Source organism: Chamaea fasciata, unplaced genomic scaffold (genome assembly GCF_029207755.1).
Source record: "Chamaea fasciata isolate MVZ Bird 193981 ecotype frontalis unplaced genomic scaffold, bChaFas1.0.hap1 SCAF_26, whole genome shotgun sequence".
Classification (NCBI taxonomy): domain Eukaryota; kingdom Metazoa; phylum Chordata; class Aves; order Passeriformes; family Sylviidae; genus Chamaea; species Chamaea fasciata.
In genome coordinates, this window is record NW_027094111.1 from 721,421 (window position 1) to 972,486 (window position 251,066).

Consider the following 251,066-nt stretch of genomic DNA (forward strand, 5'->3'; position numbering starts at 1 on the left):
TGAGCTCCTCCCTGGGATGTTGTCCCTCTGCTCCTCCTGCCCAAGACACGACTGCCTGGCTTAACTTAGGAAAAGAATAAAGATTAATCAAATATGTTCGGGGTTTTTAGCAGGAAGAAGCGTGTTGGGTTCTGCCTTCCCCTGTTTTGAACAAGCCATCCTGATGCTAAGAGGGCTTTTCCCAACCTGGGCACGGGGAAAGGTCTGTGCAGGGACACCAGGTCCCCGCTGCCACCTGCCCTCCCCAGGCCCTCCCCTCCGAGCCCCGTGGCTGTCCCTTGCCTTGCCAAAGCCTTCTCATCCCGGTGGAAGCCCCCTCTCCCTGCCACCCACCATCATTCCCGGGATTCGGGGAGGAGGGCCGAGCTGTGCACGTCCTCCTCCTCTCGGAAGTAGGCGGGCTTTCCCTGCGAGCTGGGCGACTGCTGTGCTTTCACGGGGCAGTTGGCGACCATGTGGCTGATGCTCTGGCAGAAGTGGCACTTCTTGGGCTGCGGAGGGAGCTTGCACTCCTTGGCGTGGTGGTCCAGCCCGCCGCAGTTGTAGCACCTGTGCGAGGGGAGGAGAAATAAAATGAGGCGGGAGGATGCTGGGACCATGCCTGGGACCCATCTGGCTTCTTAGCCAGAGCTGGGCTCGGCCTTTGGGGTGAGTGGTGGCCCCAGGGCTGGTCCCTGCAGAGCTCCAGCACGGCCAGTTGGGGCTCACTGGTGCTGCTGGTACCCAGGAGATGGCAGCAAACCACTGCACTGAAGCCACAGGCGGGGACAAAACCAGGGTGTCGGGCCTTCCACCCCTCTGGCTCCGTCCGTGTCCTGGCTCCTGTGCCTCCAGACCCCGCTCCTGGGGTTACACTGCCCCGGGAACAGAAACAACTGACATCCCCAGCTGTCATCGTGTGGGTGGCTTCTCACCGGGCCGTGCCTTCCAGCACCGTCCCATGGGTGCCACCCTCACAGCAGAGCAGAGGGAGCTGCCGTGTGTCCATTTTAAATCCTGCATCCACGTAGGACGGCCACAGGCCTTTTCTCTTTCCTTTTCCTTCACGATTCCTTTCTGATTAATTTAAAAACCTCTTTATGAGAACAGCTGAGTGGGGTGGACAGCATCCACTGGGAAGACTGTGGTGAGGCATCCCCAGGCAGCCGGGATGGAGAGGATGGAAGAGGGGGATGAAGAGCTGGCCAGAAACTTGCCCCAGCGTTCCCATCCCAACCGAGGGAGACACTGTCAGGATGTCCAGCTATTTATTTCCTTCCCTCAAGGAAAGGCTTCTCCTGGAGAAATTCCCCCAGCCCAGCACGACTCCCCCGGCTCAGGGAGCGCTGCCCGGGGTGTCCCTGACCTCTGCCCCTTCCCTGCCCTTTCCCCACCGAGCTGCAGCTGCCACTCATTAACCCCGCGGGAAGGCGCTCTCCCAGCCCTGCCCAGCCCCGGGGTGCCCGGGCGGCTCCCGGTGCCCGCAGGGCCCAGCCCCGGCCCGGCCCTCACCGGTCTCCTTTGGACCTGCGCTTCTGCAGGCTCTTCCCTTTGGGCCTCCTCTCGCTGCCGATGCAGAAGACGCCCCCCGGGCCGGTCACCCGGATGGACTCCAAACCTTTGGATGATTTCTTGAAGGTGAACTCGACAGCTTCTCCCTCCTTCAGGCTGCGGAAACCCTCCATGTGCAGCTTGCTCTGGGGGGGTACAGGGAGAGGATGGGGGTCAGCACAGGGCTGGGCTGTTCTCCTGGCGCAGCACAAAGCCCTCCTGCGGCACAAGCGCTGCAAATGTCCCTCTCTGCCTGTCCTTTGATTTTGTTTTGTTTTTTAATACAAAAGAATCGCGAGGCTTTGCACAGTGATATGAACCCAGGTCGTGGCAGGCCCTGCAGCAAGGCCAGGAGGCTGGAAGCTCACCTCAGCTCAAGCCCTTTAACTGCCTGCCGTAATTAATTAAGCAGCCATTTGGCACAGGATTATCACTGCTGGGAGCTTCTCCCATTCCTCCCAGGAACACCACATCGGTTATCAGCACACAATCAAACCAGGGGAGCCAAGAAAAACCCGGGCTGGGGTGGGGGGTTGTGAGGTGACAGGAAAACCCGCTCCACTTCCAGGGGCTCTGTCCATTTCAGCAGAACAAATCCCTACGGAGCAGAGCTGGGTGAGGCAGCCGGCAATCCCCAACCCGCTGTGCCGAGAGCATCCCTCCCTCCCTGCCTGCTCTGCCCGGAGGCAGCAATTCCAGCTCGGCATTCCCGCAGCTCTGCTGGCGGAGCCGAAACGAGCACGAGCAACGAATTAAGGGGAATTTGCTGGCAGAGGGAGGAGCAGCTCCTGCCGGCTGGGGATTCCCAACGCCTGCGCGGCTGCAGCGCGACCCTGCATTTATGAATGGAGCATCTCCCCCATTCATGGCCCGGAGAGTTCCCATCACGTGGGCCGTGTTCTCCCATTCTTCCCGCACCGAGGAGCCTCGCTGTACGGGACAGGCAGGCTCGGGCTGCTCCATCTCCACTCCAAACCTCACCAGGAGCCGCGAGGAAGCGCACCGTGTAAAGCAGAGAGGGAAGAAACGGAGTTGTTGGGTCATAGGAGTGAACTTTCCTTGGCAGGGTCTTGTGGGATGTCCGTGGGCATGAGAGAAGTGGGAAAGCAGCAGAGCTCGAGGAACAACTCTCGAGAAGCCTTTTCCTGCTGCTTTTCCCCTTCCATTTCTGTGCCTGGGCTCCAGCTCAGGGTGGGACAGGCCCCATGTGCTGGCCCTGGAGCCCCTTGACTGCTGGGATGGGATCCCGAGTGGCCCCACGGGACCCTCCTTTGCTCCCTGACCTGCTCCTGCTGCCTAAAGGGAGAGCCAAACCTTACAGCGAGGTCCCAAACGACAACAAGGACATGGCAGAGTCTCACAGCCACCTCTGCCCACCCAGGGCAGTTCGAGCACCAGTTCCTGCCCCTGGCAAAGCCCCTCGGTGAGCAAACGCTGCTCCCCACCACCAATGCAGGAGCTCTGTGCCCAAAGCACCAGCACAACCCAGAGGGGCCTCAGCGCCCGGGATCAGCCACCCCCCTGCCCTGTCCCCAGCCTGCGGGGGGATCTGGGCAATGGGAGCTGCCCTGGACGGGGGATTTATCCCATTCCCACAGCAGCCCCAGGGGTTGGGGGGTAAGGAGGGGCTGAGCATCACTCCCTGGCACAGGAGGCAGCCGGGGACGAGGCCAAGCACCTCCCGTGGCTCCTCTCAGGGCGTTTACAGCCCCAGCTGGCCCAGCTGTGTTTACACTGCGGGGATGAAAACTCCCAGGCGCTCAGCCCTGAGCTCCGGGATAAAGCTGAGCCGTGCCAGGGGGGACCCCAGAGCACGGGCTGGGCCCCCCCAGCTCGGCCACACCTCGGGCACCCCTGCCCCACTGCCAGAGCCCGGCCCCCGCCACCCGTCACCCCCACTCCGAGGAAGAGGAGGGATGAGGCAGAAGCTGCCACAACATGATGGGGAAGCGATTTATTTTCCAGGAGCGGGTGAGGATGACAAGCACAGCCCCCCCCAGCCCCCTCCGCCAAAAGGCCAAAGGAAACGCCCTCTCCCCGGGGAAGGGGGGGGACAGAGGCTGGGGCGCCCCAGCTCTCCCCCCCCACCGCCACAGCCTTTTGATGTGAGCTGCAGAGTGGCTGGTGGTCCCTGCGCATCCCCCCTGCCCCCTTCCCAAAACACACACATTGCTGGCATTCCTCTGTTATCAGATAGGTAATCAAACTGCAGCCCATTGAATTAGCTGCATACCTCCTGCATCTGAAAGGAAGGGGCCCAGAGCCCCTGTCCCACACCACACACAAAGCCGGAGCCTTCCCAGGCCTCCACACACCCACACCCCCCCCAAAAAATAAAGAGAGGAAGGGGGGGATTGGAGCGAGCCGGGGATGCTGGGGATGAGGGGGAGCGCAGGGGAGGGCCAGGGCCGGGAGCCACCGGCCAGCGAGAACAAAGGGCCGGCGGCGGCCGCGCTCCCGCTGCCCAAATTCCAGGAGTTCCAGGCCCCGGCGGGGGGAGGAAGGGTGGCCGGCATGGCCGCGGGCCCTCTGACCCCCTCCAGCCCCTGCACACACCAGCGCTGTGCCCAGCTCGCCCTCTGGGCGCTGGGGTTTGGGCTCCGGGTCCCCTGGGGGAGCTGCGGGGTCACTCCTGGGGGGGATTGGTTTGGCTCCGGGGGCTGTAGGGTGGCCCTGGGCTCGGGGTCACGAAGCGTTGCCATCCCGAAAGAAGCGTAGCCCGACGCGAGCATTTCCTTGTGGTCATCGGGGCCCAGAGTCACCCGGTGGGACAGGGACAGAGCAGAGCTGGCCCAGCTTCACCCTGCGGCCCCCCCGGGCAGCACAGCGGGCACCTCTCCCCTCTCCCTCTCCCTCCCTCTCCCCATCCCCGGGTATTTACAGCACACAAAGACACAGCACGTGAGCACTGCCCACCCCCCGCACACGGCTGCCTTCATCCCTCCTCTTCCTCCCGCCCAGCAAACCCCTCCTCGCACATCCCGCATTTAGGCCCCTTTCCCGTCCTGAAGGGATGACACCGGGGGTGCCCCAAAGCCCAGCGCTGCCCCCCGAATCGCCGGGCCCCGGCTCAGCCCCACCCCGGAGGGGCTCGGCCGGCCCCGGGGTCACCATTGTCCCCGCGGCCTCCCCAGCGCGACACAAGGGGACGTTTATTCCCAGCCAGCCCCGGCCACTCAATCAAACCATCTTTGTGTCCAGCGGGGCCTGGGGCGGAGCAGCCGCCGCACCTCGGCTCTCCAGAGCCCTTTAAACCGAAATCCCTCGGAAAACGAGCCGGGCTGGGATGCCGGGGTGAGGCCAGCTGCAGGAACGCCGCTGGCAGTGCCAGGGCCACGGCTGAGCCCTGCCCGCAGCATTTCGGGCAGCCCAGCCCCTCTGCCGGCACTGCCAGTGCCTCAGCCTCCCCCACTCTGCAGGGCAGGGTCAGCAAGAACAGCCCAGGGATTGCTGAGCCCCGGGGGGACATGCCCCCATCACTGGGGTGACCTGTCCCTGCTGGTGACCTCCGGCTCAGCTGGCACCCGCAGCAGTGCCCCAGCCGCCATCCTCTGCCCCCCTCTGTCCCCAGAGCCACCGCCTCCCTGTCCCCTCTTGTTCTGCCCGTCAGCCCCCCCACATGTCCCGGCCACCTTCACCCCACCACGACCCCCCAGGACCCGTCCCGGGGGAGCAGCCCCAGCCCAGGGGCTCAGGTGTGGCACAGCCCCGGTGGGGGGTGGCTGCAGGGGCTGACACTTGCCCGATTCTCGAGGCTCCTCCTGTCGCCACTGACGGTGCCACGGCAATCGCGGGGCTGCGGGGCCTCAGCCCAGCCCCGGCAGAGCAGTTCTCCCCTCGGTTGGGCCCTGCTCCACGGCAAACTGCCCCCGAAGGAGATTTCGGCAGGGCTGGCCTCTGCCAGCACGGAGCAGTGACAGCAGGGAAATGTCCCTCCGCCTTCACAGCCTGAGCCTGGCTCGGTCCCTGTCCCCAAAAGGCGAAGCCTTTCGCTGTCCCCAGATCACGCGGCAAATCTTTCCCCGGTGCCAGAGGCTCCGGGGTCTCTGCCGGTGCTGGGTTTTGGCTCAGGAGTGAAGGGCTTGGAGCAGGAACCCCCCGGTCCCCTCCTGCAGCTCCGAGCCCCCACAAACGGGGGGATGTGCTTGGGAAAGGGGGGTCCCGCCTCAGCCCCGGGGGCTGCTGCCGGGATAAGGAGGGCGATGCCTTCGGAGCCCTCGGGAGAGCACGGAGGATTTAACAGAACATTACCAAGGCTTTCCACTGGCTCCCTCACCGTCATCTGGTGCAACGTCCCCAAGGACCCCTACCAGCTAAAATCAAAACAAAGGCACTTCCCTGCCCAAGTAACTGTGTTTGCTCTTCATTTTCCACCACAAGTCCGCAAAATTAAACTCTCGATACCAATTCCGGGGGGGGGGGGGGGGGGGGGGAAGAGGCATCTGCCACAGAGTTTAATCCTTCAGTTTCCTCTCCGAAATCCTTTTAGCCCCTTTGGTTGTATTTTTTCCCCCACCAAAACCCTCCTGCACTTCCCAGGGCAGCTAATTGGGATCAGCGGCTGAGTATTAATTTTGTGCTCCCGTCTTAAAGCAGGAACACGGCCCGGAGCAGCCGACAAGGATCTCAGCTCCGTCCCGCTTGTTCTCAGGGGTAAGGGATCAGGGAAAAGGAAACGGCGGAGCTGGGAGTGGGGGCGGCAGGGGACACGGGCTCCGTCCCAGCCCGCCCCGCTCCATCCCGGCAGCAATCCCATTCATTTGGGCCATTTTATCTAGGAGACCATTCCAGGGTGTTTTCTCTCCCTGGGGCAGGGAGGGGGAGCTGGGGGAAGGGATGTGCCTGCGGCCATCAGTTAATCTTTAGACAGAGACAGGAGGCTTTTTTTGTGTGTGTGAGCGTCTTGAGGGAGTTTCAGGGGTGGAATAAAGCCACTCTCTTTCAGTATTTCCCATCGGGACGCGGCGCACAAGCGGCGCAATACAATTTCATTCCAGCGGTTATTTAATTAAAAAAAAAAAAACAAAACAACTCACAAAATAAACAAAACCAAAAAAAAATTGCTACTACCCCTCTCCTCCTGAAAAAAAAAAAAAAAAAAAAAAAAAAAAGAAGAAGCAGAGATTCCAACGGGCATTTCTACCCCAGGGGATCTCTGCGGGGGTTCCCGGCTCGTTGCAGGGGGGGTTGGACTAAATGCCCTTTAAAGGTCCCTTCCATCCCAAACGGATCTGTGAATCCGCGATCTGTTCCCCGGGGATGGGCAGCTCTGGTGCCGGGCTGGGGGTGACCCCGGTCCCGCGGCGGTGCTGCCCAGGGGGAGCAGGAAAAGCCAAATATCGCACGTGTGTCCCTCCAGGAGCCCCAGAGCTCCAACGCACCGACCCAAAGAGCTGCTGAGAGGATTCCCCGTCCCTCGCTGCCCCCCAGCTCTGCACAACCCAAACCCCCGCTCGGATCCTGCCCCGCAGCCCAGCCCTGGGCAAAGGCAGCAGGGAAAGGCTGGATGCTGCTCCCTGACAGAGAAACCTTCCCTCGAGCCTTTCCTGCACACTCAGGGATGGAGCTGCCTCCAAACACGATTTTTTTTTTCCCCTCAAGACCTCACGTCATGATCACGTGGATGATTATTTTAATTTTCCTGACCGCACGCACGGGGTGGCACAGGCAGGTGACAGCCCAGGTGGGCTCCGCCAAAACCCGGCTCCGAACGGCCACTTCCACCCCCCTGGTCCCAGCCCATCCCCTCCCCCTGCCCGGCCGAGCTGCTCCGACCCTCCCGAGGCTCCCGGGGCCGGGGGTCACAGGGGACAGGAGCCCCTCCCGGGCTGGGACGTGCCCGACAAGTGCCACCCTGCCCTGGGCACTGAGGGAGGCCCGAGTGCCACATCCCAGCCCCAGCAGGTCCCAGTCACGGGCACAGCTTTATGTCCCTGCAAGGACACGCAGGATCAAGTCAGGGAGACGCCAGAGACCAAACACAGCAGCCACGGGTGCCCACGGTGCCCAGAATTCGTTGCTGAAATCATGAAAAGGAATAAAAAACCCCCAACTAATTGCATTCATCAAGGATTTAGACCTGCTGGCTTGGAGAAACGCTTGGAAATGCAGAGCCAAGCTGTGGAGAGCAACGATCTCCAGGCACTGGAAATCCTCTTTCCTGCTGCCCTCAGCCAGACCCCAACCCCAAATCCCAGCCCCAAATCTCAGCACTGCTCCTCCAGCTCACAACCAGTGGCACCCAGCCTTGATTTTCTCCTTTCCCTCTTTCCATGTTGCCTTCCCAGGCAGCTCCACACTCCTATAGGGGATGCTCAGAGCCCGGGAGCCGCATCCCGAGGGGACCACTGCACCTTCGGGGGTCTGCGCCATCACCAGCCCAATTTCTGCCACCTCAAGACCCCCAGCTGCTCAGGGGGTGCTGCTCAGCCCTTCGCCTCCCCGGGGCGATCTGCTGTGCTCCCCTCTGCTTCATCCCTCCTGCCTCCTCAGAGCCCCCAAATGAATCCATCTCCAGTGTCCAAGGGAGGCATTTGAACCCAAATGCCTCATTTTTAGCTCACAATGCGAGGGAAAGGCAGCCCCAAGGAGCCCTGTTAGTCTCCTGTCCTGCCGAGATTTTAATCTCTTTGTGATCAGATAAAGGCAGAGGGAGATGGAGACGCGCTCCCTGCAGAGAGGGGCCATTCAGACCTGGTTCCTGTAATAAAGTGATTTAATAGATCTAAAGAGGCCAATTCCCTTCTTTCTCCCACAATTACTTCCTGTGGGTCATCATTCACATATGTAAATGAAGAGGGGAAGAAGGAGCGGGTTTTGGAGTGTAAAGCCCCAAAGATGATTTGGGGCGCCGGGCACAGCGAGCCCTGAGCGTTGCCCGCCCTGGTTCTGGTGGCTTTTGCCCTCGCAGCCCTGACTCCCTCCCTCCCCGGGAGCGGAGCCGACACGGGCCCTTCGGGAAGCGCTCCCAAACGTCGGGATCGGGACAAGGACCCGATTCCCTGCACGCCACCCAAAAGCAGCGAGGCCGCGGTGGGAGCAGGAGCTGATCCCTCCCCGAGGGGAGGCCGCTGCCGGGATGTTCCGCTGGGGAGAGGACACCGGCAGCACCTCCGGCTGTTTCCGCAGCAGGGCAGAGACTTTGTGCCACCAGTCAGAGGAGCAGGAGGAGGAACCCGACCCGGAGGAGAAGAATTCTCCATCAGCCCAAAGCTTCTGGTGGTGCAAAGCCCTTTGCTGCAGCAGGGGAACCCCCGGCCCTTCTGCTACCCCAAAAAAGCCACTTTTCCCCAGAGCTCCCTGTCTTTCCCCAGAGCTCCCCGTATTTCCCCAGAGCTCCCCGTATTTCCCCAGAGCTCCCCGCATTTCCCCAGAGCTCCCTGCATTTCCCCAGAGCTCCCCGTCTTTCCCCAGAGCTCCCCGTATTTCCCCCAGAGCTCCCTGTCTTTCCCCAGAGCTCCCTGCATTTCCCCAGAGCTCCCCGTATTTCCCCAGAGCTCCCCGTATTTCCCCAGAGCTCCCTGTCTTTCCCCAGAGCTCCCTGCATTTCCCCAGAGCTCCCCGTATTTCCCAGAGCTCCCCGTATTTCCCCAGAGCTCCCTGTCTTTCCCCAGAGCTCCCCGTATTTCCCCAGAGCTCCCTGTCTTTCCCCAGAGCTCCCCGTATTTCCCCAGAGCTCCCCGTATTTCCCAGAGCTCCCCGTATTTCCCCAGAACTCCCTGTCTTTCCCCAGAGCTCCCCGCATTTCCCCCAGCGCTCCCCGCATTTCCCCAGAGCTCCCTGTCTTTCCCCAGAGCTCCCTGTCTTTCCCCAGAGCTCCCCGTATTTCCCCAGCGCTCCCCGCATTTCCCAGAACTCCCTGTCTTTCCCCAGAGCTCCCTGTCTTTCCCCAGAGCTCCCCGTATTTCCCCAGAGCTCCCTGTCTTTCCCCAGAGCTCCCCGTATTTCCCCAGAGCTCCCCGTATTTCCCCAGAGCTCCCCGTATTTCCCCAGAACTCCCTGTCTTTCCCCAGAGCTCCCCGTATTTCCCCAGCGCTCCCCGCATTTCCCCAGAGCTCCCCGTATTTCCCCAGAGCTCCCTGTCATTTCCCAACGCTGCAATCTCGGGGTTCCCACGGTTCCCCGGCCTTAGAAACTGGCGGCAGCTGGAGGCTGCGGGTCTCTCCGGGCAGTGGGATGCTCCCGACAGAGACACCCCGGCTAATTCTCTTCCCCTGCAGGAATGTGAGCGAGAGCAATCAGGAAACCAGACTGTCTGGGGGCAATAAACCCCCCGAGAAGGGCGGGAGGCTCTCCCCGGGAGCGCTGGGTCCCCGCTGTGCCACACTGAGATGCAAAGGCCCATTTGCTCTCTGGAGAATATCGGGATCTGTTTTCCCCTGGCTGATTTTGGAGCCCTTGACTCCCAAACCAGCTGTGCCCGGCATAGGAGCTCCTCCCCAGGCGCTTTGCCCGTGCCACAGCCGAGGGAGAAGGGATTCGGATCTCCCCTGGCCATCATTAGCCCAACGCCAGGTTGCCAGTCCTGCCTGGACAGGGAGTGAGCGAGCCCCGGGAACTCCAGGAGCTCCCCACAGCCCCGGGGCTCAGTCCTGCACCGCAGCCCACAGGACGGACCCACTCTGGGGGGCTGTGGGCCCGTGAGGAGCAGCAGCCACGGAAGGCGGCTGCTCCGGGGACTGCCTAGGGCCGGCACCGCGGTGCCACCCTCAATCCTGCGCACAAACCGCGGAGTTTGCTCCAAAGACACCCGGTCCCCTCGGCTGGGGCTCACCGTGCCCACCAGCCCCACGGCACCACACAGAGCCCCGTCCACACGAGCCGGCGCCGAGGCCCACATCCCCTCCCAGCCGGTTTTGGGCACCATCTCCAAACCCCTTCCCCAGCCCCCGGGGGGTTCTCCCGGCAGAGCCTTCCCCGGGATCCGGGGCGTTCAAGGAACTTCGGCCCCTAATCCACGACTTCCCTCGGTACAGAGGCCCCGACACGCGTGGGGCTGCCCCGTTCGGCGAGGTCAAACCCGGACACGGGGCTGTCACCGTCACACGGGATCCGCAGGACACAAACCCGACCCCTTTGTGCCACCCGCGGCCGGGACAAAGGGCGCGGCCAGAGACCCCCGGTCCCGGGATGGGGCTCCAGCGGCGAACTCGCCGTGCCGCACCCCAGCCAGGCTCGGGGCTCCCGGCAGCGGTACCGGGGGTAACGCCGGGTCCCCCCGAGGGCGAGCGGCGTCCCGGCTGCGGCGCATCCCGCGGGCACCTGCTCCCCCCGCCCCGCCCCGAGGGGCTCCTCGGGGAACGAGCACGGCAAAACGAAATCCCTGGCGATCGGCCTGCAGGGCCGGCCCCCGGAGAGGAGCCCCGGCCGCGGCCGTGCCTGCCCTTCCACCGCCCGGGGGCCGCGGCCGGAGCCCGGGCGGGGGGAGCCGGCGGGGGGCCCCCATCCCACCTCCGTCCCCCGGAGGCCCCACGCGGCCCCGGGCCCGTACCTGGTGCACGAAGACATCGACGGGGGAGTCCAGGGTGGCGCCGCCCTTGGCGGTCATGGAGAGGAAGCCGAAGCCCATGCGGACGTTGAACCATTTACAGATGCCGGAGCCGTGCAGGGGCTGGGACTCGTTCTCGGCCTTGGGCGAGTCCCCGGCCGGCTCCTCGCCCGGCTTCGCACCTGGCGAGAGACCCACGGAGCCGCTGAGCCGCGGGGCTGGGGGAGCCGCGGGTGCCCCCCGGCCCAGCCGCCCCGCCCGCACGGGAACCCCAAACCCTGCTCGGGCTGCCCTGCCTGGAAAACGCCAAAAAAATCCCCAACCCCCCAAAAAATCAACAGAGAGGCGAGCTCTGCCTCCACGTGTGCGCGGGGAGCACCCCGGGAAACGAAGGCAGCTCCTGCCAGCACGACCCAGGCGGTGTGTGGCGTGGGAGCCCTAAATCCGTTTCTCCCTCAAAAACGTTCAAAACGAAGAAAAAAAAAAATTAAATATCGCAGACAAACACACAGAAAGACCAAACGAACAACGAAAAAATAGCCAAATTAGTTTCTCTAAAATAAAAATATTTTAACAAATTTTTTTTAAAAAAGGAGGAAAACTCTTCCAAAACACCAACCCGAAACCCCCCTGCCCCCAGCAAGCCACGATGGAGAGACTCTCCCTTGCCGTCAGCATCTCCCCCTTGCACCGTCCCACCCCCGCTCCCAAACACCCCCAGCAGCCACCAGCGGCCCCAAACTTGTGGGGTCATCCTGGGGCTGGAGGGGGGATGAAAAACCCCCGATAAATCCCCCCTGCGAGCCCCCGGCGCTGCGCGGGGCAGAGGGGCCCGGCGGGCCCGGCCGCGCCGCCGGGGCGCAGCGGGACTGGGTGGGCCGGGCTCGGGGGGGTCCCTGCGCCCCCCAGCCGGGCTCTGCCGCCGTTATTAATAATCGCGGAGCCGAGGCGGGCTGCGACAATAATATAACTTAACCTGCAAACTGCTGGTTGGAAACAGACCCCATCCCGACACTCGCTTGCAAATTCCGAGTTGTGGCTGTTACCGCCTCCTCCCTCCTCCTCCTCGGCCAGCTTTGAGGGTATCAGGCCAGCCAAAAAAAAAAAAAAGGAAAAAAAAAAAAAAAGAGGAAAAAAAAAAAAAAAAACAACAAAAAAACCCAGCTTAGACCCCGCCGGGAGGGAGCCGGGAGAGGTTTGACTCCATCTTCACTCCAACAATAGGGGTGGGAGGGAGCGGGAGGGTTTTTTTCAAAGGCTCCCAAATTCTCGCAGACAATAGCAGCCCCCGCCCCCCCCCCCCAGGACCCACCCGCGGGGCCGGGGGGCGCCGGGCCCTGCTCCGCCATCCCGTCCCCACGTGATCCTAATTAACCCCCCCCGCTAATAGCGACACATTCCGGGAGGGATTTGCGGGGGGGGGGGTTGTGCGGCTTGACCCCCCCCCCCCCACACTTAGGGCACTGAGGGGCGAGGCCACCTGTCAAGGCAAGAGGTGACACCCGGGGAGGGGGGGCTGGAGGTGGGACCCCCCGGACATCAGGGGGAGCTTCCACGTCGTTTCTCCGCGCCCCCTCCCCAGGAGCGGAGCCACCTGCGACCCGGTGGGACGGGGGAACCGAGGCGGGGGCGGCTTCCCGGGACCTTCCTGCGCCCCCAGCGCCAGCCCGTGTCCCGCCAGCGGGGACCGTGGCACCCCCGGGAGCCGGCGGTGCCGGGGCGGGGTCGGGGCCCGGCGCCCCCCGGGCCGGGCGGGGACAAAGGGCGAGTGACCAGCGGCTCCATTTCCGGCGGCGGACAATGCCCCGGCCGCGGGGGCACAGCGCCGCCCGCCGCCCCGCCCGGGCTGTGCCGGGGGTCCCCCCGCGCCGCCCCCGAACCGGGGCCGGCCGCCCGTGCCCCCCAAAGGGGAGCCGGGCCCGGGGGGGTCGCGTCTGCGCCCACCGCCGCCGCCCCACGCGGGGCCGGTCCCGCGTGGTGTCACCCAGCGGAGCATCGGCGGGGCACCGCGGGGTCACCGGGCGCTGAGGGACCTCGGGGACACCCTCGGGGACACCCCCGGGGACACCCCCGGGGACACCCCCGGGGACACCCCCGGGCCGGGCCGGGGCCGGCGGGGAAATCCCGCGTGGGGAACCCCCGCGCGAGGCTCCGCCGCCCGCGGCCGCGGCCGCTGTTCGCGGTGCTGAAGCGCCGGCCCTGTCCAGGGTCCTGGCGGCGCCCTTCGTCCTCCTGCTCTTCCTCTTCCTCCTCCCGCTGCTCCTCCTCCAGCCCTGCCCGCCCCACAGCCGCGGACTCCCCACAGAGCCCAGCAGCCCCGCTGGGCCGCGCCGACGGGCGGCAAAGGAGGAGAGAGAGGAGGGAGAGGAGGAAGAAGATGGTTTTTCCTCTGTGAAAGCACCCGCCGGGTGAGCTGCTGGGGGCTCCCCAGCCCGCCAGGACCCTGGGCGGGACACAGGGGCAGCGGGAGGTGCCACGAGTCCCCCCCACACGGTGTCACAGCGCGTCCCCTCCCCTGCACGGGCACGAACCGGGCTGGGCAGGAAAGGCCACTGGCCTCTCGTGGTCACTCCTGAGCCGACTCCCCAGAGCCAAGGGGCAGCAGGAGGAGGGAAGGGCCCGGCCAGCGTTTGCTGCGGGGTCCCCGCTCCCATCCCCATCTCCGAGCAGGCTCCGGCGGCCGCAGAACTCGCAGCCCAGGACGGGGCTGGTGTCACTCTCGGCAGGAAGGAAACCGCGGGGCCTGTCCGTGCCCACGCTCCCCTCTCCGCCGGCACTCCCGGCCGGCTCGGGCGGCCATCCGGGATCATCCCGGGAGCAGGAGAGCGTCTGGCCCCCTCTCCTGGCTGCAAGCCTTTATCCTCCTTTTCCTCCCGGCTCTGGGATAACTGGGGCAAGAGGGGAGAAAATAACCCACCCTCCACGTGGCTCCAGCCCTCTCAGCTCATCCCTGCTGCCATCCCATCTCCTTCCCAGTTTCCCCAGTTTCCCTCGGGGGTTGCTGAGGGCGCAGCCTGCACGTTCTGCTCCCCTGCAGAGGTGTGAGGGCGCGGGAGAAGGATGTGCCGAGGAATGAGCTCCTGTTTCCCCCACAAGGAATCCTTCAGGAAACAAACCACACCCCGCAGCAGCGTCCCCCTCCAGCCCCTTCCTGACGGGCAGGAGTGACCGGCAGCCCCCAGGGCGTTTTCCTGTAAGTGTTCAGGGGCAGCAGCCACTTCCTCAGCACCCCCCGACTTCTGCCCATCCTCAGCGGCTCCCCAGGCTCGTGATGCAGGCGCATCCCGGATCCCGGCACTTCCCGGCACCGTCCCTCTCCATCCCATCCTTCCGCGGTGCCGCTGGCCCGGCCCGCAGCGGCGCCGGCCGGCCCCGCCTCACGTTTCTGTGTGTGGGGTATTTGTTTTCGGGGCCTGTTGAATGGCAAACGGCAAAGGGAAGGGGACTCCTTCCTGTTCTTTCAGAGCCGGGCGCTCTGCCCTGCTCGGCTTCAAGGGACTCGCCGGCCCAGCGGCCGCTTTCACAAATAATGGCTTCATTAGATTGAAAGAAGTGGACAGTGACCTCACTGAAATGGACTTTCTGACCCCTGCTGACCTCTGGCCCCGGCTCTGACAGCCTGTAAATCTTCCCCCTCGGCACGGCCGGGCGAGGGCAGGAGCTCTGTGAGCCCGGTGCTGTCCCCGGGCCGGACCCAGGAGCTGCCCCGGGGCTCCAGCCCGGCCCTGACCCGGCAGGACGAGCCCTGGGGACGGGCACGAGGGTCGCAGCCCCGGCAGAGATGGGGACCGGGGTCCCCATGGCGCTGCAAGCCCCTCCAGGCTCCTGGGGACCGAGGGGCAGTGGAAAATGATGTTCTCTGGGCCGAGGCTCCAGCGCCATCTCCCAGCGCTGCCACCACTGAGCAGCTCTAAAGCAGCCTCCGAGCTCCTGCCGAGGAAAACCGATCCCTGACCCTGCCCACCCCACAGGCACAGCCCTCCTGGCTGCACGCAGCGGCGCAAACCTCCTCCAACCCTCGCCGAGCCCACCTCCCACCCCTCCCGTGGGCACAGTCCCTTCCCTCCAGCACCCAGCACCTCCTTGCCCACACTCCCGGCCCAGGACGCTGCTGGCTCTGCCCAGTCCTGCCAGCCCATCTGCTGGTGGGGAAACTGAGGCACGAGGGGGAGCAGTGCAATGGCAGCCCGCGCTGGCCGCTCCACCCTGCCCTGCCCCAGGCTGGCACTTGCCCCCCGTGGCACAGCCCAGGGCTGGCAGCGAGCCCCCCACAGCCCAGCTCCCTCCTCCCCACGCTCGCCGCTGACCTTTGGCTACGAGGCAATCAATAAAGGAGCCACGGAGCTGCTCCTCCCCCTCCCCGCCCCACACACCCCCTGCTCGCCCCGTGCCTCAGGGATGTGGGGACACGGACACAACCGCTCCCCGGGGTGCCCTAACCAGGCAGCACCTTCCCAACACCCCAAAAATCCTCCCCTGGGGCTTCTCTCTGCCTGTGGGTGCCCCCCAGCCCTGGGGATGGAGCGCAGCCATCCTGCTCCGTCCCAAATGCGGCTCCCGGGGCGTTGGCACCCGGCGAGGGAGGGTGAGGAGTGTTCCCGGGGGGCGAGGAGTGCTCCTGAGCACTGTGGGTGCTGCCCGGGGCCAGGCTTCCCCCGCTCCCTGCCCTCCCGTAAGGCGGGGGGGGGTAGAGGCGGATAGAGACAATCCCGTCCCCTGGCCTGGAGTGATGGGTTGTGCCCAAATTCGGCAGTTCCCTTTGATAAGAGCCCTGGGGCAGCAGCTGATTGATCGGCTGCAGAGCGGGGGATTGATCAGCATCTCAGCCCATACATATTCCTGCTCCCTGATAAAGGGGAATCGATAGCTGGAGGATATTCCCCGGGGGCTGCAGATCCCCCTAGAGCAGAGCTCACAAATCTGCCCCAGCCCCTTAAATCCCCCCAGCCCTGCTCAAACCTCGCTACCCCCGACAGCAAACCCAGGCGGCGGGGGAGAAAATCGCCTTGGGGAAGCCAGGAGGGCACAGCAGGGTATTGAGGAAAGGCAGGGCCTCTCCTCCAGCAGCTCAGTCTCACCTCCCAAAGCATCGGCCTGTCCTGCATCTTCCTCCTCTCACTGGCAGACAAGGTTTTCATCCTTCTTGGGGTGCTGGAGACCCCCCCCCTCCTTCAGAGTCCTGCTCAGGGTGATCCCAAGGGAGCTGAGCTGGCTGATACACCCGGAGCCCATCGACTCCATTGCCTCCAAACACCAGCAACGGCTCAGCCCCCGCCCCAGAGCTGGGCTGGAAACTCATCGCAGGTGTGGCCAGAGCACATCCCTCCACATCCCACTGGGAACGGGGGACAGCACCCCGTGTTCACCCTGGGGTGGGGATACGGCTCATGGGGTGTCCTGTCCCTTTTCCTTTTTTTCCTTTTCCTTTCCCTTTCCCTTTCCCTCTCCCTCTCCCTCTCCCTTTTCCTCTCCTACCTTCCCATTCCCCCCCACCTGGAGGAGGATGCCCGCGGGCCCCCGCAGCCCCGGGAGGACTCGGGTTGCTCTGGGGCTCCCTCCGGCCCCGTTCCTCTCCGGGAGCTGCGGCTGAGCCCCACCCCGCCCGTCCCCAGCGCGGCCCGCTCCGTGTCCCTCCCTTCGCACACAGTGACTCAAAGCCCGGGCTCGCCCCGGTGTCCCTCCAGTTTCTCCAGTGCCTGGGAACTGGTTTGCTGCGGGGGGAGCCTCCGCAGCGCTGACTGCGCGCTCCCCGGCCGGCGCGGGGGCTGGGCACGGACAGCAGCTTGTGACACACGCCCGGGCAGCTGCACACACGCGAGGACACACAGTGACACAGCCCCAACACCCGGCCGGGCCGGCCCGGGGCTGCCGGGACCCCCCGGCTGCCCCCCCTGCGAGCCCGCGGCTCCGGGGGACGCAGGGGCAGATCCCGCCCGGTGCCCGAGCCCCGCGGACCCGCAGTGGATGCTCAGCCACCCCTGGGGTCCGGCGATGGGCACGGGAGGGGACCAGGGACCTGCCAAACCCGGCAGCACTCGGCTCTGCCTCAGTTTCCCCAGCACGTGAGCGGTGTCGCCAGGGCTGGGTGGCCCCGGATGCCCCAGCCCCGGAGCCGAACTGTGGCCACCTGCGCCGGGTTGGCGGTGGCCGGGGAGGCTCCCGGGCTGGGCCAGGAGCCGGGAGTGGTGGCCCCGGGCTGAGGCTGGCACCGCAGCGGGCTCCCGCGGGCCGGGGCGGAGCGGGAGGGCAGGGCCAGGATCCGGGGCGGGTGCCAGCCCTGCTGCCCCCGCCCTGCCGGGATGGCGCCCCGCGCCCCGGGGTCAGCTCTGCCGCGGTGGCCCAGGGCTCCTGTGACCCCCACTCCCTCCCCAAGCCCGTGCGAGGCCCCCCGAGAGATCTCCCGGGAGATCTCCCCCCACGCGGCGCCCCTCGGACTGGGAGCTGCAGCGCGGGGGCTGGGCGTGGGACCCCCGGGAAGCTGATGAGCCCGGGGCAATCGCAGCCCTGGGGACCCCCAGCCCCCCAGGCCGGGCCGGACCCCGTCAGCCCCACGGCCGGCCCGCGGTGGGAGCGCCGCGCTGGCTGCAGGCGCGGGGACAAAAGGGGTCACTGATGTCCCACCCGAGGTTCCCATCGCCCTTCGCTCGGCTGGGGGGTGGGATGGAGGCCCCAGAGCCACCCAGGCCGGCCGGGCTCCCCCCCGGCGCTGCTGAGTCGGAGGAAACGGGGGAGCCGGGTCTGGAACCAGCCCGACCGGCTCCCCGGCTGTCAGCACCTGAGGAATGCCAAACCTCCGCTGCGCCAGGGCTGGGTGCTCAGGGCTGGGTGCTCAGGGCTGGGTGCTCAGGGTGACTCTGCCGGTCCGCCCAGCCGTGCGCTGCGCACGGAGCAGCACCGCCAGCCCGCTCGGCGCGGCGCGGCACGGCGCGGCACGGCACAGACCCCGCCGGCCCGGGCCGGCACGGCGGGACCCTCGGCCGGCAGGTACGCGGGGGTGCGGGGAGGGGTCCCGGGGCGCACCAAGAGTGCTGCCCGGGCCCGGCCGGCGGGGCGGCAGCAGGGAAGGGCTCCGCGGTGCTGCGGGAGCCGGGCACCGGTGCTCCCGTCCCGCTGCCGCCCACGCGGGCTGCCCGGTGCTGGGAGCCGAGCCCCGGCCTGGCAGGGGCTGGGAATTGATCCCTGCTTCCCCAGGATCTGCGCTGGCCAGGAAGGGGGGGATGGGGCCGGGAGGTGGGGGCTGAGCACGGCTCTGACCCTCTCACCTTCAGCCCCTGAATTTTGGGGGCTGCTGGGGGTGTAATCCAACTCCTGCCACCACAGAGCATCCCAAGAGCTGCCAGGGTCAGCTGGGGCTCCTCCACCTCCGCTGGCCTCACGGCCCGGGCCGAGGGGACAGCGGGGCTCCCCTGTCACTCCTGTCCCCCTCCTGGGCACGTGGCTGCCCATGGCCCAGCTCAGAGGGGGCAGGCAGGGGCATGGAGGGGGGACGGGGGCTCCCTGCCCACCCCGTGGACCTCAGCCCGTGCAGCAGCCACCCAACCCAGACCCCTGATTTTCCTGAAGGTGGCGGGTCCACTCTCACCCCGCGGTGACAGAGCTGAGCCCAGCGTGGCCGCGGGCGCAGCTGAATCCGTGGTCACCGGCTCAAAGGCAGCCGCAGCTGCTGCCCTCGGCCCCTCCGTCCCTCCTGAATATTAAACAGCACCTCGTGCCTTTGACTGGGGCGCTGGGAGACCCTTTGGGGTGACCGGGGCATCAAACGAGGTCAGCGGGTTGGCTCGGCTTGGCCGAAGGGGATTAATTAGAGCCGTGCTGGGTGTCCCGGTGTGGCAACACTGCGGGACCCAGCCGGGCACGCCCGGGCCGGCAGGGGCAGCCGGGGAGCTGCAGGCTCTTGTCCTGCTGTCCTTCCATCCTCCTCGTGTCCTTGACCCATTGCTGCAGTGAGAATTATTTCAGCAGAAAATGGGGTGCTGGGGCAGAGCAGGGCTCTGGGTCACCTCCTTTCCCAGGGTGGCACCGGGTGCTGGATCCATCTGCAGGGATGGGATGGGATGGGATGGGATGGGATGGGATGGGATGGGATGGGATGGGATGGGATGGGATGGGATGGGACGGGAAAGACAGACCTGGAGATCTTTGGAAATGCAGCTTCAGGAGAGAGGAGGATGCTGAGTCAGCAGGTGCCACCTCCCCCCCAGCATCCCGGTGCTGCACAGAGCCAGTGTCCCTGTCCCAGTCCCTGTCTCTGTCCTGGAGCCATGGGCACGGCCAGGGCATCCATCCCTCTTCCACTGGTGGATGCCATGGCCCTGGGACCCAGCTGTGGCCCTGGGGATCCAGCTGTGGCCCTGGGGACCCAGCTGTGGCCCTGGGGATCCAGCTGTGGCCCTGGGGACCCAGCTGTGCCCATGTGGCCGTTCAGCCCCACCCAGGCAGGTCCCAGCCTCGAGCAGTGCCGGCTGTCCCAGACAAGGTCTCATCACCTTCCGGGAAAATGACACAAACTCTTCCTATCTGTTCTGGAAAGACCTGCTGGGCCGGGGAGAGCAGGATCTGGAGGGCGCGTGGCGGGCTGGCAGGAGGGGCAGGCAGCTGCCTGTACCCGGCACTTCCCTGCCTGCCCCCGGCCCCCGGATCCCCTCAGGGACTGGGAAAACCCAACGTGCCAGTGCTGGATTCATCCCACCTGGCTGGTGCAGGATGAGGCCCTCTCCCGAGGTGTCCCCCAGGGGAATTGGTGCAGGGAGGTGACCCTGATGGGGACCTCAATCCCAGCCTGTCCTCGGGCTGACCCCAAATCCCCATCCCCGCCACTGTCCCCAAAGCCGGGCGGTGACACTGAACAGCTCCTAGCTGGGAGACACTGGGATGTGGGTGCACTTCCAGCTCCCTCCCCGGCACCTGCTGTGTCAGCTGCTTCCCAATCCCAAACCCAGCAATAAAACCCTTCTGGGGCAGGCACGTGGCCGCAGCACAGGGACGCCTCTGCTGGCATCCCCCCAGGCTGAGGTGGCACAGGTGTCCCCGTCCCCTGCCCTGAGCCCCAGGGCTCACAGCGGTGCCCACCCTGCAGCAGCCAGCCCCAGGACGTGGAGCTGCGTGCCGGGACAAGCTCGGGTCAGGGGTGAGGGCTGGATGATTATCCCGGTTCCTTTCCTGGTGCCAGTGAAGCTGCAGAGGTGAAGGCAGCAATCTCACCTTTGCCACACAGGCGCAGGGAAGGGTCACGGGATGCTGCTGCTGCAGCAGCTCAGGTCTCCACCTGCCCCAGCTCACCCCACGGCTGCCCCAGCCCGGCTCCCGATCCCAGATCCCAGCCAGGCCCCTTCCCCCATGGAGCAGCTTCCCTGTTGTTTTCTGGCCTTGTTTGTTTGCTGCATTTGCTGACTCGGCGCAGCCCTTGCTGCCTGCCTGACTCATCCCACAGTTTGGGGCACGGCACAGCTCGGGGCACGGCACGGCCCAGCCGCATTCTGCACACTCACCTGTGCTGTGTCAGGCTCACCTGTGCCCTGCTGGGCTCACCTCTGCCCCACCAGGCTCCCCTGTGCCCTGCCAGGCTCCCCTGACCCCTGTCAGGCTCCTCTGTGCCCCACCACACCCACCTGTGCCATGTTAGACTCACCTGTGCCCTGCCAGGCTCCCCTGTGCCCCGCCACACTCACCTGTGCCCTGCCACACTCACCTGTGCCCCGCCAGGCTCTGCCACAGCCCCGACATGGCCAGGCAGAGGGACCCACGGTGCCCCCCACCCCCCCGTGTGCCAGGATGGATGGCACGAGCACCACCAGAAGCCCCAGAGCCACCTCCCGTGGCCCACGGGATCCTCCCAAAACGTCCCGCGGCATCCCAGGGAGCTCCGTGGGGTTTCGAGGGCTGGTTCGGGGGCTGCTCCCCGCCGGGTGGTCCTTCTCAGCTTTCCCAGCGACTCCTCCTGTCCCCGCAGCTCTGCCAGCCGCAGCGGGGAGCCCGGGCCCCCGGCATGGACCCGCCGTTCCGGCACACCCGGAGCCGGCCCTTCGCCTCCAGCGCCGAGCTCGGCATGAAGCAGGGAGCCGCGGGAGCCCCCGAGGGCAGCTCCCGCTTCCAGAAGGTCTCGCTGGTGTCGCGGCGCCTGGAGAGCGCCGGGAGCGCTCGGGGCCGGGCCGGGAGCCCCTCGCGGGTGTCCCTGCTGCTGCAGGCCTGGGAGACGGAGATCGTGGGCAAGACGGGCTCCAGCCCCGCCGCCCCCAGCCAGCGGGAGCGCTCGTCCTCCGGCGGCCTCCTCAAGAACTTCACGGCGCACGGGCCCATCTTCTCGCAGGTCTATTCCCCGGCGCAGAGGCCCCGGCGGCAGGACGAGCGGGGCAAGGGGGGGCCGGGCGGTGACGGCTCCCCCTCCGCGGCCGCTGCCCCCCGCGACGTGCCCGTGCACAGGGAGAGCTACGTGCACGGCACCCTCCTGCCCACCCGCCCCGCCGAGCGCCCCGCGGGGGCTCCCGCTGCCGCTCCCGGTGCCCCGAGCGCCGCCGAGCCCGGCCCCGTCCCTGCCGCGCCCCGGGCCAGGCAGGTCACCGTGCTGCGCACGGGCAGGGACGGGGCCGGGCCCGAAAGGCGGCCGGCGGAGGGACGGGAGGCTCCGAACGGGACACGCGACGCCGCCGGGGCCACCGCGGCCTCACCGCAGCGGGACGGCCCCGGGCAGGACGGCAGCGGCTCCGCCGCGGCCGCGGCGGGCAGGCAGAACTCGCCGGGCAGCGCAGAGGCCGCTGGGCTCCCGGCCGAGGGACGCCCCGAGGAGAAGGACTCAGCGCAAGCCGAGCCCACGCCGGAGGGCGCGGCTGCGGGAGCCGGCGACGGGCCCGGGGAGCCCCAGAGCAGCCTGAGCTGCTCCCCGCAGGGCCGAGCCGGCGCCGCTGGCCAGGCTGACCCGGCCGGCGCAGGTGAGGGAAGCGTGGCAGACGTGGATGGCACCATTTCAGCCACGCCAGCCAGGACTGAGAGCCTCCGGGGAGCTGGCAGCATCCCCGAGAACCCCCCTTCAGAGGTGGGCGATAGGCCAGAGCCTCCACCAGAAACAGCAGCATCTGCAAAGGCTGAGATTGAGCTGGAGGGGGATGAGACGACGGGAGACGCCCAGGGCACAGCCCAAGAGCCTGAGAGCAGCCCAGAGCCCCCCAGCGAGCCCCCAGCCCCTGAGCCCCCAGCTGAGAGCCCCGCGGACGTGACCGAGGAGGACCCCGAGCTGCTGGTGGACATGGAGATCCTGGTGGACACGCTGCGCAACATGGAGCCCTCGGAGATGCGGAAGGCGCCCAAGGCCCCGCGGCAGCCCCGGCCGTCGGCGCTGGGCCGCTGTGCAGCTCTGCCCCCCATCCACGAGGACCGAGTGGCCCCCCGCGCCGCCGTGTCCCTGCCCGAGGCCCTGCGGGAGCTGCTGGGGCGGGGCCCGGCGGGGCGGCCCCGGGAGACCCCCGAGGAAGAGGAGGAGGAGATCGAGAACCCGTACCTGAGCCCCGAGGAGCGGGCGGCCGCGGGGACCCTCCGTGGGGCGCCCAGGGACGGCGAAGGCTGGGTGGAGGGGGGCTCACTCCTGGGGACACAGGGAGAGGATGAGAAAGCCAAAGTGGCGGCCGGGGGCCCGGCCGAGCGGAGCGTGCTCTTCCGAGGGAACGTCCTCAAGGGCATGGCTCTGCTCTCCCACTTCCTGGAGCAGCGGGCAGCTGGGGCTGACGAGGGCAAGCCCTACTCCCGCCTGGACAAGAGTGTGCTCTACAGCCGCTTCGTGTCCCCCAGCGCCGCCCTGCTCGAACTGCCCGACAGCGACGGGGGCACAGACCCCCCCTGCCCCAGGGACCACAACGGGCTGGGCCCTGGTGGCCACTCTGGCCCCGAGCTGGCCGTGCTGGAAGCCCTGAGTTCTGGCTCTGCCCCTGCTGTCACCGAGGAGCCAGAGAGCACCGTGACCCTGAGCCTCGACCGTGTCCTGGTGAGTGAATCCAACAAACATTGGGAAATGCTCTCCTCCCCCGGAGTGTGGGAAGGGGGTGGGGGCTGGACCCTGGAGCATCATTCCCTGTTCCCAACATTTGGCTTGTGCTCCCCGCCAGAGAGGCCACGGGGTGAAAGTGCAGGCACTGGGATAAGTGATGGGAGGGCACTGGGAAGGGTCATGGGAGGATACTGGGATGGGCGATGGGAGGATACTGGGATGGATGATGGGAGGATACTGGGATGGATGATGGGAGGATAGCATGGGTCATGGGAGGATACTGGGATGGGCGATGGGAGGATACTGGGATGGGTGATGGGAGGGCACTGGGAAGGGTCATGGGAGGATACTGGGGGGATTGGTGGATACGAGGTCAAGTGATGGGAGGGTGCCACCAGGGCTGCTGGGAGGGTGCCGGGCAGGTGACAGGAGGGTCGGGGGCAGGCGGGAGGATGATCCCCAGCAGTGCAGGAATGCTCGAGGTGTGGCTGCTCGGGGCGGTGGGAGGGCCTGGCAGACGCCAGACGCGAGGCTGCGGCTGCGGCTCCCTTGGGCTGCAGGGCGATGGCCGCTGCAGCCGGTGTCCCTCCGCGCTCCTCACCCGCCCGCCCCCTCGGCTCTTCACAGCAGGAGGATAAGGAGGGCTTGCAGAAGATCAACACGAGACCTGGCAAGGTACAGGGAGGGCGGTGGGGCCGGGCTGGGCTGGGCTGGGCGGCCGGGGCACGGCGCGGTGTGGCAGCGCTTTCCCCGCCGTGTCACCCCTTCCCAGATCATCCTCTACTCCGACGCCGGCTTCGCGGGGCAGAAACGGGAGATCTGGGACGACGTCCCCGACGCCACGTCCTGGGAGCTCTCACACACCATCTCCATCCGAGTCATCCGAGGCGGGTAAGGGACAGTGGCGGGGCGAGGACACCGAGGGAGGGACTGGAGCGCTCCCCGTGCCGGGGATGTCGCAGCCCGGGTTCAGCAGTGACCGTCCTGCCAGCGCTAATTACCGCGGACGCGGCATCGCGGCGCTGGCAGCGCGTCCCCACCCACACTGTGCCCCGGGGGCACCCGCGGGTAACGCTGCGTTTGCCCCCGCTCCGCCGCCACCCCGCTCCCAGGTGGCTGATGTACGAGAAGCCGCGGTTCCGCGGGCGCAAGTGCGTGCTGGCCGAGGGGGACGTGGAGATCGACAACCCCTGGACGGCGTACGGGGACAGCGGGGACAGCGGGGACAAGGGGCGGCCCCGCGGGAGCCGCCCCTTCCGCATCGGCTCCTTCAAGAGGGTGGTGCGGGTGAGTGCGGGGAGCCCCCCGAGCCTCCCAGCGCCCTCCGGGCAGAGGAGCGGGGGCCCGACCGCCGCTGTTCCCCCAGGATTACCACACCCCCGAGATCAGCCTGTTCGCCGAGGAGAACGGCGAAGGCGCCCGGCTCAGGTTCAGCGGCTCGGCCGAGGACACCCGCAGCCGGGGACAGGCGCTGGCTGCCGCCTCCATCATCGTCCACTCGGGCCTGTGAGCGGCACCCTGCGGCCGGGGGGGCTGCCAGGTGGGCTCCAGCGCAGAGCAGAGCAGGCTGTGACGCCTTTTCCCCGTTCCACAGGTGGCTGGTTTACTCCAAGCCTTTCTTCGATGATGATCCCTACGTTCTGGAGCCAGGAGGGTACCCCAATTTAAAGGCTTGGGGAGCAAAGGACCCGTCCATCTGCTCCATGCATCCCATCAGGCTGGTGAGTGCTGGCTCCTGGCGTGTGGTTCCAGGGGTGCCGGGGCTGTATCCAGGTGTGGGTGAGTTCTGGCAGCTCCTGGTTGGCATCAGGGAGATCAAGGTGTGGAAACAGGCCAAGCGTGGCTTTGGAAAGTGCTCCTGTGGGACAGGGGTGAGGGAAAGCTTCAAAAGAGCTTCTTGAATGAAAATGACCCAAAAACCAGCCCAGGCTTTAAAGGGTGGCAGCAGATGTCCCTGCAATGTCCCCTCCTGCCAGCACAGCCTCACTGGGGCTCCTTCTCCTTCCAGGGCTGCCCCGTCGTGGAGAGACCTGGGGAGCCACAGGTGAGCTCTGGGGCAGCTCCCAGGAATCATGGGCTGGGATGGCCCTGGGACCATTCCCACCTCACCTTGTCCCCTTTCTCCCCCCTTTCTCACCTGTCCCCAGGTGCTGATCTATGAGGCAGCAGCTTTCCAGGGCCGCAGCTTCACCATCAGCAGAGACATCTACGACCTGAAGCGCCTGCCCGAGCCAGGGCTGCCCACCGTGGGCTCCCTGCGTGTCCTGGGGGGCTGGTGAGTGGCACAGGGAGGGCAGGGCTGGCATCCCGGCTGGAGCAGGCTGGGAAGGTGACGGTCGCCCCTGGGAAGGGCTGTGGAACGGCTGTGGGTCACTTGGCAGAGAGGGTGTGGGTGGTGCCCCCGTGCCCCAGCATGTGGAAATCCTCTGGGGTCCTCACTGCCTGTGTCTGCCTGTGCCACAGCTGGGTTGGCTACGAGAAGGAAGGTTTCCGTGGCCACCAGTACCTGCTGGAGGAAGGGGAGTACCAGGACTGGAGGCAGTGGGGCGGCTACGGCAAGGAGCTGGTGTCCCTGCGGCTGATCCGGACGGTGAGGGCAGGGATGGGAACGGCGTGGGAATGGGCTTAGGGTGGGCAGAGAGGGCCAGGCACCCTCATCCCATCCTCACCCCCAAAAGGAGCCTTCCCTGCCCACGTCAGGCAGCTGGGCACGGCCTGAGATCCCCCAAAGTCACCCAAGCAAAGGCTTGGCAGCTGCTCCCACCCTCCCCAGGGTTCCTGAGGCCAGGCAGGAGCGCGGCTGTGTGTGTGCCCAGCCTGCAGCCCCTTCCCCTGACAGACCGTGGGGCTTGGGGGGGTGGTCCTTCTCCGCACAGGACTTCTCTGACCCAGCACTGGTCCTGTTTGAGGCCATGGACTTCGAGGAGGGCCCGAGCGTGGAGCTGAGCGAGGCGCTCCCCGACACGCAGCTGGCCGGCTACGGCACGGTCACCCAGTCCATCCACGTGCTGAGCGGAGTGTGAGCGTGGGGACGGGGCAGGGGGGCCCGGGGGGCTGCGGGGGGGGGAGATGGGCCAGCACTCACCTCCTCCCCGCAGGTGGGTGGCCTACGAGGGCCCCAACTACTCTGGCGAGCAGTACATCCTGGAGAAGGGGGTGTACCGCAACTGCGAGGACTGGGGGGCCAGCGACTGCCGCATCGCCTCAGCACAGCCCATCCTGCAGGTGAGGGGACGCCCCCTCCTCATGGGACCCCCCCGGGCCGGTGGGTGCCACGGCCAGACACCCACCAGCCCCGCTCTGTTCGCTTCCAGGTCAGGGAACACAACCTCCACTTCGTCTCCAAGGTCAGGGGAGGCGGATGGGGAGGGGGACACAGCCCCTCGTGGGGTGGTGGTGATGCTTACCCCCTCACCAAGCCCCTCTGCTCCCCCTCCCCAGATCCTGCTTTTCTCAGAGCCTGACTTCTTGGGGGATCACGTTTCCTTTGAGGAGGACCAGGAGGGCCTGCCCGAAGCCTTCATCCCACGCTCCTGCAGAGTCCGTGGGGGCAGGTGGGGCGTCCCGGGGCCCTGCGGGATGGGGACAGGGCAGAGGGCGGGCAGGACGGGGGTGCTGCGGGCCACAGGAGGGATGGATACCTGCTGCGATGGCTCTGTCAGCCCAGGAATGCCTCTCCCCACCAGCTGGATCCTGTTTGACGGGCAGGGCTTCACCGGGGAGCAGCACGTGCTGTCCGAGGGCGAGTACCCCACGCTCAGTGCCATGGGCTGCCTGTGCTCCACTGCCATCCGCTCCTTGAAGAAAGTTCCACTAGTGAGCTTCCCTTCCCTTCCCTTCCCTTCCCTTCCCTTCCCTTCCCTTCCTTTCCTTTCCCTTCCCTTCCCTTCCCTTCCCTTCCCTTCCCTTCCCTTCCCTTCCCTTCCCTTCCCTTCCCTTCCCTTCCCTTCCCTTCCCTTCCCTTCCCTTCCCTTCCCTTCCCTTCCCTTCCCTTCCCTTCCCTTCCCTTCCCTTCCCTTCCCTTCCCTTCCCTTCCCTTCCCTTCCCTTCCCTTCCTTTCCCTTCCCTTCCCTTCCCCCTCAGAATGTTTTTCCCCTCTCACGGGCACCCCCAGTTCTGGCTCTCCACCCCTGGAACCCTCAGTGCTCCCCCTTTTCCCCCTCTCACCCTGTCTCTGCCCCGATCCCACAGTTTTTCTCGGAGCCCTCCATCTTCCTGCACGGCCTGGAGTGTTTCGAGGGGAAGGAGATCGAGCTGAACTCCGAGGTGCGGAGTCTGCAGGCAGAGGGTTTCAACAACCACGTGCTGTCGGTGCGGGTCAAAGGAGGGATGTAAGTGAGCCCTGGTCTCCCAGCACGCGGTGGGTGTCCCCTGCCAGCCCGCGGTGACGTGTCCTGGGCCACCCTGTCCCCACAGCTGGGTGCTGTGCGAGCACGGCGACTTCCGAGGGCGGCAGTGGCTGCTGGACTGCACCGAGATCACCAACTGGCTGACCTACAGCGGCCTCCAGCACGTGGGGTCCCTCTACCCCATCCGCCAGGTCAGTGTCACCTTTGGGAGGGGACAGGGTGCTGGCACCCAGTGGGGTGAGCCCCAAAACCCCGGGGCACGAGGCTCACATGGAGACAGAGCTGCCAGCCCACTCGGGCTGGGCTGGGGGAGCTGGAGAGTGGCAGCCTGCAGATGACAGCTCTGACATGGGAAAGGTGCCACCAGCTCAGCCCTGCCACCCCAGATTCCTGTCCCCCACCCTGGGAGTGGCTGCCTTTGTGGTGAAACGCTCCCTGTGGGCAACTGCCTTGTAAAACCCATGGCATCCCAGCATGCTGAGCCGTGCCAGGGGACAGGTCACGGTCACAGCCACCACCCTGGGGAGACGTGGGGATCTCCTGGGGGGAGGACAGTGGGGGGAACCCCCCAGGGGTCCAGGATCCTCCTTTCCCAAAGCCCGGTGAGGTCCTGGAGGTGCAGGCAGGAGGGCTTTTGGGTGCAAACACCAGGCTCCTCTCATTGCAGAGACGGATCTATTTCCGCATCAGGAGCAGGAAGCTGGAGCTCTTCCTCTCGGTCCCTGACGACGTGGAGGAGATGAAGGCAGGGCGGGTGGTGGTCTCCAGCCTGAGCGAGCAGAGCAGCTCTGTCTGGTACTACGAGGACGGGCTGATCAAAAACCAGGTCAGGGCTCAGGTGTGACAGCCAGCGCCGCCAAGGGGAGCAGGGCAGCCCCTGGCAGGGCTCCTGCTGGGCACTCCCCACCCCACAGCCATCTTCCAGGGTTTATAACAGCTTTTCCCAGCCTCTGATCCCAGCCTTGTCCCCAAAAGTCTGGTGACTCTCCTCCCTGAGTCCCCTCTGGAGATGTGAAGCCATCTCTGCCTCCCCTGTGGAGTTTTTGTCACCCTCACCTCTCACCGAGGGGTCTTCCTGCTCACCCCACGTTCCACCAGAGAACCAGCTGTGGCTCCAGGGAAATCCCTGCCTCTGTGCCCCTTGCAGGTGGCCCCCACCATGAGCCTGCAGGTCATTGGGCCGGCCGGGAAGGGCGCCAAGGCCGTGCTGTGGTCCGAGACCAGGATGCCACGTCAGACCTGGAGCGTCGACTCTCAGGGACGGATCCGCAGCCAGATGTTCGAGGACATGATCCTTGACGTCAAGGGTGAGGCCCCAGCCCTGTACAGAGGCTGCTTTCCCAGGGATGCCCAAACATGGGGCGTTTGGTCCCGTCAGCACCATCAGGAGTGGGGTTTGCCCTCCCCAAACCTTCCCCTCCCGCTGCAGGCGGCCGAAGCTACGACCAGGACCACGCCATCGTTTGGGACATGGCTGATGAGAGACCCACGCAGACCTGGGACATCCAGGTGCTGTGAGGGGCAGAGGTGCCATGGGGCACAACGGGGACACCCTGCACCTCTCTGCCCCAGCCTCTGGTGTGAAGGATGACCGTCAACCTCTCCATCACGGGGGGACCACCCCACCTCCCTCCCAAGGAGGCCTGAACAAGGTCCACCAAGGATCCCATGGACACGACCAGCGTGGCACCCTCTGGAGAGCAGCAGAGCCCCTCCCCACAAGCGTTTCTTCCCCCTGAACTGTATTTATGGACGTGTGTAAGATACAGCCCTGCTTGTCTGGGCCAGCTCTGCCTGGGTGGTCGGTGTCCTTGTCCTTGCCCTGCCCACAGCCTGGCAGTACCCCCACCCCAGCACCTCAGCCCTGCCAGCCCCAGGCCTGATCCCGGCGCCAGGATGGGATCCCAGTGCCCTCTAGTGCCCGCGGGCACGGGCAGCTCCGTGGCCGTGGAGTTTGAGGGGGGAGGCAGTGGCCAAGCCGTGCCCTGGGTGCACCGGGGGCTGCGGGAGCCCACCAGCTCCAGCTCAGCCTGTGGCCTCGGGGGTCCCAGTTGTGACACCCCGGGCTGAGCTCAGAGCCCGCAGCGCCTCTGTCCTCGCTGCTGGGGAGAGGACACGGCTGCCAGCAAGAGCCTGGTCTGCTCACTGCATGGCGGTAGCGACCGCTCATCACCCTCGCAGGTGACAGCCAGGTGCGCCAGGTGACACCAGGCTGGGGACTGCCGTGACTTCCAGCAACAGCCACCAACAAACGCCCGTCTTGTACGTGTCTCCCATTACCCCAGTACCCGTTCGGGCAGGAGGACAGTCCCCCACACGAGGGACTTAAAGGTTAAGATCAGCCTGGCAGGAAGGGACGCTGGAGAAAGTGAAACCCCCCCGATGTTGCAGAGCCCCCAGCACCCAGCAGCAACGCCGCTCCCAGCCGCGCCCGCGCCTGACAGGAAGAGCCACGGCCTCGCTCACGATTTTATATTAATGCCGCCGGGCTGTGATTGGCTGAGGGCGGGAGCTGGCGGCACCGGATTGGCGGGGAGCAGCAGCCCCTGCCTCGGGATTGGCCGGGGCTGAGCGCGGGCTGCCCCGCCCGGCCTGAGGGGGTGCGCAGGGGTCCCGCCCGGAGCCGCGGGGACCTGCGGGGGAAAGTCGGGGGTCTGAGGGGGACACCCGGGGGACACCCGGGGGTCTGAGGGGGACACTCGGGGGACACTCGGGGGACACTCGGGGGACACTCGGGGGTCTGAGGGGGACACCCGGGGGTCTGAGGGGGACACCTGGGGGACACTCGGGGGTCTGAGGGGGACACCCGGGGGTCTGAGGGGGACACTCGGGGGACACTCGGGGGTCTGAGGGGGACACCCGGGGGTCTGAGGGGGACACTCGGGGGACACTCGGGGGTCTGAGGGGGACACCCGGGGGACACTCGGGGACACTCGGGGGACACCCGGGGGTCTGAGGGGGACACTCGGGGGTCTGAGGGGGACACTCGGGGACACCCGGGGGTCTGAGGGGGACACTCGGGGTTCTGAGGGGGACACCCTGGGGACACTCGGGGGTCTGAGGGGGACACTCGGGGACACCCGGGGGTCTGAGGGGGACACTCGGGGTTCTGAGGGGGACACCCTGGGGACACCCGGGGGTCTGAGGGGGACACTCGGGGTTCTGAGGGGGACACCCTGGGGACACCCGGGGGTCTGAGGGGGACACCCGGGGGACACCCGCAGGTCCCGGCCCCGCTCCCCTCCCGGTTTGGGCCTGGCCCCACCCGGCCCCTCCCGCCCCGAGGGCTGAAGCCCCGGTAAGGGGCCGGTGCTGCGCCCCCGAGCCCCCGCCAGCCCCGCTACCGAACCGGGAGAAGGCGGAGACGAGCCCGAGGTCTGGGCACCAGCGCGTTTATTGCTCCGCTCCCCAAGGCCGGGGGGCTCACTCCGAGGCGGCGGGGACGAGGCGAGTGCAGGGCGGCGGGGACGGGAGCGGTACGGCGGCCGGGGACGCCATCCCGGGGCGGGTGTGCCGGGAGCGGGGCCGCGCAGGGGCCGCCCGCCTCAGCGCAGCAGCAGCAGCGCCGCCGCCGCCCCCAGCGCCATGGAGAGCAGCGGCGGGCTGGCCCCGGGCGCGCTCGGGCTGCTGCTGGTCGTGGTGTTGCTCGGGGCTGGATCTTTCGGAGGAGCGGAGTCACCCTCCTTGGCCTGGCTGAGGGACTGGAAAAGAAAAGGAGCTTCAGACAACCCTCCCGACAGCAGCACGGCGGTGAAAGCCCTGAGACCCCTCTCAGGATGGTGCTGGCGGCAAAAGGAGCCGGGGCTCTCCAGGGCCCACACTGCCCCACCCCAGGCAGGGCAAACAGCCTCCTGACCCCTGGCAGGTTCCCCTTCACACTCCGGCTCTTGGCTTTAGGGTTGTCTCAACGCAGGGAGGGAAGGGAGCTCTCCCTGAAATTACTGCCCTGCTTCTAACCAGGGGGTTTTTTTAGAGATCGGGGGGAAGTAGAAGCCAGGAACAGGTCTCTGCTGCTCTCGCTGTTGCGAGGAAGTGGTGAAAAGGTGACGGGCCTGCGGCAGCACAAGAGGCGGGACGCGGGAAATGCCCGCGCTGGAAGCGAGGGGCAGGGGAGGAGGGACCCCGACCCCGCGCTGCTGCAGACAGGGTGGGCGCAGACGGTGTGTGCAATGCAGCAGAACCCGGGTGGCCATTCCAGGGAAGTTTCTTTCCCTCTCTAACGCTGCCCTGGCTGCTGGAAAAGTGATGCCATTCCCCGCTGTGAAACACACTGTCTTACACCCCTCCTCAGGGTCCCTCCGGAGATAGGAAAGGACCAGCAATGGAGCCCCAAAACTCTGCTCTGCCCCTTTGCCACACTCTTGTCCTTCTTGCCTGGTTTACAGAGGGGGAATGCCGAAATGCAAATGCACCCTGTGGAGCCAGCGGCAGGTCGCGGCTGTGTGGAACTTCATGAGTGAAGTAAGCACAGACAGATCTGGCCCCGTTTACCAACATGGTGTAGGGAAAAAAAAGGGTCATCCAAAAAGCTGCCCCAAAGTGCATTGTGCTCCCCAAAAGTGCTGGTGGGTTCACCCCTAACCACCCAGGAGAGCCCCGACATCCCTCAGCACGGCTCTCGGACCGAGCCCCCCAGCAGGAAGGAAAATGACACCTAATGGGGACAGGTGAGAAATCACAGCCGTGTGTCCCCTCTGGCCGGCCACGCTCAGCACCCTCACCACAGGCATGGGCTGGGGCCAGCGGGCAAAGGCGAGCCTGGAAGACAGGCTGGAGAGCTCAGTCTGAGGGTTACAGAGGTCAGCGGTGCTCTCAAGCTAAAGAAATGCCTTCAAAAAGCACCGCATGGAAGTGTTTGAACCTTCCAGACAACAGCACAAAGCTCTTGGTAAGAACACAGCAGTTGAAGTCAAAGAGAAACCCAAAACCTGAGGTTTCCAGCGTAAGCAGCATTTCCCCCCTGCCTGAACCCTCCCCAGCCCTGGGCAGAGCTGGCCGGACCCGGGGCCCTGTCCTTACCAGGCACAGGCCGAGCAGGGCGAGCAGCAGGAGCAGGCGGGCACGCTGCAGGGGCGGCATGGCCGGGGCTCGGCGGGTGCTGTGACGCTTCCTCATCTGCCCGCAGCCTTTAAGCTCAGCGCAGGCACGGCGCACCAATCGCACACCTCCCTTCCCCGCGGGCCTGCGGGGACCCAGCGCCGTTTGGAGAAGTCGTTTACGCCAGACGTGGGGTGGGGATCTCCGGCCCCAGGAGATGTTTCTCGACGTCCCTCTGGCACCAGAGCAGCTCCCTGTTCCCTGGTGTGACAGCGATAAGTAACAGAATATAGAAATTTTCAGTTGTCCTGGAGTCGCTGAGTTGAGCTTAAAGACTAAGTGGCAAAATAAGATAAAAGGATGTAAAGGGATGGACACAGGATGATAAACGTGGCTGGAACCAGTGGAGAAACAGATAAAAAGGACTTCACTGGGGGTTTTTTGCCTGTACAAAGAAGCAATGGCGGTGCCCAAAGAAAAAGTTCAAGGAAAGGCTGGAACTCCTCAGGCTCTGCATCTCCCTGGGGTCTCTCTGTCCTCACAGCCATCAAGGACCAAGATTGACCAAAACCCTCCCTGGATCACTGGGAGGGTTTGCAAATTGCAGGCAAGGTTGGCAGGAACAAACCTTCTTCCCTCCAGGTGGAGCTGGAGCCAAGGTGTCCCTTGGGATTTCAATTACAGATCCTTCATAAAGGTTCAGGGAAATGCTTCCTTTAACTCCCCAAATCTGTCTCCTTACAGCAAATCTCTGAGCTCCCTCACCCTGCAGCAGCGGGAAACAAAAGGCATCTGGTTATTTTAAGATGGTTTGAAATGAATAAAGTCACTGGAACGTGCTGAGAACACACACCTGCTGTCTGGGTTTGTGCCGGTGAAGCACATCGGGGTGAAGTCCCTCAGCTTCCGCCCAGAGCCGAGGGCTCTTCTGCACAAAAGCGTCACCAAATTTAGCAAGTTGAAACAAAAGTCTCTTGAGCACAGCCAACATCCCTGGAAGTGTCCAAGTCTAGGTTGGACAGGGTTTAGAGCAACCTGGGATAGTGGAAGGTGTCCCTGCCCATGGCAGGGTGTGGGAATGAGATGAGCGTTGAGATCCCTTGAGCCCAAACCAGTCTGTGGTTCTGTGAACGCCCCATCCCAGGGGGTAAAACCGGGGGGATAATTGGCCTGTCCTGCTCATCTCCAGCTGGCGAGGCCGAGCTCCCTGGAGAGCGGCAAGAGGCAGCAGGTGGCATGGGGGACACCCGGGAAAGGCTCCCGGGATGGTGACGAGCGCTGGGTGGAGTTCAGAGCATCAGCGAGGCCAAGAGCGGCGCCCAGGTGGAAAAACAGAGACCAAGGAGCAGGTGAGGGAATGGGGAGGAGCTGTACGGCGTGAGGTGTCTCCGGCCAGGCTGATGTGTGTGTGCGGAGGGGGGCTGAGGAGAAAAACGGGACCCGCTCCCGGTCCCGGTGTCCCGGGACAGCGCGCGCGGTGCATGCTGGGAATTGTAGTCCCCGGGAACTACCGCGCCCGTCACGTGACCAGTGGCGGCGGTCGCCGTGGCAACCGCCCTTAAACAAGATGGCGGCCGAGGGGTGAGCGAGGGCCTGGGGAGGGCGGGACCCCGCCGGGGCTCGGGCCCCCCCAAATTCGGGTATCCCCCCCGAGGGTCTCCCCGCCGCAGCCCCGGTACGCCCAGAGCTGCCACCTCTGTCAGCCCCCCCTCGCAGGGCCCTTGTCCCCCAGCACCCCCTGCTCATCCCCGTTATTTTGAGCCCCTTTTTGCCCCCCCATCCCTCAAACCGCCCATTCTGCACGGAAAACGAGGCTGTATACTGGGAGGATGGGCCGATCACAAAAAATGTACAGCTGGGGACTTTTCTTTTTGACAGCTTTTGCAGTTATATTTAGGAAATTAATCCACCAAGCAAACCCCCCCGAAGTTAAGGAAGCTGTGCTTTGTTCCATATGGTATCTGCTCTTACTCTTGCTCAAAGGGCAGAGCTGTCCAGCCTTCACAGGGAAGGTTGTTCTTACCCTTTACACAACAGATGTGGCTGTCTCCCCTAAAAGTGTCCAGAAGCAGACAAATAACAAGACATTTCCACATCCTCACGCAGCCCTAGAACACCGTCTATTTTTACAGTTCCATTTAACATCACATCCTCCCTGCTCGACTTCAGAGCAAAATCTCCCATTTTGCTCCCAGAGAAGTTTGCTGCTTCTGACAATCACAGAGCACTGTGCTTTTTTCCACTAAAATAACTCGATTTTACCACTTTCTGCCTCTCTGTGGTCTCTTTCTGCAAGCTCCACCTCGTGCTCACTCTTCCAGCTGCTGGGATTGTACCTTCCCATAGTCCTGGCTCCTGAGGAGTGCCCACAGATGCCCAGAAATTTGGGAATACCGATGGCACTGATGGACCACCTGCTCTCCCCTGCCCTCTCTTTCCCTCAGCACAACCCGGATGTTTCCCTACCTGCTTTTGGAGAAGCTGTGTCCGAACACTGACCTGTTTTCTTCCTTTCTCAGGAGATGCCAGGCTCTCTCCTAGGACAGAGGCACCCTCCACTCCTGCCCCAGGGGACAACACTGAAAAAGAGCATGGAGGGTAAAGCCCCTCTGTGGTTTGGGGGTTCTGGGCCATCAGTTTTTTGGTGCCAGACCCATTCCTGTGGTTACCCCTCACACAACGAGTTGGTGACACCAGGAAGCAAAGGGTTCCTACCCAAAAAGTCCCCTCCTGCTGTGGCAGACCAGGAATTGTGGTGTGGGGTCCCCTGTGCACCCCCACCCTACTCACAGGTGTTCATGTTTCAGCTCACGCCGATGTGGAGCTCGTGGCCTCTCTGGCAGAAAAGATCTTTCTGTTGGAACAAAAAATAGAGGAACAAGCACAAGAAATCCAGCTGAAGGTAAGAGTCGGCCTCTTTGTGAGCCTGCTCTGTGCCCTGCCACGGGAGTTCCACCTCTCAGGCCTTGAGTGGGCTCAGAAGTCCCTCTGTGGCCTGCTGTTAATCACCCAAAGGAGCCCTTTACACAGCCACGGAGCAGAGGGATCAGCCTTGGGGTGGCAGAGGGGACAGTCCCTGCTGGGACTCCTTGCAGCAGTGACTCTCAGCACCCTGGCACTAAGATCAGCAGCTCTTTGGCTTCAGAATTATTTTTTTTTTCTTCCTGTGGTGGTGCATTCCCCCTTTTGTTTCCTGAAACAGCAGCTGCTCACACAGCAGAGTCATCCTCTCTGCATCACTGAATAGAATAAATACCTTTTTAAAGCTTAGGATAAATACCTTTTTTGTTTGGTTTGGGTTTTTTTTTCCAGAAGAGGCTACAGAGATGCTGGTTTAGTTTCTAGATCAGCCCCTCCCTGCAGGTCTGAGCAGGAGCATCTGGTGCAGATGGAGGACTGGGAGATGGGTCACCTATTCCTGGAGTTCTCTATTTATCCCATCCCTCCTCTGAGCCTAATTAAGGTGTTTGTGAGGTGATTCAGTCCCTGGGTGGGGTGACAAGACCTGCACCAGCCTTGACTAATTGTGCAAACTGTGCCTGGAGGTGCTGAGGCCAGGAACTGACCCACGTCATTGCTTGCTCTGCCCCTGAAGGACAGGAGGATTGCTGAACTCGAGGAGAGGATAAAGACTCTTCAAGGAGAAGAAGGAGAAGGTAAAAATTGTTCCACCTTTGGCACCTGTGGGAGAGCTGCAGAGCTCTGGGCAGGGCAGCAGAGCAGGCCTGGGGACCTGTCTGAGCTGTCCTTGGCGCCAAAACCCAGGAGCCTCCGTGGTGAGAGGTCACGGCTACAGAGAGAGACCGTTTCCTAAAGCAGACCTGCACTTCAGCTTGTATCTGTCACTCTGATGCGGTGTGAAACATCATTTCCTGGCCTGTTGGCTCTGCAGTGAGTGTGTAGCCAAAAACAAACACCCGAGGGGGGGTCAGAAAACCAAAGAGCAGTAAACAGTGCAGAGTTCAAACAGGCAGGAAAGCTGCTCCTCACAGCTGAGGGAAACCAAAAACCCACGTGGAGTTTCCCACAGAATTCCAGGTCCAGCCTAACTCTAAACTGGACCCAGCTTTCAGTGAGTCACTGGAGGTTTTTTCCCCTGTTCAGTTCCCTGAATCCAGGAGCTTTCTAGCCCCAGCTGGAGCCCACACACGTTTCCTGCAAGGCTGAACTGCCTTGTCTGTGCAGAGCTGGGTGAGTTCTCCATTTCCTGACCACACCATAAAGTGTCTGTCGAACCACAAACACGTGGTCTGTATCTCCCCTGCTGTCACCCAGCCAAGACTGCAGCATCCAGCCCCATGGACACCTGCTCGTTTTGGGCTCCTTAATGCTGAGGGAGCCAAGCCATTTCCACTCTATGGTTGCCAGCAGCACCACTCACATCAGCTCCCACGGCATAAAACTCCCCCAGGGTTGTTCACAACTGTCTTTTAGTCTGTCAGCACTGTTGTCAAAACCTCTGTGGGGTGACTTGTCACCTTCAGCCCCTGTGTCCCACTGTGTGAGTTCCCTGAGCACAGGCAGGTGCTGCTGGGGCTCTGCCCTGTGTGACACAGGTGACCCACAGCTCTTCTGGGAGGATCTACAGAGAAACATCAGGTTTTCTCTTACAGATGCTCCTGACACATACACTATAGGAGAACTGGAAACGAGGTGCATTGAGCTGCAGAGCCAGGTCTTGGAGATGGAGGTGAGGCTGCTCTGCTTGCCCTGAGCCAGCTGCTCCTTTGGTCTGAGATCACTGCATTCCCAGTTTGGCCCTTTTCAAGCTGCCCCTTTGATCATCACAACCCTTCACCTCTGAAAAGAAGGAGCAGGTTGGATGTGAGCAGGAGGGCAGGAGAGGGTTTTAAATACACAAACACCTGTGCCTCCTGCAAGCTTCATTCTGATTTCTGGGGCTGTAGAAATGCTCAGCTCCTGCAGTCTTGGGCGGTTCCTCTGCCACTACAAAATCTTTCCTCCTCCCTTTTCCCTGCTGCTATCACTGCCCTGCCAGAGAGTCTGTCTGTCTGCCAGGGCCAAGGAGCCCCAAGACAAATCTCTTCCACCTCCCTCTGCCTCTCACAGCTACAGCTGAGCACTCTCAGGCTCCCATTTCCAGTTTTCTGAAGCTCTGGTCACCAAAGCTGACCTGACTTTCCTCTTCCAGAGGTTCCTGAATGACTACGGTCTGGTTTGGGTTGGGGAGACACGGCTCCAGCTGGAGGATCCAGAATCAGTCCAGGATGGAGAGGAGCTGGCAGCAGGGAACATCTGCAAGGGTAAAGCACCAGCACTCTTGGCTGAAGCTGCTGCTCCAGCTCCCGCTGCATGCTCAGGGAAGGGAGAGTAGATAAGCACCAAAACCTCAGGATTTGGGTGTTCAGGATTTGGGATCCTGTGCCAAGATCTTCACATCAATCCCTCTCAGGGACACAGACATGGAGCAATCTAACAGGAGCTCAGCAGCAGGTTTAATTTTACGTTCCTGTATTTTGTTTGCCCTTCTGGGGGAAGAGGAGAGAACCTGATGGCTCAGCCCTTCAGGAGAAGACCTCACAGCAGCTGTTTCCTGCAGAATTCACAAACCTTGCACATTTGGCTGCTCTAATGATGTTGACACAGCGTGGGTGGAAAAGGGAATCAGGTGCCTTGTGTACACAGGAGCTGTAGTAACCTACCCACAGAGCCTTTCCTCCCAGCCACCACGTGAGGGTTCGATTGAGACCTGGCTCTGCTGCCTGGGGTCCAAGCAGCTTTGGCAGTGGCTCCTTAGGAAGCGGTGACTGAGGAAAAAAAGAAAATTATTTGGACTGTAGAGCCAATTCTGCTTCCTCACCACCATGCAAATATTAGACCAGACCTTCCCTTAGATGGAGGAGGGGACAGACAGAGGGAGATCAGCAGAAACACTTTTGGTTTCAGCTCACTGCCCCTTTTCAAGGGTATTTCCACACTGTCCTTTAGCAACTCATAAAAAAAGCAGAACAAGCAAGGACTTCAACTCAACTTAGATCTTCTCTTTCATTTCTTCTTCTGACTTCATTCCTCTGTCCCCTCACAAGGCTTTTACTGCTTCACCCCGCCACCCTCAAGCAGCCAGACAAACATCCTGGCAGAGTCCCTGCCCTGCTGCAGGCAGCTGCCTCTGTTTACACTGGCACCTGCTCAGCACCTGTGCCCTGATCCATTGATCCAATCTGGTTAATCCAACGCGTGCAGTTCCTCCTCCTGCACGGCACAGGGACAGCACAACACTCCTGAGACGATCAACAAGCCCAGGGGCCCAGTGTGGGCTCCAGGAGCTGCCCCTGGAGCGCTCTGGAGCTCTGAGTTTGCAGCCCCAGAGCAGCATCCTCTGCCCTGCCCTTGTGGTTTAGCACACGCCTGCCTGGACCTGGCGGTGCTGCTCCACAGAAGAAAAGGTTGCACCACATTCTGTACATGTGTGAAGGGCAAGGCACGGATGTCAGGGCTCAAACACACCTCAAATTCATACAGATAAATGTGCCTGGCCATCAGCCCTTCCCCGGTAACTCTGACCCCTCTGCCACAGGGGAAGCCGTTGTTGGCCGACGCCAGATTGATTTTGACTTAATCTTGGAGAACGTTAAGTATTTGAACTCTCTGGTGGGAGAGGACATTGCTGAGATCGAGCACATGCCCTGGGGGGCTCGGCTGAGGCGGCCAGAGCACCTCCTGCTCACCCTGTACCAAAACGGGCTCGTCGTGGGACACGGAGCCTTCCGGCCCTACCAGCACCCGGCCACGCAGGTATGGAAAGGGCTGGAGAGGAGCCAGAGTCATCCTGCCAGCACCCCCTGAGCCCCAGGAAAGGGGACAGGGCTTCTGAGCTCATCTCAGTCCTGCAAAGCAGCCCGGCTGCACACTTGCATCCCCACAGTGCCTTTAAAGCCCTTGTATGTCTTGTGCAATAATTTTTAGAGAGGGAGGATCCTGTGTCTTTGGTGCAGACCTTTCTGCACGGCCACAATATCACAAACAGGAGCAGCCCAGCAGAAAGATCAGCCCTGAGCTCAACAGAAAGCCTGAGGTGTGACCACGAGCTCTCCTGTCGTTTCAGCAATACCTGCAGGACATCACGGATGGTTATTTCCCCTCAGAGCTGCAGCCACGCTACCCCGACGGTGTCCCCTTGCAGGCAAGTGCCACGCCCAGCTTTTGGGCACAAATCGCTCTCCTGCTTCCCAGGACAGCTCAGGTTTTCTTTCACCGATGTTCTGGATGGTCCCCAGAGCAAGGGGAGGCTGAGGTGTGTGGTGCTGTGCAGGTGTGTCTGGGGAAAAGGAGGCACCTGCAGCAGCCGTTACAGGAACTGTTTCAGCATCAAGGGTCAAGGGTTTCTGTGCCCCAGTGAAGCTGCCTTGGATCAAGGCTTCTGAGAGCACAGCAGGCTCTGTAAGAGAAGCAGCACATGCAGGAAGTTAAGAGCAGTGTCACAGAAAGGAGGGGGGAAAAGTTCTCAAATAGTTCCCCTGGAAAAGCTTTTAACGTGAGATTGAACAAGTTCCTTTTAAAGAGGATGTAATGAGAGTTTATTCTGCCACAGTTTAAATGGATTTGGCCACCTGAGGTTCTCTTGGGTCCCAGTTTTTGATTTCTCAGAAATGGCAAAGAGCCAAAGCCACATTTGCAGGCAGAGAGCCCCAGAGGACTCAAATCTAGGTCTTGGAGTGCACCTGAAATGTCAGCAGGCACGAGCGGAGGCTGGACTTCCCCTCTGCCACGGGGAAACCAGGGCACAACTGCATGAACAGGACAAAGTCAGGCCAGCAGGGGCGAGCTGGCAGCTGGGGAGGTTAGAAAGTCACAAGGAAGGGGAATTGTGCAAAGCTCTGCGGACTGAGGTTCCCTAGAACTTGTGCATCATTGGTTTCGTTTGGGGTTTACAACTGCTGCTTGGCATTCCTGTGGTTTGTTGGGCTCTGATGCTGAAAGAGGAGCTTGGGCAACTGCCAGATTTGCTTACAGGTCACCGACAGGAGGGATGAGGTGTTTCAGAAGCCAGACCTCCCAGGGAGTTTTCCTGGCCTTGGCCAGGCGGTGGGTACTTCAGAATCCAACAAAGCGCAGGAAACCTCTGAGATCCCAGGTAAAGTCTTAAACCTGCCCCCAAAATGCAGCTCATTCTTGAGGAGGAGGATTCCTAAACCTTACCAAGGCAGGGCAGGTGGTAGGAGGGGAATGTGAGGGTCTCGCCAAGGACAGCAACACTTCTGGGTCAGAGCCTGGTGTTGCCTCAGGAGCTGGGAGCCAGCAGCACACACAGGATCCTCCCAGCATTAGTCCTGCTGAAGAACGAGACGTGACAAGTAATAAAAGAACAGAAATTCAGCAGGTTTCCAAAAAACATATCTGCCCTGTGCCTTTCTGAAAGGCCAAGTTCCTTCCACCTCCACCACATCAAAGGATGCTGAGGTGACCCTGCAGGCCTGGGGGGAGAGTTGCTTGCAAACACCACTGCTCCTTTCTCCTACGAGCTCATTCCAAAAACGTAGAGATCGTCAACCGTAACCGTACCGAATATGGGACAGTTTCTCTTCAGACTTTCACAACAGAAAATGGGACATCAAAGGCCACAGATTCCTCATTTTGCTTCTAGACACTTGCAGTCTGTGTAAGCAATATCTGACAGGCTTGGGAAGTCAAACAGTCAGAGAGACAGAAATCAGTGGGTCTGTGGGTGCATCACTAAATCACCCATCACGCGTATCACTCATGAGAAACAGCAGCCTGGTTACACACAACTGTGCTCAGTCACCTCAAGGCTAAAGCTAAATATCCCCCTTAGCCAAGCAGTAAATTGTCCAAGCAGAAAGGAATGGACACCTACAAATACACCCCCACAAAGTGAAAAAATGTCCAAGTCTGTACAAATGGTGATAGTCCCAGTTTTTCACAGCAGCGCTACCTGCCTGCTGTGCATCCCAGCTGTGCACTGAGCAGGCTGCACTGCTCTCACTGTCGGTGTTGACAATCAAACATTTAGTGGGGCAGAAAGTGGGACAGCTCAAGGGAGGAACCCGAGAGCTGCTCTCAGGGGTGCCAAGAGCTCTCCCTGTCGGCTGCTGAGCTCTCTCCTTTCACCAAATCAGCCTCTTCTGGGGCCACGATGTTTGTCACAAAGGTCACACACAGACACATCTCCCCTCTGCTCTGGTAGGTGCCAAAGCCTCCGCGGAGCAGGTTCCCAACAAGCCCCTGAGGCCCAGAGGGGGTGCAGGCAGTGCCCGAGGCTTGGCTGGAACAGCACCACAGGTACGAGCGGACCCCCAGACACGCCCAGGAGGGGACCAGGGGCGATTCTCTGGACTCAGCTCCCTGCACAGCACCAGCAGCCCTTCCTTGGGCCTCTCCCAGCTCCATGTAACCTCCCAGAGAGGCTGCACCACAGCACTCGTGGCACTGGCTGCTCTCCCTGCAGCCTAGGCAGTGCTGACACTCACCTGCTTTGCTTGCAGGGCTCTGATGGGCAGCAGAGCAGCAAAAAAATCCTGGTGGAAACACCTGGGCTGGCTGCCCGGGAGAGGTACAGGTAAAGACTCCACCCCCTGCCCTGTCAGGTTCTCCTCTTCCTCATATTTCATCTCTGCAGGTTTAGTTCAGGCAGTTCAGCTGAGGAAGTAAATGGCCTTTCCCCTTTTAGACCTTAGAAATAGTTAGACAAAAGGCCAGGATTGGTCCTTTGGGAAAGCCACTGTATTTTTCATGGCAAACATGCCATATTTTACATCTCTAACAAAAAGCTTCTGTTGTTCCAAATGTCACTTATTTATGTGAAAGTTTTCCCGACAGCAAGCCCAGGCCTAAGAGTCTGAAACCATTGAAGGAGCTCTTTGCAGTCATATTAAATGGGAGAACACCTCCAGGAAAGTGATGCCCAGGGGGGAGGTCTCACTAACAGCACTTTTCCACTCAGTCTTCTGGCAAGCCAGGACCCAAATAGGTGATGAAAAAAAACCCCAAGCAGATTATTTTTAATCGAAGAAGTAGGGCGAAGTACTTAGCAGATAGCCCTGGTATAAATGAAAAAGCTAAAAAAGGTCCATAACCCCCTTCAAGGCACCTTCAGGCTGGGGAAGCACAGCAGCAGTTGGGGCAGTGGCTTGGTCTGGCTGCCCCTGGTCACACAGAGCCCCATTCACCTCGAGGACTTTCCCAACCATGAAACTCCTCTCCCCAGGTCTGGTCATGGAGGCTGTGCCCGCTGAGTGGAGCTCACTCCTGGGCTGACAGGGTTTTCTGGTCCTCAGGGGGAGGCCAGAGGAGGCTGGAGCTCCTGGCCCTGATTTCTGCACGCTGCGCGTCAGATCTGAGAGCGGGGAGCAGACGTACGAGGTGAGGATGCTGCCCACAGACACCATCGGGGACCTGCGCCGGCACCTCGCCCACATCAGGTACTCCAGGGCTCCCTCCCCTCCTTGCCTGACTCTGTAGGACCCCAGGAAAGGGATCTGGAGCTCCTGGAGCTTCAAATATCAGCCTGAGCTGGGTCACGGCCCCAGCCCTGTGCCCACCTGGCACTCTCCAGGCAGCAGTGCCAGGGCCCTGAGGAGCTCAGAGCATTTCATACCCACCTTGGCCACACAGCAGGAGATAAACAACTTCTGTCCTTCCAAAACTGCCATCAGATCCAGACCATTGCTGCCTTTGCCTCCTCCCAGCACTCACCCAACTTGTGCCACCCTTCCCAGGGTGCTGGAAGCTGGGCTGCAGCCTTTGCCTGGCTCAGCCAGCTCCGTGTCCCAGCACACTGAATGCTGCACAAGGGCTCCCTCAGCCTCTTGGGGACAGTTCTAGATGGCTGAGGGCCCCTTTTGCTCTCCCCTCTTCCCACTCCTGCTGCAGGCCACGGCCCTGGCCTCGGTGTGAGCCCAGGGTGAGCTCAGTGCTGCCGGGATGCACAAGCCTCCTTCCTCCCCGCTGCAGCTGGACAGGCTGCTCCGTGCCTGGCCGGCTGCAATCCCTTTTTTTTCTGCTCTTGCATAACCACAGCTGGATCAAAGCATCTCAGCAAAACCTTTGGGGGATGCTGTGAGTGGGAGAAGATTGTGCTGTTCTTTCCTAGGGGTGGAAACTCGGACTCGTCTGAGATCATCAGCACCTTTCCCCAGAGGGTGTACACGGAGGACTCCAGGAGCCTGCAGGAATGTGGGCTGGTCCCCAGTGCCTCCCTGCTGCTCCGGAGGAGAGACCCCTCCCAGCAGGAGGGGCGGGGGCTGCAAACAGCCTAAGAGCTGCTCCTCAGCCCTCCCAGCTGCCTCTCACCTTACCCGACCTGCCCTGGCTGGAAAAAAAAAAAAGAGGTTTTCTTTCCAGATTTAGTTTCACGGTGCCATTACCTGGGATGGAGAAGAGCTGGGAGCAGCCTTTTGGCCTCTCCCTTTGGCAGAGAGGGCCAGGCCCTGTCCTGCTGCCCCCCAGGACAGGTGGGTCCCAACACGGGGACACTTCCAGCAGCTCACCTGGGCTCCAGGCCTGGCTCCTCATCTCTGTGCAGGGTCACGCAGGCTGACCCCTGCCCAGGGGAGCCTGCCAGCTTCACCTCAGTTGTTTAGCTGTGCTCAGGGGCTCTGGAGCAGCAGGATGGACACATGGACACACAGCCAGGGGCAGTTTGCTTTCTACACACAGCTGCTCCCTAGATTTCACCTGCACTGACACCAGGGGACAAACGGGCTCAGCTCCGCAGTCTCTGCTGGAGCTGAACCTGGAGGCCTTGAGCCATTGCAGCGCTGGGGCTGAGCCAGGCTCGGCTCAGCCGGGAGATCCTGCTGCTGGGTTTCCTGTACGTGCACAGCTCCCTTCCCTTGGACAGCCCGCAGCTGCAGCGGGGCCCAGGCTCAGCCTGCCTGGAGGAACCCGCCCTCCTCCTCCTCCTCCCTGCCGGCGCTGGATGCTGCAACAGGACACCGTGTCATTGGAGACGAGCACAATCCCTCCGCGGCGTCTCTGCCGAGCCCTGAATACAGCATCTTCCTCCCTCTCCCGTGGGCCGGGGCTGCACTTTTCCCTCTCCCCAGCACATTCTTCCCATTCCAGCTGTGACAAGCTCTCACTTGACTCCCAGCTGACAACACTCCCACTCACGCGAGGCAGGCCCTTCTGGCAGGCTCCCTCCTCGCAGAGACCCAGCCCTCGTTAAAGGCTCCCAATAAAACCCTTTATCTCAGCTGCAATTTCCACTTCCTTTAGATTTCAAAGGCACGGCTGCTGCGGGAGCTCAGGGCGCCCCGAGCTCTTCCCAGACCCCTCTGACCAGAGCTGCACAACTCAAGCACAGGAAGCAAACTCCCCGTGAGCAGTGACTCAACCCGCACAGTTCTCCCTCAGCTTCCTCCTTTTCCCACCTGTAGCAGACGCAGGAGCAGCTGTTTCCCTGCCCCTCTGTATCCTGGTCTAGGCAATCTTTGTGCCAAGGGTTTGTTTTTCATTCCCACGGTCGGGCTGAGGCTGTCCCTGTCACCGCACAGAGGAGAGGAATGCTCTGGTACCTGTCACTGCTGCGCTGGAGGACATTCAGACACGTCCTGTGAGCCTCTGATTAACAGCAGCAATCTAAGGTGTTAAGATCTTTGTGCCGGGCTGCAACAGCACGTACAACCCACTCAGCTTCTCAGCTGGAAATGACTCACCATCCTTAGGGTAGGGTGATGTTTAACCTGTAGCCAAAATAAAACCGAATTTAAAAGAAATGCAGGAGTAGCGCCGTGAAAGGTACAGTAACATTTAATAGCATCTCAGAAGACAACACTGGTTATAAACTTGCTTTTTGGCAGGAAAACAAAATGCACTTGGTCCAGGATTGCAAAAAAGCCAACTCAAAAGAGGAAAGATTGGACAGCTGGAGCATCAGCTGTTCCGGGGCAGCCCTGAGCCATTAATGCTCACAAGGGAGCCTGGTCAGGGTGGAGGGCGGCCAGAGCAGCACAGATCCCATTGCCAGCCCCACCCATTCCCCCAGGACAGCCTTTGCCTCCAGCTCCACCGTGGTGGGCACTCAGGCCCCCAGTTCTGTGCAGTATTTTTGCATTAAATTAAGACAAAAAAAAATAAACAAACCACAAACCCAACCCTTTACTTAGTTGCCATAATCTCTGCAGTTGAGATGAAGAGGGGAGGGAAAAAAAGAGGAAAAAAAAAGGAGTGAGGCAGCAGAATTTACAATTTTAACAGCAACTGGGAGAAGTGGGAAGTACCATGCAGCCCTAAGCCCTTCCCTCCCAGGCAGAGGAGGGGGCTGAGGGCCAGGGACACCTCGCACAGCCCCGGAGGCTTTGCTGTTTACAGAGGCACTGGAAGCTGCCGTGAGCCAGGCCCAGCTCTGCTCACAGGCCAAGCGAGCGTCACACTTTCTTTGGATCCCTCTGAGATGATTCTGGGGTTAGGCAGGAGGGAGTCGGAGGCAGCTGCAATGAGGAGTTTTGGTCATGGGTCGTTCCCCGTGCGGGGATCCGAGTCACGGTGCCAGGACAGCACTGACAGCCTGGAGGTGAAGGTGGTCGGAGGTGAGGGCGCTCAGGAATGCAGGTAGAGTCCAGGGCGGGAGGGGAAGCAGGGCTCAGGCCAACTTCAGGAACTCCTGCAGAGTGTTTTGCTCCACGGCTTCCACGAAGAGCTCGTAATCCTGCAGGGAAACACCACAGGCTGGCTCACGGGGCAGGAGGGTCCCTGAGCCAAGGCACAAACTGCTCCACAGCGCTGGCATCAGCTGGTTGTGCCAAGGGTGACAGGACAAAGTGGGCAAAGCCCCACTGCCACCCAAAGCCCCCTCCCTGCCTGGGATCCCTTTTTCCCCAAGGCAAACAGCCGTGAATCCTGGCAGCACCTGGTCCCTGCACCTCACGAGAAATAACTTACAAGATGTACAACTTACATCTTGCACATCTGCAGCAAAGCCAAGGACAGGAGGCCATCACCCACCACCCCAAGCCCGGGGCAGTGCCCCCAGTGCCCTCACCCCGCAGTACTGGTCCCCGTTGACGATCTGGGGTGGGATGGCTTTGGGGTTTCCTGCCTTCGCCCTCATCTCCTCCCGGAGAGCGTTGTCCTGGGAGATATCCACCAGCTCGTACTTGATGTTCTTCCCATCAAGGATTCGGGTTACTTCGCTCTGTTGGGATTTGATCTGGAAGGCGGGTGGGAAAGGCAGGTTATGGGGAGATGGAGAGGAGGAGCCCCTAGGGTGGGCACACACCCAGCGGGCAGCCGGGCTCAGCACAGCGCCCGCGGGGCGGACCCCGCCCGCCCGGGGGGACACCCAGCACGGAGGGGAGGGTTCGGGGCGAGATGGGGACGGCACAGCGGGGGCAGGGGAAGGGACACCGAGGATGGGGCGGGGGGGCTCCGCTGCCCCACGGGAAGAGAGACGCCCGCCCCCGGGAAGAGGGGCCCCGGAGCAGCCCGCCCCGCCCGCCGGCGCTCACCTCCCGGGAGCCGGTCACCGAGGTGCTGTAGACCTTGAGGGTGCTCATGGTGCGATCGCGGCCGCTCCCAGCGCTCAGCCCGGCGGAGGGAGGCAGCGACGGAGGGATGGAGGGCGGAGCGGCCGCCCCGCCGCCGCCCGGCATGTGACTGCGGGGGCCAATGGGGCCGGCGGGCCCGGGCATGCGGCCTCGGCGGGGCCGGCCCCGGGACACCGCCCCGACCGCGCCGGGAGGCACCGGTACCGCTCCCACCGGGCACCGGGAGGCACCGGCACCGCCCGACGGCACCGGTACCGCTCCCACCGGGCACCGGGAGGCACCGGCACCGCCCGACGGCACCGGTACCGCTCCCACCGGGCACCGGGAGGCACCGGTACCGCTCCCACCGGGCACCGGGAGGCACCGGTACCGCTCCCACCGGGCACCGGGAGGCACCGACACCGCTCCCACCGGGCACCGGGAGGCACCGGCACCAGCCCCCGTTCCCGGAGCTCCTCCCTCCCCAGCCAGGCCGGCCTCGCACGAGTGGGTCAGAGCAGCTTTATTCGATACTCCAAATACTCGACACAAACAGGCGCTGAGACGGCGCGTGGTACAAAGACACGGGGCCCGACGGGACCGGGCACAACACGGGGGACAGGCACGAGGAAGGGGGGACAGGGAGGGGACACCGTCCTGTCCCCCTGGCCTGGGCTGTCCTGTAGCAAGGGGCCCAAGAGTTCCCTGGCACCAGCAGCAAACGGCACGGGGGGATCACCCTCTGGGCCAGAGGGGCTCAGCTGTGCAGGAGGATGAGGAGAGGACACAGGGCCTGGGACAGGGCCAGGCAGCAGCCGAGGTGGTCTCAGCCACAGTAATCTCATCTCAGAATCCCCTCTGCAGGGGCACGGGGCAAACCTGTCCCCTCACAGCACCCATGAATGAGATCTTGCACCCCCAAAGCAAAGGGGAGAAGAGGATAGTGCCCAAACCCCCTAAGAACGTGCAGGAGGCAGCAGAGCTCCTGGCAGTCAGGACAAACCGCTTCAAGAATAGCCCTGGAAATGTGTTTTGCTCAGTACACAGCCCCAGCAGCCTGGGGACAGCCCCGGCCAGGAACACAACACCCAGGGACAGACAGACAGACGCTCCCCGTGTGGGACAAACCAACCAGCTGCTTGCCACCATCCCCCATAGTGGCCAAACACCGAGAAAACAAGATTTGGTCTGAAATTTTTAACACAAAGGAATAACAAAAGCATCTCTGCCAAACCCAGGGCTCACAGCCCCAACGTGAACCAAGAGCAGCCAAACAACACAAGTGTCAGCAGGATCTTTCCCTGTCATAACTTGGTATCTTGCTCTTAACTCCAGATGAAAACCAAAGTTCCACCCTCGGACTCAGGACTGTAAAGCTGTCACGGGGGTTAGGGAGGGCTGTGGTACAGTGAAACTGATCCCAGAGTGATTCATTTAGAAATCCCATTCCTTGGGGAGGAGCAGGGAGGGAGGGACAGGGCTGTGACAAAAGCCCAAGTGGCCACTGCCTCGCAGGAAGAGCTCCCTGTGCCACTCCCTCCACATTAGGAATGGCTTTCTCCCAGTAAAGCAGAGGTGCGTCCCCAGGGGCACAGAGGCCACAGACACTGGGGGCTCCCCAGGATTGTTTGCGATGGCTCTAAAAGGCTGTGAGAGGGAAGAGCAGCTCCTCACCTGCCAGTGGATGCATTAGGCACAGAGCAGAGCGGGGGCAGAGGGTTCTTCCAGCTCATTAAGGCACTTCAGCATCAATCCACTTCCTCTGCAGCCTGAATCACAGCCCTCTCCCAGTGCTATTTCAGGGGGACACAAGGCTTAAGGCTTCTGGGGTAACAGTGCCCAGGAGGGGTGTTTTTAGTCTTTTAGTGTTGCTTTATTCCTCAAGTCATGCTGGCTGCTGAAAGACACTGCTTGCATTTACCTGAGGAAAGCAGGTCCTGCTCCAAGGCAGTGACACCTCGATGTAAATGCCAGCAGTGTAACTGGCACAGCTGCCTGCCTGTGGGACCCACCTGTCCCACAAACACTGTGATAACACTCTGGTCCCACTGGTCACACAGGACCTGCACAGGGAGGTTATCAGCAAGGTCAGGGCATACATTTCCTTTTAGATTTTAACTGTCACATTTGCATGTTCAGCATTTGACATGCCTGGGAGGCGAGTCAGAATTCATCTCCCAGCATCAGAGACCACAGCAGCTCCAGCAAACACAGCATAAAACACATTCCACAAGATCAAAGCTACTGCAAAGCCTGACACGGAAGCCCTGAATTATCCCAGTTAGCCAGTCAGCAGCTGAACACTTCTGGCAAATAAACCCCGATTCCTCACAGATCAGATGAGTCACACATCCTGTACCCGAGCAGAGGGATGGTAAAGTGCTGAATAGGCTTAGGGCTGTAGGAGCACAAGACTCCTGAGAGTTTCAAGTCTGCATTCCCTGCCTTACTTTGGGAGTGTTCTTTACTGGGTGATGCAGTTGTCTCCCATGTCCTGAGCGTATCTGTCAGATATTGCAGTCCTCAAGTCCTCCACCTCCTTGTGAAGCTGTTTTACCTCCACCAGTTTCTTGGCCAGTCCATCAGGGCTCAGCAGGTCATCCTTCTCCTTCACAGGGTACTGCACAGCTGTGGGGTCAGAGGAGGGAGTTTCCTCACATGCAGTTCTCAGCAAGGATCACATGCATTTGCAAGTCAGCCAGAAAAACCAACTCACATTTGCAAAAGAGGTTCTACTTAACGTTCAGTTATTACAACATGCACCTTTGAAGCAAGCCAACCACAGAAAGAGCATTCAGAAGCCCAGAAAGAGGAGAACTTTCCATGCTCCAAGTGAGTTATTTAATTCTGCCACAGCACAAGCACAGAGAGGTTTGTTGTGTTAGTCAAAAGGAAATGTACTTACAGTGAATGCCCAGGAGCAGAGAGAGGTTGGGGTCCTTGCCCTGAGCCCTCTGGGTGACAATGCTGTAGACAGACTGCAAATCCTGCAGACAGCTGGCCAGCTCCCCGTGCAGCTCCTGGGCCAGGTGGGCCGTGTCAGCAGGCAGGGGCTGGGCCGTCACCTGCGCCTGCCGGAGCCGCTCCTGCAGCGTCAGGTTCTTCTCGATCAGCTCCTGGTTCTGCAGGGACAGCTGGACACACGGACACGGCGCCTCAGGGGCGGCACAGGCACGACGGATGCGCTGCTCTGGGACGGCAGCACTGAGGGCAGGAGCTGCTCCCAGCCCTCCAGGCCGTGGCCACACGGGGATGGGATCACATGGGAAGTGCCCCATGAAACTGCTCTGTCCCCACAGAGGTCTCTGCAGTGAAAGCTTCCAGGGGCTTGGCCGTGCCTTGTCCCCAGGGCTGTCCCCGAGGGTGGGCTCTGCCCGAGCCCTCAGCCCAGGCTGTGCTTGGGCTCCAGTTCTGCCACCTCCAGCTGGGGAGCTCGGCCTCCTCCATCTCATCCCCGTGAAATTCCTGAGGCACAGCCTGCTCCTCCTGCTTCCCAGCAGGGCACAGCTCCTCTCACAGCCCTGACAGGACAACTGACTGCACGAAGCAGGAGAGACTGAGCTGCTGACTAAACTCGGGGCTTTGCTAAAAGACATTCCACTGTTCATTCAGTGCTACACCCGGGCACTCCAAACACCCCCTGACCTCTTTGACGGCAGCCCGGAGCTGCTGCAGAGCATTTTCCCTTCTCATCCCCTCCTCTTTCAGAGCTTGGCTTGTCCCCTCTTCCTGGGCCACCTGTTCTTCCAGGTTCTGGAACAGACCATGGGAACACAGTAAGTCTAACTCATTCCACAGCATATTCTCAGGTCCTGGATCCCTCCCTGTCACCTCTCACCTTGACTTGCAAGGATAACTGCTCCATCTTCTTCTGCTTTTTGTCCACAATCTGCAATTAAAAGCAGAGGCATCAGAACCGGCCACACAGATCCAGTAATACCACCAGGAAATTCTCCTTTGGTAGGACAGCATTTCCTTCTCTTTTCTGTCCATTTACTGCTCCAATCACAGATGCTCTTAGGAGTGGACTTGGATAAAAAGCACCATTAGATTTATCAGCTAAAACCAGACCAGAGACGTTGTATTCTTGTGGTTTTCCTCTCCCCTCTCCTGCATTCTGCAGCTTCTCCCCAGCATTACTGGAGAAGTGTGTGGTTATCATGTAAGAACAGCTTTTACAACCCTGCAGTCTGGAATTCCAGGAACTGCTGCTTCAGTGCAACCGTGTCTTTAAAAATCCCCGATTTCATCTGCGAGCCTGGTGTGACTCAGGGGAGGGAAAAATGTGTGATTCCTGACTGGGACAGCCCCTTACCTTCCTGAGGCAGTCACACTCCTTCTTGAGAGAGTCATGTTCCATTTTCTGCCTCTCCCCATCCTGGGCAGGGGGTCCTCTCTCTGCATTCTTTGCATACTGCTGCAGCTTGTCCTGCAAGCTGCAATTACAGAACAACATGGGGAAAACCAGTTTTATTTACGATCTCTCCCTTACTTTAAATGAGGGAAACAATATGAGGAGTGAAATGAATTTCAAATCAAATGTCAGGATTGCCCTGTTTGCATCGCAGCCCACCACCTGCCAGGGCTGTGCCTCCCCTTCCTTGTGCAGCAATTCCTGCAGTGCCCTCATGAAGCTGGTTCCTGGTTCCCACCTGCGCACGGTGGACAGCAGCTCCATCTCCTTGTGTTTTTGGGTTTCCAGCTGCAGCTCTTGCTCCCTGAAAGCAGCCTGGACATCTCCAAGCTCTGTTTCCAGTGCCAGCACTGTTTCCTGCAGGGCAGCAGTCTTCAGTTCAGAGTCCTTCAGCTGCAACCAAAGAGGAATAAATGTAACTATAGAAAAGTCACCTGAGCAAGTATGTGAAGAGCCACCACTGCAGCTCAGAGGAAGTTTTACCTTCTGACTCTGTTTCTGGTGGTCCTCAAGGGTTGGCAGATCAGCCAGGTATCGTTCCAGGGTCTCAATTCTCTGCTGTCTCTCTCTGTTTTGTTCAGATTCCTTCTGGCATTTCTTTTTAAGGTTATTAATGTGTTTGTCTCTTCCCTTTACCTGCAGGGACAGTTACAAACAAGTTCAGTTTATTTAATTTCTTATTTATTCTTCAGTCTTCTGTTAGCTCACTCATTTAGCTCTTTGCACACCACACAATGCCAAAAAACAAGATGCCCTTAACTCTTCTCTGCTCATTTAGCTAAAGACAGGCATTTTCTTGGTTAAAAGAGGAGGCACTGAAATGCTGCTAACTGCAGGAGGAAAGGCTTTTGCTTGTCATCCATAGTCTACAACGAGATGAGAAAACACCTTCTGTTACAGAGTGCCACAGAAAAGCTTCACCTCAGCACTATGCTGACAAGAAAACGCCATTTCTAGAGCAACAGGCCCATACCCTTTCTTCCTGCTTCTTCAACTCCTCTGCATGTTTCTGCACCGTTTCCTTCAGGGACTCCCGGACCAGCTTCACGTCCACCTCTGCAGCAGCCAGCTTCCTCTCCAGCTCAATGTTCTCCTTGCTGAGGGCCTCGGTCTTCTCAGTGAACTGTGCTCGCAGGAAGGTGTTCTCCCGCTGCAGCTCCTGCAGGCAGGGACAGCCCCTCAGTTTGGGGGGTTACAAACCTTCCCAGGGCTGTGTCCTCATCCTTCCCAATTCCTAAACATCCCTCAGCCCATCTGACACACCCTGGAACAGCACCTGGCAGTGCTGACAGGTGTTGGCATCACCAGCACACCTTCAATCCAACCACAGGCCCTCAGGAAATCTCAGGGGGCACAGAGGTGATGGTGACTCCACACAAGGGATAATTTATAATTTGACTCTGCACAGTCCTGCCCAGCAGCAGCGGCAGGGCCAGCGGATTCAGGCTGTATTTCTCACTGACACCTGCTGTACCTGCATCCTCAGCATGTAGACATCTCCATAGGATGCTGGGCAGCCCAGCAGGGCACTGTGGACCTGCAGTTCACTCTCCCGGACCTTCTGTTCCAGCTGGGAAATGTGCTGCCTTTGTCTGCAACAAAACAGGCAATTCACTGTTCTCAAACATAGAGAGCAGCAGCACAACACAAACAGTGCCACCAACACAGCACTGCTGCTCCACACAGTGACAAGCAGAGCAGAAACACAACTCTGTAACTCAGAGCTCACCTGCAGAGAAATAAAAAAAAAACCCTTTTTTGCAATTCTTATTAACTTTTCTTCCCTTCTCTCCCTTCAAAACCCTTTCCCCAACCATGACTGCAGGTAAAACACCCAAGCCTTGCATGTTTTGGAGGATCCAGCTTGACTCTGGAACTTAGGAGTGGAATGAACAGACAACAGATGACTCAAAGTAAGGAAGAAAAAGTATTTACAGTCCAGATGCTGAAGGTACTTTTCATTAGGACTTCCTTTGGCAAAAAGCTTGTGCACCACTAGCCCTAGGTAAGAGAAATGCTGTTTGCCAGCCCAAAGTTACAAAAACCAAATTTAAAATAAAAGTCTCAAGGAGCTCCCAGAAAAGTCCTTAAGCAAAAGAGGCAGTTTTATTTTGACATTCCAGATAATCATGACATGAACAGAAATTTTTATCCCTTGTAAAACACAGAAAACCATAACTAAAATTAATTTATTCGAGTCCTTCAGGATCATCATCCTAATTCCAAGAAGGAGAGAGGAGCTCAGGTTGTTCTCTAAGGCCCTTACATTGTTCTTTGCAACAAAACAAGATCAGCTGGGCAAAAGGGACTCTGAGAAATGAGCCTTCCTTGGTGCTTTCCAAACCTTTCCAAACAGACAGGGACTGGAGTCTTTAAGCCTCACCTGTCAATGAGGAGCTCTTTCTCCTTGAGCAGGTTTTCATTGAAGTTCAGGATATTGATCCACTGAGCTGGGTCAGGTGCAGGCAGGGATGGGGAATACATCGAGGAGTGGGGGCAGGTGCCTCCATTTTGTAACTGCAAGGGGAGACAAAACAAGGAGGGAGAGGTCTGTGCCCCACAGGGGTAATTGCAACACTGCTGGAGCTATTTTGCACACTGTGTGCTCATCTGCATGCCAGGGCACAGCTATTTCAGTCTCTGTTGATGTCCAAGAACAAGAAACTTTCCCCAAGCACAACTGGAGATTAACAAATAATTTTAGATCACTGTGCTAGCTCACTGGAAACAATTTGTCTCTATTAGGGCACAGCTGGTGGGAGGTGGTAAACAAACAGTTTCCACCTAATAAAATGCTGCGTTTTTTTCCAAAAACTCTTTCTTAGACACAGAATAAAGCTATTCTAGACACTGTTTAAAGTCTCTTGGCATGGTTTTCCTTCAGTTTTTATCAGACAGGGTATTTCAGCTCTTGGTGTGGCAGGTGGTGCAGCCCTGTAACACAATCCAGGGCTGCTCTGCACACACAGTGTGTCAAACGATACCTGTGACACCACAAGCTGTAAAAACACACCATTAGGAGACTCTGGGTGTCACTCAGGGAGAAGCAGGAGACATTTTCCTCCTGGCTCCTTAGTCTGGGACTACAATTCCTGACTAAAGAGATAAGGAAGGGTTTTGAGTTCACACAGTCACAGCTGCCTACCTGCATCTGCTCCACCTGCAGCCGCACTTTGTCCAGCTGCTGTTTCCAGGCACTGAGCTCGCAGACTCCCTGGTGGGGGTGCAGTGTGCAGCCTTCCTGCATCCAAACCCGGCCTGGGGGAGCTGCTACAGGCTTTGGATAGAAACTGTTGGCCTGGAGTCCTGCCGCTGGCATCAGCCTGGGCCACGTCCCGTCCCGGGGCTCGCAGGCTCCGTTGGGCCCCGGCGCCTGTTTGCCCTCCGGCAGCACCTTGTAATGGTCCCTCCCCGCCTCAGAGCTGGGGGTGAACTTCTGGCACCTGTGCAGAGGGTCAGCGCACACACTGTCCACAAAGAGAGACTGGTTAAGGGTCTGCTCCATGGCAGGGGTGTCGAACTTCCAGGCGTCCTCTGCCCTGGTGTGCTCCGCAGCAGGAGGCCAGGCGTGCTCGCAGCCATTCTCCCCTGTGGCCCGGTACAGACGCAGGAGGTCCCTGGGGGGCACCTGGGAGGATTTCCCGGCGTTCAGGTCCCCGTTCCTGGCCAGCCCTGGGGCAGAGCCTGGCACGGCAGGCTTGGCAGAGCCCTGGGCACAGCCCTGCTCCCCTGCAGGGCACAGCTTGGAGGGCGAGGCACCCAGCGTGGAAGGCATAACGTGGGCTGTTGGAATGGTCACCTGGGTTTTGATGGGGTGGAATGAGGAACCGCTACTGGAATTGCAAGAGTCTAGGGGGAAGAAGAAGAGTGATACGCTAATTAAGGTCCTGAAAATACAATCCTCCAGTGAGCTTTCCAAAATGATTTTAAAACCAGCTCCTTTCCCACTGAACACGTCCTCCTAAGCAGCAGCATGACTCAGGCACACCTGCCTTCCCCCTCACTACAAGTTTCAGGAACCTGCTGACCTTCTCCTATCAGCACAGGAAGAATTTGAGTTTAATCCATATTTTTAATCCTTGTAAGTCACTCTAGCATAATCTTGAATCAACAATGATATCTTTCTCTAGGTTTAGAAATCGAGTCCTTGATACTGAATAAAAAGGCTGAGACTTACTGAGCTGCACACTGAGCCCGTGATCCTGCTCTGCCCGTCCCACGGCTCAGCGACTCCGAAGTGTGAGCAGAGCTACCAGGAGCCTTCCCTGAGCCCATGGTGAGCCTCCAGCATCGCTGACCCTGAGGATCTGACCTTCCAGCTCCTCCAGGACATCACGGCAAGAGCCTGTCCCAGGGCTGGAGCAATGGCTCTCACCTATGGCCACAGGAAGTGAGACAGAGCTCCCGTCCTGCCAGCGCGGCACCAAACCTGGCTGCAGGCAACTCAGGGTTATTCTTAGCAACTCTCACATTTCAATACAGCAACAGCAAGGGCTGAGAAAGGCAAACAGCAAAGTGCCTGTTCCCGCTCCTTGTCCCGAGACGTTCTGTGTCACAGAAATTCCAGGTTTCTCCCAGGAACACACACTTGATTTCCTCATGGCTTTGGCCAAGGGCCCATCCCCATGTGATGCTCCCACCTGTTCGTACCCTCCAAGCATTGCTACAACAACGAATAAACGCTACGATTTGAATACAGCCCAAAGCAGACGCTGCAAAGACCAAAATCACACCCCAGGAGAACTGTTGCAATAAAGGCACTCAATCCTTTCATCAAAAATGAGCAGTGAGGGCAGAAAATCTCTCAGCCATTGCTTGGCTGTGCCTGGGAACTCCAGAGAACACCATGCCACTGGGCAGCTGCAAGCACGTTCACCTTGGCAAAGAGAAGGGACAGCACCATTTCCTTTTACAGCCCCTAAATTTATCCCCTGGTGTCACTGTCAGGAGCCCGAGTTCCCTGACCAGCACCTCACGTGGGGGTGCTGCAATCAGTTCCCTGGGTGTGCTGAGGGTCCTTACAGCAACATTTCTGACTAATGTACTGAGCTCAGCGTGCCCCAGCAGCAGCCAGGGCTGCAGGTCACCCTGGGCTCTCACAACACAGCTGTGACATCACCAGGGCTGTTTCCCAAAGGGAAATCAATCACCTGCCAAAGGGGTGTTTGATTATCCTGAGAGAGGCCTGATGGAACACTTCAACACCAGCCCGTGTAGTATTTCTAGCAATGCCTCCAACAGCCAGCCCTGCTAAAGCCTCCATTCCACTGGCACATTACGAAGACCTACAGCTCATTCCAGAGGCTCCCTGGAACACTCGGATGTGGGAAGTGTTTTAAGGAGCACCACAAAGTCCCTCATTACTGAAAAGAGAATCAATGAAGATTAAAAAAAAAACCAAACCCAGGTGGAAAGGATTGCTGGGAGCAGGAATTTCACAGTGTGCCCCAGCTGAAGGCCAGGCTGCAGAGTTCTCAGCCTCAACACTGCAGAGTCAAACACTTCTGCACAAAGGCACCTATAAATTATTTCCTTTTAAAAATATGCTAAAAATCACACAACAGACTTGTTAATAAACCTGTCATTGGACAACAAGAACCAGCAAGTCACCAAGGCGGCTTTGAGTCAGCTATGAGCACTGCAGTGAGACAATAACCAAGCTCAGAGAAACACCCAGTCCCCTCCTCAGTTGGTTACACCCCAGACACACGGATTTGAAACGGTTTCAGACATTCTGAGCCATTCTGTGCCCTGCAGGTGTGTTACAGTGTGGCCCAGGGGTGTTACATTGTGCCCATCACCTCGGGTGCTGTCGGAGCAGGAGGTGCGGGTGCCATCCCCGGGGTAGCCCTGGGACTTCACCGGCCTCTTCCACTCAGCCTCCAAAAACCTGCTCTTCTGGCAGCTGCTGGGGTCTGCAGAGAAAACAAACAGGGATGTTTATGCTTTAATTAAGCCACATGTAATTACCAGTGCTTCCAAACCCCGAACTGGCCCTTGCTTTGCTCCCCGTGTTCCTGTTAGAAAAATTTCCTTTTGCAAAAGGAAATGGCAGGAGGCACAGGGAAGTCAAACAATATCAACAGGAGACTGAAAAACAATCTTGGTAAGGAAGTCAGAATGCAGAAGCTGTAAATTATACTCCCACTGATTGTTTTGGTCATGTTACACCCAGCTGGTGCTCTGACTAAAGAGGAGCAGCACAGCAGAACTGGGCAGGTTAAAGAGGTGTTTTTGCATTAACTCTAAAGAACTCTCCCCGATTCATCAGCTGACAACTTAGGGGAGAAATTCCTTATCAAATGATTGCTGAAAAGGTAGGCAAGGGTAGAAAATAAGACTTTTTTGAACAAAAGGCTTCTGGTAGAGAATCTTCTGAGGGCCACGTGTCTCCTCAGAGAAACTGAAACAGGATCCAACAACAGCAGGGCTTTGGAGAAAGGACTGTCCTTACCCAATGGGTTCTTCTGCAGGAGCCTCAGGTCTGCATCTTTCTCAGGAGCAGCCATCTCATCTATCTAGAGAACTGGATAAACCAATAAAAATCTTATTTTGAGTATAATCCACACCCTGTCCCCACTAACCAAGCGAAGGGTACACACACAGCAGCTATGCATCAGAGTAACACAGCCTTTAGTATTAGCTAATTAATATTTAATTAGCTTCTTCTAATTTAATTTAGTATTTAATTAGCTTCTTCTCCCAATAATACCTGCTTTTTCCCTGCAACAACACTTAAAAAACCAACCCTTGTAGGTTTTCTTTATGCCTGAGAAAGGAGAATTCCTCTTTGCACCATTCTCCAGGTATTCAGCAGCACCTTTCAGCTGTTATCCCCAAGGCAGGTATTTATGGAGCATCTTTCACCACGGTACCAGCACGCTGAATCTGTGTCTACAGAGACTGAAAATTTCTCTTTAAAAGTCTTAACTCTCAACCAGATCATTTCTGCCCTCTGGAGAGGTCACTGAGCAACTACATGAGGAAAAAAGTCCTTCAAAAATCAGCCTTGCTGTGCCATAAGTAGCATTTTTTTATCTGCCCAGAGTTTTGGGTTAATTTACCTATTTCTCTGAGTGCTTCAGACAGGGAATTTCCTGTCTCTGATAATGCAAGTGCAATTTACATCTACACAGTGGAAATTCAAGGCCTCTACAAACCCACTCAATCCTCAATGAGCAGCTGTTACAGATTTCTGTTAAGCTGACTCAAAGAGCTCAGAGAAGACATTAATTCCTAGAAAACATTCATATACACAGATGTTACAACCTAGGAGAAACACTGGGAATACAACAGGATAATGAACCAGAAACAGCATTTTACTCAGCAAAGAAATGAAACACTTCTACATCAATGTAGTGCTTATCATGGTTAATTTAAGTAGGGTTAATTTAGGCAGATTTGCCTAATTTTAGGTAAATTTCAGACGGGCTGGAGGTCCCGGTCCTTGAGGGTGGGGTGGGGGGACAGCCCCTGAGGGTCTGGGGGCTGCGTCCGTCAGCACCTGATCCAAAGCCGGCGGGGAAGGGGGTGTCGGTCCTGTGGGCCCGGTCCCTGAAGAGGAGCCCTGAGGGGCTGGGGCGGAGACCATGAGGAGCTGAGAGCCCGGTCCCTGCAGGGCTGGAGGCTCCGGGGCGTGGTGCCGGTGCCCGGTGGCGGTGCCGGTGCCCGGTGGGGCCGGGGCCGGGCTCTGTCCCTCACCTGCCGCCGCCGCCGCGCCTCTCCCGCCACCCCCGCGCGCCGCGACCGTTACCTCCGCCGGCGGGAGGGCGGGGCGGCGAGGAGGGGGCGTGGCTGCGCGGCATCCCCGCCAATCGAACGCTTCGGCCACGCCCCCGACAGTGGCTCATTGGCTCACCTGAACGCTGTCCCCGCCCCCACCGCGCCGTGCAGGGAGCGGCGCGCTCTGGCGGGGGAAGAATGACCGCGGGCGGCACCCGTAGGGCGGGCGCTGAGGGAGCTGGGGGGGCTCAGCCCGGGGAAAAGGGGCATCGGGGAGATCGTCTCGGTCTCCACAGCTCCCCGGCAGCACGAACAACCGGACAAGAGGATACGGCCTCGAGTTGCACCACGGGAGAGTGAGGTTGGACGTCAGGAGGGATTTCTTCATGGAAAAGGTGGTTAAGCACTGGCACAGGCTGCCCGGGGCAGTGGTTGAGTCACCATCCCTGGGAGTGTTCAAAAACATGTGGATGTGGCACTTGGAGACGCGGTTTAGTGGTGAACGCGGCGGGTTTACAGCTGGACTCGATGATCCTTAAGGTTCCTTCCAGCCTAAACAATTCCATGATTTGATGATTTCAGCGCCCAGAAAAACCACGGCGCGATCAGGCCCTGTCAACACGTTTATTTACAGCAGAAGAGCCCGTGGCCGGGCCGGCTGGCAGCACCACAGCGGGGGCTCGTCCCCCGGGAAAATCCCCCCCTTGCCAACCTGCAGCCAAGGCAAGGCGAACTGGGAAAAACGAAGACTGTCACAGAAGCCGCTTCCCCCGCGGGATGGCCCCTCTGGGGGCTGAGCTTTCCCAAACGCGTTCATGCCCCCCAGCACGGAGCACCCACCGCGCTCCCATGCCGCCAGTCTTGCGGGCACCGACCCACGCCAGGTCCTGGCAGGGTGTCAGGGCTCAGCTGCCTCGTGCTGGGCGCTGTGCCGGTCTCCGGCATCGCCCTGGCCCTGCTGCCCTGCCCAGCCCTCCCGCAGCTCCTGGTACAGCTCCTGGTGCTCTTCCTTCCAGCGCCTGAACGTGTCCGAGGTGAGCGCCGCCTCTCCCAGCAGCTGCTCCAGGGCCTGCAGCTCCGCCAGCTTGGCCTGCCCGGGGCAATGCGCGTTTTGTGGGGACACCCACGCGGGCAGGGGGCACTGGGGAGGGGTCTGGGGGCCGCGGGGTCCCACCTTGAGCGTGCTCTGCAGGGCCCGCACGGCGTGCACCCTCTCGTTGATGTGCGGGTTCTTGTTGCGCCGCAGGAAGGACTTGCGGCACTGCTCCTGCGTCAGGAAGCGCCGCTGCCCCATCAGGGACACCCCGCCCTGCCTCAGGCACCGCATCAGGCTCTCCAGGTCCTCCCCCGCCGGGTCTGGGCACGGAGAGGGGGCACTGGAGCAGGGGGGCAGCCCCCAGACCCCGCAGGGCTCCCCCGTGCACGGCCCTGCCCCGAAGGTGTGGGACCATGGAGTGTTTGGGCTTGGGAGGGACCTTCAAGATCTTGTTCCACCCCTGTCATGGGCAGGGGCACCTTCCAGTACCTCCCAGGGTGCTCCAAGCCCTGGCCTTGGACACTTCCAGGGATCCAGGGGCGGCCTGTGCCAGGACCTCACCACTCACAGAGGAAAGACCATCCTAATGTCCAATCTAAACCTACTCTTTTTAGTTTAACTCCATTCCCCCTTGCCCTGTCACTCTGTGCCCTCATAAAAAAATCCCTCTCCATCTTTCCTGTAGGCTCCCTTCACCCCACTCAAACACACCCCAACTGGAGCTACCCCCTGGCACACCCACAGGCCAAAGGGAGGGACACAAGGTGACAGGGGGCCACATGTCGCCTCCCAGCACTTACCCATGGGGGAGCAGGGCCGGGGGCTGCCCTGGGGGCTGCTGGCTGCGCTGCTGGCTGGGGAGAGCTGTGCCTTCTCTGGGGTGTTCTGCAGCCTCTTCCTTGGCTGAGGGAGAGATGGGGCGGGAGGTGAGACAAGGATCCCTGTCCCTCTGTCCCCACGGTGTCCCCCAGGGCCACTCACCGAGTCAGATCCGTGCCTGGGGAACTCATCATCGGGGTCCTCGGCTTCTGTCTCACTGTAGCAGTCTGGAGGCCATGGGAGAAGACAGAAATTCCCTCCCAGGGCTGAGAATCATCCCAGCCACCCCTCAGGGAGCGTTTGCCACATTCCCCCAAATCATGGGCCAAGCTCCCAGCAGTCCCACGCCAGGGCTGTGGCACCAGGCCCCACTACCCCATGGGGACCCCTTCCACCCCAGGACAGCCTCATTACCTTCCTCCTTGTCTGGGACTGCCTGCTGGGCCAGCGTGTACTTTGTTTTGGCTGTTACCAGGTGACTGACCCACCTGGGGAGGGAAAGGATGGACAGACAGGGGGACGAGGGTCCTGGCCAGCCCAGGCCGGTGGGGCTGGTGCTGACCGCTGGCTCTGTTACTCACATGCTCAGGTCAGCCAGGGTTTCAGCAGCAAAGACAAAGGGCTTGTATGTCTGGTGGCACAGCTGGAACACGCTGAGGACAAGGGGGTGGCTGCCTGTGCTGCTGTGGTGACACAGGGCCAGCCCCAAGCCCCCTCCAGCCTCCCCAGCACCGCAGCCCCCCCATCCCAACCCAGCTCCAGTCCTCAGCCTCGTCCCAGATAACACCAGTAACACAGTGCAGGCCTTGCTCAGAGTGTGGGCACAGTATTGCAAGGTGCCAGCCCCATGGGGACCTCACCAGCCCCATGGGGACCCCAGCAGCCCTGTGGGGACCTCACCAGCCCTGTGGGGACAGGCAGGTGGTTTCCAGCAGGCCTCATCCTTGGGACAGAATCCCCACCAGCTAGGGGTGAAAGTGAGACAGACCCCACTCACTATTTCTTCTTCTGCTCCCTGGTGCTCTCCAGGCTGTAGGTGGCCACGTTGATGAGTCCTGCAGCCCTCTCATCCTGCGGGGTCAGGGACAGCCGTGTTTGGCACCACCCCAGGGAATCCCAGCTGCCCAGGGACACCCAGTGCCCCCACTCACATTGGGGTGGTTGTACCAGTAGAGCGTGTGGCCCTTGAGCACAAACCAGCAGCGCTTCCACTTCTGGGCCATGAAGCCCACGTGGTCCTTCTTCTTGAGCAGCCACCCATCGCAGTCCACCCGGCCCAGGTCCCGGCACGAGACCCGCCGGCGGCTCAGCCTGGTCGCCACTCCTGCACCACAGCCCTGGGGGGGTCAGGGGAGGGCAGGGGGAGCAGAGCCCCCCCGGGACAGCCCCCCAGCCTGACAGGGCTCTGCTCACCTTTTGGTCTGCGTCCCGTGCGGGGGCTGCCCTGGGCGGGGACACAGAGAGGAGATTTTGGTGACAGTGCAGGAGGTGAGGGCAGGGCAGTGTCCGCTGAGCCTCCCCAGCAGCACCACAGCCCTTAGGGACCCCCAGAGGGACCCCCAATTCACACACCCACAGCAGGGGCTCCGAGGGAAGCCTCTGCCACCCCCCAGCATGTCCCCCCCAGCTCTCACCTCCCCAGGGAGCTGGCTGGGCTCTGTTCCCCCAGCCCCCGTGGTGGGGGCTGTCCTGGGGCTCAGCTCTGTGGCACAGGGCTCAGTGGCAGCAGGGGTGCTCGGGGGGGTGTCCAGGGGGGTCTCCAGGGGGCTGCCCCTGTCCCACACCTCCTCTGCAGCACCTGTGAACAGCGAGCGGGGCTGCGGCCTCCCGTTCTGGGGGGAACTGCTCCGTCCCCAGCCACCCTCTGCTCCCATCCTACCCTGTGCAGACAGGCTGGGCAGCTCCTCCACAGCTGCCCCGGGCAGCCTCGGATCCCGCTCGTCCTCTTCCTGCTCCTCGTCACTGACGGGATCCGGGGCAGAGTCTGGCCCCGAGTCCAAGTCGGCCGCAGCGCTGGCAGGGAAGGGGACCCCTGAGCCCCAAACCTCCCCGAGCACTGCCGGGCCCTGATCGACCGCGGCCTGGGCACCCAGGGCGCTCCCTGGCCCGGGAGTGGGGCTGAGGGGACGTGCTGGCAGAGCTCCAGCTCAGCTCCAGCGGCCTCCCCAGCTCGGCTCCTGCCCGCGCGGCCGCTGGCTCTCCTCACGCCTTTCCATTCCGGGATGGGAGAAGGGGCATGGCTAAATATAGTTCCAACCCCACTAACACGTTACCAAGTGAATGAATTACAAACCCCCCCCTTTCTTTCATTCCTTAAGACTCTTGGCAGCTTCCCGGGCTGCTCACAGGCAGCTGCCACACTGCTGGCACCTCTCCCCCTAGAAAAGGGCTGGGAAAGGGCCCTGGATGCACCCAGACATCTCCTTGCTGGCCAGATTGGGGGTGTTGGGGTGTCGGGATGGGGCTCACCTGGAGGTCAAGGACACGGGGCTGCCCGGGCTCTCACCGCTCCTGGTGCCAGGGGAATCTGCAGCATCCAAAAATGCTTCTGGGAGCTGTGGATGGAGTGTCAGTGCCAGGCCCATCCCACCATGGACCCCAGAGCTTTAGGAATCTCCAGTGTGATGGGAGATGCCAGCTCTGAGCATCTCGGCCTGGTTCCCAGCACAGCCCAGTGCGGCACTGGGGCTGGACTGGGAGCACTGGGGTCACTCACCTGCTGCCTGGGAGAGGGGGGTGAGCTGGGCACGTCGAGGGGGATCTTCTTCAGCACCAAAGTCACCCTGTTCCCCTTCTCCAGCAGCTTCCTCGCCAGGTTGACAGGTGTCCAACCCACCTGCAAATCCTGGGTGAGCTGTGGGCCACTGCCCCGGCCCCACGGATGCTTTATCCCCCAAACCCACCCCAGCCACAGATCCCACATCCCCCAAATCCTCCTGGCAATGCCTCCTGTGTTCCCCAGACCTTTCCCAGCCCTGGCTCCTGCTTTTTGCTGCTCACAACTCCTGCATCCCCCACCTCATCCCAGTGCTCCCCGAGCCCTCCCAGCCCTGCAGCTCCCTGTCCATGTCCTCCCTGCCAAATCCAGCAGCACCCTCGAGCCCCTGACTTACCACGACCTGCTCGTTGACCTGCACGATCTCATCTCCGGGCAGGATGTGGCCCCCGTGGGCAGCCAGGGCCTGGGCAGAGGTGGGGGACAGTGGGGTGCCCAGTTCTGGCTTCTCTCCCTCCCTCCCTCCCTCCCTCCCAAGCTAATCCCACTCAGGATCTCTCCTGAACAGGAAGAACCAGGGGCGTTAACCATTAACCTGACTTTGCACAGCACCCCCCAGAGCTGCTGCTGGGCTCGGGGTGCAGAGGGGGCTCCCCCATGCCCGGGCTGTGCTCACTCACGGGATGAGTTGCACGGGCACAGCCACAGGCAGCCCGCCCTGCTCTGGGTCAGGGGAGGGCAGGTTAGGGCCCTGAGGGGTTCACAGGATCCCATGGATGGGGGGTGTTCCCCACAGGGCATAAAAGGGGCAGGGGGTGACAGGGAGGGGCAGCCCCTCACTCACCCCTGAGGTGGTCGCAGACACGAAGTGCAGGCAGGAGCTGGTGGAGGTGATCTCGAAGCCCTGGGGAGGCCAAGATGGGGGTTTGAGCAGGGGGCTGGGGGTCCCGAGGCACAGGGGGGCACTGGGGTGGAGGGGACTCACCAGTCTGGCAGAGAGGAGCAGCTGGGGGCTCCCCAAAAGATCAGAGGGTGGTGTTGGGGTGTCAGGGGATCCTGGGGGGCTGCTCCATTGGCTGGGGGGCAGCGCTGGCGTGTCAGAGGCTGCTGGGGAGCTCTGCCACAGGCCGAGGGGCAGTGTTGGGGTGCTGGGGGACGTTGGGGGGCTGCCCTGTGGGCTGGGGGGCAGCGCCAGCCCCACACGCTGCAGCACAGCCCTGCGGTCCAGCAGCGCCGGGGGGCTGCAGCCCACGATGCTCTGGCAGATGCCCACGATGTGCTGGCACTGCGGGTGACAGCGGGGTGTGAGGGGAGCCCTGGCAGCCCCCCGGGCCTGCCACCCCCTCCTCACCCCCACTCACAATCTGCAGGATCCCACTGCTCCTCTCGGCCGCAGGAACGTCCTGGGGGCAAGATGTGGGGATGAGCACGGTGGGATGGCTCCACGCTGTGGGGTGCCCCCCTGCGCCCCATCTCCCCTCAGCCCAGTTTTTGCCCCAGCTCCAGACAGCCCTGGGCACTCACCGCCTGCAGCGTCTCTGCCAGCTGGGCACAGAGCAGGATGATGTCCCGGCTGGCCGAAAAGTCATTGAGGGTGGAGAAGAGGTACCTGGGGGGAAGACAGCGTTGAGCCCCCGGAGTGGGGGGCACCCAGCACCAAGGGGTGCCCTCACCTGCCCCAGACCTGTTGAGCCAGGAGAAGAGTTCCTTGGCAGCCCCAACCAGGTCGATGACTCGGGCCAGGAGGGTGAGGGAGGGCGGCTGGGGGACATCCCCTGCTGACAGCCCGTCCTGCACCAGGCCCTGGATGCCCTGTGCCAGCTCCTGCAGCCTCTCGGTCAGTGTCCGCAGGCTGGTGCTCGCCAGGCCCGTGTCCTGGGGGGGACAGAGATGCCAGGGCATGGACAGGCAGGGTGATCTCCTGGGTGCCTCCGCACCCCCGCCTTCAGCCCACGGTGCCCCCACGTCCTTCCCTCTGTCCAGCTCAGGGTTTCCTCAGAACCCCCTTCCACGGAGTCCAGGGTGCCCCTGTGTCCCCACAGTGCAAGGTGACCCCATCTGCCCCCTTCCACCCAGCCCAGGGTGATCCCACATCCTCCTGCTTCAGCCCAGGGAAGCCCCATGTCCCCCTGCTCGTCCCTGGGATCCCGCAGGCCCCGGGATGCCGGCACTCACCAGTTTACGGAGCTGCTCGGTGGCCTCCAGCAGCAGCTCCTGGTGTCCCAAGGGCCACACGCCCAGTGCCTCCAGGAGCCCCGCGTCCAGCCCCAGCAGGTCGGGCCCCGAGAGCCCCCAGGCCTCGAAAGGGTACCCCTGCACCGCCGCGTCCAGCCCTGCCACACATCAGTGCCCCTTGCCAGTGTCCCCGCTGCCCCTGGCCGGGTGACCCCACGGGTGTCCCCTGGCTGATGGGACGGTCCTCTCCATGCTACGAGTTCACCCGGCCTCAGCCTAGGCGGTGGGAACGGCCAGACCCCTTCCCGCGCCGCCCCCCGCCATCCAGGGCATGCCCCTCCCAGGAAGGAGATGAGGGACGGGAAGTACTGCCACCCCCAGCCACATGTCCCCAAGCCGGGGACACCCCACCCCAGAGCCCGAGGGCAGCCGGGGTCTCACCTCGGAGCCAGGCTGCCACCTGCGCGGGGCCCCAGGAGCGCAGGGGCTCCATGGCGGCGGGCGCGCAGCGGCGGCGGGCGCGGCTCTCACCTGCGCCGGGCGCGGCCCCCACCTGCGCCGGCAGCCGCCGCCCCATTGGCGGGCCCGGGTGCCGCTCAGCGCCGTGCCTGCCCAGGACGGCCCCGGACCGGCCCGTGGGGCGAGGCCCCGGTGAGTCACAGCCCGGACGGTGACACACGGCCGCTGGAAACCCCGGGAAACGACAGCCGCTGTACGCAGCGCGGCCTGAGGCCGGACGGCACTTGTGACACCAGTGGGGGACCCCCAGGTGCCCTGTGGGGACAAAGTTAGGCCGCACAGACCCCCAGAAGAACCTGAGGGAAGCCCCTGCTCAGCCCTGGAGTTTTTGGGGTGTCGCCCCCCCACTCAAAACATGACTCACACCCCTTTGCAAGTGGGGAAAATGAAGCCGCCCCACACAGGCCTGCAGAGGGGTTCACCCAGCCTTCAGCCTCCCCCAATCCACCCTGGGCCGGCCCTGGCTCCCCCCGCCTGCACCCGGCTGCCCGAACCCCCCCGCCCGGCGTGTCCGCTCCGGGGAGCAGCGGGCGCTGATCGCGGCTGACAGCCGCTGCTCCGCGCCCGCCCGGTGCTGCGCCCTGCCCCCGGGGCCGCGGGGCCGCCGACAGACACGGAGCCCGTCTCCGAGCTCGGGGGGTCCCAGCCCCGCTGCTGCCGCCCCACCGGGCCCGGGCCCGCTGCTCCCCGCCACGCCATGATCATCCGGCCCCGCCGCCTGACCCCGGGGTATTTCCGTCTGCTGCAGGTAAGGGGCGAGCAGGGCTGGGGGAGCCCCCGGGAGGAGCCCCCGGGGAGCCCCGGGATGTGCCCGCGCTGCCCACCGGGCCTGCTGGCCGCCGGAGCTGCTCCCGGCTGTGTCCCAGCTCCACGATAGCAGCCACGATGCTGCCGATGGGGGCCCACAAATGCTGCGCGGGGCACCCTAAACCCCACCCTGAGATGCCCAGAGGGGCGCAAAGATGCCCCCATTGCCTTTACACCACCCAGTGTGATGGGAACACTGAGGGCATGGCCCCAGACCCCCGTCCCCGTGGGCTTTGGGGTACTCCAGTGCTCCCCTCTGTTCTCTGTGTCCCCACAGATGCAGCTGGCAGCGGGACGTGGGGCTGAGCCGGGGGGGCGGCTGCTGACCCCCCTGGCCCTGCTGCTGGCGGCCGCCGGACTCTGCCTGTCCCTCTACAGCGCCCGGAGAATGGCTGACCCCGCCAAGGCCCCCCCGGAGCCGTGAGGAGGGGGCTGGGGGGGCCGTGGGGACATCCCGGGGGCGTGTTGGGGTCCCCCTCTACCCTCCGGCCCCCGCCCGAGCGGAGCTGCGGCCGCTTTCCAGCTGACCTGCGCCACATCCAGCCCTTCCCAGCACGCCCGGACATGCCAGGGATGCCCCGGGGCTGGGGGACACGCGCCTGTCCCCGCCCGTCCCCGCCTTGGGCAGCCGGGATGGGGAACGGAGAAGTCGCTTCCAGCTCCGGAGCTGCCGGCTGAGCCCCTGCCCGAGCCACGGGGGGACATCGGGATCCGGCCACCAGACCGGACAGACAGAGGGACGGCAGAGCCGGGAGCTGCACCCCTCTCCACCCCCCACGGAGGCAGCGGGGCCCGGGGGCCCCACTGGTGGCCACGGAGCCCCCCGGTCCCCATGGGAACGTGCCGAGGCTGCAGCCCCGCAGGAACGAGGCCAGCGCCGCAGCCATTAGGTAACGGGCAGGGGGGACACGGGGCCGTGACGTGTCCCCTGGGCTGGCACATCCCGCTGGGATGGCGCTGGGATGGCGGCCGCAGCCTTCCCTGCCCCCGCAGAGCGGCGGGGACCATATCCGGGCAGGCTGCGTGGAAATAAACCCTTCCCTACCCAGCACAGCTGTGTCACTGCTCTTGTTCCCTTCCCAGCACACTGCCAGTGCCCAGCTTGGCAGCAGGGATGAATCGGGGACACCCACTCCGAAGGGATTTGGCGGCATTGTCACACAATGTCCCCTAAGGGGCACCAGCAGCAGCCGTGGCAGAGCCCAGGCAGGGAGGCTGATCACACCATGCAGCCCCAGCCCTCCAGGAGCATGAAATCACTTGCAGGAGTTGAGATTTTGGGGACAGGAGCCTCAAAGTGTCCTCACCAAGGGGACACCAGCACTGCCCTCTCAAGGGCCAAAGCAGCTGCTCGCTGCAAACCCAAGTGTTTGATGGAGAGGTCACTCAAGCTCATATTCCCCCCCAAAAAGCTGCCTGGGAACTCCCTGCCAGGAGGGCAGAGGGGCTTTTGCCACCCTGCCAGGCAGGAGCTCCGGGACGAGGCTCCTGGCATGGACAGCTTTGGGTAATGGGGAAGAGCACAACACTGAGGTGTCCCCCCACCCCTTGGGGAACTGTCACCCTCATTTTCAATGTTGCCACACTTTTAGTTGAGATATTTTAATGGGTGCATCACTGGAACAAGCTCTGACCCAAGGACAGAGCAGAAACTGCTCCAAAGGCAGAGAGACAAGTGTGCAGTCCCACCAGCACTCAGAGAAGAAGCAATTTGTCCCTTTTCGAACAAGAAAGACACTCGGTGAGGGCACCCAGGGTCTTGCTGGCTCCTTCTCCTCGTTAGTGCCCTGGCCAGGGGGGCCGTGGGAGGAGCAGGGCGGTTTTGGCTGGCAGTGCTGGGACACATTTCTCTCACAAAGCTGAGGACAAAGACGTCCTTACAGAGCCACTCAGCCTCTCAGTCCCCTGTCCCTGCGCTCAGCTGGACGTCTCCATCTCGGCGACCTCCTCGAGGGGCTGCGTCTGCACCTCCACCTTCTTTGGGGGGATGTAGGAGCCCATCCCGGCGGCACGTTCGGCCTCCTCCTGCGTGTACGGAGCCTCACGCAGCTGCTTCAGCCTGGGGGGCACAGAGGGGGTGAAGGTTCCGTCTGCTCCTCCGAGCAGGACCGGCCCAGAACCGCCCCTGCCACCCCGGGCAGCCTGGGGGGCTGCCACCTCTTACCTCTTCTTGTGCACCTTGGATTTGAAATGCTCCTTCATGCTGTTCAGGTCCACGAAGTAGCGCCTGGGGTATGAAAGGATGGGGGTCAGGGGGACCCCGAGACTGAAGGAGGGTTGGGGAGGGTCCTACCGAGGGGCCAGGGGTCACCCTGAGACCAGGAGAGGATGGTCCCCAGGGGTCAGAGCCCTCTCACCAGAACCAGGGACCCCCCGGGCGCTGAGCACCCCCCTCCCAGAGCCCCCCGACCCCCAGGACCAGGAACCCACCCCAGCGGCCAGGAACGCCAGGGAGCAGAACAAGATCCCCCCTCTCCCGGGAACCAGGGACCCCCAGGACCAGGACAAGCCCCTCCCGAGGTTGGGGCCCTCCCTCCGTCCCCGGACCCCCGGATCCCCCCCGGATCCCCCCGGATCCCCCCGCCGCACGCACGCGCAGTGCAGGCAGTAGAACTGGGCGCAGCCCGGCAGGTCGGGGTCGATCTCCTGCCGCAGCAGCCGCGCGGCGTTCTCGGGCTTCAGGTCCACGTGGATCTCGTCCAGGTCGCGCCGGCGCCGCTTCGTCTTCAGCTGCCGGGCGAGCGAATGCGCCCGGTGCGCTCCGGTGCGGCGCCCGTTCCGCGGGGACATGGCGGCCGCACGCCGCGTCGCGCCGCACTGCGCAGGCGCGAGGGGTGCTGGCCACTCCCACACAGCCGCACGCCCCGCCCACAGACCGCCAGAGCGGGTTATGGCCACGCCCGCTCACGTAAGCCACGCCTATATTTATCAGGCCACGCCCCCGCCCGGTGCCCCCGGTCCCCGCGCCCCCCCAGCCCCCGGTGCCACCGTCCCCCGCGTGTTCCCCCCGTGTCCCCGTGCTCCCCGTGCTGCCCCGGTCACCGCTGCGATGAGCCGAGCGGGGCTCGGCGCTGATCGTGTTTCGCCCGTGATTAATTATAGATGGGGACGCGCGGCGGGGGGAGCGCGGAGCCCCAGCGCCTCTCTGCACCATGGGGGGGCTGTCCCAGCCCTGGGGGTCCCGAGTGGGCGAGGGGCACCGGGGGGCTGGGCCCGGGGGCTCGGGATGGGTTTTGGGGGTGACCGGAGGAGCCGCCCCCGCGCTGCCCCCGGCTCAGCCCGGGCTCAGATTCCTTTTGTGCGGTGCAAGTGGCCGCTGAAACTTTAATGAAGCCACCGGATCGCCGGGTCGCCCGTTGTGCCCGCCCCGCTGCCCGCGGCTCCCGCCGGCTGCGGCCCCGCTGAGCCCCTCGCCATGGCCCAGGGCTTCTGGCGGCTCTACAAGGCCAAAGTGCTGCAGACCCTGGGGGGGCCGCGGCCGGACGGGGCCCTGCAGGACGAGGTAGGGTGGGGGGGTCCCCCAAATGGGGTGACCAACCTCCCTGCACCCCTGTCCTCACCGGGGGCTTCGTTGCAGGGAGACCCCCCCGAGCTGATGGAGACGGCCGAGCCCCCCGCGCTGATGGAGGAGGGAGCCAGCCCCGTGTCCCAGCTGGCCAGGAAGGTGAGGAGGGGGCTGGGGGGCGGCGGGGCCGGGCGGGGGGTCACTGGGAGCCGGAGGTGCCCGCTGACCCCGGCGCTGCCCCCGCAGGTGCAGGGGGTGGGGGCCCGGGGCTGGCGGACGCTCTCATCCCTCTTCACCCGCGAGGACGAGCACCAGCTGCTCAGCCCGGAGCCCTGCCCGGACCAGTAGGTTACAGCTCCCCGAGGGGGGACCCCAGAACCCGGATCCAACCCCTGGGAACTGCCCACCGCACCCCATCCCCTGCATCCCCCTCCCCGGCCCGCACCGGGGGGAGGCGGCATGGAGGGGGGCCCGGTGGGCTCGGGGGGAAGGTCCCTGCACAGACATTTCCGTCCCCACTCTCCCCCCAGCCCTCTGGCCGCCGAGCCGCCCGAGCCGCCCCACACCGAGAAGGCGCCTGGGTTTTGGGATCTCTTTGCTACCAAGTGGCAGCAGGCGGCGGGGCCGGACAAGGGGGGGCCCCCGCCGGAGCCGGATGAGAGCCCCGGGGAGCCGCCGGGTGACGATGGCAGCGACCTGCGGGAGCCAGAGGAAGGGGCCTTCCACTGGGGCTTCCTGGCCGGCAAACTGGCCGAAATCCGCAATAAAACCGCCCCCAAGGGCAACTAGAGGAGGACGCACCAGCCGGGCTCCCCAGAAGTTCTTGTGGGCAGCGCGCCGCCCGTGCCCGGGGGCTCGGCCGCGGGTTTGGGTGTCACGTCTGCACCAAGAGCCCGGAGCTGCCCCTTGTCCCTGAGCTCTGCCTGTGCTTTCCTCACCCCCAACAGCCCCACGGCCCCTGGGGCAGCACAACCCCAAGGGTGGGGAGGGGGGGCTGCACCCCCAGCCCTGGGACATCCCCCCCCCACAACCACTCACACTACCAGGCTACAAAAAAAAAACCCGAATAGATTTATTTAACAGCAGCCCCTGTTGTGGGGAGGGGGGGCTGTGGGGTGGGCACTGCCCACGACGGGGGGTTCGGGCTCTGCCCACCCCCCAGCCTGCAGCTGGAGCAGCACCAGGGTGGTCAGTGGGGGCTGCAGGCCCATGCCACCCCCCTGGGCTGGGGACAGCGAGAACGGAGAGGACGGGCGACAGCAGGGGGACAGCAGGACAGCAGCCTGCCATCCCTGCGGCCGTGGGGAGAATCACCCGGGGCTGTCCCTTCCTCACCTGCCCCTCAGGTGCCCCCACCACGCTCAGCCCGTGGAGCTGGTGGCTCTCCCAGCCTGCGGCATCCCCACCGCACCCGGGCCGTGGGTGCCAGCAGCCCAGCGAGGGCGAGGGGCCACATCCAGCCCGCGGGAGCCGCGCGGGTGTCCCCGTCCCGGCCGGGCTGTCCCCGCTCACACCGTGGACTCCTTGGCAGCCGCCCAGGCTCTCTGGCAGCCGTAGAGCCACTTGATGACGCGGGCGTTGCGCTCCACCACCGACACGGCGGAGCCCAGCCGGGCGTCCGGCTCCTCCTCGCCCGGCCCCGCGTCCCCCTCGCTGCCCCCCGAGGCCCGCCCGGGCTCGGACTCGCAGGAGCCGGGGCCCGGGGCCGAGGAGCTGTCCCAGCCCGCCGGCCCGAAGCGTTCCCGGCCCAGCAGCTCCACCAGCGCCCGGTCCAGCCCGCAGTAGTTGAAGAACCGCTCCTGCTCCGACAGCGGCAGCGACACGCGCAGAGCCAGCGGCTCCTTCCCGGGGCCAGCGCGGGGCTGCTCCGCGGGGCAGCCGGGCACGGGGGAGATGCCGCCGCTGTCCCCGCCGCTGTCACCTCCCGGCGTCCGCGCCTCCTCCTTCTCGGCGGGCGCCCACAGCATGGGGGTCTCGGGGCTCGGGGGGGCTCTGGGTGCCTCGCCCAGCGCCCTGGCGGGGGGCGAGCTGGCGGGTCTGTCTCTGAGGGGTCCCTGGAAGAGGCGCCGCACCAGCCCGGAGCCCTTGGTGTTCTCCTTGTCCCCGGCCAGGCAGTCCCGTTTCTGCCGGTAGATGATGAGCGAGTCGGGTCTCAGCAGGCGCCTGCTGCCGCTGCGGCGGGACACGGGGGACTGCGGGCACGGCGCCTTCCGCGGGCCCTCCCGGCCCAGCTCCGAGCCCGGGCACAGGCGGCGGCCGTGCGGGGACAGGCGGGGCGAGCCCCGCAGCGCCGGCTCCTGCCGCCGGCTGATCACCTGCTGCGACTTGACGTACTTGGCCTTGTCGGCCTCCAGCCGCTCCACGGCGCTGGCTCTGCGGCCCCCGCTGCCCCCCGGGCCCTGCGGGCACTCGGGGCCGCGGTTCAGCCAGGCCAGGGGGGAGCCGCGGCCCGGGGCCATCAGGCGCAGGTTGCTGGAGGCGCAGACGGCGAGAGCGGGGCTGCCCAAGGGCACCATGTCCCCGGAACGGCGCTGCTGACCGCTCTGGGCCCCGGGCGGGTCCGGCGTGGCCGCGGGGGAGGCTCCTGAGGCTTCGCTGGGCTCCTGGATTCCGCCCTGGGAGGAGAGAGGAGGGTCAGGGTCAGCCCCGAGGTGCAGCGGCGAGGAGGAGGAGGAGGAGGAGGATGGGGCTGAAGCAGAGCTGAGGGTCCCCTCGATGCCGCACGGGCGGCGAGTCCTGCCAGCCCGGGCAGGAACAGCCCCCGGGCAGGAAGGGAGAAGCGCCGAGCATCCGCCGGCTTCACCCGCGTCCAGGAGCGGCTTCCAACAGGAAAAAATACCGGGGCCGGCCGCCGCCTTGTCTTCCCGAGCGGCAGAACAAAGCCGGGCTCAGGGGAGCTGGCCAGCTGCCCCACGGCCGGGGTGTGCCGGGGGGTCCCCGAGCCGTGCCCCGCACCGCCGGGCTGGGCTGGGAGGGAGGATTCTCCCCTGCTCCGTGTGCGGAGGGCACGGAACCAGCCCTGGGTGACAGCAGGGACACGGGGCTGGGCAGAGCGGAGCTCACGGGAGCAAACAGCCCGGGAACCCTCTGCCGCGCAGCTCCACACGCAGCGCACGGGCTCCACACCGCAGCCACCCCGGGGGAAACTGAGGCACGCGGTGTGTCCGGCCCGGTGCCCCCGGGGGATGAGCACCGGCTCCCGTGCCCAGGCTGGGGCTGCCCGTGCCGGGGGTCCCTCACCCTCCCCGGCCCAGCCCCGCGGCCAGGACCTGTGCCAGGACCTGTGCCAGGCAAGCGGGGGATGCTCTCACTCACCTGAGGCTGCGCAGGGATGCAGGGCTGGGATGCAGGGCTGGGATGCAGGGCTGGGATGCAGCGATGGGATGCAGGGATGCTCCAGTCTCACGCAGCTCCTGCCCCTCTGGCTGCCGCGGCAAACTGAGCCCAGAGCCGGGAGCAGCCTCATATAGAGGATGAGGAAGAGGAAGAGCCACCCATTAACCCCTGCCAGCCCAGCCCCGCGGGCAGGAGCCCACCCCGTGCCGAGCCTGCCTCTGGCCCTGCCCAGCATTAACCCCCCTCCTCCTGCGGCTCCAGCTCACCTCTGCCAGCTCCCCCCTCCCTCCGCTTCCTTACGGGAACCCGGCCGGGATTCCGGGATCTGCTGCGGAGACTTTTACCTCTGAGTCTCTCAGGGCGGGTCGGGAGTGGGGCAGGGAAACCGTGACCCCTCCAGCAGCTTCTCCGTCCAAGCCCACCCCAGGGTGCTGGGGGCAGTTCAGGAGCGGGAGCCCACCACGATCCCCCTCCCCAGGACCCTGCCCAGGCAGGAAAGGAGGAGGAAAAATCCTGCTGGCACCTTCTCCGGTGGCGGTGAAAGGGTCACAGGCAGCCCCGAGCCGGCCGGTTCCTGCCTCTTCCCCCCGGGAAGGGCTGTAAATCGCAGGAAGCCGCAATGGGCTGGAGCTGGCCCAGGGGTTATTTTTACCGCTGCCCTCTTCCCTTCCCGAGGGCCGAGAGCTCCCACAGGGACAATCCCGGCCCCCTCCGTCCCCGGCTCAGCCCGGGGGGCTGCGAACGTGGCACTGGAGCAGAGGGGGAAGGACGGGGGATAAAATGGAAGCTGGGCAGGATGCGAGGGGCCAGCTCTTGTGTGAGCTCTGCAGGCACTGGGAAGAATTCCCAGCGACAGTGCAGAAGGGACAGACCCCTCTGTAATAAACCTGGGGAGGAGCAGAGCAGGGAACCCTCAGGCTCTGTGTGCAGGACGAGGCCGCGCTGGAGCCGATCTGGTGGAACACGGGGAGTGGGATCAGGCCAAGCGGTGGAGAAACCCTCGGCAGCTCTGGGATCTGCCCCTGGATTCCCTCATGGGCCTTAATTTTAACTCCAAGCAACATGAATCACTAGGAATTCGTTAGGAAGTGTTTTATTTTCCGAGCTGTTCTGGTAAAGCCACGAGTGAGTAAGAGCAGCCTCGAAATCACCTTTCCCTGGCAGCTGCAGCCTGTTCCTCTGGGATGCTCTTCCCAAATGCCTGGCCCCTCCCTGGAGCACCTGCCAGGCACTTGCCATTGAACTGGAATACTTGGACAAGGCAGATTCCCTTTGGGATAAAAGAAGGGATTTCCTGGCATCAAACTTCCAGGCAGCTCCTGCTTTTCCTGGAGGTGGAGGTTTTGTCCCTGTGACTTCTAGGAAGGGATTCACCCCATTTTCAGCCTCCTGTGGATGCACCAGGGGGTTTTTGGAGCCGCGTGGGTGTTCCAAGCCCCTTGGGTTTACTGAAGGTTACTCAGAGCTCCTCTGTGGGGCTGGAAGGGAGCACAGAGCTGGGGAGGCAGAACAATCCCAGGTGAAACGTAGCCACAGCTGGGGCCAGGTGTAGAAACTTCCAGAAAAGGCAGAGAAGGTCCCCAAAGGCCACGAGCCCCAGACCCTCCTTCCACAGCACTTCCCTCTCCTGATGAACCAACCCTGCTCCCAGCACCGCTCTGACAGCTCCAGGTGACAGAGGCCACCGTGTCCCGCTGAGATCTTTCCAGATACATTTCTCCTTTCAAAAAATAACTTCAAAACCCACTCAGGTGCAGCCGGGAACGCAGCACCGGGTGCCCCAGCCAAGCTGCCTCTCCTGGCTGGTTCAGTTCCCACCCCAGAGCGGCTCCTCCGACCTGAGCCCCATGGAAATGCCACCCCTGGAGCTGGGCCCAGGGGAGCTGGGCCCAGGGGAGCTGGGGAGGAGCCAGGGAGGGCTCGGGCTTTCCTTCGGGGCAGGGCAGGGCTGCAGGGCTTGTTAGGCGAGTTTAAAAATACCGAGGGTTCAAAGGGGCACGAACAAACCCGAAAGCAGCGCCCGACCCCAGGCAGGCACCCGCGTGTCCCTGCAGGTCGGAACTGGAGCAGCCGGGCCCGGGAGAGGCTCCCGTGGATGTTCCAAACCCCAAAAAGCCCCAAAAGGCTCCAAGCCCACGGCAGGGGAGGGCTGGGCAGTGCTGGGACCCCAGGGACAGCCAGGAAAGACAGGGAATGAAGGAGAGATGGGGCTGAGGGTCTGAACCCACCACGGCTGCAAAGGTTTCTGTTTTAGGTTGCATCCGGTTCCATCCCAAACCTGAAATGCAAAAGAACAGCCCGGGCTGTGGCTCCTCTTCCAGCCCATCCTCGGGTCTCTTGACACCTCCCTGCTCCTAAGAATGGGGTTTCAGATTCCCCCCAACACTCCCAGAGCTCCCAACAGCACCTGCAGCAGCTCAGGCTGGAATTGCCACCTCCCCCGTGTCCCTTTATGGCATTCCCGGCACATCGCTCAGCCTTTATTGTGCTAAAGCACGGGAATTGCGCTTTTCGGGCTGCAAAGGGCGACAGAACAGCCCCGCCAGCAGCACCCGCTGAAACTGTCGTTTAAATGCTCCAAATTGGCTCTCCCTGGGCCGGTCCCTTCCGTCCCCAAACCACCGGGAAGGATCCAAACCACTCCAGCCGTGTCCCACGGGAGGATCCACGGGAAGAAGTGGAGCAAAGGGAAAAGCCCTTTGTGCCACCTGAGCCCTCGGGAGGGGAGTTGTTTCCCTGCAGGGAAGGAACATTCCCGATGGCTGGGATGGAGCCTGGGGCTCCCTGGATGGGGATTTTCCTCCCCTACAAAGCCCCAGCTGCCCCCTGAGCACAGAGTTAAGAGGGAACAGTATTCAAAAACGATGCAAAGAAATACTTACAGCCATTTGCAGGTGAGATTTGGGCTGGGAGGGGAAAAAAAAATTAAATTGAATTTTGTAAAGAAAAGTGGTTAAACCAAAACAAAAAACACCAGCAAGGCGAGTTCCCAGTGCCAGCCCTGGGAATGGGGATGGGCCAGCTGGAGCCTCTGCACAAGGAGGAAAACACAGCCGAGGTGGGGCTCTCCCAGCCCAGACGGGGCTTTAATTACATCTAATTTCTGCACCAGGGCATCTCCCTGCAGATTCCCCCACCCTCCCTATGGGCTAAATATATTTGAAGTACAGTATATACTATATATATACATATATATAGTGTGTGTGTGTGTATATATATGGTTTATTTTTCTTCATTTTGTGGGGAAGGAATTCAGCTCGTGTTTGTATTTAAAACCACCACTCTTAGAACTAATCTGAAAGTGAGACTTTCTCCTTTCTCCTCTACTAAAAGTCTTTACCCCCTAAAAAAAATGAATCTAAATCCAAACTGCATTGACAGTTAAGGACAAGGCTCCTGCCAGGAGGGAATTTGCCCATTCCAGGAGGGAACCTGCCCCTTCCTGGCACCAGGAATCCACAGGTGACAGGGCTGGGCTCGGGTTTGTTGTGGGTGTAAAAAATTCCAAGAAAAACTCATTTACAGCATTCCCAGTCTGCTGATCCCTCTGTCCAGAGCGCTGCTAATTAAAACATGCAAATGAGGTCATGGATAAGTAATGATGTTTCCTCACCTTCACTCCAAAGGTTTCCCAGGGCATGTGGGAGCAGCAGCACACTGTCCCTGGAGGGCAGCACTGACTCAAAGCACTTCCCCATACAAAAGTCCTTGAACGTCGTCGAAATTCAAGATTTTATTTCAAAAACAAGTCATGAACTTAATAAATTACACAATAATTTTCCTCATTATAAATTCTCCATAAAATATATTTTACAGTTTTTAAAGAAAAACATGGAAAAAAAAACCCAAAAAACTCCCAAGTGCTGAAAAGTGTCTTGACTTCGTGTCACGCTGGTGAAAGACCCCGCAGCTGCTACAACGACTTGATTTATTTTCTCAAAACAAAGACCTCAGACAACAACAACAACAAAAAAATCAAAGAGAACACAGAGCTCGAGGACTACCAGTGTCACCCAACAGCGAGGATAAGCACCATGAGAGGGATTTCAGGTACCCCCAACCTATAAAGTGGCAATCAGTGCAAAGAAACGCTTTGGGAGTCAAACACCCCGAAAATTCCCAGTGCCAGTCCCTCCTTTCTGCAGTGCAGCCCTGCAGAGGAGCCTCAGGTGGTTCTCAGAGCACCTCAGAGGGGAGCAGAGTGATTCTGGTTATAATTTCTGGGTGGGTGAGACTGGGGGACCCTCACCCCTTCGTTTGTAAAAAGCTCCCGAGTTTCACGTGAATTATAAACCCCCTTCAAGTTTTTCTCATCCCTGCTGGGATGTGAGGACTGGGAAGGCAGAGTTGGCACAAGCAAAGTGTGTTTGTCTGAGGATCACTCCCTAGAAGGATGAAGTGAAAGAAAATCACAAGAATTAAAAACTAAGGCCAGCTGGGTGACAGCCACCAGCTCACATAGCACCAAGTAAGAACAATCTGTGGCCTGTAAAGCCTCAGAAGTTGGGTAGAATCAGAACCCTTTGCTTTTGGAATAACAACAACAAAAAAATCCTATTTTGCTTATTTGCACTCGAAGAATAAACACTGAGTGCCCAGAACTGCCGTCCCAGCACTAAGAGGAAACAGTATTCAAAAAGCAAATGATACAAGGAAATACTTACAGCCATTTCCAGGTAAGATTTGGGTGTGTGTGTGTGTGGGGGGGAGAATAAATCGAATTTCATACAGAAAACTGGCCTTTCCTGCAGCTTTAAAGGCAATTTTAAGAGTCTGCTTTTTCCCAGAGGTCAGCCTGGAAGGGAAAGGTCAGCCCTGCACCCAGAAGAACAAAGTGTCGTGCTGCACAAAGAGCTGCTGCAGCCCTGCAGTGTCAGGTGGCCTCAGAGAAACCTCTCCCAGCCTCAATCTGCTCCGTGCAGCCAGAGCTGGGGATAAGCAGCTTCCAACTGCTCCAAACACCCCCCATCCTCCCATCTGTGCTTTTAAATAAAGATCACTTCTTTAAAAGGAGGAAAAATTATTAAAAAAACCCCACAACAACCCAGGCTGCCACCTTCCACACACCCGTGAGAGCAGGTGAGAGCCAGGGGACAGGGCCACCACCCCTGTCCCCTCATCCCCACTGGGTTTGGGGCAGTGCCAGAGAGGAAAGGCCATGACTGCTGGGATTATTAGTTGGATTCACTTAGTGGGAAAACTGTGCTGCCACCACATTTTGAAGGATTTTAAGATTATGCTGCTGGATTCCCTCATCCATTGCTGCCATAAACTGAGGGCACAGAATTCTGCTGAGGTAAAGCCTCGAGGTGCTCCGGGATTATGGACACCAGGGCAGAGAGCCTGGTGTTGAGAAAAGGCAGATTAATTGATTAATAAAAGCAAAATCAAACGATCAATGACCCAGCCCCCCCTGCCAGCACCTGACTGTACATTTTTAATTTGACTCCCTCAGTGATGAGCTCATTAAGCTCTAAGTGCTAAGATCAGCCACGTTAGCACTTGGAAAGCAGCTGACCCCCTTGCATTGCTTTTTTTGTTTACAAAGTCAAGTCTTTGAAATCAGATAACAAAAATAAATAATAAAGCCATTCAGGCCCGGGGAAGAAGGAGCTTTTGTCACCCACCTTCTTCACCCAGATTTCTAGCAGACCCCAATCATCCAGACCCACAGCAAATAATTTAAGTGCACACACACTCCCAGTCACTCATATACATAAATATGTACACAGATTACATTACAAAGCCTCAAGATTTGCACTGCCAGCATGCAAATCCTTTTTTTTTTTTTTTTTTCCATGAGAGTTCCTAATACTGCCATAGGAAGCTGGAATGTGTGAGACACTCCACGACAAGAGTGCTGGAAATCAAGTACTGTCGGCTCTAGCAACCTCCCCCCGGCCAGCGCACAGAGCAAGGAACAGCCTCACTCTGGGATTTCACCCCGTGGCCAGCTCAACATTCCTGCCAGGAAACTCAGGGAGGTGAGGAGCCCCCCCTGCAGCGAGCTGAGCTCTGCCCTCAGGGCTCAGCCCCTCACGTGTCCCAGCTGCTGTCCTTGAAGGCGATGTTGACCAGCCTGAGCTCCAGCTCGAAGGCGTCGGGCCGGTCCTGCGGGTTGGCCGCCAGCATCTCCTTGATCAGCTGCTTCATGCGGGCGTTCATGGACTTCTTCTTGACGGGGATGAGCAGCTCCATCTTGGGGTTCTCCAGCAGCGCCTCGCCCACCGGCACGATGGCCGTGCCCTGCCGCACGTAACTGCCCAGCAGCTCCTTCTTGGTCTCCGTGTCGATGAAGGTGATCCTCTCCAGCATGGCCCAGATGATGATGCCCAGGGCGAAGATGTCGGCCTTGGCCGTGTAGTGTCCCTCCCACACCTCGGGGGCCATGTAGAAGTCCGTGCCGCAGGCGGTGGACAGGAAACATTTGTTGACGTTGACGGGCTCCTCGGGGTTCTGCCCCGAGGCCGAGCACACCTTGCTCAGCCCGAAATCCGCCACCTTCAGCGTGGGCTCGGGGTCGCTGGCGTCCGCCCGGCCCTGCGAGATGAGGATGTTGTCGGGTTTGAGGTCCCTGTGGATGATCTGGTTCTTGTGCAGGAAGGCCAGGGCGCTGCTGAGCTGCAGCATGAAGCTGGTGTTGGTCCTGCGGTTGGGCTTGCGGGACAGCAGGTACTCGTTCATGTCCCCCCCGTCGCAGAAATCCATCACAAACCACAGGTAATAAGCACTTTTGGGGTCAAAGGCTATTTCTCCTTTTAATGAGGTTTCTACGAGCTGCAACGAGGAAAAGAAATCTCGTAACTACCTGATGATCATGAGAGGGATGTGATGGAAAAATGCGTGAAATCAGGATCTTGGTGGAGAGGGGAAATTTGGGTTAGTTGCACAGAAGGAATTGCTCCCTGAGGGGCTGGGGGGCCCTGGCACAGGTGCCCAGAGAAGCTCTGGCTGCCCCTGGATCCCTGGAAGAGTCCAAGGCCAGGCTGGAACAAGCTGGGACAGTGGAAGGTGTCCCTGCCCATGGAAATGAGATGGGGTTTAAGATCCCTTCCAACCCAGACCATTCTAGGACTGCTCAACCCTCCTCTCAACAATCCAGAGAGCAAGATACTGCAATGGGGGAAAGAGAACGTGATGCAAATGTTTTTATGTAAAAGAGAAAAAAAATAAAATCACAATATATTTGCCCGCCTCCTTATCTCCACTTGTGTGGAGCGTATCACGCTCAGGCTCCTGCCCAGCAGCAGAGCTCGACCCTGATAACAGAATTTTTAAAGATACCCAGTGGCCATTGCCCTCCCATCTGTCCCAGCTGGACAGTGTCCCACCCTGACAAAGCCTGTCCCACCCACTTTGCCAACAGCTTCTCGGGATAAACAAAGTCTCACAAGTAACTCCACACAGCTCTATTTATCCATGAGAGATTTTTAAAGCCTGTTCTCCATTCCTGACACATGAATGAATTCCAACAAGTTAACACAGGATCCCTGAAGCCAGGAGAACACTGATCTGCAGGCACAGCTGAGCACGGAACACCCTTCCCACCATCATTATCCACATGGTGTTTTCAGGAACACAAGTTGAACAGCCAGTTCTTACAGCTGCTTCACACAGAAAGCAAAGTAAAACCTGCAATCACTTCTACTAATCCTGTTTACACAACTGCATTTGCCTCTTCAGCTCCTCTGAGGTGGCTCTGGAAGGAAAGTCCTGCAACTATTTCTGTTAGTAGCAAACCCATGGACACTAAATCAAACTGGCTTTCAAAAGTGAAGGGCTGTGTTAATATCTAGAGAGGCATTTTAAAATGCTTTTAAAAAGTGACCTTTTCAAGAGAAAAAATGGCAAAAAATTACAGCTATCTTCCCAGACCAATTTAAACAGTAAATCTATTTCAGAGCAAAAAAATGCCTTCTTTAGGGTTTGTAGTCAGGAGTGGGGAGATTAGGGTATCTCAGGAGAGCAGGGAGTCTCCTCTGCCAAGAGGGCACCAGCACAGAGCCACAGGAGCTGCACTTGCAGGCGTCGTAAGAACTAAGACAACAAAATCCACCCCCCACATCTGTGGCAGTGGCAAAGCACCAGCAGACAAGGCAGACTCAGGACTCAAACTCTACAGATTTGGTTCAGCTGGCACTGAGAACCTGCCCCAGAGCCCTCCAGGAGAGGGTGACAGCCCCTGCTCAGCCTCCTCAGACACAGCAGCAGCTCAGCTCTGCACCAGCACCTGGCAGAGCCAGGAGGGCTCTGACCGGGCCTGCTTTAGCCCAGGCTGCTCCACAGTGACCCTGCCAGCTCAGCTCTGCTCTGCCCTTTGCTCCTCTCCCTGCTCCAGCAAAACAATCCCTGCTGTTTGCACCTGGCAGATCCCTGTGCCAGCCCAGCCAGTGCTGGGGGGCAGCTGGGAGCTCTCCCCACCCTGCAGCTCCACCCCGGGGCTCTGGAGGCTCCTCCCTGCACACCCCTGGCAGCTCCACTGAAAGCAGGCAGGCAAGGCTCTGACTTCTCCCCCACGAGCTGGCCAGGGTTATGTTAGCCTAATCCTCCCAGGAAAACAAGGCAGGAACAGCTCCCAGGGCACGGGGAGTTGGCAGAGCTGGGAATCCTGGTGCTGGGCACCTGCAGGGCTGCTCACCAAGAAAGGGGCCACACCAGACAGAAGCAGGGACAGGGAAAACTGAAATGACAACACCTGACTAGGGACAACACAGCAAACACTGAGCAGGCTGCTGGCTTTTTAAACCAGAGACACAAATTTCTGCCCGGGGCTGATTTATACTTGGGGCTCCTTCTTGACAAGGGAGCTAATTAGATTGCCTTTCAATGTCTTTCCACCTTCAAACATACCCATCCTCAAACTTAAAGGACACTTTCAGAGTGATATGTATTCCCTTATTTATACCTTGACCACTCTTTGAAGAGATTAATAGTTATTTATTAAAAAATAAAAACAGCTCATGATGTGCTAGCAACTGATTCTTGTCTCTGAAAGAATTTTAACCGTTGGCTTCCTATAAATCAAGACACTGATTTCCTCTTCCAAGGACACCCAGGATGGAACTCCTCCAAGCTCTGTCCCAGGACAGAATGCTCTTTAACCTGCAGCTGCCAAGAACTGCACAGCCTGCACCTCCCCTGGGCTTCACCTGCAGGGCTTCCTCAAATTATCAAAGCAGATTTGCATTAGACACAAATTCTGGACTCTTTCAGAGCAGCACAGCTTCAAACCCAAGATCCAGGTGATTGTTCTGTGGGGTTTTTTTTAAGATCTCTGTTAAAGTCTGGGTGTCGGCAGTGCACACAATCCCCTGGCCTGGCTGAGCAGAGCTCACACCCCTGGGCTGCCCCACCTCCTTCCCCCCAGCTCACGGTTCCTTCCACCCCGTCCCCTCGGCCTCGAGTACCTGCAAGTACAGGGAGGAGCTGGAGCCATGGGCCATCTTCTGCACCATGCCATCTTTCTGCAAGATGCACTCCTCCAGGTGAATGACGTTGGGGTGCTGGCTCTTGATACTGCTAAGGGCCCAGAACTCGCGCAGAGCCAGTTCCACGTTCTCGGGAGCGTGGCACCGGATCTTTTTCACGGCCACGCGGGCGCGGCTGCTCCTGACGACCGCTTCGTACACCACACCATAACTGCCACGACCAACCTCCCGAATTAGATCGTACTTAGGCTGGCTACTCACCATCTTCAAGAGCAAAGGTTCTGGGGAAGGGGGAGAAACCCACAGAGCTAAAGCTTAGGCACAGGAACCGGGCTGTGTATTCCCCCCCTCGAGGGGCTGGGCCTGCCCAGACCCCGCTGTTAACGGGGGCTCAGCGCTAGAACATTCCAGAAGCTCCTCCATAAACCTGCACCCTCTTTGCCACACACACAGAGAACCGAGTGAAAGCAAAATTACATCTTTCCGGTTAAAAAAATTCAAATACAGCCCGGTGTGTTCAAGGTGGCAACAGTTCAAAGCCGGGCTGGCAGGGGGCCGAGGCAGGGCTGTGGGGAACGCTCCTGCTCCGCTCCCTCCGTGTTTTCTGTGAGCATCTGCAGGAATGACAGGAGGGTGGCATGCTCCCCATCCAGCCTGGCAGCTCCCAGCAGAAGCCCCTGCTTGGGCAGTACAGATTTTAATCAACTGCCTTTTTGTGGACTGCAGGAGCAAGTGTTTCTGTTACAATTAAGTTGCTTTGCTCAGCTTCAATTGCTCCCCGTTTATTTTTTGAGGTGATTTTTTCACCAAGCTTCTCCTCTGCACGAGGAATCTACAGTTATGAAAGGTTAATAAAAAGGATTACTGATTGCAGAAGTTGGCAGCCAGCATCTAACTTTCACTTTTGCTCAACAGAGCAAGGACAAAAGTTAAGTTATTGCTCTGACAGTAAAACAAGAGACACACACACACACACACACACAAAAAAAAAAAAAAAAAAAAAAGGAGGAAAAAAACCCCCCAAAAGCACCAAACCCTGCTGCAGATTTGTGACCCTCCCTGCACGCTGCCCTACAAGATTACAAACCAAACACCGGCACCACCTTCACACAACCAAACTAAAACGGGACACTGACTAGAGACAGCAGGAAACTAAAATAAAAAAAATTAAAAGCTTGACTAGCCAAGGATCACTGGTCAAACAGAATGAAACGCAAACCCAAAAGTAAATAAATAAATAAAATCACACTGATAGATCAGAACTACGATAGCTTTAAGACAGCCAGTGATAAAGGTAACTCTGTTTATGTCAGGCAATAAGGACCACACTGAAACGGCCTGTTATTAGTAGGAAGCTTTCAAGTATTTCCACTGCTTTAGGCTTTCTTTTATATTAAGGAAAAAAAAAAAAAAAAGGAAAAAGAGAGAGAAAAAAGGTATCATCAGTGTCAGGCAATGCTACAGAGACATTTTAACCTTTCAGCAAAGCTGTGCGATGGACATTGGCAGGGAGGTTGGGAACCGAGGCGTGAGGTGTGTGAGGAAGCAGGAGAGCCCAGTGAGGGACGGGCCGAGGCTGCGGCCGCAGGTCAGAGCCCGGACACTGGGACCTGCTGGGCCAGCGAGGGCCGGAGCTGCCATTTCCCCGGGGCCAAAGAACCCCGCGGGAAAACACCTCACACACGGGCACGGCGGGCACAGCACGTCCCCCGAGCCGGCAGCGGCTGTCACCGCGGCCCGGTCACCGAGCCGAGCCCCGGGGCCGAGCCCACACCGGGCCACACCGGGCCGGGGCCGCCGCTCGCTCCCGCGGGCCCGGGCAGCGCCGCCCGCCGCCTTACCGGCGGCGATTATGGAATAATAGAAATATATAAATAATAGAGATAACATTAATGCAGCCCTCCTGCTGCACGGCCGCACCGGGCCCCCACCTGAGGCTGTGGAGGGAAGCACCGGCGCACCGCTCGACCCAGAGGGGGGCACGATGCTGGCCCGCCGCAGTGCGTACCGGCCCCCCCCCCCAACCTGCAGCGCGGATCCCGCCCCGCTCCAACCCGCCGGGGGCCGGCGAGGCCGCGGGGCCGCCCCCGGGCCGGGAAAAGCCGCGTTACCTCAGCGCCGCCGCCGCCGCCGCCGCCCGGCCGCCATCTTAGCGCTGCGCTCCGCCCGCCCGCCTTCCCCTCAGCGCGGCCACGCCCACTCCGTGACCGCGCCCACTTCGGGCAAAGCGCCCCGTGATTGGTCAGCCGAGAGGGCGGGGCGGGGCGAGCGCAGTGGGCGTTTAATTGCATTAATGAATCAATTAATTACCTAAATTTCTGTTTATTAATTAGGAAGGAATTGTTGCCTGTGAGGGTGGGCAGGCCGGGCACAGGGTGCCCAGAGCAGCTGCGGCTGTCCCTGGATCCCTGACAGTGCCCAAGGCCAGGCTGGATGGGGCTTGGAGCAGCCTGGGACAGCGGAAGGTGTCCCTGCCCTGTCAGGGGTGGCACTGGGTGGGATTTAAGGTCCTTCCAAAATAAACAATTCCGGGACTCTATGATTTATTGCTTGGCATCCGGAAAAAATCAGTACAGCTCCTCTCGCCCTTGGTTGTGCCCTGGCTTTGTGTGACAGTGACACAAGAGCTGTCGCCCCTCTCTGCTCCCTGTCCTGTGTCATGGCCCCCTTTCCTCCCCAGGCTGCAGGGCTGGAAGTGTCCCCCATGCCCAGGAGCTGGGACCGCAGGGCTCCTGTCACAGGCCCTGCTGTGTCCTCAACCATTGCAAAGCCATCACGGGGACATTTTGGGAGAAGCCAGGGCCACCTACTGCTCAGAGCCCTTCCAAGACCAAGCAGAGGGAGATTCATTCCTGCAGTGGGCTCTCCAGGGTTAATTGGGCAGGATCCCAGGGGTGATTAGTGCCCTGGGTCCTGCCTAAGCTGTCCCAAGCCAATTAGGGGCCAACGAGCCCCTTGTGGGTTCGGAAAGCTGCTTAGGGCATTACATCCCCTCCGTTTCTGTGAATCCCCTTAATTGAGTCCAGAAGCAATTAGTTAATCAATGTCACCCGGGGCAGGGCCAGGTCTTGTCTGGGTCCGGGCAGGGTCCCCCCCCCCGTGTGCCCAGCCAGCCCTGTCCTCCTGCCAGCGCCTCGCTGGCAGAGCCCCAAGTCCCTGAACGGGAACAATTTTGCAAGATGTGCCTGGCGGGTCCCGGCACAGCCACTCGCTGCACACGTGAGCCAGGGCGGAAGGAGCCCCGAAACAGCTGGGCAGGGAGACGAGGGGGTCAGTGCACCCCGACACCGTGTGCCTGTCCACCCAGGTGCCCGTGTGTCATACCTCCCTTGTCCCTGTGCACCCATTTATCCACGTGCCCGTGCATCCCTGCACCCCCGCACACCTACACCTGTGCACCCAGGTAGCCCCTGCAGCCCCTCCTGCCCGCAGTCTCTGTGGGCACCCAGCTGCCACCACCCTGTCCCCCCATGCTGACCCATCTGCGCCGAGGGTAGGGTTACCCTCTGCTGGTGCAGCTGCCCGTGCTGACAGCTCTCCCTGCGGCCAGCCCTGGCCCCGGGCCAGCCAGCTGGGCATCGTGTCCGGGGCTGCTTTCGGCCAGGGCTGTGCCCCACCAGCCGTTTCTGGGTCAGCTTTGGAACCCCAGCAGCGGAGCCAGCTGGGTCACGGCTGTGACATGGCTGTGGGGAGCAGCCTGAGCAGCCCCTGCTGTGTCTGGGGTCACAGGCCCCTGCCTGGGGAGGGGACACCCCGCCGCATGTGCCAGGCATGGGGGCTGCCTCCCCCAGAGCTGCCTGTCCCCTCCAAGCACGCAGGGAGCCACTGGCGAGGTGTGTTTGTAGCCCAGAAGTGCTCGTGTTTTGGGTGGGGAAAAGGACAAACCCTGTGTAAGCCACCCCCTGGTGCACCTGGCCCAGCTCCGCCTGATTTCTGGAGCCACCACAATGTCCTAATGACCGCGGGGCCGGTGTTTGCCCCTCCTTGCCCCCGCCCTGACGCTGTCTTGGGGTCCCTGCCGGTCTCAGGATGTGCAATCACTTGGCCGGGGGGCAGCGCCCGGCGCTGTTTACCCCAGAGCTGCGGTTCGGGCATGTCCCCGGCACGGGCGGGCAGCGCCTCCTGGACAGCCTGTGCCCGTCTTGTTTACCGGCCCTTCCCGACGGCTCAGCGCCGTGTGACAGGTGCTGTCCCGACACCCGACACCGCCGCGATGGGGATGGATCCGCGTGACACCGAGCCGTTCATAAATAGCGGGGCTGGGGTGCCGGCAGCGAGAGCGCTGCGAGGAGACAGCACTGACGAGCCCATGGACTTCCAAGCCGGGATCCTGCAGGATGGCAGCCCCATGGAGAGCCTGGAGAAGCAGCTCATCTGCCCCATCTGCCTGGAGATGCTCAGCAAGCCGGTGGTGATCCTGCCCTGCCAGCACAACCTCTGCCGCAAGTGCGCCAACGACGTCTTCCAGGTGAGGCGGGCTCCCCACGCCTGTCCCCTCCCCGTGCCCGGCCTGGGGGGCACTGGGGTATGGTGGGGACACTGATGGACCCCCCCCGATGTTCATCTTGCCCTCCCAGGCCGCCAACCCGTACTGGCAGGGCCGGAGCAGTGTGATTTCGGGGGGCCGGTTCCGGTGCCCCTCGTGCCGCCACGAGGTGCTGCTGGATCGCCACGGCGTCTACGGGCTGCAGAGGAACCTGCTCGTGGAGAACATCATCGACATCTACAAGCAGGAGTGCTCCAGGTGGGCACAGGCGGCCGTGGCTGGGGGGGACCTGGGGATATGGGGACATGGGGGCGCGGGGATGGCTCCCTGCCATGTCCCAGCACCAGCACCGGCACCCCAAAGATTGCACCTGGGGGTCTTTCTGCTCAGTGATCCCCAATCCAAATCTTTTCCTGACTCAAATCTTCCTCCCTCGACCAAAATCTTCCTCCCTGGACCCAAAACTTCCTCCCCCAACCCAACTGTCCCCTCTGCCCAGAGCAGTTTGTGCCTCTGGCTGTCCCAGGGGCATGGCAGGGCCCAGGGGGGTGGTGGCAGCTGAGCACCTCCTGCTGCCCCCGAGGCTCTTGCTGGAACATTCGGTGGGAGATAAGAGGTGTGGGGAAGGAATCCAGGCTCTGCTGGTGACAACAGGCACTGAGGCTGATAAGGGGCAGAGGGACAGTTTGGGGGGGGGGGGGGACCCAGTGGGTACAAACACGAAGCTGGGGGGACACAGAGGGGTCACAGGCTCTCGAGGCAGAGCAGTGGCCCCGGCCAAATTCCCTGGAGCGCTGTAAATATTGTGTGAGAGCCATGGGGACGGGGACGATGGCACGTGGCAGGTGTCCTGCCTGCCGGGGGGGCCGGGGGGCCCAGGCCTGTCCCTGTTTCAGAGCCTTGGCTTGTCCCCATGTCCCTCCTTGCTGTGGACAGGACAATGGAGCTGCAGAAACCCCCTGGGGGTTTCTGGGTGTCCCCACCCCGGTCACACGACGGGTGACAATAAATCTGGGCAGCACAAGGCTAAAATTAGGCACTGGTGCAGCGCCTCTGGATTGCAGCCCCCCTGTCCCCAGTGCCACCCGCTGCCATGCCCAGAGCCACGGTGGCCTAAACTGGGACATACTGGGGTTTACAGGGGCACAGAGATTTACAGTGGCTCCCAAAGGAGCGGCTGGGGGGTTAGGCCAGGGTCTGGCCTCTTTCCTGGGGACCTCATTTTGGGGTGGCAGCGGGGCTGACGCCGCAGTGGGGACACCGTGGTGGCAGGGGTGTCCCTGCAGCGGGGACGTCACCCTGGTGCGGATGTCACCGTGACGGGGACGTCACCGTGGCCGTGCCCCCCTCTCCAGCAGGCCACTGAAGAAGGGGGAGCACCCCATGTGCAAGGAGCACGAGGACGAGCGCATCAACATCTACTGCGTCACCTGCGAGGTGCCCACCTGCTCCATGTGCAAAGTCTTCGGGGCCCACAAGGACTGCGAGGTGGCCCCTCTGCAAACCGTCTTCCAGGGACAGAAGGTGCCCTGGGGGGGACCCGGGGGGGGGCTGTGGGGGGACACGGGGATGTGCTGAGCTGGGACAGTCACAAATAACAGCGGGATGGCTCACGGGGTATTAATAGCCCCTGGGTGACTGTGCCCAGGAGACAGACTATATTTAGAGCAGCTGTGGCTGGTGAGGCCTGTGGGGACAAGCAATGCCCAGCCCGTCCCCATGCTGGGGTGGGAGAAGTTCCTGTCTCCACAGGAGTTCAAACTTCTCTCCGTCCCTCACCAGACCGAGCTGAACAACTGCATCTCCATGCTGGTGGCGGGGAATGACCGGATCCAGACCATCATCTCCCAGCTGGAGGACTCCTGCCAGAGCACCGAGGTGAGGAAAGGGGGAAAAGGAACCCCCCAAAAGCCGAGCACGGCCGGGAGCGGGGTGGAGCCCATGAAGCCTTGGGATGCTGAGGTGCCGGAGGGACGCAGAGGTGACATCCCCTGTCCCTTGTCCCCGCAGGAGAACAGCGAGGCGGCCAAGCGGGAGCTCTGCGCTCGCTTTGACGCGCTGGCGGCGCTGCTGGAGGAGAAGAAAGTGGAGCTGCTGCAGCGCATCTCGCAGGAGCAGGCGGACAAGACCGCCTTCATCCAGAGCCTCATCTGCCAGTACAAGGAGCAGCTGGAGAAGTCGAGCCGGCTGGTGGAGACGGCCATCCAGGCAGCCGAGGAGACCGGGGGGGCCGCCTTCCTCATGGTGAGACCCCCAAGCCTGCCCCCTCCCCGCTGGTTCCTCATGGGGTCCCGCTGTGGGGGGCGACCTGGTGGCTGCTGTGGCTTCACTCACCTCCTTCTCCTCCTCCTTCCCCTTCTCTCTCTCTCTTTCCACAGAACGCCAAGCAGCTCATAAAAACGTAAGTGCTCAAACTGGGGGAACCTCCGTGATCCAGGGGCAGGGATGGGGGATGCCGTGACCCCCTGCCCTGGTGCCCCACGAGGGGACAGGAATGCACCCATCCCTGCTCTCCCCGCCCAGGATCGTGGAGGCCTCCAAGGGTGGTCGCCTGGACAAGATCGAGCAGGGCTATGAGAGCATGGACGCCTTCTCCGTGAGCCTGGAGCACCTCACCGAGGCCGTGCACGCCTTGGACTTCGACCCCGGTAATTCAGCCCCCAACGCCCCATTAGCGACCCCCACCCAGCTGCTGACACCCCCTGCTTCTCCTGGTGGCTCCTGGTGACCTTTGGCCGCTTGTTTGCAGCAGAGGATGATGAGGAATACTTTGATGGGGAGGAAGAAGAGGTGGAAGAGGACGCAGCGCCCGAGAGGACAGTGATGGGTAAGGGGCTGGACCCCCCTCCCCAGGACCCTCCAGCACCCACGGGGGGAGCTTTGGGGGCTTGGGCCCTCCTTGATGACCCCATCCTCTCCCTCGGCAGCTTCCCTGTAGCCACAGCAACGTTGCCGGCGCGGGAGAAACGCCCCCGGGCACAGGATGTCCGGCGACATTTGGGATGGGGAGGGACACACGGCGGGGACCGGCAGTCTGGCCAGCCGGCGCCTGCTCCAGCACAGGACACTTTTCTATACGGGTGCAAATAGGACAATTCCGCACGTTTTGTAATTCCCTTGTTTTGTATATAATTGTCACGGATTTGAAATTTGTGTCTTTTGTAAAGAAAACTGCTGCTCCCGGGTGGTTATTTCCTTCCTCGCCCCTCGCTCTCGGCTCGCCAGCCCCGTGGTGGGCATGGGTTTGCCAGGCTGGTGCCATCACCGGTGGCCCTGCCAGCACCCGGCGTGGCAGAGGGGCACCTCCGGTCCAGCTCTTAATTTCCAGCCTCATTAGCACCTCTGGCAGTGCTGGCAGCCGCTCCCGGCCGCCTGCCCGGGATGTAACAGGTCGGCACCCGGCAGGATTTATCTCCTGGGGACGGGATGCCCTGCCCAGGGCTTGCCCTGGGCTGGGGATGTGACACGGGGGGGGCCTGAGGATGCTCCAGGCTGGGCCAGCCCCCCGAAATGGGGATGGTCTTGGCATCGAGCTGCTGGTTTGCTGCTGACTGAGCTCAAAAATACACCGTGGATGAAAAAAAAAAAAAAATACACCATAAATGCAAATGTACATCCTAAATCCAAAAGTACCCCATACATGCAAAAAACAGAAGTCCTGCTCAGCGGCGGCCAAGGGGAAACTGAGGCAGCACCCAGAGCTGAGCCACGAGGGCAATTAGCCCCAGGGTAATTAACGCTGCTCACCCAGGGTGGGGGGCAGGAGTCCCCGCTGTAAAGGGGGGGGGGGTCCAGGCTTATCCATCACAGGGCTGGATCTGTACTGGGGGTCTCCCCAAAGCGGGGAGGGGAGGGGGGGTCGCCGCGTGCCTTTGGAGGGGACACGGGGACGCTCCATCCCCCTCCGCCCCGGGGGCCGCACCCAGCGCGGGCTGCGCAGCTCCTGGGGACGCTCTGGGGGGGTCCCGGAGCAATCCCCCCCCCAGCCGGAGCCCCCCGGGGGGCGGGCGAGGGGGCCCAGCCCGGGGCAGGCACCGCGGGCGCTTTGCGGCCGGCTTGGCCGTCCCTCCTCCAGCCGGGATTTGCACACGAATCCCGGCTCTTCACACGAGCCGAGGCCACCGGCTGCCACCAGCGCCGGCCACACGCCGGGGTCACCGCGCCGACCCCCGCCCCGGCCGCAGGAGGAGGAGGAGGAGGAGGATGGCAGCCGGCGACGAGAAGCGGCACCTCCTGAGCGAGGGCCCGGGCGGGTACGGGGGTGCCGGGGTGGGCCGGGGATGTCGTGCCCCCTCGTTGCTCTGCGGCTCCCGAGCGGGGTCTGGCCGGGGAACGGGCTGGGGGGGAGCATTCAGCTCCCCAAAGTCCTGCCAGCCCCTTTTCCCGGCAAGTGCTATGTGGGGGCCGCGCAGAAGGACGGGCACACCGCGGCGCGGGGACAGGAGCCCGCCCTGGAGCTGGGGACACGGCGTGGCCGGCACTGCCACACGCGGGGCGCCGGCGACCACCCCGGCCAGCAGCAGCGGGCGCGCAGGAAGCTCTACCTGGCCGCTGGCATCTGCCTCTTCTTCATGGTGGGGGAAGCCCTGGGTGAGTGCTGGGTGCGGGGTGCCTTGGGGTGGTCCCCGTGGGGTCACCCCGTGGGGCTGCCCACAGCCCCTCTTGTCCTGAGTCCTGCTGTGGGTGCGGCCAGAGCTCCCTGTTGGTTTTCTGTGGGTCAGAACACCCAGTGGGACCCCGCTGTGGCACGGGCTGAGCTGATCTGTGCCCAGCTCGGGGCAGGACCCCTGCCATGTCCCCCCATGTCCCCGCCATGTCCCCCGATGTCCTGTGCCCGCAGGCGGGTACCTGGCACACAGCCTGGCCATCCTGACGGACGCTGCCCACCTCCTGACGGACTTTGCCAGCATCATGATCAGCCTCTTTGCACTCTGGGTGTCCTCACGGCCCCCCACCAAAACCATGAACTTCGGATGGTACCGAGCAGGTAACGCGGTGGCACCGCCCTGGGCATGCCACCGGAGCCCCCCTGAGCGGACCAGAGGCTTTGGGGTGCCCTGGGGAGCCCTGGCACAGTCCTGGCACCATGAAGATGGCAAGGCAGAGGCGCTGCCAGCCCTGTGCAAGGAGCATCCCCAGGGCTGGGTGTCCCCACTGCGCCCCAACACTGCCGGGGGTGGCCGGGAGTGCTGCTGGGGATGGCGGGGCAGCGAAGCAGCAATGTGGGGGGCTCTGTCCACAGAGATCCTGGGGGCCCTGCTCTCCGTGCTCTCCATCTGGGTGGTGACGGGGGTCCTGGTCTACCTGGGGGCCCAGCGCCTGCTCTCGGGGGACTACGACATCGAGGGTGGGGTCATGCTCATCACCTCCGCCTGCGCCGTGGCCGTCAACATCGTGTACGTGTGGCCACACAGCCCCTGCCCTCCCGGGGCGTCCCCTCCCTCAGCCTGGGGGACCTGGGGTGTCACGGGTGCCCTGCCCGCAGGATGGGGGTGGCTCTGCACCAGACGGGGCACGGGCACAGCCACAGGGCAGGCGGCGAGCAGCCCAACGCCAGCGTCCGTGCCGCCTTTGTCCACGTGGTGGGGGACCTGCTGCAGAGCGTCGGCGTCCTCATCGCCTCCTACGTCATCTTCTTCAAGGTCTGCGTGGGGCTGGGGGGAAAGGGGGTGCTGGGGGGAAAGGGGGAGCTGGGGACACGGGGACAGCAGCTCCAGACAGCTGTGGCCAGGCACAGGGCGAGACAGAGAGGGCTGTGTGCCTGCCCTGCTGGTCCCCATGGGGGTTTGGGGTGAGGTGATGGTGCCAGGGGGGCCTCACCCCCTCCCACCCCGTCCCACCCCGTCCAGCCCGAGTACAAGTTCGTGGATCCCATCTGCACCTTCCTCTTCTCGGCGCTGGTGCTGGGGACAACGCTGACCATCCTCCGTGACGTCCTCCTCGTCCTCATGGAGGGTAGGGACCCCCGGCGGGGGCTCTGGGCTGCGGGGTCACCCGTGGGTGCTGTGTCCCTGCAGCCCCCGTGGCTCTGCCTCCTCAGGGACCCCCAAAGGGATGGATTTCAACGCGGTGCAGGAGACGCTGCTGGCGGTGAGGGGAGTGGAGGCCGTGCACAGCCTGCACATCTGGGCTCTGACGGCGGCACAGCCGCTGCTCTCGGTGCACATCGCCATCAGTGAGTGTCGCGTGTGTGTCACATGGTGTGCACGGCCGTCAGTGTCACACCGGGGGGACAGGGGTGCCAGGGCCCTGCTCTCGGCCACCAGTGAGTGTCCCAGTGCTGGGAGGGGAGGATCAGGGTTTCCCCCTGCCCTGATCTCCCCACGTTTTCTCCCGGCAGACGCGGCCGCCAGCGCGCAGGAGGTGCTGGAGGAGGCCAGCTCCCGGCTGCAGGGCGCCTTCCGCTTCCACACCACCACCATCCAGGTGGAGAGCTACTCGGAGGAGATGCGGGACTGCCGGGAGTGCCAGCCCCCCCGCGACTGACTCCCGCCCTCGCCTCCCGGGGGCACTTTTCACGTGTGGAAAATAAAGCCGAGCACACGGGGGTGTGGGGGGATGTTGGGTCTGGGTGTTATCTCCGGTATCTGCAGCAGCCAAGGACAGACCCAGGGCTGTGGCAGCCTGAGGGTGGCTGTTGGAGGCCAGCCACCTAATATTCCCTATTTCTATTCCCCTGGGAGGAAAGACAGCTGAAACACCCCTTTTCCCTTCTCTGGGGAGCGCTGCGAGGCAAGGGGGTGCTGGGCTGCCCAGGGACTGTGGGGACCCAGCTGGAGGGAGGGAGGGACGTCACACACATCTCTTATCACTCCTCTGTTTGCCCTCGGGAAGATGAAGGACTCTCCCTCCCTGCAGGGCTGGGGGGGGGTTGCCGGGGTTATTTCCAGGGTGCCGATGGCAGAAGTGTTGGAGCACCCAAAAGCTGGTGCTCCCAGTGCTCCCAGTGCTCCCGGTGCTTTGCCCCCATCCCACAGCCACCATCCGGATCCGACCTCTCCACCCTCCTTTATTGCACTGGTAAAACCCAATAACGAGTAAAACCCCGTCAGCAGCGGCCGCCTGCTCCCCCCAAGGGCTCCGTGCCCCGGGAACGGGACACCCGGAGCCGGGCCCACCCCGGCGGCCCTCACGGCTTCTCCAGGCTCGGGTATTTCTTGCGCAGGATGGAGACCTGGTCCTTGTAGAGGACGGGGTCGAGGCGCAGCTGCGAGGACACCAGGGGCATGTAGCCAAACCAGTCGGCCAACTGGTTGAGGCAGTCCTGCCGCTGGGAGAAACGCCGGCTGCCGGCCGTGCCCTTCGCCCTGGCAGGAGCGGAGTGCGGGACTGGGGGGCTCCGCTGCCCAGGCGGGGGGGTCCCCGCAGCCCCATCCCTGCACTCCACCTGCTGGGCCACCCCCTCCTTGTGCTGCTTCCGCTGGGTCACCTTGATGGGCGGCAGCTTGGTGACAGCGGCCACCAGGACGTTCATCAGGATGTCCTCGCAGGCGGCCAGCCCGTCCACCAGCTGCCGCAGCCCCGCGGGCAGGTACTCGGTGAAGAGGCTGTGGTAGTACCTGGAGGGGAGAACGGGGTGAGGGACAGGATGTGGCCGAGCCCCCTGGCCCCGCCAGCCCCGCCCCGGCCGGGTACCGGTGGTAGAAGGCGGCGGCGGTGAGCACGATGGAGAGCTCGTTGGTCCATTGGGAGGTGTAGCCCCAGCGGCCCTGCTCGGGGTCCCAGAAGTGGCTCTGCGTGGGGAAGCCCACGATGCGCTCGGGGAAGCTGCGCCACACCGAGAAGGCAAAGTCCACCTGGCACGGGATGGGCACGGGCTCACCCACAGCAGTGTCACCCACCGCCGCCCCTGGAGGACACGGGGACGTGGGGACAGCCCTGTGCTGACCACTGAGCAGCCCAGGGACCGGGGCCATGGCCTGACCTCGCTGGTGGAGAGGCTGGTGTCCTCGTCCAGGCTCAACACCGCGTCCGTCTGGATGGCCTCGAAGGGGAAGAAGCGGTCGCTGAGCTGTGGAGGGAGGACACAAGTGGGGCTGTGGGGTGGCTGTTCCGGCTCCCTGCCCGTGTCCCAGCTCCCTGCCTGCCTCCTGCCCCTCTCACCTTCCTCCTGCCCTGGATGATGGTCAGAGGCACAGTGCTCTGGGGCCATTTCCCGCTCGGGGGTGGTGGCTTCTCGCAGCTCCACAGGACCACGATCTGCAACGGGAGGACAGGTGCGGCCAGAGGGGTTTGGTGGGTTCTCTGCTCCAGGCCAAAACCATCCCAAGACCATCCCAACCAGGAGAAACTCCCAGGTGGTCCCACCTCCACCCCAGAGGGCTGCGGACACAGCTCTGCCCATCCAAAGCTGACACCATCAGCCACCGCCTCCACCCCTGAGCCCACCCATCCCCTCTCTGACCCACGGCACCCAGCCCCATCATCCCACTGGATCCCTGGAAGCCGCAGTGAGGGATTCAGGACTCAGCTCCTCCTACCTGGGCACAGTACTGGGATCCAGAGACAGCTTGGATGAGCCTGAGGATGGGCTGGGACAGCGACCCCGCTTGTGAGACCACCCGGATTAAAGCCGTGAACTTCTTGGAGGGGCTGTAGCCTGAAAAGAAAGGGTGGGAAAGGGGAAGGAGAGGTGTTGTGGCATGCCCCGAGTTTGCCATGCTCAGCCGGGGCAGGCAGGATCCTACCGTGCTGCAGGTAGTAGAAAGGAAAATCCCCGAGGTGGGTGGAGAAATCAGGCAGGACCAGGAGCCCCCCGGGCTGCTCGTTCCAAAGGAGGCGGGAGCGGGAGCGGGGCGGAGACAGCCGGTCCTTGATGATCTGCCAGAGGCCCCAGTGATGCTCCCGGCACCCCGGCAGTGACCCTGGCAGCTGGGGAGGGGAGATTCGGGGCGGGGGGCTCACCTCCAGCGTGGTGTGCACGATCTTGTCCACGGAGGAGAAGTAGGCATCCCACAGGAACTGAGTCTGCTGCTGGAACGCCAGCACACGCTCCGGGTGGATGCAGCGCACGGCGGAGGGGATCTGTGCCGGGGGAGCAGCGGGGTCCTCACCTCAGCTTCTCCCCAGCTGTGCCAAGCACCCCAGGGGACAGCCCCTGCCCACGGGTGTGGTGCCACCCTCCCCCTGTGGGGCTGGGTCACCTCTCCCTGGAGCAGCATAGGGCCCAGGATTCCCAAGGGTTTGTGCCTGGGAAGATGCTTCCCACCTTCCCCCCGGGATGAACAGCGCCCCAGGACTGGGACCCCCATTCCAGACTGGCTCAGACCCTCCTGCATCTGCCCACAGGAGCTCTGCCAGGCTCAGCTGCGGGGGGGTCACCCCCAGGCTTGGCTGGGGGCTGCCCCACCACTGGCACCAGGACTGGGGGGTCTGGTGCCGGGCGTGGGGCAGGATCTGGGCCCGGTACCTGCAGCAGGAGCCTCTCGCTGCCCACCACAGCGGCTTTGCCCCAGTCGATGGCCTCGGAGAAGGGCAGCTCCCAGCCGTCACTCAGCAGCACCGGGATGCAGGCGGCCTGTGGAGGGACCCCGCAGGCTGGGACAGAGCCCCCGGACCCCGCTGAGGTGGTCCCGGCCCCCGCTGCCCACCCTGTACCTGCAGAGCCTCCAGGAAGCGGAAGGAGCCCAAGCGCCTGCCCCGGGGCACGATGCAGAAGGTGGAGTTGTGCAGCAGCTCCTGGTAGTCAAACCTGGAGTGGGAGATGGGGTGGGGGTCAGGCGTGGCCCCCTCCCCTCCTGTGAGCATCCCGGAGGTGCTGCTGCCTCCTGGCAGGCGTGGGGCCAACCCAGGGCAGCGTTAGGATCGGTTTGGGCTTATCTGGGCTCTGAGCATCCCTGCTTTTGTGGGAGCAGAGACCTCCTGGGTGACGAAGGGATGTACCCGGGCAAGAAGGGGGGACAGGACGGGACCCCAGCGTCCTTCAAAGGCACGACCCAGCTCCTCACACCCCCCAGCAATGACACCCCACGCAAGGCCACCGCCCGAACCTGCAGCGACTCCTGTGCCGTGCCCAGACTTGCAGGGCAGCACCAGCCCTGCCCGCCCCGGCAGCGTTCGGGGGTGGGCAGTGGGTGCCCCCCCGGCCCGTGGGGCTGTCAAAGCCCCTTCTGTGCCGTGCCGGGGAGAGGCTCGGCCGCTGCCGGGTCCCTGCGGCCGCGCCGGAAAATCCAATATTGACTTTAGGTCGGGACAGACCCCGTCTGTTCCTGCCCGCGGGGAGGGGCAGCCGCTCCTGGATGGGATGGGGGGGACTCGCGTGGTCCGGCCGGCTGGGTGGGAAGCTAAAAAAGCCCTTGAAATGTGTTGGTCCCCGGAGGAAGGGTGTCCCTGCGGTGCTGGTGCCAGGCTGGGAGTCGAGGCTGTGTCACCTCCGTGGGTGCCGGCGCACTCCGGGCACATCCCGGCACTCCGGGATGTGGGAATTCAGCCCCCATGCCAAGGCACAGAGTTTGACAATAAAATCCGCCTCTGGATGAACCTCCCCAATGTCTCCAAAGGATGCCAAAAACCTTGACCCGTCGACTCTGAAAATCCTGACCGGGTGACCGGAGGGGTGACAGCGCCCAGACTCCCCCAGGAAACCACAGCAGCGACAGCCACATCCCCGGGGCCAGACCGGCCCGTCACCTCTCCTCGGGGCCCCCGGGCACCTTCGGGGCCCGTTCCCGCTGCCGGGGCTGGGTGGGCAGCGGGACCCGTCCCGGGGGGCTTCCCCTCGGCGGCAGCCGGTGCCGCGGGGAGCCTGGCGCCGGCCGGGCTGCGGGCCCGAAGCCTCCCCGATGGAAATACTCCGCTCCTGACGCGCTGCGGTTTCCGGGCAATCGCCGGCAGGGCTTCCTTGTTTTGTCAGCAGCCGGGACGGGCGCCCGCCGCGCTCCCTTCGCCCGGCCCCTCCGTGGCTCCGGCCGGGCACGGTGCCACCGGCACCGGCGGCTCCACAGCGCCCTTCCCAGCCCCGAACGCGGGGCAGCGGGGCCGCCACAAGCCGCCCTTTATCCCAGAACAGAACCGGATTGTTCGGGGCAGCCCTCAGGGCGTGAGGAGGATGATGGAGCAGGGCCTTGCTCTGCTCCCCGAGCTGCCTCCACCGCCACAGCACCGGGCGAACGGAGCCGCCGAGGTGTCACTTTGTCCCCTCCCTGCTGGCCTGTCCCCTGCCCGAGCCTGGGAACATCTCCCCGGGCAGGAGGGCATCAACCCCCGCGGGAGGTCGGGCAGAGCTGGCTCTGCTGGAGATGCCGGTGGTTTCTTGCCCGGTGTCCCTCAGGGCCGAGCGGGGTGGAGGAGGCTGGGGTCACACACGAGCACGCTGCCCTGTGCCACGTGTTCCCCATCCCTCCTCTGCCCAAAGCCGTGCTGGGAGAGGTGTAAATCTCCCTGTATTTGCAAACAGCATTAGGGGATTACCTGGGTGGGCGGATGGGGGGGAATTCTCAGCCCGCGGCCCCTTGGCACAGCCTGGGGCTGACCTTGGGCCCCCTGCCCTGCCAACCCCACTGTCCTGCCGTGCCCCGTCCCAAAGAGACTCTGCTGCATGTGCTGACCCTGCTGGGCTGGTGGCACGCTCCAGACAGGGCCATGTGGTGCCTGACCCATCCCAAAGCCCCGGCTAATCCCAGTGCCAGCACCCCAGTTCCGCTTTTACCTCCCGGCACCTCCTAAGACGCTTTGAGGATGATGCCCAACGTGGCCTCTCCCCATCTGCTCTCCAGCCCGGTGGCTGCGGAATGTCCCCAGGCAGTGGGATGGGGACCTGCCCACTCTCTGTGGGATGGGGTCTGTGTTTACCGGCCCTGGATGGGTCCCAAGCAGTGGGATGGGGAGTTGAGGAGCTGGCATGTGTTCATGCAGAACGGAACTCCCTCAAACTCACAGAACTTTGTACCCCCAGTTTTTCCACCAGTGTGTCCATCACACGCTGCTGCCACCACGTCCATTTGTAATGGGGGACACAGGGGGATCCCACACCCACCACCACCAATTAAGCTCGGGGTTGCCCACACTGGGACGCCCACAGCCCCACCAGTTTTGTGGGATTTTCAGTGGAGCCAGTGAGGGGGGGACGTTTCGGGCTCATCTCCAAGAGAAACGTTTACGTTGGGGGAGAGCGGGAGGGGGGAGAAGAAAAGCGTCATTCATCAGCCTTCGGAAAAAGGGAAATCGTATTAGAGGCGGTGGCAGCGATTGCAGATAAGAGCCGCTCTCGCCAGATTACTCCAACTTTAATACAGAGCAGGGAAGCCCTGAGCAGTCAGCGCCTCGCTCCCCGCTGCGCAGTGAAACCCTCACCCACTCCAGGAGAACCCAAAACTTCCCTCTCTGCAGGCCCAGCCGCCACAGACCGCCACGGCTGCACCCCACAGAGGGGCAGGAACACCCGTGGGGTGTCCCATCGCCCCACACCCTCCCTTCCCACCCCATCTCTGACTCACCTTTCATAGTCGACGTTATCCTTGTCACAGCGCGTGTCCTTGTGCTTCTCCCAGTCCTTGCCGTGCTTGCAGGTGGTGAGGGAGATGATGTCCTTCCCGTTGTGGATGTGGTGCAGCGCGTTCCGCGTGCCGGAGCCGATGCCCGTCAGGTACCTCTTCCCCTTGAACACCAACAAGTATTTCTTTTTGGGGGGCACCGAGTCCTGGTACAGCCAGCCCCTGTCCCCACCGCGCTGCGGGTGGTCCTTGGAGAACAGAGGGATGGAGACGTCGAAGCCGGGCCGGAAGCTGTGGGTGTCGAAGCTGGCTTTGGCCAGCATGGCCTGGCCGATGTCGAAGCCCAGCTCCCCGGTGTAGCCGGGCCAGGTGCCCGAGTAGAGGTTGAAGATGAGGTGGCTCCTGCCGCCGTTCCAGAGGGGAAAGCCGCGGATTTTCTCATCCACATTGCGGACGTACTGTGCCGAGAGGTGGTCGCGGTCCAGCGTGTCGATGCCGAGGACGAACAGACAGGCCTCCTCGGGGTTTGGGGTGTGGTAGCGGGAGCGCTCGATGGAGCTGAGGATTTTGCCGTAGGTCTCCGAGACGGGCTGGCCCCGCTCCTGGGGGTAGGTGAACACTTTGAAGCCGTGCCTCTCGCACCTGGAGAAGTCAAAGCAGGTTTCCATCCGGCATCTGTTGCTCCTGTAAACACTCAGCCACGCCGCCCGCCGCTCCCGGGGGGACAGCAGGGCAGGGTCCCCATCCCTCTGCAGCTCCTCGGGGTCCGCAAAGCTTCTGAGGAGGGTCCGATCCGTCCAGCGGGGCCAGTTCCTCTGGGCTTCTGCTTTCCTCCCGGAAAAGAAAGCGAAACGGCGCAGCTGATCCCCTCCAAAGAAGAAAAGCAGGAGCCAAGAGGCAAGGAAAGTCAGGAAAATGTATTTCTTCCTGGTCTGCATAGGTTCACATGCAGCCCCAGCTCCTCATCGGGCTCAGGTGGGTGCCAGAGTCCGGTCAGGAGGCCGATGTCCTCAACACCAGGTGGGTGGTGGGACGGCTCCTGGCCCCCAGGTATTGTGCTGTGTCCTTGCAGCCTGTGACAATCCCCACTTTCTGCCCGCTCTGCCCAGGGCTGGGCTGGTTTTTGGGACTGTCCCGGTGTCCGGCTGCAGAGCAGAGCCCGGTGCCCCGGTATCCCAGCCGCTCACTTCTCCGGGCCCCCGAGCCGCGACAATGACATTTCCATCGCCTGACCCAGCTTCAAATCCCTGGAGAAAGGGAGAGGTCGCGTCGTCACCGTCCTGTCGCCGCCAACCGTGTCACCACAAGTGGCTCCACACATGCCTGTGGCGGGACCCCCCTCCCCAACTCCCTTGGGAATAAAACCCTGGGAATAAACCCTCGCGCAGCCACTGGAGGAGCCCCCCCTCTCTCCCCTGCTCCTTCCCTGCCCGGTGCCCCCGTTACCTTCGGGGAGTCGCGGCCCCGGGTGGGTGTCGGGCCGCCGTGTCCCGGAGCCCCGGTCGCCGGCTGCCCGCGGCTCCGGGCTGCATCCCCGACCGGGAAAGGCGGCGGAGCGGCCGCCGAGCCGCCCCGCCGGGTTCCCGGTGCGCGGCCGGGCGGAGGAGCCGCTGCGGGAGGCTCCGCACAGCCCCGCTCCTGGGGCTGGGGCGCTGAGCGTGTGCGTCCCCCTTGTCACCTTGTCCGTCTGTCCCTGCGCTGGGCTCTCCGTTGCCGTGTCCCCCCGGATGCCCGTCCAAGACCCCAGCTGCTCTCCCCTGTCCTCCTGTCCCTCCCCGGGACTGGCTGTCCCCTGTGTGTCTGTGTCCCCTCCGGGGCTAACTGTCCCGCTGTCCCTAGTCCCCTTCGGAGCTGGCCGTCCCCTGTCCGTCTGTCCCCCTGGGACTGTCTGTCCCGTGTCCCCTCCCAGATCTGGCTGTCCCTGGTCCGTCCGTGTGTCTGTCCCGCCCAGGGCTGGCTGTCCCCTGTTCGCTCCCGGAGCTGGCCGTGCCGTGTCCGCCTGTCAGTGCCCTCGGGGCTGGCTGTCCCCGTGTCCGTGTCCCGCTGTCCGGCCGGTCCCGGTGGTCCCGCGTCCCCCCCGCGCTCCACGTGCCCCCCCCGCCCGCATCTGCTACACGGCGCCCTGACCCCGCCCCCTCCCCGTCTTGCCCCGCCCCGGCCTCCCATTGGCTCGCATCTCATAGGAGTGGGCGTGTCCATTGACCGCGCCCACGTGGGACTGGGGGGGGAATCCCCGCGCGCGCCGGGGGTCCCGGGGGGGCCGGGGCTGGGGGGCACAGACCCGAGCCCGTGTCCCCCTGTCCCTTGTCCCTGTGTCCCCGTGTCCCCCCGTGTGTCCTTGTCCCTGTGTCCCCTGTGTCCCCTGTGTCCCCATGTCCCCATGTCCCCCTGTCCCCTGTCCCCGTGTCCCCCGTGATCCCCAGATCTCAGCCCCTCTGTTCCCCGGGGGACACCCAAAGGGACGGGGCAGTTACAGGGCAGCGATGGGGTCATGGGGCAGCGTGGGGAGCAGGGACACAAACACAGCTGAGGCCACCTCCACCAGTGACACCTCTGGGTTCCAGCCACCCCCGGGCTCCGGGGACACCCCCGGGGTGGCAGGTGACCCCCAGGCAGGGTTCGGACAGAGGAGCCTTTCTGCATCCTGGCAATGTCACCGCCAGCTCCCAACACGGCCACGGCCCAGGGACTGTGGGGTTCGCCCTCTCAGGGGGCAGAGATGGGGACCCAGGCTGGCCTGGCCCCCCAAATCAGAGTGAGATCTCTCGGCGGGGGACAGGCACAGGAGCCAAGCAGGAACGTGGGCCGAGATAACCCCTGTGTGGGGGTCCTGGTGACAACCACAGCACCGGGACTCCCGGGGCTCACCAGGGAACCCCACAGCCCCGCTGGGCTCAGTTTGAAGCGGGAGCAGGATGGCCCCGAACAGCCGGGTTGTCACCCCCCACCTCCATCCAGGCCCCTCTCCCGGGGCGACTTTGCCGGGGTGATTTGGGGGTGCTGACCCGGTTCCGGCGAGCCGCGCGTAGGCCGGGCCTGGCAGCACGGGCAGGTCGGGGCTCGTCTCTCCCACCCTGTCCCGGCATCCGCGGCCACGGCAGCCGCCCTCGCCCTGCCCCGCCGGCCGGGCAAGCCGGGACCGGAGCGCTGGATCCCGGCCATGGGTGTGACAGCCCGGCCGGCCTCAGCCTGCGGCTGCATCCATGGCTGGGGTCCCCTCTGCCCGCCCCAGCCCCAGGGACCCCGGGGACACAGACCCCGGCAGTCCCACGGCTCTGTCCGCCCAGCGTGTGCCTCAGTTTCCCCAGTCACCCAGGGGAGCCTGGGCTGGGGCTGCGTGTGTGGGAGCTTGCTGGAGACGGTTTTCACCAAATCTTTGGGTATTTATTTGCCAGCCTGGCTGGCTCGGCCCCGCAGGGAATTAATCCCTGGCCGCATAGGGGATTACTGGGGACCTGGGGCCGCTTTAGCTCCAGAAGGCGGATTAAGCGAAGGACAGGGAACGTGGGGATGGGCAGTGAGAGCCCCAGAGCGGCGCTGGCCTCTGGGGGGGACAAGGGGACAGTCCCGGGGACAGGAACCCGGCTGGGTACAGACACGGACATGGACAGGGCAGCCCTGGGCTTGGGGTGCTGCCCATGGGCCCTATGGAGGGCCACGGCTGCCAGGGGGGGACTGGGGTAGTGCCCTGAACTGGGGCACTGGGAGCTGTCATTTCGTGTTGGTGACACTGGGATCTGTGTCCTGTCCCAGGGTCAGTGGCTGCCGTGATTTCGGACTGGTGACACTGGGATCTGTGTCCTGTCCCGGGGTCAGTGGCTGCCGTGATTTCGGACTGGTGACACTGGGATCTGTGTCCTGTCCCGGGGTCAGTGGCTGCCGTGATTTCGGACTGGTGACACTAGGAGCTGTGTCCTGTCCCGGGGTCAGTGGCTGCCGTGATTTCGGACTGGTGACACTGGGAGCTGTCATTTCGTGCCGGTGACACTGGGATCTGTGTCCTGTCCCGGGGTCAGTGGCTGCCGTGATTTCGTGCTGGCGACACCGGGAGCCGTGTCCTGTACTGGTGGCTACTGGGAGCTGTAGTCCAGGGCCACGGGAAGCACCGGGAGCTGTAGGGCAGAGTACACTGGGACGTGCTGGGAGCTGTGACCCGGTGTACTGGTGTGTGCGGGGAGGGGGACACTGGGGGTTACCGGGTGCTGGGAGGGCACGGAGGGAACCTTGGAGCTGGGACAGCCCTGGAAGCTTGGGAGGGGCACAGGGGGAGCCCGGGGGGTGGGGGGCACCGGGAGCTTTTGGGGAGCACTGGGAGTTCCGTGGGTGAGGGCACTGGGAGCTGGGGTGGAACTGGGAGGCGCTGGGGGCTGCGGGGAGCAGAGGGAACTGTCAGGAGCACTGGGAGCTGGGGGCCGCTGGGGACTGGGGGACGACTGGGAGCTGCGATGGTGACTGGGGGCGCTGGGGGGAGCGCTGGGAGCTGCAGGGACGGCTCCGGGGGACGGGCACTGGGAAGCGCTGGGAGCTGTAGTCCGGCTGCGCGTACTGGGAGGTGTAGTCCGGGCTGGGGCCATACTGGGAGGTGTGGTCCGGGTTCCCAGCGCATACTGGGAGGTGTGGCCCCGCAGCCCCGGGCGCTGCTGGAAGCTGTAGTTCTGCACTGGGGGATGCAGGGTCCCGTCCCCCCGGGTGGGTGCCAGCCCCGCACTGACCCCTCTGCAGTGTCCCCAGCCCTCTGTCCCCGCTGGAGGGGGGACAGGACCCTCAGCAGGGTGGCCGTGGGGCAGCCCCCGATTCCCGGGAGAGGAAAGGGGGGATCTCATCCCTGAGCAGCCCCGAGGGGCTGTGCCCTGGGGACTCGAGGACACGGATGGAACTGGGGGGGGGAGGTCTCTGGGGGCTGCCCGGGGTCTGGGCAATGGCAGAGGGGTGGGGAAAGGAGGAGGGGGCCAGTTGGGGTCCCTGGGGTGGGGGACAGACCCTGACCCGGTGTCCCCGCCCAGGCTCGGCTGCGGCAGCATGGGGGCGATGCTGGCGCTGCCCCCGGGGCAGGGACCCCACCAGGTGGGCTGCACGGATGTCATGGTGGGCCACACGCGGCAGGTAGGGCCATGGGGACGGGGATGAGGGCGGGGACAGGGGGACAGGCTGCCGTGCAGAGCAAGGGGGCTGCAGCCAGCTGGTTTTGGACACGGCCACCACCCTCTGTGCTGTCCCCACTGTGTCCCCCCCTTCCTTGTCTCCCTCAGGGGCTCTTCCTCCGCCTCTTCTACCCGTGCGTGCCGCGGGCGGGGGCCGCGGAGCCGCTCTGGATCCCGCGCTCCGAGTACTGCGGGGGCCTGGCCGATGCCGCCCTGGGCCGGCGCTGGTGCTCCCCCCTGCTCCGCATGGCCGTCGGTGAGGGGACATCCCCGCCCTGGGGATCCCCGCTCCCTGGGGACCCCCAGCCTGGTCCGAGCCCACCCCCGTGCCGGGGCGGGTGCTGCAGGGACCTGTTCCAGCGGCACCCCCTGCCCGTGTCCCCCCCTCTCCTGGGGGGTTTCTTCTCCCCGCAGGCTCCTGCAAGGTCCCGGTGAGCTGGAACGGGCCCCTCGAGCCCCGCAGCAGCGGTTACCCCCTGATCATCTTCTCCCACGGCCTGGGAGCCTTTCGGTACCGCGAGCCCCGAGCAGGGCTGGGACGGGCGTGTGGGATCGGGATGGCCCCGCTCACACCTGCCCTGACCCCTGTGCTCCCACCTCCCTTCCAGGACCTTGTACTCTTCAGTCTGCACTGAGCTGGCATCCTGGGGCTTTGTGGTGGCAGCGCTGGAGCACAGGTGGGTGCCCAGGTCCCCACCACATTCACGCTGGGGCTGGTGGGACATGGTGCCCAGGGGGGAGCTGCCGGTGTCCCCTCCTGCCCCCACAGGGACCATTCTGCTGCCGCCACCTATTTCTGCACAGCGGAGCCTGGCACAGAGGAGTGGATCCCCTTCCAGCGGGTGCCCCAGGGGCAGAAGGAGTTTTATTTCCGAAACAAGCAGGTACCAGGGCAGGGGGTTCAGGGTGGGCAGAGGGGAGGTCTGAAATTCCCCCTGCAAGCCAGGCTGGCCCTGCATCCCTGGGGATGCTCTTCCCAATCCTGTGTTGCTGCAGTGCTGTGCCTGAGCTTTCTCCTTGGAGATGAGAAAAATCTGTTCAAGCCGTTTCTCTCTTGTTTCCCGGGGTCTGTCTGTCCTGGCAGGAGCCAGGCTGGGCTTTGCCACGGCCCTGGATAATGTCCCCACGCCCTGGGGAGAGCAGGACTCTGTGCCCAGCCCAGCTCTGCACCGGCTGCTGGGTTTGTTCCCACATTGGATTTTTGTCTCTCTGGGATTATCCCGGACAGCTGCTTGCTGGGGAGCAGGAAGGTTTCCTGCTGAGCCAAGTTCCCCCCCTCTGTTTGTTTCTGCCTCATTTAAAAGGACAACAGCAAGTGAAGATTAGTCGTGGAAAGGCTCTCTAGGAACGGAGGTGCTTTTGGCAGCCTTAAATCACCTCCCAGCCTGTTCTTTTTGTGTGTGCTCTGCCTCATGGCACATTGCGCAGAAAAGGGAGCACAGTTTTCCTGAGCCCACGAGCAGGAATGGGGAAGGAGAAAGAGAAAGGACTGATAAATAGAAGGAAAGAGTTGCCAGGTCAATCTCAATTCCAGCATTTTCTGTGTTGCAGGGAGTGGGAGACAGGTTTTCAGTGGAGTTTTTTGTCACCTGTCACCTTCAATGTGCACAGACATCAGCACTGGTGTCCTTAGGGCAGCTGAGGACGTGGCCTCAAAGTGGCTCCAAGTCAGGGCATCCTCTCCCTGAATTATTTGGGATTTTAGGATGCTCCTGGGTGGTGCCCCTGAGCTGGGTTTTAGGGGGACACCCCAAATCCAGGTTCGCTCCTGGGTTGGGGGTTCTGGGGTCCCTGTGGGGGTTTGGAGCAGGGGGTGGCTCGGCTGGGGGGCAGCTGGTGAGGATCCCAGGCTCTCCCTCCTCTGCTCCCCCCCAGAGCAGAGGCTTTTGCTCATCTGGTGCCAGATTGACTGAATTAAAAGCAAACATCAAAGAGGAACCATTCCAAAGCCGCGCCGTGTCCCTGTGGGAGCCTCGCTCATGCTTTGGGATTTGCCCCAATCCAGGGAGAGAAGCACTGCAGGAGCGAGCCTGGATGGGCCCCGGGGGGAAGATGTGACCCCAGATTGGTGGCTTTGGGGCTGGGTTTGCCAGGGAAGGGCTGACTGTTGCAGGTTCACCAGAGGGCTCAGGAATGCGTGCGGGCGCTGCGGCTCTTCCAGGACATCGCTGGTGGCAGATGTGCCCCCAACATCCTTCACCAGGGCTGGGATCTCTCCGTGCTGAAGGTACCTGGCTCTGCCTGGGGGGGCTCGGGGTGCCCCTTGGCGGCAGGATCAGTTCTGGCTGCCTGAGACTTTTCCTCCTGGGACAAGAGGGGTCGGTGCAGAGCCCCAGCCTTCCACCAGAGCCCATCAGCGATGGGACACGGCATTTCCCCCCTTCCAGGGAGACTCTGCTGGTCTCCCCTTGGCTTTTTATTCCCTAATTAGAGACCTCCAGCCCCCGTGAGGTTTGGGCTCAGACTCCTCAGCCCTCTCCCTTTTGCAGGACAACCTCGATCTGACCAAAGTGGCCGTCATGGGCCATTCCTTCGGGGGGGTGACAGCGGTGCTGGCCTTGGTGAAGGAGCCCAGCTTCAGGTGAGGCATGGCAGGGACAAGGAGCTGCCGAGGCTCCCGGGACACGGGCTCATCCTGGGGGGAAGGGGAGCTGTGGTGGGTGCCTGTCCTGCTCCAGGTGTGCCGTGGCTCTGGATGCCTGGATGTTCCCTCTGGAGAACCTGCTGTACCCCGAGGTGCCCAAGCCCGTGCTCTTCATCAACACTGAGAAGTTCCAGACTCCGGAGAGCGTGGCCAAAATGAAGAGGTTGAGCTCCAGAAACAGCCAGACGAGGATTGTGACCGTGCTGTGAGCCAGGGGCTGGCACCCCCCGCTGCAGGGACCACCTGTGGGTGTCCCAGCAGGAAAACCTCCGGGTTCTGCTGCACGTCCCACTGATGCACATCCCTCCCCTGTGCAGGGGAACCGTTCACGAGGACCAGACCGACTTTGCCTTCCTCCCTGGGAAGCTCTTCAGCTGCATCTTCGGCAGGAGGGGGACCCTGGACCCGCAGAGGGCTCTGGCCATCACCAGCCAGGCAGCTCTGGCCTTCCTGCAGAGGCACCTCGGTACGGCCCAGCCTGGGGGAGCAGCCTGGGGGCTTGGGGGGCACCAGAGCTCACTGGTTTGGGGGGGCTGTGGGGCAGGCTCTGCCCCCCGGGGCTTGGGGCTGGTTCTTCCCCTCTCAGGGGTCCGGTGGCTGCCCCTCGGTGGCTGTTGTCACCCGTCTGAGGTGATCCTGTCACCGTCTGTGCCCCCGCAGAGCTGGAGGAGGAGTTTGGTCAGTGGGACGAGCTCCTGGAAGGTGTTGGGGACTCGGTGGTTCTGGAGTCGCCCTTTGCCCGCTCGCGCCTGTAGCTGCCCCGAGGGCACAGCTGGAGCTGGGGACTCCAAAGTGACTCCTGCCTGCCCGGGATGGAGGAGCCAGGGAGGGCAGGAGGACCCCTGAGGAGAGCAGGATGTGGGCACAGTGCTGGTGGTGCCCGGAGTGCCCGGGGAATGTGCCAGGAGAGCCCTCCCTGCTCGTGTGCCTGCGCTGAGGGCCGAGGGAATAAAACCCCCAGGGAAAAAGCCTGAGTTGGGTGTCACAGAGTAATAAAACCACAGAGAGGGTTGGGTTGGGTTGGAAGGGCCTTTAAAGACCATCCCCAGCTTCGCTGTGGGTTGGGGGTGGTTCAGCCGCGGCTACAAGAGATGCAGCATCGGGGCTTCAAGCACAAGGGAAAGGAAAATCCTGGGATTGTCCTGGAGAGCCGTGCAGATGGCTGACTCCACGCCTAAACTCTGCAGGGGGAAGGAAGGAGGATGGTTTTCAGCAGGCTGACTGGAGGGAGGAGTCTCCGAGCACGCAGTGGGATGCGGGATGGGGACTGGGATCGGCCTCGGGGGTGGGAGGGAGACATCCCATCCTGTCTGTGCGGCGCCACCAGCGGTGCCGCTGCCCACAGGGCACCCGCGGCACATCCCGGCTCACTCCAGACATGTCAGGGGCGCTTTGTGAGGGGGCTCCGACCCTCAGCCGTCCCGAGGAGGGGCTGGGGCCGGGGGGGCGGCCGGGGCTTGTCCCGGGGGTGGGTCCTGGCCGCCTGTGCGCTGGCAGAGGCAGCGCGATGCTGCAGCCCGGTCCTGCAGCGCTGTCTCCCGTGCATCGTCCCCGCCGCCCTGCAGGGGACACCGGGCTGCTGGCGGCTCCGTCCCCTGCTGCCCAGCGCGGGATCTGCAGGCGACAGTGGGTGACACCAGCACAGCCCGTTCCCAGGGGACCAGGGGATGGCAAAGCAGCGCCGGTGCCGGGGTTATTGGTGTCACCGTGACGGTGATGTCCTCACCGCCCGGGCACGGAGCGAGGAGCAGCCCCAGGATGGCCTGGGGACGGCACAGCAGCTCAGCAGCACAGGGGACAACCCCCGGCACAGGGGGCAGCCCTCAGCACAGGGGACACCACCCAGCACACGGGACACCCCCCAGCATAGGGGACACTCCTCAGCACTCCTGGGGGTGCCCTGGCTGTCCCTGGGGGTGCCCTGGCTGTCCCTGGGGGTGCCCTTGCTGTCCCCTAGGTGTCCCAGGGGGTGCCCTGGCTGTCCCTGGGGGTGCCCTAGCTGTCCCCTAGGTGTCCCTGGCGGTGTAGGCCTGGGCTCAGGCTGGGGTGTGGCAGCCAGCGGGGACAGGGCCGTGCCGGGGTGGCTGGGGGACATCCAAGGTCGCGGGATGTGACGGATGCTGCGGCTGAGCCCGACAGGTCCCGGCCTAACAGCGAGAGACAGCGACTGGTGCGGAAATCAAATCCCATTTTCCTGCCGGGATCAGCGCGGCCGGCTCGGCGCTGGCAGCCACGGGGGAAAGGCGGCACAGCCAGACAGGCTGGGAATTCTGCGGGGCTCTTATGTAAAGGCTTTCAGACACCGGCTCTGCCCAGGGGGGCTCTGGCGTGCCTTAACCCTTCGCTGCTCGGGGAGCTCATCATTCCCTCCCCGGTGCCTGTGGAGCAGGGGGGCGGGCAGGCATCCTCCTCTCCCACCCCACATCCCTCTGTTCCCTGTTCCAGAGCAGGGGGGCCGGCAGGCATCCTCCTCTCCCATCCCACATCCCTCTGTTCCCTGTTCCAGAGCAGGGGGGCAGGCAGACATCCTCCTCTCCCATCCCACACCCCTCTGCCCCCTGTTCCAGAGCTGCCCACCGCCACACTCCCGCATTGCTTTTGTGCCTCTGAGGAAAAACCCTGCCAGAAAAGGAGCTCCAGAACGCCCCGAGGCCGCCTGGGCAGGGCAGACGCCCTCCTCCCTCTCTGTTTCCTGTGGGATGCGTGGTGCAGGAGCCTCGCAGGCCATCCTCCTCATGCACCGACCCGCGGTATCTGCTCCAAAATCCAGCCCGGAGGCCTGTCCTGGCCCGGGCTCCCTCCCTGTGCCGATGTCCATCGCCGCTCCGCAAACCCCGGCGGGGCTCCCCGGGAAAGGTGTTTGTTGTCCCCGGAGTGCTGCGGCCCCAGCCCCGCAGCCGCTGGGATGGGGGAGAGAATCAGAGAGCCGAGGAAAGCTGTGGGCTGAGCTGAAGGCAGTTTAATAGGAACAGCAAAAGCTGTGTGTGTGCAAGCAGGGGGAGGCCAGGAATTCATTCCCCGCTCCCCATGGGCGAGCAGGGGTTCAGCCACTGCCGAGGGGGAGCTGGGGGAACAAACCCATCGCTGCCAGTGCTCCCCCCTTCCTCCTCCCTCCTCCTGGTTCCTATCCTGAACATGGTCTGGGATATCCCTGGGGTCAGTCGGGGTCACCTGTCCCAGCTGTGCCCCCTCTGTGCCCCCCCGCCCCATAGCCTGGTCCCCGGGGGTGACAGAGGAGCAGGAAAGGCCTTGGCGCTGTTCAAAGGCTGCTCAGAGACAACAAAACATCTTTGTGTTATCAACCCTGCCTTCAGCACAAACCCAAACACGGCCCCGGCACCGAAATTAACCCTGCCCCGGCCCCAACCCAGCACATCCCCACATCCCCACATCCCCAAACCCCACATCCCCACATGCCCACATCATCCCCACATCATCCCCACATCCCCACATCCCCACATCCCCACACCCCACATCCCCACATCCCCACATCATCCCCACATCATCCCCACATCATCCCCACATCATCCCCACATCATCCCCACATCCCGGCTGGCTGGGATTGCTCTGCTGGCCTGGGGCTGGGCAGGGAAGGGGCTGGGGGGCTCTGCAGGGACTGAAATCATCCCCGGTGGCAGCACGGGGCTCTCTGGGGTGTCCTGGGCTGCTGCAGGCTGCCTGTGCCACACCGGGAGTTAAAGGTTATCCCAGGCCGGGACCTCTGCCTCTCTGCCCACACAGAGGTTGGGGTTTGGATGCGAACTCTGGGGTTTTACACCCCTAAATCCAGAGGGGTTTTGTTCCTCAGGGATGTGGGAAGGAAACGCCGGCCCCGTTACTTTGTGGGGTCGGCCCTGGGAGCCCCCAGCTGCAGGATGGCAGCCCCAAGGGATGTTCCCTTCCAGCCCAGCATCCCAGTGGGTCTGCCCTGCTCTGATATTCAAACCCACGCCTTTAAAAATTAAAAAAAAAAAACAAACCCCACAGAAAACCAACCCCAAACAAAACAAACGGCGCTGCCCATTGATATTCCCCTCACAGCTGTGCCTGCAGCATGGCTGGGCTATGAATGGACACATTCCTTTTCCCACCAAAGCTTCCCACTCCTGGAGCTGAAATCCCACAGAGTCAGCACAGCCCCAGCTCCTCACATCTCAGAGTCTCCTCCTGCCCTCCTCTCCCTCCTGGGAGCCCCTTCCAGGGCACATCCCTGCAGCAAACCCAAATTCCCAGCTCCAGCCCCTCGCTGCCATCCACAGAAAACCTCATTTGCTCGATTGGAGCTTCCCTGTTGATTTAATTAATGCAAATCCAGACACGTGTTAAACCTCCTTGTAATTACCGTAAGGCTCTCGTGGTTTTTGTTGGGTATTTTATTTTTTTCCCCCCATTTTCCTGGTGTTTTTAAGGGAAACAGTGAGGCCTGGATTCACAACAGCCAGTGGAGGTGCAGGGCTGAGCCCAGTGGGAGCTCTGGGGGCTCAGTGTCCAACCCCAAAGACCAGCCTGGACCAAAGTGCAGTGCTGCCCCAACGCCAGGCAGCACCTCCTTGAGCAGAATTCCCTAAATCCCTGTGACTGGTGACGATTCACTTGCTCTCATGTCAGGATTTTTTCCACTGGAAGAATCACAGCTTTGCTCTGGGTGAGACACTGAAGGGGGGAAAAAAAAAAATAATCAAGTTTCTGGCTCTCTGAAGTGAATTTTTTATCATCTCCTCCTTCAGCTGAGCAGGCTGGATGCTCCCAGTCACGAGGGATTCAGCTCCACATTTAAATCTTGCCCAGTTCCTCCCACGCCGGGCCCCGGGGCAGGACAGACCCTGGGGATGTGGAGCTGCAGGCTGGGTGTTCTCCCCATTCCCTGCCCTCCAAAACGCAGCACCACGGGCCAGGAGGGCTCCTGCTCCCCCAGCCAGCTGCTCCCAAGGGATTCTTGAGGCACAAACGCTTTTCCCAGCAGCTTTCCCTCCGTGGCAGGAGCCCCATTTGGGGCTGGAGCCATCTCTTGCCACCCCAGGGATGATTGCTGGATAAACGGGGGGGGAAAGGGCTGAGGAGGGAAACAGAGAGGGAAGAGGGGCTGTGTGAGGTCTCTCTGCTCTGAAAAAGCCACCGAGACAGATTGGAATGATGCATTCTGGGCTGCATCCAGCTTTCCCCCTTGTTAGGAAGGACAGGCTGAGCTCAGCTCGGTGTGGTGGAGAGGAAAGTGGGGAGCTGGGTGAGCAGGACACCCCAGCTCCTCCTTTTTAACCCTTTAGCTCACATTTTCACCCCAAAACGTGGTGCTGAGAGCGCCAACAGCCCTCCCTGGGTGACTCCAGAGCCCCCAAACCCGTTCAGGCTGTCTTGTCCCTCTGACAACATTCAGCGCACAATGCCTTAGCTGGGGGTTGTGTTTGGGGGGGGTTATTTGTTTTTTAATTTCATTAAAACAAAGCCCTTGTGTTGCCCATCGCACGAGGGTGCCTCTCCTCTCAGGGTGTTGATTTTGGCGTGGAGCAGCAGATTGCTGCTTGATTGTATAAAAGATGGATGTCTTTTCCAGCAGAAAGGCTGGCTTTGTCTGTTCTCGCAGCCACAGTGGATGTGTCAGGTTCCTTTGTCTTTTAATTTATATATTGATCTATCACGGGCTCAAATTAGTATGGGGAAAAAAAAGAAAAAAGGGATCAAACAGCACGGGGCAAATGTTAAGTGCAGGTGTTGTTTCCGTGCTGGTATTGCTGAGGTGCCGGGGAAGGGAGCAGGAATTAACCCATTTAATGTGGAATTGTCGCTGGGGACAGGAGGGGAGCTGCTCCTTGTCCTGAGAGGATCCAAAACGTGGAAACACAGATCTGGCCTGAAGCCCAAACATCCATAAAACCCCACCCCGGACTCATCTCCCGGGCTCGCAAATCCCGTGGGAAGAGCCCCCCAGTGTCTGATGGATCCCACCCACAAACACCTACAGATATTCCACGGGAAAACCAGCTGTGGCTGTTCCTCTGGGTTCTCCTGCATCCCCTGGGTGTGGGGACGGGGGGGAGGACACCTCAAAATTCTGCCTTTTGGCCAGAACTTCAGCCTCACGCGGAGTCTGCAGGACCCAGGCACCCGAGAACTGCAAATCCACCTGTTCCCCAGGTGGGAGAGCTCCTGAAAAAATAAACCGCTGCTCCCATCCGGCTGGGCACTGATTTTGCCAGGGAAACCGCGCTGATTTCGGGTGGCCCAAGAGCTCTGCACCCGGAATTATTTTCACACTTGCCCTTTGTGGGGGCTGTGGCAAGCCCATTCATTTTGTTTGTTTGATACCGGGGCAGTCATATTCCTTTAAGAGGATTCCCACCCCTCAACTCCTCCCCTCGTGACTCTTCCAGGCCACATTTTGTCTTGGAAGGGTGGGAGTATTTTTAACCATATCACGCCAGGGAAGTATTAATAGCACAATGGGCTCGCTGAGCTGCTGCTGGAGCTGAATCCATATTTTAAACCCAAGCAACTAATTAGGAGGTGGGGAATAATTAGTGCTATACCCAGCTTTTCTTCAGCTCCCCACCTCACCCCTTCCCATTTTCAGAGCTCCACGGCAAATGTCTGTGCTGGAATGTTCTGTGGCTGTTGAATATTTTATAGCCCCTCCATGCATTGCTATTCCATGTGGTTGTCAGGATCCCAGCGTCTCCTGCGCTGCATCCCGGCTGCCTCTGACACTCTGGGAATGCGATCAGTGCCTGGAGAAATGGAAAAACCCCGAAGCCCCCGAGCCCCGTCCCTCCCTCGTGCTCCCGATGCGGCTCGGAGCGGCACCCAGGTTATTTTTGAGCCCTCGGCAGGGAGATGTTTACGGGCTGCCTGGAATAGCAGGAGCTCTCGGCGCTCCAGATGGAAATGCAAATTTGCCGGCTCGGCTTCGGGAGCAGAGCGGGAGGAGCGGGGAGGGAGCGGGGGAGGAACGGGCCGGGGCTGGGCTGGGAGAGCTCCGGGATGGCTCCGAAATGTGTCTGTGGACACGGGGAGGGTGCGAGGCAGCGGCCACAGGGACCTGTCTGAGGCAGGAGAGCACACCTGCAGGGATGGGGATGGAAATGGGACCACGGGATAACGGGATAATGGGATAATGGGGGTGGGAATAATGGGGATGGGAATAATGGGGATGGGGATGGGAATAATGGGGATGGGAGTGGGGATGGGGATGGGAATGTGAATGGGGAATGGGAATGGGGATGGGAATAATGGGAATGGGGATAGGGATGGGAATGGGGAATGGGAGTGGGGATGGGGATGGGAATAATGAGAATGGGAATGGGGATGGGGATGGGAATGGGAATAATGGGAATGGGGATAGGGATGGGGATGGGAATGGGAATAATGGGAATGGGCATGGGAATGGGGATGGGGATGGAAATAATGGGAATGGGGATGGGAATAGGGATGGGAATAGGGATGGGGATGGGAATGGGGATGGGGATGGGAATGGGGATGGGAATAATGGGAATGGGGATAGGGATGGGAATGGGGAATGGGAGTGGGGATGGGGATGGGAATAATGAGAATGGGAATGGGGATGGGGATGGGAATGGGAATAATGGGAATGGGGATAGGGATGGGAATGGGGAATGGGAGTGGGGATGGGGATGGGAATGGGGATAGGGATGGGAATGGGGAATGGGAGTGGGGATGGGGATGGGAATGGGGATGGGAATAATGAGAACGGGAATGGGGATGGGAGTGGGAACAATGGGAATGGGGATGGGAATAATGGCAATGGGGATAGGGATGGGAATGGGGAATGGGAGTGGGGATGGGAATGGGAATAATGAGAATGGGAATGGGGATGGGGATGGGAATGGGAATGGGCATGGGAATAATGAGAATGGGAATGGGGATGGGGATGGGAATGGGAATAATGGGAATGGGGATAGGGATGGGGATGGGAATGGGAATAATGGGAATGGGCATGGGAATGGGGATGGGGATGGAAATAATGGGAATGGGGATGGGAATAGGGATGGGGATGGGAATGGGAATGGGGATGGGAATAATGGGAATGGGGATGGGAATGAAAATAATGGGAATGGGGATGGGGATTGGGGTGGAAATGGGGATGGGAACATGGATGGGAAAAGGAACGGGAATGGGAAGGGGAATGGGGATGGGAATGGGGATGTCCTGCGGGATGTTCCGCCGCAGAGAAGAACCCGCACCGGGGCCGCGCCTGCCCGTGGGAGCGCCGCTGGTGTGAATCCTCGGCTCTCTAATAATAGTTGAGCTTGTGATGGAGCCTTTCCCTCGCCCCTGCCTCTCCCCAGCCATCTGTTCCCAAGAAACTTGTGGAATTCGTGTGGCTGAGCTCGGGGCCGCGTCTCTGGGAAGGGCAGCTGGCGGGGCTGGGGGAGAGCTCCAGGCAGGGCTTTGGGGCTGCAAAGCCCCGTTTTCCTGGGTATTAAAGGGTGGAAAACATCCCCGGGCAGGTTGGGAAGGGGCTTCTGCTGTCCCCGGCCCCGGCTGGGTCAAAGGCTAAGGAGGAAGAGCAGACCCTGGGGCAGTGGGGATGGGTGAGAACCCCTGTCCTTATTGCAGGGCCCTTTCTGAGGGTTTGGGTATTTTTGAGGAGGCAAACAGCGTTCCTGCAGCCCCTGCCTTTATTCCATTAGGATCTCACATCCTTCTTGTGCTGCAGAGCCTCGTCACCCCCATCACCACAGGATTTGGGTGTCAGTCCTGTGGCTGCATGCAGAGGGGTGAACGTGACATTTCTGGGCTCTGTTGCCCCAATATCAAAGCGATTAATTGATATTTCCGTCCCCGCGGCTGCAGGCGCAGTCGCCATCTGTGCTCAGCGCTTTAACTCCTCTCATTTAAGGGAGGAATTAACAGATTTCGAGTGAATTTCTCAACAAAACAACCTGTCTGATGGGCAAAAAATTCAATTATTTCCACCAGCGCATTGGGAGGTGCAAATTTATTCCGAAGGGAACATTTCCTTAATGGTGTTTTTCGGCATAAATATAGTACCAGTCCAAACACCTCCAGTAAACAAATATCAATTACCTTAAACGTTTCCTGCCCGTGGAAAAGCTTTCATTGTGAGGGAGACACTCCCTAAAAATCTGGGTTTGCTCTTCAGATCCACGGGCTCCTCGGCTGCCTTCGGATTAAAATGCGTTTTTTATCTGAAGATCAAGAATTTTTAAGGTTGGAAAAAGCCTCTGAGATCACAGAGTGGATTGAAAGAGATCTTGTAGCCCTTCCCTACCTCTGAGCTCCTTTTAAAATACTGCTTCCTCCAGCAGGCTGGTTATTAAATCTCTCAAACCGATCCACTGGGGTCAGATAATATATTGGATTTCTTGTTTTAAAATAAACTTTGCTAATTCGGGGGCAAGCATCACTAACCAAGGTGCTCCAAAACGTCCTCCGATTGACAAATAGACTGTCAGTCCCTCCACCACCACCGCTGCTTAAGGCTGGCAACTTAATACTCAGAAACCACATTTTCTTGTTGGAGATTAAATATTTTTGCAAGTTAAAAGAGCTGCCGTGGGCTGAGTTGTCGCCTAATTATGTCAGTCTCTTTGTGGGGTGTTTTGATAAGCACATCAGAGCAGAGGCTTTAATCTTTGGGCTAAATCTGATCACGTCACGTCCCGAATTCACACCCACCAGGAGCCCTCTGCTGAGACCTGGATTTCTGTGTTTCACCCAGAGCCCCAGGTTTGGGTTTTCGGTGGGGTTGAGCCCCCCTGGAGCACTGAGGGGCCGAGGGACACACTTTGGAGCGGGTGCTGCTATTGGATTCCCCACAGCCACCGGTCGTATTCCCAATTTTCAGAGCCTTTGTCCTTTCTGCTCTGGGAATGTCATCTGCAGGTCCTGCTGGGGTCCTTTATTTTCCTCAAAAGGCAGAAATTCATCTGGCAGAAACTCATTCTGATGTTACGTTTGGGCTTGAAACGGCGTTTGTCTTCTCCAAACTGTTTTGGGGCTAAATGTGACATTTTGGAGGATGTTTCTGCCACTGCTGCTGCCCTCTTAGTGGAAAAACTGGAATTAAAGCAAAAAAAAAAAAAAAAAAAAGGTTTTGTTGGTGATAAGGAATCCAGTAGATAAAAACTACCACAGCCACATGCTGAGGAGGGAAGAGTCTGTTTGGAACCGCAGCAAATGTGTCAATAAACACAAATCAAATGCAAATTAAATAAAAGCTTTTCATACACTCCATTCTCCTCGAGATCAGACAAAAATAAATGCCACATAAACAAACGGGGTTTATGAAACGCTCCAAAAATAAAACCACTCTTGCAACAAGGCCAAAAAAATGAGATTGCCTCCGTGTCTTTCCACCTGCTGGGAGCTCTTGTTCCTCCCTGGATCACAACAGTGCTCAAAGGGTTTGGTTCAAATCAAAACCAGCGGTGGCAGGTGCTGTAAAGGGCTTGGGGAAGAGCCTCATCCTAAAAGATAGGGCATGGAAAATGCCAGAGGAAAACGAGAGCAGGTCCCAAATCCTCTTCCCAGCTCTGTCAATAAGTTTCCCTCTTACATAAGAGAGTTCTTACCCGAAGGAAATATTTTTGGCTTTTAAGCCAATCTGCAAAGGAAGGTGAGCTACAATCAGGTTTTCTTTTCTTTCTTTTCTTTTTTTTTTTCCTTTTTTCTTCCTTTCCCCCCCAGAAAATCAGCTGGGAAGTGCTGGCATGACTGGTAGCTGTGTCTCAGCCTTGCAGCCCTCCTTCAAAGGCTGTGAAGGAAATCTCCTGCTCCCCTCCCCGGGGCTGAGCACGGAGCCAAGGCCCTCACACAGGTACCAGACCCAAAGCCCCGAGCCCAGGAAACCTCGTTTCCTCTGGGAAATCCGGGGATCATCCCGGGATAAGCTCATTGATTTGACTCAAAAGCATTAATATTAAAGCCTCCAACACACTGTTGGGCTGCACTGGTGATAATTAATAAATGATAAAGAGAAACACAGGCTGGTGGCAGGGGCTCTTGGCTGCTTTTGTCTCCCCACAGCGTTTCATCCAAGCGCTCAAGATGTTTCCTCGGGAAACTCGTGTGTTGTGGGTGCCGTGGATGTGTTTTCCCGGGGATGGAGCAGCCAGGGATGATCCCAAAGGGCCAAGCAGCCGCCTCAGGTTTCAGATCTCGGACCCGGGATCCCGAAAATCCCACAAAAAAGGTTCCACCAGGCAGCTGGAAAATGGCTCTTCCCGTGCCCACCCCGGCAGAAGCCTCTCCCAATTCTCGCAGCTCGGCGGCTGGATGTGGTTTCCATGGAAATAGACGTCAGATCAGCAAAAAACAGGGCCAGTGTTTAAAATAATCTCTGTTTTGAAAGCTTCCTGCCTTTCTGTCACAATATTAACCTTCCACAAGGTAGGATTCCTCTCTTTTTGGTGCAGAATCCTTGGGTTTAAGAGGGTGCACGGCGAGGGGGGGGTCTCAGAAAAGTCCCTTTTTTGGGATTGAGGGTGTGGAGGCTGCTGGGCTGGGGCTGTAGCGGAGGATTTGGTTGTGTGTCCATCTGCCTTTTGTGTGGATTGACTCTTGGTGTGGCCGGAGCGTGGGAACCACCACGGGAATTGCAAGGGATTCATCTGTGTGGGACACGTGGACAGGGAGTGGATTTGTTGGAGGCACGTTTGGGAATGGGACACTTCCCTGGGGCTGGCAGTGGCGTTGTCCTGCGGAGGGGAACACTCCCAGGGCAGATCTGTGCGGAGCCACCATGCCCATCCCGTGGAATCTGCACAAATTGGGTTTTTTCTGGATGTGCTTGAGCTCACTGGTGTCCTAAAGGAGAGGGTGGCCTGGCCCCCAAGACACCGTGGGACTGTCCTGTGGTGGCTGTGACCCTGAGAAGACCAAAGGGACTCGGTGGTCATCTTGATGATGCCCAGGAGCCCTGAAGTTATCGTGGCCCTGAGGTGGCCGTGCCCTTTACATCGGTGACCATGTCTCTGAGGTGACCGAGGTCTCAAGGCAAGTGGCCGTGGCTCTGAGATGACCATGGCTCTGAGATGACCACGATCTTGTGGTGACCATGGCCAGGAGGTGACCATGGCCAGGAGGTGACCATCGCTCTGAGCTGACTGTGGCTTTGGTGACCGTGGCTCTGGGTGACCGTGGCTCTGGGTGACCATGGCCATGAGGTGGCCGCAGCTCTGGTCATCCCAGCCACAGCCCCCCTCCCGCCATTCCCCCTGCCGGGCCGGGCACCGTGTCCACAGCACCGGCCCTGACGCCCCCGTCCTCCCCACCGCAGGGGTGACACACAAAGGGAGTCCCGGCAGCTCCGGGGGCAGCAGCGGGATCCCAGCGCGGGGCTCTGGGGGCCGGGGGTCCCTGGGGCCCGGGGGGCGTCGCGGTGGGGTCCCGCACCCCCCGCCCGGCCCGGGCCAAGCGCGGGGGCCGCCGCCCCCCGCCGGGGCCGAACTACAGCTCCCGGCGTGCCCCGCGCGGCCGGGGGTGGGGGGGCGCGTTGGTGAGGGGGTGGGCGCGAGCCCCCCCTCAGCCCCCCCCGGCGGGCGGCACGTGCCGGCGGGCTCGGCCAATCGGGGCGGGGCGGGGCGGGTCACGTGCCTTTGTTTGGCGCTTTTGTGCGCGGCGGGGCGGGCGCGAGCGGAGTGTGGCCGGAGCGGCGGCGCGGGCAGGTGGGTGCGCGGCGGGGCCGCTGCGGGGGGAGCGGGCACGGGCGGGCCGCGGCCGCGGAGCCCCCCTCGGGCCGCGCCCTCCGCCTCTCGAGAAGGCGGAGGAATAACGGGGGGACTGTGGGTGCTTCGCGGGTGTCCGGCGCCCCGTTGATGCGGGCGGCGGAGGGGTCCCGAGGGTGGCTGTCAAGGTGAGGCGGGGCTGCGCGCCGCTCCGCGGGCGCTCGGGGCGGAGGTCGCTTTTGTCCCCGCTCGCGGGCGTCGCGTCGCCGCCCGGTCTTGGGGCGTCGCGGTGACAAAGGGAAGGGAGACAATGGGGGGGATTCCTCGGATGTGTCCCTGTCGCCCCCGCGCCCCCATCGCTGAGGGGAAGGGGGTGTCTATTGTCCCTCAGCGAGGGGCGACGCCCTACCCGCGGCAGCGGCGCCCCCTCCCCTCCCCGCCATTGTTAGTGGGGAAGGGGCGGTATCCGGGCGGCCGCGCCCCGACGCCGGCGAGCCGTGGGGAGCCCTGTCGGAGCCCCCGGTCCCGGTGTCGCTGCCCGGCGCTCCCCGTCCCCTGCGCCCCTGCGGGGCTGAGGCGGGGGGGGGCGCGGCCCCGCACCTGAGGCGGGGGGCGGCAGGTGCCCGGATGTTGGCGCCGGCCCCGCCCCCTCCCTCGAGCCCCCTCGCGCGGGCGCGCGCGCGCTCTCCCCGGCGGTTTGAATTCGGTGCGGTTGGAGGGGCGGGGGCGGGCCGGGGGCGGGGCCTCCGCCGGCGCCTCGGCGGGGATTGGCTGCGGCTTCCGGGGGCGGGGCCCGGGGCGGGGCGTCCTCGCTCCGCGCCCCGGCCCCGCCCGGCCCCCGCAGCGGCGCCCCTTCAAACCCCCCAAAAAAACCTTTTTTCTTTTTTTTTTAAAAAAGACGGTTTCCAGACCTCCTTCTGGCATTTTTTAACGACGCGCCGTTTTCACGAGGTATCCTGGGCGGTGTGCGCCCTCGCTGTCTGCCGCGGTGTGAAGCATCTGACTTGAGCTGCGCAATTAAAACCGAATTTTAAATGAGCTCGGTTGCGCACATTTCAGATCCTTCGGGAGTAGCAGGAATCCTGGCTGGGCTGTCCTGTGATGCGTCATTTTTTTATTCCGCGAGCTTTTATATGGGTGTGAGAGCAGCGAAATCCCCGTAGTGCCGTGCTAAAACGGGGGTCTTTGTTCGAGTACCTTAAGGCGGAATAAAACAGATCGAAAACGCTTGAATATCACACAGATCCTACAACGGCAGTAATTCCATAACCTCTGGTATTCCCAGCACTGTCCATCAGCTCCACAAAACGCCTGGAATCACTGACTGCAGTGACCTACCTTGCCTGCCTTTTGTTCAGCAGCTCTAATTCTGTTTAGCAGTTTCTGTTAGAGGGAGCAGGATCCCTGTGCTGGCTGTTGAAAGGCGCATCTCTTTGTTACCTAGGAACCCACCTGACTGACCTTCTCCCAGGCTTGGCTTCTGGACTCTTATTTCCTTGGCCATGGCTACTTCTGGTAGGTAGAATTTTGTGTTAAATGCTCTCGTGTCTTTATTTTTTTTTTTTTTTGTTGTTGCCTCCTGATTTCCTCGTGAATAACTTCAAACCCGAATCTAGTGAAATGAGCTGCTGTCACCAGGCTTTTCTCCCATCTTGGGCGAGGCTGTTGAAGCTGGGTGGTGGTTGTGAAAACACCCCAAAAGAGGAGTCTGGCAGCAGATGGGCTTCAGCTCCCTGCAGCCATCTGCTCCCTCGGCAGAGCTGGCTGTCACCGAGACATCTCGGGGACCACGAGGCTGCAGCTGACGCCGTGCAGGGCTGGGGATACAGCCCTGCCTGCACATTGCTCTAAAAACCTTTTTGTTTGTAGTTCTTGGCTCTCTCAGGTTGCAGGCAAATTCATCCTCAGGTTTGTCACTGGAGAGAAAATGATTTTTTGATTTGAACTAATGAACTGGTTTTCACAGTTTGCGATGTTGAGGGCTAAATTAAACCGTCGGGTGCTTGGGGGATGTAGGATCCAGGCAGGATTGCAAAGGAGATTTCCCCGTTTTTGAACAGTATTGCTGTGCTGGAAACAAAGCTCCTGTCTCGGATGCCCTTCCTCAGGGAACTTGGTGGTGCTGAATTTTGAAAGGCTGTTTTTCATGTCACCTGAGCCAGATCCTGCATAAAAAAACCTCATTTTTGTGGCTTTTTCCCCGTCCATTCCCAGACATCCAAGTGAAGGAGCTGGAGAAGCGAGCCTCTGGGCAGGCCTTTGAGCTGATCCTCAGCCCCCGCTCGAAAGAAGCCGTGCCAGAGTTCCCTCTGTCTCCCCCAAAGAAGAAGGATGTGTCGTTGGAAGAGATCCAGAAGAAGTTGGAAGCGGCAGAGGAGAGGCGCAAGGTAAACCTGGAGCAGCTGGAGTGAGCTCTGCTCCACCACCTCTGGGGGGTTTGGGGCTCTTTTTTTCGTTTGTTCCTTGGGATAAGTGGGGGTTTTTTTATGGCAAATTGAATATTAATAGAACTTATTAGTGAAATCCCTGCGGCTCTTATGGAGCTTTATGGTCATGGTTTTGATTCCAAAGAGATTTTTTGAAGAAAGGCTGGGAGGAAGCATAGCTGAGAGGGGCAGCTCTTTCAGGAAGAAGCTGTTTTTCTTGTCTTTTAACACCAGAACGAGATGAGTTTTCTCCTAGAAAACGCAGCAGTGAATCTGTAATGAGAAGTTGGGGAATAAATTGTCTGCCTGATGAAAGATGTGGCTGGGGCTGCAGCCTGGAGGGTGGTGAGGCTTTGACTGAAGTGAGCCTGACCTGAATCTCAGTGATTCACCCCTCCGAGAAGGGAGGATCCTCAAGGAAAGTTCCATCAATATTAACATCAAAAAAGGAAAAAAAAAAAAAAAAATCCGTGTTCCCTCTCCAGAAAGATCCCATTTAACAAGACCTGCAAGTAATGACACGGACTGAGCTCTGCAGGTAGAGGTGGTGGCCAAATGCAGGTTCTGTGGGTGGCTGGGGGGGGAGCCCCAGGAGCACCGAGCTCCTGTTGGCACCAAAAGGCCCAAAGAAGGCCCCAAAACCCTGTGAGGGGCCGCGGCAGGTTCCCCTGCACACCCTCACAGCTGCCCCTGTCTCCTAGTCCCACGAGGCTGAGGTGCTGAAGCAGCTGGCGGAGAAGCGGGAGCACGAGAAGGAGGTGCTGCAGAAAGCCATCGAGGAGAACAACAACTTCAGCAAAATGGCAGAGGAGAAGCTGACCCACAAAATGGAAGCCAACAAAGAGAACCGTGAGGCACAAATGGCTGCCAAGCTGGAGCGCTTGCGGGAGAAGGTGGGTGGGGAGCCCTGGGGAAAGGAGAGGAAAAAACCCCCCCCCAAAAACCATCCCCACACCAGGAGGGTGCCCTGAACAGCTGGGGAGGGCTGGGGTGGCACGACTGGTCACAGATCTGCAAAAGGCTTTGCAGGATTGCAGCTCTGTGGGGACAGGGGTGGAGCTGGGGCAGCCTCTGGCCTCCCTGCAGCTCCAGCCCGTGCCCCCCCAGTGCTGTGGGCAGCCTTTCCCTGGATTTCACAGCCGCCTGCTGCTGTTTTTCAGGACAAGCATGTGGAAGAGGTTCGAAAGAACAAAGAAGGCAAAGACCCCGGCGAGGCCGAGACCGACTGACTCCGTTCTGGAAACTGACTCTCCCCCTCCTCCAAATATCCAAAGACTGTACTGGCCAGTGGTTTTCTCTTTGGTTTTGGTTCGGTTATATATATATTTTTTTTTAAGTTTCTTAGAAACTGATGTAGAACTGTAAAATTAGATCCAAACTGTACACTCGCTTTGGGGGCTAGAGGGGAGACCTTCCATGTGTCACTTTTCTAAAGTGTTGTCTTTCCAGTGTAGCTTTTTCTTCTTGTTGCATCCTTTTCTACGCCAGTGCACTCGCTCCTGGGTTGATGGCGAGTACTGTATCAGCTCTGTAAGACCTTTGTGCAAGGAATCTGTAGTAACTGTTCCATGCTGAATATCTGTTACACTTCAAACAAAAAATCTCTGACTGTCCAGTCTGCTAAAATCCTGCTGTAACCGAGTGACTCAATAAAGCTGCACAGTGCTGTTATCCCACGTTCCTTCCTCAGGAGCCCAGGGCAGGGTGGAGGGAAAGGGCTGAGCACGGCCACTGTGCCCCAGAGCCTGGCATTGTCCTGCTGTGACAATCGGGGCTTTGTGTGACACCTCAGCCCTGGCAGCTGGGGGCTGTTTGTGTCCCGGGGCCCCCAGCACCTCCCTGTGCTGGGCCATCCCCACAACCAGCCCTTGTTCCCGGGGCTGAGGGGCACAGCAGCACCCGCGCCCTGCCGGGAGGGTGGGAATCGTCACTCTGGTGTCACCCAGGTGTGCTGGGGTGGAGCAGCACCTGCCCACAGCCTGCTCTGCTGGGAGAGCTGGGAGGGGCTCTGGGGGAAGGTGGTTTTAGGTGGATTTGGAACAAAATCTCTGTGTTACACCCCAAACCCTTCCCCTGAGGACGGCCCCAGGCACTGGGGCTGTGAGCGGGCACCTCCCCACAGCCCCGCGGAGGTGACACTGGGGCCACTGCTCTGTCCTTCCTCTGTCCCTGATCCCGCCTTGGCTCCCGGGTTTGTTTGCAGTTTAACTCCTCGCCCCGAGCAGCCGAGGATGGAGAAGCCGCAGAGATCCGGGTTTTTTAAGAGGCTTGGGGAGTCCTGGGCCACTTGCCTGTGGTGTGGGGCGTGATGGAGAGGGAACCTCGGGAAGCTTTTCCTGTGTCCCAGCGGGCACTGCCGAGCTGTTCTTACCCCGTTGCTGGTGTGGGAGCAGCGGGACACAGCCTCGGAACGCCGCAGGCTCCGTTCCCGCAGGGATTTCCAGCCGCGTTTGGATGCGCTCAGCTCGAGGTAGGAGAGTGTCTGTGCTGCTCCCTGCCGGGGAGAGATGGGGCGGCTGCTCCCGGCATCGGGGGGGAGCGTGAGGACACGGGATGGGGCCGGGCTGTGCCGGGTGTGGGGCCGCTGTCTGCCCCGGTGTGGGGTCAGGGGTTCTGCCCCGGTGTGGGGTCACTGTCTGCCCCGGTGTGGGGTCACTGTCTGCCCGGCGGGGTGAACGCAGGAAAACGGGGCTGAACTTTGGGACAAAGCTTGGAGGGCACCCAGGAGAGCGGCTGAACACCTGGCACGGCCCGATGGAGGCTGGAGCGAGCCCTGGAGGAGCTCCCCGGTACAAAATGAGGCACAACCAGCAATGAAACCCCCAGATCTTCATTTTAATGTCGTTACCTGCTGAGGAAAGAGTACCCCAAACGCCATGTGGGGATTTTTCTCCTCTCTCCAAACGAGGGGGAGGAGAATGGCAGCTCTGCCAAACCCCAAATGGTGCTGGAGCCCAGATCGATGCTAAATGCGAGGTTTGGGCTTGCCAGAGCTGTCAGAGCTCGGCGCGGGGCCTTCTGTTCCCTCCTCCTCCTCCTCCTCCTGCTTCACGTGTCGGCCGTGCTCTGCCGAGCCGGGGCTGCTCGGGGGGCTCCGAGGGGTGGGAACGAGGGGACAGCGGCGGCCTCAGAGCGGGCTGAGGGAGGGCAATGATCGGGGCAGGAACACGGAGCTCAGGGTCCTTCTGGGTTGGAAACAGCTTCCTGAAAAATAATTAAAAACAACAAAAAAAAGAGGCTCCACAGCTTCTTCCACCTGCGGAGGGAGGGAGGAGGGAGGGAGGGATGCGGAGCCGTGTCGGAGCAGCTCCAGGGGCTGCGGGGGCCGCGACCCCCGGGTCCCCCCGGGTCCCCCCGGGTCCCCCGGGTCCCCCGCCCCCCGGGAGGAGCCGCGGGCGGAGGAAGCGGCGGGGCCGGAGCGGGGCCGGGGCCGGAGCAGACGAGGCCGCTCTGCAGGTGCCGGGGCGGAGCTGGGGGTCCCGGGGGCACCGCGAGGGGAAGGGAACCAAAGCCCCGCTCATCCCCACCCGCGCCCCTCGCGGGGAACACCCCAGGGGAGGGAGAACCATCCTGGGCTGCCCGGAAGGTTTGGCAGGGCTGGAGCTGCCGCTCTGCGGGGGCTCAGGTGGATCAGGGGCTGCTCGGAGCTGGGGGAAACACGTGGGGGTTTGAAAAGGAAAGCTGCCGGTGCCTTGGGAGGCTTTGGGAGGCTGGGTGGTTTTGGGTGCCGCTGTATGGAGGGAGCCAGCAGGGATGTAAACAGCCGGGGGCGAGTCTTTATCATCACAGAAAAATTCAGCGGGAGGGAGGGGAAGCTGCCGGCCAAAGGAAACGCTGCGGAGGAAACGCCAGGCGGTTGAGGCAGCGTTACCGACAGCTCGTGGGGAAGTGGAGGGTGTTATTATTCGGAGTACGAGGCAGATGAAGGATTTCCAGGATGCGCTCCCTTCATAACGGAGCGTTGCTCAAGGCTCGCTAGCTGGCAAGGCGAATTAAATCCTGCTCCGACAAGTTTTGGAGGAGTTGAAGTAAACACCGCTCCCTTTCCTGCCTCGTGCTTGGCTGCTCCCGACGCGGCATCTCCCCGAGCAGAGCCGGGGCCGCCTTTCCCGCAGGAATTTCTCTTCTGGGAGCCGCAGCGGGGCCGGAGCTGAGCCCCCTCCCCTGACCTGGAGGGCAGCGGCAGCCCCGGCACTGAGGCAAGTTCTCCGGGCGGTGTTCCCTTCCGAGCCGGCCCTGGAATTCGGGTGAGAGCAGCTGAACTCGGGAGGTTCTGCTTTCGCCCTCGGCCCGTGGCGGCGCTCGGGGCTGCTTCGGTTCAGAGCAGGAAGAGGCTGGGGGTGAATTCTCTCCTGGCAGCCCCAGAAAGTGGCAGGTTTTGGGAGGGTTGAGGGGGCCGGGGGAGGGTTGGGGTCGCCCTTTGTGAGGTGCCGCCCCAGCCGCGGGCGCTGTTTGGGATGTGGGGCCTCTCTAACCCGGCCAGGTGGGCAAAGGGCGTTTGGGAGGGAAACGGAGCAGCAAAGAGCCTGTTTATTTCTGTCTGTGCCCCCTGGGTTCAGGCAGGAACGAGTTACAGCCCGACTTTGATGAGGAAATTACAGAGTTTTTTTTTTCTAAACAAACAGTCCCATCCCCACCTCCTCCTGTTTCCAGACTTTGAAGAACTTTTCCTGTCCCTGAAATGAGGGCACTTGCCAGGGGTTGAGGCCATAGACCAGCACTGGAGCTGGACGTGAATCAGGATTTCTTCAGGACTTGTCTGAGCAAGAGCAGGTAAAGCCGGGGGAGAATCCCATTTGGGGCACGTTCCGTTCGGTAAGTTTTTATGAAAAGGCCGGACCAGCTGGCAGGGCTGCCTTTATCTGGGTACGGACAGCAGCTTCCAAAACGTAAATATGGAAATTCCTGCTCACAAAGATTGCAGGATGAACTCACTCGGGCCACGCTGTGGGAAGCTTCTTGGAAAATCCGGAGCTCAAAAGGAGGAGGTAAAACTCCAAACACAGGAGTTGCAGCCTCTGTTGCTTGTTGGTATTTGTAAGGAGAGACACTGCAAACAGTTTCCAGGAGGGGGAATGTGGAGTGGGAGGTTTGTTTGGGGTGCTTGGTTTGTTTAGCAGTTCCCAAACCGCGGGGAAGGGGGTGAGCCAGGCACTGATGTGTCCTGGTGTGTTCGTTATTATCATTTAACCCCAGACTTGTGTCCTCGGGGCTCCCCACACAGCAGAGGCACCTCAGGAGTTCTTTCATCTCCCTTCGGCCTCCTTTCTGTCGCTGTTGCTGGGGATTCTACGGGGGGAAAACCCCGTGCAGAGCATTTGAACATAAAAACCAAACATGAAAAAGTTGATTTTTGCTGTTAAAATCCCTCCTAAACCCCACAGCAAAACTCCCTCTCCTCCCCAAAGGCGATTTTGTGCAGCCAGGACCCCGAGTTTGGCCTCACCATGGCCACGGCGGCGCCAGGGAAGCTCAGCCAGCTCTTCATCAGCGCGAGGCAGCTGTGGCAGCTGCTGGGGGTGTCCCCGGGCACGGTGAGCAGCGCCGAGGTGCCCCCGGTGTTCTGGAAGCCTTACATCCACGGCGGCTACCGGCCCGTGCGCCAGACCTGGCGCTATTACTTCTCCACGCTCTTCCAGCAGCACAACGAGGCCATCAACGTCTGGTCGCACCTGGCGGCCGCCCTGGTGCTGCTGCTGCGCTTCCTGCGCCTCTGGCAGCGCGTGGACTTCGGGCAGGACCAGCACGCCCGGCCCCTGCTCATCATCCTGGCCGCCTCCATCACCTACCTGAGCTTCAGCAGCCTGGCCCACCTGCTGCAGGCCAAGTCGGAGTTCTGGCATTACAGCTTCTTCTTCATGGACTACGTGGGGGTGGCCGTGTACCAGTACGGCAGCGCCCTGGGGCATTTTTACTACGCCATCGAGCCGGCCTGGCACCGGCGTGTCCAGGGCTTCTTCCTGCCGCTGGCAGCGGCGCTGGCCTGGCTGTCCTGTGCCGGTTCCTGCTACGCCAAGTTCCGTTTCCACCCGGCGTGCCCGCTGCCCGGCCGCCTGTGCCAGGAGCTGCCCTCGGGGCTGGCCTACCTGCTGGACATCAGCCCCGTCATCCACCGCATCTGCACCGCCGCGCAGCCCGACCCCGCCCTGCTCTACCACAAGTGCCAGGTGCTCTTCTTCCTCCTCGGGGCCTTCTTCTTCTCCCACCCCTACCCCGAGAAGTGGTTCCCCGGGAGGTGCCACTTCTTCGGGCAGAGCCACCAGATCTTCCACGTGTTCCTGGTGCTCTGCACGCTGGCGCAGATCGAGGCCGTGGTGCTGGACTACGAGTCCAGGAGGGAGTTCTACTCCACCCTGCAGGGGGGCCTGGCCCACGACTTCTCTGCCCTGTTCCTGCTCACTGTCACCTGCTCTGTCCTCACTGCCACCTACATGGCCCGGAGGGTGAAGAGCAAGCTGGGCCTCAAGGAGGAGTAACGAGTGAGCCCAGCCCAAATCCTGCCCCGAACCTCCAGATGCTGCTTCGCGAACTGTCACTCAGCAAGTGCTTTCTCTAGGGAATGAAAGAGATGCTTTTTACGCTTTTTTGATCCAGTGTTAAGTTCCAGCTTGCTCATAGAATGGTACAGGGGTTCCGTTCAGCTCCGAATAAACGGTCGGAACAAAGTGTTTTGTGTGCCCTGGTGGGCCGGGAAGGCTCTGGGAGGCTGCCAGGTCCCCCAGCACGAGGTGAGGAGAGCCCATCTGGCCCCTGTTAGACTCCAAACCATGGCAACAGACCGAGGTGAGCTTGTTTAAACCACTAAGGTGACAATTTAATATCATTTCAGGCCGCTCCGATGGGGCTTAGGGAGTTGTTCAGAGCTGTCCCTGCAGTGCCAGGGCTCTGTCCTTTACCCCGTGGGAGCGGGATGGGCACAGCCCTGTCCCCGCAGGCGCGGGGAGAGGAGAGGCTGATGCGATGGGGAGGCCCAGCACTGGGGCAGGGCTGGGAGCAGCTGTTGCTGCCCCGATGTGGGTTCAGGGGGAAATGCGGGGCCGCTCCGTCCCCGCTGTCACCGCCCCGGGCTGTCACCGCCCCGTCCCCGCTGTCACCGCCCCGTCCCCGCTGTCACCGCCCCGGGCTGTCACCGCCCCGTCCCCGCTGTCACCGCCCAGGAGGGTCACCGCTCCCGGCGCCGCTCCCGCTGCTCTGAGGGGGCCGCGCCGCCGCCGCCCCTTATATAGGCAGGGCGTGGTCTCATTGAATATCTGGCCCCGCCCGTCCTCTCCCATTGGTCAGTTCTGCGAGAGGCGCGTGCGCGGTGCGCGCTGGGGGCGGGGCGGGCGCGAGCGGGAAACCGGGACCGGGAAAAACCGGAACCGGAACCGGGAACGGAAGCGGGAGCGGGGCCGGGGGCGGCCCGGGAGCCCCGGGATGAGGCGGCGGCGCGGGGGCGGCGCGGCCCCGGCCGAGGCCTGCGGGGTGTGGCTGGACACGGCCGAGCTGAAGCGGGGCCCGGCGCGGGTGAGGCCCGGGCGGGCCCGGGAGCGGCCCGGGGAAACCGGAGGGGCCGCGGCGGGAGCTGAGGCTGCGCTGAGGAATCCCTGCGTTCCCTTCGGGAGCATCCCCCGGTGCGGGGAGGGTCCGTGTGGGGAAGGGGAGCCCGAGAGGGGATTCCCATCAATAAAACATCCATAAAATATCCACAGGACGGTGCCAAACTCCGTTCAGTGCACGGGGACAGGATGAGGAGCCATGGCCATAAAATAAAACACAAGATCCACCCCAGCATGAGGAAGAACTTCTCCCCATGAGGGTGGCAGGGCCCTGAACAGCTGCCCAGGGAGGGCTGGAGTGTCCCTCCGCGGGGACATCCCAAACCCACCCGGGGTGTCCCTGTGCCACCTGCCCCAGGTGACCCAGCCTGGGCACTGGGACATCTCCAGAGCTCCCTCCAACCCCAGTAATTCTGGCATTTCCAACCCAAACGACTCTGCTGCTGCACAGTGAAGGCAGGCGCTGTGCCACAGCGCTGGAAGAGGGGCAGAGGTGGGTTTATATTTAATATTTTTTCACTTGTTTCCCCCCGCAGCCCCTCAACGCCAAGCTCCGAGCACCCACCCGAGTTCCTGAGAGGAGACAGAGCCCGGTGCTGCTCCCCCAGCCCGGCACCAGGCAAAGCACCATCCCCTCCTTCTTCAGACCCCACACAGGTACCGGGGCCCAGGGGAAGGAGCTTCGGGCACTACAAACCCATCTCTCATCTCCTGGCTGCTTTGCTGGGCAGGAAAGTTCATTTCTGGGTGCAGAGGGCAAAGGTTTGAACTCCCAGGAAGGAGGAGCTGGCTGGTATTGGCAACTTGGATTTTTTATTGAATGGTTTCAGAGGCAAACGTGGGACTCGATGCCTCTGTCAGACCAGGGCACTTTCCCTGGGGATCCTCAGGGGGGTTTTGGGTAACTTCGGGCAGCTGAAGGTGCAGGGGCTGATGTGAGCCAGCCCAGAGCTCTGGGAGCTCTTCCAGCACGGGGCCACTGCGGGCTGGTGGGGACAGGCCTGAGGGACACACAGGGGACAGCAGTGATGAACCCTGGGAGATGGGGCTGCTTTCACCAAGTCCCTGTTGTTTCCAGGTGGAAGAGACAAAGAAAACTCCGGGCCGACTCCCTGCACCCCAAATAAAGACTGTGAGGACCATGGGGCTCCTCTGGCTGCCTGTCCTGTGAAGATCCTGGCCCTGCCTCAGCTGGAAGAGCCCCCTGGAGCTGAGCAGGGGCTGCAGGGCACACCCCAGGCATGGAAAACACCTGTGGAGCTCCAGGTGGAGTCTCAGAGGCAGAGCAGAGCCTCCCCTGGGGCTGGGGGGGATTCCGGGTGCTGCAGCCTCTCCCAGGGCAAGGAGCACGGCGGGATCATCCCTCACAGGAACAAATCCCGGTTATTTCCTGGAGAAACGGCCTCAGGGAGCAGGAACTCACAGCCCTGCAGCAGAGGGAACTCTGGGCTGGGTTTTGCTGGGGCTGAGAACACAGATCCTGCCCCAGGGGCTGCTCCCAGAGGGGTCTGGTGCTCTCCCCAGAGCCCGGGGCCAGCTCAGCCCCTCAGGGAGCTCTTCTGCCAGGACTCCCAGGGGAACAGGGTGATCGCCCCCAGGGCCAGGGCCCTCAGGGCCAGCTGCAGCCCCAGGCAGCAGCAGGAGCTGGGCTCCCAGTGCCTGTTCACACAGGACTCGCAGGGGAACAGGGTCATCAAGCACTGGTGAGTGACCCGGCCTGGCTCTGGGGGGTTGTTCAGGTGCCCCAGCATCTCTTTGTTCTCCGAGACGTTGCTTTAATCCAAATAAAAGGTTGCAGTTTGTTTTCTAAGGGTTTGGCTGTCTCAGAGCCTGTGTCCCTGTCCTGCCCAGGCTGCACATTCCCAGAGTGGGGACTGCTGGCAGCTCCATCTCCACAGGCAGGCCCCTAAATCCACCAAAATTCCACCAAATCCTGGTGCAGAGGAGCCTTGTGGGGACAGGGACAGTGATGACATCCTCCAGGGGCTCTGGGGGTGCACCCAGGAGGGGAGGAGCTCTCTCTAAACTGATAATTATTAAATCTTCCTTTTCTCTGCCGCAAAAGTCTCTTCTCTCATTTTGAAGGTGGGGGTGACGATTTAATTCTTCAAGGGAATCAGGGTGGATTAAGAAAGCCCCTGGCACCTGAAAATCTGGGATTCCACCCCCCCAGCCCCACCCTGACCCCACCAATAACCCCACAGACCACTGGTGTCTTATTAAGGCTCCATTTTATAGAAAGGAAAAAAAAAAAATCAAACTTTAAATACAGCCATGAGGGACACTGCAGGGAGCGTGGAGCTGGGGGAGAGCTCTCTGAGTGAGGGGGAGCTGCAGCCACAGCCAGGGCCAAGCTGCTCCTCCCCTGCTCTGCCTGGGGGGCTCGGCCCTTTGCGTTGGTGCCAGGTCAGTAAAGAGACCTCTGGGAGGCAAAATAAAACACAGGGACTGGGAAGGGAACGTGAAATCACTGGCAAGAAATTAAGGCCATTCTGTCATGCAACTGTGGGCTGGTCTGTGAAAAAGGGAACACCCAGGGCACACGAAATCCCTCAGAGCTGAGCCAGGGTTGGTTTTTGTTTGGTTTTTTTTGGGAAAACTCCTTTTCCCACCATGATCCCAAAGCCCTGGAGAGCTGGAAGCAGCCCTGAGCTCGTGCTCAGCAGCTCTGTAGCATAGTCAGGATAAAGGACTCGTCCTGCTCATACTGGACATGGGAACTGCTTCTATCCTTACAGCTTAATGCTTAACTGGGACCTAAGGAAAAGTGCAAGGCAGAAAGGAATTTCATCCAGCAGCACTGCAGGAGATCCTCACCAGTCACCAACAGCAAAACACAGGTGGCAAAGAGCTTCCATCTTCTTAAAAAGGTTTTTTTCTTAAATAGAACAACACATGGAAAAAACACATCAAACCCCAAGGGTCTTTCCTAACCAAGTGTCCGGTGCACAAACCACGTCTGGATAATAAAAGAGGCAAAAGGCTCGATCCTCAGGAGAAGGCAGCTACTGTGGAGGAGCTTTTGGGAGCAAACAGAGCTTACAGAGCTGAGTGGCAGCAGCGTCACTTCTCCTTCAGGGCCAGGTCTTCATCCTTGAGGGCAAATTTCCTTCTGAGGACCTCTGCGATGAGCACGGCCGGGTCCTCCTCCTTCATGGAAGGGCGGTTCCTGCAGGGGACAGCAGCCAGAATTCCTCATTACCCGCCCTGCCTGGAGCCCCTCCAGGGTCCTCCTGCAGCTTTTGTCAGGAGATGCTGTCACAGGTGTAGGAGGTGCAGGAAAAACACCACGGAAAGGACAAAAAGAAGGAACATTCAGCCCTTTTCGTGCGGGGCTGGAAAGCCAGGAACTCACCTGGAGCTCCAGGGGCATCCTGGAAATCATCCTCAAATTCTTATTCCACTGTGCTAATAACAAGCAATCAACCCAAAACCTCACTATTTAATTATTAATTACATTAATTAATAATTAATTTATTTACAGCCTCCATATACATCAACCCTCCGTGAGGTGTTTGGGGGGGAAGTCCTGGAAGTGTCTGGTTTTGTCATTATTTTCCTCATTCATCATTTTCATTATTCGCTATTATTTTTTTCATTAATTCTTTTGCACTATGGATTTCTGCTTCCCTGTTTCAAAATGGGAGATCCCAGGCATTTTAAATCAAGGCTGGTGCAGATTTCCTTCAGCTACAGGAGTTCTCCTGCTCCCAGGGCAATCTGCCTCCTTCAACAAGTTCACACAAGCAGCTCCTTGCAGAAGATTATTTCACAGGAGGCCAAACCTTGGTTCTTTCCCCTCAGGTATCATGGTTTTGTTCATAACCTGTAATAATAACCTCGGAGCTTTATTTATATTTTTTTTTCCATAGCTGAAGCCCTCCCTCACTCAGAAAACACTGTGGGAGTTTTAAACATTCCTAAAAGACAAAAAAACCCCACCCTGGAATATTTCCACCAGACACTGGAAAAGGCTTTAGTTCACATTTGCTGAAACAGGCACATTTCTCAAAGTTCCTCACTCGTTCCTGAAGCTTCCAAGGCTGAGTTTAAACACCAAGGCTGAGTTGAAGCCCAGAGTCCCACACAGCAGCAGCACAGAAACATGGATGCAATTATCTTTTCGAGCACCTTTTGCATCTTTAAGCACCTTTTCTCCTCCACTTAAAGAGCACCTGACCCTCTCCAGGCTTCCCAGTGCTGCCCAGTACAGCTGGGGGAGCACAGGGGATGCTCCACAACTGCACCAGAATTAGGAATTAAAAGCTCATCAAATAATGAGCATCAGTAATTAACATAATTTTTCAGCTACCTGCAACTCTTCAGACAGCTTTAATTAAGCCGTAACGACCCCAAACCATCATTGCTGTGAGCAGGAGAGGCTGAGGCAGAGAAGGTGAAGAGGGGGAAATGGTTCAGCTCCAGCCTTTGTGTGGCAGAATTCCCTGCAGGAGCCCTGGAGAAACAGCCAGGGATTGAGGGGATGTGTCCTGGGCTCCTCCTGGACCCCAGGAAGGGGAAAACCAGAGCAAAAAGGTGAATTTTTGGGGGGGATGGAGCTGTGACACCCCCCTGATGCTTTGGGTGTGGAAGCTGAGCCTGTTCCTCTCATCTGACTCGAATTTTTTCGGTGCTGAGCATCTGATTCCTTTCAAACCCAATCAGGGAACAGCAACTGTGCACAGCCACCACCCAGTGTGGTATTTTTGGCCAGGAATCTCACACAACAGAATGAAAAAACGTGGAGCCTGAGCTCCAGCAGTGAGATCTGAGCGTGTGAAAGGCAGGTGGCACAGCCAGCACTGCAGAAGGAATTCTCAGTTCTCAGCTGGGCAGGATCTTGTCCACGGAGCAGCTTCAGGAGTTCTCATGACCAGAACTTGTCAGCTCCTCACGAGACAAGTGCAAACTCACCCTGCCCACGCCCAGAGCTGGGCCAGATGAAGAGCCACAGGAGCTGAGAAGCTCCACGTGTTAAATCCCTGGATATTCCATGCTGGAAAAGCTGCTGAGCTTCCCACCTGCCTGGGAACGTGAGGTGGGTAAAACCTGCACTTTCCTCACTCTGAAAGCTGCCAACACACACAGGGCCTGCTTTGCATCTGGGCAAACACAGCTTTTTGTCAGGTGAACAAGCTGGAGCAGCCAAACATTGGGATAAGCAGTTTAAATTCCCCTCCACTATCTCCTATTGAGGGGGAAAAAAACAAAACAAAACAAAAAACCCAACAAAACAAACCAGGAATGAGTTACAAGGTTTTGCTACAAGGAGGTCCTTCCCTCATGAAAATTCTCTACTATTTCCTATCCCAGAAAGCCAAAAAAACCCCAGGAGTTACCAAGTTCTCTTCCACAGAGGTCCTTCCCTCATGAAAATTCTCTACTATTTCCTATCCCAGAAAGGCAAAAAAAAAAACAACCCAGGAATGAGTTACCCAGTTCTGCTACAAGGAGGTCATCCCCCCATGAAAATTCTCCATTATTTGCTATCCCAGAAAGTCAAAAAAACCCAAGGAATGACCAAGTTCAGCTCCAAACAGGAACGAAGGACACAGAGCAGCGCCAGCGGCCAGCGCAGTGCGCAGGCCCCGCACGGACCTGACACAAAATAAAGAACCACGAGCTCAGCCAGCACTTACAAGTCTTTGCTCTGCTTCATCCTATGGATGTCTTTGAGGATCCCCATCATGTCAGCGAAGCTGCTGGCCTTGGAGAGGGACACGGAGTCCTCGTCGTCGGGGTCCCTGGGCTCGGGCCGGCTCTCGGCGGCGGCGGGGCACAGCACCGGCGGCAGCTCGGCCACCGAGGGCAGCTCGGGGCTCTCCAGCTCCGCCTCCTCCTCCGTGATGTCGCTGATCACAAAGGACGTGGTGGACTGGAAAGAGGGTCCAAAGCAGTGCACGGGAGAGGAGGCGTTGGAGCTGCCCGGAGACAGCAGGTCTGGGGTCAGCTGGGCCGAGGCTGCGAGAGAAAACGAGGATGGATGAACTCGCAGCGAAGCGCGTGGGATGGTTTTTCCACAACACAACAGAAGGATCGATCTAAACACAGCCCCAGAGCCAACACCCCACCAAGGGAGCTGCTGGAAGACAGCCCTGAGTGAGCCTGGAGGAGCCACCAGGGCTCAGCCCCCAGCAGGAACTCTGGTCCCACCTGACTCTGCGGCCACGATCTTGGCGATCTGGCTCCGGAGGTGACTCAGCTCATCCTGCAGCTCCGTGGTCCTGCTCAGGGCTGGCAAACCAGGCTTCTTCAGGGCCAGCAGCTTCTCCTCCTGCTTCCTCAGGTTGGGCACTGAGGCGTTTCTCTGGATCACTGTGAAGGGACTGGGCTTCCACTTGTGCTTCAGCGGGCGAGTGTCACTTCTGGGGACAAAAACCTGTCAGTCACAACGTCCAGACCTCTCCATGACAAAGCCTGGCCTCCCCTGAGGGCAGGAGGGCCTCCACCAAGACAAAGGAAACCTCTGTGCACCATCAGAGGTGCAGATGTGCTCTCTGCAGCACAAGGAGCACATGAAACTGTGGCTGCTCCTGCATCCCTGGAAGTGCCCAAGGCCAGGCTGGACATCTCAGTCCTGGGAGAACTCAGCCCTACCATTTCCTGACCAGAAAACACCCTGGAGCAGGGGGTTACTCTGCACAGACCACTGAGGCAAAGAGGACATGGCACAGGCTCCTGGCATTTCCTACAGGAATTCCTCTCCAGGTACTTGGTCATTTTTTTCCCCTCCTCTTAGGAAAAACGTCTTTCAAGAGGCACCACATCAGACCTGAGGGGACCAGAGGCTGCGGTCACCTGGGCAGTGTCTGGCCTGAGCTCTGAGACAGGAAGCAGCAGATGAAAACCAACCTGACCCTGGCGTAGGTCTCCTCGTCGTCCGCTGCGATCCACACGATGTCAGCCAAGGTGGGCACGGGGGGCACATCACCCAGATACAGATCTGAGACACTGGGCAGGACCTGGCAAGGAGGAAACACTGCTGAGGAGGTGGTGTTTGCTCTCCTGGAGCTGCCCCAGACGTGCTGGCTGAGCCCTGTCCTCAGCACCAGCAGCTGTGTCTGGCACAGGCGCAACAGCAATTCCAACAGGATTCCTTTAGTTTGCACGACTGTTCAAGTTTTTTGAGCTGGGAGATAAATCCTGTGGGTCTGGGGAGTGCTGTGCTTCCCTGGGTCAGCTCCTGCTCCTTCCTGCAGTGTGTGTGAGGCAGCAGGGGACACCTGATCCAGGCCAGGGGCTGCCAAGGCCACGTGCAGCACTCTGCCGCTCCAACTGCCAGCCCTGAGCTCCAGGGGTGACCTCAGGGACTCCACAATCCCTGGGAACAGGCCCAGAGGGCACCAGGCCCCTTGGAGGTCACACAGCAAAGCCCTGGCTCAGCAACTCCACCTTTCCATCTCCTCCAGCTCAGACACTCAGAGCATGGATTTCCTTAAGTTGCCAGTGATCACTTTACAAAAATAGAATTAAAGAAAAAAAGAAATTTTTGGGTTTTTTTAAATCTTAAACTTAACTGTACCGGTGCAGGTTTTGTGGCTACAACTCTGCAGATGTGTGGGGGCAAGGCAGCTCCTGAGGGCAGTGCCTGGTCCTGCCCCAGCCCGGGGGTCACTCACCTCGAAGGTGGCCCTGGGACAGGGCTTCAGGGGCAGGTTGGAGCCGATCATCCTGACCACGCTGCGAGCTGAGCCGTGGGGCTTGTTCTGCCAGATGGGGATGGTCTGCAAGAACCCACAGCACAGTCAATACCTCCAGCCAGTGCCCTTCTGGGAATTCATCACACTGCAGATTCTCCTCAACTGCCAGAGAGCGACCTCTGACTTTTTATCTCTTCACTTTTAACAGAAAACCTGGTGATAACTGCGTTCCCATTTCACAAAACTGTGTTCAGCTGAGCACAGGTGACAGCCAGACAGTGAACATGGGTGTAGTGTCTTCAGGACTGAAAACTAAACCACTCGGTAACTGGCACTGCCAACGGGCATCTTCACAAAGGAAAACTCGGCAAAAGGAGGAAAACAGCAACACATCAAGGGCCCAGGAGGAAAATGACACCAAAAGAAAGTGCCACAGGAGGGACACTCCGGCCTTCAGACCATCTTTAGTCCAAGCCGTGTGAAATGCCCCAGGGCAGCTGTGAGCCCCCTTCCCTGCAGACACTCATTGCCCTGCCCGAGGTGACCTCCAGTGCTCCCTTCCCACCTGACCCATGGGAAAGGCCGAACGCCTCTTGGGTGACAGCAAGTGACAAACCTATCCAACGCCTGCCCCAGCCCAGGGCCACGGGGAACAGCCTCGGGGAGCGTCTGCAGAAACAGCAACGCGTTTCAGAGCCCTCTGGGCACTTCGCAACTGCCCCCAAGAGGCGAACTGCTCTGCCGTGTGACGCTCACAGGCTGCTGCGGCAGGAGCAGCACAAGGCTCGGGACAGGGAACACCACAATGACAAAGCTCAGCCCACAACGGCTCATTTACGGGGGATGACAGATCCCTGGCTGGGGAAAGGTGTCGGGGAAGGTTCCGGGGCAGGGCCCGGGGACAGCGGCAGCGTCCGCCCGTCCCGGCCCCGTGTCACTCACGGCCTCCGCGTCCATCTCCGCTGGCTCAGCGCCGGCTGCTCATGGCACCGCTCCGCCGCGTCTGCCTCACTGCAACACACACCGAGAGCTGCAGGACCGCCGCGGGCCCGATCCCCGAACCCCCCGAGCCCGCCGAGCCCCCCGAGCCCCGGTACCTGCGGGGCGGCGGCGCTGCTCGGCCCCGCTCCCAGCGCCGGGCGCGGCCCCTCCGCCGCCATGGCCCGGAACCAGAACCCGAAGCCGAAGCCGCCCCTGCAGAGAACCCTTCCGGGGCCGCGGCGCAGGCGCCGGCCCGGCACAGCGGGGACAGCCCGGGACAGCGGGGGGACGGCTGGGGACACCGCGGTGCAAGGGGACACCCCGGTGTATGGGGACATTGGGGACACCCCGGTGCGGGGGGACATGGGGGACACTGGGGACACCCCGGTGTATGGGGACATTGGGGACACCCCGGTGTAAGGGGACATTGGGGACACCCCGGTGTACGGGGACACCCCGGTGTACGGGGACACCCCGGTGTAAGGGGACATTGGGGACACCCCGGTGTAAGGGGTGTACGGGGACACCCCGGTGCAAGGGGACATTGGGGACACCCCGGTGCAAGGGGACATTGGGGACACCCCGGTGTACGGGGACACCCCGGTGTAAGGGGACATTGGGGACACCCCGGTGTACGGGGACACTGGGGACACCCCGGTGCCGGGCACCGCGCCCCCCGGCCCGCCCGCAGCCCCGGCGGAGGAAGGAGAGCGGAGGCCGAGCTGGAGGATGATCACGGATGCTTTTACCGGGCCGCTCCGCAGCCCCTCCCGGCCGGCATCGGCCCCGACCCGCCGCGGGTTTCGGGCCGGGGCGTCACAAGGCGCGGGAGGGGCGGCAGCGGGACCCGCTCCCCCCGGAGGGAAATCACACAGAGAACGGGCGGGGAACACGCACAACGCTTGGCACGAATGGATGAAATCCCCACGGCAGCGCAGGGGCAGCCGCAGAGCGGCCTGGCAGGTTAACAGCGGGAAAAGGGACACAGGAGGGTCCCCTGGGATCCCCCAGGCTGCTCCAGCTCGGGGGTGCCACTGTCCAGACCCGTCCCCTTCTCCCGGCCGCTCCCGGGAGCGCTCGGGGAGCTCAGGGGAGGGTGAACAGGTCTCCGGGGGATCCCAAAGGCTTCCCCCGAGCCGGAGCCCCGCAGGGGATGGCAGGAAGAGTCTCCGGCGCTGCCTGGAGGCTCCGGCACGGCCAGAGCCCGGCCGGTCACACCCGAGTGCGGGAAAGTGCAGAGCTAATGCATAGTTACAGAGCCAACACTGAGAAATCCCGGGGTCGGTCATTAACCTCACTAGAGCAATTAGTGAAGTGGCACTGGTTCAGCCCAGAGGTGCAGCTCAGCTCAGTCTCCAGGCTCAGGTATGGGCAGGAAGGCTGGGGACATGGTAATTGCCACCCCCAGGCTCCTCCCAGGACCTGGAGTCCAGGAATGAAAATACCTCGTCAGAAAAAAAAAAAGGCTTTTCCCTTAATTCAATTTGGTCCAACAAAATTGTGCTTCAGAGAGCAGTAAATGCATCACCAGGCAGGGCTGGCTGCAGGCGGCTACTGAAGATGCTTTTTATCCTCACAAGTCTGTGGAATATGCCTTCAAACCTGCTTCACTTAACTTTTCCTTCTACAAATTACTACTCTGTATGCAGGCATTGGCACCGAGTAGGAGCAACTGCTCAGGGTGGCTTCTGATAAGGGATAATGGCTTCATGTCTCAACAATCTCTTTGGAAAAAATTCCTGAATTTTTGTACTTCTGGCTTTTAGAAGAGCCCAGTTCTCACCCAGGTGATGCTCTCGGGGCAGTTCCCAGAGGGAATTTCATGGTTCCTCACCCAGCACGACCTGGAAGCTCAAACAGGGCCCAGAGCACCAGAGTTCCAAGGGGTCACAGGGAGAAGCTCCCAGAGCTGCTGGGGAGGGATGGATGGGTGTGTGGGACACTGCTCACTGCTGTGTCCTCCAGCCTGGGGGAGCCCCTGGGGGCTCCCAGACCAATCCTCACCTGAGCCCTCTGAGCTGCACCAAACCTCAACGTCCCGGTGCCCACTCCTGGCGTCCCTGTGCCACCCTCAGGGGCACACACCCCGCCTGAGTGAGGCCACCAGGTCACACAGCTCCTCCTCAGGGCTGCCACAGTCCTGTCACACACAGTGTCACTGTCAGCCACTGCCCAGAGCTGCCCAGGGCTGCTGGTTGTGTCCTCACCACGAGTGTTCGGTCGGGATGGGTCGGGTGCTGCTCCCCGCACTCAGCTAGTCCTGGAGATCAGCAATTCTACATTTACACCACTTTCAACAGTCTTAAAGGAGCTGCAAAGAAATGAGGGTGGGTGGCAAGCCCAGGCACGTGCACTGGGAATGCATTCAAGTATTTTAACTCCTGTAAAAGATGTGCCTGAACTGAAAAGGGCAGGTTGTGTAAAGCTGGAACTCAGCCTCAAACCAAGATCCAGGCCTGGGACTGCCTGCAGTTCAACACCAACGTCTGCCATGGAGATGAGAAGGACTGGCTGTAATCAAAATAGATCTCTGAAGTCTTTGGCCATCTCAGTGGGGTATTCAGGTGCCTGTTTTTAGGGCTGCAGGTATGGTTTTGCTCTGTGCAGCCCTTCCTTCAAGAACTGGAGGTAAGTTGCAGTTGAAGGGTCTTCAAAATTGGTTGAGAAACTAAAGATGCTGCTATCAACATCTTCAGGCTTCATAGAAGTAATGTCCAGGAAATAGTTGGCATTGATGTGGTGAACCTGGCAAAGAAAAGAGATGAGAGGAGACTTCTAAGGGTCAGAACAATTCCCCCTCTGCTGCCTTGGCCTGCAGCCAGGACAGAGGTGACTGTAACAGCTCTTACAGAATATTTAATCCTTTGCAAATGCTAATTCAGGAACCAGAACTCAGGTCTGAATTTCAGAGTCAGAGAAAAATGTGCAGTCTTGGCCCAAGGGTGCTGACCCTTTGCTTAGGTTAAGAAGAAGGTGATTTGGGAAAAATCCTGGAGGCTCAGATCATGTCTGTGAGCAAGAGCTGGGGAGATGGAGCCTGGGCTGCTGCAAAACCAGCACCTGAGCTTCCAACACGTCCTGCTGCCCCACGGAGCTGGGAAAGGGGGACACTGACCCACGGTGGCCGCTGCCCACTGAGGTTTGTCACAGCCCACAGCCCCACAGGGACAGCGAGGGCACCCTGCAGGCGTGAGCAGCTGGTGTGTGAGCAGGATTAGCCCAGCCCAGCAGCTGGCACAGACAGCACCACGCTGCCAAGTGTCAGAACTGCTCCCCAAATCCAGGGGGGAAGGGCAGTGGGGCTGCTGGGGAGCACAGCACAGCCAGAGCCTGTGGGCTCACTCATGGCTCATCTGCTGTGACCACTCTGGGGAGTGGAGAGACAAAAATGTGCTGGAAGGTGCTGATCAGGGTTTTCTTCAAAGGATGAGCACAAAGGGCCCATGGGTGCATGAAACAAAGCTACAGTGGCTTCCCAAAGCTCAGGGGCAGTGAGGAACCACACTTAGTTCAGGTCTGTTCTGCCCCTGCCCAGAGCTGCTGCTGTTCCGTCTCTGAATAAAAACCAATTTGTTTCAGAATTCTAGGCAGAGGGACAAAGGCTCAAGGGGCAGTGCCAGGCTGGGAGACCCTGCAGAGAACACGTTCCATGGGGAAGAGCCCAGCCCTACCACCGTGCCGTTGGGGAGGCAGATGATCATCTCCACAGGGAAGTTGTATTTCTCCAGGTGCAGCTCAGCCAGTTTGCTGTAGAACTCATTCTCTCTGTTGCTCTGCAGGGAGATACCAAAACCACACATTTGCACAGCCCAGAAGTGGCAGAATGGCGCTGGGGGAGCACACAGGAGAGAGGGAGGGAGGAACCAGAGAGCTGCTGTGCAGTGTAATGGTAACTGGTACCATTCTCACAGGCTGCTTTTCCCATTCCCTTTCAGGCTTCCTTTCTTATTTCAGCTGCAGATTTTCTCCCCAGACAATAAAATCCCCCCATCATAGGCACACCAACAGCCTGATCCCAGCCTTTCCCAGAGTCTCCAGCTCTGTGACTGATCCCAGCTGACAGCACAGGCTCACGACTGGGGAAAGCTCCGTCAGGAGCCTCAGGGCTCAGACAGTCATTTGGTTATTTGGTTGTCCCCTGGGCTGCAGGGGAGTCAGTTGGTTGATGGCACCAGAGGCCTTGGGCAGGGCTGTCTCACAGAGAAGCATCTGGTTTAGCTTTAAACCTGGCACCAGGACAGAGCCAAGGGGGTCACTGTGCCACTCCTCAGCCTGCCTCCATCTGGCGTCTGCTTGGCTCTTGCAGCGGCCGAGGACGGGGAGGGCTTGGAACAAAAATCCCCCGTGGTGGAACAAATCCCTCCCTGGTGGAACAAACCCCCCCTGGCACAGGGAGCTGCCCCTGGCACCCCCAGCAGGGTGTGAGCCTCACCTGCAGCTCCTCCAGCTCCTTCACCAGGGACCAGCTGCTGATGAAGCTCTCGTTGAGCAGGGCGAGGATGGGCGAACTTTCCAGGACGGTCTCCCGGAGAGTTCGCCCCGAACCTGCCATGGGAAGAAGCACAGGAGGCTTGGCTGTGGTGTCCTGAGGTCACTGTCACCGTGCTGGGTGCCACCTGCTGACTCTGGCTTCCCCCAGCCCTCCCCACTGTGTTTTTGCTCCCTTTCTGGCAGTTTTCCATGGCTTTTGTTCCCTGCAGGTGCTGCTGGCAGGGAGGACTCAGCAGAGCCCAGGCCAGGCACAGGAGGCCCAGGAGGAGTCAGCCATGAAGCCACCCCGAGTGCCACTTGCTGCTCCTGCCCAGCACAGCCCAGGGCTGAGGGGTTTTCAGGGCACACAGGACTGAAGAGACCTTTCCCCTCCCACCCATCCCTCCTGCCCACTGTGGCATGGAAGCTCCCAGGCACTGATGGGGAAAAGCTGCACATGGGACAGCCCCAAGGCCAGGCCTGGCTCTGGCCTCTCCTGTGCAGCTGCCAGGGACAAGGCAGGGACAGCAGCGTCCCTTTCCCTGCCAATGCTGCCTCTTCCCCAGCAGGAAACAGGAAGGGGAAAGGCCAGAGCCACGTCTCCACCTCGACAAAGGCACCTGACTCACAGCTTGTCTCAGACGGAGCTGGTGCTGCCACTGGGCAGAGCTCACATCAGAAATCCTCCACTCCCAGCTCACATCAGAAATCCCCCACTCCCAGCCTTTGTTCAGCACCTCAGTGCCAGAACAAGTGACACAACGTTTGCTGCTGGCTCCTGGGCAGCTCCCTGACCCCCAGCTCTCCCCACACCATCCCTCCACGCTGGCAATGCCCTCACCTCAGCAGGACTGGTCATCCAGGGCACCCCACAGCAGGATGGAGTGCACCAGCTTCTTCTCGGCTTGTGCCCTCTCAAAGGCCTCTGTGAAGGGCAGGTAGGAGATCTGGGGGCAGAGGGACAGCGTGAGGAACAGGCCCAGAACAGCCCAGCTCCCACAGGAGCAGCTCTGAAGGAACCAGACTCACACAGAGCTCAACCTGCAGCAGCACCCGCAGATTTAAACAAGTGACAACTGTGGTGGTGTCCCCAGGGACGGGTTTCCCTCCTGGGGAGGCTGTGGTCCCTCTGTCCCTGGCTCCTGCAGAGCCCTGCCCTGACACACTGCAGAGAACATCTGCACCAGGGTGGCCAGGCTGTCTGCAACCCCACCTCAGCTGCTGGGAAATCTGGCCTCGAGGTATTTATGACAAAACCTCCTGAAACAGCCTGAGAACTGGCTGTGAGGGAGCCTGCACAGAGCCTGCTCCCATCACTCAAATGAGAGGAACTGATATTAACATCTTGGCAGCCTGAAGGGACATTTGTAAGCTCAGGCACAAGAAGGCAGCCACTGAAACGTGTCCCTCCAGCCAAGGCAGCAGTGACAGGCAGTAGCCATCTGCTCCACAGGCTGCTGGCATGTTAAATAGTTTGGGTCACCCAGAGCTATAAATTTGTGCCTGGCTGCAGGCTGCAGAGGCACAGGCAGATTGTGTGTTCTCTGCTGATAAGGAAAGCTTGGTCCAGAGGCACCTGGGTGCTGTACAAGTAATGCCAGAGGAAAAACCATCTGTAAGCAGCACAATTACCTGCCTGCTCCAAAATCACAGCAGTAGCCACTGATAAGAGGCAGGAAGGATGAGCCTACAGCCACAGTACAATCCTGGGGACACCTGACAAGGAGGCTTTGCTCCTGCCTGTGCTGCTGTGTGACCCCAAATGCCCTGGGACACCCTGCCAGTGCCCTGGGTGCTGCTCAGGCTGTCACCTCTGGACTCTGCAGGTCACTGGATGGCTCAGTGAGCAAAATCTGCCCCAAAGCAACGTGCCAGGGAGAGCCCAGCCCCTTTCCTTACCTTCTTGAATGGATACATGGCCACTTCCAGCCTGTGGGCTGCCTCCTGCCAGGGGATCTCCTGCTGCCAGGTGATGTCCTCAAACACAAACTGGATGGGCTCCCCTGAGGGGTCCCTGCTGTCCACGACGTTCCCGTTCTCGTCGTGGATCACGGGGGGGATGGAGGGCCCTGTGGATTCCAGCTCCATCTGCAGGGGAACAGGCTGCCTTGGACCCTGCTCACAGCCCTCTCCTGCTCCTCCTGGCCCCCAGGACAGGATCCAGATCCTAAACAACACCCTGCAGCTCCTAATGAAGATACAGCTCGATCTCCGCTCTCCTGGAGCTGCACCTTACCAGTGAAACACCAGGAAAGGAACTTCGTTTCCCTCAGTGTGGCTGTGCTCACAGGACTGGAAATGCAGAGACTCCAAGTTCCCAGAGGAGATTACTGACTGTGGGACGCCAGGTCCTTCTAATCATTAGGACCTGCAGGGCTGATGGGAAGCTCTGGCTCCCGTCAGCAGCTCAGCCCTGGGAAGCCACGAGAGGGAGCAGCAGGAAAAGCCGCCCAGGAGATTCACTGTGCTTCGTGTTCTGGCACAGCTGAAACGATCCTGTTAAATCTGCTTTCCTGACTTTTGCCAATTAAAAACAAACACGGCTCTAGTTCAGGAGAAAATGGGCCTGTTGAATTCAGGCATCCAGAACTCTGACTTATGTTTCCTGTCCCAAGAGCTGGGATTAGCACGAGGGGAATAACCTCGTGCAGTGTCTAAATCCAGACCCGCTGTTGTTCATACCCTGCTCTGGGCTCAGGGCCTGGCTTCAGCTCCTCATCTTCCCTCCTGCCTGTCAGGAAATGTTTTAAAAAAGGAAAAAAGTCTCCAAGAGCTTAGGATTCAACCCACACTGAGGGGAAAAGGAAAATATCACAAGAACTGGGAACAGGGAGGCACACAGCTGCAGAGGACAGGCACAGACAAATGGAAATCCTACTGCTGTACTGAAATGAACTGAAGAGAAGGCTCTGAAGAATGGGGTGACAGAGGTTCCAGAGCTCGGGGTTTGGCAGCACAACCCCCTGAGGAGAAGCTGGAGCTCTGGGAGGGGGCACAGACCTGGGGCAGGTATCCAATGTCCACTTCCATGTTGCTGCTCTCGCCTGCCCCATACAGCCACTCCATGTCCACGTTCAGGGACCTGCAGGGGAACCAGGAGTCACCCAGGGCCAAAGCTCTGGGAACCCCAAACAAATGGGAACATCCTCTTGCAGGGTCAGACTGAACACAGAGCCCCTGGAGATCTCTGTGCTCCCTGCACCAGCCCAGGAGCAGCAGATCCCAGCTGGAGCAGGGCCCAGGCACCCTCTCAGCACTCCGGGAAAATGCACTCAACACCTCTGAGCTTTGTCAAATGACAGGAGAGAGAGATGTCTCTGCTCCCTCTTCCTTCCCAGCACTTCACTCACACATTCTGATCCTGCTGAACTTTTAAAAGTGGGTTTTTTTGGAAGCTAAAAGCTGCTGGCAGAGCCCAAAGTGTCTGCTGGCTGTAAGAAATGTGCTGACAGAGCCACTGGGGTTGAGTAGCCAGGGTAACGTTGTAATAGAATTTTCACTCCCATCATGGGCAGAGAGATTTGAAGCTTCTTCCCCCTGAAACACTTCCAGCTCCCTGCCAGAGAGCAGGAACGAGCTGCTGCAGAGCTCTGCACACAAAACCTTAACCTGTGAGACTCCAAGTAATAAAAAATCTGCTGCAGGAGGAGCATCAGGCCTTGCTGAACTTCAGTGCACTGGGACTGCCAGTCCTGCCACACCCTGCCTGTCCCTGCCCACCCTCCCAGCACCAAGGGACAGTCACTGGGCCGTGAATCAGCCCCAGGATGGCTCAGGGATCCTCAGTGATGCAGAAATGCATTTACAGGCAACTGCTGGGCTCAAATCACTCCGATTTTCCAAGGAATGAGAGGGGAAGAGCTGTACCTGTTGTTAGGAACGAAGAGCCTGAAGTCCCTGACGTGGGAAGAGTCCTTGGACAGGACAATGTAACCTGTGAACTGCCCCGGGGAAAACCAGAAGGGGAAGTTTGGTGGCTCATTCAGCTGGAATTCAGCGTGGATCCTGAAAGGAGAGAGGAGCCATCAGCTGGGATCCTGCACTGCAGGGGACAGCAGGGAAAAGCTGTCTCCAGGCAGCCGAAATTATGGACCTAAACTGGGCAGGAGAGGTGGAGTTTATAGAGCTTTTCATGTCACACAATGAAGAGGGTGAAGGACTGGGAGAGATGCCCTGGATCAGGAGCATCTCCAGTATCCATACCTCCTGGAACTGGGCATCCAGGAAGGATGAAATACTTTATCACTCCTTGAAACACAGGGACACAACAAGACCCCTTTATCCCCCCCTCCAGCTTGATCAGACACACAAAAGCTGCGTGTAACACTCCCAGTAAAACAATTCCGTGGATCCTCCCCCTTGGAAAGACATTCCACCCCCAGATTAACCTAAATCCAACAAAATCCTTGCTAGCCAGATTCTCCCCTTCCAGCCAGCGGCAGCCCAAGGGTGATGGCCAGCACGAGGACATGGTGACAGTGGCAGCACAGGTGACCTTTGGCTTGAAGCACCCTCCCCTCACTCCCAGCCACACCAGCCCAGTGTCCCGTGGGAACACCCTGTACGTGCCAGGAATCCTGAGCTGGGAATCTGCTGGGAGTGCGCCAGGGCTGCCCTGGGACAGGGCACAGCCCCAGGGGTGTCCCCCAGCCCACCTGAAGGCTATGGTGTAGTAGAAGCTGCTGCTGGCCTGGATGCAGGCCACGGCTCCCTGCGGGGCGAAGCGCGTCTTCACGAAGGGCCGCGGGTGGAACATGCTCAGCAGCCTGTGGATGATCACCTGCACAAGGAATTGCAAGGGCAAGGATGAGAATTGCTCCTCCACACAGCTCCAGAGCCAGCCCCCAGCCCAGCAGGAAGGGGAGAGAATGGCTGTGATTTAACACCCAGCTCAGAGACAGACCTAATCGCCACCAAGGACACGCAGCAAGGCGCTGCTGTCACAAATAAATCCATCTCCCACGGTTTCTGTGCCATTCCCAAGGCCTGCAGGGTTCCATCAGCCCAGGCAGAACAGAAAACTGATGTGCAGGGCTGCCTGCACCAATGCCTCAGCCTTTGGAGGGTGGGAGTGCAGCCACCGATCCCACCAGGCTCAGCAGCAGCCAGGGGAGGGGATGCACAGCCAGGCTTTACCTGCTGAGCACACAGAGTCCCAGTTGTCACCTGAAGGCTCACCTGGCCACTGCTCCACCAGGAATGACCACACAGCTCCTTTCTGAGTACCCCTCTCTGGGAAAAACTATCCTCAGAGCCCACACAATTACCAAAGAAGATGGAGTTACTCCAGTCAGCCTCACCTGGCTGTGACAGACACCCAGAGCTTCTGCCTGCTCTCAGTTTCACCTCCAGTTCAGGAGCTCCTGGCTACACACTACAGAATTCCTGCTTCCTTAGAAAATCCAGGGATACACGGACAAGGTCTGAGTTTCACATCTCACCTCTTTGCCCTTGGGAGGTGGAGGGTAAAACCTGTTGTTGGAGAGGTACCCAGTGAAGATGTTCAGCTCACTGGGAATTATCCACCACGGATCCCCAAGATCCAGGTTATTCTTTGGAGGGAGAAAGGCTTTAAACTGCCTGGCAAGCAGGACACTCATAGGGGCTGCTGGGGCTGTCCAGTTCCTCAGCCCAGACAGAGCCACGTGAGAAATCTGTGAACAAAAGTTGCTGTCAGAGCCCAGAGTGGAGTTTCCCAACGTGCAGTGATGTCACAGATCTAGGGAGGCTTTGGAAAAGGAGGGGGAAATACGTCTCACATCCCAAATTCTTCATACCCCACCAAACAGTTGTGTCAGCCCTCAGGAATGTGAGTAACAGAGGAGAGGGGAACAGGCCACGTGACAGCACTGCTCCTGCCCTCAGCTGAGGCAGGGCCAGCTCTGATTCCTGCTCCCAGCTCCCCGGGAAGGGAAGTGTTCTAACTGGGGCACGGGGCTGCTGAGTGTGCTGAATCCCTGAAACGCTGAGGGGGCACGAGGTCCCTGTCACAGCAGATCCCACAGGACCAAGCAGCACCGTGACCCCCTCCCAACATGCTCCTGGTGCTGTCCCCAGCCCACCGGACATGTTTATCCCAGAATCTGTCCCTGCAGGACACCTACTCCCAAGAAACCATCCTTGCTCTTCGTCATTGTTTCCATGACCAAGGGCTGGAATTTGGCCACGATGGACAGAGTCTCCCCATCTGGATCTGGTGCCTCCTCCTCTTCTGCTCCTGAGTCTGGAGCAACCCCTGGACAAAAGGACAGGAATTCAAGCAGCTGCTTCCCCTCCCTCCCCTTTTAATTACACATCTATCCTGGCAAGTCCAGGAGCACTGGGAGTTTCCCAGCTGTCCCCACACAACAGAACTCAGACCCATCCCCACACCAGCTCTGGCTGCATGAACTAAAGAGGAAGGGGACCAACTCAACGGCTTTAAAGTGGGAGAGGGTGGGTTTAGGTCGGATATTGGGCAGGAATTGTTCCCTGGGAGGGTGGGGAGGGCAGCTGTGGCTGCCCCTGGATCCCTGGCAGTGCCCAAGGCCAGGCTGGACGGAGCCTGGAGCAGCCTGGGACAGTGGGAGCTGTCCCTGCTGGGGTAGGGATGACACTGGATGGGCTCTAAGGCCCCTCCCAACCCAAAGCATTCCATGATTCCCAGTTTCCCTGACTGCAAAGCCCCCAGGAGCCATCCCAGCACGTGCTGGAGCCAGTCCAGGAGAGCACAAGCAAACTGTGTCCCCAGTGTCCATTGTCACGGCCACACTTCTCCCTGCCTGGCACCAGCAGAGCCACTCGCTCTGTGCTGACACAGTCCCCAGGGATGATCTCCCACAGCTGCCCCCCAGGAGAGCTGCCCCAGCTCAATGGGACTCTGTGACTCACTGATGCTTTTTGGCCCGGCCTGGGCTGAGCTGGATTTGCTGCATTCACCCATCCCAAATCCCCTCTAAGCTCCGGACAAAGTAACTTATGTACTTTGTTAGTCCAGCAATGGGATCCTCCACCTTGTAAAAACTGCACTTTGTCAAAGTGATGTCTGCTGCTTAAGCCTTTTCAACAACATGGAAAGCTTCACAGCCTCTCTTCGTGCAAATGAGCCCCCAAAGCAGCACCCAGAAAACAATGAAGTGGATAAAATATTCAGTGAATTCAAGCTGTGGAGCTCATTATGTTTGGCTCAGTGCAGGGAGGGCTCTGGAAGGCGGACAGGAACCCACCTGTGAGCTTCTCAGCGATGGGTTTGAACTCCTCTGGGCTCAGGTACAGGTCCTTGTTGGTGTCCAGGGAGGAGAAGAGGAACAGCCCCTCATTCCCCAAGGACTTCAGAGCCAGCTCCTGCTTGGGAAGAAGAGGCAAGAGAGATTTTGTTGGAAGCTGCTGCAGAAGCCCACTCTGGCCCCTCTGGAGTTAATCCCCATCCTTCTAGAACATCCAGGGGAAAGATGAACGCCCCTTGGCAGGATTTGGTGCTATTTGCAACAGGGATCCACGGCCAGGAACTGCTGGCACGAGGATACTGAACCTACATCTGCCCGAGTAATTCCAGCTGAACCATCTGCTCACGTTCAGTGCCTTTTGTCAGAAAAAGGCCCCACTTTTTCCAGGCAGTTAGTCCTAAACCTGCAGACGCTGGGAGCACCTGGAGGTGGTGACTGCTGGGATAAACTGATGTGCAGTGAAACAAAGGCAGCCAAATGTGCCAGGACCACATTCCAAGAGGGAGTGAGCCGAGCCCTTGGAACTAGAAACTTCCAGTCGTGGTGGGATCCACTCCAGCATGGCTGGGGCTCTGGTCAGTGCCCCTCCAAACCTCCAGCCTTGGAACTGCACGGAATATTTTGGCTCCCTGCTCCCTCAGCCATCCATCAGGGACTCACAGAGCCCATGGTTTTCTCCAGAAACTTCCACAGGATCTCAGCTTCTCCGTGCCTCAGTTTCTCCCTCTGCAAAGCCCCCACAGGGCTCACCAAGGCGATGTCTCCCCTGGAGCACATCCAGAGAAGGGCTCTGGATGCTCCCAGACATTCCCACTCCTCAGCCTGAAGGGAAAGGGACAACGTGGAGGCAGAGCAAGAGCTCCAGGTTGGTGTGAGAGCAGGGAGAGACACGGAGGAGGTGAGGCGCAGCCCTCAGTGCCAGCCAGCCCTTGGCACATGCCCCAGCCTCCCCAGCTTGCCCTGCCACCCCCAGAGAAGCCCGGAGCTGGGAGCACAAGCACTCTGCATTCTGCTGCTCCTCCGTGCCTGCTCTCCACTGCCTGCAGCACCACCACCATCCCCAGAGCTCCTGAACCAGTTTATTTTCCATCTGCTGCCTGCCAGCCTGAAGCAGCACTAACGCAGCCTGGAAGGCTTTGCTCCCATCAACTGCAGCTACAAAAGCACTTAAGAGCCTTCCAGGGCAGTTCCAGGACTGAGCCAGACTGAAATAGAACTCAGAACGAAGATCTGGATGAGGACGTGGCCAAGGACATGAAAAAACGAAGGGAGATGGTTGTTTGTGCACAGGGACAATCCATGGTGGACTGTCCACAGTTAACCAGCCTCTATTCCCTGAATGATGGGGATGAGCATCCCTGGCTCTGGAAACAGGGAACAGTTCCGCTGAGCACCTGGCTGCAGGTGCTGCCACACCTGCCAGGGCCACACCAGCCTCTCCCAGCTCCAGAGCTCACCTGTGCTGGGCACACTGTGATCACTGCTGCTCTGGGAGGCAGCTCAGGGCCCTGGGCAGGGAGCAGGAGCCTCCCCTGGGCAGGGCCGCCTGTCCTGGGTGTGCTGGGCTCCAGAGGGATGCTCCACTGCCTCTGCTCTCCTGAGCACAGCACAGCTCCTCCGCTGAGCCCTTCAGAGCCTCTCCTCACTCTGCACTTCACAGGCACGGACCCCGAGGGATGGGGCTGGAATTTGCATTGCTGGAGCGTGGGGAAAAGTTGTTTTTCCCCTCCCTGAGTGGGGCAGGAGGAGAGGCAGCTGTGCCCCACAGGGACACGGGAACACCTCTAGGACAGCAGGACACAGGCTGGGATCACAGGAGCCGGAGAAGAGCACCCAAAGGCAGTGTCCACACAGAGCCAGGCCACGTCCCCCAGCTGCACTGACCCACAGCCTGAGCAGTGACCACCCATCAGAGGCACCCAGGAGAACCCACCCAGCTGGAGGTAAAACCCCAGCCCCAGAGGAACAAAGGCTCCCACGGAGAACACTCCAGTCCTGCTGCATCTGGACACCAGGGATGACAAAAACCATGTTTAAAAGCAGAGAGAGACGTCAGGGCTTGGCCTTTTGCTTTCTGATAACATTCACATCAAAGAAAGCTCCCAGAACTTGGGTTTTTTTCCTTTCTCTTTTTAATCTGGGATTATAAGGAAGACAACTTCCCTGTTTGTGTCAGAGGGTAGGGGTGAGCTGTTCTGGTGTTTTTGTAGAGGAACAGAGCTGTGGTTTCCACAAAGAGCTCTCCTCTCCCACCTGCCAGTGGGTTGTTCAGCTAAATAAACATTTCCATAGGAAGAGACAAGACATATGTTTGAAGCAAGAGGAAGAAAAAAAATAAAAATCTTGGGCTGTTCACATTTTGTTCTCCTCTCCAGCAGCACCCAGTGACAACAGTCTGCCTGTCCTCCAGAAAAAAAAAAAACCACCAAATTTCCAGCAGACCTGTCAGGCTGTGAGAACGTCCTCACCCTCCTGTTCTTGCTGGAAAAAAATCTTCTAATTAACTTGTTTAAACCATTTGTCCTTTCTTGCAATGCAAGAAAAGACAAAGAAAAGAGGCGTCCTTTAAAAATATCCTTTAAAAATACTTCTTTTTGTACTAGAGGAGTATCAAGGAGGAGAAATCTGCTCTTTCCCCAGAACCTCCTCAGATGTTCAGGGCTGAAGCGAGAGCCAGGGGAGCACAAAGAGGAGATCTCCAAAGCCCCTGCAGCCACTGGAATTACATGGATTACGATGAAAAACAGGCAATCAGCCTCGTTTAAAACAAAAACCCCAAACACAAACACCAGAAAAAACCGCTCCTGCTCTCCAGCTCACGCCCTCCCTTCTTCTGCTGCTTCTCAGTGACCTTCAGAGGCTTTGGCAGAGGAGCTGGAGATGGAGAGGAGCATGAGGAGAGCCCAGAGCAGGGCCAGGAGCTGGACCCAGGGTCACTGCTGGTCACTGGTGGCCACCACAGCTCCGTGGTGGTTTCAGCTGGTGGCGGCCACCCCACTCCCTGTGGTCACCTCAGCCCCCAGTGACCCCCACAGCTCTGCAGAGCCTCAGCCTGGCACCGATGCCTGGTGGTCACCTCAACCCCAGCGGCCACCCCGAGCCTGGCGGCCACTCCAGCCCGGCTACGGCCACCTCAGCCCCATCAGTGCCTGGCGGTCACTCCAGCCTGGTCTACGGCCACCTCGGCCCCATCAGTGCCTGGCGGTCACTCCAGCCCGGCTACGGCCACCTCAGCCCCATCAGTGCCTGGCGGTCACTCCAGCCTGGTCTACGGCCACCTCAGCCCCATCAGTGCCTGGCGGCCACTCCAGCCTGGTCTACGGCCACCTCAGCCCCATCAGTGCCTGGCGGTCACTCCAGCCCGGCTATGGCCACCTCGGCCCCATCAGTGCCTGGCGGTCACTCCAGCCCGGCTACGGCCACCTCGGCCCCATCAGTGCCTGGCGGCCACTCCAGCCCGGCTACGGCCACCTCAGCCCCATCAGTGCCTGGCGGCCACTCCAGCCCGGCTACGGCCACCTCAGCCCCATCAGTGCCTGGCGGTCACTCCAGCCTGGTCTACGGCCACCTCAGCCCCATCAGTGCCTGGCGGCCACTCCAGCCTGGTCTATGGCCACCTCGGCCCCATCAGTGCCTGGCGGTCACTCCAGCCTGGTCTACGGCCACCTCAGCCCCATCAGTGCCTGGCGGTCACTCCAGCCCGGCTACGGCCACCTCAGCCCCATCAGTGCCTGGCGGTCACTCCAGCCCGGCTACGGCCACCTCAGCCCCATCAGTGCCTGGCGGCCACTCCAGCCTGGTCTACGGCCACCTCAGCCCCATCAGTGCCTGGCGGTCACTCCAGCCTGGTCTACGGCCACCTCAGCCCCATCAGTGCCTGGCGGTCACTCCAGCCTGGTCTACGGCCACCTCAGCCCCATCAGTGCCTGGCGGTCACTCCAGCCCGGCTATGGCCACCTCGGCCCCGGTGCCCGCCCGGTGCCGCTCCCCCGGCCCCGGTGCCGCTCCCCCGGCCCCGGTGCCCGCCCGGTGCCGCTCCCCCGGCCCCGGTGCCGCTCCCCCGGCCCCGGTGCCCGCCCGGTGCCGCTCCCCCGGCCCCGGTGCCCGCCCGGTGCCGCTCCCCCGGCCCCGGTGCCGCTCCCCCGGCCCCGGTGCCCGCCCGGTGCCGCTCCCCCGGCCCCGGTGCCGCTCCCCCGGCCCCGGTGCCGCTCCCTCAGCGCGGCCGCCGCCTCCCCTCACGCAGCCCGGCCCGGCCGCGCCCGCCATTCCCCCTCCGTCCCTCCCTCCCTCCGCCCGTCCCCGCCCCTGCCCGCTGCTCGGTGCCCGCTGCTCGGTGCCCGGTACCTGCTGCCGCGCCGCCTCCGCGTCCCGGTAATACTTGAGGGCCAGCAGCGCGGCGAGCAGGGCCAGGAGCAGCGGCAGGCGCGGAGGGGCCGGGCCGGGCGCCGGGGCCGCCATCGCGCCGGGCCCGCGCCGCGGAGCCGCCATGGCCGCCCGGCCGGGGGAGGCGTCAGGCGGGCGAGGAGGGGCCGCGGCCGCCCCGAGGGGCCCGGCCGCCGGAAAAAAAAAACCCTTTTCAGCCTTAAATCACCGCCGCTCCGCCCGAGGAAGGCTCTGGTTAGTGTTAAATCGCCGGCGCCCCGCCGGGGGAAAACGTATTTTAGTGTACAGTGGCCATGGCTCCGTCAGGGAAAACGTCGTTTTAGTGTTAAATGACCGGCACCCGCTGAGGAATAAAACGTGTTTAAGTGTTAAATCCACGTCGTCCGGTTAGGGAGAACCTCTTTTTCAGTGACAAATGAGCGGTATCGTCAGGATAAAACCTCGTTTTGGTGGTAAAGGACCGGCAGTGGTTCAGGAAAAAGCACTTTTTGGGTTGAAATGACTCTGCTGTGAGCGCTCCCGGAGGGATGAACCCTCAGCGTTCTCCAAGGACTTTGCCTTTGTTACCGATGGGACAGAGGGCTGTGTGTCCACCCTCACATTTCCACAGCGGCATTTTGTCCTTAATTAAGCTTTTCCCAGAAAGAACAAAACCCTCAGCTCGTTTTGCGCTTGCCAGAACCAGCCACGTCCTGCACTTTTGCTTGGTTCGAGCTGCCAAAAACGGGTGTTTTTTAAAACAAAAGAGGGTTCCTTTGCAGTGATTCTGCTGAGGTTTGAGCCCTAGGGATGGGAGTTAGGGGATGGGGATGACTTGGCAGCCCTGGGGTGATGGTGCTCAGCCTCCTGTCTCCAGCACCACCCCCACATTTTGGGTCATTTTTACCACCGTGCCACATTTTGGGTCATTTCCCCCCAAAACTTATCAACCTCCCCATGTTTTCAGTGCCCTCCGGGTCCCCCCACACGGCTGTCGCATTGTCCCTGGGCCAAGACACACATTGTTATTTATTCTCTCATTTTAATCCCTCGCCGTTCCTCATCCTCCCGCTCCTCCGTGCCTCCAATCCCCCGATTGCTGGGGGAGATTTTGTGCTGCAGGGCCAACAGCACCGAGTGTTTGATCTCTCCGAGGGTAGCAGGGAGCGTCAGCCTTTAATCCTTTGAAGCTCTGCTGTATCCTAAGCCTGCCTAATCGTTTTTGTTTTAGGTTTTAAAAGAACTCTCGGGATGGAGATGAGCGAGAGCATGACCAAGCCATTAGGAGAGGAGGATGGAGGAGGGAGGATGAGGACGGGAGCAGGCAGAGCAGCCCAGCCGTGGAACCAAGTGGGATATTTGCGATTCACGGCAGGGTTGTGGCACTGAGGGAGGAAGAAGAAAATTCCTCCTGCCAGCTGCAGCACGGGGGAAAACTTCCCTGAAACTCTGCTCTGATCATGGCTTGGGCCGTGGGGAGGAAGAGGATTAGCAGAGCATGGAAATGACGTCTGGGAGCGGGGACAGGTGGGGATGAGCTCAGCGCTTGGAGCAGATGTGCTTTAAAACTTGCCTGGGCAGCGAGGTGGGCAGAGCTGCTGCTTCCCCGGAATAACCCAGCACAAACCCTGTTCCATGGGCTTGGGACAGGACGAATGTCCTGGTTTGTCGGGGACACGGGCAGGAGCTGGCGGAGGGGAGCCGGCAGGGGGGTGACAGAGCTGAGGTGGTTCTCTTTGGATGAGGAGAGGCACAGGGGCTCATTTTACACCTGAGCCATCTCCAGCGCCATCAGCCACCACATAAAGATGAGGAACGGGGGAATTCTTTGATGGGGAAGAGAACGAAAGGCAAAAGGTGAAATAATTCAGGTTGGCTGCTGCTCCTCGAAAGAGAACAGACCCAACAGCTCCTGGCTCTGCACTGCTGGGTCCTGGGATTACAGCACTCAGGAAGAATGTTAAATATCCACACATCTGCTGTGGGGCCCACACAGGCACACCTGGATCAAAGGGAATCCTGAAAAATAATAACAGGGAAGATTTCCACCCAGCAGGAAAAACTATCTCAGATTTCCCCTTGGTCAGAAGGGAGAAAGTTGGGCTGAAAATCAGGAAAATGGTGAGGGGTTGGTAGCAGCAGGGCTGAAAAACTCGGAGGAACAAGGAGCATCCAGGTCTGGTTTGAAGGGGACAAGAAAACCAGAGGTGATAAAGCTTCACAGCCATGGAAATCACCGAGTTCATCCCAAAAAATGCACGACCAGCCAATTCCTGTGTCTTGCATTCCCAACTCCTCCTGCGCCCTTCCTTGTCAGAAGGATGCAACCCTACACAAAATCCTTTCCAAGGGGAAGCAGGAGTTTTATGGAGACTCCAGCACGATCCCTTTGGAGGCTCCCCAGGGAACAGAGCCAAAGCCCCAGACGTGCCCAGGAGGAGCTGCTGGGACTCTGCTGGCCCTGGCAGCCAGGGCTCGTGCATCACATCTGAAACAATCAGATAAAGGGATCAGATCAAAACCAACGTGGAAAAATACTCTGGCTGCCAGGCTTTTGAATCCAATAACCAATTCTGCTGAAAGCCTTCCCAGGGAATTTAATAATGCTGTAAAAATGAAGTGTGGGTTACAAAAAGGTGCATTTGTTTTCTGGATGGTTTTGTCTTATCTCTGTGCAGGCCAGGCAACAGCAGCCCGTGGCTGTTCAAGTGATAGGGAAGAGCTTCCACCTCCACCACTGATGCAACTTTCTGTTATCAGAACTTCATTTACAGGAAATTCCTTCTGATATAAGAGAGGGCCACAAGCTCTGATGGTGAAAATTAAGATGGTAATCACAGCTGCTGAAGTAGAAGTGGAATGTTCCAGGGGAAATGGGCAATAACCCAGGCTGGTGGCATTGCAAGCAGGAAAAAAACCCCAAAAAACAACAGGATTCCCACATACCTGAGGCTGGAGGGCAGGAAGCAGCTGCAGGACACACATCTCCCCAGATCCCTTCCATGGGGCATTTACAGCCCAACCTCTGGTTCACTGTAACTCCATTTACTCACCTGCTCCAAGTCTGGAAAGCAAGGGGTTCCCTCTGGGCAGGAAAATCCCAGCTGGCAGGAGGAATTTGGGGTGGGATCCAGTCCCTGCTCCCACAGGCAGGGCTGCAGGCTGCAGGAGCCTCCAGCCCAGGCTCGGGGAAGAGAGGAGCAGAAGCGTTTCAAGGCACCAGCAGCTCAAACCTTCCCCTCACCTGCATTGCTGTGGGACAGCAAAATCCCTGGAGCGGATCAAGGCCAGGCCTTGGAACAAAGCTGATCCCGGGAGCAAATCTTAACTCCTGCTGAACACAGCCACACTGAGCCTGATGCCTGATTAATGCCTGGGGATTTCAGGGGATATCTAGGAGCCCAGGCAGAGGAATTGGCAGAGCTGCCCTGGCATCGTGGGGAACGCTCGAGCGCGGCCGCTTGCAGCCAAAAGCTGCTGCTGTGCCTGGCCTGGAGCTCCTGGGAGCAGAGCCCCGGGTCAGCTCTGCCTCCTCAGGGCAGCTCAGACACCTCCTGGTTCGTGCCGTGGCCACTGAGCTGCAGGAAACGTCCTCTGGGAGGGTGCGGGATGCTCCCCACTCGTTTGTGTGCAATGGAAAGCAGGCATGGAGCTCTCACCAGGATCTGTTCCTAAAGGAAACCAGAACCACACTGTTTACTTTGGGGGAGTTTAAATCCTGCCAGGCAAAGCGTTCCGTGTTATTCCAAGAGCAGGCCGTTCTTATTTAAGAAATTCCCTTAATCCATTATCAAAATCCTCTGAGCTACAAGAGCTTCCCGATCCCCAAATCTCCCGGATAACACAGCTCACTCCCAAGATGTTTATTTACCAATAACCATTCCTCTAGGCCAGGCTTAGCAGGCAGCAGCTTTATCCCTGGGATAATGCTAAGTCCCCATCTGACAATCTTATTTCTCTCGGGGAATTACAAAGGCAGGAATTTGGAAACAACATTTTCACAACTCGCTCAAAGCAACTTTATTTTCCCCCAAGTTGCTGAATGAACCGGTTGTCACGAGGATGTCACAAGAATGAACAGAAATGTTCCATCCCCCAGGGCCACAGAGCTGTGCAGTGATCAGAGGGAATGCTGATCCCAGATCCAGCAGTTGGAGAGAGCTGGGAATTGCTGTCAGACACTGCCTAGATTCCCCCAGAAATCAACTCCTACTGCACAAACCTCCTTAAATCCACCGGTACTGTCTCATTCCAAGCGTGGAGTAACGGATCTTTTACAGGATCAACCCCAACAGGCTTTTTATTTTACAAGACTTTTATTCTGTTTCACAGATCTGACTATTACAGCAGTAAAATTATTACAAGTGACTCGTAACATTTAGCTCCAAATAAAAGTAGAAAAACACAAAAAGAAACGATAAAGGAAAGTTAAATGAGATGTGACGGGTGGCAAATGTGTTTTAAGAGCACAGGAGAAAAAAGTATATAAAAATACATCGGGAGCGAGGATTTTGCAGCCAAGTTTTGGTTTAGTTACAGCTTTGACACCACAGAGTCACAGAATGGCCGAGGCTGGGGGGGACCTCTGGGTGCCCCTGTCCCCGTCCCTGCCCAGGCAGGGCCGCCTGGGCCCCAGGGCTGTCACCTGCCCCTCTGGAGAGGTCCAAACCTGCTCTGCTGCAGCCCAGGGTGGAGCTTTCCCCGCTCCCTGCTGCCCCCAGGATGCTGAACTCACCATCCGTGGCCAGAGCTGCCTTGGATCTTCCTTCTGGGGTCAGCAGAGCCCCTCTGTTGGCTCCTGTGTCCCCTGGAGGAGGAATTGATCAGCAATCCTCTCCAGGAGCCTCCAGTCCCTCCTCCAGCTGGTTCAAGTCCGCCAAGGAGGAGCAGGGCCTCAAGCCTGCAAATTCCAACCTGAGGCTGCTCCTGTCTGTGGAGGGTCTGATCCTCTTATTTTCCCACTAAAACATCACCTTTCCCTGTCCTCTCTTCACTGCCGAGCTCTCAGCTGGCTCCTCAGCCATCCCCAAGAATTCCAGCTGCTCTCCCACACCAAGGACAGCTCCCCTTGCTCCCCTGTCCCTCCTGGAGCCCCCAAAGCCCAGCAGCAGAAAGCCCAGAGGACTGAGAACTGCTCACTGCAAAGGTGATAAACCCAAGAGCAGATAGAAGGCAGAAATGAAACGGAGAAAGGAAAGGAGGATGTGTGTGTGTAAAGTCTATTTTATGGCAAACTTCCAGTCCTTTGGCCACTATAAAGCAAAATCAGTGGATTTCATATAAATTCTCTGTATAAAGGAATGTCTATGAACTGTGTACAGTATGGCCCAGAATAAACATCTCATCGTCAGCCTAACAGAGCTCCTCACAGAGGAAAAGAAGGTGCTTAGTCATGGTTCATCTTCCCAAGAAAATACTGTCCGGAATTGGACTAGTGCCCCAAAACACCATCTCAGGAACAACGGGAATTCCTTCAATGGAAAGGAGAAGCAGAGTCTGCCCAGGCTGGGGGAGCAGGAGCTGGGCAGGGGCCTCAGGGCTGCACTGCTGCTGTAAAGTCCGTGTGGTTGATGGGCAGGGGATGAGCCTCGGTGTTGAACACCCAGTCCTCCAGGGACAGCACGTCATCTTCAGAGAACAGAAGATAGAGGTACCTGGAGCCACAGGACAGGGACACAGGGGTCACAGGGGCTCAGCAGGGGCTCCAGGCAGCAGGATGTGCTGGGGCTGCTGCCCGTGTTCACGTGGCACATTCCCAACTCCCTGGAAAATCTCCACCCTTCCCCTTCAGCCAGCTCTGGATCACAGCAGAGCCCTTCAAACCCCGAGCAGGACCCTCCAGGGAGGCAAAGGCAGCCGAGGTTCTGCGGCAGGAAAACTCCCAAAGCTTTGCAGCCTTGCCCAGTTCCCCCCCAGAACAGACTGGAAAGATCCTGAATCTCCTCCGGTTCAGCCCCCCTGCCCTGGGCAGGGACACCTCCCCGGGAAGAGAAGACATCCCCCTCATTATCTGAGGCTCATTAAGCAGCTGCTGCAGGAGCTGTGCTGCTCTGGAAGGCCCCTGTGACCCCGCACTTACTTGAGAGTCTCTGCGAGGAAGAAGCTCTGCTGCATGTTGTCGTGGGTGGGCGTGGTGGTGTAAACATCCCTGATGCCAGAGAAGCCAGCTTCCACCCTGCAGTGCTTCTCCAGGGCCTGCGGGAGGATCAGAGCCCTCAGCAACCCCCAGACGTGTGCGGGAGCCCACCCACCACCATCAGCTGCCTTCCACACCCAGCTCCAGGCTTCCTTCCCTCTCTGAGGAGTGTGGGCTTACTCCAGGGGATCAGCCTGGCCCTAATGGAACAGCAGCAAGGGGGACAGCAGCCACCCGAGCTGGCTGATGGACTGCTGGCAGTGCAGCCCACAGGGGAGAAGAAAACACCCACAGTGGAGACAACACAGTGCACTGAGGCACTTGGTGTATTCCTGCCCCATGGCTCATGGGTTTGGGATCAATTTGGGTTGAAAGAAACCTTAAAAATCCTCCAGTCCCACCCCCATGCTATGGACAGGACCACCTTCCACTAGACCAAGCTTCTCAGAGCCCTACAAGACCTGGCCTTGAGCATTTCTGACGTCTCCCAGCGTTTAACACGACTGAAATAATTTCTGCTCCTTCCACCGACCAAAGCCAAGATTTCTGCAGGAATGCGGTGCCCCAGGGAGCCCTGAGCAGCCTTACCTGGACCACCTCCCAGCCCCAGTGCCTGTACTTGGGCTGGTGGGTGAGCCTCCAGAGGTACATGTAGCTCTCCACCACCTCGGGCCGCAGGATGTAGTAGCGCTCGCTGAGCCGCGTGGCCGTGGCCTCGCTCCCCGCGTCGAAGCGGAACGCCTCGGGGCCCAGCTTGGTGTCTGGGGACAACCACACACACACAGAGAGCCCCGTCACTGCCAGGGCAGCACACACACCTCCCAGCTGCCCTCCTGCTGCTCAGGGTGCGCTTAGCCAAGGCTGTGTTAAACCTTTCCTTCCGCAGAGCCTCTGGAGAGAAGGGATGGGGATGGTGGGGAAGGTTCAACCAGCTGCCCTGGGTTTGTAACAACACCAGGGGTATGTTGGTTCTGGGTAAGAATCCCAATCTCCTGCAAGCGCTTTCCAGCACTCAGATCCCTGCTTGCAACACCAACCCTTTCCCTGCTGGAAAAAAAAAATTTGTTCATGAGGTTTCCCAGAGCGGCTGTGGCTGCCCCTGGATCCCTGAAAGTGTCCAAGGCCAGGCTGGATGGGACTTGGAGCACCCTGGGACAGCGGAAAGTGGAATGGGATAGAATTTAAGGTCCCACATGGCAGGGAGTGGAATGGGATGGGATTTGAGGTCCCTTCCAGCCCAAACCACTCGGCAATCCTGTGATCATGCCACCAGGTTCCTCTGGCTGTGTCTGCCCCAGTGCTGAGCTTCAGGGAGTCATTCTCTCTCTCCGATTACTCTGCACGCCTTCCCTGGGCCCTGCTGTGTGTGTGGGGCCCTGGCAGAGTTCGCTGGGGGCTGTGCACAGCCCCTCCCTGGGCAGCCTGTGCCCTCCTCCCCGTGCTGATGGTGAGAAGCGGCTGCAGGCACCCACAGCCACGGGGCTGTTACGGGTGAGTTTAGTTCTGTGAGTGCTGCAGGGGGGCAAAAAGAGCTCATTGCAGTGCCCCCCAGGTTACCTGAGCGTGTGTAGGACTCGTGGCAGGTGCTGGTGATCTCTGCTGCCAGCTCCCTGTGCCTCTGCCTCCTGTCCTCCTGGGCGTGCTCGGCCCCCAGGGCAATCATGCCCCCGGAGAAGCAGGCCAGGTGGCCCATCTTGTGATCCAGGATGCCACCCCTCCACTCGGCTATGTAGGTCAAGCCTCCTGCAGATTTCTTCACCAGATGCTTTTCTATTGCCTGAAGGGATGAAAATCGGGATTTCAACAGAGTGGAGAGCGAGTAAAACTTACTCAGTGTCACTCAGTGACAGGAGTGAGTACCAAGGAAACCCAGAGACTTGTTCTGAAGGTCTGAAAGCTCCTTATGAGCCACGACCCCCCCAAAAAAAACCACAGAGCAGCACCTGGCTCCTCACCTCTAAGGCATCGTCGTACATCTTTTTAGCTTCAGAGTCTTTCTTGTCTGACATCAGCCAGGATTTGATGAGATATTCATAAAAGCTGTCCCCGAGGCCCCCGATGGAGACGTGGTCTGTGGTGGGAAAGCCAGAAAAGAGCCTCAGGTTCGTGATGTACAGTGAGCAGCTGCTGCACAAAGGGGAAACAATCACATCCTATTTAATGCTCTTGTTCTCTCCTTCCTCTTCCCAGCTTCCTGGGGAGAGCTTGCAGCGTTGCTTCTCAGAAAGGAAGAAAGGTGGAAAGTGCAATCAGGAGAAAAATGTTCTGTCATTTTCCAGAGCATTAGTATCCCTTCCCAGAACCATTCAGAGGCCTTATTTTACCAGTTATTTATACTGCAGCGTGAAGATGCTTCCTGTTTATGGAGCCATCATCATAAATCCACCCTCGTAAACCAAAAGCAGTGGTGGGTATTGATGGATTTCCATCTCCATGGAGCCCCTGGGAGCCGTCTCCCTGCCTCAGGAAAGGAAGGAGAGGTGTTGGATCCCACAGAGCTGCCAGCAAGGGGCTGTGGAGACACTCCTGGGCTTTGCCATTTGTATTCCTGCCTCAGAGAGGGACTCTGAGCCCCGGGGAAGGCTGGGGGTTGCTGGCACATTAAAACGATCAAGTCGGGGACAGGGATGTGCGCTGCACATTCTCCTCTGCAGGAATCAGGTTTCTGAGCTGCCTGCCCAGAGCACCCCCTGCTCTGACCTTCCAGGAGGTGCTGAGGAATTGCAGTGTGAAATGGGCCTGACAGCTGCGGCTTTGTGCCTGGGGGGAGCTGCTGGATGGATTTACAGCTCCAAACTGTACCACAGCAGCCTTCTCACCCTTTAAAGCAGCCAAGCACTCCCATTTTTAGGAGAGCAAGACAAATCACCCTCCCCGGACTGAGCCATCCCTGTTAATTAACAGCGTCCAGCCCTGGCTCTGCACCACCCTCCCTTCCCGGCTCAGCACATGCAGCAGGTGTTCAGAGCTGCTCAGATTTTTGTTCCCCCCTCTCCCTGCACACAGATTAAAGTCCCGAGGCTTATTCCAAATGCTGAATCCTCCCAGCAGCAGCAGCAACCAACAGCCATGCATCATCCTCCTGACCTGAAGAGCAAACATCCCTGACACACTGTGTCCAACGATCCGGGGAATAATCCCTGGCAAAACAATGAGATTAAACACCCGCCTTCCGCGCGAGGAGACGGGGCAGAGGATTTGCAAACACAGCCTCGCCTTTAAAGAGCAGCCCTGTGATCCTGAGCGTGTCATTCATAAACTCACCAAAGCTGCAGCCCTGGGACATAATTGCTTTCCATATGGCAGCAGCCCTGGCAGCGTTTGCCTCCCGGGCACTCTGCATAAATCAATCCCTGCCTTCAGCAGGGGGCTGGGCTCTCATTTCCCACAGGTACCAACTGCACTGCCCGAGCTGCGCCACAGCCTCTCCATTTACAGCACCAGCCAGGTCAAAGGGACACCTCTTAAGGAAATCACAGCAATTTCAAGGGAAGGAGCTCCCTGCAAAGAGCTTTAATGACAAGAGAGAAAATGAGAGCCTGGTCCCTCTGGGGAGAGGCTGCAGATGCCTCCCTGCTCTGGTCCTCATCTGTTTCTCCCCAGCAGCACTGGAGATGCAGAAGGGGCAGGGCACTCTTCTCCCTCCCTGGAATACCGAGTCGGATGCCAAGGTCACACCCTGAGCAACAACAGCCCGTGAAAGTCTGTCTGGAGTCAGGAAATTTCCAGGCCTGTGGCAGGAATCTGCCTGACCCAACACAAGCAATCAGAGGCTGCTTTTAATGTGCTCTGAAAAGCACCAACAGGTCCCTCTTTACATCAGCCAGCTCAGGGCAATGCAGTGAGGTCTGCAGACAGAAAGCACGATTGAATTCGTGGCAGAAGAGATGAATGAGGGCTTCCTCACAGCACCAAAGGGCAGCTGTGGTTTAATGGGACAGCTGTGAGCATCCCAGACACTTTGCTGGGACCAGCCCTGCCAGTTAAAGGTCAGGGATTGCTCACAGCCAGAGCTCTGTCCCTGCCTGTTGCCACCAGAGCCATAAAAGCAGCCGTGGGAAAGGTCTGGAGTGATCCAGCCCAGCAAAAAGCACAGCAAAGCACAGGGACACCAGGTAATGCAAGGACTCAGAGTAACCTGCCTGGATAATAAACGTCACCCACTGGCAGGTTCAAACCAGTCTCTGCAGAAAGAGACTTTGCCAGCATCAAATCCAGCAGCCGCAACAAGCAGATCAATAAGGGAGCAGAAAGTGGAGGGCAGAGATCAGGGCACAGCTGCAGAAGTGGCATCTCCTGCTCCTGCCACAGGGCCACCTCCTGCCCCGGGTGCCCGAGAGGAGGGGCACAGTCACTTCCCCGTGTGTCACCTTGCCCTGGCAGCTTCCACAACTCCCCTGCTCTCTCCAAGACCTTTTCCCTGATTATTGCTCCCCCTGCCCACCGGAGCAGCATCTCCCCAAGGCCACATCTCCCGTGCTGGGTCCCCAACAGGAGAGAAGGAAACGTTCTTATCTCCTCCTCCCCTCCCCAGTCGCTGTCTGCAGGGGTGCCATGGTAACAGGGATGCACAGGAGAGAGGATTCCCTGGATCTGAGGGGGATCCCAGGCTCCTCCAGGCCCTCTGCCTCTCCAGGTGTTTCCTCACTTGCTGCAGCCACTCTGGGGGGGAATCTCTCTGTGCTGAGGGCAGGATCCCGCGGGGCTGTGGGTGTGTTTATGAAAAGCTTGAATGTGGCACTCGGTGCCAGGGTTTAGCTGGACTTGATGATCCTGGAGGTCTCTTCCAACCTAATGATTCTGATTCTGATTCCCAATCCCGGTGTGATGGACCATGTGCAGGCAGCCCCCGATTCTCTCTCTGAGCTGGGACACTCCTGCTGGGGCGAGTGCCCAATTCCTGCCCTGCACCCTGCAAAGCCTGGCTTATGCCATGTTCCAGGGCACTGGCTGCTCCCTGGGGAAGGCTGGGGAGGCTGGAATGCACAGGCAGGGGGGAGGCAGGGTGATACCTACGCTGCACCCAGCTCCCCGTCACCGGGCTCAGGAAGTTGGGGTACAGCCCCTGAGGCTTCTCCACTCTGTTCAGGACCCTGCGGATGTTCATCACCTGTGAGAGACAGAGAGACAGAGACGAGGCTGGGCTGGTGCCGTGCCCCGGGAGAGCAGAGATCTACTCCTCATCCTCACTCCCCAGCCCTGTGCTGAGCCCTGGGACACTCTGGGGGACAGCTCGGGCAGGGACAGGCTTTGGGGCTCAGCCCAACCTTCATCCAGCTCTCGGGGGTTTCACAAATGGTTCAGGAAACTCTGCCAAGCCCCAGTTCAGCTCGCTGCCGCGGGCCAGAAACAATCCTGGGAGACCCTGTCCTTCCAAAACCCAAAGGGGCTTCAGGAGAGTGGAGAGAGATTTTCCCAAGGGATGGAGTGACAGGACAAGGGGGAACGGCCTCAAGGTGAAGGAGGTCAGGGTTAGATGGGGGATTGGGCAGGAATTGTGCCCTGGCAGGGTGGGCAGGCCTGGCACAGGGTGCCCGGAGCAGCTGTGGCTGCCCCTGGATCCCTGGCAGTGCTCAAGGCCGGGCTGGACGGGGCTTGGGGCACCCTGGGACAGTGGGAGGTGTCCCTGGGGTGGGATGGGATGAGCTTTAAGGTCCCTTCCAAACCCAAATCTGACTCTGACTGGGGATCTGGGAGATGTGAGCAATGCCACGGGTGATTTTTTCCATGATCCTAAGGGAAAGGAGGGGCAGGGATGAGTGACTCACACAGCACTTAAATTCACCGTGTGGTCACTTAACAGTGATGAATTGGGGCCTTTAATTTCAACAACAGACAGTTCCCTTAATACCCCAGAACAGCCAGCACTTAACTCTCTAAAGCCTCCCTTGGTTTCACCCCCATTAAATCCAATAGGCCTTTCCCTTCAGGGACCCAGTTAAATTCCATGCAGTATAAATATTCCATTATAACCTACAGAGCAGCTAATTCGCCCTAAACCTTTTACAAAATCAGACAATTTGCACACCAAAAGCTGGCTACAGGCTTAAGGGGCTTCCAAGGAAGTTGTCAGGCTCCGTGACGTTTACTGGAGTTTAGGAGCTTGCCATATTAATGACAGGTTTGCACAAATGGACTTTAATTCCTGCTAAAAATCACCCAAGTCCCAAGCTGGGAGTTCCTGAGTTGATCTGCTCCTGTGCAGTAATGTCCCCCAGGCTGGGCTGTTGGAGCCCACACCTCCCACGTTTTCCCTCTCCGAGGGTGTCAGGGTGGCTGTGATCCATTTTCTGGGCACACACCAGCCCAGGAGAGTCCATCAGAAAGGTTTTGCCCTTTTCTCTCCACGGGCTTAGGAGGAGAAGAGGAAAATCTCCCAGGCTGGGGACAGAGATTTGACCCTGGCTCAAAATGCCACGGTTTGAACCCAGGACGAGGATGCAATTCTGGTTTTTAGCAGTGCACCTCCAGGGTTTCCTCATCTCTCCCCTCACACATTTCCTCTCCACAGCACTGCTCCCTTTCCTCTCCTCAGCTCCCCCTCCCTGGGAGCCATTTGTCATTATCCCCATCCTCAGGAACCTCAGCCTTGTCTCTTTATTTCCATCACCAGCCTCTCTTTATCTTCCCCAGAGTTTCCTGTTTCCCTTCACCCTGTGCTTTTCCCTCCTGTGACATTCCTTCGCTCATCCCACCCTCACTGCTTCCCATCCCCTCCATCCCAGCTCCACTTTGCTCTCCAGCTTCTTCCTCCTCCTTTTTTCCCCCTTCAGATTCCCTCCTTGTTTCACATCGGACAGACCTGCACTGGACATATCCTGGAAAAAACATCATTTTTAGTGTTTTTTTTTGCCAATCCTGTCTGGTTTTACCCCACTGTGGCTCCTGAGGGATCTGCATCCACCTGATGGCCACACTTTGGCTCTGCCCTTCTCTGGGTAAAACTCCCACAGCTGCACCCACCCTGGGGGGAACAGCCCAGGAGGATGAGGAGGCCAATCCACTGACGCCCAGGCTGGGGGTTACTTGCCTTTTCTGCAAACACCGGGTTGCCAGAGAGCTCGGACAGGTGCAGGAATTCCAGGTGCAAGGTCCCGAATTCTGCCAAGATGCTGCTTCCAGCGGATGCCCAGCCCCAGCTCCAGCTCATGCCGCTGCAAGGAGAGGGAAGGGAGCTCTCAGTGCCAGGAAAGCACAGCCCGGGGAGCCCCTGCCCTGGGCCAGGTGCCTGTGCTGCAGCCCAGGTGTCACCGGGCCGTGGAAAGGACACACACACACATTTAGGACACACACGGGTTTTCAGCAGCAGTCCCAGTGGGATGGAGCTGGGATTTTCCAGACATTCTTTAGGATTTACACTTTAGATTAGACTCCACAAAGAGCTTTTTTTGTTTGTTTTTAAAATTTTGTGGGAGAGGAATCCCTCCCAAACAGCTCAGCTGGAAAACGGCTTTAGAAGAGCACTGCCACCCTGCCCCTCCACAGATATAAAATATCCTATTTTGGGATAAAACATCCTGCTGGTACCCCCAGCTCTGGGCCCCTCTGGGAGCCTGCAGACAGGACAGTGTCCTGGAGGATGCAGGGTTGGATGTCACGACTGCGTCCCAAAGCACCTCAGACGGCCGGTGGCTCCAGTTTTCACCTCCGGGCAGTCAATCCCGGGGAGGTGACAGTTCCCAGGGCCGGGGGAGGGTGGGGGTGACACTAGATGGCGCCGGGAAACTTGGCTGCGAGAGGAGAAGGGTTTGTTGTTTACAGGAGGTTAAAACTAATGATCCTGCTGAGCACCGACAGAAAAAAACAAAACAAAACAAACCCAACTAAATAAAGAAGTTTCCCTGGCTGCGATGGAGAGAAGAGCAGGGCAGGTCCCGCGGTGCGTGTTCTCCCCCAAAGAGGCATTAGGTGGGCGATGCGCTCCCAGGGCTCAGCCCCCGTCCCTGCAGCAGCTTTGGGAACACCGGGGCGGTTCTGGCAGCCAGGTGAGCGTGGCAGTGATGTCGCACTGCTCCAACCTGCCGAGCCTGGGGCTCTGGGGGAGCTGAGCGGCCCCACGGAGCTCTCACACCCTGAAGAGTCAGTTCCCTCCCTGCTTTACTGCTGGACGGCGGCTGGGACAAACACAGCCCCGCGGGCAGAGCGGGGCCGTGTTTGTTGTCCCAGCACCTCGGTGGGGTCACAGAGATCACCAGAGCCCTGTCCTCCCAAAAAACACAGCAGGGATGTGCTGCGGGAGCCCTGGGTCACAGCAAAGCTCCTGGGGAGGGTCTGGAGGGAACAGAGCCCGAGAGCAGCGTGTCCCCGGGTCAGAGAGCAGCCTTGGCTTCCTCCTGCAGGAAAACATTTCTGCAGGCTGCACAAACCGGGCCTGCACGGGCTTGGAACAGCTCAGAGGAAGCTACTGTTTAAAGGACCTTGGCCTCCCAGGGAAAAAAACTTGCCCAGAAGCTCCTTTATCTCCCAGATAAGTGGATCTGAAACGGGGAATCGTTGCCTTCCCCCACGGGGATCCAGAGCAGCGAAAGCGAGTCAGCAGAGAGGCTGGGGGGATGCGGAGGGGAAACGTGGGGGAGCAGAGGGTTTGGGGAGTGAAGGGAAGCAGGGCTGCAGCACACGGACACTGCAGGAGCTGCAGGAGCTGCAGGAGCTGCAGGCTGGGTGGGACAGGACACAGCCACGGGAGACTCAGCAGCACAGAGGGGAGACCAGAGGAAAAGGTGACAGCAAGAGATAAAGGCAGCTGGTCAGGGAAGGGCTGGGGGGTGTCTGTGCTTGGGCCCCCGAAAATGAATGTGCAGAATTGACTCGGTGCCACGGGGGGGGGTTTTGGTTTCAAATTCCCGAACGTCCTCCTTAGCCCACCCCCAGAAGCTGCCACCAGCAGAGGCCCACACAGGCAGCAGGGCTCTCCTCCTTTTGGGATTAGCACATCCCTGCAAGAGCAGAACCGGAGAGAGAATCCCTTGTTGCAAAACTCCTCTGGGGGCCTCGTTCTGGCCCTGATGGTCAGTGTGGTCTCCCAGCCTCACCTCGCCCTCCTCTGCCTCCACACTGAGCAATTCCCTTCCCCTGTGGGTTTGCAGCCTTGGGCTGCTCGCGGCGCTCCTGCAGCAGCTCGGGCTGTGGATGCAGCTGCCTCCATCCCTGCCCCTACATCAACTGACACTCACAGCCCCGAAGGCAGCACGGGGGGCTCTGTTCATTTTCCTCAGCTCTCACTCAAGGTCATCAGCAAAACAATTTGGGAAGGTCTGGGCAGACAGAGGCTGCTTCAATTGTCTCCACAAAGGGCAGGGGAGGGTTTGGCATTTCTGGGAAAGGTTAGTCCGTGCAGAGCCTTTATCAGGCGCAGAGGAAGCAGGATGTGTGTGCTGCACAAAAGGACAATTACCAAAGTGCTGCTGGTGGCTCCAATTTTCCCTGGGATCAGGAGCACATCAGGCAGCTGAGGGGTGACAGTGATATTTGAGCAGCAGCGTGAGCCAAACACTGGGAAATGTTTTGCTTCGCAGAGCCAAGGAGGAGATCTGGGCTAAGGGCTGGATAATGACTTTGGGAGTTTCGCAGGAGGTGAGGATGAAAGGCTGGGTTAACCCACATTTCCTCAGCTCTCATCCTCGGGATTGCTTTGGAGGCATCAGGACCAACAAATCCAAATCTGTGCCTCGCTGGCAGGGAACTGTCTGCCAGGAGAGCCAGGGAGCAGGAGGGCAGCCCCAGCTCGGCCAGACCTTCTGCAGGGATTTACTGAACCATGAGAACATCGCCAACCTCACTTCTGGGGAAGGACAGAGCCTGGCTGAGGGCTGTGTGCTCTGTTCTCCCCCCTTTTCCAGCACCAGAACTGTCAGCCAGTCCCATATTTTTTAAATCCGTTTTTCCTGGATAAATTCACATGCATCTAGCCGGGCACACTGCAAAAATCCGCGCCACGAGCAGACTACAAAATCACCTTTCAAAGAGAAGGAGAGTGAGGAAAATGCTCCTGCAGCAGGGAGCCCTGTCAGGAGGCAGAGGAAGAAACTGCGGACAGCCCCAGATTAATAAAACACGGCTGGGTTTGACCTGAGTCACCTGCAGCCTGTGCCAAGGTCTGAGCTGGCAGAGCAAATGACCTCGAGGAATGTGCTCCGGAGGGGGCAGCTCTGAGGAGCTGCTGCTGCTCCTTCCCAAAAATCCCCAGAACTAAAGAAAGGCAATGCTGCTGAGGACGTGTGCCTTGCCTGCCCAGGTTGATGACTCCACGAGGGATTCCAGTGGGGGTGTTGAAGGCTGGCAGGAGTTTCTCCCCGAGCTCCAGAGCTTTGCTCTTGAACACCTGTTGAAAGGGAGGATAAATATTTGATGAAACGAGTCACCCAGGATTCTCTCCCATCCCCTTTTCCAAACACGTTATAAAACACTGGAAGTGCTGCAGTCTGGGCACCCCCTGTTCCAGGTGTGCTGATTCCCCTGCACACAAATCTGCACCAGAAGCCTCACTGAACTTTGGCATCGCTGAATTTCCTCTAAAATCTGCACTGAACCAGCAGCCAGAGGCTCAGCCTGGACCAGAGCAGCTCACAGCAGCACCCTGTGATCTGAGCTGATCCAAAGTGTGCTCTGCAGATTCTTCCCATTCCCAGCATGGCAGAGAACACGAGGAGCTGAAATGACTGAGCTAAACTCAGAGGAAATCTTTCTGGCCTGAAGCACTGTCAGATTTACAACGGGGGCCTGCCCAGCTCGTGTCACCTCCTGTTGTAAAAACCCTGATTCCCAAAGAAGCATCTTCTCCCTGCAGCTCTCTGCCAAGGGGGCTGGGTGGTTTCATGGCTGAGCTGCTCCTTTCCCACTGGAAAAGCCTCACTTTGGGGCTCTCCAGCCCAACTGCAGCTCGTGCTGGCTCGCAGCACAAAGCAAGCACACAATTATTTTGGGACAAACTGATCCAAGCGCTAATCTTCGCTGCAGAGATTAGTCCCGATCAAGAGAAGCCTCTAAGTGACTTAGGAGATAAAGCACAAGCCTTTTACCTCTAGCCCTGTGGTGGTGGCTCTCCGAAAGGAGGAATTTATTGCTCTAAAAATACGGCACTGAGGAAACCCGAGCTCTCCTGCGGGCTGGCAGACCTTTGATGCTCTCACACGGAAACGGGGGGTTCCTTCCGAAGGGAAGGCAGAGACAGGGACTGGTTTTTGCCTTTCAGCCCGGTGACACTGACTGGGGAAGTGACAGCCCCTGCCCCAGCTGCTGGTGGCACTTCAAGAGGTCACTGCTGGAGTTTTATGGTTTGACGTGGTTTCTTTTTGCTCTGTTGGTCTGAAACCTGTTGAAGTTGTCACTGAGACAGACTCTGAGTCGGGGCACTGAAGTCTTTGAGCGTTTTCCCTGGGGGGGATCACGGAGGGAAGTCATTCCTGGAGCTCATTTAAAACGCAGCTGAAGTGAGAGAGCAGCTCCTGGATCAACGGTGTCACTGTGCAGGAGCCGGCCCACCCTCAGGGCTGGGGCAGCTGAGCTCTCAGGTGGGGCCAGCCCTCCCTAAACTCCCCCTGAGCCAGAGTTCCAGCTCACCAGAGACTCCCAGGGCACAGGAATAATCTCCTCACGTCCCTACAGCTGTAAAATTCCAGCCCAGGCACTTTATCAAACAGATTATGGCATGATGGGGCTGGGGAGGAGGGAGGGGAGGGGAAATGAGATCCTCCTGCTCTGCCCAGGGCTCCAGGGGGATGCACATCCATCCACCCCGGCTCTGCATCCCTGCGCACTGGATCCCGGGAATTCCTGCTCCACAGGGATGCTCAGCTGAGTGTGGAGCACCTGCCCCTCCTCAGCTGCCCTCCTTAGCCCGAGGCGGGAGCTGGGATGATGTCTGATGAAATCTCACCCGACTCGCAAGAGAGAGGAACAAGTACAAAGACAAAGATCCTCAGCAAATGGCATTTCCCCGGGGAGCAATGTGTCCGACTGCAAACGCGGCTTGCTAGAATTGCCCACAGGAGGGAAGAGCTCTGGCAAATGAGCCGTGCACGGTGTGCGCAAGGTAATTATTTGAGGCTTAATTAAGGGAACATTAATGGCGCTTCCATATTCACAAAAACGATGGGTTCAGCCCCTTGTCATGGGGGGTTTGTGTGATGCTCAGGGCAGAGCTGCTGGAGATCTCCTGGGCTGTTCTGGGGACACTCGGGGGGGACACACAGAGGGGACACTCAGGGGGACAGAGGGGACTCACCTCCTCTCCTGTCAGGTAGTAGGTGGCCAGCAGCCCCCCGATGTAGCGGATGTTCACCTCGAACAGCGAAGCTTCTCCGTTCTGCAAAGACACGAGGACAGCCCTGAGTGCTGGCAGGAGCAGAGCCCTCAGCTCCCTGCCCCTCTCCCAGCCCTGCAGGGACAATTATCTCCCAAGAGGGAGCCTGGAGGGAGGAGAAACACCCAGAGTGCCCCACTGATCACCTGGGACAGCACCTGGGTCAGGCAGGGCAGGGCACACAGACACAATCACACAATCACAGGATCTGCTGAGCTGCAAGGGACCCCCAGGAATCATCTGGCCCTGCCCAGACCCCCCAACAATCCCACCCTGGGCACTCCTCTGGGTTGGTCCAAACCCTCCCGGAGCTCTGGCAGCCTCGGGGCCGCGCCCGTTCCCTCTGGGGAAGGATCTTTGCCCAATATCCAGCCCAAACTTCCCCTGACACAACCTCAGCCACATCCCAGCACTCGCTTTCAGGCAGAGCCTGTGGGTCTTGCAGTCCCTGTGCTGCCTTTCTGGACTATGGGAGGCCCCTGGACAGAGGCAATACTGAATTGATTTCCCCCCTGCCTCCCTGTGCTGTGCTCCCTGACTCCACGGATCAATCCACAGCATTCACTCCTGTCTTTACAGATCAATCCATTCTGCAGGCCAAGATTAAAAGCTTTTATGAAATCCAGATAAATTATCTCCCAGTTGATTTTGTCCCTTGTTCATCGATTCAGCAACAGACTGAGACCATTCACCAGATTTATCAGACGTGGGCTGCCTTTTACGAATCCATGAATGGCACTGGTGCCCTCCCAAATGATGCTTCCCTGTAAAGGCAGCTGCAGGCATTGTTCCCGTGGGAGAGCCACTCCTCACAACAACTACACCGGCATTAAACAAATCAAAGTTTAAGCTGCGCTTTGCTTTTGACACTCTCTGCGTGTGGCACTGAGGAGATGCCACCAGCTGGGGATGAGGGATGCAGGAGGCGGCTCAGAGCACGGCCTGGGCCAGAGGAGGGCCAGCAGCCTTCAGGTGCCAGCACTGCTGTGCTGCAGAGCCCCAGCACAGCCCCACGTGTCTGGCCAAGCTGCAGGAGCCCCAGGGAGAAGCACCTCTGGCTGTTTTTAGGGGTGATGCCCTTCCCTCCAAACCCTGGCTCCCTCTGTGCCCCCTCTGTGCTGCTGAGGCGTCACACGAGTCCCAGCAGTGACACCAACAGAGGGCCCAGACAAGGGGAGCTGCTTTACAACCTTCACCTCATTAAATAAGGAAATCTCCTCTTATCGCAGGCAGACATTTACCTGAGATGACACAGAGCTTGTTCTTTGATGAGCAAAATTTCCCTGCAGTGTCTAATAAGGAGTGTCTGTTTCCATAACCCAGACCAAAACACCAGAACCACCAAACGCTGAACCTGACTTTCAGGCAGACACGGCGAGGCTGATCTGGTGGCCCCAGCAGAAACGTGGGGTGACTTCCCCACTGTTCCCCCTGGCCTTGGAAAGAAAGGAATCAGCTGAGTGGTTTCTCCCCCCCCAGAGCTGGTGGGTTCCCTCCCGGGCAGGACGGTGAGGTGACACAGGCAGGCATTCCCGGCAGCTGACTCACCACGTTCAAGTCAAAGCTCTTCTCCACCCACTGCTTGGCTTCCTGGAATTCCTCCTCGAGCTCCATGATGTACAGGGTGTCTAAGGCATCTATCACAGTTGCTCCTCGAAGGCCTCCTGGGTGGCAAAAACACAGAGAGGGATAAAGGCAGAGCTCTGAATCAGCCTGGGGGGCTGGGGCGGGCAGCAGCTCCCAGTCCCAGGGCTGGGATCCTCCACCAGGGCTGCTCAGCTCTGCCACCCTAAATCGGACAGGCCCAATCTCCAAAGGCCAGAAAGAGTTCTGAATTCGGGAAGAAGTCCCCCAGGGAGCAGCTCAGGGCGCACACCTGGAGCCCCCAGTCAGAGCTGCAAGCCTTGGCCTGGTTTGCAGCCCTGCCCTGGCCAAAGGGGCTCAGCAGTTCCAGCCTTGGCCAGTGTTTAGCTGCAAACCTTCCCTCAGCCTCTGTCCAAGCCACTGCCAAGCACAACCCGTGAGAGAACTGGATTTTGTTGTGCAACAGCACCCAGGGCAGGGCTTTGATCCTTCTGTCCTGATGCAGAGTTGGTTTTCTGGGGCACAAATATTTTTGTTCCGTGCCGTGACCAGCAGGGACACAAAGCCCAGCCTCTCCCGGAGGCTGAGACAGGATCCCAGTGAAGCTGGAGCAGAGTGGGTGATTCGGGGACCTTGTCCAGCAGCACATCCCTGTGAGCACACTGCCCGTTCCCCGGCAGGTGGCAACGGGACACACTCAGCTGAAGGGAATTCCAGCCAGGAACTTGGCCCAGTGTGTCATTTGTGTAAGAAATGTCCTGCCGGGAGCTGTGTGACGCACACAGAGCGCAGGGAGGCTCGGCAGGGTGTGCTCAGGCTCCCTAAAACTCCTCCTGACTCCACTCTGCAAAGGCCATCCCGGCCCTGGGCAAGTCAGCCACACAAACCCCACGTGGGGGGCTCCAGGCTGGGACCATCCCCATTAATCCAGGCTCTAGTTTGGGACCATCCCCATTAATTCAGGTTGGGACCATCCCCATGAATCCAGCTCCAGGCTGGGACTATCCCCATGAATCCAGGCTGGGACCATTCCCATGAATCCAGGCTCTAGTTTGGGACCATCCCCATGAATCCAGCTCCAGTCTGGGACCATTCCCACGAATCCAGCTCCAGTCTGGAGCCATCCCAGCCATCCCTCTGGGTGTGGCACAGGCTGAGGCTGCCTCTGCACCGCCTCACACCCCCAGCTCAGCTGAGCCGCATTCCCACCCACCCCCTGGCAGCCCTGAGGGAATCTCTGCCAGCAGAGACTCTTGGATGAGGCGCAGGGTTTGTTTCTGCAGCAGGAGCTCCTCGTTCCACCCCTGTCCCCATCACCTGCCTCTCCACAGCCTCAGGGATTCTCCTGACACTTGTTTCTGTCTGCCTCAGGTCAGTTCTCCTCCTCACTCCCAGCCTTTCAGCTGCTCCCCCAGCCTTTCTCTGCACTCTGCGGTGGGTTTGGCACTCCTGTCACACCTTCAGTGCTACTTCAATTCCAGCTCTGCTTAGGAGAGGCAAACCCAGCTGGCAGCACTGCTGCGGAGGTGAATTGTGCGCCGACAACCCTCGGGCTGCTCTCGCCGAGGGACAAAGGGACTGTGTCGGAGCCCTGCGGCCCAGAGAAGAGCTCAGATCCACCCGCTCCCCCCCTCAGCATCCCCCTCCCCTAGGGAAGGATCCTGCCTTATTTTGTTGATGCTACAAGATTGCAGTTTTGACACTTTTCAGCCAGCCAGCACATCATTGCTTTAATAAAAACCCAAGCAGGACTTTTACTGCTCAACCACAGATTGCTGCCTCTCGGATGCTGTCTGCATCAAAAGCAGGGGCTGTGGGAGAGGAGGGAGGCAGCTGAAAGGGCCTCCAGAAATCCGTTTGTTCCCACCGGCCTGGGAAATGATCGTCCAACTGGAGCCACCTCTGGGAGCGAGGGCTGGATGGAGCCAAACAGTCACTGCAGCAACCGGTGGGCTCCAAAAAACCAGCCGGGGCTGATGTGGGCCTGGAATGCTTGCCAAAAGCACACGAGAAACAACGACGCCACGGCAGGCTGCGCTGCTTTTATCAGCCCGGATGATTCCTCAGTATTAACGATGACGGGATTTTGATACGCTTCCCTGTTGGCAGGGAGAGACGTGACAGCGAGGCAGGGGAAGCATTTCAAACAGGGAAGGAAGGGCAGGGGCACCTGAGGCACAGCCTGTTCCTGTGATATTCTGAGAGGAAGAGCACACCTCAGGGCTCGGCTTAATTTGATGATACAATCAACAAAAGCTTTTCATAACCTGCAGAGAGACAAAGGGGAAAGTTGGATCCGCTCGAGCTAAATGGAGACAAAGAGACAACAAACTGCCCGTTTTCTGGGGTGATTAACTGAAGTGAGAAACATCGCTGGGATTGACAGAGCCTTTTATGTTTTTAGCGGGTCAGGCCTTTGGTGGGTGCATCGCTCTGGGGCCGGGCAGCACGCTCTGCTCTCCTGCCCGTGTGTGACAAAGTGCAGGGCGAACCTCGCTCCCCCGCTGCCTTGTCCTGGTGTCACACCAAACGTTTGTTTGAAATATTCCCTCGCCCTCTGCATCCCCAGAACCTCGGGCTGTGTGTTCTGTACCGGGGCTGGCCCGTGTTTCCTTTCTTCTGCACCGGCTTTGAAGCGGCTGCAAACGCTCAGTGGCTCCTTCTTCCCTGCAGCCTCCGGAGCCCTCCCCAGCCAGGAGAGGGATGGAAAGGCGGCTCCTGCCCCAGGAGAGGGATGGAAAGGCGGCTCCAGACTCAGGAGAGGGATGGAAAGGCGGCTCAGGACTCAGGAGAGGGATGGAAAGGCGGCTCAGGACTCAGGAGAGGGATGGAAAGGCGGCTCCTGCCCCAGGAGAGGGATGGAAAGGCGGCTCTGGACTCAGGAGAGGGATGGAAAGGCGGCTCCTGCCCCAGGAGAGGGATGGAAAGGCGGCTCCGGACTCAGGAGAGGGATGGAAAGGTGGCTCTGGACTCAGGAGAGAGACGGAAAGGCGGCTCAGGACTCAGGAGAGGGACGGAAAGGTGGCTCCAGACTCAGGAGAGGGACAGAAAGGCGGCTCCAGACTCAGGAGAGGGATGGAAAGGCGGCTCCGGACCCAGGAGAGGGACGGAAAGGCGGCTCCTGCCCCTCCTCAGGCACAGGACAAGCCCTGGCTGTGTCTGTCCTCGCCAGGACACCCAGAGAGTCCCTGATCCCCAGCCTGGGACACCTTTGCTCTTCCCCCGTCCCCTGCTCAGAGCAGGACGGAGCCGCCAGGACTCAGCGTGTGCACACCCCAGCACATTCCCTGCGGCACAAACACGCCCCTGACCCCCCCGCCTGCCTTCTTCCACAACCAGCACCTCTCTGCACCTGCACGTTAGGGTGGGAGGGGTGCAATCAGAGGGGAGGCAGCTCGGAACCAAATCAAACCCCTCCCTGCCACTCCTGACTCTTGCTGACACCCTCACCTCGAAATTGCTGCTTTCAGCCTGACTGTGCTTGCTCTGAGGGAGTTTCAAAGTAGGAACCAAGAAACCCTTGGCAGAAACCCCGCTGGAAGTGCCCAGAGCTGGGGGCAGAGGATCTGAGCAGGACCCCACATCTCAGATTGTGCCCGTCTCCACAAACCCGAGTGTGCTGTGAAAACCCCTCCTGATGCTGCCCCAAACGGGCTGGGCTGGGGAGACCTTCACCGGGAGAGGCAGAGTCACTCTGCTGGTCCCAAAAGGGCAGATTAGGGGGATTAGGATCCCCCAAATTGGCAAAGGGACTTTAGGATCCACAGCAGCTCCTCACTGCCCTGTGGGAGAGCAGAGGCACAGAAGCCCAGAGGAGCTGAGCTGGAAGGGCCCCACCAGGATCATCCATTCCCCTCCACTGGGGACCTCAGGAGGAACCCGGCAGCTCTGGGGGCATTTCTCACTCAGTGTCACAGCGGCTGTGGTGACAGGGCCCCTGCCCGAGCTGTCCCCTGAGTGCTGATCAGGGGAGGAGAAGCAGCAGCTGATGGGAGCAGACAAAGGTTCATCTCTCGCTGAGCCCAAGGAGGGCCTGTGCCACCCTGTATTTGCTCTTTTGTGCAGCAGAAGAATGGAGAGAGGAGTGTGGGCAACAAGGCAGCTCTGTTCCTGCTCCCACCCACCCCAGGAGCCCGAGCCCCGCCACAGAGAGCACTAATGAACGTTGACTTAATTAACAGAACGCTGGGGAGAGGCGCTGGGTGGAGAGGAGCTGGCCGCTCTGAGGGTTTGGGTTTTTCTGTGGGAGATGACTCAGGCTCCAGGGAGAAATGAAAAACTTCGGGGTGAGGCGTTCACAGGCTGGGGATCTGCGTGTCCAAGTGCAGCCTCACCTGCACCTGCGCCTCCCAACACCTGAACACGTGGCCCCAAGCACTCACCCAGCACCCAGAGCTGAGCAAATGTCTGGTTTTCCACAGAGGAGCGGCTGTGATGGGAGGGACGCAGAGCGCTGCCTTCCCTCCCTCCCCTCTCCCAAAATAGCCAACGTGGACTGTCACAGGCCAGAGAGGAGACTTGAAGGGCTCCCAGCTGCGAGTCTGCCCCTTGAGAGCCTCAAAAAAAGCTACAAGAGTGACGCTTCAGCAGCCAAGTAGCTCCGAGTGGGGTCTGAAATAGCCTTTTCCCCAGGAAGGCGAGATCTCTCCAAAGGCTCTCCCGAATCCATCACGCTCTCCATGCCTGGGGAGCCACGGAGAACAGGGACCCTGCCAAGGCGTGGGCTCTCCTGTCCCACCAGCGTTGCTCTGGGGCCCGAGGAACAAGGAGGAGTTCGGGCTGTGCCTTTGGAAAGGTGAACACGGCGCGAGGATTCCCAAGCAGCAGGAGATGGAGCATCCTCAGCAGGATCTCCACCACCTTTCCAGCACTCCCTGGTGTCAGGGCTCAGCTCAAATAAAATTTTCCCTTCACAGGCTGGTTTGGGTATGGAAAGGGCCTTAAAGTTCAGCCAGTTCCAACCTTCCTCTAGAAAATTCCTGGTGGTGTTCAGGGCCACGTTCCCCTGTGACTGCCCCAGGGAGGGATGGAAGGCCAGCCTGAGCTCAGGCAGCCCTGCAGCAGGCACGGAGCTCGGGGAACCTCCTCTCCAATTCCCTCAGCCCCAGGGGACCTGCTCCTGGGCAAAGAACCCTTTGTGAAGTTACTCAGTGAACAGAAACCAAATCCTTCATCCCCAAACCCGGACAGTAACGCTTTGTGCCAGCGCCTCAAACACCAACAGCACAAGCCATTAGGAAGATCTCAGATTTAATCTTTCCTACAGCAGGGCTGCTTAAGTGCTGCAGAACAGGGGGGGTTCCAACAGCTCTCTGCTGCCTTCAATAACGAGAGTTTACAACTGAAAAGCAAGAGCAGAAGGGGGAGGAATTTAGATCAGCGCAATGTAAACCCAGATCAAAAATGAAAGGTCCTGACTCCCACTGTTCTTATGTCAAATCGTGTTTGTCAAAACAGAAATTAGTGCTGAACTCCTGCTTGGAATAGAAATGAGGATGCAGTTTCTGTGGAACTGGTTATGTTGGTGAAGTGGTTAACTGCCAAGGCACACGGGGCTCTGGTTGTCACTGGTTGTTTACCGTCACCTCTTGCGGTAAAACACCAGGTCCCTTCCCCTGGTTCTGCTGCTCCGAAGGCTCCAATTAAAATCAGTGCCCTGCTCCAGCAGGAGTCTGAAAAATGACCATCTCCAAGTGCTGCTTCTTTCGGTCCTTTTTCCCCACGCCAGGCCTTGGAGAGCAGCCTGAACTCCTGACATTTATCCCGAGATGTGTGTGAGAAGCCTGGGAGCTGCCGCGTCACCACACAGCTCCTGGCTGGTGGCAAACCATCCAATGCTGGGAGAAATCCACACAGAGACGTTTTACACAGCTCAGGATTATCTTGGCAACCAAGCACACTGTGAAAATCACTGCAGCTCCCTGAAAAATCCGCCCTGCAGCCAAGATTTGCCAGTCCCTGTGCGGAGCGCTCCAGGTCCGGCACAACGAGGGGCCGGGAGCCTGCAGCTCCTGAGGTGGGATCTGGGCTTAGGCCAGAGCTCCCTCCCTGCTCTGGGCTTTAGCTTCTCCTGCCAGCCAAAAAAAAGCAGGAGGAATTTTCCTCAAAGCGTGGAAAGAAAGAGGATTTAAAGAAAGAGAGCGTGGTAGAGAAATAAAAATTAATTTATCCGCCACATGCGGACCTGTCTCTGTTCATCCCTTTGCAGCAGCCATCCATCTCCCCTCTGGAACGGGGCAGGAACACTCCCCACCTGGCGATTTCCCAACATTTCCTTTCCAGCACGCCCAGCTCACACCAGGGATGATGAACTCCAGCTCCAGGAGATGCTCCCCAGGGGAAAGTCACTCTGCTCCCATTGCAAGGACCAGCCCCAGGTGTCAGGGATCCCCAGCAAAGGGCTGGTGCCGCTGCTCCAGCTGACAGGAATGAAACAGAAAATCCAAATGGAACTGCGAAAGGGGTTTTCTTTTCAGGAGGAAAGGAAATTTCTCAGTTAGATCCACAATCAACTCATTACAGCCCTTCAGCTGCCTGCGAGTGGTACCTACTGCAGATGCAGCCAGAAACACCAGAGCTGAGCTAAGCCCTGCCAGTGCCTTATTTATTGAGTTTTTTTGTCTGTGAACCTGCTAGCTGTAACACAGAGTAACTCCATTCCCTTTATTTAAGGCAAACTAAACAAATTACATCTGAGCAACGAGGTAGCAGAAGCGAGAGATGGAGGGGACAAAGAAGTAGTTCAAGAATTAGAGGAGATCTATTTCTTTTTGTATCAGCACATTCTCTTGCAGAGTTAAAGGGGGAAGAAAAAAAAAAAAGTCCATTAGCTTTTGAGCAACCTCATTTTTCTCTGCTTCCCAAATAAACCACTGCACCTACACTTCAGGGACCTCATCAAAAACCACTTCGTGGCCAAGGTTATTTTCCCATCTTGCTCACATCAATCTTCCTCGCTCTGCTCTGCAGGTACCGGCCAAAGGGTCACCCCTGAGGGCTCTCCATGCCAGAGCTGTCCCCTGATGGGCAGCAAAGGGCGCCTGGCACAGCCCTGCGGGGTCACGGGCAGCCCTGTCCCTGTCCCCCACCCATGGGGCTCTCGGGGTGACCAAGCCCCACCCCACATCCCCACAAACCAGCCCCCATCACCCCAAAGCACAATCTCCCCCCTGATTTCAGTTTGTGCTCTGGTCTCTTCCCCTTCCCCAGCCCCGGGGAACCGCAGAGTCACAGGATGCCGCCAACCCCTTCAGCTCTCAGGGTTCTGTTCTGCTCACCGACTTCCCCTGGCCCTGGAGGTGTGGATTTTCCTGCAGTTCCAGAGGAAATACTGGATCCACTGGAATTCCATGCATTAACGACACCACTCAGCCCGTGCCCAGCTCTCTGAGCCTCACACCCAAAGCACGCCAGCCCTCGTCCTGTGGTAGAGCCACACTTCCCCCAGCTAAGGCAAGGTCAAAGGGCTGATCATCCCCTGCAAAGATGCCCGGGCACAGCAGAGGATTAATCCTGGAGCACGTGGCTGGGAAGGAGCAGAGCCCCCAGAGCTCCATCTGCCAACACAGGCTGAGCCTCCCACCTCCAGCAAAGCAACCTTGAGGGCTGGCATGAGGGAAATCACCCAAACATCTGGCTCACCCCACAGCTCAGCCTGCTTTCCGCTGTCAGCAGAAGGGATCTTCCAGCGCCCTGGGAAGTGCTAATGAACCCCAGCCTCACCTGCAGCACAGAGCAGGCCCAGCATATGGGCTGGACAGGTAAAGCTGGCACCAGACAGGCACCTTCAAGTGCTGCCTTTTAGGCTGCTGTAATCAAATTTAATAGAGAGTGTGTTCCAGCTGGGGAAGAAATGGCTTTTTTTTGCCTTTTTTTTTTTTTTTTTGGATTACAAACCACTCATGTTTTTCAAATATCAATTTCCCCTGGAGAATTAAGGCTATCGTTCAAGCTGAAGCAGCAGTGGCAGCTCTGCCCTGAACCAGTGATGGGTGAGAGACACAAAACCAGAGCTTGGGCTCATTTAGGGACGGGAAAAGGAGGCAGAGTCGGGGGGGGGGAACAGGTGAGCAATATTCTGGGGGGGGAGAAAAAAAGAGAAGAAAGGTGTTCAGCACAAAAATGAATTGCTTGTCACAGCCCCAGCCCCTCAGATAAGTTACTTCCTTCACAGGAATGGGAGAGCAGACATGTGATAAGCACCTATTGCCAGCTGCTCCTTAAATATTTAATACTTGGCAGCAGCTCCCCAGTTTAATCCTCTTTTCCCCAGTTTCTCCAACCATCTTTCAACATTCAGCGATCCTCCAGCCCCCGGCTCTGGTTCATCCCCGCACGACTCCAACACCTCCTGGAGCTCAAAAATCCAACTGTTCCCGTTTCCAAGCGTCGTCGGGGAGGAGGGGAGGCTTGCCTGGAGCTGGGAACACAATCCCTGGTAGAGCAGAGATGCTGCAAATCCACTCTCCACGTGCCTCCCATCTGTCTCCCGTGACACGCAGGCAGCTCGGTGGGCCACCGAGAGCTCCGGCAGGAAATTGCAAAGTGATAATCGTTCTAATGCTCCTCTGGGAAAGAGCTTTTCTCCTCCTGGTTTGGGGCTCAGATGTTGGCCAGGCAGAGGTAATTACTGCTGACAAAGATGGGTCATTTGCCAGGCCGGCAGCACTTCTGGGAGCAGCACTTCCACGAGGTTAAGCACAAGACAACAGCTGGGGCAAAACAACTGCTGGTGCCTCCCCGCTCTGGACGTCTGAAATTAATTTTGGAGCGCTTAAAGGTAATTTGATTATCTTCAATTTATTGCTCCTCCACGGAGCTCCGCGAGGACCTGCAGCATTTAATGTGAGGGGTCCCAACAGGCCCATTAGAACAAACACACGCGTCCTACCTGCAAGGATTAGCCCGCTCTGCCAGAGCCACAGGTAGCAGTTAACGAGCAGAGGCTGCTAATTCACCGCAGAATTCAAAGGGGAGACGCTTCGTCACAACAATCAGAAGAAGGTGCCCTTCTGCCTCCCAAACACGCTTCCCAGAAAGCGGCAGATGTGTTATGACAGCACAGCCTGCAACTCCTGACAGTGATTTTCCTTCAGATCTGCTCTGCTCTGGACGGGCTCTGCAGAACAGGCACCACCTCGGAGCCGGGGCTGTAAAACCACTCATCCCTGCCCTGGGTTTATCCACAGCCCAGCCCAGAAACGATCTGGTCCTTAACACCAGCCCAGGTGGGAGGAAATTCAGAGATAAAGAAACGAAATGAATCAACAGGATTAACTGTGCTCTTCAGTACGGGGCCTGGCTGATGAGCTGAGCCTGGAACCCTCATAATCACCGATGGGAGAATCTAAACACATTTTCCCGGCGAATGCAGTGGGTCAGGAGAATGCAAATGCTCCGTTACCACGAGCACAAACACATTAAGCCACGGCAGCTCCATCACTTGGGACCATCTGTCCCCGTTCTTCCCTTTCTCTCCCATATTGTTGAAGTCACACCAACAAGACCCCGGCTAAAAGCCTCCAAATGCTCGCCAGGATGCTGCTTGACAGGATTAGATATCAAAATAATCTCAGCAAATTGGGAAAACAGTCGGGAACAAGCGGGATGCGATTCAATGAGGCCGCGCGTTCTGCCCCGGGGGAAGCACAACGAACCGTGAAGCAGAAGGAATAAATGGTGAGGCAGCACTCCTGTCAAAGCCTCGGCCAGGCTGCAGCCCTCGGAAACGCAGCTCAAACCAAGCGTTTCCAGCTCAAACCAACGACTCCCAGCTCAAAATAACAATTTCCGGGTCAAACCAACGACTCCCAGCTCAAATCAATGATTTCCAGCTTAAATCAACAATTTCCATCTTAAATCAACAATTTCCAGGTCAAACCAACGACTCCCAGCTCAAATCAATGATTTCCAGCTTAAATCAACAATTTCCATCTTAAATCAACAATTTCCAGCTCAAACCAACGACTCCCAGCTCAAATCAATGATTTCCAGCTTAAATCAACAATTTCCATCTTAAATCAACAATTTCCGGGTCAAACCAACGACTCCCAGCTCAAATCAATGATTTCCAGCTCACATCAAGGATTTCCAGCTCAAATCAACAATTTCCAGGTCAAACCAACGACTCCCAGCTCAAATCAATGATTTCCAGCTTAAATCAACAATTTCCATCTTAAATCAACAATTTCCAGCTCAAACCAACGACTCCCAGCTCAAATCAATGATTTCCAGCTTAAATCAACAATTTCCATCTTAAATCAACAATTTCCGGGTCAAACCAACGACTCCCAGCTCAAATCAATGATTTCCAGCTCACATCAAGGATTTCCAGCTCAAATCAACAATTTCCAGGTCAAACCAACGACTCCCAGCTCAAATCAATGATTTCCAGCTTAAATCAACAATTTCCATCTTAAATCAACAATTTCCAGCTCAAACCAACGACTCCCAGCTCAAATCAATGATTTCCAGCTTAAATCAACAATTTCAAATTTAAATCAACAATTTCCAGCTCAAACCAACGACTCCCAGCTCAAATCAATGATTTCCAGCTTAAATCAACAATTTCAAATTTAAATCAACAATTTCCAGGTCAAACCAACGACTCCCAGCTCAAATCAATGATTTCCAGCTTAAATCAACAATTTCCAGCTCACACCAAGGATTTCCAGCTCAAATCAACAATTTCCAGCTCAAACCAATGACTCCCAGCTCAAACCAACGACTCCCAGCTCAAATCCATGATTTCCAGCTCAAACCAACGATTTCCAGCTCAAAGCAGGACGTTGCAGCGTTAGAAAAAGGCACAAAGCCCACCCCAGGATGAGCAGGGATGCCTGGCACAAGAAAGGGCACCGAGTCTCCCTCCAGCAGCATTCGGAGACTCCAGAGGGAAGCGAGGGCTCGGCAGCAGGAATGTGACCTGCAATTAAAGCTGGGTCGGTCTGAGGCTGCTCGGCCTCCGGGGGAGAAACTTGACGACGTTTTGGAGATGCTGCAAAGAACCGGAGGATAAAAAGCACTCTGCACATCCCCAGGGAAAGGCCAAGGAGCCCCAGCTTGACTCTCGGCAGGACAGAGGGGTCAGGCACCAGGACAAGCTTTAGAGTGAGGCAGAATTGTCTGCCAGGACCTTCCAGCCTCGGGAAGGGAAGCACTAAAAGACCCCTCGCTGCTACTTTTGTGTTTCGCTGCTCCCTGAGATGAGCGGGAGTCGCGGGTTCTGCAAAAAGCCTCCTTGGAGAGGCAGCAGGGTGACCCCGAGGGAAGGAAGAGCTCCAGAAAATGATTCCTGACGGCTCCATGCCCTGCAGGCCTCTCCCAGAGCCACCTCAGTGACAGAGAACATCACAGCTACAATTCGGGATGTGCACACAAAAGTCAGGAAATTAAAGATGCTGGTTCCCACAGCAACCAGGAGGGAGCCTGCCAAGAGAGGAGGGATGTTCCAGCCCAGGCAAAAGGTGTCACTTTTAATGCCTGAAGGCGACTTCCACTTCCAGCTGCCTGAAGGAGAAGTCCGGGAGAGCTCTGCGCTCCTGCACGGGCAAACCTCGATCCTCAGGCTCTTTGTCCCTGGATTCCCTCTCTTCCTGGCAGAGCACAGCACGGGCTGGAGCTGGGAGATGGAGATGAAGCAGAGCAGTGGAGGCTGCTGTGATCCCCCAGCTCAGGACTCACAGGATTTGTGTTTTTCCCAGCCCCAGCTCTGTGAGGAAACCACCCCAGTGCAATCCCGCGTTCAGATGAGAGCTCTGTGGAGAGAAACAGGAATAGCGGAGGTGTTCTCAATCCTGTGTTCGTGCCTGAGAGGTAAATTCTGTGTGCACTGAAATTAGTAGGAAACAACCCCTGCCTTTAGAACTTGCTCTTGAAACGCTTTCATTTTCCTGCACTGAACTTTTTCTCCCTTTTTTTTTTTCCCCCCCCCTTTTTGGAGCTGCATATAAAGTGTGGCAGGGTGCAGAAGTGGCGTTGGGAATAAAACATCAGAAGAAGGATGAACAATTTTAGTCAGCCCCCAAAAAAATAAAAAAAAAATATCCTCTCTGTGTTTCACACTGATGCCTCAAGCAAAGGCTGAGGGATTTCCTTGAACTTCCAAAAAAATCCTCTCCAGAGACAGGAACAATCCTGGGAGGCTAAATGGAAGCACTCTGTGAAAGCAGAAAGGTCTTCCAGTGACAAATGCCTGCCACAACATTCTGAGCACACAGAGGCAGCCCCGGCAGCAGTGACAAATCTGGAAGTTGATGTCCTGTGGGAGGAAGTTAAACCCACTGATTAAGTGAGATAAGGGACTCCTCTCCCCCGAAAAGGCAGCAGAGATTGGAAAAAAAAAAAAAATCAGAAACAAGCACCTGGAGAAATTACAGGGGAAGAAATTCTGTAGCAGGACCCATTTGATATACGATCTGCTGGAGGTGAGTAGAAAAATGTCAAAATCTAACACTAATCCAGATGAATATCCAATGAGACACGTAATGAGGGTGGAAAGAACGCTCAGCGGCAGCACAAAACGATGTGATAAAGCAGTTAAGTTCTAAATGTGAAATCCAACACAGCACAGCCAGTCTGGAACCTGCTTAATCTCTTCAGAAGTTTCAGGAGTGAAAACCAAGTGAATTAAAACCAAACTGAGTGGGTTTGGTTTTGTTTGTTTGTTTTTTTTTCTTTTTTTTCTGTACAGTTTCCATCTCCTCCGCATAAACAAGGGAAAACTAAAAATACAGAGGGATAAAGGTAAGAAACCCACGAGTCTCAAGACGTTTCCAACATTAAAAGGCATAGCTAAAAGTGTATTTTTAAAACATTCTTAAGCTGCTCTGGTTTTTTAAGTAGCTCCTGGCAGTGCAGGGGGGTTTGTGTCTGCAAATCCTCCTGGAATAAAACTGGAGCCAGAGCGGGGCCGGGCTCTGGGACAGGACAAGAAACGGCCTCGCGTTGTGCCAGGGGAGGTTTAGGTTGGATTTTGGGGAAAATTCTTCGCTGAATGGGTCATCAAGCATTGGAACTGGCTGCCCAGGAGTCACCAGGCCCGGCAGTGCTGGGAAATGTGTGGATGTGGCACCCGGGGATGAGGGCTGGTGCTGGGTCAGTGCTGGGATTTAAAGGTCTTTTCTGACCTTGGTTCTGTGATTCTGGCAAGAATCTCATCAGGAATCTGCCTGCAAGCAGTGGCCAGGAGACTCCGGGCCCTGAGCAATCCCAAAATCCACCTTCAGCCCAAGCAGGGCAGTCAGGAAGCCCCAGGCCTGGCAATCACCTCCCTACAGAATCCCAGAATTGTTTGGGTGGGAAGGGACCTCAAAGCCCAGCCCATCCCATGGATCCCATCCCATGGATCCATCCCATGGATCCAGTCCATCCCATGGATCCCATTCCATCCCATGGATCCCATCCCATGGATCCCATCCCATGGATCCCATTCCATCCCATGGATCCCATCCATCCCATGGATCCCGTTCCATGGATCCAGCCCATCCCACAGATCCATTCCATCCCACAGATCCCATAATTCCCAGCCCATCCCAGCCCATGGATCCCATCCCATGGATCCCATAAATCCCATCCCATCCCATCCCATGGATCCCACAAGTCCCATAAATCCCAGCCCATCCCATGGGTCCCATCCCACGGATCCCAGCCCAGCCATGGACACCTCCCACTCCCGCAGTCCCCCAGCCCCAAATTCCCCGTGATTCCCAGGCTGTGCCCAGCCCCTGGAGCGGGTGCCGGATGTTTGCTCAAAGCAGCTGCAAGTGCCAAGCCTCCAGCTCAGCTTTTGCCGTGGAGCCGCCACCAAAGGCTCCCAATCCAGAGCTGGATCTGTGAGCAGTCCAACTCCTCCCACTCTCAGCTGGCTGCCTTTTAATCACACGCTCAATATCTCTGAAGATTAGACAATTATTTCCGCATAATTAGTGTCCAGAATGAGGCACAGGCAACATCCATAATGGGGTGCTTAAAGAAAATATTAAAAGAAAAGGAGGGGAAAAAAAAAAATCTTAAAGATGAGCTCGGTGTGTTTTAAAATACACACAGAGCCTGAAAAAAAAACCAGGATAAAAAAAAAAAACCAGCTCCAGCCTGATTGTTGCCCGTGTGCTCCACCACGGGACTGCTCACGTGTGGCTTCCCCCACCGCTCTGCTCCTGTCCCAGCAGCCCACAGAGGCCCCACAGAAGCCCCTCCACGCACAGCTCAACGCCATTCGCCCTTCTCCTGCTCCCATTTGCTGCTCTAATGGCTGTTTTTGCTGTTTTTCTGTTCCTTGTTTTGTTTCCTTCTCCCCCTTTCTGCTGCGCCAAGCACTTCTGACAAATCCCAAGACGCTCCCCGCTACTTGTGGGCCTCGTTAAGCTCCAGACTCAGCTTGGGGTCAGTGGAAAGTTCAGGAAGCTGGTGAGGAAGCCGGGATGATTGATGGGGTTGCGTGGAGAGGATGAGCTTGCCCAGTTTGTGCTCAGGACAGGCCAAGCTGTGCCGTCCCGAGTCCCCACATCCCCCAGCCCGGGCTCTCAGCTTCTCCACCCAATTTCTCCTTCCTGACTTTCTTTCTTTAAGATGAACCCACTCGGTCCAAATGACATTTTTCCAACAGTCACTGCCCATCCCCGGGCTTTGAGGAGGGCTGGAGCCACTCTGTGAGACGTTGTGGGTTGGGTTTTTTTTTTTTTTTCTGTTTAAATTTTTAAATGAATATTCCCAGCTGAGAAGTCAGCTGAGCCACTGTCATCAGCTTAAACCCCTGTGTGGGGTTTGGGCTCCCTGATGTTGGAGCCAGCACTGCCAGCAGGACTCAAGGTGAGAGTGGAGTGGGGGAAGATCTCCTGAAGGATTAATTAGCTTGGGAATGATCTCAAAACAGGGGAAAAAACCCCCCAAAAAACCCACAAAACAGGGATTGATGTCAGCTCCAGCACACAGCCAGACCCCGGTGAGTTCGGGATTTGGAGGAAATCCTGACTCCCTGCTTCCTGCTGCCAGCAAATAAGTTTGTTTCTTCAGATTTCACCGACAGCAAAAGCCAAAGTCAACTCAAAATGCCCTCCTGAAAATTATTCATCTGGGGAACATTACACATGAAAAAGAAAGAAAAAAAAAAAAGATGATGATGGCAGGGAGCAACAGAGTTCCAGCAACATCCTCATTACAAGGTATTTTTCTCTTTAAAGAGCTCACGGAGCCAAGCATCCAATGTCATGTGCAATAGGCAGCAGGCATAATTTAGCATGGAAATTAAGAGAGCCATTATTATTATTATTATTATTTTAATCACATAAAAGGACTCTCCAGGGTTTTGCAATTTTGTGATCGCAGGGAAAGAGACCCGGAGACAGAAAAGGTGCAGTAGTGATTGCACAACTGGAGGTTCCCATTTCTCTTCTGGTAGCTGGGATATTGCTGAATTAATGTTTTCATTCCATTACCTCTCCTCTGTTACATATTCACAGACCAACTCCCGTCGCTTTTAATTGAGGTGGGTGTGTTTGCTGCCTGCTAAATCCTGGATGAGGGAAGCAGCTCTCTGGAAAATGCCCGCCTCAGCTGGCCGGCCTGGGTGGTTGGAGGCTCCGGCCCTGGGACCAGCAGATTTTGGGGGTCCAGCACCTGAGCTGGGAGTCCCAGAGCCGCTTCAATCCAGTGGGGATTCCTGGAATTCCCAGTGGGATTCCCGGAATCTCCACGCAGGTCTGAGCCTGGCAGGTCACAGCGCCGCAGGGCAGTGACGACGTCTGGCGGGATTTGCCAGGCAGAACAAACCCGAAGGTTCTGGAGCTCCGGACGCTCCGTTTGGTCCTTCCCAGGGGCCTCTCCGCATACATTCCTGTGCTCACTGCTTTTCTCCCCCAGCCAGCTCATCCCCTTTTGTTTTTTTATCCTGGAGAGCCAAACCAGCCCCATTTCCAGGCAGCTGAGGCCAGTGACCTCCTGCCTTCAAAGCAAACAGCTCCGGCCACGGCCTGAGCCCAGCACACAAACACAGCCCGGGCAGACCCCGACTTTTCCAGGGATTTCTCCACCCCGTGCCCTCTCCCCAGGCAATCGAAGGGGGAGCAGCACGAGAGCCCTGCTGCAGGAGGAGGTGCAAACACCTCCTGTCCTCTCAGGGCACAGCTCTGCTGACCTGGCAGTGTCCTGGCAGTGACAGTTGTCCCTTGGATTCCCAGCAGCTGGAGCCTCACCGTGCTGCAGAAATTCAGCATATGCTGAGAGGAGCAGTGGCTGCACCCAGGCAATTCATGACCTCAGGCATGATATCGAGTGGGGAAAGAGGAAAATAAAAAAAAAAAAAAAGGGGGGGGGGAACCTGGTAAAGGCTTGCTATTTTTAAACTAAAATTAATAAACCAACGTGCGTTTAGGTGGTGAAAAACGCCTAACAGCACAGCAAGGTTCCATATTTACTTGCTGTCACTGACTTCAGAGCAAATTGGCTCAGGTTAGAAGTCAAAGAAAGATTCTGCTGCTGCCAGCACTGCACACTTCAAGAGATATCTGAAAATCAGGCTTCTCACCTTATCATTGTTAAAAGACTGTGCAATCAAAATGTAACTGACAATTCAGCTGATGCACGAGCAGAACGAGATGCCAGCTCACTCTCCCGTAGCTACAGAAGCTCTGTAGAGCTAACAGGATTTTAAAAACATTTTGTCAGAAAAATAAGTGGCTCTGACAGAGCTGGGGAGCGGGCAGAATAATAATCCGGCGCTCCGGAGCTGCCGGTGACAGGCGCATCTCAGGGGCTGTGACACACGGAGCCGCTGCCCTCTCCAGCAGCCCCAGCTCCTGCGGGGCCAACATCTGCAAACATCTGTGAATTTAGTCCTTCCAGCACCCGAGGCGGCTGAGAAGGGTTAAAATAACGGCATCAGCACCGGGAGCAGAACTGGTACCTGCACACCTCCAGCCTCACCCTCAGCTGTGCCGTTTTCCTTCAGTGCTCCGGCACCTGGTTTGAGCAGTGCCTGGAGTTCTGCAGCTTTTCCTGGAGAATTCCTGCAGACAACCCTGAGCCCCCCCAGCTGTGCAGCCTCCAGGACCTTTTGGAGCCACTGGAGCCCCGCGGCGTGGGTTTGTTCCAGCAGGGATCATCCCCCCAGCCTCGCGGAGCGCTCTGCCCAGCTCCGCAGCCCCATTCCCAGGGAAATCAGCACATCCCAAAGCCTGAACCGCGTTTGCCCCACTGGAGGCCAGGGGCTCCACAGCCCCATTCCCAGGGAAATCAGCACATCCCAAAGCCTGAACCGCGTTTGCCCCACTGGAGGCCAGGGGCCGGGCTGTGCGGCGTGGCACTTGTGATCTCAAGCATCACTGAGGAATAATTAATGCTGATGAAAGGAGCGCAGCTTGTGGGTTTAAGGCAAGGGCTCTGGAGCCGCGGTGATTGTAAATGACAGCAATCACAGGAGGCCTGTGCACAGAAAACCCGGCCAGAAACGTGGGAGAGGCTTGGGGGGAGCGATGCCTTCGAAACAGGAGCTGGGGAACATCAAGCACCAGCGGGAGCGTGAGACCAAGCACCAGAACAAAGTCCAGGAGAGGGGGAATGCTGCCGGAGAATACTTGGGAAGGGGCAAAGTTGGATCTCTGTAGGGATCAACGGGGTTGGGGATCCCGGTTTTCCTGCCTGGGTGGGAGAAGGGGGAGGGATGCTCTCTCCTGGCTGTCAGGAGAAGCAGGACACTCTGCAGGAGCAGAATTGAGAGTTCGTTTTTCCTTCTGTCGGACCAGAGGGAATATTTGATCCAGAGCAGCTCCCCCCAGGGCTGAGGCCGCCCAGCTGAAGGCTCCAAGTGAGCAGCAGCACATCCACAACAACGAAATGCATCGCCCTTCAGGAACCCGACTGCTTCCCGTGCACACAGACACACTCCAAAACAGCCCCCAAGAGGTTCCTCCCCTCCCACATGCAAGCAGCTGCAGAGAAATCTCAGCTTCGTATTGACATTTCCAGCCTGGAGAGCGCCCAGCTTGCCTCCTTTCCATCTGGAGTTTGGGATGAAAAGACACTTGATGTGACAGGAGGGGGACCGGGCACCAACGCAGGGCCACAGTGCCCTGTCCTCGTTCCTCCAGGGCTCTGAAGGCAAGAGGGACAGAGGGCTGCCACCAGCGACTGCCTGATGCTGCCCTCCTTCAGTTAGAGGGAGGAAAAGCCCGTGGAAAGGCTGAAACGTGCCATGAAGCTGCTCTTCTGCAGTTGTCTGCAAATCCTCGTGCTCCAAAGCATTTTCCCTGAGAGTGCTCACAGGCACACTACAAACAAGCATAAGTACTGTCAATTGTTTTCGCGTGATAAATGCATTTTAAAGCTTTCAATATTTTTGTCTGTTTACTGGCAAGCTCCTGGAGGAATTTTGACAAGCTTGCCAGAGTGGAAGAGCTGCAAAACGCTTCAGCTTGCTGCTGAACTCCATGCAAATCCTCCAAGGAAGAACCTGCCCGTGGCTGGAGGGGGCTGAGAGAGCAAAGCAAAGGCCAGACCCACCCAAAGCAGAGCTCCTGGCAGAGAGGGGCTGGGCAGGGGCTGCTCACACCCAGCCTGGGACAATCCCACACCAGCCCCGAGGGTTACTGGGGTTTCCCTGCAGCCCAGCCCAGCCCAGCTGTGAGTCACACGTGGCCTCACCACCCCACAGCAAAGAACTTGTCCCTAATGTCCCACATCACCCTGCCCTCTCTCAGCCTGGAGCCACTCCTGTCACCCCAGAGCCTTGTAAACCGTCTCTCCATCTCTCCTGTCCTCCCTCAGGTCCTGGAAGGCCATAATTACTCACCCCAAACCTTCTCCCCTCCAGGCTGATGGTGTCAGAGACACCTGATGCCATTCCCACCTTCACAATTCCCTTCCCCACATCTCAGCCCCCAAAGCTGAGCAGGATTTGGGGTTGGGAAACTCCACAGGCTGGGAGTTTTCCCCCCAGGTCCTGGAGCTGATGTGGAGAAGGACCTGGACACCTCCAGAGTGCAAACCAAGGGTGGGAGTGTTCTCCAAGCCCTCAGTGCCCTCCTGAGGAAATCAGCTCAGGGGGAACCTGCCCCCGGAGGAACTCCAGGAGATCATCCCTGCACACAGACCCCTGGGACAGGAGCCCAGAGCTCTCTGCACAGCGGCAATTCCCCAGGGAAGGGAAGGGAAGGGAAAGGAGAGGATGCTGAGGCAGCTTGTGCTGGGCTCCCCACGGCACAGGCCGGGAAACCCTCCGAGTGCAGAGCTGCAGAAAGACAATTTATATCCCCCAAAGCCAACAAACACCCCAAAACCACAACAAGGATCCCACCAGAGTGAGCGGGGCAATTGCACTGAAAGTGGCTCGCATTAAAAAAAAAAAGGTGATCTGCTAAAGAGTAAAATTATACCGGCCAGTTAGCACAGAGTATAAAGAGCTTTTAATATTGATTCACTCAATGTTTCATGGAATTCACATCTTGCTCAGCAGTGGAGAAACGAGAGAGAGAAAATGCTCGATTTGGTCGGGTCCTGAAGCCTAGCAGCTCAGACAGACAGGAGCAGTGTCAGCTCTGTGCCGCCTTCATGTTTTAATAAAGACACTTTCGTTTCAGCACTGCTCCCAAGCCCATTTGGAGCTGGCCCTGCACAGGGAGGTGACCCAGGCTGGCACTGAAGGGATGGGATGCCCTGGGACGTGCAGGGAATCAAAGCCTTGCTCCTCAGCAGCAGCTGGGACAGACACCTCCCTGCAGCGCAGAGAGAGGAGCTGCCCTGCACATGAGACCCCCCAGAACGCGAGGAGAAGTGAAATTTTAATAAATGGAGCCCCACTCACCGAACATGTTCCCGATGTGGCCGTTCTTGGTCAGCGGGCGCAGCTCGTTCTTGCCCAGGGCATACTGCTTGTAGTTATCCCAGGCGAACTTCATCATCTGCCAGGGGAAAAGGCAATGGGAACAGTCACCACCAGCGGGAATTTCCAAACCGGGGCTCTGGGAATCGGTGGGGGTTTCCCCACTCACTGCCAAACCCATGGGCTGTTAATTATGAAACCGTAATTCCCACTGAACACGAGGAGTGGGGCTGCACCCAGAGCTGGGGGCAGGTTTCCAGCTCATTTCTGGTGAAGATCCTGGCACACCTCACACCCAAACCCCACTTTTCCCCCTGGCCCTGCAAAGCACGTGGGATTTGCAGGAAGCTGTCTCCATCCCTGAACTCCCTGCCTTTGGCAGAGGGCATCACTGTTTCAGAATGGTTGTTAAAATGAGCTGAGAGTGAGAGGCCAAAGCTGATCTGTCCCTAAGCACAGGGAGAAACCGATCTTGGGGACTGCACAGAGGTTTTCATCCTGTTCATTGACAGAACGCATTCACAAAGATCAAACCTTTTTATCTTCGATCAGAACCCCACAGTGCTTTCCTCAGAGGGCTCTGCACATGGGCTGGGTGATTTCTGAGCAACCCCTTCCAACACAAACAATTCCTTTTGGGATGTTTGAGCCGGGCCCAGCAGCCTGACCTTCCCCTGAGGGCTGTGGGGCAGTGCTTGTGCAAGTTCCAACACACACACACACACAGATCCCAGCGCAGCTTTTTGTGTCCTCCTGCCCCTCTGCCTCCAGCTGGGAGGAAAAATTAAACCTGTAAGTGTCCTTTCTTCATCTGGGAGAGACTTGTCAGCTTCCAAGGAGTGCCTTCAACAAAGCTGCCTCTTCTAAGCCCCCCAGCCTGGCTGTGAGCAGCTCCAGCCCCAGCACTGCACTGACCTGAACATCCTTTGATTCAACCCCTGGGAGAAACGAGAACAAAGGGGGAGAAGGGGCTTCAGAGCATCAGCCATGTTCTCCAGCACAGATAAGAGAAGTCAGAAACGCTTCCCTCAGCCCAGAGTTTTGAGGGAAAATGATGGTTTAAACCAAATCCTTCCTCCGCAGAGTGCTCTTGTCTCGTGTCTGCAGCAGCACTTGCTGCTCTGTTTCAGGATCAGAATCTGCAGGTTACTTCGGTCTGAAATTCCTCCTGTCATCTCAGCTCTTCCTCTTCCCTCCAGCTGTGTGCTTCACTAACCCAACATCACAAGCCCCTGGCAGAATCCTCCTTAATTAGCAAAAAAGCCACATCCCCAGATTCCCCCCTCCTCTTTAAACATCCAAAGCCAAGTTTCCTGGAGCTGTTCATATGGAGGAGGATAAACATTTGCTGAACCGATGGATAACACTCAGGCTCCAACAGCACCAGGAGATGGAATGCTGGACAAACAAATAAAGCCAATTTGAGGTTTAAAAACTCAGTGTGGGATGAATTAGTCAGTGGAGAGCTCTGCTGAGGAAACTAAATCATGACCCGGGGAGGGGGCAGAAACCCTCCACAAAATGCACTCCAGCATGTCCCAGCCACATGACTCGGGGTGTTCCCTTTATTTTTGTCAAATCTCTGTTTTGTTTTGTGGTTTGTTTTTTTTTTTTCCCCAGTGACAGCAGGTTCTAAATAGGAAGTTGTCATTCCTCGTGAACAGAACAGGGTGGGTGAATCTTGGAGGAGCTCTGTGCTCTCTCCGGGCAGCGCGGAGCAAAGGCTTTTCCGTGTCAGAGCTCCATGCTGAAGCTGCCGGCAGGAAGGACGGTGTTTTTGGAGGCAGCATTCCCACAGCGAGCAGCAGGGCTCCTGCACCAAAAGGAACCAGCCAGGCACCTCCTGGGCTCCTTTCTGCTCTCAATCACAGCTGAGGAAGCAGCACCCGCCCTTCTGGCACACAGGGAGCCTGGACACGCAGAGGATGTGGAAATGATCCTGTTCTGTTTCCCCAAACTCCTAACGCTCTCACTCTGAGTCAGCCCCGTTTTCAGCTGAGTATGAAATTTGAAGTTATTTCCTTCCCTCAGCTCCTTTAACCCCTCCAGTGCCCAAGGTCCAGGGTGGACCCAGCAACGCTCCAGAGTGTGCAGACACCTCCACCGCAGGGAGGGCACCGAGAACTGCCCAGGCTTTCCTTCAGCCCCCAGCAGCCACATCTCCTGCAGGGAAAATCTCCTTCTTTTCCTGTCTCCTCAGGCAAGGAGGGACAGCCTGAGGCTCCCCGACGTCCCCACTTCACCCAGGGCTCCGAGTGCCGGCAGAGCATCCCTCACCTGCCTGCTCAGCCACCCCAGCTGCCTTTGTCCCACTGCTGGGACAAGTTCCCCCCCCAAAGGATTTCAGTCCCAGCCTCTGCCTCTGCTCAGCCCTGAGCTGATCATGGGGGAGGCAGGGGACGATGGCACTGCAAGTGCTGCCTCACCCAGCTGCCAGGCTCTCTTTGGGTGAAGCACGTTGGGCTGGCTGCCTTAATTTAAACCCTGCAGATCCGGGAGGCAGGGCTGCACAACGTGGCAGCTTTTCATCTCCCGGCGTCCCAGAGCTTTTCCTCTCTCTCCACTTGACGGCTCCAAAAAGCAGCAACTGGAAAAGTTGAGGAGCCAAAAAAGCATCTGCACCACTCTGCCCGTTCTGGCTCCCTGCAGCTGCCTCTTCTCCAGGCCAAATTTAGCACCTCAGCTCCCAAAGCCCTGCAGGGATGCAGCGAGGCCCCCAAAGTGAGGGCTCCACAGCCCCAGCAGCTCCCTCTGAGCCCAGATCCCGAATTCCAGGCGGCAAGGGAAGGGATGGAGGTGCAGCAGGGAGGGGAATGTGTGTGCTGAGGTGTTCCAGGCTCATTCCTGACGAGCCACCAGGATCAGGAGTGAATATTTGATGCCACTCCAGTCCTCGCACATCACAATGCATCAGTGTTAACGTTGTGCCGTTCTGCATTTGAAAAATGGCACCGGAACCACAAAAATTATGGAAATAGATCCATAATTCCAGGTTTTGTTCTCAGCAGTGAGAGCCATCTGCCACCTAACAGACAATTATCTATTTGGCCCTGGTATTCTAAGCACTCCGAGTCTCGACTGATTTATAGCAGAGACTTCCAAATTTATAACTTCATTTGTCAGATGGCTTTTTCTTTTCTTTCACCTGCAAGTCACTTGGTACTTTGGAGAGTTTCAGCTGCCCAGCCAGACAAGTCTGTGTTAAAACCAACTAGAAATGACAAAACTGAACTCTGAAAACCTGTGCTGTCATTTTCACCGTTCAGATCCTTATCTTTTCTTGTGCTTTGCTCCATCCAAACCCCAAAGGGACCTGGCTTTCAAGCCCACCTGTGTTTCACAGAGGCAGCAGCAGAACAAAAAGCGTTTAGAGGATGCTGTGATCCAGGTAACGAGGAAATTGGGATGAAAACTTGACCAAGAAAGCGTTTGCACTTTGAAGAGATGTGCAAATCTTTAGCACATTTAATAACTAAACCACTCCAGATCTCTGGGTTTGTGGACTTGCAAAAAGCAGAGAGATGAGAGGGGGGGACAAAAAAAAGAAGAAAAAGCTCCCCCCCACCATCACTTGCCCCCCTTTTGTTAACAGGGAAGATTTCCAAATGCAGAGCACTCCCAAACAGCTATTTGATTAGTTTTATCCATCTAGACTGGGATAATTAGTAAATGCTTAAAAGATGAAATCTAAATTTACCAACCAATCAGCCCCTTTCAAGCACTTCCAAGGAACATTACACAGAGCCATTATCTTCACAAGATAACCACTTCTGTGGCTCTTCAGCCTCCTTCCTTCAACTCCCCTTCAAACATCTCGCTAGAAAAGATCTAAGAACTTCCCAATTTGGGTTAAAAAAAAAAAAACAAAACAAGGAGGCCAGGGTGGTGAGTGTAATTTTAATATTTCTTTCCCCATTGTGTTCCTAACTTGTTTTTTTTCCCCGCCTCTCTTCCCTTTCCTGCAGCTGGGAGCTGATTATTTGTCCCATCAGTTTCCGAAGCAGGACCTGTTCTATCCCACCTTTAACCTCCTTGCTGCCCCACGGCAGCCCCGTGCCAGCCTGGGTTTTTAAGCTGCAATAATGCCATTTATTTCCCCCTGCTGTATAAACCATAATTTGCCAGATGACAAGAGAGAGAGGAGAAGAGGAACTGCCAGTCTTGCAGGAAGAAGTCTGCCCGAACGCACTGGGATAACTCATTTCTGTTTGGAATAATGGACGCATTTTTCCCTTATCAGACTTGCATAAACCCGTATAATTCAGGATCTGCAGGAAAAGGTAATGAAACAGCATCATGTTTATTTTGTGTTGCTGCCTTTATATGATCACATGGAGATATAAATATCCAGGCGAACAGCGGGGCAGAACGCCATAAAAAGGCTGGGATTCATTTGGAAACCTTTAATAGAAAGCTGAGCAACTTCTCAGGTTCCTTCTCGGGGCCTGTGTCCCCGGTAATGCTTTTATGTAACAGCAAAATGATAACAAAAAGGCTGTGTGCTCGCTCCAGTGGATGGAGATGTTCCATTTAGGCAGACACAGATACCCAGAGCCTTCCTCTGGCTGGTTTAAAAGCCTCCAAGTGCAGAGCAGGAGGAGCTGCAGCTCCAGGGATGTTACCAAGCAACTCCCGGAGACCGACACCAACATTGATAATCCATCCTAAAGTAATTACACTTTATAATTAAAGATTACAGTAAATCCAATAGATCCCAACAGGAACTCGGGCAATTTAAAGGCAGGCTGGCTAACCTGCCTGTTTTCCAGCAGCCATGTTCTCTCCTGCCTGGAACGAGGCACTCAGGGAGCTGCAGAGATTTCCATTTAATCGGCCTTTGAGGGACGTGTTAATCCAACATCCCCCTTCTCCTCCCGCTTCAAACCAAACTCCTCCTTTTAACCCATGGCAAAGGGGTAAAACCTGAGCCTGTCGCTCCCAGGGGAAAGCCAGGGGAGCACAATCCCAACTGCAGCCCCAGCCCTCTCCTCTCTGCCCTCCACTGATGACTCTGGCACATCCTCGGGGCAACTTCCACTGCTCCGGCTCCTCCATCTAAAACACACTCAGCCCTTTCCTCCCAGGGCACTGGGCAGGGGGGAATATCCAGAGGGTGCTGGACACAGAAATATCCAGAGTGCCCTGGACACAGAAATATCCAGAGTGCATTTGACACAGAAATATCCAGAGTGCCCTGGACACAGAAATATCCAGAGTGCCCTGGACACAGAAATATCCAGAGGGTGCTGGACACAGAAATATCCAGAGTGCATTGGACACAGAAATATCCAGAGTGCCCTGGACACAGAAATATCCAGAGTGCCCCGGACACAGAAATATCCAGAGTGCCCTGGACACAGAAATATCCAGAGTGCATTTGACACAGAAATATCCAGAGTGCCCTGGACACAGAAATATCCAGAGTGCCCTGGACACAGAAATATCCAGAGTGCATTGGACACAGAAATATCCAGAGTGCCCTGGACACAGAAATATCCAGAGTGCCCTGGACACAGAAATATCCAGAGTGCATTGGACACAGAAATATCCAGAGTGCCCTGGACACAGAAATATCCAGAGTGCATTGGACACAGAAATATCCAGAGTGCCCTGGACACAGAAATATCCAGAGTGCATTGGACACAGAAATATCCAGAGTGCATTGGACACAGAAATATCCAGAGTGCCCTGGACACAGAAATATCCAGAGTGCATTGGACACAGAAATATCCAGAGTGCCCTGGACGCAGAAATATCCAGAGTGCCCTGGACACAGTGAGCCTGAGCTCACCTGGTCCATCAGGGTGCCCAGAGCAGCACCTGGATCCCTGGCAGTGGCCAGGGTTTGGAGCAGCCTGGGACAGAGGAAGGAGTCCCTGGAGCACTGGGATCTCACCCTGGGGTTTCCCCCTTTCCAGGCTGATTGCCCCTGCCCCGAGAGCACAGGGCTGGTTCCTGCCACCAACCAACTCCCTCAAAAGCAGATTTCTCCAAACACTCCCCTTGGAATGACCCCCAAAGCTCAGGAAAGCTTCACCTGCTGCTGTTCTGCCCAGGTTTTCCTTAAACACAAGATAAAGGTTTTCCACACCTTAAGCAGCAGCCTGGGCACAGAACTCCTCCCTGGGGCTCCAGCTCTTCCTGGAGGATTCTCACCCAAAAATTCCATCCCTGCAAACCCATCAGAGCTGAGAGTTCAGCGGGAGATGGCAGGCAGAGGAATTGCTTGCTGCAGGCAGCTTTATCTGGAACTAAATGTAACACAGCAATTCCAGCAACAGGTGAGTGGGGCTTTGCTTCAATTCCTTTCTGGCAAACTCCCGGCAGCTCCTTCTCAAAGCTGCATTTTGGGTTTTTCTGCTATCACAGCTCACTCTCTCTTGCACAACAGCCAAGGGCACTGCTCAGAAAACTGATCTCCATCACTGGAACAATGGGGGAATTCTTCAGGAAATCAGAAGAAATCACCTTCCAGCAAGTTACAATATTAAAAAAAATTAAAAATAAGCTTTAAGCTGTCCTGGCTGCACCCAGCCAGGCAGGTCATGGGGAGTTCTCCAGCACAGACCTGCAGAGCCAAGCACTCCCTGCCCACCACAGCCAGGGGAAAAGCAGCACTGATTTGCCTGATTTGCACTGGGAGGACAGAAAAAAAGCCCAGCACAGAGCAGCCCAAGGTTGTCAGCGTTAGTGGCAAGGACAGAAATAGAACTCAAGACTCTCCCTGACTCAGTCCCTGCTAGGGAAGCTGAATGGGAGAAAACAGCTCAAACCACAATTAAACTAACACCTAATTAAATTCCTAATGCAACTAGATTTAACCGTGTCAAGAGGAGGAAAAAAAAATAAAAAAATAAAACCCTTCCAGGGCTATCTGAGGCACTAAACCCCAGCTGGATCCAGCTGCATCTAAATCAGGAAACATGTCAGCAAGAGCCGTTGATGCTGCAGTTAGCTCTGTAATGAGATGCTGGCCTGCAAGAGGCCGACAACGGCTTGGAGAACAAATTTGCAAGTCTAGACCAAAGCACGGGGTGATTTAGTGCAGAGATGAGGGGAACTGCAGCCTCCTCTTCCTTCGCTTCCCAGAATCAAAGCCTGGGGGGGGGAAAATTCGGATAGGAACAAAAGGAATTTGTGCTCCTGGGCACCCTGACACCTCAGCTTTGTGTTCCCTGCCAGCCCCCAGAGCTGATCAGACTCAGGATATCCCAGGTGCTGCACAGCCACAGTAATCACAATAAATATTCCTTCTGTCCTAACCCTGTCCCCTCCAGCGGCCACTCAGGCAATCCCTGAGGTCTGGTTGGCAGTCCTGGTAAATCCGAGGGGTGAGTTCTTCCCTGGATGGAAACTCCACCTGGGGCACTGCAAACAGGAGCGGGCTCCGTGGAAGGGCAGGTGGGACTGGGGCTCGTGTGAGGGAGACCAAAGCGGGGATGCTGTGGCAGCAATCTCAGAGACAGTGCACTGGGCACAGGAAGGATTGAAAACTGAAGAGGTGACACTTCAGGAAGATGAGCTGAAAACCGAAGGAACAGTTCTGATCTCTCCTGCTGGCAGCACGGGAGGCAGAAGCAGCTCTTCGAGCACGAGGAAATCAGGGAAGAAATTTAAGGTCCATCCAAAAGGGGTTTGGGGTTTTACACCCCAGTGTCCGGCCGAGTCCCCGAGCCGACTCTTGCTGTGTATTAGGAGATGACAACAAGTCCTGAGCAGCTGCCAGGGCTGCGGGCACACAGGACAGCAGGAGGACCAGAAAGCACCAGCACCCATTCTGTGACACTGCTATCTGCATTTTTTTCAAGCCCTTTTCACCCCAGGCTGGACAATCTGGCTTTTCTTAGCGACTGCTATTGCGTTCCAGCACACTTTAAGGAAGGAAAGCAGGGAAAAAACGACTTTCCTGCTAATGATGCTCCTTCAAATGTCACCTGTGAGTCCCCTCCTGGGTTTTGTGCCTGCAGCACAAACCGCGCAGGGAATTCCCTGAGCTCTTAAGATTTTGGGCACTGTCTCATTCCTGCAGGCTGCCTTGAGGGCTCTTCCATTTCAGCTCCTTCCCTCCCAGCAGGTCCAGCACTCGGGCTTTGTAAATCCCTAATTACACACAGACTGCAAACTCTCCCTGCGAGTGGCCGGCATTCCAGGTGAACAGGAGCAACAGCTGAGCAGCCAGGCCAGCATCCATCCGCTCCTCCCCAGAATCCCCCCACGCTCAATGGGAATGGAAACACGAACACGGAGCAGGATTGTTTTTACAGACCTGCATTATGACAAGGGAAGGGTTGGTTGTTTTTTTTCCTCCTTTCCCTACAGATACCATCTGCACAGGATTCTCATTTCTGGAGAGCCACAGCCCAAGGGGATGCTCAAAAGGAGCCGTAGCCATAAGTAACCCAAAATGCTGCAAGGAGAAGGAAGGAAAGGAAAAGGTGTGGAAACGTTTTGCTTCACTTTGCCAAGGAAAATAATAATAATAATTAAAAAAAAAGGTAAAACAAAGTCTCCAGAATGTAACGGGCCCGTTTGACAGCCCACAGGACAAATGTCAAACAGATCAATGAGGAGAGGAGAGGAGAGGAGAGGAGAGGAGAGGAGAGGAGAGGAGAGGAGAGGAGAGGAGAGGAGAGGAGAGGAGAGGAGAGGAGAGGAGAGGAGAGGAGAGGAGAGGAGAGGAGAGGAGAGGAGAGGAGAGGAGAGGAGAGGAGAGGAGAGGAGAGGAGAGGAGAGGAGAGGAGAGGAGAGGAGAGGAGAGGAGAGGAGAGGAGAGGAGAGGAGAGGAGAGGAGAGGAGAGGAGAGGAGAGGAGAGGAGAGGAGAGGAGAGGAGAGGAGAGGAGAGGAGAGGAGAGGAGAGGAGAGGAGAGGAGAGGAGAGGAGAGGAGAGGAGAGGAGAGGAGAGGAGAGGAGAGGAGAGGAGAGGAGAGGAGAGGAGAGGAGAGGAGAGGAGAGGAGAGGAGAGGAGAGGAGAGGAGAGGAGAGGAGAGGAGAGGAGAGGAGAGGAGAGGAGAGGAGAGGAGAGGAGAGGAGAGGAGAGGAGAGGAGAGGAGAGGAGAGGAGGCTTTGTACTCCCGAGCCTGGGATGTGGGAGCGTGGCAGGAACCCTCAGAGGGCTGGGAAGAGAAGGAGTGAACAGGCTCCAGAGTATCTGTGTGCAAATCCCCACGGAGCCATCCCGAGGCAGGGCAGAAACCTCCCTGCCAGCCCTGTGGGATGGAGATCAGGGTGCGCAGAGCTGGGGGCTCCAACTCCAGCAGCCCAGGGCGGTGCAGAGATCCCGTTCCGCCCAGGGAACCTTTCCAAAACACTCCCAGAGACAAAAAGCCAGGATCGGCCTCACAAGCGGCAGGTGCCAGAGACAAAAGGAACAGCCCAGGCTCCCTCAGACGCTCAGATCACTCCCCCATTCCAGCCCCGGCAGCTGAGCTGCCTCTCCCCCCCAGCGCCCACAAGGTGTGAATTGCTTCTGACACATGCATGGCTCAGGGGCCCAAAACACAGCGGAAGCAGATGGGAGAACTGAAGGAAAGGAAGAAGGGAAGGGGAAAAAAAAATGTAAATACGGGCCAAGAGTCATCCTGCATCACTCCTGTTCTGCACTGTGAGGATGGGTTTCGGGAGCAGGAGGAACATCTGTTTGGAAACCGGCTTTGTCTCAGTCCAAATGCTGGAACAGGAGAAAGGGGGAGGCTGAGGACTGCCAGCACACCTCGCGCTTCATCTCACACTTGGATGGCTTAGCAGGAGAGATCCGGGAGGATGAGTTTAGTTTAATGATTTGTTGCTGGTTCACCTGCTCCCCATCTGTCTCTGTAGTCCTTGCTCAGAGGGACAGATTGGAGCACTGCTGTCCTCTCCCTTTCCCAGAGCTCCTCGTGACTGGGACTTCTGAAGAGAGGAACACAACAATTCTCAAGTATTAAGCAGTCAGCTGAGATTAGCCCAATAATTTATCACAGGTAATAGCTAATAACAGGCACGAGAAACTCACTCAGAGCCCTCCCAGAGCCACGTGTCAGAGCTGTCACCTAACCAAAGTGGTACAAGGAATTCCTGGACCACAGGAGCAAACGTATTAGCCAGAGGCTGATAAACCCTTCCAGGAGCGCCAGGGCCCACAATAAATCACCCAGAGCAGGCTGCAAACACCGGACCTCCGATGAAGGTGAGGTCGGTGGGGTGGATGTGGGAACAATGGCAGGATTCAGCTGGCAGGATGGAGGGGCCTGGGCTGACCTGCCACCCTCAGAGGGACCCAGGCTGGGCCCTGGCACTGCTCCAGCACGGCCACCGCACGGCCCTGACTGACAGAACACTGCAAGGAATGGCAGCTTCGGGGATCTGGGCAATAGAGTACAGGAAAGAGCCAGAGAGGTTCAGCTCCTGCTCCCAGACTCCGCACCAGTGCAGGAGTGGCACCCACAGAACTGCTCAGGCCTAAGGAACAAACCTCCGCTTAGCAATCCCTGCCCATAACACTCAACTCAAGTTTTTATTTAAGCCTTTGAAAGCCAGAAATGAAAAGAACCAAGAGAAGAGAGCTGCCTATGGCTTCGTCCTACGCCAGCCAAAGCTGAAATCAACCTTTTGAATTATTTTGCTGCGCAGCCACTGATGAGAGTGGGCAGAGCCACAGGCAGCAGCAACAGTGTTCTGGTTGTTTGGGCTCAGCAGCACCCGGCACAAACCCCCGAGAGACGAGAAAATCAAACACTGCGATCCTGACGTGGTCTTGGTGCTGGAGAAAGGCCTTCAGGAAAGCCAAACCAGCACCAGAAATCAGCCAAGGGTTTGTTTGGGTTCATCAGCGCTGAATTCCAACGTAAACACGCGTCCTTCCTAGATAACTCCGGGGAAAAACGAGGCTCAGATGGAAGGAGAGCCAGGGACGGCCCGTTTCCCCTGGAAGTATTTTATTTGTATTTTCTCCTGCTGGCTAACCCAGGCAGCAGGAGGGTTTCAGCACGGATGAAATGCGATTGCTTTATAATCATCCTTTGTTACTTCTCAAAGTACACGGTTCTGCACTTCCCTCCCTGCCCAGGGAAATCATGTTAACACAATTAGAGCAAAAGCCCTGCTTTAAACACGGCCGCTCGGACGCTGCTAACACAGCTCCAATTCTCAGCACAGGCAGTCTGCAGAGCCATCCCGCTCCGTAAATCAGCAGGAGCCCTGTCACCGAGTCCCTCTGAAGGGAAGGGACACTCTCCAGGAGGAACACTCACTGTATATCATCATCCTGTGCTAGTGCTGCTGGCACGAGGTGCCGCAGCATTTCTCCGTCCCTCGCATTTAATATTCTTTGCGGCCTTATTCTTGCAGTATCTCGGGGAGGAAATCTAACAACAGCTCTAGGGCCACGCAAGGCAAGTGTCGGAGGGCAGATTAGAACTAATGAGCTCCTGGCTCCCACTCAATCCCGGCCTTTAGAACAATTAGCTCAAATAAACCCAGGGAGCGTTTTCTGCTCCGCCGTCGTCTGCCCGTCCTCCCCGGCGACTCCTGAGCTGGAAAACTTCAATTGGGTCTGACAGAGGGGAGAGGTCACAGAGAAACCACAGCCCAGGGCAAGCTGCCAGCACGGGGAGACCCCCAGAGCGCCCCACGGAGGGTGGGGGGCAGCGCAAGGCTCCTGCGCTGCACTGAGGAGCAGGCACCGGGACCAGGACGGCTCCCACAGCCCCCGGGGGACACCGGGCAGGCCTGGGTGACACTGGGTGACACTGGGTGACACTCAGGGACACACGCACGGGGAATCTCGAGGTGCCCCATGGCTCTAAGGATGCGGGAGGCTTTCAGCAGGCAGGGCTCCCGTTCCTAGAGAGCTGCACTGTTACCTGCCAGCCCAGGGAAGAGGCCTCAGGAGCAGCACTCCCCTTTGCTTTGATCAGCACACGCTCCCTGACACGGGCGACTCTGCAGCTCTGCTCTCAGCACCGGGAGAGGCGGGAGGGAGGCACGACAGTCGCTTCAGCTTAGCGCAGCCTCCTCGCGCTGCTGCTCATGCTCCAGCGTCCTGGAGGAAACTCCGCTGCGCGTTTTCCTGCTGGATGAGGGATTGAGCAGCGTGTGCCCGTTTCACAGAGGGGCCGCCGGCTCCCCACGAGCAGAACGCTAAGTGTCCTGCTTCAATGACCACAGGGTGCTCTGCCCCCTTGGCCCGGGCACAAAGGAGAGCCCTCCTGGCCCACAAACGGGGGATGTTCATTATCCAGTCCTCCAGCACAGCTCCCACTGTGCTCCGGGTCCATCGCTGCACAAAGCCCTGACATTATGTGCAGCTCACAGACACCACTGCCCACGACTGCTCCTCTGGAGGCCTTCCAAAATGTGCTGTCAGATGATGAACTCAAGTGCCAGGGGACCGAGAGTAAAGACAGCAATCATGGCCGCGTGTGCTCCTCATGCCAAATCCACTCACAGCGTCCACTGAAAAGTATTTTTTTGGCCAATGTAAATGTAGTCTCTTCCTTAAGATGAAAAATCAGAATGCTCCCAGCACCAGGATTTCCTCTTGCCACCACGGGAGTGAATATTCCTTCCTTGCCTTCTCCTTCTGACAGCTCCATGTCAGTTTTATATCCAGGTCAGTCTCTCATTTAGTACTAAGGTACATTTCCCTTTCTCCCTCTCAGCCGCCCCATCGAAAATCTGAATTGTTTTCAATCCGGGAGAACATACTCAAAAACATCAAAATGATAAACAATCTGTGCAATAACAGAATCCCGGAGTAAACCAAACATGATGGATTAACCTCATCTGGCAAAGCCTTGCACACAGAACCGAAGGAGGGAACACTTAGCACGAAAATCTTTCTCCCATTAAGGGGCAGATTTAATCATTGATTAAAAGTTAATCATGAGTCCATAAAAATTCTGGCTGGGAAGATGGAATCTTAACGCAGGTGACTGCTTTTCAGTAAATATTTGAAGACCTGGATGTGCACAGGCCCCAGACTGATGGAGGAGCAGGGACGTTACTGACAGCTCCCAGCCAGGCTCCGTCCCCCTGCCCTAAACCCAGCTTCCTATGCACAGAACTCGGAGGAGCTGATGTTTATTTCCTGAAGTGATGCAGGGAAGTGCAGGTCCTTCAGCACAGCACCTCTGTGGGCATCCTAGGAAGTCGTTTCCCCCCGCCCGCCAACAACAGCGCCGGGCTGGAGCCGTGCTCTGGCTCTAAGTGGCAGTTCAGAAACCAGCCTAGCATCAAATCCACTTGCCGTAGAACAAGTGCTTTCGCTGCTAGATTCGGGGGGAGAGGAGAGCAAACGACAGCAAATTGCAGAGCACTCCCCAATTCCAGAGCTCTGAGGCAGGGCTGAGGCAAACAGCTCTGCAGCGCTGCTCACAGCACGCCAGGCATTTCCTCTGCTCCTGCGCTCCGCCAACAGAACAAATACATTTTTAGTCAATTAACTGTATCCCCTACAGCTAACACGGGCCCGAGGTCAGGTCTGCATTCTGTTTGCATGAATCCACCGGAGGCTACTGAAGCAAAAAAAGAACCCCACTGCACGCACCATTTGTGGGATTTACACCACAGTGCCCCTTCCACAGGTTCAGTAAATAAATGCGTGAGGAGCGCGGAGCAAAGGAAAATTCCAGCAAGGCTGGAGCCAGCCAGCGCTTCAAACTGCAGGGAAATTCCCTCTTGCAGAGGTATTTCTACCCCAGAGAAAGAACTACAACCTGATCACAGCACATCTGACTGGTTTGAGATCGCAATTCCGCTCCAGCGTGGTAAATATTTTACTGACAACTGGTTTCCTTACCCCCAGCAGCCAGAGCCAGCCTGTTGGAAGTCCCTGGGCCTCCATCTGCCCAGCACACAGGATTAGACCTTCCCCACGTGCCTCAGAGAGGAAGATGTGCGCTTCCAGCTGGAGCTGTGCGTGGTGCTCCTCACGTACCCATCACACCACTGCCCTGGAGTGCCGCTCAGCCCCAGATTACAGCAAGAAAAGGCATTTTCTCCACAGGGAAGAACAGAAAGTTGCACAGTGCAGGCAAAGGGAGAGGTCTGGCATCGTTCCCCTGCTGAAACGTCAGAAATGACCAGTGATGGGATGCCCAGCCCAGCCCCGGAGCTGCTGTGAGCCCTGCTTTGGGCAGGCTGGTGATCACAGCCCACCCCAGCACACCTGTGGGCTCCAGGAGACCACCCAAACCCACACAGGTGTACCGGCGGCAACCAGCACCACAGCTGAGACTTCTCCTGCCAGGGGTCAGGGCTGTGGCAAAAAATTGGGAGAATTCCCCAGCTCTGCCCCAAAAATTAGCAGGTTTTTTTTTTCACTGGGGTCACAGCAGTCAAAAACCACACAGAGGGAGCTCAGCAACCAACACCGAGGGGCTTCCAGCAGAGGCTGAGCTCCTGATAACATTCCTATCTCTTGCTAATTATCTTTCAGTGATGACCTGTCGAGATATTTGTGTTTGAAGGACTGATCCACCTGCCGAGCGAGTTACCTGCAGGGTAACTCTGTACACGGCTGTGGTGCCTCCTTTCCCCCCCAGGGGCTGATTTTTGAGAGCAAACACATCTTTAGAGCTGTGTTAGAAGAGGCCAGGGGACAGCCAGGTGAGGCAGGTGGAGATGGGAGGAAAAGCCAGGATGGAAGAGAAGTGCACTCAACAGGCTCTGGCATCACTAATCCAGAGGAAACGGATGCGGGGGTCACACCCAAGGGGACGATCCCTGCCTGGATGTGACACATTCCCTCATTTGAAGGGGACAAAGGACACACTGCCAGGTTCAGGCATGAGGAGGCATTCCCACACCTCAGGCATGGAAATGTGCCTTTTGCACCCAAAAAAGTAAAGGAAAACGAGTAAATCTCTTCCTCTGTTCACATTTTTCTCACATCCCACGAGTGAACTGAAAGTATTTGATGATGAACTTTCTGCTCCGGCTGGTTCCAGCGGTTTTCTTAAAGCACTGGTTGGCATAAAAAATATTTTAAGGAGGTGCTCTTCCCTGTCTCCCCAACGCTGAGATCCACGAGTCCCAGGCAGCAGGAGTGCAGCAAGGAGCAGCCTGCTTGGCTCCATCCATCATCAGCACAACTGTCAGCTCAGCTCCACCAGCAAAATCTTTATTACTGGTTATGATGCAGGAGGCAGCAACCACACGGTCTGATTTCCTCACATCTGAGGCTGAGTTTGCAGAGGCAGCAGTTGGAGGGGAAATAATTTTGACTTTTCCCCGAGCCAATTTGATCTGGAAATTGTTGAGAGCAAATAAATATGGAATCTCACCGTGGCATTTCTGCAGTCACTCTCCAGCTACAACCACTTCTCTTTCTTTTTTTTTTTTTTTTCCCTCTCCTGAGCATCAGTGATTTGTATTTAGCACATGTAAAAAATCAGCTAATCCCCAAAGCCATGCCTGACTGATCAATTACACGACTAATACCTTTTCCAGAGGTCATCTTAAGAGATGAATAATCCCTTCCAAACTTTCCCAACCTGCAGCATGGGGAAACGTGTTGTTTGGCTTCCTGCAGCTTTCCTGGAAAGGTCAGAGTGCCCCCAAGCCCTGGGCTGCCCACGGGAACGCACAGCAGTGGATCCCAGACCGTTCTCCGGGTGACCAACGACCTTTAGCAGCAAAGGCTGCGCAATACAGGTGCTCTGTTTTTTTATTTCTCAAAAAAACCCAACTGTTAACTGACCCTGGACTTGTCTTTTTAGGTAAAGGTGCCTGCAGACAGCCCAGCAGAGCCACCCCAGCTCCTCACTCTGCAAACAGCTCCAGCTCCTCACGCTCCAAAGGGCTTTCCCAAACAGCCATAAAGTGGGAAAGGCCACGGGGGCTCTAAACTCTATGTTTTTAAGCAGGAAAAGTCTAGCAGGGCTCTCTGAGCTGCCGCTTCCCACAGAGAACAGCCAGGAGAGCCATGGCACTGCCTCTCCTTCAGCTGAAGCATCGCGAGCTCAGGGGCGGTGGGAAAGAAGGGCAGCAGTGGATTCCTGGCTGGAATTCCTCACACTGAAGGGTCCTGTGGGAAACAGCAAGCTCCAAGTCTCCAGGCTGGGCATCACCTCTGGGCATCTTTGATCACGCACCAGTTTTTCCTCCCGGCTTTCATCTGGCAGGCAGATGGGGGGGGAAATATCAACAAATCCCACCCACATCCATCCTGCCCGCCAGAGGCGCTGACCTGTGAGAACGGCCTGAGGGAAGGCAAGGAAAACAACAAAACTTCCACTACAAGGACAGTCTGGGACTCGTTTTAGCAAGTGACAGGGCTGAAGGCTCTGGAGGAAGGAGGGAAAAGCCACCTGAGGCTACTGCAAACACCTCAGAAGAGCCAGCACCTGCCCTGCTGGCATCTCGCATCATGTGAGCAATATCTGCTAATCCAAAAGCTGTATCATCACTTCTTCCTTGCAATTCTTTTTTTTTTTTTTTATCCTCCATCTGTTTCTTTTCATGCAGCGTTTGTCTTCTAACCTTCCTGGTTTGTTTCCCTCTTGTCTTTTTGATTAACAAAAAAGAGACACACCTTATCTCTTCCCCGGGCTGCACCACCCTCCCTTGTTCTGCGTGTTCAGCCTCATATCTCAGCACCGTATTTGTTTCTCTCTCTCTCTGAATAAACAGAAGTGTAGGCATTTTTTAAGAAATAAGGGCTCTGTTTGAAGAGTAATTAGCTGTCAGCATAAAACTAATATTTATGGATTCTCATCCTTGAAAACTCTAACTCTGCTACCCAGCACTGATTATGGCTGTTAGAAACAGATGGGGCTGGATCCATACAGCTTGAAATAATGCTATATTTAAAAAATAATTAACTCCAAATGAAGGACTGAATGCCTCTCGCTTCCCCTAAATTTGATTTTTCAATTGGATTTGTTTGCACGGGGTGGGAGCTGGGTTTCTCCTGGGTGTGCCGTGCTCCCTTGGCACACCTTGGAGGTGGGAATCTGCAGAGATCCGGGCACTGGGAGATTCCAAACACCCTGCAGCAGGGAGGGATGGCCCAGGCCCTCCTGGGATCATCAAGGAACCCAGCACCCCTGGGTGTGTTGTGTCTGGCTGCCTGGCAGAGGAATTGGAATTTTACCCGCGGTGCAGCCTTTGTTTTAGTGCCTGACAAAGATACGGGAGGGGAGCTTTAAAAAACTGTTTTTCAGATGCAGGTTGGAGAGGATGAAAGCCCTCAGTGTGTTGTTCCCTGACTTGATTCTCTCTTCAGCCCAGGGCAGCATCGTCGCTGGATGCCTGCACCTCTGCCAGAGCACAGACCCAGGGAATTTATACTCTGCTTAATTAAATCTGTGCTTTTTACTTATTGGCACCTCTTCCAGGAGCAGAATTCCCTCCAAGTTGGTTATCCATCACGGCAAAGGATCCGACAGCCACAATCGAATCCCACACAAACCTGGTTAAGTGGGTCACAGCCTGCTCCCTGATGTCTGCCAGGATTTCCTGCACGAGCTGGAGGCACGGGGCCAAAGCCTCCCCTCGCCCTGACACCCCTGCAGCCCCCCCAGCGCTGGGTGACAATTCCAGCGCCAGTCCCACAGGGATCTACGGGGACAGAGCCTCCTGCTCCTCCCCGACTCCTGTGAGGGCACATCCTGTCCCCCCACCCCAGGGACCAGCCAGGTTCTGCCACCTCCCGGTTTCTGTGCAAAGTCTGACCCCCCCAGGGATGGAGACTCTTGCACAACCGAAGGCATCTCCCACTGAGTGAGGGTTTTTCCCCCTAAAACCCTTTTTCCCCCCTAATGACCGAGCCGAAATTCACATTTCGCTCATTTCAGTCACGCCCACCGGCGATGGCGAGTGGAGGTGTGTGCTCAGTGACAGGGGCACCCCCTGGGAAAGGGAGACCCCAATTCCTGCCACCCTCCTTGGGAAAAGGAGCCAGCCAGGGACCTCGTGTGGGAAATGGGGGCGAGGCTGGGGAGGTGAGGGGTGGGTGACGAGAGTGGGGACGATGAGGGGGGACACGGCTGTGAGGGGAGGTGACAGCTGACGGAGGGGGGACGCGGCCATGAGAGGGGACAAGGGTGGACAGAGGGTGATGTGGCTGCGAGGGGAGAACAGGGATTGACTGAGGGGGACACGGGGCTGCTGGTGGCAGGTGAGGGCTGAGGGGACACGCACCTGTGAGGGGACACGAGGTCTGATGGGGACATGGCTGTGAGGGCTGACTGAGGGGGACACACACCTGAGGTGTGGGGTGAAGCGAGGTGACGGCTGCCTGAGGGGGATGTGAGCACCGAGCTGCGGCCAGGGCTGCCTCAGGGGGGCCGTGGCCATGCACGGAGGGAGGCGAGGCAGCACGCAGCGGGCACACGGCCGGGGGGAGCACGGCCGGCAGCGCTGCCCGCGCTCCTCACCCACCTCTTTGATCTTCATCCTGCGGGCGCGGCTCTCGGGGTCCTGCGCGGGCCGCCCGCCGCGCACCGGGTGCCGGAGGCTCCGGCGGAACCGCTCGTAGTCGAAGCGGAACGGGGCCCGCTGCGCGTCCCGGGCCGGGGGCGCTCCGCTGGCGGGCTGGGCTCGGCTCTCGCCGCCCGGCACCTGCTGGCGGGGCCCGGGCGCGGTGCGGGCCGGCGGGCCGGCCACGCGGGCGGCCGTGCGGAGCTTCTCCCGCAGGCGGCGCGGGGCGGCGGGGCTGGCGTGGCGGGGCTCGGCGGCCGCGGGGGGGCTGCGGGGCAGGCCGGTGTCGCGGGTGGAGGAGGAGGAGGCGGAGGACGAGGAGGCGGAGGATGAAGAGGAGGCGGAGGCGGTGGCCCGGCGGGGTAGGAAGAGGCGCTTGAAGCGGGAGGAATCGGGCAGGAGGAAGAGGGCCCCGAAGCAGAGCGTGAGCAGGCCCGAGAGGAAGAGCAGGAACAGGAACTTCTGCGGCAGCCGCAGCCCCAGCGCCGCCGGCCAGCCCGGCATGCCCGGCAGCTTCCGCAGCAGCACCATGGGGCACCGGATCGCGGCCGCCGGGCGGGACCCGCCGCCACGCCGGGGGCTGCCGCTGCCTCCTGCGGCCGGAGGCTCAGCGGGGCCCGCCCTGGGCACCGCCGGCCGCCTTCACCGGGGACCGCACGTGGGGGGCTCCGGGCCGGGCGGAGCGGCGGCTCAGCGTCCCCGCTGCCGGCATGAAGGCGGCGGCGAGCGCATCCCTCCGGGGCCGGGCGGCGGCGCGGGGCTGGGCTGGGCTGGGCTGCTCCCGGTGCGGGCTCCCGGCAGGACGGTGCTCCGCGGCTGGCTCAGGCAGCGGCGCCGGGGCGGTGCGAGCCCGTCTCTCTAGGCGGCGGTGGGTTCATCATGCTGCAGCATTTCTGCGGGGCGGGGGGGAGACAAGAACGCGGTCATTCAACAACGCCGAGGATGCGGCCGGCCAGACGAGCCTTTGTCCCCGGCCGGTCCTCCACCCCCCAGCGGCACTAGTTCGCTTCCCTCTGTCCGGACTTGGCATCAACTCTCCGGTCTGCAGCATCTCCCCTCCAGCGCCGGGATGCCGGGCTCTGCTGGCGGGGCAGCTCGGGGGACAAGGGGGAGAACCCCGGGAGGGACGAGGGGCTGTGGGACACCCCAGGAGGGGCAGGGTGCCCCGGGACAGCGCGGACAGACAGCGAGCAGGCTGCTCCGCTCCTCTGCCAGGAGCTGCTGCCTTCGCCCGCGCCGGGCTGGGCACCATGGGGCTGCAAACCAGCCATGCGGAAAGCTCGGCTCGGGCTGAGCTTCTTCAGGGGAAAAAAAAAAAAAAAAAAAAAAAAAAAAAGTAATAAATAATTTAAAAAATCTACGGGGTTTGGTTTTGCCTAACGGATCCCGGCAAATTTCCCCCAGATCTCTCTGCCTGCTAGAGTTATCCGTACCCACCACTCCCCACAAATCATTTCCCTGCGGAAGGGACAGAGCTCAACTTCCAGAGCCCGCAAGCCAGCAGGACCCGCTGGAAGCCCTCGGTGCGACCCCCGAATCGCCCCTTCTCCTGCGGGCACGGACAGCGCTGCCCCCGAACGCCGGCACACCCGCTGGGGCGGACGATCTCCTACCCCCAGCGCTGTCTACTCACCCCTCCGACAAATCCAAGCCTCCGTGCCTCCTACAGCGAGCAGAATCTTCTCAGTCCTGCCCGCTCATCCCAAAAGCGACAGCCCCTCGCGGCTGCCGGCGCTCACGGGTGCCCGCTCAGTGGGGAGAGGGAAGATGCTGCGCTCTCCGGGGAACAGCTCCTCTCCCTGCCCGTCCGAGCGTGCAGGAGGGAAGCGCTGACTGCACGCAGCTCCTGGGCAGGCTGTTTGTGCCCGCCGCCGTGCCGGGCGATCGCGGACCGGCGGGGCAGCGCCGCCCGCCGCCCTCACGGAGCCCCGCCCGCGCCGCCGCTCACTGCGACAGCGCCCGGCCCCGCCCCGGCCCCGCCCCCGCCGCGCCCCCTCCCGCCAACGGTCACTCCGCCGCCGCGCCAGCCAATCAGCGCGCACCGCCCCGCCCGCCCTCGCTCGTTATCGCCTGGTTGTGCCCCCCCGCGGTCGCCCATTGGCTGCTGCCCGCGCCAGGGGAGCCGTTGGCCCCGCCCCGTTGTTTACCACAGTTGCCCGGCTCGGGCTCGGAGAGGGTTGGCCCCGCCCCTTTCCTCCAGCCGCCGCCTCCCATTGGCTGCGAGGAACGCCCCGCCCGCGCGGCGATTGGCGGAGGGGGGGCGCCGCTGCTTTAAAAAGGGGCTGCGGGCACCCGGCGGCTCCAGAAGCCGTGAGGGCTCGGACCGTGCCGCGGGTGCTGGCGCCGTGTCCGGGCCTCACACACACCGTGAGGGCTCCGAGGGAGCGATTTACCCACAGATCCCCCACGAGAGGCTCCGTACCCTGCGTGTGCCACGGCCCTGGGTGCGCTGCCTCGCTGGCCGGCACGGGGAGAGGAGCACGAGTTGTAGAAGAGGGGCTGCAGGTGCCTTGGGAACCCCTTTTCTGGTTTATACGAGCCCACGTTCAAAGTGCCGTGAAACACTTCTCAATCCCAAATCGTTAAATCCACACCTTAACCTTCAGCGCATCACCAGGCAAATTTGAGCGACCACGTGAGTTAATACTTTACCGGAGGTGATGGTGAATCAGAGTTTCTGCTCATAAATATTACAAAAGACGCCCTCAAAGCTGAACAATCAGCAATGAAAGGGAGAAAAGGGCATCACCCACACCCCGGAGGCATCTGAACCCCCTCAGGAACAGCTGGATGGGTGGAAGGGGACGGGATGAGGCTCCCAGGAAAGGGTAAACGCAGCCACCAGAGAACGGCTGTGACTAAACTTGGAAGAGCTAAAAGGGAACATTTTGTAGGCTGGAAAGGAGCTGGAGCTGCGAGGAGAGGAATCATCGGCTGTTTGTGTGTGCCTCCTGCACAATAAACCAGCAGGGACAAACACCTGAGCTGATGGCTGGGGCTGCAGGCAGCGTGCCCCACACCCTCTGAGAATCACAGACACGACAAATATTGTCATTTCCCCATAAAAACTGCTTTAAAGGGCATAAAACAGGCAGCACAACAGGACTGTGGAGCTGCCCTTGACCCCAGGCTGGCCATCACCCTCCTTCACCTCCCCTACACCTCCCCAGCCGCTGCAGCTTTAGTCCAAATAAACCAAAAGAAATAAAAAACCCACCTCTGGTGCTTTGAGCTCCAGTGGCTGCCCGGCGGACCTTGAAGGCGGATTTGGATTTGCATCTTGATGACTGGGGTTTGCAGCCGTTCTTTTCCTGCCGTGGCTGCGGGCAGGGCGTGCTGTGGGCACCAGGGCCGGGCACGGCGGGCTCAGCTCCGAGCAGGAGATGCTGGGGGAGTGCGGGGACTGACAGCGGCCAGAAAATACATTTTAGGCTCCAGGCAACGGCTTGAAGCCCGTGGGAAAGCTGGGCACCGGACGCTCTCATTCTGGCCTGGGAAATGGTGAGGAGGAACCCCAAACAATCCCTGTGCGTGGCCTCCTCCTGACACCTGCCGCTTTTCCAACTTGTTTACAACGAGGTGTTGCTCTGAATGACCAGTCATATCGACTGTGCCGAGACGCTGTATAAAAGAATCCGTCTTTCAAGAAATCTTTGCTGGAAGCCCTCTGAAGGAATCGGAGTTCTACGTATCATTACCTGAGCCGTCCTGAATTGTGATAATAAAGGAGCAGGAGGAGCCAGCCCAGCCCGGCAGAGCTGCTCTCCCTCCTGCCCTGCGGTGAGGAAGAGGAGGGAGGCTCGGGGCTGCTCCTCCTCGGCAGGTTGGCACCAGTGCTGCCCGGGCATGGCAGATGCTCCACGGGCTCCTCACAGCCCCTGGGGGCAGAGGAAGGCTTGGTTCTGCTCAGGACTCGGGGAGAACCCTGCCAGCCCAGCTGCCACTTCCATTGCTGCGAGCACGGATGGATTTTGGCAGCGCTTCCAGCTCGGGCAGCCCGCGGGGACCAGCAGCAGCCAGAGCCCAGCGCTCCCCGGGCTTCCCACAGCCCTGCTCCCCACACCTAAACCCAGAAATAATCCTTCACCCGCCTCAAATCTCCTCTCCCCTGAGGAAACCTCACACAGCAGGCAGGCTGCAGTCTGTCTCGTCCTTGTTAAAAAAAAAAAAAAATATATATATATATATATATATATATATATATATATATATATATATATAAACAACCCCAAAGCAAGGGAACCGAACCCCAGCAAAGCAAAGCTCTCTGCTGCTCCCTTGATCTTCTTAGGGAAGGCCCCGGGATGGGAAAGGTTGGACAGCTCTGCTTCCTAAGAGGATTTGGGGCATCAAGGAGGATAATAAATAAAAATCAACAGCAGAGAGCAAACCAGAGGGATGATAAAACAGTTCTGAGCAAAGGGCTCCGCCTCGCTCCTCATTCCAGGCTGCAGCGGTGGAAAAGTTGGAGGCTTATCTTTTAATTAGGTTAAATTAAGAAATCTTTTTGTTTTGCTCTGTGTTTAGCATAACGTTGTCTGGGAGGCAAAAGCTTGGAAATGGAAGGTTTTCCAGATTAGGTTAAATTAAGATATTATGCTTCTTAAAGGAGACAAAGCATTGTCTTCAAGGTAAATGTTTAATTACATTTTAAAAACAATTTTGTCTGTGCAATAATAAGACAGGGCCCAGCTCTGCCTGTGACTGCAGTTCCAGATAGAAACCAAATAAATTGAGAAATTGGTGTTGAAGGAGTTAGGAGGCAGAGTGTAATTACTGGGGAAATTGGGGTCCTGCTGCATTATGATTCTTGATTTTTTTTTTTTTAGCAGCTCTGGAAGAAATAATTTAGAGAAAATTACTTTTTTTTTTTTTTATGGGCATAAGAAAAATAGAATTTAATATCCACCTTTCTGTGAGGAAGCAAACTACAGAATGATAGATAACACTCAGGGCAAGGGAGTTTGGCCCAATTATTGCACTCGAGCCTCCAGACCATCTTTTAAAGATGTTTGTTCCTCTCACAGAGCAGAAAACACGCCTGGTTCTGGCTGCGGGCTGAATCCCAGTGCTGGAACAGCACTCCAGAAAGCCTCAGTGGCTCCTGGAATCGCTCCAGGCGGGGAGCTTTGGGCATCAGAGCCGTGAAAGGACGGAGCAGGCAGATGGGAGAGAGGCTCAGGGGCAGAGCCAGCACGGCGAGGGGATGGGGAGGGAAAAACGGGGAGAGGGGAAAGGGGAAGGCAGGGCAGGGAAGGGAATAGAAGAAGGAAAAGGGAAGTGGGGAAAAGAAAACCAAGGCAAGAACCCAGCCTTGTTCCCCCGCAGCGAAAGGGATCCAACATGTGAACACATCCCTGGAGCAGGGGCAGCCCCGGCGTGTAAAGCAGACACCGAAACGTTGCTGCTAGCGACTACAAAGTGCAGGCGGTGAGGACGAGCCCTGCCGGGGCTGCCGGCCGTGAAAGAGAAGGGAACCCTTCCCTCCCGGCCTTCCTGACACTCCCAGGCTCTCTGCATCGCCCTGGCCTCGGGATGCTGCCGGCATGGATCCTGGCTCTTCCCACCCGCCCTTCTCACCTGTGCTCCAGCAGGGACTGTCTGCAGCCCCCAAGGCCGCTGCTCCTCCCCTGCCAGCAGCGAGGCTGGCGTCAGTTCATGTTTGGGGCCCACTGCAGCTGCCCCTGGTTTATCAGCTTGGGACCAGCTCAGACATTTAAACCCGGCTGAGCCGCTGTGCAAACACCGGCCCCGAACTCCGAGCAGGGCTCAAGAACGAGTAAAACAATCCCTGCTGGCCTGCGATGACTCAGGACAGGAGGGATCCGTGTGGTATCGATTGTTCTAAGGCTTCGGAAGCACGAGCCGAGGGCAGGAGGCTGCGGAGGAGCCGGGTAATTAAGGAAGCTCGTTATCTGCTCCCTGGATTGCAGTGCCGAGTTACTCAAGGAGCGGGGAGGGAGAGACAGCACTGCTCGGTGGGTTAAACCGCGGGCTGGGGGATTGCCGGCGCTGTCTGCGGAGGAATTATTCCAAGGAAACCCCTGGAAGGCTGAACTGTGACCCTGATCCAGCCGTGGCAATGTCACCTGTGCAGGGAGAACCCCGAGGAGTTCAGCCTGGGCCACCACCTGCACAGGGGGTGGGGAAACTGGGGGACAAAGTGGGAGAGGATAAAGGTGAAGACAGATGTTCTTTGGAGCAGCCTTTCTCCTCCTCCTCCTCCAAACGATCCCCTCTTGACCGCCCTGTGTTGTCAGGGAGGAATTTTGCAGGCTGGAAGTTGCGGAAATGGATGAGGTGGAAGCGGGGCTTGCCCTGATTACATTGAGAGAATTTCAACGAGCTGAACCTGCAGAAAAGGGGTTGCTAAGCCCCCTCTGTGGCAGTCAGGAGTGGATGGATGGTGCAGCCGCCTCAGCTGAAGCTACAGAAATGCTCCAGCCACATCCAGACCACAGAAAATGGGATGTTTGGTCTCCCCAGACTCTGAATTCAGGGGCATCATCACACCCTGCTCTGCAGGCCTGGCTGCTTTGCTTCTACCTCCACATTCCTACATACAAGATAATTAATTATCTAGATTAAGAGTCACACTTAGGGATGCACAGGAGCCTTGCTGAGAATTCCAACAGTTCTCTGCAGGCAGGAGAGACGCCGGCACGATGTAAACCCTATCACCTCAGCCAGACTCCTGTTCTACCCCAGAAAAGGGGGAAAAAAAACCCCATTCTCATCTGAGGATTTGTGTAGGAACGAGCTCTCACAAGAGGAGGAATCTTAATCATGGTAAAGGTCTACATCTCAGCAATCTTACCTCCCTCCTGCGTTCCAGGGAAAAGATCAGATGCTGAAGAATGGTACAAAAACAGAAACACAACATAAGGTGCATGGAGGAGAGAGCAGGAACATTTTCTAGTTTACTGCTTTCCTGTAACACCAGGTGACTAATGGAAAAGGCTGCAGCTTTTTTCCTGTTTTGTTTTTTTTTTTTTCATTAAAATCAGCATCATCAGAAGGCCTGTGCTCCATTTTGCCCCGCTTAAATGAGGAGAGGGCCAGAGGAACTCTGAGAGTTTGCTCTTGTGAATGTGGAGCAGCAGCCTATTTTAGATGCCTTCAGAAATAAGATCCCAAGTGGGAAAGGTCTAAGAATAATTTTCCAGCCAAAGACTTCACCTGTCAGGAAATGCAGCTCAGGCAAAGCAGACTCAAAGATAAATCAGGGAAAGCAAAACAAACGCAGCTTTTCCCAGATCCCCCCGTGAGGCCAAACCCCCTTCAGCTGCCTCTGCCGAGCTGCAGCAGCTCCCTGGCGAGCCCTGAAATAAGGAGAGGGTTTCTCTGCAGCCCAAAATAACTTTTCAGTCACCTTGAGGGTGAAGTTCGTCTGTCCCGACCTGAGGAACGGGTCACTCCCGACCTGGCTGGGATGAATCACTGTCTGCACTATATTTATCCACAGCCTGGGGAGGTCAGCACCGAATTGTTGTCATTTTGCCAGTCTGGTGTCCCACGTTCCTGTGACACGGCCACAGCCTGGAGGAGCCTCAGCACCAGCTCTGCCCTCCCCTCAGAGGAGTTTTCTCCTCCAGCACCACCCAGTACCGGATCGTGGTCCTTTACTGTGCCAGCACAGCCCCTGCTGCTGCTGCTGGGAGAGGGGTTTTCATCCTCCAGGTCCCTTCAGAAATGTCCTCGGAGGCTTTTCGATTTTTCCTGGGTCAGTAGAAAACGGAACAATTTGATGGTGGGGGTGTGGAACAGGGAAATGTTCTTCCTGCCCGGCGTGTCCGTGTGCTCCCGGCTCAGACTCATCCCTCCACGGGATCCCTTGAAATGACAGATCTCCCACAGATCCACTCAGATTTCATCTTCCCTTTTCCCCCTTTAAAACTGCACACAGGGCAACGCTCAATCCACAGGAAAAAACCCCAAAATACCTTCCTTGGATCCTCACCCAGATCCTGTTCAGGGGCTCATCCCTGTCCCCAGCCCGTGTTTGGGTGAGCAGTGAGCTCACACCAGTGCCCAGAACCAGGGCAGAGGAGGTGTTGGTGCTGCTGGAGCTCCCAGTTTGTCCTGCTGGCTCCGAGGGGCTGCTCCAGCTGCAGACAGATGGAAAAGGTGGCCAGGATGGAACACAGAAAACAATTATGGGATTATAAAAATACCTGCCAGGTATCAGGAATGCGAGAGAGGAGGAGGGGGATGGAGGGAATTCACGTCTCATGGCTGTGTCCTTCTGTCCTGGCTTTGGGAAGGGAAAAAAAACAACCCAAAATTTCTTGGTGAGACCTGAGGGGATGCACAGTCCAGCGGTGGAGCAATGCCAACACTCCCCTGCTGATTTTCTCCCGGGTTTGGGGGCTCGGTGAAGGCAGAGAGCCCTGGGACAGGCCCATCTCCCGTGGGCACAAGGAATGCTGTGCAGGACGGAGGGAGGCTGGAATTGCTCATGTTTACCTGGCTGGGAGGGAGGGAGGAGCGGTGTCACCTCTGCAGATCCGAGCTCGGTGCTTTGTGTCTGCTTCCACTTGTCACCAGCGAGCCCGCGGTGGCCCTCGGGGACAGCCCTGGGCTGTGACACACAGGAGGGGCGTTTGGGACTCCTCATTTGTGGGACTGACGGAGCTGCAGCATCCAGGGGCCTGAAAGGAGCCTGCAGAGCCCCGGGGAGCCGAGCCCCGGGCAAACCCAGCTCAGCCTTTAAAGCCTGGCTGATTTCCAGAGCTCTCCCCTCAACCTGCTCAGGGCTCTTCCATTTCATCCCCCGACAGCCCCGTGCTGCCTCCGAGCGATAAGAGAGGAGGAACTCCAGCCTGCAGACAGCCCTGCCCGGGGTCCTGGAGACTGCAGGAAACCCAGGGGCTGATGATCGAGTGGCCGGTGGCACCGGGGGCACGGGAGGGACCCTCCTCTCGAGGCAGCCGCCACCTCCTCGCCCTTTGAAAGGGGTTTTGCACCCTCTGGATCAGGATGAGAGGGAATGCAGCGCAGCGCCGGGCCTGTCAGAGAGAGGAAATGATTTAAAATGATTTTTTAAAAGCACGTTTGAGAGCTGAGCGTGGCCTCCGAGAGCCCTGGTGGCTCAGGTGACAGTCCGGAGCTCAGCACGGGTGTTCACAGGCGACACCTCGGAGGCAGGTGCGGAAAGGCACAGCAGATGCTCAGAATGGTTCCCCCGTCACTGATTTTCACCGCAGCCAGGAGCTCCTCTCCAGACACTGTGCGGTGTTATCACTCCAGCACCTCCCTGGCACGGCCCAGATCAGATAAAGCCCGAGCCCAGCAGGGCGGGCGGCGTTAAATCAGCGGTTAAAGGAGCTTTAGCACGGCCCGCTGGCTCGGAGCCGCGGCGGGAGGCACGGGGCGGGTTGGGATGCTCAGCCTGGACATTTCCCAGCTCCTGGCCCGGCCTGTGCCTCATCCCCGGGCTCTGAGGACAGTTAATCACTCGGAAGAGACGGATTCAGTGACATTTCAGCGCGGCTGGCAGGGGCAGCACGGCAGGAGCGGTGCCAGTCCCTGGGCAGGGACACACCTGCATCCCTCGGCTTCCAACGAGGGCAGCGCGGAGGTGACACGGGGACACCCCTGGGGCTGGGCAGGCTGGTCCTGGCCCTCAGCAGCCCCTCACAGCCTGTCCCGCACGGCCAGCCCAGCCCAGAGTGACCGATGGGTGCCCAGGGGTGGCACCGATGGCACGGCTGGGCGCCCGCCTTGATTTTCTGTCTCCCAATCGCCTTCTTTTTAAAAAATTAAACCTATGTCTTAAAACCTACCAAGGAAACAAAGCTTATTTTTCACACCAGGGTGGCACCTCGGGCACGGCTGGGTGCCCAGGGGTGGCATTGATGGGTGCCCGGGGGTGACACCGGTGGGTGCCCGGGGTGGCATCACACACCTCGGGCACTGGCAGGAGGCTCTCATCCGGAGCCCAGACCTCTCCTCTGCCCGAGGAAACGGAACTGGTTTCCATCTCTCTCCCAGGCTGTAATTGCGGGCTCGGCCCCTCCTTGTGCGGCGGGTGAGGAGCGGGGCACGCCCGGGGCTGGCAGGAGCGGCTCCAGCCCTGCCCCAGCCCCACCTCGGAGCCCACGGGGAGCGGGACTGGCGGCTCCGAGGGGCAGGGCCGGTGATGCAGGGCCGGTGAGGCGGCCCAGCCTCTCCCGGCGGGGCTGGGGAATGACTCGAGCGTTCCTGCCCCGTCTGCAGCCCCGGAGTTGCCGCACCGCGAGCTCTCCCCCTTCTCCCCCCGCATTCCGCAGCCGTGACTCAGGCCGGCTCCAAACACAAACCGGAGACCGCAGAGGAGCAGGTGACCCACATTCTGACGGACCTTCCCCAATTTCATCGTGATCTGCACCGCGACGTTTGACCAGCAGGAAAAAACAAAGTCCAGCTTCTGACGTCCCCTGAAAGCAAAGCTCATCCTGCCTGCCCAGCACTGGCTCTCTACGCACACAATCGCGTTTTGCCGACCTGCTGCCCCCCAAAACTCTCAGGGATCCATCAAAACCTCAAATATAAACGTGAAGGATCAAAACTGGCCTAGTTGAGGAAGCAAATCCCCAGCAGAGCAGCACAGCCCCACCCCACCGACGTGGTACCATGGGTGACAAATCCTCCTCAGAACTGCAGCCGTGGCTTTGGGATTGACTTGGTTCCTCTGGGAGGTGGGAAGGTGGATTTATCTGGTTCCTCTGAGCAGTGGGAAGGTGAAGATTTGGGGAAGCTGCGGCTCCAGCTGAGGAGGGGGAGACCTGACCTGATGTGGAGCAGATGGGGGGGAGCCGAGCCTGGACCTGCAGCTCAGGGCTCGGGGTTTTTGGGTGATCAGGAAATATTCCTGACTCCAGCTGAGCCACGGCCCCAGTAAAGCTCTGCCAGAATCAGTTGGGTCATCCTCTGCCTCGTGCACCAACCACGAAATTACAGGTTCCAGTTCCAGGCCCTTTATTAAAGTGATTTCACGGGAGCTGTGATTTTCAAACCTGAGCCGGATCTGCAGGTCCAGCAGATTTTTTGCATCATTCTCATCCCTCTTCAACCACCCACCTTCTGTGGCCTGTTTTTAACTCACAGGTGAAGCCAAGTTGATGTGAAAGTCTCTGACAGGAGATGCACCTGCCTCCTGTCACCGATATCCCCGTCCCCAAAATCTGCAGCCCCTCCTTTTCCACGGAGCCCCCTCCAGCCTTCCTCAACAAACCAAACCACCCGAAGGAATCTGACACATTTTCCCTGGTTTTAACCTTTTCCCCGGGGCTGGCTGAGCCTCAGCCACCTCTCCGCACAGCAGCTCCTGTCCTGTAAAGGTGATCAGAAATATTCCGTGTGTTTTCAGGCCGCCTCGTAGTTTGCAGGTTCTCTGCAGGTGGATCTGCGTGAACGGCAGACGTGGTGACCTGGGGATGTTCCCAGGGATAAATCCCTGCTGCTCCTGCCCACGGCGAGCCCTGCCTGGGCTCTGGATGCTGTCCCTGCAGGCCAGGACACTGATCCAGGCTCTGTTCCTCCCCTGAGCTGTCCAGGGGACGCTGCAAACACGGCTCAGTGTCACCACTTCACTCCACAATAACGCAGGAGCTCAGAGGAAGCTGCTCTCAGCTGCAGCTTTTTATATCCAAACCCTTTCTGGCTGAGCAATCTCAACCTACTATTGATCCAGATGACGCATTTGATTCCTATAACTGAGATTGGAATTTAGAGGGGGGAAAAAGAAAGCCTCTCTATTTCCTGCAGGGTGTTTGTTTCTCACGTTTGGCAGCTCGGGGCCGTGCATCACTCAGGCTTTTGCCGTGATGGAAGTGAAGGAATTTTTTAGAGGGTGGGAAGCTGTGGCTGCTTCAGCCCAAAAGTCACCAGGGATGGAAGGAAAATACCTGGGGGTTCTCTCAGCCATCACCTTGGGAATGTCCAGCAGCTGCTGGAGTTTTGTTCTGGGGGATCATGGAATGATTTGGGTGGGGAGAGACCTTAAAAATTATCTATTTCCCCTCCGGCCATGGGCAGGGACCTTTCCCTGTCCCAGTGCTCCAGCCTGGCCTTGGGCACTGCCAGGGATCCAGGGCCACCCTGTGCCAGGGCCTGCCCTCCCTTGCAGGGAAGGATTTCTCCCTGATATTCCATCCAATCCCACTTCCTTTGGGCTTGAACCTATTTCCCCTTTGTCTCGTCAAGCAGGAATTTGGAAAGAATAAAATAGAAATAAAACCCCCGGCGCAGCTGGGAATCAAACAAGGATGCTCCTGATGCTGCAGGCTCAGTGATCTCCCCTTGCTGCTCTTCTCTGGTCCAGGAGAATTCCCAGCAGCTGAACGGGACAGGAATTCTGCAGTCTCACACGGAATAACCACTGACTCAGAGGAGAAAGTCTCTGATTCAAGAGCAAGCCTGGAGCTCCTCCTCTCTTGGCAGCAAACTGGTGCTTGCTCACTTTGGATCCTTCTGTAGGTATTGCATCGATGCTGTGTGTGTTCACTTGTTTATTTGCAAAAAAAAAAAAAAAGGTAAAAAAAAAACCCAACAAAAAACCCAACTCTATTAAAATCCTGCACCTCTGGGACTGCCTTTGAAAGGCGTGTGATGTGACTCCAGCAGGGAAGTGATCAGCCTGCAATAATTTAGATGTTGCTGTTGCTATGGATACTTTCTTTAAGTGAAGCATACCATTATAATTTAAATTTCCAGTAACTCACCAAAAAAAAAAAAAAAAAAAAAAAGAGAGACAGCAGATTAAAAGTAATAAAAAACCCGCCAGAGACGCCGGTGTTTTATTCCTGGCTGTCAGTTCTCCTGGGCTGTGACAGCGCTGGGGAAGTGGTAAAATTGCCACGTCAGAGCAGATTTGGGGCTGTTACACATTTTGTTCCATTAATTACACCTGGGGCTGGTGGCTGTGGTGGAGGCCGTGGCCTGGTGACAGCCTGGGAGCTGGGATGTCACACTGGGATTGTGGTGTCACACTGGGACTGGGGATCTGCTGCCTGCTCGGTGCTGAGCCAGCCGGCGAGAAAAGCAGGATTTAGACACCAAATTATTCCCCAAACCCTCTTTTGTCCCAGACTTCTGCCTCAGTCTCTGTCTGGGAGTCACTGCCGTCTCTCTGGGCTCAGGGAGGTACCCGGGGGATTTTCCTTCCTCTCCCTTCTCACCAGACACTGCAAACTCCGCATCTCTCGCTTGCTGCCTCCAAGGGTTTGCTTTTTTTCCACCTTTCCAGCCCTCAGCATCAGCAATTCCCTCCTCAGCAAACACTGCAGCCTCCACACCAGCCTTCTCCCTGCCAGCCACAGCCGCAGTTTCTGTCTCAGCTGCTCCGATCCCACGGATGGCAACGCCACTCCAGGCAAAGGGTTTTTGTTTTTTTTTTGCTTAAAAGCCTGCCTGCTGATATTTTGCAGCGAGTTGTTTGCCTCCGTGCTTCCATCTGCCTGCTGGATGCCGCTGGAGCAACCCAGAGCTGTCCCCTGGCCGAGGGGAATGTCACACTGGCGTGTGCGAGCCCTCCACGGGCTGCTCCGGAGCCAGGAGGGACAAGGAAAGGCTGCTGATGGAGATCAGAGATGGACACGAGTGTGTGCCCCACTGGGAGGCCGGGGGCCGTTAATTAACCAGCCCTCGGTCACTAATTACCTTTACCCGCTCCTTCCCCGTGCTCCCGGAGCCGCTCCCGGGGGTTCCAGGCTCCGCTCCGTGCCCCGGCTGGGGAAAAGCTCGGGATGCTCCGGGTGTCCGCAGGGCTCGGAGTGACCCCGAGTGACCACTGACCCGCCGCAGGGATTTCCAGGGAATCCCAGAACCACGGGATGTCCTGAGTGGGGAGGGACCCAGCAGGACCACCCAGGCCAGACCCCTCGAGGATCCCACCGCGGGGCTGTCCTGGGCCTCCAGCACCTGTGACCATTCCCTGGGGAGAACACCACGGATGCTCAGCGTGATTCCCTCTGAGGGGAGGGGGCAGAAAGAAGTTAAAACACCTCGAGCAGTTTGTGGATCTCGGGCACTGAACTCACAGCTCTGCCAGGAGCTGTGCTCACCCTGCGACAAGGTCCAGAGCGTCCCAGCACTGCCCACACCAACACCTCCGTGCTGCTCCGGGCCAGGGACGGCCACCAAAGCCACCCCACGTCGCCCCGTGGGGAAATGTGGGGCTGGGGGGGCAGAGGCAGCAGCCCCCAGCCCGTTCCCCTGGCACAGGCGCCCCTCAGCAGTGACACCCCCCTGCCCTGCCGCCAGGAGAAGGGAAGGGACGCTGCAGGTTCCTGAACGGGCAGTTTTAGCAAAGGTCACGCCGGAGCTGAGGGATCAGCGTGTTCCTCAGCAGAGCCATCAGTTACGCACCGGGGCTCCGCACTCGCCGTCATCGCGGACAGCTCAGCCTGGAGCCGGCACTTTCCGGCCGAAACAAAACAAAAATTGAACTTTTAGTGGATTTATTTTGGCTGGCAGCGAGGGAGGGGAGGTGGCACTGCAGAGGGGGGGCACAGGGAGGGGGCACAGGCAGGTCCAGGCCGGGGGTTTCTCCAGGTGTTCCCCAGGTAAGGCGTGAGCAGCTGGGAGCTGCAGAGGGTCCGGCACCCAGGGCTCTGCTGGCCTCTCTTTACCTACACAAAAATTCAGCTGCCCCCAGAGGAAAAAAAAAAAGCACTTTGTGCCTCAGAAACTCTGCCAGGGAAGAGATCTGGGGGGGGTTTGGTGTCACTCTTTGTGGGCAGATGAGGCTGCAGCACCGAGTTCCATCACAGCCTGACCTGCAGGCCAAAGCAGCCGCACAGGGACGGGGTCCTGCAGCCCTGTGTGCACCCCAGCCGCCCCTGGAGCAGGGCAGGGCCCAGCTGCAGCCCCCCGAATCCCCTCCCCAGGACACTCCCGATCCTGCCCCTCACCAGGGACAGGCTGAACCCAGAGAACACAAAAGCTGCCACGGCATTAGAGGAGCCACAGGGAAAATCAGGGATCACCCAGCACGGAGGAGGCTCCAAAAAAAAAAAAAAAAAAAAAAAAAAAAAAAAGGCAGAGTTTTTATTCCCCTCAGTACAGAACATTCTTTACAGCATCAGGTTTTCTTATTTATAAAACAACAAACCAGAACCACTCCAGACACACAGGGATAGTGTTGTGAATTCCAGGATCTGCTGCTGGGGTCTCCAGGGAAGGAGAGAGGTCAATGCACAGGGAGATCCTCAGGCTCCATCCCAGCTCCGGGGCGGCTCCGAGCTGCCTGGGCTGGGCTGAGGGCTGGCTGCAGGCACTGCTGGGTTTGCAGCACCAGCCCCTGCTGATGCCCCCCACCCCTGGAGGCTGCTGCGGCACTCAGGACCAGGGCAGCCCTGGGCACGGCCCTTCCAAGGTGTGAAGCTGCCTCCAACTCCGCTCTGCAGCACGCACAGAGCACAGGTTTGATCAGGGACGTGGTGAGTCAGCCCCACGAGGCCTCAACACCTTCTCACACTCACACTTGGGGGGGAAAAAATATCTCAAAGCTAAAGGCAGAGTCACTCAGCTGCTTCCTGATGAATTCCCAGAGCTGACAGAGAGGGTTTCTTCCCTCCCCGGGAGCAGTTGGAGGGGAGCTCTGAAGAGCTGTCTGGGGAATGAATTAGTGCCTCAAACCCGAGCTGCAAGTCTATAAAACGGATTAGTCCACTTCACGTAAGGCCACAAACACTGCCAGGTGCCAGTGCGACTGTTTGGGATAATTAAACGCCATCTTCTAATTAGCACGAGCTTTCTTCCCCCTCCGCGGCTGGTTCTCAGTGCCGGGGGAGCCGGAGCTCCCCGAGCCCCCGGGAGCTGTCAGGGACGAGGGGTGGGAGCCCCTCAGGTCAAACCCATCAGCAACAACCGCACGGTTTTGGGGCAGGAAGGAGTCCTGGGCAGGGAAAGGCGCTGGGCCAGGCTGGGAACACAAACCCGTGCTGCTGCCGCTGCTCCCCAAGTGCCCTTTCCAGCAGAATTCGGCAGAACGAATCCTCCCTCCCTGCTGGTTGTGCTCTTCAGGCCAGCGGAGCTTTGGGACGCGGAGGTGAGGGGTCAGCCTCGAGCTGCAGCATCGCCAGGGTGGGGGCTGGTTTGGTTTTTTTTTTTGGGTGAATAGCTTCTGAGGAGGAGTTCCAGGCACTGCTTACCTTGACAATCCGGACCGTTGCTTTCAGGTCGAGTTTTTTAAAGTGCAAAACCTCGTGGAGTCTTTGGGTTCGAAAGCGACAGTTCCCAGAGGAGGGAGGGCCCCGGGGTGAGTGGCAGCTGTGACAGTGCCACAGACACGGGCACAAAGCACCAGCTCTGCCCCCTCTGTGATTCCACACCGTCAGCAGCTGCTGCACAGCCCCTCCCTGGCCGGGCAGGTGATGCTGTTGTTCCAGGACAGGGATTAGGAGCCCTGGGAGCTGTGTGTGCATCCCCCCCTCGGCTGGGGGATGCCAGAGGGGCTCTGGGGGTGCCCAGGCTGCCTGCAGGAGGGGCAGGCACTGCTGCAGCCGCTCCCCACACCGCCCAGGAACTCTGTAAACTCGGAATAAATACGTCCCAGAGCGTCTCGTGGTTTAGATAAAAAAGCAAGGTATAAAAATAATCCGTGTTGGGTTGGTGAAGCTTTGGTCTAAACCGGGCTGTGCCACCCTGGGAGCTGCTGCAGAGCCCCTGGGAGGTTCCAGCAGGATCCAGGCCACGGGCGGGGAGTGGTTTTCCTCTCCTGAACCCTCAGAACATGAAGAGATCATCCTTCTCTGCAGTGCTGGGCTCCATCCTGTTCCAGTCCACGGGGGACAGAGTCTCTGCACTCTGGATGTCCTGAGCTGTCAGCCCCGTGTCCAGGACATGGGGGTTTGTCCTGGACTGGGCCAGTCTGGGGGGGGCACAGAAACACAGAGTAAAGCACAGCTAAAAACAGAATAAACACACACAGAGAGAATGGCAGAACACCCACACTGAGGGCACACACAGTATGGGTGCTGCTGTTACCGCTCCTGCTTGGGACACGAGGACTTGGCGGCAGGAACAGCTCTGCCTCCACAGGGCTGATCCAGCCACGCCATAAAGGACTTTGCTCCTACAGCCACCCATGGCCACAGTCCTCAGTGAAGACACCCCGAGAAGTCAGCAGCTGGTGCCCGCTGTGTGTGGCAAAAAAGGCTTTTTGCTGATGGCCAAGTGCCTCCAGAGAGCCGAGCTGGACTCCTGCTGCACCCCCAGAGCCGCAGCTCCACACCCCGGGGGTGTGGAAACCCTCAGGAGGGGAGAAAGGCCAAGGGGAGGTGGCACACAGCACTGCCAGCCCTGCTGCTGCCTCCTCCCAGCATTTCCCCTGCAAGCATCCCGGGAATGTGCAGCCTGGGCACCCCACACCCCGCGGGCTGGCAGAGCATCCCCGGGAGCTGCTCAACAGCTCCTCAGGTGTTTCACAAAGCCCGGGTTGTTGCTGGGTGATTTCAGTCCCCCTGTGAGAACACTGCAGCACCGCGGCCGGAGGTCAACTCAGACGTTTGGGGTTTCATCCGGGACAGGCACAACATCAAAACAAAATCCCGAGATTACTCCCCAGTTTTGGGAAAAGGGGAGGGATGTGCAGGGCCATGAGCAGCCCAAGCTCCGAGTCACCAGCGGCCCGGGATGCTGGGACAGCCCGGGGCACCAGAGCAGGGCGGGACAGAGCCCCAGAGCAGGGCAGGACAGAGCCCCAGAGCAGAGCAGGACAGAGCTCCAGAGCGGGGCAGGACAGAGCCCCAGAGCAGAGCAGGACAGAGCCCCAGAGCAGAGCAGGACAGAGCCCCAGAGCAGAGCAGGACAGAGCCCCAGAGCAGAGCAGGACAGAGCCCCAGAGCAGAGCAGGACAGAGCCCCAGAGCAGGGCAGGACAGATCCCCAGAGCAGAGCAGGACAGAGCCCCAGAGCGGGGCAGGACAGAGCCCCAGAGCGGGGCAGGACAGAGCCCCAGAGCAGAGCAGGACAGAGCCCCAGAGCGGGGCGGGACAGAGCCCCAGAGCGGGGCGGGACAGAGCCCCAGAGCAGAGCAGGACAGAGCCCCAGAGCAGGGCAGGACAGAGCCCCAGAGCGGGGCAGGACAGAGCCCCAGAGCAGAGCAGGACAGAGCCCCAGAGCGGGGCAGGACAGAGCCCCAGAGCGGGGCAGGACAGAGCCCCAGAGCGGGGCAGGACAGAGCCCCAGAGCAGAGCAGGACAGAGCCCCAGAGCGGGGCAGGACAGAGCCCCAGAGCGGGGCAGGACAGAGCCCCAGAGCGGGGCAGGACAGAGCCCCAGAGCGGGGCAGGACAGAGCCCCAGAGCGGGGCAGGACAGAGCCCCAGAGCGGGGCAGGACAGAGCCCCAGAGCAGGGCAGGAAAGAGCCCCAGAGCAGGGCAGGAAAGAGCCCCAGAGCAGGGCAGGAAAGAGCCCCAGAGCGGGGCAGGACAGAGCCCCAGAGCAGGGCAGGACAGAGCCCCAGAGCAGGGCAGGACAGAGCCCCAGAGCAGAGCAGGACAGAGCCCCAGAGCGGGGCAGGACAGAGCCCCAGAGCGGGGCAGGACAGAGCCCCAGAGCGGGGCAGGACAGAGCCCCAGAGCAGGGCAGGACAGAGCCCCAGAGCGGAGCAGGACAGAGCCCCAGAGCGGGGCAGGACAGAGCCCCAGAGCGGGGCAGGACAGAGCCCCAGAGCAGAGCAGGACAGAGCCCCAGAGCGGGGCAGGACAGAGCCCCAGAGCGGGGCAGGACAGAGCCCCAGAGCAGAGCAGGACAGAGCCCCAGAGCGGGGCAGGACAGAGCCCCAGAGCGGGGCAGGACAGAGCCCCAGAGCGGGGCAGGACAGAGCCCCAGAGCAGGGCAGGAAAGAGCCCCAGAGCAGGGCAGGACAGAGCCCCAGAGCGGGGCAGGACAGAGCCCCAGAGCAGAGCAGGACAGAGCCCCAGAGCGGGGCAGGACAGAGCCCCAGAGCGGGGCAGGACAGAGCCCCAGAGCGGGGCAGGACAGAGCCCCAGAGCGGGGCAGGACAGAGCCCCAGAGCGGGGCAGGACAGAGCCCCAGAGCAGGGCAGGACAGAGCCCCAGAGCAGGGCAGGACAGAGCCCCAGAGCAGAGCAGGACAGAGCCCCAGAGCAGAGCAGGACAGAGCCCCAGAGCGGGGCAGGACAGAGCCCCAGAGCAGGGCAGGACAGAGCCCCAGAGCGGGGCAGGACAGAGCCCCAGAGCGGGGCAGGACAGAGCCCCAGAGCGGGGCAGGACAGAGCCCCAGAGCGGGGCAGGACAGAGCCCCAGAGCAGGGCAGGACAGAGCCCCAGAGCGGGGCAGGACAGAGCCCCAGAGCGGGGCAGGACAGAGCCCCAGAGCAGCCCCATCCGCGGCGGCAGGGCCAGCACAGCACCGGGAGAGCAGCACATCCATCAGCCCCAGGGGAAGCTGTAAATCCCCCCTGAGAGCCACGCACGACCCCACGGGCCGAGCAGGAACTGCTCCAAACCCTTCCCCTGCCCCACTCCCCCCTCCAGCACCTCCCAGCCCCGCGGCGAGGAAGAGCAGGAGGAAGAGGAGGATGGGACCCACACGAACCACACCAGCCCTGCCAGGAAAACCCGAAAGGAAACGGGTTTGTTTGGCTCTGTTGGATTGCTCAGCGCGGGCAGGGCAGGTTCCATTGGCGGTGGGAAGAGGAATAAACCCCTTGACCTGGAGGCCACACAGCCTGGAAAAGCCTCGGGGAGTGGGAGCAGAGGCAGCAACTGCTGGGGGAACTCAATTCCCCGTCACGCACAGCCTCCCCCCTCCCTCTCTCCATCCTTAAAAGGTTGTCAAAACATTTGGCTTATCAGGCAGCCTTCAAGCCTATCTTTCAATTCCCAGCCGAGGCGCTGCCGGGGCAGCTGCCCGGGTCAGATCACAGCCCCGATGAGATGAAGGAGCGTTATTAAAAGGCAGAAAGCAGCCCGGGCTCTGGGGCTGCTCCCCTCCTGCAGGGAGCGATGAGAATTACCTTGAGAACGCCTCGTCGAGACCATCATCCATTTCCTTTGTTGAGAGATAAAAAGAGAGACAAGTAGTTGCTAAGAGAACTGCACCAAAGTGTATTTAGAGATCTGGCTCTGCGCTCAGACAAGAGAAAAATAAAATAAAATAATAAAAAAAAACCCACAAAGAAACCCACCCGTGACTGTTGGTTTGTGAGTGCCTCAATCACCTCCCCTGCAATCCTGCTCTCCCTGTGCGCGGGGAAAAGGGGAATTGCAGGGGCCTGGCCCTTTCCTCTGGCCCCAAACGGGCTGATTCTGCCCCAGGGTGAGCCGTCCCTGAGCTCCCAGCCCTGCCCTGACCCATCCCTCAGCCCCCAATTCTGCACTGACCCATCCCTCAGCCCCCAACTCTGCACTGACCCATCCCTCAGCCCCCAATTCTGCACTGACCCATCCCTCAGCCCCCAATTCTGCACTGACCCATCCCTCAGCCCCCAACTCTGCCCTGACCCATCCCTCAGCCCCCAACTCTGCCCTGACCCATCCCTCAGCCCCCAACTCTGCCCTGACCCATCCCTCAGCCCCCAACTCTGCACTGACCCATCCCTCAGCCCCCAACTCTGCACTGACCCATCCCTCAGCCCCCAATTCTGCACTGACCCATCCCTCAGCCCCCAATTCTGCACTGACCCATCCCTCAGCCCCCAACTCTGCCCTGACCCATCCCTCAGCCCCCAGCCCTGCCCTGACCCATCCCTCAGCCCCCAACTCTGCCCTGACCCATCCCTCAGCCCCCAGCCCTGCCCTGACCCATCCCTCAGCCCCCAATTCTGCACTGACCCATCCCTCAGCCCCCCGCCCTGCACTGACCCATCCCTCAGCCCCCAATTCTGCCCTGACCCATCCCTCAGCCCCCAACTCTGCCCTGACCCATCCCTCAGCCCCCAGCTCCGTGTCCTGCACTGAGCAGGGACCTGCACAGAGCTCCTGGAGCTCCCTGGGGCTTTTCTGGATCAGGACCACTGAAATCATCCCTAAAATCCTCCCTGAAATCCTCCCTGGCACAGCAGGGGCATCAACGGCAGCTCTGGGAGCCCGAACCATCCAAAATCACCCCTCGTGGGGCCAGTGCACCTTTCCTGGTTCTATTTCTCCAAAGCATCCAGCCTTTTTTACAAAGCCATCGTGGTTTAAAACTTGCTTCCAGCTCCATTTCTCTCCCCACGACGTCTGCCCCATCCCGCAGCATTTCTCAATCAACCTTTGCTACCCCAGTGTTTGCAAACAGATAAATACTCTGCGAGCCTTCTACCAAACTTGAAAAACTTCTCCACGGATCCATTTCCCACCTTTTCCCCTGCCCTGCTGCCAGCCTTTCCCCTGCAGGGGACAGAGGTTTCCCTGCCCTGTGAGGGCTCTGCCGCAGCCAGGCCATTCCCCAAATCCCGTGATGCTCTTACTGCCTTAATGCAATTAATGAGTGCAGTGTGAGAGCTCAGGGAGCAGGGAGGGACTGGAGATTGCTGATAAAGCTGCAGGATTTCCTTCAGCCTCGGAGCTCATCTTCAGGTTTAACCTGGCGAGCCTCAGGCTGGAGGAACGGGCTCCGGGCAATATCTTTTCTCCAAAATTCCCCAAAATCCTGCAGGCAGAGGGGCTCCAGAGAGGGGGGATGAGAGCCCGGGGCAGCCTGCCTGGGGGTCACAGAGCCTTGGCACGGTTTGGGTGGGCAGGGAGCTGAAATCCCAGCGCCCCAGCCTGGCCCTGGGCACTGCCACAGCCGCCCCCCGCCCCTGCCAGGGGGGGAATCCCTTCCCAAAATCCCAGCCAGCTGTGGGAAATATTAAAGGTAAGAAGGCTTTTAGGGATCTGTGACAGCAGAAAGAGCCGAAGGATTCAGAATCAGCTCTAAACTGCCAAGGCTGAGAGGAGGAAAAGTTCCAATAGCACAGCAGGCGAGGGCATGGCACAATAATCTGAGTTCCTCCCCGAAATCCCAGCTAAGGCCGCCCTCCCCCAGCCTGGAGGGGAGGAGGGAGAGGCCCCCGACGGATCAGGGCTGCAGCAGAGACCCAGGAAACAATCAAACCACGGGGCTGAGGACGTCCCGAGCCCCCAGAGACACCAGCGGGGGGGAAACAAACCCAACCGTGACCACAAACATAACCACAAACGTAACTAACTTCGGTGAGCAGCGAACAAAAGGCACCCAGGCAGTGAATTCTGGCCCTGAGCAGAGCAGCCTCTGCTCCGAGTGACAAACCCCTGGGAAAAGCTGCTCCAGCAGCAGGGACATTCCACCCCCCGGCAGCAGCTTTGTCCCACCCCGTTCACTGATCCCTCCCGGGGCAGCAGGCACTGGAAATCCATCGCTCCCAGCCCTGGGCAGCTCAGGAGCCCCCAGAGCCCCCAGGTGGGGCCGGAGGAGCCCGGGGAGCTCTCCTGGCCCTGCCTTACCCACACCACGTTGTTGTTGACGGAGGGGCTGGGCCCAAAGCTGCTCCTGCCCAGCTCTGGGGACTCGCTGGGGCTGCTGCTGCTGCCCAGGGGGGAGCTGGTGGGGTCCTCCAAATCCAGCAGGTTCCCCATGGCTGCTGCTGTGGGGCAGAGCAGAGGGGCACTGAGGGCACAGGAGGAGGCACCAGGCAAGGCTTTCTGCAGCAACCCGAGCACTGAGGTGTCCCTTTGCGTTCCTCTCTCAGATGTCCAGGTGTTTTTTTAATTTTTTTTTTTTTTTAAAGAAAAAATATTTTCTTAATTTCTTAAAAATTAAGATTTTTTTTTAAAATAAATAAGTGGTTTTGTAAACTGTGACAGGTTTTTTTTGTAAACTGTAACAGTTTCGTTAACTGCGCTTATGTTATTCATATTTTTCTTTTTAAAGAGGGACTTCTCCTTGATGTCCCTCTGGTTTAACTCACGCACAAAGAAAGGAAGTTTGCTTTTTTGCGTTACTCGTTAAATTAGTTCCTGCAAAGTGATATAGAAAGAAAACACATCCCGAAAAATAATTTTTTTAAAAAAAAGAGTAATCTCAGCCTTCTGAAGTTGGAAGCCTGAGTCACCGTACGTAAAACAACATCACTGGGGGGCTGCCCCCACCCCGGGGGTCTCTGGTTGACGCAGCAGCTCCAGGAACGGCCCCTGAGGGTGTCCCCAGCCCTCCAGCAGCCTTTGGGGAGCCCCTGGGTGCCCACCCACGTCCGGGGGGAGCCCCAGGGCACAGCAGCCCCCGCGCAGCACCCAGAGCCCAGCCCAGGACAATTCACCGAGCTGCGGCAGCATCTACAGGGCTGAGGGCAAATCCTGCCCCGGGGAGGGGGGAAATTCAGACCCCGGGAAGCCCCAGCGCCTGCAGGAGCATCCCGGCCACGGAGCATCCCCCTGGAGCTCCTTCGCACAGCCCCAGGCTGGGTCTGGCCCCCGTGCCACCCTTCGGGAGAGGTTTCCCCCCCGAGCCTTCCCAGGGAGGGGCGGGATGTGCCAGCCGGGAGGGGAGCCCAGTTCAAAGCTGTTTTGTGCCAAATCCTCTTATCTCCGTGGCCAGCACGGAGCGGGGGCGGCCTTTTGCCCCCCCTGTCCCTGTCCTGGCCCCCGGAGGCGGCACTGGGCTGGAAGGATTTCTGATTTCACGGGCTCATTTCGCAGCCCTGGCTGTCCTCCCGCCTCGGGCCGGGCCACGGCGGGTGCGTGGGATGTGACACGGCCCCGGAGCCCAGGGGGGCTGTGCAGAGCCAGGCTGAGCCCAGAACGACATTACAGCCGCTCAGCCCGGGGCACCAGGGGACACGCCAGGGGACAGGGAGCGCTCAGCTGGCAGCCGAGGACTCGGAAAGGTGCTCCTCCTGGCCGGCAGAACCCTGCCACGAGCCCGTCCTGCTCGGGGAAAAACCCTTCAGGCTGTCCCGGTGCTGTCCAGGGACAATCCCCATCCCTCAGGGACAATCCCCATGGCCTGTCCAGGGACAATCCCCATCCCTCGGGGCACAGCTCTGCCTCACGTGTGACAGGATGTGCAGGAGCCTCTGAGCTGGTCCCTTCTGCCTCCAGGATGGACCTTTCCCTCTTCTCCTTCTCTGCAAAACAGGGAAATGCCATCAGGCTGTGAGGGCTGGGGACACCAGTGGGAGCTTTTATCCCCTCGGGGAAGGAGAAATCAAAACCCCCACCAGGCCCCAAAACCCGGCTGGGTTCCCCGGGCTGCCCAAAGGCACCTGGAAATTCGGGATGCTCTGGGGAAACACCGAGGCAGGCCCTGGGCAGGGGAGGGGAGGGCAGCTCACCTTCCTTTGCTGCCTGCCAGAACTCGAAGGCGATTTTGAAGGCCTGAGCCACGGTGAGGGTGACAGCCTGAGCCTGCAGGGAGCAGAGAGGGAGGGCGTGAACGGGGCTGGGGTCTCTGAAATCAGCACTGGAACCTCTGAAATCAGCACTGAAACCACCAAAATCGGACACCGAAATCTCTGAAATCAGCACTGAAATCGGCCACTGAGATCACTGAAATCAGCACTGAAATCACTGAAATCAGACACTGAAATCAGCCCTGAAATCACTGAAATCAGACACTGGAATCTCTGAAATCAGCACTGGAATCACTGAAATCAGACACTGAAATCTCTGAAATCAGCACTGGAATCACTGAAATCAGACACTGAAATCTCTGAAATCAGCACTGGAATCACTGAAAGCATCACTGAAAAAAATCCATCTCTGAAATCCCCAAAATCTCTTGACAAAATCTCTGAAATCACTGCAATCTCTGCTTGGCCCAGCAGCGTTCACCTGGAGCTGAGCAGCCCTGAGCACCAAACCCTGCAGGAGCTGTCCCAGGGCTGTCCCAGCCAGGAGGTGACAGATGGGGACACGGCAGCTGCCCCTGGCCGGGCTCTCCCCGCTCCCCACAGCTCAGCTCGGCGCTTTCGGTGCCCCAAACCCCGTCCCCAAACCCATTCCTGCAGCCCCTGCAGCGCCGCCAGAGCCACCAACATCCCCCAGGGATCAGCCCTGGGGCGCTGGGAGCTCGGCAGGGACAGCCCAGGTGTCCCCAAGGTGTGTGTGTGTGTGTGTGTGTGCCAGGCTGCAGGGACAGCCCAGGTGTCCCCAAGGTGGGTCTGTGTGTGTGTGCCAGGCTGCAGGGACAGCAGCAGGGACACCTCCCTGCAGCACCAATGCAGCCCCAATGCAGCTCCTGCAGCAGTGACACAAACGCCACCCCCAGAGCTCAGGAGCAGCCCCAGCTCCAGCAGGGAACAGCAATCCTCTGGGGAATGCTCCAGAGTTTGTTCCCCCAGGCTGAGGACAGGACAAACCCCGAGGCGGGGCTGGCACCGGCAGCCCTGGCAGCTCCCAGGGACGTGGGGAGGGGACACAGACAGGGCACAGCACCCCTCAAAACCCCCCCGAGACCCCAATCCAGGCTGGCAGGCAGGAGAGCTCCTGGGAACGTGGGAGCTATTTACATCCTTGATGGAAAGTGCAAATGCTTTATGGCAAAAAAAAAACAACTCCAAACCCTTAAATATGGTAATTAAGTATGAAACTCCTCACAGCTGTTTACAATTTAAGCTGTCATATCTGAATCAAGTTTAATAGAGCCAGCCACTGTTGAGAATTACCCAGGAACTAAAATTATGGGCTAATTACGTGCCTGTGCAGGGGAGCTGTGGTGCCCCCAGGGCCCCTGCCCCGGGGAGGGCTGGCTCCCAGCCTGGGAGCAGGGATCACCTCAGCAGCAGGATCTTCCTGCATCTCACACACCAGGAAAAAAGGAAGATGTTCCTAGGTTTTTTTTCTTTTTTTTTTGCCACAAAAAGGCTTTTGGAGAACTTTATTTGGGGAGGGGATGCACTGAGCTGATGCAGCACGGAGATAACTCCTTTAGCACCAGGAAGATTTAAATTTTAATTTGCACAGCCCAGGCTTATCTCGGCCCTGCGAGGACGGGAGCACGGGCTGACGGAGGGGGAGACAACCTGCAACTCCCATTATTCTCTCCAAGGGGAAAAAAAAGGAGCTGGGAGAGGCAGAGAACAGGAAGAGAGGTGTGGGCAGAGAACCGGCACAGGGTGGGGACGGCCCCCAGAGGGGTTTGGGATTTTGGCTCCAGGGAGGGATTTCCGGGGGCACAGGGCTCTCACCTGTGCCCTAAATCCCATTCCTGGCCCCGCTCCTCTCTGTGCCTCCTCCTCCTCCCCCCAGCACTGACCATTTTCCGTTTGGAGCAGAGGAAGGCGTGGCACTCCAGGTTCTCATTCAGCTGGTTCTGGGCAATGTAGGCAAACACTTTGTCGTGGCTCTTGTCTGCCGTGCAGTAGGAGATCCTGAGAGGGACAACGACACGAATTTGGGGGAGCTCTGAGCTCGGGGGAGAGGCCCCAAACCCTCCTGGGGGCTCCAAACCCTCCCGGGGCTCAGGCAGGGAGCACGGGGATGTCCCCAGGCTTGGCACAGATCCCTCCCAGGGATGGCTGAAGTCTGAAATTTAATGTATTTCATGTTCTGTGGTGCCCAGGGGTGCGGCTCTGAGCTCACAGTCAGTGTCACTCAGCTCTGCACAGGGCAGGGACACAAAACAAATCCTTCTCCTGCTGGAGGCCCAGAACAACTGGGACAAACTTCAGGCCCCAAAAGCACAAACAAGGGTGGGCTGGAGGGAGGGACAAGAAGGATGGGACTGCATCACCTGGAGCTGGAATTGCACAATTAAACCCCAATGTGCAAATGGAGCAAAACTTATAAAACTATGAGACCGTGGGACCAGCTGTGCATTATTGTGCTCGTTTTGGGTCCATTCTGTGCCCATTTTGTGCCCATTTTGGGTCCATCCTGTGCCCATTTTGGATCCATTTTCTGTCCATTCTGTGCCCATTTTGTGCCCATTCTGGGTCCATTCTGTGCCCATTTTGGGTCCATTTTCTGTCCATTTTGTGCCCATTTTGGGTCCATTCTGTGCCCATTCTGTGCCTATTTTGTGCCCATTCTGTGCCTATTTTGTGCCCATTCTGTGCCCACCCTGGCTGCAGCCCCGTGGCGCAGGGGAGCAGGCAGAACCCACCTGTAAATGGAGATGTTCTCGATGAGCTCGTTGCTCCGGCTGTCCCTCAGCACAATCCCCCGGGGTGACACCTTCAGGGTCACCTTCTGCAGCTTCTTCCCGCTGGCTTTTGCCTTGGGGAGGGACAGAGGGAGGGGACGCCTCGGGGTTAGCGCCCTGGCACCTCCGAGGGTGTTCGGGTGGGGATGCACAGAGGAGGGACACTGGGTTAACCCTCCCCTGCCCTTCCCCGGGGGTCTGTGCTGGCAGACGGGGAGCTGAGCACGGACACTGCCAGCCCAGCACCCGCACAGGGGTGTCCCCAGGGCCACCAGCACGACCTGGGGGCTGCTCTGGTGACACCCAGGGCCACAGGAGCTGTGCTGGGAGCACCTGGCCAAGGTGGAGCTCCCAGGCTGTGCAGCCCAATCCCCCCCTGCACAGGACATCAGCCTCAAACCAGACTTTTAGGAGAAGAGCCACTTTCTCTTATTTACTGTCCTGCAGCTCTCAGCCCGCAGCTCACACTCAGCCCAGAAATAACTCCCATCCACAGAGCTCCAGGCTGGAATTCTCAGCCCTGGGCACCCCAAAGCCCTGCCCAGAGCAGCCCTGCCCCAGCCCCGGGGTGTTACTGGAGCCTCATTCCCTTTTACAAGGGCTTAAAGGAGACTTCATTTCACCCTGGGGGGAGGCCCCGGGCTGGAGCAGGGCTGGGAGTCAGGGGAAGGGCTGGAAATGTGCAGGAGCAGGTCTGGGATCAGGGGAAGGCTGGAAATCCATCCCTCTGAGGCACCAGGGGATGGTGGCTGTGACTGGGGACTGGAGCGAGCTGCCCTGCTCCCTTCCCCTCTGAACCCTCCAAATCCTGGGCAGGAACACCCAGAGGGGCACTGGGCACCCTCCAAACGCTGCCCCTGCCCCGCTGAGGGCACCCAGCCCCGGGGCAGGCTGATCCCAGCAGCTCAGAGCTCCCCACACGCCCTGCCTTATCACGGGCAGCCAGAGCTCGGGCACACACACACTGTCCCCAGTGTCCCCATCCCGCAGCCCGGGCTGACACCAGGGCCTGCAACTGCCTGAGAGCCACCCGTGGCCCTGGAGGGGCTGGAACTGCAAATCCTCAGCTCCTGGGGATGCAGTTCTGAACTGGAGCTGCAAATCTGAACGGGAGCTGCAACCCTGACCCCCCTGGAGCTGCAAATCCTGAACCCCCCGAAGCTGTAAATCCTCAGCTCCTGGGGATGCAATCCTGAACCCCCTGGAGCTGCAAATCCTGGTTCTCCCCTGCAGCAGCTCTAAAACTTTTCCCAGTGAGACTCCCCCAAAGAGCAGGGCCAGCAGGGACACTCGGGGACACTCGGGGACACTCACAGTGGCCACGATCCTCTTGACAGCAGCAGCAGAGAGCTCCTCTCCCTTGGGCTGCTCCACCAGGGTCATGCCCAGGTACTTGAGGCTGAAGAGCATCCCCTCCAGTAGCGTCTCCCGTGTGTCCGTCCAGTTCTCGGGCAGCTCTGGGGACACAAGGAGAGCTCCTGGAGTCCCAGACACACAGAAAACCCCATCCAGAAATGCTCCAGGAGTCCCAGACACACAGAAAACCCCGTCCAGAAATGCTCCAGGAGTCCCAGACACACAGAAAACCCCGTCCAGAAATGCTCCAGGAGTCCCAGACACACAGAACCCCCAGGGCTCAGCTGGGGGCTGCGGGAGGAGACGGACGGGGCAGAGCCCGGGGGAGAGGAGGCAGCAGCACCTCGGGCACGGGGCGTTCCCTGGAGCCTCCCCCGAACCAGGACGGGCCCCAAATCCCCAAATCCCCGAGCCCGGGGACCCCCCGAGCGCTGCCCGATGCCACCTGCGGCCAGGTCCTGGCAGGGAAATAAAGTGATTTAATCGCGGGGTTGGGGGGGGGGGGGGAAGGACAGCCCGGGGACAGCGACAGCGCCCCGCACAGCCAGCCCCGGGGGACATCCCTGCCGGGCCAGCCCCCAGGAGTGTCACACCTCCCCAGAAGTGTCACACACACCTCCCAGAAGTGCCACACACCGCCCAGAAGTGTCGCACGGCCCCCCAGAAGTGTCACACACCGCCCAGAAGTGTCGCACGGCCCCCCCGCGATGTCCCCAGGCCAGCCCCGTTCGTGTCGCCGCTGATCCCTAATCCCAGGTGTCACAGGCCGGGTCATCCCCGCGGATCAGCCACAGCCACCAGCTCGATGTCGCCCCGCGGGGTGCGGGGTGACCCCCCGGCCCCGGGACGGCGCCTGGCAGGGCCCGGGTGGCCGCTGGCCACGGGGACATCGATCGTGTGACACAGGCAGCAGCGGGAGCGGGGCACGGAGCGCCCGCGGGGCTCCGGCCATGGAACCGGGCGGGGGGACACGGGGACACGGGGAGACACTGGGGACACTGGGACAGGGGGACACGAGGACGGGGGACACAGGGGACAGCGGGACACGGGGATAGAGCGACACTGGGACATGGGCTCACAGGCACAGGGGGACACGGGGAGACACTGGGACAGGGGGACACAGGGGACACGGGCACCCCCCGCCCGGCCCCGCCGCCGCCCCGCGGGCAAAGGGGCGCGCAACGGGGTGGAGCGAAACGTGCGGCAAAAAGCGCGGCCAAAAGTGAAGGGAAAAAAAAAAAAACCAACCCCAAACAAACTGCGAGAGAGAGAGAGAGAGAGAGAGCGACAGGAAAGCGAAAAGCGAGCGCGGGGAGAGAGCGGCCGGGGGAAGAAGGAGCGGAGCGGGGAGAAGCGGGGGCGGGATGCGGGACGGGAGCGCAGAGCCGCGGGCGGCGCAGGGGGCTCCGCTCTCACTCTTGTGCCGCCCGCCGGCCCAGGACGGTCTGTGCACGCTGGGGCTCCTCAGCAGGGCCCGGCCCGCGGATTTCAGCGCGTCCATCCCGGCCCCAAACTTTTCCTGCGGCGCCAGCGCTGACCGCGTCCGGGGGCGTGACCATGCTAATGAGCAGTGACGTCAGCGCGCCACGCCCTGTGCCACGCCCACGCCCCGCCCGCGGGCCTAGAACTCCGCGGAGTCCCAAAAAGTGTGTGGGGGGCACACTAAAGCTTCTCGGGGTCTTAAAAACTGTGTGCGGACCCTAAAGGTCCTCGGGGACCCTAAAGGTCTTCAGGGTCCCTAAAGCTCCTCGAGGACCCTAAAGCTGTGCAGGGTCCTCCAAGCTCTGTGGGGACCCTAAAGCTCTGTGGGGTCCCAAAAACTGTGCAGGGTGCCTAAAGCTCCTCGGAGACCCTACAGCTGTGCAGGGTCCCCAGAGCTCCTCGGGGACACCGCCGGATGAAGTTCATCCCGAGCACACGTCACCCCTGCGTGTCACCACCTGCTCTGAGTGTAATGGAATGGAGGATTAAGGCTTTCCGAAATTAAAGGGATAATCATGAGGAGGTCAAACCCCACGTTTGGGATTTGCAGAGTAATGCCTCCCAAAGCCTATTATTCACGGAAACTTTGGTGTGGTTGAAAATCCCCCCCTTTTTAGCTCGATTTCGACGTTCCCCTCTCGGGTTTGGAGCTGGGAGCCGAGGCAGGGGAGTCACCCCAAATCCCTCTCCCTGGGACACGAGGGAGTGAGCCCAAAGATCCCGGTCTGGGCTGGGGTGGAGCCGCTGCTCTGTCCCCTCTCAGTGCCTGGTTTGAGTCTGAGCACCTCAGGGTGAGCTGGGGATGGACCAACACTGGAAAGGAGAAAATTCCCAGAGCTCGGAGCACACAAAAATCCCCAAAAATCGCCGTGCGGGGAACAAATTCAAGCACTCCCACAGCTCCTGCTCCGTCCGAAACCCTCTGTGAGCGTCTCTGCTCACCGGCAGCTCCCACTCCGAGCTGGAGGTTGCAGCGGTTGAAGCCAAGCTCAAATATTTCTGTAACTCTTGGATGAGCTCAGGCCTGGCTGCTCGGGGGGGGTTCCTGCTTCCAGCACCTGGGACATGCAGGAAAAGGCCTTGGCTGTTAATTATTGATGGCCGGGCTGGGAGAGGCACCTGCAGGCGTGTCCGGGGCTGGGATTTCTCCTCCTGGCTCTGGGTTTGCCCCAGCACGGGCTCCATAAATCCCTCCCTGCTGCTGCTGCTCCTTCCCCGGCGATTCCAGAGGGGACAGGTCCCGTCGTGTCTCACCTCTGCGGCTCCTTTTGGGCTCTTCCTCGGGGCTTTCACTGCCCCGGGGCGCTGCTGCCTCGCCCAGAGGAGTTTCCCCCCTCAATCCACCCCGGGTGTCACACGTGGCTCCCTGGAAGTCACCTCTGGCTGGAGTTGAAAGTGTCCCTGTTTTTTGGAAAAAAAACAGGAATAGAAATAGGAAGGCAGCTCCAAAGTGCTGCTCCACACCCATTTCCCTGGGTGGGAGTTGGGTTTTTTTTATTTGGGTGTTGTGTTTTTACTCCAGGTTTTCCTCCCAGGAGAGGCCGGTCCTGAGCACCAGCGAAGCAGAGTCAAAGTTATTGATTTATTTTAATTTCGCTGAGTCCTGAGCCTGCAGAGCAGCGATTTTTGGGGGGGAAACCCCCTCGCTGTCTCTGCTGCCCCCCCCGTGTCGCGTTTACTGTCCCCTGTCCCCAAGGTCTCTCCTCCCGGGTTCCGCAGCGTCCCCCGAGCGCAGGAATTGGCGGCTGCGACCCCTCACCTCCCTCATCCCCCTTTCCTCCGGTCCCTCCCCACCCGCCCTGGAACAAACGCGCCTCTCCAGGAACTTTCGGGGAAACCTCTGCGGGTCTTTGTGCTGCTGCTGCCTTTTCCCAGCCCCTGGGGGCCGTCCCTGAATTTGGTTGAGCAATTTTTACCAGGAACTCGCAGCCCCGGCTCCGAGGCCGGCGGCAGGACGGGGGGGGGGGGGGGGGGTCAATTAAAGCCGGCTATAATTAATGAAGGCAGCAAAGCCGGGCTGTCCCCCCCGCCCACCCCAGTGCCCGGGCTTCGCCCTCTCCTCATCATCATTTGCATTTATGGCAAATCAGCCTCTGGGGGTGGGTAAAGGGCGATCCCGGAGGGAATTCGGAGCTCCTTCCACTCTGCCAGGCGCCGATAAACCGGCTGGAGGGGCCCCCGCTGTTCCCGGGTGGCAAAAACACCGATCGCTGACATTTCCCTTCCTCTGACGCTTCACTGAGGAGGAAGCGACCCCATCGACCCCAAACGCGCTCTCGTTGACTTTCGCCGGCCCCGATTGAGGCAGAGCTCGGTGAGGGGATGTCCCTGTCCCCGGGGTCCCAAAATTCCTCCGGGGGCCCTGCAGCATCCCAGGAGAGCTCGGTGAGGGGATGTCCCTGTCCCCGGGGTCCCAAAATTCCTCCGGGGGCCCTGCAGCATCCCAGGAGAGCTCGGTGAGGGGATGTCCCTGTCCCCGGGGTCCCAAAATTCCTCCGGGGGCCCTGCAGCATCCCAGGAGAGCTCGGTGAGGGGATGTCCCTGTTCCCTGTCCCCAGGAGAGCTCGGTGAGGGGATGTCCCCGTCCCCAGGACCCCAAATCCTCCCGCAGCATCCCAGGAGAGGCTGAGCCGCTCCCGGCTCGGGGGTCCCCCCGGCTCAGCTCAGCCCACCCATCCCGAGCGAAGCCAACCCCTCCCCGCAGCCCGGCGGTAAATGTGATTTATAGGCGTGCTCAGGACTCCAATTAACACAGCCATTAACAGTTTGTTAATGAGTCAATTAACATGCTTTGGGATCTATGGAGAAAGGGCGTTTTGAAGGCGATGGCATCAAACACCGCACAAATAAAGGTCCGGGGGGGGCCGGGGGCTGCCCTCGGGTACAGGTGGGAGCAGCAGCAACATCACTGAGATCCTTCCCTGCCGGGAAAGCCGGGATTGCTGCTGGGATGGCCTGGAATGCTGCCGGGATATCTAGGGGTGCTGCTGAGGCAGGAGCAGCCCGGCACGGCCTGGCACGGAACCGCGGCCCCTCCCCGCAGGGATAAACATCCCTGTGAGCTCAGAGCTCGGGGTGAGGGCTGGGAATGCGCCGCTGGAATGCCGAGCCCAGCGCGGGGATCCTGGGCCGGCTGGAGCAGAGATCCCGGGCATCCCTTCCCCTTCCCCTTCCCCTTCCCCTTCCCCTTCCCCTTCCCCTTCCCTTCCTTTGGAACCCTCCGGGCTCAGAGCCCCGGCAGCTGCCCCAGGGATGCCCCAAATTTGAGTTTTCATGGATTTCGGGTTCTGTGGTGCCCGGGGGTGCGGCTCTGAGCTCACAGTCAGTGTCACTCAGCTCTGCAGAGCAGGGACACAAAACAAATCCTTCTCCTGCTGCACACCAAGGACAACGTTCAGGCCCAACAGCACAAACAAGGGTGGGCTGGAGGGAGGGACGAGAAGGATGGGACCTCACAGCCTGGAGCTGGAATTGCACAATTAAACCCCAATGTGCAAATGGACCAAAACTTATAAAAGTGTGAGACCTCGTGACTGATCATCCTTTTTTTTGCCTATTTTCTGCCCATTTTTTGCCCATTTTGTGTCCGTATTGTGTCCATTCTGTGCCCATTCTGTGCCCATTTAATGCCCATTTGGTGCCCCTTTTTTGCCCCATTTTATTCCCATTTTCTGTCCATTTTGTCCCCCCTTTGTGTGTAACCCTGGCCAGCCTACATCCATCCATCCTCCCGGGCTAAGAGCAGAGGGAGCAGGATCTCTGTCGCTCATTTGGGTGAATTCTGCCCTTTTATCCCGAGGAATTCAGGCCCCATCTGAGCCCGGGGTTAAAGTGGATTAGTTGCAGCGCTGGAGCTCCCAGATTGACACCAGCACATCCCGTTATATAACACAGCCCAGATAAAAACCCAGGCGGGCACAACAGCAGCTCCTGGAGGGAATATCTGCAGCAGCCACACGTTTAATTCCTCCTGGAAAACACGGGGAGAAGCCCCAGGGCTGGAGGGCTCGGGGCATTTTCTATCCCAGGGGAAAAAACCGCGGCGCAAATCGTGATTTAATTCAACTTTGTCACAGGCAGAACAGGCCCGGGGCAGGGCAGGAGCCCGGGGAGCAGCAGCAGACAGGGCGAGATTAAAAACCAAAGTGCTGAGGTGAGGAGATTTCCTGGGAAGAGCCTGGGAAAAAAAAAACCAAACCAAAAACACCCCCAAAAACCCAACAACAACAACAACAAAACCACCCAAAACCCAGCTCTTGGGTTTTGTGTATTCTGTGTAATTTTTTGTGTATTTTTGTGTGTATTTTTTGTGTGTATTTTTGTGGAGTTTTGTGTAATTTTTGTATATTTTTTGTGTAATTTTTGTATATTTTTGTGTATTTTTTAAAATATTTTTGTGTATTTTTGATGTATTTTTTGTGTATTTTTGTGTAATTTTGTGTATTTTTCCTGTATTTTTTCTGTATTTTTTCTGTATTTTTTCTGTATTTTTTCTGTATTCTTGTGTATTTTTGTGTTTTTCCTTAGGGAAACAGGGAATCCCCGTCCCCTCCGGGGAGCTGCTGGCACTTTTCCCTGCCAGACTCGGGTGAGGGAATTTTCCAGGACGCCGAGGGAGTTCCCTGGATCCCTCAGCTCAACCCAGTGTCTTAATTACAGCCACTTCTAAATTCCCCCCTCAGAAACCCCTTCGATGCCTTCATAATTAAAACAACTTTTCATTTTTCCCCTTCAGACCCCCTCGGGGCTGCCTTTCCCCCCCAGCAGCGCTGCTCTGCCTCTCCCCTGTTTTATCCCTGTATTTATAATGTGATTTCTTTCTCCAAGCTGATTTTTTTTGGGGATCTTTTTGGCCCTTTTTTCCCAGCCCTCCATCACCGGGGACACGTTTTGCTGTTTCTGGTGTCGCTCCACGCCCGGAACATCCAACCCAAGGCACAGAAAGGAACAAAACCAACGAAAATCTGCTGCAAAACAACAGCCGGGCCGTGCCGGGGAGGGATTTTGGAGCTAATAATAATAATAATAATAATAATAATAATAATAATAATGGTAAAGATCTCGGTGCTGTGGCTAATCCCGATGATCTCCTCAGCCCGGGTGGTGGTTTCTGCGTCCCGGGGACATCCCAGCCCCGCAGGAGCAGCTCCAGGTGGGGATTCCAGCCGGGAATTCCGCGCCAGCACCTCCTGCCCGTGGAGCAGGACTGCTCTAGAGGTGAAAATAGAAGATGAAGGTTTGGTGGCGGGCCCAGGCAGGTTTTCCCTCAGCCCTGGGTGTGCTCTGGGCTCTGGAGCTTCAGGCCCGGCAGTTTCACGCGGCCCCGGGGATGGGGTCGGGTTGTGAGGCTCCCCGGCCACGAAAACCCGAGTTCTGGGCATTTTTGTGGTTGGGAATGTGAAGAGCATGAGTTCAAAAATGCACACAGCGAGCAGAGAAATAGGATTGACCTTTTTATTTTTTATTTATTTATTTATTTTAATCTCCGGATCCGGGGGAGGAGCCGACTCTGGGGTTTGGAGCTTTTAATAGAAAAACTGGAACAAAACTGGAACGTGCTGCCGTGGCTGCAGAGCCGGGAGGGCAGGGCAGGCGCTGACCAGGCCCAAAAGTCGCCAAAAAGCCACCAGAAAGTCACTAAATCCTTTCATTTTTCTCCCTTCTCTTCTTCTCTTCTCTTCTCTTCTCTTCTCTTCTCTTCTCTTCTCTTCTCTTCTCTTCTCTTCTCTTCTCTTCTCTTCTCTTCTCTTCTCTTCTCTTCTCTTCTCTTCTCTTCTCTTCTCTTCTCTTCTCTTCTCTTCTCTTCTCTTCTCTTCTCTTCTCATTTTTAAATTTTTTTTTCTTTTCTTGGTTAACACTGTCCTGGCAGAGCTGGAGATGTTCAGCAGTGTCCTGGCAGGGGTGTAGAGATTGTTCACACTGTCCTGGCAGGGGTGTAGAGGTGGTTAACGCTGTCCTGGCAGGGGTGTAGAGGTGGTTAACGCTGTCCTGGCAGGGGTGTAGTGGTGATTAACACTGTCCTGGCAGAGGTGGAGATGTGGTTAACACTGTCCTGGCAGGGGTGTAGAGATTGTTCACACTGTCCTGGCAGGGGTATGGAGATGTTCACACTGTCCTGGCAGAGGTTACAGATGTTCAGCCGGGTCCTGGCAGGGGTGTAGAGGCATTCAGCACCTCCCGGCAGGGCTGGAAGAGCAGCAGGACCTGCAGGACAGGACAGGAGCGGCTCCCCCGGGGGCAGGAGCCGCTCAGGCCCTTCCAGCAGCTCTCCAGCTGTTCCCAGATGTTTGGGCCGCTCCTGGCCGGGCTCCTGCACTCCGTGAGCTGCTCCAAACCTCCCCTGGGGCACTGGGCAGACCTGGGGCAGCCCGGAGCCGGGAGAGGCTGCGGGATGAGGCACCGAAATTCCTTAAAATAAAGGGGTGAAAGGGCCACCGTCAGCCTGGCTCAGGGGGCTGGAAGGGGCAGGGACAGCTCAGCTGAGGGAGGGGGGAGTTTATTGCTGGAGTTTTTCTGCTGCTCTCCCAATAATTCAGTTTATTTTTTTCATCCATCAGAGCAGCATTAGCAAGTCTCGGCGTTCCTGCTCTCCCATTCCCTCTCCCGGGCAGGATCTCAATTTGTTCCAGACGATTCCTCTGGGGCAGCTTTGCTGAGCTCCCTCCGCGGTGTTTAACCCTCTGCTGGCACCCCCAGGGCACGGGGGGCTCCAGAGGGGCTGCCCTGGGCGTCCCCAGCCCTGGAACATCCCAAACCCAACGCCAACCCTGGATTTCCCTCCTGGATTTGCCCCGCTGCCCTCTCCCCTCCAGGCACAAAGTTGGGACGAGGGGACACCGAGTTTGTCACATGCCCCGGACACGGCCCCCACCTCCCCTGCCCTCCCCTGGGACGTTTTTTTTTTTCCCATTGTCTGCTCCAAAAAAGAAAGGGAATTGTTGTTGGGAACATGAAAGAGCCTCGGTGACATCGGCGCTGCCGGCGCTTCCATGGCAACCCGCGCTGCTTTCTCGGAGCACTTCCAGAATAATTAACAAAAACCTCCCCTGCACGTGGGCCCCCGCTCCGGGGGCTGCCGCTGCTTCCCCGGGCCACGGGGGAAAACCAAAAAATCAGGGGAAAAAAACCCGAACTTTTCCCAATCTCACCCTCCAGACCAAGCAAAGAGCCAGGCAGGGGCTGCTGGAATCCTTTCCTGGAGCCCAAACCCAGGAAGGCTCGGCTCTGAGGGGTTTTGTCTCGATCTGCCGAGTCAAATTTTATTTCAATTTCTTTCATCCTGTGGAGTTGAACCTCCTCTAACAACACCAGGCCCTGGCAAATCTGGGCCACCGCCCTCCCCACCGGGCTTCTCCTCAAGGTTGTGTCTTATTCTGGTTTTGAACAGGGAAGAAAAAAAAACCCAGCTTCAAAGGCCAGGCAGGTGAAATGCCCTCCCCGAGAGCACAGGGAGAGCTCGAGGTGTCTTCATCATCCCTGCAGGAGGATCACAAGGCTGAGGCACACTCCTGCTGCCCTTCCCGGCCACCTTCCCGCACAGGAGAGGAGGGAGAAGGCAGACCCAGCACTGAGAGCAGCCCCAGAGACTCTGGATTGGGGATAAACCCCGGATCCAGCACTGAGAGCAGCCCCAGAGACTCTGGATTGGGGATAAACCCCGGATCCAGCACTGAGAGCAGCCCCAGA

General features: G+C 59.0%; 21 protein-coding genes and 1 long non-coding RNA gene across 40 annotated transcripts; 9 read left to right on the forward strand and 13 right to left on the reverse strand.

Moving 5' to 3' along the window:
- Positions 1-335: 335 nt before the first annotated feature.
- On the reverse strand, positions 336-12,083 carry LIN28A (lin-28 homolog A). The gene is made up of 4 exons (XM_066204735.1): positions 11,994-12,083; positions 11,021-11,199; positions 1,492-1,676; positions 336-549 (listed from the first exon to the last, which is right to left on the reverse strand). The coding sequence occupies exons 1-4, from the start codon at positions 12,022-12,024 to the stop codon at positions 336-338; spliced, it is 609 nt and encodes a 202-aa protein (XP_066060832.1). The 5' UTR covers positions 12,025-12,083.
- Positions 12,084-21,002: 8,919 nt separating this feature from the next.
- CRYBG2 (crystallin beta-gamma domain containing 2) lies at positions 21,003-29,118 on the forward strand. Its single transcript, XM_066204728.1, has 19 exons — positions 21,003-22,988; positions 23,619-23,666; positions 23,764-23,882; positions 24,104-24,278; positions 24,358-24,497; positions 24,586-24,712; positions 25,000-25,035; positions 25,139-25,266; positions 25,455-25,581; positions 25,868-26,010; positions 26,090-26,216; positions 26,306-26,338; positions 26,433-26,545; positions 26,678-26,807; positions 27,183-27,322; positions 27,408-27,531; positions 28,008-28,166; positions 28,488-28,647; positions 28,770-29,118. The coding sequence occupies exons 1-19, from the start codon at positions 21,003-21,005 to the stop codon at positions 28,856-28,858; spliced, it is 4,104 nt and encodes a 1,367-aa protein (XP_066060825.1). The 3' UTR covers positions 28,859-29,118.
- A 1,598-nt stretch (positions 29,119-30,716) lies between these two features.
- Positions 30,717-32,766, reverse strand: LOC136301599 (uncharacterized). Its single transcript, XR_010723904.1, has 2 exons — positions 32,360-32,766; positions 30,717-31,041 (listed from the first exon to the last, which is right to left on the reverse strand). It is a non-coding gene; the product is annotated as an uncharacterized lncRNA (long non-coding RNA).
- Positions 32,767-34,899: 2,133 nt separating this feature from the next.
- UBXN11 (UBX domain protein 11) lies at positions 34,900-43,711 on the forward strand. Its single transcript, XM_066204738.1, has 12 exons — positions 34,900-34,975; positions 35,170-35,279; positions 35,973-36,033; positions 36,991-37,067; positions 37,530-37,641; positions 38,916-39,133; positions 39,444-39,521; positions 40,352-40,472; positions 41,544-41,638; positions 41,842-41,915; positions 42,634-42,777; positions 43,449-43,711. The coding sequence occupies exons 1-12, from the start codon at positions 34,900-34,902 to the stop codon at positions 43,612-43,614; spliced, it is 1,332 nt and encodes a 443-aa protein (XP_066060835.1). The 3' UTR covers positions 43,615-43,711.
- A 1,380-nt stretch (positions 43,712-45,091) lies between these two features.
- Positions 45,092-47,004, reverse strand: SH3BGRL3 (SH3 domain binding glutamate rich protein like 3). The gene is made up of 3 exons (XM_066204736.1): positions 46,807-47,004; positions 46,341-46,508; positions 45,092-46,007 (listed from the first exon to the last, which is right to left on the reverse strand). The coding sequence occupies exons 1-3, from the start codon at positions 46,987-46,989 to the stop codon at positions 45,942-45,944; spliced, it is 417 nt and encodes a 138-aa protein (XP_066060833.1). The 5' UTR covers positions 46,990-47,004; the 3' UTR covers positions 45,092-45,941.
- A 270-nt stretch (positions 47,005-47,274) lies between these two features.
- CEP85 (centrosomal protein 85) lies at positions 47,275-59,059 on the reverse strand. 3 transcript variants are annotated; one of them, XM_066204460.1, is made up of 14 exons: positions 58,743-59,059; positions 57,693-57,764; positions 57,040-57,153; positions 54,384-55,087; positions 53,622-53,755; positions 52,713-52,830; positions 52,212-52,397; positions 51,722-51,874; positions 51,477-51,631; positions 51,140-51,260; positions 50,663-50,713; positions 50,470-50,577; positions 49,730-49,958; positions 47,275-49,452 (listed from the first exon to the last, which is right to left on the reverse strand). In XM_066204460.1, exons 2-14 carry the CDS (start codon positions 57,745-57,747, stop codon positions 49,289-49,291), a joined length of 2,292 nt encoding a protein of 763 aa, XP_066060557.1. In that variant the 5' UTR covers positions 57,748-57,764; positions 58,743-59,059; the 3' UTR covers positions 47,275-49,288. The 3 variants fall into 3 exon arrangements, with proteins under 3 accessions (XP_066060557.1, XP_066060558.1, XP_066060559.1); XM_066204461.1 differs by lacking the exon at positions 58,743-59,059 and adding an exon at positions 57,987-58,154; XM_066204462.1 differs by lacking the exons at positions 57,040-57,153; positions 57,693-57,764; positions 58,743-59,059 and adding an exon at positions 55,416-57,028.
- Positions 59,060-59,229: 170 nt separating this feature from the next.
- On the reverse strand, positions 59,230-66,199 carry CNKSR1 (connector enhancer of kinase suppressor of Ras 1). The gene is made up of 21 exons (XM_066204414.1): positions 66,148-66,199; positions 65,707-65,864; positions 65,216-65,406; positions 65,056-65,140; positions 64,893-64,934; positions 64,517-64,816; positions 64,376-64,435; positions 63,929-63,997; positions 63,532-63,651; positions 63,285-63,370; positions 62,695-62,828; positions 62,450-62,613; positions 62,229-62,259; positions 61,967-62,139; positions 61,813-61,886; positions 61,397-61,468; positions 61,230-61,303; positions 60,978-61,042; positions 60,797-60,899; positions 60,135-60,316; positions 59,230-60,050 (listed from the first exon to the last, which is right to left on the reverse strand). The coding sequence occupies exons 1-21, from the start codon at positions 66,197-66,199 to the stop codon at positions 59,859-59,861; spliced, it is 2,427 nt and encodes an 808-aa protein (XP_066060511.1). The 3' UTR covers positions 59,230-59,858.
- Positions 66,200-68,602: 2,403 nt separating this feature from the next.
- Positions 68,603-69,844, reverse strand: ZNF593 (zinc finger protein 593). The gene is made up of 3 exons (XM_066204355.1): positions 69,626-69,844; positions 69,197-69,259; positions 68,603-69,091 (listed from the first exon to the last, which is right to left on the reverse strand). Exons 1-3 carry the CDS (start codon positions 69,820-69,822, stop codon positions 68,950-68,952), a joined length of 402 nt encoding a protein of 133 aa, XP_066060452.1. The 5' UTR covers positions 69,823-69,844; the 3' UTR covers positions 68,603-68,949.
- Positions 69,845-70,432: 588 nt separating this feature from the next.
- On the forward strand, positions 70,433-71,404 carry CUNH1orf232 (chromosome unknown C1orf232 homolog). The gene is made up of 4 exons (XM_066204679.1): positions 70,433-70,534; positions 70,610-70,696; positions 70,784-70,881; positions 71,068-71,404. The coding sequence occupies exons 1-4, from the start codon at positions 70,448-70,450 to the stop codon at positions 71,324-71,326; spliced, it is 531 nt and encodes a 176-aa protein (XP_066060776.1). The 5' UTR covers positions 70,433-70,447; the 3' UTR covers positions 71,327-71,404.
- Positions 71,405-71,585: 181 nt separating this feature from the next.
- FAM110D (family with sequence similarity 110 member D) lies at positions 71,586-73,145 on the reverse strand. 3 transcript variants are annotated; one of them, XM_066204291.1, is made up of 2 exons: positions 72,872-73,145; positions 71,586-72,660 (listed from the first exon to the last, which is right to left on the reverse strand). In XM_066204291.1, exons 1-2 carry the CDS (start codon positions 73,051-73,053, stop codon positions 71,880-71,882), a joined length of 963 nt encoding a protein of 320 aa, XP_066060388.1. In that variant the 5' UTR covers positions 73,054-73,145; the 3' UTR covers positions 71,586-71,879. The 3 variants fall into 3 exon arrangements, with proteins under 3 accessions (XP_066060388.1, XP_066060389.1, XP_066060387.1); XM_066204292.1 differs by having other exon boundaries at positions 71,951-72,660; positions 72,853-73,145; XM_066204290.1 differs by having other exon boundaries at positions 71,951-73,145.
- Positions 73,146-77,591: 4,446 nt separating this feature from the next.
- On the reverse strand, positions 77,592-85,484 carry PDIK1L (PDLIM1 interacting kinase 1 like). 2 transcript variants are annotated; one of them, XM_066204350.1, is made up of 3 exons: positions 85,413-85,484; positions 83,281-83,582; positions 77,592-80,650 (listed from the first exon to the last, which is right to left on the reverse strand). In XM_066204350.1, the coding sequence occupies exons 2-3, from the start codon at positions 83,563-83,565 to the stop codon at positions 79,910-79,912; spliced, it is 1,026 nt and encodes a 341-aa protein (XP_066060447.1). In that variant the 5' UTR covers positions 83,566-83,582; positions 85,413-85,484; the 3' UTR covers positions 77,592-79,909. The 2 variants fall into 2 exon arrangements, with proteins under 2 accessions (XP_066060447.1, XP_066060446.1); XM_066204349.1 differs by having other exon boundaries at positions 83,281-84,686; positions 85,413-85,479.
- Positions 85,485-87,592: 2,108 nt separating this feature from the next.
- TRIM63 (tripartite motif containing 63) lies at positions 87,593-90,952 on the forward strand. 3 transcript variants are annotated; one of them, XM_066204345.1, is made up of 9 exons: positions 87,593-87,769; positions 87,879-88,045; positions 89,143-89,311; positions 89,570-89,665; positions 89,798-90,031; positions 90,166-90,188; positions 90,311-90,435; positions 90,537-90,614; positions 90,715-90,952. In XM_066204345.1, the coding sequence occupies exons 1-9, from the start codon at positions 87,611-87,613 to the stop codon at positions 90,723-90,725; spliced, it is 1,062 nt and encodes a 353-aa protein (XP_066060442.1). In that variant the 5' UTR covers positions 87,593-87,610; the 3' UTR covers positions 90,726-90,952. The 3 variants fall into 3 exon arrangements, with proteins under 3 accessions (XP_066060442.1, XP_066060443.1, XP_066060444.1); XM_066204346.1 differs by having other exon boundaries at positions 90,540-90,614; XM_066204347.1 differs by having other exon boundaries at positions 89,146-89,311.
- Positions 90,953-91,990: 1,038 nt separating this feature from the next.
- On the forward strand, positions 91,991-94,273 carry SLC30A2 (solute carrier family 30 member 2). The gene is made up of 8 exons (XM_066204348.1): positions 91,991-92,056; positions 92,179-92,377; positions 92,628-92,774; positions 93,030-93,183; positions 93,273-93,429; positions 93,637-93,742; positions 93,828-93,962; positions 94,128-94,273. Exons 1-8 carry the CDS (start codon positions 91,991-91,993, stop codon positions 94,271-94,273), a joined length of 1,110 nt encoding a protein of 369 aa, XP_066060445.1.
- Positions 94,274-94,782: 509 nt separating this feature from the next.
- On the reverse strand, positions 94,783-101,748 carry EXTL1 (exostosin like glycosyltransferase 1). The gene is made up of 11 exons (XM_066204344.1): positions 101,665-101,748; positions 100,222-101,465; positions 97,385-97,478; positions 97,197-97,304; positions 96,692-96,811; positions 96,475-96,607; positions 96,268-96,386; positions 95,891-95,986; positions 95,712-95,798; positions 95,423-95,583; positions 94,783-95,346 (listed from the first exon to the last, which is right to left on the reverse strand). Exons 2-11 carry the CDS (start codon positions 101,154-101,156, stop codon positions 94,917-94,919), a joined length of 2,283 nt encoding a protein of 760 aa, XP_066060441.1. The 5' UTR covers positions 101,157-101,465; positions 101,665-101,748; the 3' UTR covers positions 94,783-94,916.
- Positions 101,749-104,322: 2,574 nt separating this feature from the next.
- Positions 104,323-108,977, forward strand: PAFAH2 (platelet activating factor acetylhydrolase 2). The gene is made up of 11 exons (XM_066204342.1): positions 104,323-104,382; positions 105,222-105,321; positions 105,468-105,615; positions 105,774-105,870; positions 105,968-106,036; positions 106,129-106,243; positions 107,473-107,586; positions 107,849-107,940; positions 108,038-108,208; positions 108,321-108,469; positions 108,664-108,977. Exons 2-11 carry the CDS (start codon positions 105,238-105,240, stop codon positions 108,756-108,758), a joined length of 1,134 nt encoding a protein of 377 aa, XP_066060439.1. The 5' UTR covers positions 104,323-104,382; positions 105,222-105,237; the 3' UTR covers positions 108,759-108,977.
- A 10,371-nt stretch (positions 108,978-119,348) lies between these two features.
- Positions 119,349-124,744, forward strand: STMN1 (stathmin 1). 4 transcript variants are annotated; one of them, XM_066204405.1, is made up of 5 exons: positions 119,349-119,370; positions 122,092-122,162; positions 122,862-123,034; positions 123,775-123,966; positions 124,234-124,744. In XM_066204405.1, exons 2-5 carry the CDS (start codon positions 122,150-122,152, stop codon positions 124,300-124,302), a joined length of 447 nt encoding a protein of 148 aa, XP_066060502.1. In that variant the 5' UTR covers positions 119,349-119,370; positions 122,092-122,149; the 3' UTR covers positions 124,303-124,744. The 4 variants fall into 4 exon arrangements, with proteins under 4 accessions (XP_066060502.1, XP_066060501.1, XP_066060503.1 ...); XM_066204404.1 differs by lacking the exon at positions 119,349-119,370 and adding an exon at positions 120,585-120,647; XM_066204406.1 differs by lacking the exon at positions 119,349-119,370 and adding an exon at positions 121,522-121,598.
- Positions 124,745-126,498: 1,754 nt separating this feature from the next.
- Positions 126,499-129,738, forward strand: PAQR7 (progestin and adipoQ receptor family member 7). Of its 7 annotated transcripts, none has more exons than XM_066204694.1 (3): positions 126,499-126,529; positions 127,166-127,320; positions 127,727-129,738. In XM_066204694.1, exon 3 carries the CDS (start codon positions 128,521-128,523, stop codon positions 129,547-129,549), a length of 1,029 nt encoding a protein of 342 aa, XP_066060791.1. In that variant the 5' UTR covers positions 126,499-126,529; positions 127,166-127,320; positions 127,727-128,520; the 3' UTR covers positions 129,550-129,738. The 7 variants fall into 7 exon arrangements, with proteins under 7 accessions (XP_066060791.1, XP_066060793.1, XP_066060794.1 ...); XM_066204696.1 differs by lacking the exon at positions 126,499-126,529 and having other exon boundaries at positions 126,555-127,320; positions 127,727-127,846; positions 127,991-129,738; XM_066204697.1 differs by lacking the exon at positions 126,499-126,529 and having other exon boundaries at positions 126,555-127,320; positions 127,727-127,846; positions 128,458-129,738.
- Positions 129,739-130,377: 639 nt separating this feature from the next.
- On the forward strand, positions 130,378-132,771 carry AUNIP (aurora kinase A and ninein interacting protein). The gene is made up of 3 exons (XM_066204699.1): positions 130,378-130,579; positions 131,148-131,268; positions 131,690-132,771. Exons 1-3 carry the CDS (start codon positions 130,490-130,492, stop codon positions 132,316-132,318), a joined length of 840 nt encoding a protein of 279 aa, XP_066060796.1. The 5' UTR covers positions 130,378-130,489; the 3' UTR covers positions 132,319-132,771.
- A 54-nt stretch (positions 132,772-132,825) lies between these two features.
- MTFR1L (mitochondrial fission regulator 1 like) lies at positions 132,826-139,438 on the reverse strand. Its single transcript, XM_066204698.1, has 7 exons — positions 139,349-139,438; positions 139,194-139,262; positions 138,231-138,335; positions 137,464-137,573; positions 136,765-136,976; positions 136,251-136,572; positions 132,826-133,780 (listed from the first exon to the last, which is right to left on the reverse strand). The coding sequence occupies exons 2-7, from the start codon at positions 139,206-139,208 to the stop codon at positions 133,675-133,677; spliced, it is 870 nt and encodes a 289-aa protein (XP_066060795.1). The 5' UTR covers positions 139,209-139,262; positions 139,349-139,438; the 3' UTR covers positions 132,826-133,674.
- A 517-nt stretch (positions 139,439-139,955) lies between these two features.
- Positions 139,956-155,395, reverse strand: SELENON (selenoprotein N). The gene is made up of 12 exons (XM_066204690.1): positions 155,252-155,395; positions 150,908-151,025; positions 149,807-149,937; positions 149,144-149,356; positions 148,358-148,482; positions 147,570-147,707; positions 146,703-146,784; positions 145,602-145,790; positions 144,544-144,649; positions 143,665-143,777; positions 142,904-143,005; positions 139,956-141,977 (listed from the first exon to the last, which is right to left on the reverse strand). The coding sequence occupies exons 1-12, from the start codon at positions 155,393-155,395 to the stop codon at positions 141,807-141,809; spliced, it is 1,632 nt and encodes a 543-aa protein (XP_066060787.1). The 3' UTR covers positions 139,956-141,806.
- Positions 155,396-159,551: 4,156 nt separating this feature from the next.
- Positions 159,552-215,425, reverse strand: MAN1C1 (mannosidase alpha class 1C member 1). Its single transcript, XM_066204648.1, has 13 exons — positions 215,140-215,425; positions 213,468-214,399; positions 195,086-195,182; positions 175,255-175,370; positions 173,629-173,709; positions 171,632-171,726; positions 168,436-168,559; positions 166,422-166,515; positions 163,361-163,476; positions 162,963-163,182; positions 161,994-162,166; positions 161,349-161,464; positions 159,552-160,923 (listed from the first exon to the last, which is right to left on the reverse strand). Exons 2-13 carry the CDS (start codon positions 214,035-214,037, stop codon positions 160,803-160,805), a joined length of 1,923 nt encoding a protein of 640 aa, XP_066060745.1. The 5' UTR covers positions 214,038-214,399; positions 215,140-215,425; the 3' UTR covers positions 159,552-160,802.
- A 13,091-nt stretch (positions 215,426-228,516) lies between these two features.
- LDLRAP1 (low density lipoprotein receptor adaptor protein 1) lies at positions 228,517-245,113 on the reverse strand. Of its 3 annotated transcripts, XM_066204354.1 has the most exons (9): positions 243,315-245,111; positions 241,857-241,999; positions 240,504-240,616; positions 239,655-239,769; positions 237,733-237,805; positions 237,451-237,525; positions 235,907-236,046; positions 233,473-233,507; positions 228,517-230,361 (listed from the first exon to the last, which is right to left on the reverse strand). In XM_066204354.1, the coding sequence occupies exons 1-9, from the start codon at positions 243,397-243,399 to the stop codon at positions 230,217-230,219; spliced, it is 924 nt and encodes a 307-aa protein (XP_066060451.1). In that variant the 5' UTR covers positions 243,400-245,111; the 3' UTR covers positions 228,517-230,216. The 3 variants fall into 3 exon arrangements, with proteins under 3 accessions (XP_066060451.1, XP_066060450.1, XP_066060449.1); XM_066204353.1 differs by lacking the exons at positions 228,517-230,361; positions 233,473-233,507 and having other exon boundaries at positions 234,368-236,043; positions 243,315-245,113; XM_066204352.1 differs by lacking the exons at positions 228,517-230,361; positions 233,473-233,507 and having other exon boundaries at positions 234,368-236,046; positions 243,315-245,113.
- Positions 245,114-251,066: the final 5,953 nt, after the last annotated feature.

Bases quoted from the DNA above. Each gene is read 5' to 3' on its own strand.
- STMN1 (XM_066204405.1), top strand. The intron at 123,035-123,774 runs GTAAACCTGGAG...CCTGTCTCCTAG, and splicing joins CGGCAGAGGAGAGGCGCAAG to TCCCACGAGGCTGAGGTGCT. The intron at 123,967-124,233 runs GTGGGTGGGGAG...GCTGTTTTTCAG, and splicing joins TGGAGCGCTTGCGGGAGAAG to GACAAGCATGTGGAAGAGGT.
- LDLRAP1 (XM_066204352.1), bottom strand. From the start codon at position 243,399: ATGGACGCGCTGAAATCCGCGGGCCGGGCCCTGCTGAGGAGCCCCAGC. The intron at 237,806-239,654 runs GTCAGTGCTGGG...TGCTCCCTGCAG, and splicing joins TCTGCTCCAAACGGAAAATG to GCTCAGGCTGTCACCCTCAC. The intron at 237,526-237,732 runs GTGAGCTGCCCT...CCTGTTTTGCAG, and splicing joins CTGGCAGGCAGCAAAGGAAG to AGAAGGAGAAGAGGGAAAGG.
- CEP85 (XM_066204460.1), bottom strand. From the start codon at position 57,747: ATGGCTGCTCCTGAGAAAGATGCAGACCTGAGGCTCCTGCAGAAGAAC. The intron at 52,398-52,712 runs GTACAGCAGGTG...CCCTGCCTGCAG, and splicing joins TCTACATGCTGAGGATGCAG to GAGCTGCAGCGGGAGAACAC. The intron at 50,714-51,139 runs GTAAGGGGCTGT...TTTTAATTGCAG, and splicing joins AGTGTGACTGCCTCAGGAAG to ATTGTGGACAAAAAGCAGAA.
- UBXN11 (XM_066204738.1), top strand. From the start codon at position 34,900: ATGCCAGGCTCTCTCCTAGGACAGAGGCACCCTCCACTCCTGCCCCAG. The intron at 34,976-35,169 runs GTAAAGCCCCTC...CCCTACTCACAG, and splicing joins ACTGAAAAAGAGCATGGAGG to GTGTTCATGTTTCAGCTCAC. The intron at 39,522-40,351 runs GCAAGTGCCACG...ATTTGCTTACAG, and splicing joins CCGACGGTGTCCCCTTGCAG to GTCACCGACAGGAGGGATGA.
- PAFAH2 (XM_066204342.1), top strand. From the start codon at position 105,238: ATGGGGGCGATGCTGGCGCTGCCCCCGGGGCAGGGACCCCACCAGGTG. The intron at 106,244-107,472 runs GTACCAGGGCAG...TGACTGTTGCAG, and splicing joins TTTATTTCCGAAACAAGCAG to GTTCACCAGAGGGCTCAGGA. The intron at 108,209-108,320 runs GTGAGCCAGGGG...TCCCCTGTGCAG, and splicing joins ACGAGGATTGTGACCGTGCT to GGGAACCGTTCACGAGGACC.
- PDIK1L (XM_066204350.1), bottom strand. From the start codon at position 83,565: ATGGTGAGTAGCCAGCCTAAGTACGATCTAATTCGGGAGGTTGGTCGT. The intron at 80,651-83,280 runs GTACTCGAGGCC...TCCTCGTTGCAG, and splicing joins GCTCCTCCCTGTACTTGCAG to CTCGTAGAAACCTCATTAAA.
- AUNIP (XM_066204699.1), top strand. From the start codon at position 130,490: ATGAGGCGGCGGCGCGGGGGCGGCGCGGCCCCGGCCGAGGCCTGCGGG. The intron at 130,580-131,147 runs GTGAGGCCCGGG...TTCCCCCCGCAG, and splicing joins TGAAGCGGGGCCCGGCGCGG to CCCCTCAACGCCAAGCTCCG. The intron at 131,269-131,689 runs GTACCGGGGCCC...TGTTGTTTCCAG, and splicing joins CTTCTTCAGACCCCACACAG to GTGGAAGAGACAAAGAAAAC.
- FAM110D (XM_066204290.1), bottom strand. From the start codon at position 73,053: ATGGTGCCCTTGGGCAGCCCCGCTCTCGCCGTCTGCGCCTCCAGCAAC.
- ZNF593 (XM_066204355.1), bottom strand. From the start codon at position 69,822: ATGTCCCCGCGGAACGGGCGCCGCACCGGAGCGCACCGGGCGCATTCG. The intron at 69,260-69,625 runs GTGCGTGCGGCG...TTCATACCCCAG, and splicing joins TTCTACTGCCTGCACTGCGC to GCGCTACTTCGTGGACCTGA. The intron at 69,092-69,196 runs GTAAGAGGTGGC...TGTGCCCCCCAG, and splicing joins TCCAAGGTGCACAAGAAGAG to GCTGAAGCAGCTGCGTGAGG.
- TRIM63 (XM_066204345.1), top strand. From the start codon at position 87,611: ATGGACTTCCAAGCCGGGATCCTGCAGGATGGCAGCCCCATGGAGAGC. The intron at 90,032-90,165 runs GTGAGACCCCCA...CTCTTTCCACAG, and splicing joins GGGGGGCCGCCTTCCTCATG to AACGCCAAGCAGCTCATAAA. The intron at 90,189-90,310 runs GTAAGTGCTCAA...CTCCCCGCCCAG, and splicing joins GCCAAGCAGCTCATAAAAAC to GATCGTGGAGGCCTCCAAGG.
- SLC30A2 (XM_066204348.1), top strand. From the start codon at position 91,991: ATGGCAGCCGGCGACGAGAAGCGGCACCTCCTGAGCGAGGGCCCGGGC. The intron at 92,775-93,029 runs GTAACGCGGTGG...CTCTGTCCACAG, and splicing joins CTTCGGATGGTACCGAGCAG to AGATCCTGGGGGCCCTGCTC. The intron at 93,430-93,636 runs GTCTGCGTGGGG...CACCCCGTCCAG, and splicing joins CCTACGTCATCTTCTTCAAG to CCCGAGTACAAGTTCGTGGA.
- PAQR7 (XM_066204694.1), top strand. From the start codon at position 128,521: ATGGCCACGGCGGCGCCAGGGAAGCTCAGCCAGCTCTTCATCAGCGCG.
- CUNH1orf232 (XM_066204679.1), top strand. From the start codon at position 70,448: ATGGCCCAGGGCTTCTGGCGGCTCTACAAGGCCAAAGTGCTGCAGACC. The intron at 70,697-70,783 runs GTGAGGAGGGGG...CTGCCCCCGCAG, and splicing joins TGTCCCAGCTGGCCAGGAAG to GTGCAGGGGGTGGGGGCCCG. The intron at 70,882-71,067 runs GTAGGTTACAGC...CTCTCCCCCCAG, and splicing joins CCGGAGCCCTGCCCGGACCA to CCCTCTGGCCGCCGAGCCGC.
- SH3BGRL3 (XM_066204736.1), bottom strand. From the start codon at position 46,989: ATGCCCGGGCCCGCCGGCCCCATTGGCCCCCGCAGTCACATGCCGGGC. The intron at 46,509-46,806 runs GTGAGCGCCGGC...CCCGCCTTCCAG, and splicing joins CGGTGACCGGCTCCCGGGAG to ATCAAATCCCAACAGAGCGA. The intron at 46,008-46,340 runs GTGAGGGCACTG...GTTTCCCTGCAG, and splicing joins ACGGGGACCAGTACTGCGGG to GATTACGAGCTCTTCGTGGA.
- EXTL1 (XM_066204344.1), bottom strand. From the start codon at position 101,156: ATGCAGACCAGGAAGAAATACATTTTCCTGACTTTCCTTGCCTCTTGG. The intron at 97,479-100,221 runs GTGAGTCAGAGA...CTCCCACTCCAG, and splicing joins GATAACGTCGACTATGAAAG to GTTTGACTACCAGGAGCTGC. The intron at 95,584-95,711 runs GTCAGGCCATGG...ATCCCGTGCCAG, and splicing joins CCAGCCTCTCCACCAGCGAG to GTGGACTTTGCCTTCTCGGT.
- MTFR1L (XM_066204698.1), bottom strand. The intron at 137,574-138,230 runs GTGAGTGACCCC...CCTCCTTGCCAG, and splicing joins GTCCCAGGGCCACCTTCGAG to GTCCTGCCCAGTGTCTCAGA. The intron at 133,781-136,250 runs GTAAGTGCTGGC...TGTCCCCTGCAG, and splicing joins ATGAAGCAGAGCAAAGACTT to GAACCGCCCTTCCATGAAGG.
- LIN28A (XM_066204735.1), bottom strand. From the start codon at position 12,024: ATGGGGTCTGTTTCCAACCAGCAGTTTGCAG. The intron at 1,677-11,020 runs GTACGGGCCCGG...GTACCCCCCCAG, and splicing joins TCGATGTCTTCGTGCACCAG to AGCAAGCTGCACATGGAGGG. The intron at 550-1,491 runs GTGAGGGCCGGG...CCCCTCGCACAG, and splicing joins CGCAGGTCCAAAGGAGACCG to GTGCTACAACTGCGGCGGGC.
- CNKSR1 (XM_066204414.1), bottom strand. From the start codon at position 66,199: ATGGAGCCCCTGCGCTCCTGGGGCCCCGCGCAGGTGGCAGCCTGGCTC. The intron at 62,140-62,228 runs GTGAGCAGAGCC...GCTGTGGTGCAG, and splicing joins CACGGGACGCAGACCAAAAG to GAGTGGCGACCAGGCTGAGC. The intron at 60,900-60,977 runs GTGAGTGGCCCT...TCTCTCCCTCAG, and splicing joins CCAGGCACGGATCTGACTCG to CCAAGGAAGAGGCTGCAGAA.
- MAN1C1 (XM_066204648.1), bottom strand. From the start codon at position 214,037: ATGGTGCTGCTGCGGAAGCTGCCGGGCATGCCGGGCTGGCCGGCGGCG. The intron at 175,371-195,085 runs GTGAGTGGGGCT...TTTGCCACCCAG, and splicing joins CCACATCGGGAACATGTTCG to GAGGCCTTCGAGGAGCAACT. The intron at 166,516-168,435 runs GCAAGTAACCCC...TGTCTCTCACAG, and splicing joins ACCCGGTGTTTGCAGAAAAG to GTGATGAACATCCGCAGGGT.
- CRYBG2 (XM_066204728.1), top strand. From the start codon at position 21,003: ATGGACCCGCCGTTCCGGCACACCCGGAGCCGGCCCTTCGCCTCCAGC. The intron at 27,323-27,407 runs GTAAGTGAGCCC...CTGTCCCCACAG, and splicing joins GTGCGGGTCAAAGGAGGGAT to CTGGGTGCTGTGCGAGCACG. The intron at 27,532-28,007 runs GTCAGTGTCACC...CTCTCATTGCAG, and splicing joins CCCTCTACCCCATCCGCCAG to AGACGGATCTATTTCCGCAT.